Source organism: Dama dama, chromosome 16 (genome assembly GCF_033118175.1).
Source record: "Dama dama isolate Ldn47 chromosome 16, ASM3311817v1, whole genome shotgun sequence".
In the NCBI taxonomy this organism is placed as follows: Eukaryota; Metazoa; Chordata; class Mammalia; order Artiodactyla; family Cervidae; genus Dama; species Dama dama.
Genome location: NC_083696.1, coordinates 42,936,734 through 43,225,091, shown reverse-complemented (window position 1 = coordinate 43,225,091; position 288,358 = coordinate 42,936,734). Strand labels below are relative to the sequence as shown.

Sequence of the window (288,358 nt, the reverse complement as noted above, 5' to 3'; positions counted from 1 at the left end):
GAGGTAGGTGCGTTAGCATGCAGCGCAGCACCTGAAACTCCTATGGTTGTCCATAGGAGTTCTTTGTGCTCAGCTTTTTGTGACCCCATGGACTGTAGCTTGCCAGGCTTCCCTGTCCTCTACTATCTCTCAGAGTTTGCTTAAACTCATGTCCATTGAGTCAGTGATGCCATTCAACCATCTTATCCTCTGTTGTTCCCTTCTCCTCCTGCCCTCAATCTTTCCCAGCATCAGGGTCTTTTCCAATGAGTCAGTTCTTTGTATTAGGTGGTGAAAATTTTGGAGCTTAAGCTTCAGTAGTGGTCCTTCCAATGAATATTCAGGATTGATTTCCTTTAAGATTGACTGGTTTGACCTCCTTACAGTCCAAGGGACTCTCAATTCTTCAGTGCACAGCTTTCTTTATAGTCCAGCTCTCACATCCATACACGACTACTGGAAAAACCATAGCTTTGACTAAGTGGACCTTTGTTGGTGAAATGTAGACAAAGGATGACTGACACTCCCAGTCATCCTACTAATCTTAATCCATGAAAGGCTGTTCAATATCACTAATTATTAGAGAAATGCAAATGGAAACTCCAATGAAGTATCACCTCACAGCAATCAAAATGACTATCATGAAAAAGTTTGCAAGCAATAAATGCTGGAGAGGATGTGGAGAAAAGGAAATCCTTCTACACTGTTGGTGGGAATGTAAACTGGTACAGTCACTATGGAAAACAACACGGAGGTTTCTTAAAAAACTAAAAATAGAGATACCATATGATCCCACAATCCCACTCCTGGGCATATATTTGGAGAAAACCATAAGTTGAAAAGATGCATGCACCCCAATGTTCACTGCAGCACTGTTTACAATAGCCAGTATATGGAAGCAATCTAACTGTTCATCAACAGATGTGAATGGATAAAGAAGATGTGGTACGTACATGCAATAGAATATTGTTCAGCCATAAAAGAAAATGAAATAATGCCATTTGCAGCAATGTGGATAGATGTAGAGATTGTAATACTTAGTGAAGTTGTTATACAGAGAAAGGAGAAATATTATGCAAGATCTCTTATATGTGGAAGCTGAAAAAAGGCTACAAATGAACTTTTCTACAAAATGGAAATAGAATTACATTTGGTAATTACAAATGGTCTTTTCTAGTGAGTCAGCTCTTCACATCAAGGGGCCAAGGTATTGGAGCTTCAGCTTCATCATCAGTCTTTCAATGAATAGTCAGGGTTGATGTCCTTTAGGATTGACTGGTTGATCCGCCTCATTACATAGACATGGGAGCTTGGTGTCATCACAGAGTCCTGCATTCACTGAGGTCCAGGCTTCCTCAGGGTGAGCGATATAGGTGCCTTCAAGAAGTCTTACGGTCTTGAGTCCAGGAGCCATTAGAGCTCTTTCTTTTTTGAAGTTAATAAAATTTACTGTTTAGAAGAGTTTTAGGTTTACAGAAAAATTGAGCAGGAAGTAGAGAGTTCCTATATATCCCCTTGCCCCTAGCCCCAAAGTTCCCTTTTTGTTAATGTCTTGCATTAGTATGGTATATTTTCTACAACTGGTGAACAAATATCCATACATTATTATTAATTAAGATCCTAGTTTACAATAAGTTTCACTTTATAAGTCATAAATTGTATGGGTTTCGACAAATGTAAAATGATAGCATATTAAAAAGCAAAGATATCACTTTGCCGACAAAAGTCTGTATAGTCAAAGCTAGGGTTTTTCCAGTAGTCATGTATGGTTGTGAGAGTTGGACCATAAAGAAAGGTGAGCACCGAAGAACTGATGCTTTTGAACTGTGGTCCTGGAGAAGACTCTTAAGAGTCCCTTGGCCTGCAAGGAGATCCAACCAGTCCATCCTAAAGGAGATCAGTCCTGGGTGTTCATTGGCAGGACTGATGCTGAAGCTCCAATACTTTGGCCACCTGATGTGAAGAGCTGATTCATTGGAAAAGACCCTGATGCTGGGAAAGATTGAGGGCAGGAGGAGAAGAGGGCAGCAGAGGATGAGATGGTCAGACAGCATCACCGACTCAGTGGACATGAATTTGAGCAAACTCCAGGAAATAACGAAGGACAGGAAGCCTGGCAAGCTGCAGTCCATGGGGTCACAAAGAGTTAGACAAGACTCAGTGACTGAACAACAACAAAAATCCAATATTACATCATCATACAGAATAGTTTCACGGCCCTCAAAACACCTGTGCTTCACTTTCTGATCTCTCCTTCCCCCTTCCCCTAGAGGCCATTCATCCTTTCACTTACTGTCTACACAGTTTTGGAGCCTTTTCCAGATTGTCATATGGTTGGAATCACAAAGGACCCTTCTGTTTTAGTAGGACCCTTCTCTTCTCTCTGTCCTGTTTCAATTTAATTTGGCTGCTGCCTTCCTCCCAAAAGGATGGAATCCAGAGCCCTGCTTCCTTCCAGTGGCCATCTGGGCCCATCCTTAATTGGGAGACAACAGAGATGTACAAGATTAGAGTCTTCAGTACTTAGTAAATAGGAGAGATCCACTGTTAGCCCAGAGGGGAAAGATGAGATCTTTGCAGTTTCCTTGATTCAGTAAAACACATCTAATCACTTAAATGCTTTTTGATGATGAGCTGGGGGGTGATTTTTTACCATTTCAGCCAACTCTCTACAGTCGCTGCTGTGTCCTGAATAAGAGGACTGATGAAAAAGCAGGAAAATGTTTTTTTTTTTTTTTTTCTCTCGTTTTAGATTGGTTTTGCTTTATCTGTTTGAATCATCTCCTTTTGTCCTTATTGTTGCTCTTCAGTCACTAAATTATGTCTGACTCTTTGTGACCCCATGGACTGCAGCATGCCAGGCTTCCCTGTCCTTTGCTATCTCTCAGAGTTGCTCAGATTCATGTCCCTTGAGTCAGTGATGCTACCTAACTATCTCATCTTCTGCTGCCCTTTCTCCTGTTGACTGCAATCTTTCCAATGTCAGGGTCTTCTTGCACTTAAAACCACCCACATTTAACAGCCATGGCAAAGCTTCCACTTGGATGTATGCGCTATGTTGCAGGCAGAGTGGAGCTGCTGGCTGTGCATCTGCCCCACGCAGAGCCCCAGAGGTTCCCTTAAGGACAGATGTGGGCTCAGGCCTTGTTCTTCCCCAAAGCACACAGAGAGTTAGAGAATCCTGCAGAAGATGGGCAGGGGGAGGGTGAGTGTGGGTGAGATCTTGTGTGCTGTTATTTGTCAGATTTACGACTGCTAGTAGCACTTATCAAAAGTGACGTTTATTGGGTGTGAAATGTTCTCATTTGTTAGATAACACAGACTGTTTAGTATTAAAGCAACTTTCATACAACACAGTCCCCTCTGTCATTAGGGACCTCCCAGGATTAATTACTGAGATCTGTGCCCCGACATTCAGATGCCTCCCAGAACCATAAACTTATAAATCACGCATGAGCTGATTGCCAAGAAATTTTCCTCAAAGCCCCGGATCTCCCTGTGAGGGGGACAAAGGCAAGTTAAGTGAACAGCCCATGGATGAATGCTCTCTGGAGACCTGAGTTCCTGGTGGGAAAGGCTGAGACTGTCCCTGCTTCCCTCCAGCTTGAAGATGCTACAGTGGCATCTCATATCTATGCACAGTCGTTTAGCCTTTCAAAAATTCCATCCACAAAGGCACTTTTTAAAAATAGTTTATCATTGCACTGCTGGCATCCGGGAAGCACCTGGCACATAGTAGACACTCAGTCATGATGCTGGATGAGGACAAACCCCAGAAAGGATAGGGATCTGCTTGGCTTGAAGATGGGGGTGTACCTCTAGTCCCAGATCAGCCAGGATCTCAGAGACAGAGCTTGTCCCAATCTCTCTGAATTCAATCTGTCCTCCCTTCTGGTGAATTGTTCTTCAAAGCAGCATTGTTCCAGGCCTCTGAGGTCTCCCAGAGCAGCTCTACGGACGTCCACCTAAACATAACATGTGTAGAGATTCTGACAAAAACAGTAAGGCTTCAGATGTAGGGGAGCGTGTTGAGGAATTCCAACACTGCTTTGCCTAAAGCTGAAGTCACCACAAAAGGGAAAGGTACCCATTAGTCAGCAAAGCACTTTGGATGACTAATACTTTTCTCTCCTTGGCGTGAGAAAATGAATATAAAATGCTGCGAGGTGAATGACTGTGAATATCAGGAAGAATTGCTATGGGCATGTACTTCTCCAAGGTGCTTCAGTAAAGGTTGTTGAACCTTCTGTATTAGTCATGCACAGTATAAGACAGTTAGCTATCACATCCAATGTAATCCCAAAGCATGCCAATTTATTCTCCAAAAAGACACCCCATCTCCAAACCTATCATTCTAGTCCAAAGCATTGTGACATCTTAACCTCTCTAAAAGCCTCCTAACTGGTTTCCACACATTCATGAAAGAAAGTGAAAGTGAAAGTTGCTCAGTCATATCTGACTTTTTGTGACACCATAGACTATACAGTCCATGAAATTCTCCAGGCCAGTTTAGACACTCAGTCATGTCTGGCTCTTTGTGACCCCATGGACTGCATCACGCCAGGCTTCCCTGCCCATCACCAACTCCCAGAGCTTACTCAAACTCATGTCCATCGAGTCAGTGATGCCATCCAATCATCTCATCCTCTGTCATCCCCTTCTCCTCCCATCTTCAATCTTTCCCAGCATCAGGGTCTTTTCAAATGAGTCAGCTCTTCCCATCAGGTGGCCAAAGTATTGGAGCTTCAGCTTCAACATCAGTCCTTCCAATGAATATTCAGGACTGATTTCTTTTAGGATGGACTGGCTGGATCTCCTTGCTGTCCAAGGGATGCTCAAGAGTCTTCTCCAACACCACAATTCAAAAGCACCTATTCTTCAGCACTCAGCTTTCTTTATAGTCCAACTCACATCTATACATGACTACTGCAAAAACCACAGCTTTGACTAGATGGACCTTTCTTGGCAAAGTAATGTCTTTATTTTTTAATACGATGTCTAGGTTGGTCATAACTTTTCTTTCAAAGAACAAGTCTTTTATTTCATGGCTGCAGTCACCATCTGCAGTGATTTTGGAGCCCCCCCAAAATCAAGTTTCTCACTATTTCCATTGTTTCTCCCTCTATTTGCCATGAAGTGATGGGACCAGATGCCATGATTTTAGTTTTCTGAATGTTGAGTTCTAAGCCAACTTTTTCAATTTTCCTCTTTCACTTTCATCAAGAGGATCTTTAGTTCTTCTTCACTTTCTGCCATAAGTGTGGAGTCTTCTGCATATCTGAGGTTATTGATGTTTCTCCCAGCAATCTTGATTCCAGCATGTGCTTCATCCAGTCCAGCATTTCTCATGATGTACTCTGCATATAAGATCCCTCCTCCAGGGGATCTTCCCAACTCAGGGATCCCACATTGCAGGCAGATTCTTTATCAGCTGAGCCATCAGGGAAGCCCAGGAATACTGGAGTGGGTAGCCTATCCCTTCTCCAGAGGATCTTTCCGACCCAGGAATCTAACTGGGGTCTCCTGCATTGCAGGTAGAATCTTTTACCAACTGAGGGAAGCCCTGACCTAACATAGCTCATGTTGTTGTTGTTTCGTTGCTAAGTCAAGTCCGACTCTTTGTGACCCCATGGACTGTAGCCCACCAGGATCCTCTATCCATGGGATTTCCCAGGTAAGAATAATGGAGTGCGTTGCCACTTCCTACTCCAGGGGATCTTCCCAACCCAGGGATTGAAGCTGACTTTCCTACATTGGCAGGCAGATTCTTTACCCCTGAGCCACCTGGGAAGTCACCACTTAAAACATCCCCATGGCTTCCCAATTGAACTTAGGATAAAAACAAAGTATTTTTATCATGATCCAGAAGACTCTGTAGGGGCTGGCCCCTGGCTGTCTTCTCAACCTCATTTCTTACCATTTTCCCTCTCACTGACTGTCTTCAGCCATACTGGCCTTCTTTCAGTCCATAGAAAGTATAGTGAAAGTGCTAGTCAGTCAGTCATGTCTGACTCTTTGTGACCCTCTGGACTGTAGCTCGCCAGGCTCCTCTGTCCATGGGATTCTGCAGACAAGAATACTGGAGTGGGTAACCATTCCCTTCTCCAGGGGCTTCTCGACCCAGGGACTGAAGCCAGCTTTCCTGCATTGTAGGCAGATTCTTCACCACTGAGCCGCCAGGAAAGCCCTCAGTCCATAGATGTGCCTACTTTCTCCTTCCTCAGGACTTCGCCCATATGTTCTTCTCTTTGCCCACAATATTATTCCTCTCACATTCCCCATGGCTGGCTTCCTCTTACCCTCCTAATCTTCTAATCATCCTTCTGATTTCATCCTAAATGTTATTGCCTTGTAGAAGTCTTCCCTGGCCACAAGATCTCAACCAGACATTCACCTATTATTCTCTCTTAAAAGTACCCCATCCATTCCCTTCATAGCATTTGTTATCTGTTTGTATTTTCATTTTAGTCGTAACTGCTTCCCTTATATTGTATGATATATAAAGGTAGGAACTACACATATTTGTTATGCCAAACAGCATCTTATACCTTAGCAGAGTGCCTGACCCCAGGAAAGGCATACAAGAAATATCTATTTTATGAATGGAGAAAGAATAAATTAATTAGTACCAAGAAATGCATTTTCAATGTTCCCAAAGAGCTTACAATCCACTTGTATTTGTGTGCGTGTAACATTTCTGCCCTCACAGCTCAGACATTTTTGTCTGTTTTGTTCATGGACACATCCTTGATATCCAGAACAATGCTTGGCACATAGTAACTCAAATAAGTATAAATAAATATTTGTTGGATGAGTGATGAACAAAAACATGAGGAACTCCAAGAACATTTATTAGAGAGACCTAACCTGGTATGCAAATTAGAGATTTGAGAGCAAGAGGCATTGAAATGGAGACCTGGTGTTTTCCATATAAAAGGGAAGGGCAGCTCAAACACTGTGAATGACCTAGATCAATGCCCATGACAAGAGGCAAGCAGGAGCTTGGCATACCACAGGTTCTGAAAACAATTCAGCGTGCAATATGGGTGGTAGCCTGGAGAGACATTCATGCATCCCTGGTTCCAGGGAAAAGGTCTCTTGGTAGAACTTGTATTTCCCCAGTATAAATAAATAAACTGGCCTTATGGGTCTTCAGTAAGTTTGGTCAGGATAAGCCAACTCTGTTCACTGGCAATAAGTGAATTCCTTTCTCTGCAAAGCTGAGGATGAGATCCAGAGCTGTCAGAACCTTACAGGGATGACTGCCTGTGAGGCCCTGCACGATGGGTAGCCTGCAGTCAGGACAAGACCCCAGAACTCAACAGGCTTGTGTCCTCTGATTGGTGATCTCCTGTCTCATTTCTGGGGCACTGGCTCCCTTCCTGTTAATACTTGTGCTCTTTGCTTGCTTGGAAGGCAGGGGCAATGTCTAATTCTGCTGAGATTTCCCATTTTTATTGAATACAGAGTCTTGCACATTCTACCCTCAGGGATGAATTGAATTAAATCGACAATGTGGAGACAGAAAAGGCTTGAAAAAAGGATGACTGCCCTAATCATCTGTCTGCATTGTTTCTAACCTCCTCCTCTGTATGTCTTGTCTTGCTTTACCCAGAAGGTTCTTCCATGCCTCCTCCCAAATTCTCTCTTCCCTTCTACACCAGTCATGGAAGCCCTGGACCTGTATTTAGTAATAATCTAAGGTTCTTCTTCTTTTGTTCAAAGAATGTTGATTGAGGACTGACCATGAACTGGGCTGGGTGTTATGTTCTGGGGATGTCATGAATAACAAACAGGCATACTCTTTGCCCTCAGAGAGTTACAATTTAGTAGGAAAGTCAGATATTACCTTTAAATGCACAAATAATTATGTAACTGGAGTTGCAGTGTAGGGTGTACATTAATTGTAGGAAAAGCAAAATGTCACAACACAAGTAGTTACATTTGGGGGAAGTCTAGGCAACATTTGAATTGAAATTAACACACAGAGGCAAGTAACCATGCAAAGAGTAGGGAAAAGCCATTTAGGTCAAGAAGAGCAATTGCAAAAGGATCAGAGGCAGGATAGAGCTCAGTTTGGCAGAGAAACAGAAAGAAGGCCTGGGCAAAGTGGAATGAATTTGGAAACATAAGCCTGGCTAGGTTAGGCCTTCTAGACTAGGTTAAAGATTCTGAATTTTATCCTTAATTCAGTCGGAAGCCCTCGAAGAGTTTTAAGCAAGGAATGACATAATCTGACTCACATTTTTGAGATCATTCTAGCCACTGTGTGGAGAAAGAATTTGGAAGATACCAACAAGAAAGATGCTGCAACAGTCTACATGAGAAGCAACAGTGGTTTGCAGCTGGGAGCAAGAGATGGAGAAGAGGAGAGAATGAGAGAGATTTTTGAATGAGGTAGAAATGGCAAGATTAATGATAGCTTAGACTGGGGGAGGAAGGCCAGGATATGGCAAAAATGGCTCCCAGGGACTTCCCTGGTGGTCCACTGGTTAAGACTATGCATTCCAGTGCAGGGGTTCAGGTTCAATCCCTGATTGGGGAACTAAGATCCCACATGCTGTGTGGTTTGTCTAAAAGATAAAAAAAAAAATTAAATGAAGTGATAAAAAAAATGGCTTCCAAATCCCTGGTTTGAATCAAACAAACCTCCTTCACTGGCCTTGCTCAGTTCTATTTGGTTCTTGCCGTAACTTTGGGAAGAAGGTAGCCAGGGAGACTTTGAGAAGAAAATAAGAAACAGAAATTAAGTGATTCATCTTGAGTCTCACGGCTGATGGGGAAGCCAGGACTAGCTACCCCCTCTCTAGACCCTGGGAGCAGGCATCTCCAGCTGACCTCCGTGGAGAAACGCGCTTGTCCTGTGAACAGGACTGTCCCCGCCAGAGGACCACAGCGGTGGCCCGCTGTCCGGGGCTGGCGGCTTCTCTGGCCCCTTGTCTGCTGCTGCACACACCTCCCTCCTGTCTCTTCCCGCCTGCCTGGGCTCACTCTTACTTAACGACTCTCATCTCCCAGAAAGTTCCTCCCAGAACCCACAATGGACGACATTACGAACTCCTCATGTCTGGTGATAACTTTTTATGAGGTTTTTATTCTTTTACAATATATTAAAGCCATATTTTTGCCAGGTTTTTACTTCAGTTTATTTCTTGTCCTTGAATCACTCCTCTCCTCCCCCCCGCCAACCCTGCCCCCTTTGGGTCCTTCCCCCACTCCCTTACCTGAGCAGGCCCGGCGCGGGAGATGTTTAATTCTCCTTTAATCCCAATTCCCTCAGGTACATGAAAGCAGCTTTACGAGCCCATAAATCCAAGAAGATAAAGTGCATTTTTATTAGTTGTGTTGGCATCAAAGGGAAAAAAAATGGAATCTAATGTGAAATAGTCAATAATGAATTTGCTTAATAGCCCTCCTCATCACCTCCACGGGACTCACTGAAGGCAGTGGTCTCCTGGGGAGGGTGTGAACCTGGCAGCCTCTCTCTGGGCACAAGGCGAGGGGTACCACCCTGCCTGGTTGTATTTTTATTTCCTCCAGCAGGAAGATATTTCTTCCAAATGGAGCCAGGAGGCTTGCAGCAGGGGGTGAAGAAGGGAGAGCTTAGAGCAGCAGGCATGAGGGGGAGGGACGGGCTGGCTAAGGGCTTGAGGTCCCCACTGCCCGGAGGGCTGCCAGGGGTCCTGTCGACCCTGCACTCAGCCCAGGTGGATGTTTTGATCACTGAGAGCTGCTTTAGTGACAGAAGGCTGGAGGGTGGAGTCAGGGATGGACTGATGTCACTAACAGAGAAGGTGGACTAGCTGGGAAGGGGTCAGCTCCGCAGGTGGCCAGCACCCCCTGGGAAGCCAAGGAATGAGTGCTTTTTTTAAAATGAACCTGGAGCTCCAGCCAAGCACCAAGTGAAAGGAAAGGAGATGATACCTCATGACACTGTGCTGACCTCCAGGTCAGAGCTTGTCCTGTGAAGTTCAAGTTCAACTCGGATCCTGCATGTAATTCACCCGCTTTGCTGGATCGGATGTCTCTCTGGTACCCCCTCCTCTTATTAGTCTCTCTCTTTTGCGTCTCATCCTGTCTCTGTGGCTACAGGTCCAGACTTTGCAATCTCTCTCTGATTTCTCCCTATCCCTCCTCCTCCTTTTCTCCTCCACCTCTTTCTCCCCCTTTCTCTCCCCACTTCCCTCTTCCTTCCTTGCAACTCCTCAGTTGGCTTAGAGAAAGCCCTCGTGCCTAGGCTATTATCCACAGCAACATCCGTGATCCTAACACCTACTGTTTGGCAGGCGTTCAAGCGAATTTCCTGAGGATACTGAAGCTCCTGGTGATCTTTGACCATAGTTTTAGGACCTCTGGGGGTTGAAACAAGAGCGCTTTTCTCTGTTTCTTTCGTAAAAATTGGGAAAGGGGTGTTTTTGGGGATGGAGGGGAGTTTGGTTTCTGCCACATGGCCACTAGATGGCAGTAGTCAAACATGTAAAAAAAGTAAGCGCCCTGAACTCCATCTCTCCCGGCGTTTCTCCCCGTGGTAGGAAGGGTTGGGGGTAGGGTGTGGAGAGAAGGCCCAGGGAACCAACACAGAGGTACGCCCTGAAGCCGGCATCAGCCTTGGAAACCGAGTCCGCAGCAACTTTATGGCAGTGTAAGAGGACGGGCTGCCTGCCTGCGGAGGGCAGTCAGCCCCATCCGGTACTTGCAATCCTGCTCGGTGGGGGAAACCCAGAAACAAGGTTTGAAAATCCTCTGTCCCGGTCCTTGCCAGGTGAGGTGGGAATCACCACACCTGGATACTGCTGGATTCAGGCATGACCTTATGAGGTCTTGCTTGACCTTATGAGGGGACAACAAATAGTGTCCGATTTCTCAAGGTGACTCTGAGGATGGGCTGTGGCTTCATCTCTTTTCAAGGATGCCCCGCAGTCATTAAGGGAAGGGCACAGCGTGGAGACGAGCAGAAGGCTGTGGCTTGAACTCCCTATTGTGAGAGCTGCCCATCTGCTTGGAGGAGCCTGGAGCCTGGACCAGCCTGTCAGTCAATTCGTTGACAAATATAAGCAGGGGATCATGGTAGGTGTTTAATAAATATTTGTTGGGTAGTCTCTGCCCTTCAGGACCTTATAATTGAGAGGGAGAGAGAGAGAGAGAGACAGTGTGAAGCAATTAGAGAATAATGAAGTGCAGGACTGTGACTTATTCTCGGTGAACTGGAGCTCAGAACAGAGGGAGCACATGTAGGGCTAGTGAAATCTGAGCCAGGTCTTGAAGGGTTTAGATAAGAAGACGTTACAGCATGACTAGAGAAGACAGGATGGGCCATGGCATCGTTAGGACATCTTAGCTGCGGGAATGAGGGTTTACGCTACACATAGGGGCTTCCCTGGTGGCCCAGGCAGTGAAGAATCTGCCTGCAATTCAGGAGACCCAGGTTCAATCCCTAGGTTGGGAAGTGGCAGAAGGGAGTGGCAACCCACTCCAGTATTCTTGCCTGGAGAATTCCAAGGACAGAGGAGCCTGGCAGGCTACAGTCCATGGGGTCATAAAGAATCAGACATAACTGAACAGCTAAGGACACGACTGAGGACACAACTTAGCAAGACTAGGTGGACCTAGGTTGATGGTGAGTACTTGAAAGTCAGACCAAGGGGTTTTGTTTTTGAAACATAAGACATAGTGAGCTATTGCAAGTTCTTGAGCAAGAAAGTGACCTGCTGAAACTGTTGGTTGAGAGAACCGTCAGCTATGGCTCATGACTGGGAGGTCATTGAGTACAAGGATGCTGGGTCTTCCTTTTCCAGTGCAATGCTTGGCCTCGGTCAGCATTCAGCAAGTGTTGAATTGAACGGACGTGCAGCTGGAGCCTCAAGGACACTGAGGCCAGTGACAGACTCCCCAGGGGGAGGTCAATTCACTGGTGAGCAAGTGAGTGAAGCAGAGTGAAGGCTGCCGGCGGCTTGGCTGAGTGCCGCCCACAGCCAGCACCAGTTTTCTGAGGGCTGCTTTGTTCACGGGCTCAGCAGAGCATGTGAGATGTGATCACAAGCTTGAAATAACACAGACAGTCTCTGCTCTCTGCCACTTCCTATTTTGCTCATCCACTTATTTGACAATGCCGGAGTAACACCTACACCTTCCTTCTCTTCCTACTCAGCCCACTTGTGGGAATTTCTGCAGCCTGGAGGATGTCAGTGCAGGAAATGCTCTGCCAGTGCCCCCTTCCCTGGACCTGTGTGTCCTCCAGGAACAGAGGGAGCACTCAGAGACGGGTTTATCCAAACATCGATGGAAGCGAGGTGTCAGTGCTTTTTGGCTTTCTGCCTCGGTCAGGAGCAGAGCTGACTGAACATGCACTGTGTTTGTTTTTTTTTTTTTTTTTTCCAGGTGTTTTCACCTTCATGTTCATTTTTAATTTCCATTCTGAGGTTGGAAGAAATAAAAAATGAATGGGCTTCCCTGGGAGCTCAGATGATAAAGAATCTGCCAGCAATGCAGGAGACCCGGGTTCACACCCTTTGTCAGGAAGATCCCCTGGAGAGGGGAATGGCAACCCATTCTAGTATTCTTGCCTAGAGAAGTCCATGGACAGAGGAGCCTGGTGAGTTACAGTCCATGAGGTCACAAAGAGTCAGAGATGATTGAGCACCTAAAACACACACACACACACACACACACAGAAGCCAAGGTTGGTGTGATTTCATTCACTTGTAATTGAACAAACAGGAGTGGTGATGGTAGGTGATTTACAATAGATAGCATCCTGTCTAAGCTGGGGGACCTGGGGGTGAACCCCTGCTCTTGTTACGTCAGACCTGTGTCAGTCCCAGGAAACCCTGATTCCTGGGCCCAGGCTACGTGGATGGGGGTTGCAGGGAGGGTCTGAGCCTACACAGCATCACTCAAATGTAGAGGTGACTAGGCAAGGTGGGACTAGGGAAAGCATTCCCAGAGTATCAAGAGGACAGCGAAATCCAGACGTCATGACAGGGCTCCCAGCTTCCTCAACACCAAGGCTAAGCCCAGAAGAAGACCCGCCTTGACTATGCTTAGTAGTCAGGATAGTGGAGGGGTGAGACCCAATGTCGAGAGAGAGTCGGGGGTCAGGACCACTTAAGCATCTGACAAAAGAGATCAGTTGTCAGTCAACAAACATTTCTTGAACGCCTGCTTTCAGTTGAGGCAGAAGGCATGATTCCTGACCCAATAGGGAGAGAGACCAGGAGACCAGCAGACACACAGTGGGGCTTGTGATGCTGGTGGGGGAGACGGTGGGACAGAGGGAAGGCCTGGAAGAGGGAGGAGCAGTGGGCAGGGGACTCAGGCGTGCAGGCAGCTCTAGGATAAGACACAAGTGTGTGACTGTTAGAGAAATGCAAATCAAAACCACAGGGAGGTTTTACCTCACACAAGTCAGAATGGCCATCATCAAAACATCTACAAACAATCAATGCTGGAGAGGGTGCGGAGAAAAGGGAACCTCTCACACTGTTGATAGGAACGTAAACTGATACAGCCACTATGGAGGACAGTATGGAAGTCCCTTAAAAACCCCAAAATAAAGCTACCATATGACCCAGCAATCCCACTACTGGGCATATACCATGAGAAAACCATAGTTCAAAAAGATACACTGCATGTATTGTAATGTTCAAGGTTTCCCTGGTAAAGAATCTGCCTGCAATTTGGGACACCCAGGTTCGATCCCTGGGTCAGGAAGATGACCTGGAGATGGGAATGGCACCCCCTCCAGTATTCTTGCCTGAAGAATTCCAGGGAAAGAAGAGCATGGCAGGCTAGAGTCCATGGGGTCACAAAGAGTCAGATATGACTGTGTGACTAACACTTTCACACACTTCCTTTCTCACCCCAGTGTTTACTGAGCACTGTTTACAATAGCCAGGACATCGAAGCAATGCAAACGCAGTGCACTGAGGGATGAATGGATAAGGAAGATGTAGTGCACATATACAATGGAATATTACTCAGCCATAAAAAGGAATGAATGTGAGTCCTTTGTAGTGATGTGGAGAAACCTAGAGTCTGTCATACACATTTCATTCATAGAGTGAAATAAGTCAGAAAGGGAAAAACAAATATCATATATTAATGCATATTTTTGGAATCCAGAAAAATGGTACTGATGAACCTATTTGCAGGGCAGGAACAGAATGCAGATGGAGAGAATGGACTTGTGGACATAGTGGGAGAAGGAGAGGGACAAGCTGAAAGAGTGGTATTGATATATACACTACCATGTGTAAAACAGATAGCTGGTGGGAAGCTGCTGATGACCTAGAGATGGGAGCGAGGCTCAAGAGGAAGGGGGCATGTGTATACATATAGCTGATTCACATTTTTGTACTGCAGAAACTAACACAGCATTGCAAAGCAATTATAAAATTGTTTTATAATTGATAAAAAATAAATAAAAAAGAAACAAGTGTGTGAGAGCAGCTCATAGGCCCAGCTTCTGCTCTTGTCCCAGCAGCCAGTTCCTGGATCTCTCCAGGTGACTGGCTTCCTGCACACAGCACTTGAGACACTTAACAGATCGAGGCTCCAGCCTGTGCACCAAATTCATCTTACCTGGTCGGGGGGCACAGAACATTCTGTAACACGACATGAACTTGTTTCAGGTTCAAAACCAACCAGCATTGATTGAGAACCTACTATATTCCAGGCTTTGGGCCAGATCATTTTGTCTACATTATCACATAATCTTTGTGACAACCTAGTGTGGAGTATTATCTCATTGATTGAGTTGGGAGGTCCTGGAGTGTTGCCTAAGGTTCCACGATGATTTAATACACGTGGCAGCTTCTTTCCTCCATTTTAGCTATTTCTGAGGTCCTTTCCATTCTAATACTCTCTTACTTGGGACCTTTGGGAGAAACTCGGGAATTGATTACAGTTGAGAGTAAGGCATTAGATGTTTCCAGTAGGACAGCGGCCTCTTTGCTGGTAGTTACAGTCTCCTCTCAGGTGCTCTTTCCTCTGGATAACAGACAGCTACTGTTTCCTTCTTCCTATCCTCCCCTCCTCCCTCCTCTCTCCTCCTCTCCCCCATCCCCACCCCTCACCCTCCTCCTCCTCTTTCTGTCTTTTCATAGTCCAGAAAGCAAAAGTCAAGGAAAACATGAAACTCGGAACAGTGGAGAACTTGTATAACGAACGCCACCGTAGCGAGGAGCAGGAAAGAAAGGGGCGGAGAGCTAAGGAGAAGATGCTCAGGTCCAGATACAGAGCTTCGGGACCTTTTCTCAGCCTGCCTCTCGTAGACCAGTGGACAGGGCTCAAGAAAGTCACATGACCTGCTTAGTGTGACTGCCAGATGTCCTCTTCCCTTTGAGTCAACAGTGAGACTGCATTTCCTAGCCAATCTGAAGTTAAGATGATCAAGTGATTGAGTGTTGCCTGATGGGGTATGGGTGGAAGCGATGTGTGCAACTTCCGGGCCTGCTGGTAAGACCCTCTCACTCAGGACCTTCATTGCTCCTTCCTCTCCCGCAGCAATCCTAGAAGCCACTCTCTGCAGACAGTGGGACCAGGGGTGGAAGGAGCTTGGTCTTCCCCTTCATTACCACTGTGAGAGGTCAGCTTTCATTATGTGAAGCCACTGGGACGTGAGGGTCTATCTGTGCCACCAGCTAGCCTCACATTGGCTAATACATTGCTTCCTCATGTGGGAAAACAGAGGCTGGAGGCCAGAATGATTTCTGAGGTCCTTCAGAATTTCACAGCTTCTGGTTCAGTGGCTCCATGAAAGGGGAGAGCAATTTCCAGCAGCATAGCATTGAGCATGATACATAGTACCTTGTGAGTTTCTCTACAGCCAGTCTTGGGGAGCTCCCATCAGAGACCAGTGGTAAACAGCCTTTCTTTCTTGGTTCCAAATGACCTAGGGAAGGACTGTTTTCTCCTCTCTGTGAATTGTGTATGATAACAAGGGCCTCTTTTTATATTCCAGAACAGTGCTGAAGATGACCTAAACAATGGTTTGTAAAGATCACTTTTGTACATGCTAAATGTCATGCAAGGGATTATTATTGATTATAGATCAAGTTGTATTGGGATTGAAGAAGTCAGCAAAAGATTCAGGAACTCATGAGCAATTACTTCCAGTATGACATTTATTTTCAGTGACCGCAGCCAAGGTGCACAGTATTAGCCCAAATGGTGATATAATCCTTTTCGTGTAAATCCAATAGGTTAAGACTGAGGCTTCTGTACATAGACAATTAAGAGAGAGGTTATTTTCAAGTCAGGAATCTATCCAGGTTCCCTCATCTTAACTCGCTTAATACTGAGAGAAAGAAGGAGGAAACTTTCAATTGAAGAGTTATCAATTAACAGTCAATTCAAAATAATGATAAGATAGCACTAAGATTGGGGGAGGGTGTGTCAGACTAAATAAAATCCAACTTAGATGTGATTTTTAAAAACTAGTGCACAAAATGAAGTACAATTTCTTAAGATGGGTTTGCAAAGGCAGTCCTATCAATACAATTTTTGCACCTTCCATGTGCTTGGAATACAACAATGAACCAGAAATATAAATTCCCACTCTATGGAGAAAATAGCAATGCACACTTAGAGAATTTGATGTCAGGTAAAAATAGCCAACACCCGGTATATCCTGCCATGTTCTCTTTTACTGAGCATTTTACAGGTACTAACTCATTTAAGCCTTGTTAGAGATAAGTGCTGTTACACTGATCTCCGTATTTTACAGGTTGGGAAAATTAAATCACAGAGAGATTAATTGCCAAATCCAGGGAGCTTACTCCTAACTACTAATCTATAGTGTCCCTTATTAGTGCTAAGGGCCAGAAAGAACATAGATTAAGAAATAAAATACAATAGAGAGGAAGTGGCTAATTAGATGGGGTGGTTAAAAAGAGAAGATATTTGAGCAAAACCTGAGTGAGGAAGCCAGTCTGAGGTTATCAATGGAAATATGATGCTCCAGGCAGAGAGAACAGCCAGTGCAAAGGCCCTGAGGTGAAGAAAAGTTAGTGGGCTTGAGGATTGTCAAGAAGATTGGTTTGACCTCAATGGATAAGCAACAAAGAAAGTTGGAAACAAAAAGCAAAGCTGGAAAGATAGCTGGGGGCTGGTTAGATCTTCTAAGGCCCTGACATCCATGTCTGAGAATTATGTAAAACCACTGTGGAGTCTTGAGCAAGTGTAGTTATAGGGTCTGAGTTACACACACAGGATAGAAAACAACTATGAATCATCTGGCTGCTCAGCGTGCGGCAGCATTGCAAGGTGACGGGAGTGGACACCGCATGGGGGCAGAATGCAGTCTGCTGCGATGGTCCAGGTAAGAGAGAAACTGGGATGAAAGGACAGTGATACTGTACTAAGGTAAGTACTGAAGCCTTAGAGTTGGTTACTGCAGCCTTACTCAGCAAATTCTGACTTTCCAAACAGGCTTTTGTCCCCTTCATTTCATGAAAGCACTGGCTGTGGGGTGTGAGAAAAAGAGAGGAATAAAGATGATATCAGGTCTATCTTGGCCTGAGCAACCATGTGTGAGGTGGTTAGAGATGGTTGGAGGTAACTGTGAGTTTTGTTTTGGATATGCGTGTGGGGATGCTGAAAACTCAGGCTTCGTGCAATGGTGCCTAATTGTATTTCACAGACAGAGTTGGGTGAAATAGAGCAGAGTAGCTTTACTAGGCAAAGGGGGACAGAGTCGACTCATGCCTCTCAAAAACTGTGTGTACCAAACCAGGAGGACTTGGTAAGGAGTTTCATAGCAGTGGTTCAGGGATGGGGTTGCTGATAAGGATCAAGGTGTGTACAGGGCAGGCACTCTAATCTAGTCTCGGATAATCTCTTTTATTTATTTTATTTATTTTTTTGGCCGTGCTAGGCTTTAGTTGCAGCATGCCAGGATAGTTAGCTGTGGCATACCCACACTTAGTTGCGGCATGTGGGATCTAGTTTCCTGACCAAGAATTGAACCCAGGCCCCCTGACTTGGGAGTGCAGCATCTTAGACACTGGACAGGAAAGACTAGAGATCTCTTCAAGAAAATTAGAGATAACCAAGGGACTATTTCATGCAAAGATGGGCTCAATAAAGGACAGAAATGGTATGGACCTAACAGAAGCAGAAGCTATTAAGAGGAGATGTCAAGAATACACAAAAGAACTATACAAAAAAGATCCTTATGATCCAGATAACTATGATGGTGGGATCACTCACCTAGAGCCAGACATCCTGGAATGTGAAGTCAAGTGGGCCTTAGGAAGCTCACTACTAACAAAGCTAGTGGAGGTGATGGAATTCCAGTTGAGCTATTTCGACTCCTAAAAGATGATGATGTGAAAGTGCTGCACTCAATATGCCAGCAAATTTGGAAAACTCAGCAGTGGTCACAGGACTGGAAAAGGTCAGTTTTCATTCCAATCCCAAAGAAAGGCAATGCCAAAGAATGCTCAAACTACTGCACAGTTGCACTCATCTCACGCGCTAGTAAAGTAATGCTCAAAATTCTCCAAGCCAGTTTTCAACAGTACATGAACCATGAACTTCCAGATGTTCAAGCTGGATTTAGAAAAGGCAGAGGAACCAGAGATCAAATTGCCAACGTCAGTTGGATCATCGAAAAGGCAAAAGAGTTCCAGAAAAACATCTATTTTTGCTTTATTGACTACGCCAAAACCTTGGACTGCATGGATCACAACAAGCTGTGGAAAATTCTTAAAGAGATGGAAATACCAGACCACCTGACCTGCCTCCTGAGAAATCTTTATGTATGCAGGTCAAGAAGCAGCAGTTAAAACTGGACATGGAACAACAACAGACTGGTTCCAAATCGGGAAAGGATTACATCAAGGGTGTATATTGTCACCCTGTTTATTTAACTTCTATGTAGAGTATATCATGTAAAATGCTAAGGTGGATGAAGCACAAGCTGGTATCAAGATTGCTGGGAGAAATATCAATAATCTCAAATACATAGATGACATGACGCTTATGGCAGAAAGTGAAGAAGAACTCAAGAGCCTCTTGATGAAAATGAAAGATGAGGGTGAAAATGTTGCCTTAAAACTCAACATTCAGAAAACTAAGATCATGGCATCTGGTCCCATCACTTCATGGCAAATAGATGGGGAAAACATGGAAACAGTGAGAGACCTGATATTTTTGGGGGGGCTCCAAAATCACTGCAGATGGTGACTGCAGCCATGAAATTAAAAGACACTTGCTCCTTGGAGGAAAAGCTATGACCAACCTAGATAGCATATTAAAAAGCAGAGACATTACTTTGCCAACAAAGGTCTATCTAATCAAAGCTATGGTTTTTCCAGTAGTCATATATGGATGTGACAGTTGGACTATAAAGAAAGCTGAGTGCCGAGGAATTGATGCTTTTGAATTGTGGTGTTGGATAAGACTCTTCTTGAGAGTCCCTTGGACAGCAAGGAGATCAAACCAGTCCATTCTAAAGGAAATCAGTCCTGGATATTCATTGGAAGAACTGATACTGAAGTTGAAGCTCTAATACTTTGGCCACCTGATGCAAATAATTGACTGATTGGAAAAGACCCTGATGCTGAGCAAGATGGAAGGGGGGAGGAGAAGTGGATGACAGAGGATGAGATGGTTGGATGGCATCACCAGCTCAATGGACATGAATTTGACTAAGCTCTGGGAGTTGGTGTTGGACAGGGAAGCTTGGCGTTCTGCAGTCCATTGAGTCACAAAGAATTGGACACTACTGAGTGACTGAACTGAACTGATGAAGTAACAGGGCTTCCCAGGTGTCACAAGTAGTAAAGAATCCACCTGCCAGTGCAGGAGATGCAAGAGACTTGGGTTTGATCCCTGGGTCGGGAAGATCCCTGGAGAAGGAAATGGCAACCCACTCCAGTGTTCTTGCCTGGGAAATCCCATGGGTGGAGGAGTCTGTCAGGCACCAGTCCACGGGGTTACAAAGAGTCAGACATGACTGATCAGTTATGTAAGAAATTACATCTCAAGCCTGGAGTTCAGGGGAAAAGAAGGGCCTAGAGTTCGGTTTTGGAGTATCAGCCACAGATTGATAAGAGTACTTAGGGAGAAAATGGTAGAGAAGAGACATGCTCTAGGATTTCAATATTTAGATCTGAAGAAGAGAAGGCGCCAATAGAGGAGACTGACAGTGTAGCAAGGAAGAACAAATCTGACTCCATATTGAATCTGTTCTCTTACCTTAACCTTTGAAATCTATTGATTTTTCTATAAGTAAATCACTAAAAGGATGTCCCCTCTTGCTAAAAGTATGCATAAAGACTCACCTCTGGTAACTCTGCCTCCCACACCTGAGCATTAAGCTAAAATACCTTTGTTCAGATCGCAGAAAACATCATGACCAAGCCCGCCTGTGAACGGCTGCAGGAAGGAAGAAATTAGCACATCCCCTTTAGAATCTGGCTGGAACCGGGAAATATTTGCACTACCTTACCACCGCTTTTTACTTTACCTCTTCAACTCTCCCTATATAAGAAACTAACATCCAAACCTGAGCAAGATGTTTCCTTGTGACACTAGCCCACCATCTTCTCAGTCTGCTGGCTGTCCAAATAGAGCTGCCATTTCTTGCCCCTAGCACCTCATCTCTCAACTGATTCGTCTGTCCTGCAGTGAGCAGTACCAGCTTGGACTCAGTAACAACAGGGGCCCGTGAAGTAGGAGGAAAAACAGAAAGTGGGTTTCTCAACACAAAGGCATGAGCATGTTTTGAGTAGGATAGCATAATCAATGGCTCCATAAGGAGGGGATCAGTAACTGATCACTGGTTTTGGTAACATGGAAGTGGTTTTGACACGTGCAGGAGGAGGTAGAAAAGTCTCGAGGGTCTTACATAGGAACGTGTCCTTCCCTTTGCTTCCCTCTTGCCCCTTGGCGGCCGCAGTACAGAGGACTCTGATGGATGTTGGCCAGCTGTGAGAGCAGATGGGGGCCTTCCCACAGCAAGTCCACAGTAATAGAGGCCGACAAGAGCCCCAGGCTTGGGGAAGTTCAGTGCCAGGAGTGGTTGCACCAAGTCACAACAGCGGCAGGGAGAGGAGGTCCGTGCATGTGTGGTGGGGGGAAGGAGAACACGAGTCAAGGAAGGGCATTGTCTCTCACCCCAGGAAGTCATCAGTTAGCTGTTCCCATCCATTGCATGGGATTCCTCCTCTGAGGAAGGAATTCCTTCCCTTCCTACCTCCATGATCCCTAGCCTGAGTCCCAGCTTGGCAGCACCATTTTGATTTCATGGTGAAGACCTTTAAGATCTGAGCACTCACATCCTTAGCGTGGAGCATCCACTGGACATAAGGAACTGAATCAGGGACACTTTTTGATGGCATTGCTTTTAGTCCGTTTTATCACAGAGCTCTGAGATGGAGCTGATAATTGGACATTTGGCTCAGGAAAATGACAGCTGTTTAAAATAACAGGTTATCCAAAGTACAGTCTTTTTCTAAGGCTTATTGTAATGTTTAGGTTCCTAAGGTTTTTTTTTTGTTGTTTGTTTTGAAGATGTTCCTCTTTGAGTTTTTCTTTCTTTATCTTTTCTTTTTTCTTTGACCAAAAGGAAGTGGCAGCTGATCTGCCTCCTCAGCTGTGGTTCTTTTTGCCCTTTCATGAGGGTTCTGTTTGTCATAAGCTTTGTTTAGCTTTATGTGTGGATGATATCTGGGAATTGTTTGAGTTTGAGTGTTGGGACTTTATATAAAATCGTACAAATTTGAGTTTGGACCTAAGACATATTACTGCTTGCTGTTCCTTACACCTTGGTGCCTCAGTTTCTTCATCTGTTTAATGGGATAATAATAGGACTCAGAGGAGTATTAGAGTCATATGAAATAAGTTCTGAGCACAGTAGCTAACAAGTAATAAGTATTCCTCAGGTCAGTGATAATACAATTACTATAATCCACAATTATCATTATCAAAATAAAAAATCAAAGTTACTCTTGGGAATCACCTTTCAGTAGATCATCTTAACTTCTGTTCCACAAAAAGATATTTAAAAAGCTGTACTTCTACATAATAGCCACAGAAATTTAAAAAAATGAAATAAAGGGAGGTTCTGTTCTAATATGCTTCCGGGAAAATCTGGGTATAGGATTTCCTCTGAAACCTTTTAGGAAACTTGGCACATCGGTTCGAACTCATTCAGTTCCAAGTGACAGAAACCTAATTCACACTAGCTTAAGGAAAAAATATAACTTTCAAATAAGCAGGTAGAGAGATAAATAAAAGACAGACAGAAACTTTCTCTTCTCTCATTTTCCCCTCTGTCAAACTAAGTGACTCTCTGTTCATCACTTGAGTCAGTTTCCATCTCTGTTTTGGCTCCCTTCTCCCTTGCTCTCCATTTAATTAAGGACACGACCATGGGCAATTCTGGAGTAATATTCTTAATATTACTGAAAGAATATTTAGAGAAGTTTCCTTACCTCCAACTACTTCACATTCCAGGGAGGGAGTCTAATTGGTCTAGTGAGAGTCACAGTCTTAACCGCAGAGGTCTGATTGGCTCAGCCCGGGTCATAGTCCAAGCCCAAAGGTCTGGTTGGTCCAGCCTGAGCCACAGTCCAAGTCAGGGGTCAGGGAGACTTGATTGGCAGCTCTCCCAAAGTCTAGTGGTCCAGTCAGGGAGGAGCAGTTCTCTGGACAATGGAGATAACTGCTAACAGAAGAAAGTAAGAAGGTAAGGAATGAGTGCTTAGGTGGTCTCAGACAGCTAATGTCCACTGCAGTTGGAAATGCTGGACACTTCCGCTCTTTAATATCCTCAGAATCTTGTTTAGCTCTAGTCTGGCCTATAAACCCCAGTGGTTAAGAGTACAGGTATGAAGTCTGACTGCCTGGGTTTAGAATCCATCTCTGATGCATCTTTCATAAGTGACCTTGACAAGTATCTTAATCCCTTTTGTGCTTGAGTTTTCTTATATACAAAATGGAGATGACAGTAGTACCTACCTCACAGAGTGCTTTTGAGCATTAAATGATGTAATTAATGTATAGCATTTAGCATAATGCCTGGTGCATATTAAGTACACAAGATATGCTATTATTAATGCATCATCATTATAATTTCCAAAAGCTGGGACCAAGTCCAGGCACTGACCACTGCTTCTAAACAAAGCTTCCTAATGAGACCTACAGTACTTTTTGTTATTCAAATTGCTTGTCATAGACAAGGGTGTCCACTTTCACCACTATTATTCAACATAGTTCTGGAAGTCCTAGCTACAGCAATCAGAGAAGAAAAAGAAATAAAAGGAATCCAGATCAGAAAAGAAGAAGAAAAGCCCTCACTGTTTGCAGATGACATGATATTGTACATAGAAAATCCTAAAGATAGTATTAGAAAATTACTAGAGCTAATCAGTGAATTTAGCAAAATTGTAGGATATAAAATCAATACACAGAAATCACTTGCATTTCTATATACTAACAATGAAAAATCAGGAAGAGGAATTAAAGAATCAATCCCATTCACCATTGCAACAAAAAGAATTAAGTATCTAGGAATAAACTTACCTAAGGAGACAAAAGAACTATAAACAGAAAATTATGACACTGTTGAAAGAAATCAAAGACAACATAAAGAGATGGAGAGATATTCCTTGTTCCTGTGTAGGAAAAATCAGCTTTGTGAAAATGACTATGCTACCAAATGCAATCCACAGATTCAATGCAATCTCTATCAAATTACCAATGGCATTTTTCACAGAACTAGAACAAAAAGTTTCACAATTCGTATGGAAACACAAAAGACCCTGAATAGCTAAAGCAGTCTTGAGAAAGAAAAATGGAGCTGGAGGAATCAACCTTCCTGACTTCAGATTATACTACAAAGCTACAGTCAACGAGACAGTTGAGGTTCTCCAATTACTGGTAGAGGCAGGATTTAATCCCAGGGGGCCAGTGGTCTTTCCACCCTCCTGTCTGTCTCTGGCCCCAATCCCATGCCTTCTGGAGCTCAGTTCCATCCTACTCAGACATTCTCGTTTTCTGGCACTCTCCAAGTCTCCTTTGAAACCTTTTTGCCTTTTCTTGGTCTACTTTTCTTTCCTGAAATGCCTTTCTCACCTCTTCTCACCTGTCTACATCCTTCAAAACCCAAGTAAATTTTTTTTTTTTTTTGTATGAACCTCTCTCAGGGAACTCTTGTCCTCACTGACCTTTGGCCTCAGTCATGAGGACCAACTGACCAACACCTCCTTGTCCTTCAATGATGTCAGATATTTTAGGTCTGCCCACCTCTTTGTGTTCCTCCCTCCTACAGGGTTTCACACAATTTTTGGGAACCTGGTAGATTGAATTTCAAGATGATGGGACCCCAGGACATCGGAGCTGAGATTGGCTAAAATCTCAACACTTAAGGTCTTTGATTTGCAGGCCAGGAAGGGATTGGCTGAGAGAAGCCTAAGGCTTTCAGGGAAGACTGGAGAACTGCACAGTTTAAAATTCCTAGTTAAATTCAACCAGTAATTATAAAAAAAATTATTGTCACTGCTATTAAATTTGCTGCTGTGGTGCTGTGAAGACCACCCAGAGATTTGCTCCATCCTGGCTTATGCAGGGTCCTTTCCTAGGACTTTCATAGAACAAGGAAATCTTGGGACTAGAAGATCAGTCTAGTCACTGTGATCATCATTGGGGAATCAAGAAATTACAGGTCTCAAGGGATACTCTTAGCAGTCTCCTTTAGCATCCACTTAGCACCATGAAGTCAGAAGTACTGCCATAGTAATGTCATCACATCCATGGGAAGTTAAGGGGCCCTGAGATCACAGGGACCTATTGAGAAAACCAAGACTAGAATTTCGGTCTCCTGAGTTTGGGTTGATGCCATTGTCATAAAAGAAAGGAGCAGACTGTGGGGAAAAGTGTTTCTCAGTTTCTACCTAGTCTACCCAGGGCACCTCTCCAGCCTGAGATTAATTCTCTGCTTCTGAGCCCTGGGACAGCTTTCTGTCTGGCTGACAGCCCGGCTGAAGGAAAATCCTGGGAAGGCACGGTACCTGGGGCCACAACTATCTCTTCACCCTCCCTGTGCTCCCCATCTGGGGTCCCCAAGTACACGTTCTTTAAACCACAATAACACTCCCAAATGTGCATTTCTCTCACAACTGGTGAATTATCGGTATAATTATGTTGCTGAAGTTGAGTAGATGAAACGATTAGGCTTTCACTAGATTTTCCCAGAGAAAAAGAGAAAAGAAATGGGACAGATGGAAAAAAAGTTCTTTGCCATCAGTTAAGCCTTGTTGAACGTGAGTCTTTCTGATCATCTGGCAGCACGTACTCTCTCTCTGGACCTCTGTCCCCCAGGTCACCTGCCCCCTACTATGCACCACATCCTTCCTTCAAACAGCCCTGGCATGCTCCACGTCGGCTGCAGCTTTCAGGTCTTGTACTTTTCAACTCTTCTGAGGCCTAAACAGCTCCCCTAATCCTTGGAGCTCTGCCTTCTTCCCTTTCTTTGAAAGTTCCCCCTCCCTGCTCCCTGCCACCAACAGTCTTACCTGGTTTTCCCACACCCAGAGTCCCAGTCTGGCCTTTCTGTCATCCCACCCCCACTGTTGACCATTATGATCTTCCCCTGCAGCCTCCAGGGCTGCTGCTGACACTGCGTAAGCATTCCTTTCCTGGTTATCTCTTTGACTCTCTCACAATGGCTTTCCCCATTCTCCAGCAAGAGTTGAAGAAAAGAAAATATAGTTACATGAACTGTAAGACAGGGGAATGGGAGAGAAAGGGTTTTGAAACAGAATGAAGGAGATTTGGATTTTAGTCCCAATTCCTCTACAAAGAAGCCATTCATTTATTTATTCACACACTCATTCACATATTTACTTAATCATCAAACATTTAATTGTGTGTTCTATGCCAGGCATCCAGCTAGGGGCGAGAGGTTGCAGAGGTGAATAAGAAATAGTTCAGCATTGTTGTTGTTCAGTCACTAAGTCAAGTCTGACTCTGTGATGCTGTGAACTGCAGCATGTCAGGCTTCCCTGTCCGTCACTATCTCCTGGAGTTTGCTCCAACGCATGTCCATTGAGTCTGTGATGCCATCCAACCATCTCATCCTCTGTTGTCCCCTTCTCCTCCTGCCCTCAATCTTTCCCAGCATCAGGGTCTTTTCCAAGGAGTCAGTTCTGCACATCAGGTGGCCAAAGTATTGGAGTTTCAGCTTCAGCATCAGTCCTTCCAATGAATATTCAGGACTGATTTCCTTTAGGATTGACTGGTTTGATCTCCTTGCAGTCCAAGGGACTCTCAAGAGTCTTCTCCAGCTCCATAATTCAATAGAAAGTACAAATTGTCTCTGGGGAGGCAGACACATGAACAAGCAAATATAAGGCAAGAAGGTCATACAGTAAGTGAGACAGGTGGAAGGTGAAAGCGGCATGGAGGAGCGGTCCCTTTCCAACCTCTGAGGCTAAAGGAAACTTCCCAAGGAGGGAGCACTGGTCTGACTCAAACTGAGGGGAGAGAAGGAGGCAGGGCAGACCAGGTTGGGAGGCCACTCAGCAAAGGCAAGGGACTTGAAAGTGTGTGGCAGGAGGATGGTGGCTGGGTGAGTGGAGATCAGCACACATGTGGGTTATTGCTGCTTTGCCTGGGTGGGAAGTGCTCAGCAATATTTGGGACAAATAGAAACCCTTAAGAGGCCGTGGTAAGAAGGTTGGAATTTATCCTATACATGAAGTAGAGCCATTTACAGTGTTTAAAGAGAGGAGGTGCATGTTCTATTTTGTATTTTTTCTAGCAGGAATTTGGGAGATGGATTCGAGGGACACCAAGAGATGGATTCCCCGGTGGCTCAGTGGTAGAGAATCCGCCTGCAATGCAGGAGATGCAGGAGACGCAGGTTCGATCCCTGAGTCGGGAAGATCCCCTGAAAGAGGGCATGGCAATCCACTCCAGTATTCTTGCCTGGAGAATTCCATGGACAGAGGAACGTGACAGGCTACAGTCCACAGGGGCGCAAAGAGTCAGACCTGAAGCGACTGAGCGTGCCTGCATGGGTGCAAGTGATGGATTGGGAGACTGCAGTAGGGGTCCCTGGGGAGGGGAGGAAAGGGGGACACATTTCAGGGATGTTTAGGAAGTAAAAGCAGCAGCAAGACTTGTCAGCTGGTTCCGTGGAAGTGAAGAATAGGAAGGGGCCAAAAGCTGAGACTGAGACTCTGGGAGGACCCAGGGAGGGCCATGTTTGAGGGTGAAGGGAGGGAGGGATGGGGCAGAGTCGGTGGTCATTTAGTTTGGGAAGGATGAGTCAGGGATTTGGGGACGCCAGGTGACAATGTCCAGCAGGCAGTTGTGTGTAGATGAATCTGATGGAGGAGTCATAGAAGAAGTCTGGCTGGAGATAGAGATTTGAATCTCTTAGCTTAGAGCAGAGTGCCTAAGCTCACCCAGGGAGGATGTATTCTCAGGGCTGTGGACACCAGCAGGGGGGAAAGAAGCCCCACCAGGAAGCTGAAGAGTCACTTGGTACCAGGATGTGGAGCCAAGGCCTGGAAACTGTTAGCTGCTCAGTCATGTCCGACTCTTTGCAAGCCCAGGACTACCAGGAACCTTCCAGGCTCAGAGCTCTGTTCATGGAATTCTCCAGACAAGAATACTGGAGTGGATTGTCATGCCGTCCTTCCTCTAGGGGATCTTTGTGGCCCACGGATGGAACATGGGCTTCCCGAATTGCAGGCAGATTCTTCACCACCTGAGTCACCAGGGAAGCCCCGAAAGGAAAGTATCAAATGATAGAAGGTATATTGGTGGTGACCAGGAATTTATTATGGAGAGCTCTCTCCAGGGTAAAAGTTGGGGGCAAAAGTTTGGTTTTGGTGAATTAAGGCCCCACAGCTGGAGAGAGGCCCATGCTCTGCAACAACAGAAGCCTCTGCCATGGGAAGCCCACGCCCCACAGCTGGAGAGCAGCCCAGGCTCCCCACAACTAGAGAAAGCTGACGTGCAGCAGGGAAGACCCAGTGCAGCAAAAAAAAAAAAAAAAAAAAAAAAAAAACCTAAATAAATGACATTAAAAAACAAAACAAAACAAGAAATGGTGAGTTCAAAAAACATTCAAATACTGAGACCTGGTATGAAGAGCATTTCTGGAGCCTCTCATCTTCACTGCTGAAGAGCTGACCTAACATTGTATTCAATTTCACATCCGTGTGACTCCACTGATATATTCTATTTAGAACTCAGTGCTGGGAAACATTTGTCTCTTCTGAATAAGTAAACTCTCTTACTTTCATCTGTAGAAAGATCTTGGGATGTATTATGTTTTCTTCTTTACTTTGCCTGCCAGGAAGCCCAGAGGCAAATTAAAGTCTAGTTATCGTGAACAGTTTATTTCTGGCTCTTGGTATAAAAGCTCCTCCTTTGCCTACATGGCTTCTGATTTCTCTTATACTTTATTTTATATTCACATGCATATGAGTAGTTGAATGTTTTTTAAATGTTCAATATAAGTTTATTGAGCAAATAAAACCTGAAAATGATGATTTTCTTCATAAATTAAAGTACTTAAATTGTCATAACATGTTTTCAGCACATAGTTTTTGACCAAATGTGGAAATGTTTCTACAGTTAAACTTCAAATGCTAGTAATTATGTAAATATGGTTTTATTTTAAGCCACTAAAAGTCCTTTCTGAACAGAGGGAGGGTATAAATTACAAAAAAATGGGAAGAGGTTTAACCTTTTTGGAACTCAGGCTCCCCATCTGTGAAATGGTGATAATAGTTCCTATCAGCCTGCCTCAGGAAATAAAGGATATAAAACAATTTGAAAGAGGTAAGATAGTCTACAAAGTCATATAAATAATAATATGATTTTTTTCTTTTGAATTCCTCACAATGCATAGCCCAAGTCCTTCACTGATTTATTGAAAATGGAGGTATTGGGAGAAGGGGGCCTTAATGACCTCTGACCTTTCTGATGCTAAGGGTCTAAGGGTCCACAAGTCAGACTTACTATTAGAGGATGATAGGATGATGACAATTTGCTTTATAGTCAGGCAAACTGTTCAGCTATGTTATTTCCCAGGTGTTTGAGGTGGGATAAGAGTATGGTAGTGTATTAGAATTCTCCAGAGAAACAGAACCAATAGGATACATATATGTGTGTGTGTGTTGGTTGCTCAGTCGTGTCCGACGCTTTGCGACACCCCATGGACTGTAGCCCACCAGGCTCCTCTGCCCAGGGAATTCTCCAGGCAAGAATACTGGAGTAGGTTGCCATTCCCTCCTCCAGGTGATCTTTCCCACCCAGGGATTGAAACCAGGTCTCCTGCATTGCAGGCAGATTCTTTACCATCTGAGCCACCTGGAAAGCCCAAGAATACTGGAGTGGGCAGTCTATCCCTACTCCAGGGAACCTTCCTGACCCAGGAATTGAACTGGAATCTCCTGCATTGCAGACAAATTCTTATTTGCTGTTGTTCAGTCGCCAAGTCACATCCAACTCTTTGTGACCCCACGGACTGTAGCATGACAGGCCTCCCTGCCTCTCACTATCTCCTGGAGTTTGCCCAAGATCATGTCCACTGAATTGGTGATGCCATCCAACCATCTCATCCTCTGTTGCCCTCTTCTCCTTCTGCCTTCAATCTTTCCCAGCGTCAGGATTTTTTCCAATGAGTCAGCTGTTTGCATCAGGTGGCCAAAGTATTGGAGCTTCAGCTTTAGAATCAGTCCTTCCTATATATATATATATAGATCTATAGAAGGAGATTTATTTTAAGGATTGGCTTAAGTGGTGATGGAGGCTGAGAAGTCCCACTCTCTGCTATCTGCAAGCCTGAGGCCCAGGAAAGCTGGTAGTAAGTCCCAGTCTGAGTCTGAAGATGTGAGAACTGGGAGTGTTGATGTCTGAGGGCAGTAGAAGATAATGTCCCAGCTCAAGCAGAGAACAAGTTCGCCTTTCCTCCAGCTTTTTTGTTCTAATCAAACCCTCCAAGGATTGGCTGATGCCGTCTTGCACTGGTGATTTTTGTTTTATTTTTTCCTGGAATGTAGTTGCTTTCAATGTGGTGCTAGTTTTCATGGTACGAATCAGCCACATGAATACATATATTCCCTCCTTCTTGGATTTCCTTTTCATTTAGGTCAGAGGGTGACCTTCTGTCTATTGTTCCAAATGCTAATATCTTCTGAAAACAGCGCCACAGACACACCTAGAAATTATGTTTTACTAGAGATCCAGGCATCCTTTAGCTCAGTCAGGTTGGGCTTGAAAACTAAAATTAAGCTTTACAGGTGGGGAACAGGTGGTTGTTGCTCCTCATCCCTGTTACACCCTGGTGACTGACCTGTCTCAATGGGGATTTTTTTCAGCAGGTTTTGTGAGCATCTTTGGACCCTGCAAACTACAAGGGTGGGTGACGCATGGAGGAGATACAGTGCTGAGGTTGATGAAGAGCAGCTGCCTGTCTGCTGATCTAGAAGGAGCGGTTCCTGCCTTGCTGGGAGGTCTGCCGGGTTATGGAGGGAGAAGGGATGATGGATAGAAGCGGGGCTCCCTCCCTGCCATGGCCTGCTGGCCGGACCATCATTCACAACCCCTGATAGACTGCCTCCTCTCCACAGGCACAGCTTTGGGGTGGGTTATGAATGAGCTACCGTAAAGACTGTATTTTCTAATTACGTTTTTGAGCTTGGGACATGGCTGTCCATGGGAGGTAGGAGGTGCCTGATTCTGGAGGAGGAGGTAGAGAAATAAAGATAGGGGGGCAGGTGGGAAACTTTTGTTATTTAGATGATTCTATGTAATCAGCTAAGAAAGATGAGGTTTTAAGAAAGACTGTGGGTGAAACTGTCTGGCCTTTAATGAGCCTTCCCATATTCACTCACATACTCATTCATCAAACACTCTGAATGACTGCAATGTGTATGACGCTGCATACAAGGTGCTCTCCAGGCAGGACTTGTCAGCCTTGTGCCTACAAAGCGCCTGGGGATCTGGTTAAAACCAGAAGCTGGTTCTGCGGGTCTAGGATGAGGCCTGAGAGTCTGCATTCCTGCTGCCAGCTCTGCCTCTTTTGCTGATCCAGAAACACATAGATGATAGATATATGGCTCTTACCTTGGAGGAGCTTTCAGTCCAATGAGGAAAGGGGTATGTAAACAACTTGCTGCAATTAAAATAAAAGTCCAGTTTTATGATAGAAAGGCCAGAACAATGGAGGAGCAGGAGAAAAGAGCCATTAATTTTGACTTGGAGGATCAGGGAAAGCTTCAGACATAGATGCTGTTTAAATTGTGCCTTGAGGGCACATTGAATTTTAATAAGTAAGGAAAGTAGGAGAGAGAGAGGGTGGGAGGGTTGTAGTGAGGACGCTTTCCAAGGCTGATGGAAGAACACTGTCGTGAACCAAATATCTGTGTCCTCCCAACATGCAGTACTTCATTGGACCCTGATGCTGGGAAATATTGAAGGCAAAAGAAGGGGGCGCTGAGGATGAGATGGTTAGATAGTGTCACCAACTCAGTGGACATGAATTTGAGCAAACTCCAGGAGACAGCAAAAGACAGGAAGCCTGGAGTGCTGAAGTCCATGGGGCACAAAGAGTCACATGACTTAGTGACTAAACAAAAACCCAACATTCATATGCTGGAACCTAATCCCCAGTATGATGATATGTGAAAGTGGGGCCTTTGGGAGACGATTAGGTCTTAAAAGTGGGGCCCTAATGAATGGGATGAGTGCCCTCTCATGAAAGAGACCTCCATAGAGCTCCCTCACCCCTTCTGCCATGTGAGGTCACAGAGAAAAGACTGCTGTCTACGAACCAGGAAACAGGTCATCACCAGACCCTGAATCTGCCAGCACCTTGATCTTGGACTCCAGTCTCCAGAGCTGTGAGAGATCAAAGCCTGTTGTTTAAGTGTCCTGGCATGTAGTATTTTGTTATAGCAGCCCAAACAGACTGAGACATCAATGAATAGAGGCATGCTCAAGGTTAGATTAGTCCCCAGTGATGGTAGGATTGCTGGACAATTTAAGTTGGATCTTTTTCTCCAATAAAAAGCTTTGTTGGGATGGGAGTGATGAGATGGAACCTATATCAAATGCACTGCCTTGAGCTTTAAAGGGATGGGCTGGGCAGACTAGAGGTCGTCTGGGAGGCCCTCAGTCTCTGTGGGAAGAAGAGAGACAGGACTCCTGATGGGATGGAGAGAGGGGCTCTAAACCCACAATGATCTGTCTCTGCAGCTCTTATTGTTCACCCAGGAGTCCTACCTTGTATTGTAACATGAAAGTATTGTTCTGCCTTGAATATGGGCTTTAGGGGCTGGGGAGACTTTTGCACCTGGCAAAGTGCCTTGTACTCAGCAGGTGCTCATTAAATAGTGGCTAATGACAAGCATGTAAGGAAAGTGAAGAAGACGAACTAACTCACACTGTGCCGTTAGTGATTCTGTCCAATGGCCTACAGGTCCCAACCTGCAGTTTGGTGCATCTCTGTGTTTGACTTGAACATCTCTGAGGAACAAGATTGAAAGGAAGTTATCCCGCCAGACATTAAAACATCCTTTAAGGGATGACCAAGTCATGAGTGACTTCCCCAGGTGTGAATAATGAATATGTGCTCATTCGTGTCTGACTCTTTGCAACATGGACTGTAGCCTGCCAGGCTCCTCCGTCCATGGAATTTCCCAGGCAAGAATACTGGAGTAGGTTACCATTCCCTTCTCCAGTGGATCTTCCCAATCCAGGGATTGATCCCCAAACTCCTATATCTTCTGCATTGGCAGATGAATTCTTTGCCTCTAGCACCAACTGGGAAACCTCAGGAGCACTTGCTTTTTGAAAGCAGAGGCCTGAAGATCCCTTGAGACTTGCTTACCTCCTGCCCCTAGTCTTAGCCTGAAGATGGATGGAAGCGTTGGCAGATGCCACAGAGACACGCTGGACTCCCATGTGACGGAGGAGATCTGGGGCATCTTAAGGGCTTCCCAAGGCTGTGCAGCTGGTTAGGGGCACACACTTCAGACATGTTGCTTGTCCTGGAGCAGGCTGGCATCGCTGGCATTGCAGACCTCACAGACAGACTGCAGGGCATCCTTCATGTTCTGGGCTCATAGACACTGAATATTGCGTTTATGCTAGCCTTCTTCACAGCCTCTAAGCCACCTCCTAAGAGGGAAATAAATGAAGAGGACTTATGAATGAAGCCTTTTCACACATGCTCAGAAATTAAGTGCAATAAACTCCAACAAGCTTCAGTCCTAGGAAGTGAGCCTTATTCGCCCCGAGGAAGATCCCCGAGACTCAGAGAAGTAAAGTCATAGGCCCGGGATGCAGCAAGGATGGCATGAGCTGACCTGAGCTCCCAGCAGCTTCACTGGAAGCCCCTCCCTGTGCTTTGCCTGGTGATAAACGCAGACAGCTAGGGGGATACTCGTCTTGGGAAGAAGGTTAGAGTCAGCCTTTAACACGTGGCCTTCATGAGGGCTGCAAGATTCAATGTTTTACGAGCAGAGCAGCTCTTGCGGGAAACTGGTGAGGGTGGTGACCAGGGCTGCATCCTTCTCTCTCTCCTAAACCCACCAGCATCATCTTGCAAACCGTGCCAGCACCCTGTCTCCCTAATTTAGATTGACCGCGGATCAACACCCTCCAGCCACATCATATCAAGGGAAAAAGGAGAGAATACTCAGGTTCTTATCTGAGTGCTAGCATGAAGGAGGGATGAAGTGAGTAATTGTGGAACAAATGGTTGGATCCAGAGAGCTAGCACTCAGAATCCCAGCGGGTGATAGGACTGAAAGAACATGGGCCTGGAGTCAGAATTATTTGGGATTAAATTCTATCTCTTTGTATTTGCTCTGTGATGTTGGGTGAGCTCCTATCCTCTGTGAACTGGTTTATTCTTCTGCAAACAGAAGGAAGGTAATGACTCCCACTTTACGTGTTTGTGAAAAAGCAAAAAAAGAGAAACTATGAGGAAGTTTCCTTCCTTTCACAGCCCTGGATTCTACTCTTACTTTATTCTTGTAAATTATGTGCCTTTGGGGAAGTCACACTTTCCACACTTGTGAGATGAGGAGCGATGTCATCCTGCTTAACCCCTCGTCTTTTGTGACGATGTGTGTATTGCATGTGTTCTCAGTCGTGTCTGACTCTTTGGGACCCCATGGACTGTAGCCCGCCAGGCTCCCCTGTCCATGGAATTTTCCAGGCAAGAATATGGGAGTGGGTAGCCATGCCCTTCTCCAGGGGATCTTCCTGACCCAGTGATGGAACCCATGTTTCTTGCATCTTCTCCATTGGCAGGCAGATTCTTTATCACTAGGACTGCCTGGCCTCCCAGGTGTCAGGCTGGGTAGTGACGAACCAGTGATGTTGGTAATGACAATGTGAGCAGCAGCATGACTGCTCTGTACTGACTACAGTTAGCACTTTCTGAGTGTATCCTGGGGTGAAACAAGGCATCATAGGTCAGAACTATAGCTGGCAGAGAAGGAGTGCTCAGGACTGTTTATACTCTCACTGTTTTGGCCCCAGATGGGAATGGTGGGGGAGATAAGCTGGTGCCAAATCAGGGGTCAACACTTAAGATCAAGAAGGCCCAGGCAGGAGCCCCAACTGGGACCTGTTGTCTGAACGCTTCTTGCTTTCCTTCTGGACCAGTGAGGTTGTGTAACTTGCCCAGGGTCTCAGCCCAGAGTCAAGGTCCTGACTCCTATCCCAGTGCTGGCCCCCCAGAACTACTGGGGGTGGTCCTTCCAGTGAAGGGGCAAACTGGAATGGTTCTGGCATTCAGCCATCTCTCTTCCAGATTTCAGTTAACAGCTTCTTGGTTTCTCAGCCCCACTCTGCCCTCCAGCCTATCATCTCTTCTCCTCTGCAATCTTCCCAACTGGCAAACCCAATCATGGCACTCCACAGCTGAAAAATTGCCCGACTCTTAAATCTGAACTCCTTAGAACAGCCCAATCGTCACCCCAGCCATAATGCATGCTCTGAACATGCAATTCCTGATGCCCCTTGCTGCCTTGTGGCCCCATGCTTTTGCCAATGCAGGTCCCTCTGCCTCCCACACGCTCCCCTGTCCATCCGTTTATCCTTTAATTCAGCAAATTATATTGAGCTCCTATTACACACCAGATGTGGTACGGGATGCTGATGTCATAGCAGTTAGTGAGACACTGTGTCTTTGGTCCCTTGGAATTTACAGTGAAGTGGTGAGAGACACAGTGTAGAAAGAGAGCAAAAAACCAAAATATGTACATATTTTGAATTTATGTATTTGTTTGCGCATGTATGTGTATATGGGGCTTCCCAGGTGGTTCAGTAGGTAAATAACCTGCCTGCCAATGCAGGAGAGTTAAGAGACGCGGTTCGATCCCTGGGTCAGAAAGATCCCCTGGAGGAGGGCATGGCAACCCACTCCAGTATTCTTGCCTGGAGAATCCCATGGACAGAGGAGCCTGGCGGGCTATAGTCCACAGTGTTGCACAAAGTCGGATACGACTGAGGCGACTTAGCATGCAGCACACACACATGTGTTTATAGGTAGGAAATGCTACAAGGGGAAGTAAACAGCATAATATAATGATCCCTGGGGTGAAGGGCTGGTGGGTTTGGATTACTAACTCATCAAACTAATGTTTATTTATCTACACAGTAATGAGGGGCACCTCCTCCAGGAAGCCTTCCTGGATCAGAACCTCTTTTGCCTGTGTTCCCAGAGCAGCCTGCCCTGCCTTGCCCATGCCTTGTCTGGGCACATAACACGTCTGTCTCTGGAGGTTCTGAGTTCCCTGTGGGCAGTGGCTGTCCTCTCTCAGGGTAGTGCCTGGACCTGAGAGAGGGCAACTGATGGCTGTAAGTGAATACACAGGCCAGATAGTCAAGGAACTGGGGTCGGGGAGGGAGATATCAGAGGGGAGAGCTTGGTTGGCTCTTTTCAGATAGAGTGCAGTTGAAAATAAAATTGTGGAAGTCACTTGGGTATTTGTTTATAAATGACAAATGTGGTCAGGAGCTTTTGATGAGCTCCTCATTCATCCTGCCCCCATCACCTTCCTGTCATTTTCCAGTTATTTAGAACCAACCGGCCAGATAGCCCTTAACCAAGCAATATACATGTTAATGTGGAGAGCAGAGGCTGAGATTGAAGTAGCAGGCAAAGCACATTATTCAAAGGGAAGACGAGAAGGAAAAGAAATGAATGGACTGGAGGCTGGGGGCAGATGCTGCCTTCATTGAAAGTCACCACCAGCCTTGTCTCCATAGGGCCTGACACCCTGCTGTGCCCTCCAGCCCTCTCCTCGCTGCCCAGCCTCTCCCCTCCAACACTCTTTTCCCAACAGAACACCCTCAGTTTATTTTTAGTCCTTTCCAGAAGGCCCTTGGCAATCTCACTTTAATTAGAATTGTACCCGAGTACTCCAGAGCTATTGATGGAATGATTTCGTCTTATCTTGCTGGCATTGTGTAGGGGGTGGCCAAAACTGCTTTCAGAGAAGTGGAAAATTTATCATTTATTTATTTCTCTTGGCCAATTAGCATCAGTCCAAGGAGGCATGTGAGAAAGAACACTGGAGCTGGCAGGAGGAGGGGCGTGAGCTGACACCTCACCTCTGGGTTGAGCCATCTCCTTCACTCACGTGATGGGGTCCTCATGGCTGCCAGCCTTCCTCCTGGGCTACTGTGAGGAGCAAACGAGTCCAGGAGAAGCACTGATTTTATGAAATGAGGTGTGGTGGAAGCACTGCGTGTCAATTACTGAAGCATCTGCAGAAAGGGGAGGAAGGGAGGAGAGGGAAGAAAAGGAGTCAGATTCTTAGGTTCTTGAGCACTGCTGCTTACCCCCTTCTCTCCTGGGTGGTGAAGGTGACATCATAGGGGCCTTTGCAGCCACCTCCTCTGGATGGAGTTTTTAGGATGGATAGAAATGATTGGAAAATTTTGTATATGTTTTGTGTGTGTGCGCGCATGTTTTTTGTTTTGTTTTGTTTTCAGATGAGTGACTCAGGAGACCCTGCAGTGTGCTCTGGAGGATCAGGGACCCTTTCGGTTCCAGGCTGTAAGTCCGTAAGCCATGCACATAGCATTGGAGGTGCCTGACAGGTGGGCTCTGGTGGGCTTCCCAGAGTCTGCCCAGGCTCAGCCAAGGTGTCAAGGTGGGTGGCAAGGGCACCACGGCCCTCCTGGCAGCATACCCAGACAGACACTTGCTCCCAGAAGTGAACACACACAACTACTCTGATGTAACTCTGCACACACCTCCACGGGCACACACTCACCCATGCATGCTAAAAACGCACAGAGCTTTGACCTAGGATCCACATTAGTCATGGCAGGATGGGCTATTCTGCCTGTGTTCTGTATTAGTCATTACAGGTTAGGTTGCTCTGCCAAACCAAAGAACCCCAACTACCTCAGTGACTTAAAACAACCAGAGTCTGCTTCTCTCTTTTGCAAATTTATTGTGGATCTGGGTGATTCTCCAGGGCAGCTTCCCACCAGATGTTGACTCGGTTGTCCACATTTCCTTACCTTACGGCACCTCTGCGTCACCACGTGATTGCCATGGCAGGATTGGAGGTGAGAAGCAGCCATTAAATGCTTTGGCACCAAAGTGACACATTATCATTTCTGATGCAAGGAGAGCCAGGACGGATGATCATCAGTTACGTTTTCTGCTTTCACTCGCCCCAGTCCTCAGGTTCCTTCTCTCTCTTTGTTCCCTCCTTCCAGGGAGGAAGATAAGCCGGATGACTTCCTGCTCAGATGTTCTGTTGTAAAATGGGCCCAACAGTCTTGTACTTCCCTTTAGCTTGCTGCCTTAGTGCTCTGGATCAAGTCCCTTTTTGATATCCTCTAAGTCACACTACTTTATGAGGGGTGTCCCTGAGCATCTCTCTTGTAGAGCTGGTTTATGCATTTATAAAGAATGAAGTGTATCCACCTCCATTTAGTATCTGAGGTTTTCTAATTTTAGTCCCAAATTAGTTTTCCTGGATCGTCTGTTACTTCAACTCCAGTCCAAATGGACAATTTACTGTTCCTTAGATATAACCTTGGCCTTCATCTTACACTACTTTTCTCCTTCTCTATTCTTCTCTAGCCACATTGGTCTTAAATTTTTTTTCTTGAACATGCCGAGCTTGTTCTTGTCTCAGGGCCTTTGCACTTACTGTTCACCTTGTCTTGCTTTGCCTCAGCCCAGCTCTATTGCATCACTCTCTTCTCAGTCTTTTTTTACTCTTATCTGGAGTATGTCCCTTCCAGTTATCCTAACATATTATCTTCATGTACTTATTACTGTCAGAAATCATTTTGTGTTCTTAACATTTATGTTGATTGTCTGCTTATCCCAAATAAAATGTAAGGTCACTGATGTAGTCACCCTGTCTATCTTCTTCTCTCCCGTGATATGAGAATAGTGTTTGGCACATAATGTTGTTCAGTCGCTCAGTCGTGTCCGACTCTTTGCGACCTCATGGACTGCAGCACGCCAGGCTTCCCTGTCCTTCACCACCTCCCAGAGCTTGCTCAGGCTCATGTCCATTGAGTCGGTGATGCCATCCAACCATCTCATCCTCTGTCATCCCCTTCTCCTCCTACCCTCAATCTCTCTGAATGTCAGGATCTTTTCTAATAACATATGCCTATACAAATACAACATAAAGATAGCTTTATTTTACATCTTATTTGACAGTGCTTCCCTTAATTGAATATGTCAAATAAGCCTAATTATTTTAATATTGCTCTTTCACAAGGAGAGAGACCAAATATTTTGAGATATCTCAGGACACTCTGGAAAAAGCCCAAAGTTAGTTAGAGGTCAAAAAGACTTCATTAAAAATTTTATTTGAGGAAGTTTACCACAAAATATCAAAAGTTATGGACACTTGAATAAAAGGATCACAGATCATTATCAAATACTGCTCAATTATCCACTAAACCAAAGAAACAATTTAAAAACAAATACAGGTCACAAAATTGTGAGCAAAACTTAATATTGAAAAGAAGGCTGTTTTCTTAAGTTATTAAAGGATTGATTAAGACAACATAAGGAAATAATGTTGATAAAACACAAAATCTTTGCTTTCTAGGCAGATTATTTAAAAGGTAAAGAAAAAGATTTCACAATCTGTTATCAAAAGCAGATCAAAAGCCCAATAAAACTTGGTCCTTTCATAGAGATAGCCAATTCTAATTTTACACCAGTGTACTTTTGATATTAAAACTCATTTTTAACTTAAATTTATCCCAATCTTAGCCAGCTTGACCTTGCATAAATTTTCTTCCCAAGATTACTGGAGTGGGCTGTCATTTCCTTCTTCAGGGGATCTTCCCAACCTGAGGATCGAACCCAGGTCTCCCGCGTTGCAGGCAGACGCTTTATCCTCTGAGGCATCAGGGAAGCCCTCTTTTCCCACAAAACTGCTAAAATATTTTTCCTATTTTCCCCCTCTTCTTCATTCTAGAACAATTAATCATTCTATTTTCCTTACCTACTTTTCAAACAGAGTTGTTTCCTTTCATCTTTATTATTATTATGTAGCTTTAAAAATTAAATTTCCTAGCCCTTCAAATTCTTAATTAAAATTCTCAGCCCTTAGAACCTTTAATTCCTAGTAAGGAATTACCTAGGAGGTAAGCAATAGTAGACTGTCTTTTATACTAGAATTCTGTGTATTGCCAGGCTTATGAATATATTTCATAATTTCTGGAAGTACATTATTCCTCATCATAAATTTTTAAATATGGCATCAAACATGCTTACTAATAGACCCAAATATCTTAAATTTCTCAGTGGTAAGAAGCTGTGTATAAGACTATGTTCACCAGTTAAAGTTTCAGTATGTTATCTGTAAATGATCTAGATATTCAATAGCTATCAGTTATTGGTTTTTTTTTTTTTTTTTTTTGCCATCAGTTATTTGATTAAGCTTAGCAAAACTCTAAGATTTCAAGTTACCAAAAAGATTTGGGGAAACGAGTTAAATAGACATGCCCTAGAACATAATTATTGCTGCAAGTTCACCTAGAAACGTTTATTCCACTTACATATATTTAATTCACTTGTTCTCAACCATTATATTTACATTACTCATGAAAATTTTATCATACCAAGTTATTGTTCTAGTTGACAGATTTCGTCTAACAGAGATAACACAAACTTATTTGACTAGTAAACCAAGCAGAATAAAACTGCATTTCTGCATTATTATAAATGCTGATAACCCTGAAGATATAACTAATGTAATTAAACTAGAAAAGTTAAACTAACTTTAATGCTGAATATTTTCCCAGATCATGTGAACTTGAAAAGCATTTGGGTTCATTTTTACTATATTTCTTAGATCTTTAAGAATACTTAATTTAAACAAATGCTTGCTGTTTTTAAGCTAATTAAATAATGCTCTTTTACAAATTAATTTTAATAATACCATGTAGAGGTAGAAAAACATCTCACATTTACTATCTCTCTCTCTATCTAGACACATGTAACATATAGACAAATGCAGAGATCATATAGGATTTGTTTTAAAACTTTAGGCATGAGATGAGTGTGATCATGAAAGACTCACTGGTTTATAAAGGCACAGTTGAATCAAATCATGTTTCTGGAAGATGGAATAAATTTTAGGGTTACCTTCTCAGATGGCTAAAGCTTTTTATTAATATTTGTGGAGAAGACACATGATTGTTCATTCACTTAAATCCCCAATAATCACTTTTTTCTTTTCTTTTTTCTGTTAACAATTGCCTCCCTGAGGTTTGCATTTCAAAGCGATGGCCTAGATGAGAGTTCCTGGCACCTGGAAAGAGTGCAGGTACCACCAAGAAGGAATTTTGATTCCTAGGATCAGAATTTTTATAATATTTACAAACGCTTTGAAATAAATAGGTGATGTTTTAGGCTTGATATAAAGGATAGGTGAGCTTTGAATTGTTTCTGGTGCTGCATTTTCTATTATTGTAAAGATACAATTTGTAAGATAAATTTCTCAAAGAATTGCTTGCAATCTGAATGGTCAGGTCATGGGCTGAAACAATCATCCAACTACATTATCCTTAATTTGCTTCTTCAACCAAGGTGGAAATAAAAACATTTTTATGTTCTAGACTTAGAGTTGTATGCATTTGGGATGTTTAGTAAACTTTTCCACAAAGTCTTCAGTAGGTTTTTCTTTTCTGGTGGGTACATTTAGCTCAGGGGACAAGGTCTGATAATAGAGTTTCATATTGGCCTTTGAATATCAGCTTCCAAACTGGCCAAGTTCTGACCCTAGAGCTACTTAAAAAAAAAAATCCTTTGAAATATCATGACAAGTTTCAGCCAAAACAAGCCATAAATATTCCTGGCAGTATTAGACAACCTCATGGACCAAAGAAGCATCCCCAAAGAGGGTGCAAAAGATGTTACCTTCCTAAGATTCAGAGTCATCCCCAAAGATACCCCAAAGAAAGAAGGACTGAGACAATTCCCCTGAGCTCTGGAAGCAGTTTGATAGGATCCCAGATGCAAATAGAGTTCAACTCATGTTTATGTTCAGTCTTAGCTACCCACAAATGGGATGCAACTCACTTTTCTCTCTTGCTATATTTTTGAGTGTAGCTCTGGTTGTTTTTCTTCAGTTGCTAAGTCATGTCTGATTCTTTGTGACCCCATGGACTGTAGCATGCCACGCTCCTCTGTCCTTTACCATCTCCTGGAGTTTGCTCAAATTCATGTCCGTTGAGTTGGTGATGCTATCTAACCATCTCATTCTCTGTCACTCCCTTCTCCCTTTGCCTCCAATCTTTTCCAGGATCAGGGCATTTTCCAATGAGTCAGCTCTTCACATTAAGCTTTAACATCAGTCCTGCAAATTAATATTCAGGGTTGATGTCTTTTAGGATTGACTGGTTTGATCTTCTTGCTGTCCATGGGACTCTCAAGAGTCTTCTCCAGAACCACGATTCAAAAGCATCAATTCTTCAGTGTTCAGTCTTCTTTGTGGTCCAACTCTTGGAGCAGGAAATGGCAACGTGCTCCAGTATTCTTACCTGGGAAATTCTATGCACAGAGGAGCCTGCTGGGCTACAAACCATGGTGTCACAAAATTGTTGGACCCAACTTAGTGAAAGAAATAACAAAACAACACCATGATGAAGTGCATCTCATTCCAGAGATGCAAGAAGTGGTCAAATCTGCAAATCTGTCAACATGATACATCACATTAACAAAACAAAGAATAAAAATTGTATGATTATCTCAATAGATGCAGAAAATACTTTTGGCAAAATTCAACATTCTTTTATGATAAGAATAAGGTAAACATCCTTTTACCTCACTCTTAAAAAAGTGAGGTAGAGGGAACATAATTCAACATAATAAAGGCTGTTAATGACAAAACCACAGCTAGCATCATACTCAATGTTGAGAAGCTGAAAGCATTTTCTCTAAGATCAAGAACAAGACTAAGATATCCACTCTTGCCATTTGTATTTAACATTGTACTAGAAGTTCTAGCCAAAGCAATCAGATAAGAAAAATAAAGTCATCCAAATTTGAAAGGAAGAAGTAAAATGTCACTGCTTGTAGATGAGGTGTTACTATAAAAAGAAAGCTCTAAAGACTCAACCAAAAAACTATTAGAGCTAATACATGAATTCAGTAAGATTATAAGATACAGAATTAATATATAGGAATCTATAGAGTTTCTATACAGTAGTAACAATCTTTTACAAAGAGAAATTAAGAAAACAATTCTATTTACAATTGTATTAAAAAATTAAAAAACCTAGGATTCATTAAATTTAATGAAGCAGGTGAGAAACCTGTATTCCTCAAAATATAAGATATTGATGAAAGATATTGGAGATGGAATAAATGGAAACAATCAGGGGCTAGAAGAATTAATATTGTTAAAATAGCATACTACCCAAAGCAAATTACAGATTCAATGCAATCCCTATCAAAATAGCAATATCATTTTTCAAAGAATTAGGACAAATAATTCTAAATTTTGTATGGAACTACAAGAAACCCCAGTTAGCCAAAGCAATCTCTAGAAAGAAGAACAAAGTTGGAAATATTATGTTTCCTGATTTCAAGCTTTACTACAAAGGTTTACTAATCAAGACAGTACAGTACTGGCATATATATATATATATGTATATATATATGTATATATGTATATATATGCATATATATTTATAAATGAAACACAATATAGAGAAATAAACTGATGCTTATATGGTCAAAAATTCTTTGACAAATGAGGCAAAAATGTACAATGAGGAAAAAACATTCTCTTCAAAACTTGATGTTGGGAAAATTAAACAACTACATGCAAAAGAATGAAACTGAACCATATTCTAATATACAAAAACAAATTCAAAATAGATTAAACGGAAGACCTAAAACCATAAAACTCTTAGAAGGAAACATAGGCAGTGTGCTGTTTGAAACTGATCTCAGCTACATATTTTTTGGTCTGTCTCCTCAGGCAAAGGCAACAAAAACAGAAATAAGCAAGTATGACTATATCAAACTGAAAAGCTTTTGGACAAGAGAGAAAGCTATCACTAAATGAACAGGCAACCTAAGGAGTGAGAGAAGATATTTGCAAATGATCTGTCTAATAAGGAGTTAATGTCCAAATTATATAAATAAATTATGTTCTGTGTGCTGCGCTCAGTTGCTCTGTCGTGTCTGACTCTTTGTGACCCCATGGACTGCAGCCCACCAGGCTCCTCTGTCCATGGAAATTCTTTGGATAAGAATATTGACAGTGGGTTGCCATGCCCTCCCCCAGGGGATCTTCCCAAACCAGCGATTGAATCCAGGTCTTCCGCTTTGCAGGGGGATTCTCTACCCGCTGAGCCACCAGAGAAGCCCTTACAACTCAATATATTAAAAAATTCTGATTAAAGAATGGACAGAGGATCTGAATAGACATTTTTCCAAAGAAGACCATACAGATAGCCAACATATATATGAAAAGATGCTCAGTATCACTTATCATCAGGGAAATGAAAATCAAAACCACAATGAGATATCACTTGTTAAAATGGCTGTTAAAAAAAAACACAACAACAAATAACAAATGATGAGAATGTGGAGAAAATGAAAACCTCATGCACTATTGGTGGACATGTAAATTGGTGTAGCCACCATGGAAAACAGTATGAAGATTCCTCAAAAAATTAAAAAAATAGAACTGCCAGGTGATTCAGAAATTCTGCTCCTGGATATTTAGCTGAAGAATACAAAAACACTTATTAGAAAAGATATATGCATTCCTATATTCACTGCAGCATTATTTCCACTGACCAAGATACAGAAGCAATGTACATGCCCATCATTACCTAAATAAATAAAGATATGTGTATGTAGATATAGATATATGTATAATAGATATATGTAAAGATATGACTCAGCCAAAAAAATAATGAAATCTTGCCATTTGCAATTACATAGATAAACCTTGAAGGTTTTATGCTAAGTGAAATAAGTCAGAGAAAGACAGATATCATATGATTTCAATTATTATTATTATTATTTTTTTTGCTGCAAAAAGCTTTATTGTTGCCATTTGGTCCAAGGCTTGAGAGAGGGCTCCAGGATGTTAAAAAGCTGCCTAGTAGCTGCAGAGAGGGGCTTCAGGCAGCCCTGATGTTAGGTGGGTTCTTCAAAGGCCACTGGTCTCCAAAAGCTCCTAGTCGTGCTTGAGGGTGAGCCTCTCGAAGAGATACTCGCCCAACCCAGCCTGGGGACCAGCCAGCCTGCGGAGGTTGGTCAGGTGGTCACCCATCTTCTTGATGAGTTTCACTTCCTCATCTAGGAAGTGGTTCTCCAGGAAGTCACAGATGTGGGGGTCTCCGCGGGCAGAAGCCAGGCCGTGCAGATCCAACAGGGCTTGATTCAGGTTCTTCTCTAGGAGAGGGGCGGCTTCCATAGCGTCCTGGGTTTCACCCCACTCATCTTGAGATGGCTTCTGCACGTCCAGGAAGAGGGCGCGGCCGCCACGCTGGTTTTGGAGTTTCAAGAGACGCTCCGCGCCCTCGCGCTTCTCCTTGGCCAATTCGCGAAAAAAGTGACCCACAGCCTCCAGAGCCACATCGTCGCGGTCGAAATAGAAGCCCAGAGAGAGGGAGGTGTAGGAGGCCCGCAGTTGCATGTTAACCAGGCGGTTGACGGCGGCCTCCACCTCGGTAGAGTAATTCTGACGAATCTGGGAGCTCATGATTGGTCGGTAATAAGAAGTTAAAAAATGGTGGCCGGTCCCGGTGATCGCGGACAGCTGAGTGGCTGACTCCGGAGGTTGCGACTGGAAAAAAGGCTGGAGGGTAGTCGGAGGCTGGAGCAAGGGGCGTCCCTGGGTCTGTTCCGTCCAAGCACTGTTGAAGCAAGAGACAGATCCGCGGGGCCGCCGAGCGCACTTCCTGATTTCAATTATGTGTGTGATCTAAAAAGAAAAACAGAACAGAAACAGCCTCACAGACGTAGAGAACAAACCGAGGACGCTGTGGGTGGTACTGGGTGGAATGTGTGAAGGAGACGAAGGGGTCCAAACTGCCAGTTACGTACAGTATGTGCTAGGGTGGGATACACTGCATAAGGAATGTAGTTAGTACTGTGATAATTTTGCATGGTGACAATGGTTACTGACATCGTGGTGATTATTTTGTAATGTATTTAAACACTGGATCACTTTGTTGTACACCTGAAACTAACATAATATTATGCATCCAAAAAAGTCTAGTTTTGATAGCTACAAAGAAAGAGAAGTATCTGTAGGTATCATGCTCAGAAGACTACAACATTTTTCAGATTCATTTTGCTTCTTCCTCTCACAAAACCCTGTGATAAATTCTTCACAGGTGAAGGAGCTCAGAGAAGTTCTGCTTCTCTGAGAAATCCCGTCATGCCTGGAAGTCACATGTCCTGCTTTTGCGTCTTCTTGCACATCACAGTGATGTTCGTTCCCCTCCAACCTGTTGGTTGCACACAGATCAAATAGTCTGCGGTCCCTGTCCCAGTGGTAAGCACAACCCCTGGGCCTGCTTCTCTCTTTCCCAGTCTTGTGTCTAGTAGGAAACTGCTGAGCACCACTGGGCTCTTGTGGAGGCAGCACCTGAGGGTCACAGGCCAGTGGGAAGCGGGCCTGCAAGGATGTCCCAAGAGAGGTGCTCTGTGAGTCTGCTCTCCGAGGGGGAGGCTCAGACAGGCGAATAGGGGAAAAGATGGGGATTCTGGGCCAAGACAGTCAAGGAACCAAACAGCAGAAAGGAGATTCTCTGGGCCCAGCCCCCCTAATTTGCTTTCTGGAGGCCATTTAAAGTCAGGAGAACCTCTGACTTGACTCTGGAGCCTGGAGAAGAAGTATAGTCTGCTGTTACTGAAAGGAGGAGCGTCCCACTTCCCCCAAGGCTGACCAGGATGTCTGGGGTCTAGGGAGGAGTGAAGAGTAAAGCAGCTGGGAAAGAGAAATGGGGAAAAGGAGGGTAAGAAAAGGCCATCAAAGGAGGGGCATTCTCAGGTTGAAGCTGGCTTGCAACCATGGACAGCTAAAGACAGAAAGTAGGCAGTCCAAAGTCTGCACTGGGTTTAACCTGCTCTGTAATGTGTTGTTAGTCCTCTGACTTTAAAGAGCTTTAAGACAGGTCTTGAGTTTGAGTCCCTGATTTAACAGATAGGAAGCCATGGGTAAGTTATGTGGTGTCTTTGAACCTCAGTGTTGTCATTTGGAAAGTGCAGGTAATATTGACAGTCTCATAAAATTATGAAGATTGAATGAAAAAAGTTCCAGTTAATTTGATGCTGAGGACCATACATGTACTTAATAAATGTATTTCCTTTCGCCTCTGCTTGTCAGGGGACAGGGGACTGCTCTTCTTCCCTCAAAAGATGAAGGAACTCAGTCCCCTGATGGAGACTCAGGGTCTTTTGGCTGAGAGCAGGGTTATTATTGTATTGGGGGATTATCAAGCTGTCCTGTTTCTCCAAGTTTATACTAGCCCCCAACTCCCACCACAAAACCCATAGTCTACAATGAGATTCGATCGTGGCCATTCCTCCAGCAGGAGGACAATTACACTTACCCTCATTGTGCAGGGAGGTGAGACACAGGCAGGAAGAAAGTTGAAATGCTTTCCCCAGAAGCCCTGCAAGCAGGGAGAGTTGCAGCTGGAATTCCCAAGGCTTGACCCTCTCATTCCCTGTTTTCATTCTTTAAGACATGTTCCCGTTCCTCCAAAGCTCAGTTAAAGACAAAACAAAACAAAGAGTAATGTTGCTTGAAACAGAAAAGCACAAAGCTAGTTAGGGCAAGAGTCTAGCAATTAGTTGTTGCTGGAATGTCTTCCCCTCCCCTCCTCATATGGTTCAGAAGCCTTCACAAACAATTTTTAAAATAGATTGGGAAATAAGATAACAACAGTGTTTCTCAGTAACAATGATTAAAAAAAAAAAAAGATAAGACTATGGTTTTCCCCTCTGTGTGGCTGTAGCTTTCTTGGGAAGAAACGTGGGGGAAGGCAGCGTCCCTGGGTTGGAGCCTAGTGGGGTGGCTTTGCAGCAGGTGGAAGACTGTTCCCCTTGCCTCTCATGATCACCCTTTTTTGGAGGGTACAGCAAGGCCTGAGTCTTTAGAAGGAAGGTATTGGAGCTGACTGAGACCTGGCTGGAGGAAATGCCCCCAAAGAATTTCAACAAAGATGGATGACCATCTCACTCCCATGATTGTCTCCCAGAGACTGCCTTTGGGATTGTCCTGGTTGTGTACGAGAGAGCCTGTGTCTTTCCTGGGTGAGAAGCCTCAGTGACACATAGTTGAGTTCTCCCCAGTGAGTGGCTGGTGGGCTGGCTGGTACAGTGGCCCAGGAGGCCCTGGGCTCCATCCTTACTTGGCAGTGAGTGTAGTGTGACATCATGACCAGTGGTTTTAGTTATCAGACTAACTCCCCGTTTTGGGCTTTCACAAAATTGTTGGTTTGCTAAAAAAATTACAAAGTGTTAGGCAGACAATCTTTAAAGCACTTCTGGGCCTCAGAGCATGTGATTTTTGAGATGCTGGGTGGCTGGCCTGGGGCTGGATGAAGCAGGAGAGGCACTGTGCCACATAGTCAAGGGAGGCTTTGTTCTCAGGGATGTACAGGCACAAGATTGGCCTCAAAAAGGGGTGCCTCCTTAAGCTGGGCATCCTGGGTGCCTCTCTAGCCTCAGTCCAGTCCCAGCTCTGGTGGGTGAGCAAGTATTCTTCCCTCTTAGTTCTTGGAGGGCCACACGGTCATCTGAGGTCACCTGGTCTAGCCAGGAAAGACACCCTTTTCCAGCGAATGGGAAGGGTGATGAGTTCTTGTCTGAGCCAAAGAAAGCTCAACACTTTGCAGAAGGGAGAAGGCAGGTATAATAGGAACCAGGAATTCCTTTCCAGCACATCAGGGTAATGATGGGGGAAGAAGGAGATCTGTAAGGTCAGAGGGAGGTATCTGGATTTGCACCCTAGAATTGTGATCCTGGACAAGTCATTTCACCTCTCTGAGCCAGTTTTCTCATCCATTAACAACAGTATAACACCCTTCTCAAAAGGTTGTTGAGAAGGGGATAAGGGCTACAGGTATGATAGTCTTAGGGATATAAAAGGTATTCGTAAAATGTAAATTTCTTACTCCTTCCAAATAGTACTGGGGGAAGAAAACTCCAGAAAACCTTAAATCTATCCATTGAACGCATCAACTACCCCATCATTCTCAAGTGAAGATGGGGAGAGTTGTCCTCACAACTTGTTAGCATCCTTTTCTGCTTCCTGCCTGACTTGGTTATCTTTGGTCTTTGAGAGTGGGGGGCTAGAAAGAAGAAAAAGTGGGATAGCTATCATATCATAAATTATGGAGGCTCAGACACTCCTGGGAGAGGGAAGTGGGCATGAGAGGTTAGAGGTTAGAGGTGCAGCCCTCATTGCCCTAGGCTCTGTGCTGGGGTTGTTTGTGTGCTAAGGGGCTGGCATTCAAATCAGTTGAACTGACCCAATATCTGGGCTCTTTCTTCTGCACCTCTCGATTCACATAGGGAGTCAGGGGTCTCTGCTTCAGATAGGTCAACCCCTGGCCTTATTAAAATAGTTTCAGTGGAAGTTGTAGGACCATAACTTAAATCCATTCCTCTGGTTCAGAGCTTGTGATCTGGCACTGTTGCCACATCACACTTTGGGTTGATGTTCCTGACTTACTGACCCAATCACAGGGCTTTTCCATGAGTCCGTATGGGTTAAGGTAACACTTCTTCCAAAAACAAAGCTCAAAATTCCAACCTGTAGGTTTGCCCTTGCAACTCTTGGCTTCCAGGGTTGTCATCCTCATCTGCCATTGCAGAGAGAAAGAGCATGGAGTGTCATGCCCAGGAGGCTTCACAAACCACTTCACTTCCACTCTTATTCTCCTGGTTGGAGCTCAGCTACATGACCACATACCTGGGGTGGGGAGCTGCTGGTCCGCGTTGGAGACAAAGGACTTCCGCGTCAGCTGACAGTGGCTGCGGTCAGCTTGTTGAGGAGCAAGAGGCCCTTAGGGGTCCCTCTCCGGCTGTCTGCTGCCCATTGCCTGATTCTGACCCTGGCCTGTATCCAGCGCTGGAGTCCTATTTCATGTGACTCAATTGGAGACCCAGAGAGTTCTTGACCATCTCTAATAGCCCAGGTAGGGAATGGGTCCTGGATGACTGAACTGCTTTCTCAGAAGAAGAGTATATTGGCTGTGAGGGGAGTTGGCTTATTATGTCCTGCAGCAAGGTTTGTTGAGAGAGGGGAATCTGGCTTTAGAATTCCATGGAATGGGTATAACTGAATCACTCTGCTGTGCACCTGTAAGTAACATATCATTGTTAATCAGCTATACTCCAGTATAAAATAAAAATTAAAAAAAAAGAAAGATACAAAAAAAAATGCCTATGTGCTAAGTCATTTCAGTTGTGTCCAACTCTTTGTGACCCTATGGACTGTAGCCTGCTAGGCTCCTCTGTCCTTGGAATTCTCCAGGCGAGAATACTGGAGTGGGTTGCCATTTCCTCCCCCAGGGGATCTTCCCGACTCAGGGATTGAACCTGTATCTCTGGTGGCTCCTGAATTGCAGACAGATTCTTTACCACTGAGCCACTGGGGAAGCCTGTACAAAAAGTAGATCTGGACTAAAAAACCCCCAAACAAAAAACCCAACAAATAAACCAACAAGAAGAAGTCCATGGAAATATGTTTCCAAGAAAGACGGAATTTGAGGATAGCAGAAGGGGCTTGGAGGCCGAAGACCCAAGTTCTGATTCTGACTCCATCTTTCACTGGCAGTGGGTAAGCTACTCAGCCTCTGTGAGCCTCAGCTGTGTGTGTGATAAGGCAGACCTCCTCCCAGGGCTACCATGAGAACTGGACATGCTGAAGGTGTTTGAAAGTGTTTGGCATATACTCTGCCCTCACTACACATTAATATCAGTCCCACTGGGAAGGAAGGAAATTAAGTCCGCTTCCTTTTCTTAATCACCACCAGTGTCTAGTCCCTGCTGTGCCTTCTTTTCACCAGCAGAGCATTCTCAAAAGTTGTGTATCAATTGAATCTTTTTTTTTTTTTTTTCTAAATTGAATCTCATTTCCAATGCACCGAGGGAGCCGGAGATTTAAAAGAATTCTCCAGTTTGTCTTTTTGTAAAGCTAATAACCACCTCTTGATGTCCTTGGTAAAAATCAGTTTTTTTCATTTATTGGCTTTGTTGAAAGTGGGGTTGCATGTATTTATTAAGAAACCCCTATGTTCAGACTTGAGTGCTGGCTCCGAGACTGAACAAGTCAGTTTAACAGACCTGGTGCCTCCTGTCATGGGGGATGCAGCTGAAGAGAAGTTGAAAGATGTCAGGGAGAGAAGAACCATGGAAATTGCTTGGGGAGGCCAACTCCTCTCTCTCCACTGGTACTTGTGAATTGAAGCTGCTACCTGCTGGGCAGTGAGGAGCAGCAAAGGAGGAGGGACATTTTTGTTTTAGATCTGTGGCTGCTCTTCCAAGAGAGAGTCCCACTGTGCCCAAGTGAATTCTTGATGCTGCATTTCTGTCCCTTTATTGAAATCTATTCCTTTCCTCTCACTCCCCCTCCACCCCACCCCGTCAACTGTTTCCTGATTAATGAAGCAGTGTTCTCTTCCTCAGATCCCTAGACACGTCCTGAGATCCCAGGACTGACTTCAGCATAGACACAGATTCATCTGTCTAGTCTTTAAATCTCATTTGCTTTGTCTGTTTTCCCTAATAAGAAGAATAGAATTAGTTATCTTGCTACTCAGCAGGGCTCCAGTATGGAATTTACGTAAATTATCTCCTTAATAAAATTACTAAATATAGAATCAACATGGTTGCAAAGGGGGAAAAAAAAGTAATGCTCAGATTGTGTCTTTAAAAAACGAAGCAATGTTCCACCGCCAAGGGAAATGAAATTTAGCTTCTTAACCAGTAGGTACAATATAAGGGAAGGGGAAGTGGGAAGCTCAGGGAAGGTGGGGGACAAGATGGGGAGAGAGAAAGGGAGAAATCTCTAAGCCAGACACAGAGATAACCATTTAATTAATTGCACTCCAGGGATTTGCTGGGTGTTTGGGTCAAGAATACAAACAGTTCTTGCCTTCCCGAAAAGATATACTGGTTACCTTCTCTCATGTCAAAGAAATTGTTCCAGTAAAATAAAAATACTAGATATGTGACAACAGGTCAGGGTACGGTGTGTGTGTGGGTGTGTGCGCGCGCGCGAGCAGGCCAACACTGGGAGTTGGAGCGCCATAGAAAGCTTGATGTTAGAACCTGGGGGCAGAAACTGAAACTTTGTTTAAGAGGCACATTTTTGTGCTCTCCACAGGAGAAACACAGAAAAGACCCCATGATGTTCTGAGTCCTCCCTTAGTTTTTACATATAAGATGTCCTCTGTATTCTACCTCCCAAGTCTCTTGTTTTCAAGGGTCCCCATCACTCCCTTTATTCATTCCTTCTCCATTTCAATACTCTCCATAATACTCTCCTGTGACCCATCTCTAACCTCTCATATTCCATCTCCATAGGGCTGTCAGAGGCATCTTCTTAAAGTATGCTTAGGTCATGCATTGTTCTGAAAAAGCCTGTGGTCCCTGATACTCTCGGTCCATCATCCTTAGCCTGACGCTCAGGGGCTCCTACCTCACACCTGAGCCCCTCTCTTCCTGCCTAGCCTCCTCCACAATATCCTGCCCTTCCTCCCACTCCAGCGAGGCCAGAAGGATGTTCCTCAGATGCATCCTCTGTAGCCTGTCACACCTCACCAGCTCTCCGCACACAGTCCACACTCAGAAGCCCAGTTCCAGCTCACACCCAAACCCTCCATAAGATATTTCTCTCTTCTATGACTTTCTTCACTCAGTGTGACAATCTCCAGGTCCATCCGTATTGCTGCAAATGGCATTATTTCATTCTTTTTAATGGCTGAGCTATATTACATTGCATATATGTACCATATCTTCTTTATCCATTCCTCTGTTGATGGACACTTAGGTTGCCAAGGGGGAAGGATGGGGGAAGGGATAGTTAGGGAGTTTGGGATAGACATGTATACACTCCTATATTTAAAATGGATAACCATCAGGGACCTACCATATAGCACATGGAGCTCTGCTTAATGTTATGTGGCAACCTGGATAGGAGAGGAGTCTAAGGGAGAATGGATAAATGTATATGTATGGCTGGGTCACTTTGCTCTTCAACTGAAACTATTACAACATTGTTAATTGGCTATACTCCAATACAAAATTAAAACATTAAAAAAATAATAAGAGACAAAAAAATAAGTAGTTTACTATGGTGCCAGATTTAAGAGATGAATGAAGATACCTACAGTAAAATTTCCCTACCATCCCTGTTCCTAAGCTACCAATTGTTCTCCCCGGAGGCAACAGTTTATTGTGTACCTTTCCAGGGATATTTTATGCATCTGCAAGCAAACATATATAGCTATTCTTTTTCTTCTTGTTACATATGTAATAGCTTGCCATACGATTACTCTGTACTTGTGTGTGTGTGTCTCGGGGTGGGGGGTGAGGGGCGGGCGCTTAGAGACCTATCTTGGTGCAGGGATTTTAAAGTTATGCCCACAGATTCTTCAATACTAGCCTCCTCAAGGAGTGGAGGTAAACTCCCCTCCCCTTAGCTGTGGGCTGGACCCAGTGACTCACTTCTAGTGAATAGAATATAGCTGAAGAGATAGGGTGTCACCTCCAAGACTAGCTTATTAACAAACTGCCTCTTTTGTCTTGGGAGCTCTCTCGTCCTTTCTCTTTAGAATCACTTATCTGGAGGAACCAGTTTTCCTATCCTGAGGACACCCAAGTAGCCTAGAAGAGGCTCTCAAACTGAGGGACTGAGTCCTGCCCAGTGAGCGTGGAAGTGGATCTTCTGAGACCAGCCAACAATGACAGGACTAGATTAGGAAGCAGATATGGAATCCTTTCTAGTCAAGTTTTGAGATGAGTCCAGTCTGAGCCCATAGCTTGACTCCAGCCTCATAGAATCAAGAAGCCCCCAGCTAAGACTTCCAGATCCCTGCCTATGGAAACTGTGAGATAGTAAATGTTGCTTTATTTTATTATTTTATTTTTATAAATTTTTCAGCTGTGCCACTTGGCATGTGGGATCTTAGTTCCCTGACCAGGGGTCAAAGCCATGCTCCCCCATTGGAAGCACAGGGTCTTGACCCCTGGACCACCAGGGAAGTCCAATAAACATTGCTTTAAACCAGCAAATTTGTTAGCAGCAATAGGTAATATACTTGGAGGTCTTTCCACAAGAGAACTTAGAGGGTGTGTCTGTTCCTTTATATAGCTATTCTGTATTTCATTGTCTGGACACAGCATCATTTATTTTAGCCAGTCCTTGGTTTATGAGCATTTTGGCTACTTCCAAGCTGAATTCTTTAAACAATGCTGCATAAAAAGTTTGATAAACATAGCATTTTACGTGTGTGTTAATATATCTGTAGCATGAATTCCTAGAAATGGAAAAGTCATGTCTGAGTGTTTCTTTTATTTTGATGCTGCTGCTGCTGAGTTGCATCAGTTGTGTCCAACTCTTTGTGACCCTGTATCCTGCCAGGCTCCTCTGTCCATGGGATACTCCAGGTAAGAATACCGGAGTGGGTTGCCATTCCCTTCTCCAGAGGATCTTCCCTACCCAGGGATCGAACTCGTGTCTCTAATGTCTCCTGCATAGGCAAGCAGGTTCTTTCCTACTAGTGCCACCTGGGAAGCCCTCTTATTTTGATAAATTCTGCCAAATTACCTTGCGTAGAGGCTGCACCAATTCACACCCCTTATCAGCCATAGATGAGAGGACTGGTTTGCCTACATCTTCACCATCTTCTGTTACCCTTCTGGAACAAAACACGTAAGATAGACTTAATACGTATGGTGATAGACTATCTTCTGCATCTGAAGAGGAAATGAATCGAAATCTCTTTAATTTGTGTAGAATCCTGGAGGTTCTCTGGCCTTGCCCAGCAAATTCGGTCTCTGCAGTAAATAAGATCAGCAGTAAAAGCTACGATGGACAGCAGCCTGGTATGCTGGGAATAAAAAAAAACAAAAACAAAATAAAAACCAAGACCAAGCTTGGTCTGTTTCCATTCCTGCTCCTAGGAAGAAAGGAAACACCCAGGGGTCTGAAAATATGTGCTGTGGAGATGCAAAGGGAGACCTGTAGTTAGCAGGTGTCTAGTGACCTTCAAGGGAGCTGCTGGCCGCTTCTGAACCTGGCCAGGCGGCTGGGCCTTCAAACACTTCTGCCCTCGGAATGCGACTGCCTGGGGCCCACACAGCGGGAGGTGATGTAGCTTGACTGCGGGAGGGCGCCTGTGAAGCAGGCTCCGAGCTGATTGAAGCAGGCAGGGGCTGGCTGGCTTTCACCTGCAAGTCCCCGCATCTTCCGGCTCTTGGCCATTTGGTGTGGTAGTCTTCTCCCAGCAGTAGGCGGGCTTCCCTTTCCTTCATCTAGGAGGGTGAGAACAGCCCCCCAAAATTCTGAGGAAAAGGAAACTTCCTGGGTGCCTAGTTTTCTGGAGCGCAGGGATGCTCTTCCTGCTTCCCTGTATCCAACTGGAAGTGAGTGGCTTCCTGTAAGAGGCTCTTTTGTGCACTCACTCAATCAACCAATATTTCCTGAGCACCTGCTATGTGCAGTGAACTGGCTAGATGCGATCTCCAGTTCCTTCGGGAGTGAATCCCACCCAGAGCCTGGGATCTGTGTCCATTGCTAAATGTCGAGTGTAATCCTCTGTGTGCATGCCTGCCAAGTTGCTTCAGTCATGTCCAACTCTTTGGGACCCCATGGACTGCCTTCCAGTGCAGGAGATATGGGTTTGATCCCTGGCTGGGGAACTAAGATCCCACAAGCTACGGAGCAACTAAGCTCAGATGCCACAGTTACTGAGACTGTGAGCTCTGGAGCCCACCCACCTTGGCTAGAGAAGCCTGAACCAGCAACAAAGATCCTGCACGCTGCAACTAAGACTCGCTGCAGTCAGAAAAAGTCAATTCATTTAGAAAATTTTAAAAAAGGAGAGACTTGGAGACAAAGACACACAGTGGGAAGATAATGAGGTAAAGATGATAAGAGATTGGAGTGTGTCAACTACAAATTGTCGCTTGCCAAGGGCATTTGCCAGTGACTGAACAACAACAACAAGGGCATTTGCCATCTGCCTCTGAGCTGCTGCAGTTTTTGACCTTTGACGCTCCCTGAAAGGACTTCAGGGTGGGGAGTGAGGCACTCTGTGCTCCAGGGAAACTGTTGGAACAGGTCTTTAGATAGTTAGATATTTTCGGGAACTGGTTTCATGATCTCAGTCCTTGCATCTCCTCACATCTAGAAAAGCACTAAATCCCCTTACGGTAATATCAGCCCCTTGTGATTAGCAAAAAACCTTTTGTAAAATGAGTGCTTGATTGCACTGAACTCACCCTTCGCCAAAATCATATATAGTGACCTTCCCCCACTGTCTTTTTGGAGCAGTCTCTCACAGCTGTCTGAGATGCTATCTCCTAGGCTGCTATTAGTCACGAGGAGCAGAAGTGTGTCAGTTGTTCAGTTGTGTCCGACTCCTTTGCGACCCCATGGACTGCAGCCCATCAGGCTCCTCTGTCCATGGGATTCTCCAGGTAAGAATACTGGAGTGTGTTGCCATTTCCTTCTCCAGGGGATCTTTCCTACCCAGAGCTCAGACCTGGGTCTCCTGCATTGCAGGTGGATTCTGTACCATCAGAGCCACCAGGGAGACAGACATCACCATTAATAATTTTTAGTGCCTTTCTAGATTTGAGGAGATGCAGAAATTGAGCTCATAAAAATCATCTCATGAAAATACCTCACTATCTGCAGGCCTGCTCTGACAATTTTCCCCATAGCACTGAGTTCCTCATTCCTGATCTCCACCCTGAACTCCTCTCAGGGGGTTTTGAAGGTCAGTGGCTGCAGAACCTTATAATTTAATTTTCTAGAGGTAGACGGCAAGCACCAGTTTGTAGTCGGCAGCCCTAACCTACTGTCACCTCCCGGGGTTCAGTGTGACCTCTGAGTGCCCTGTGTTCAGCTAGGGGCCTTTGCAGAGCATAGGTTGCTCAGCAGGAAGAAGGCCTCACTCACACCTGCCTTGTGTTTTCGTGTGGGAATTACTTTTTGGCATATCTTGGGGAAGTTTGTGTTTTTGAATCCTGAATCCTGAGAAAAATGAGTTGAGAAATCAGAAAAAAGAGTGAAAAGTATTACAGCTAAGTCCCCTACATGCAAACAAATTCCGTTTGTTCCATTCTGAGTGTGATTGTAAGTCCAACAAAATTAGCTAGGAACCCAGCTAACATAGTCAGCTATGTAGTACTGAGATGGTAACAGGCAGGAAGGCCAGGGGTCTCCAAATGGAGGAAATAGGCTGCAAGTGTCAGACATTTTTTATCTCTCTCTTAAGCAGCAGGAGGAAACAAAATATAAGTGTCAGATTTTTTTTCCTTCTCCATACAAAATTAAAAGGAGGTTTCTCTATGAAAATGTTTTTCTTGAGCTGTGCTAATGAAGCTATGTATTTGCTTTGGAATTTGCTTTTCTTCAAAATGGTTCCACCTAAGACTAACTTTTTTCCTTTTCTCAAAACTTGGGCTGATAATACCTCAACAAACTGGTATTCATATCAATTGTTTTATGGCTGGGGATGACACACCTTGCCATCCCATCTCGAAAATGCATATTGTGGGAGATGGGCCTGGTGAAACTGTCAGCCTTGAGGTGTCTTTCTTATCTGATTAATAGCTTTCTAACAGACATAAAACAGCTTGCTAAAGACTAACGGGGGACACTCTCCGTCCCCCTTCTGATGTCTGTGTCAGAAGGGTTCTCTGTCCCTTTTCCTACTTTAATAAAACTCTGCTACGCAAGAGCTCTTGAGTGATCAAGCCTGGTCCCTGGCTCCGAAGCTAAATCTTCTTCAGAGATCACGAATCTGACATCATTCACCATAAGCTATCAGTACTGTACTATAATAGTTTTATAATACTTTTCACACAAATAATACATAAAAAACAAACACACAAAAAAGAACATTTTTAATCTTACAGGGCTGTGCTATGCTTAGTCGCTCAGTCGTGTCTGACTCTTTGCGACCCCATGGACTGTAGCCCACCAGGCTCCTCTGTCCATGGGGATTCTCCAGGCAAGAATATTGGAGTGGGTTGCCATGCCCTCCTCCAGGAGATCTTCCCAACCCAGTGCAGTACCTTGAAAAGTACAGTACAAGAGTTGGCATACTAGGACTGGCCTTGAGTGAACAGACAAGAAGAGTTACTGACTGGAGGAGGGAAATGGTAGAGCCGGATGATCATCAGCAATAGGAGGCAGAGGGCAAGCTGTAATTTCACTCACACCTGACTCTGATGGACTGCATGTTCACATCTTTGAATGTTTGCAACTTGAAGTTTCATTATGTACTGCTTAAGTCTCTTGTGAGAATTAAGGCTTGCAATCAATATAAGGACCTCAAAGCTAGGAAGGAAACCACTGAGATCAAGTCTATAGCAAGATTGGGAAACATTAAAGTGCAAAATTGAAGGTTAGGGTGGACATTCCCGGGACCTAGGGCCAGAGCAGGTGGAAGAGGTGGTGTCACGAGTTGCGATCTGATCAGTATTCATTGCCAAGTTGAAGCATGTGTTTATTGCTCTGCCTGCTGCTAACAGTTACCTGTGTAAATAAAATACATGTCACTAATTTTATGTACGTAATATCTTGTTACAGGTACTTTAAATGATGTTCTTAAAAATGACAACTTTTGGAAGCAAAATAAATCCTTAAAGTGGCAAGTTGACACACCATTCTGTGTGATGCTCCCTACTGGCTCAGATGGTAAAGAATCTGCCTGCAATATGGGAGACTGGGATTCTATCCTTGGATTGGGAAGATCGCCTTGGGAAGGGAATGGCTACCCACTCCAGTGTTCTTGCCTGAAGAATCCCATGGACAGAGGCGTCTGGTGGGCTACAGTCCATGGGGTAACAGAGCCAGATGACTAATACTTTCGCACTTGGTGTGTGATGCAGTTAACCTGGCTGGGAGACATAGATATTGCATTATTCAAATTCCACCTCAAAGCTTCCCTTGGTGTTTTAAACGTTCACTGTAGGCTATAGTATTTTTTGTAAATACTACTAAACTAATTTTTTCTTATTTATTAAATAACTATCTTAAGAGATATATTCATAATAATAAATAAAAAGTATACAATATGTTGGAAGTATTTTAAAAATAATATGATTTGGGGGAAATTCTGATTAGTCGCTTCTAAATACAGAAAATTAACAGCTATTGGGAATTTAGAAGCCTGATAGTTCTGCCTTAGATTAGAAATAACTTCTATACCTCAAATAAAGTTTGGCTCAATCTCAAACCCATCACAATGCCTTTCTTTGGGTTCAGAGTGGGACTATGGGTGTCCAGTCCTGCCCTGGGCAGCTATGTGACCTTGAGAGGACAAGGTCATCTCTGTGGGCAGATTCCTTTTAATATTTTATCTCTGTCTTTAATTTTTGTCAGTTTGGTTACTATGTGCTCAGCGTGTTCCTCCTTGGGTTTATCCTGTATGGGACTCTGTGCTTCCTGGACTTGGCTGACTATATCCTTTCCCATGTTAGGGAAGTTTTCAGCTATTATTTCTTCAAGTATTTTCTCAGGACCTTTCTCTCTTTTTTCTCCTTCTGGGACCCCTATGATGAAAATGTTGGTGCATTTAATGTTGCCACTGTGGGCGGTTTCCCAATCCCTGCTCCTGTGCATTGACCATCTGTGTGGATGACGTCATAGTTTTTTCCAGTCCTTGCACTTTTCCACCTCATCTCTCTTTTCAGGCTGCATTTCCAAGTGAAAATGCTCCGTAACCCACTTCCCAGTCAGCTGCCTGGTGGGCAGGCTTTTCCTTGTGTCCAGTGAGTATAATTTAGGGAGCATTTATTTGCTGCTTGACTATTGCAAGGAGATCCAACCAGTCCATCCTAAAGGAAATCAGTCCTGAGTGTTCATTGGAAGGACTGATGTTAAAGCTGGAACTCCAATACTTTGGCCACCTGATGCAAAAAGCTGACTCATTTGAAAAGACCCTGATGCTGGGAAAGATTGAGGGCGGGAGGAGAAGGGGACAACAGAGGATGAGATGGTTGGATGGCATCACCGACTCAATGGACATGAGTTTGGGTAACCTCCAGGAGTTGGTGATGGACAGGGAGGCCTGGCAAGCTGCAATTCATAGGGTTGCAAAGACTTGGATATGACTGAGCGACTGAACTGAAACTGAACTGACTCTGGGTACATCCCTCCTGTATGTTACTTTGCTTCATCCCCATCAAGGCCCTATGAGGGAAGCTTAACCCTGTTTTACTAATGATCAAGCTAAGGTTCAGAGAGGTCATGAATTGTGCCCAAGGTCACACAGCTGGTAAGTGGTGGGCCAAGGAAAAGGGAGTATGGGTGGTCCTGTGAAATGACCTCTGGGCACACGTGGAAACAGGCTGCATTGAGAGCCCTTCTCTTCCTCTTTGCTTTTTTTGCATTTTGTCTCCCTCCCCACAGAGGGAGTCTCCTGTGGAGGGCTTAATAGACCAGAGGGACATTTACATCCTGTGGGAATTGCTAACTGTTCCAACACTACCCAAACCTTGGTTTCAGTGCAGAGGAGAGAAGAAAAAGCTGGTGCAGATTAAAGTACAGGGCAGGATATAGACTAGTGTGTTCTTTTCCTCCTCCATATATGTTAAATTAAAGGCCCCTGTGTGCCTGGCATGTTCAGGCCTGGGGTATAGAGGTGGATCAAGTTCATCCCCCCAGAGAGGGTCTGTGGTGTGATGGGGGTACAGGTGAGGATACAGTCCCCTGGCAGTGCTGGGTGTGGCAGGAGGGCTGATGGGGCAACGGAATCACTTCTCCCACTCTTGTGCCTTAGTGTCTCCTTCTGTAAAATGGTACATGGAAAATGGACATATATCCTCTTCTTGATTTATATTTCCTAGATGTATGATCAAAATAAAGCTGTCTTTATGCTCCCACTTTCTTTTAAAAAAATTTTTTTTTATGCTCCCACTTTTAAAAAGTTCTTAATGCCATACATTTTAAGATCTCGAACAAATGGCCATGATATTTACATTACAAATGGATTCTTCGCCTGGCTGGAGGACCCATGTAGGTGTCTTCGAGGGAGAGTGCTTCCTTCTATTATGAACTGAATCCTGTAATCCCCACGCCCTGGCCACAATTCATATATTGAAGGCCTGGACCCCCAGTGTGACTGCATTTAGAGACAGGACTTTGGGAGATAACTGAGGCTGTGTTGTGCTTAGTCACTCAGTCATGTCCAGCTCTTGCAACCCCACGGGCTATAGCCAGCCAGGCTTCTCTCTCCATGGGGATTCTCCAGGAAAGAACGCTGGAGTGGGTTGACACGCCATCCTCCAGGGGATCTTCCCAACTCAGGGACTGAACCCTGGTCTCCCACATTGCAGGTGGATTCTTTATGTCTGAGCCCCCAGAGAAGCCCTAATTACGGTTAAATGAGGTCAAAAAGGCAGACTTGTGGACACAGTGTGGGAGGAAGAGGGTGGGATGAAGTAAGAGAGTAGCATGAAAACGTATACATTCAGTTCATTTCAATTGCAAAGTCATGTCCGACACAGTGGTGCCATGGACTGCTTCCAGGCTTCCCTGTTCATCACCAACTCCTGGAGCTTATTCAACTCATGTCCATCATGTTGGTGATGCCATCCAACCATTTCATCCTCTGTCGTCCCCTTTTCCTCCCACCTTCGATCTTTCCCAGCATCAGGGTCTTTTCCAATGAGTCTGTTCTTCACATCAGGTGGACAAAGTATTGGAGTTTCAGCTTCAGCACCAGTCCTTCCAATGAATATTCAAGACTGATTTCCTTTAGGATGGACTGGTTGGATCTTCTTGTAGTCCAAGGGACTCTCAAGAGTCTTCTCCAATACCATAGTTCAAAAGCATCAATTCTTCAGTGCTCAACTTTCTTTATAGTCCAACTCTCACATCCATACATGACCACTGGAAAAACTATAGCTTTGGCTAGATGGACCTTTGTTGGCAAAGTAATGTCTCTGCTTTTTAATATGCTGTCTAGGTTGGTCATAACTCTTCCTTCCAAGGAGCAAATATCTTAATTTCATGGCTGCAGTCACCATCTGCAGTGATTTTGGAGCCCAAAACAATAAAGTGTCTCACTGTTTCCATTATTTCCCCAGCTATTTGCCATTAAGTGATGGGATCAGATGCCATGATCTTAGTTTTCTGAATGTTGAGTTTTAAGCCAACTTCTTCACTCTCCTCTTTCACTTTCATCAAGAGGCTCTTTAGTTCTTCTTTACTTTCTGCCATAAGGATGGTGTCATCTGCATATCTGAGGTTATTGATATTTCTCCCAGCAATGTTGATTCCAGCTTGTGCTTCTTCCAGCCCAGCATTTCACATGATGTACTCTGCATATAAGTTAAATAAGCAGGGTGACAATATACGGCCTTGATGTATTCCTTTCCTGATTTGGATCCAGTCTGTTGCTCCATGTCCAGTTCGAACTGTTGCTTCTTGACCTGCATACAGATTTCTCAGGAGGCAGGTCAGGTGGTCTGGTATTCCCATCTCTTGAAGAATTTTCCACAGTCTGTTGTAATCCACACAGTCAAAGGCTTTGGCATAGTCAATAAAGCAGAAGTAGATGTTTTTCAGGAACTCTTGCTTTTTCAATGATCCAACAGATGTGGGCAATTTGATCTCTGGTTCCTCTGCCTTCTCTAAATCCAGCTTGAACATCTGGAATTTCATGGTTCATATACTGCTGAAGCTTGGCTTGGAGAATTTTGAGCATTACTTTACTAGTATGTGAGATGAATGTAATTGTGCAGTAGTTTGAACATCTTTGGCACTGCCTTTCTTTGAGAAAACTGACTTTTTCAGTCCTGTGGCCACTGCTAAGTTCTCCAAATTTGCTGGCACATTCGGTCCAGCACATGTCCATTACCATATGTAAAGTAGATAGCCAATGGAAATGTGCTGTGTGACACAGGTGCTCTGCGATAACCTAGAGGCGTGGAATGGGGTGGGGGGTGGGATGGAGGCTCAAGAGGAACCTGTAGCTGATTCATGTTGATGTATGATAGCAAACAATACAATATTGTAGAGCAATTATCTTCCAATAAAAAGTTTAAAAAAGAGGTGGGGCAGTAATCTTATAGGATTGGTGGTCTTATAAGAAGAGAGAGAACGAACTCTTTCTACATACACATGCCAAGAAAAGGCTCTGCAAGGGACAGTGAGAAGGCAGCCATCTGCAACCCAAGGGGAGCGCTCTCACCAGACACCACCGCTGCTGTACCCCTGAATCGTGGACTTCTAGCTTCCCCACCGTTAGAAAATGAATTTCAGATCTAAGCCCCGTAGCTGGGCAGTCTGAGCTGACTGTCTTAGTCCACTTGGATGGCTGTAACAAAATATCGTAGCCTGGGTGTGCTTATTAACAACAGACACTTATTTCTCACAGCTATGGAGTCCAAGATCAGGACAACAGCATGGTCAGGAGAGGGTCCACTTCTGATTTCGTAGCTCATGTCCTCTGCTGGTGAAGGGGGCTAGGGAGCTCTCTGAATCCTCTTTGGGGAGTGCAGGCTAGGTTGCTTGAGTCGTGTCTGACTCTTTGTGACTCCATGGACTGTAGCCTGCTAGATGCCTCTGTCCATCGGATTTCCCAGGCAAGAATACTGGAGTGGGTTGCCATTCCCTCCTCCAGGGTATCTTCCCAACACACGGATCAATTCCGGGTCTTCGGCATTGCAGGCAGATTCTTTATCATCTGAGCCACCGGGGGAAGCCCGAGTCCTCTTTTACCAGAGCACTAATCTCATTAGTGATTAGATGACCTAATCACTTCCAATTTCAACATATGAATTTTGGGGGACATAGATATTCAGGTAATTGTGTCCACCCTCCTTGCCCCAGTGGCATGTAAATATGCTCTGACTTCGCAATTATTAGCATGAAAAAAAAGTGTGTGTTGGGGGGTATGTGTGGGGTATGGATATGTGTGTGTGTCAGGGTGTGTCTGTATGTACATTCTGTTATTTTGAACAAGCATTCTGAGAAACACAGTCATTAAATGAATGAGAAGATCCCTCCATGGGAGTGAGAGGCCCCCTTCTGTGCCCAGCAAGCACCTCAATACAGAGGAGCCCCCTTCTGAGACCCTGAATGGGCAATGAATGGGTCCGGCTTTATCTCCGTCTCCTAGCAACCGTGCTTGGAAGGTGGAAAGCGCATGGCATGGTGATGTCTGCAGACCAGGCTGGGTCAGGAGGGCAGGCAGGAGAACTGGGCGCTGCTCCAGGAAGCCCCCGAATCTTCAGGGCTATAGACAGGTGCTTTCTCATCAGTGTCACTAGCGGTGGGGTGGGCGGCAGTCATTATTTAACTGTATAATTTGTGTTGACAGGATGGATAAGAATGTTTCATCAAGCAATTACACCAAGGAGTCTGACTTGTTCCAACACACAAAAGGCGACAGCCAGCAAAAATTAATGTGCACGTGTGCTGGTGCATTAAGTGTCTACCACTAGCCGGGAGGAGGGGGACACTCTCTTCTCCTGGCAAAGTGAGTGCAATTCAAGCAAGAAGCATCTCTGCACTCAGCCACTCATTCCAGTCAGTGTTCTCTGGGGCCCTGGCCTGTCCCTCATGCCCTGGGAGCCTCTTCACTATCTCTAGTAGAGTTGGGCTCAGACAGTCGTACTCTGCCTTCCTCTGCCTTTGATGTTCATCTTAACTTGAGGTCACGTGGATGAAGATCAAAGGTCCTTGGAGGAAAAATAATGTCACAAAAAGCTGCTTGCCTCTGAGGATGGGAGTGTGGGGCTTGGAGAGAGGCTATGTTCTAGCCTGCTTTGCCCAAGTCCTAAAAGGGAGGTTCTCACTTTCTTTTCTGTTTTTCTCTGCTTTCCTTTGTTGTCCTTCCCCCTCCTTCCCCTGCCCTCCCCTCTCCCTCTCTTCTCTTTATTGAAGGAAGGTTTGGGGAGGGAGGTTTTCTGAGCACACGCAGGTTCATGAATATTCACAGCTACAAATGGGAGAGGCAGTCTTACAGGGTGAAAAGGAATTGGATTAGAAATCCAGAGGCCAGAGTTTCTATTTCTGGCTTTGCCACCGGATTGCTGTGTGACTCTGGGCAATTGAGCCTCAGCTGGTCACTTCGAAAGCATACGGCTTAGAGTAGATGGTGTTCAGAGCCCCTTGCTGTTCTAACTTCCCAGGACTCCTCCCTAGCCATTTGGCACCTTGGGCATCCATAAGTGACTGCCTGCCATCATCACAGCAACATGAATGGGCAGGGGGAGGGCAGGGCTGACGTGCTGCTGACTTTTCCCGTCTGATTATCAGAAAATGCTGAGCAGGGCCACACTGGATACAGGACTTACTCTTCTGTACATTTTCCCCCAATGAAAATATACTTATTACTAGTATTATTTTTGGACATTTATTGGGCTTCCTTGGTGGCTCAGATGGTAAAGAATCCACCTGCAATGCAGGAGACCTGGGTTCAATCCCTGGGTTGGGAAGACCCCCTGGAGAAGGAAACGGCTACCCACTCCAGTATTCTCGCCTGGAGAATTCCATGGGCAGAAGAGCCTGGAGTGCTACAATCCATGGGGTCACAAAGAGTCGGACACAACTGAGTGACTTTCAGTTTCACTTTCACTTACCCTAGTGGCTCAGAAGGTAAAGAATCTGCATGCAATGTAGGAGACGCAGGTTCCATCCCTGGGTCGGGAAGATCCCCTGGAGAAGGAAATGGCAAACCACTCCAGTATTCTTGTCTGAAGAATTTCATGGACAGAGGCACCTGGCAGGCTACAGTCCATGGGTTGGACACGACTGAGCAACTTTCGCTTTGCCTGGATGATTAAAGTCTATACACATGGTATAAAAAGAAACTCAGTTAAAGGCATATTCCAAATGAAGTCCTCCTCACCCCACCTCCACCTCCAGTCAGATTCACCCCTGCTGTATACGTTACCAGGGTGTATAAAGCATAGCCATGCATGTGATATGGGTCTTCCCTGATGGCTGCAATCCCCCTACAATGCAGAGATCCAAGAGGCACATGTTCAGTCTCTGGGTCAGGAAGATACCCTGGAGAAGGAAATGGCAACTCATTCCAGTATTCTTGCCTGAAAAATTCCACAGAGAGTAGACTGGCAGGCTATCATGCATGGGGTGACAGAGTCAGACACGACTGAGGAACTGAGCACAAAGTATACATATATGTTTTGATTAGTGGATTTTGATTCTTGCTTTGATTTTGTGGTTCGTGGACTGGTGTCATGGTGGCCACCAGGCCGGTCACAGCAGGAGGAGGGAAGCGGGCAGCAGCTTCTGAGGTGGGACAGAGAGACAGTGAGGTCCCGTCTTCTGGGCGCCAGGAGTCTTCACACTCTCTCCGAGTGCAGAAGTTTCAGCCTAAGCGAACTTTATAGCTCATGGTGGTTGACTGTACATGTCAGCTTGGCTGGGATGAAGTATGCCCAGATAACTCGGTTAAGCATCATTTTGGGGTGTATCTGTTAAGAGTGTCTCTGGATAAAATTAGCTTTTGAATCAACAGACTAAGTTTGCTCTCACCAATGAGGTGGACCTCGATTAATATGTCAAGGGCCTGAATAGGACCAAACACTGGAGGAAGGAGGAGCAGACTCTCTGCTTCAGCTGAGATGTCTGTCTTCTCCTGCCCTTGGGATCAATGTCCCCATCTCCCAGTCCGTCGGACTTGAGCTGAACTACACCACTGCCTTTCCTGGTTTTCCAGCTTGTAGACAGTAGACCGTGGGGTTTCTTAGACTCCATAATCATGTGAAACAATTTTAATAATAAATCTTTTCTTATGTATATCTTACTGGTCCTGTTCTCTGGAGAACCCTAGCACAGACCTATTGATACAATCCCACAAAAGCACAAGTGAGAAGCTTCTTAACCTTCTCAAAGCAAACGTGAAACAATTTTGTTGCTAATACAGTGGCAGAATCTCCAGGGATTGCTATTTATTTCTCTCTCTTTAAAAAATTTAAACATTTTAAAACAAGTGCCTTTTATTGTGAAGAAAACAGAGAAGTGTATAGAAAAAAAAATCACAGCATGCCTTTAAAAATTATGAAGTGTTTTTATCAAGGAATAAATAAACTTTTTGCACATATATATTTGAGTAGCCTTTCCAGAGGCTTGTCATTTGCCATTTGGAGACAGTTTGAGGTCATATGTCACCTTTTATGCCTCCTGGGACCTAGAAATGAAAGCCACATTTATTCAGCCAGGCCCTTCAAACATGAGATGAATATAGACTGGGTTCTTGTTCTGAACTTTCTCACAGTATGTTAGGAGAATGGTCCCCCCTTCCTATCCCTGATCTCTAAGTTACAGTATGGTACATGCTAACATTTAAAAATATACTGAGCATCATAAGAACGGAGAGGAAGAAGTTATTAATTGAATAGATGTGAATCTGGTAAAAGGCCATTGGGGTAATTTAGAACATCTTCCCGTTCAGACATTCATCCTAGATACAAGTTATTTACTCTCATTATGAGGGAGCTTTAAGGATGCCTGTGGGTGGATTTGTAGACAGGGGGTTCTAGCTTTTATTTTCAGCTGTTTGAGGCAGAGAGGTGGGTGGTAACATTTTCTTTTCTCTCTGCAGAAACCCTGCTTTGCCTGCCCTCCACCACCTAAGTCTGCAGTCTCCCATATGGGTGGGTGGGTGAATGTGTGTCTTTGAGTCTAAGGGAACAATACCAGCTTCATTTTTAGTGTGTGCCAGACTCCAGGCCTTGTGAGTCTACCAAGCTAGAATAGACTGGTTATACATGGACTTCTTATCTTCAAGTCCTTAGAAATCTGTCTGAGACCCTAAATCGACTCTCACTCATTCTGGAGGAAAAGTATGGGATGGATGAGATCATTCTCAGGTGATTCCAGGAAAGTGCAATGATATAAATCCAAGTCTGGGAAGAGATATGTACTGACTTAGGTTGAATTAGTTGGGCACAGATCTTGAGACAGAGAATTGCATATGTAAGATTTCTTGTAGACTGCTCTTAGGAGATGTACTATAGGAGACTGAGGAGGACTAGATTGGGCATTGGGAGAAATGAATGGACCAGCAACTCTGTTGCAACTGAGGCTTCAGTTGATCTCATAGAGTTCTGGAGTCAAGATAGAGTTCAGAGTTACCTAAACTGAGTCAAGATTGTGATAGCTATGTGCTCACATCAGCCAGTCACTGGCCATGCCCTATCTCTTGGGAGGAGGAGTCACTTCGGATTCCTGCAGCCAAGGGCATTTCCACAGCTATGAGTTGTCAGCAGTGATAGTCCCAGAAGTGGAGGGATAGGTGTCAGGAAAAATGGGAGCCTAGGTGACAACAATGGTATCCAATACAGTCCACATCCTGTGCCACCCAGATCTACTTCTTCATAATATTATGCTCACATAGTCCTTTTACCAGGGCCTCACAGAAGACCGAGGATTTGGTGTTACAGGTGGAATGTCTGTTACAGGTGGCATGGTCTTGCTCTAAAATCCCAAGGGTCACATTGTGATACTTACTGGTATGTGCCATCAACTTTACTCGATATCTTTTCCAAATGCAGAAACCTCTAATACAAAAAGGTTTGCCCACTTGGATGGTCAAATGACAGGACTGTCTGTGCCACAGCTTGGACCTGCTACGGAGCCCTCTCTAGGCCTCACTTAAAGCTGGCAGCTTTTGGTACCACCTGGTAAATGGGTCAGAACAGATTTCCAAGTGTAGCATATACTGCCTCCAGAACACAAAGAATCCTACCAAGCACTGTGCTTCTTTCTTAGTGGTGTGTGTGTGTGTACTCAGTCTCTCAGCTGTGTCAGACTCTTTGAGACCCCATGGATTGCAGCCAGCCAGGCTCCTCTGTCCATAGAATTTTCAGGCCAGAATACTGGAGTGGGTTACCATTCCCATCTGCAGGGGATCTTCCTGATTCAAGGATCCAACCTGCATCTCTTATGACTCCTTCATTGGCAGGCAGATTCTTTATCACTCTGCAACCTGGAAAGCCCCCATACTACACTCGATCTTAGCCAAGTGACAAGCTGGGAGTTGTGACATGCAATAATGAGTCATTTATTTGGAGGACTATATTCTATGCCCCACATCATTGGATGCTGAAACTTCACTTCTAGGGCAAGACTCTGAAACTTCATAGAGTCCACCAATGCCCTCTAGAACACATGTCCTTCACCAAGGCCGCTGACGTATCTGCCCCTTCTGGTGGAGTTAGCATGATGCCACCAAACAGAGGGCTAGTTTGGTGAAATGAATGGATGGCGCAGGTTTCCTTGGTAGAAAGAAGGTGAATTAACAGAGCTCTGTGATTTGTGAATCCATGCTGCTTTCGATCTTTCTTAGGAAATGAAACGGAGGCATTTGCCAGAGTAACGTTGGTGTATCACATGCTGGCCTCTGTTAATCTTCTCTAATCAAGGTACCACATCTGGCACAGTAGCTACAGTTGAGGCTGTTCTTTGGTTGAGGGGGCCGCAGTCTACCATCACCTACCATGATCTGTCTGATTTTGGGGTTCCTAGCATTCCCACTGTGATCGGCATGTCCAGTTCTGTAACAGCCTCTCCCTTTGCCAGCTCCAGCTTTTAACACGAGGGGACAGACACTTCCGGGCGTCTCAGTGATGCTGCTGTCCTGCTAGCGGCACATTCCTTATCACTTCAGGAGATGGAATGTCCTCTTGACCTCCCGAGGAACATAGTAAGCCGGTAAGTTTTCTGCTTATATCCACTCTCTCAAACCCACTTTTCTGAACCCTTGGAGTCCTCTTCCATCATCTGGCAAGGAAGTTCTGGTAAATCTATTTAGTGTGCACCATTGTTTTTTTCAAGCTTCCGAGATTCAACCTGGCAGTTTGTTAACACCTTCTCCTAGGATTCTTGCCAGGATGTTGAATTCTGTATCATGAGGGAATTTTAGTACACTTGCATGCTGAGGCACTCTTGTTTATCCAACTTTGTTCCACCCCCTTGAACCATCACCATCAGTCTCCAGTCCGATACATACCCCCCTACCTTCTCCTTTACATATTAGCCAGATTCTGCATTCATTGGCTATACAGCCCCTCTCTTTTCTTTTAACTGACTTGTTGGCTGTGTCATAATTTGACCATGATTTGATCATGATCCCTATTGGTGTGATTAAAAGGAGGGTGGGGTAGGGATCCCCAGGGGAACTGGCAAGGTCTAAAAGGTGCCTGCTTTATTTGAGGCCTTGTGTAGCGTGCAGGCAAGGGAGGGTGTGCTCGCAGCTTTCTGTCACAGAGGATAGGCCTTCTCTGCAGGTTCTGCAGGTTTAGGGGAAGCTAGGAGTTCAAAACTCCCATCAACCCCAATAATCACATCCCAAGTCTCAGAGTCCCACTCATCTTGTGTATGGCCTTGACTTTGGTTTAGGAGACCTGCAAGCTGAGAATTCAACCTCTTCTGAGGCTCTGCTGCTCCCCTATAATGAAGCCCTGAACCTGATCCTTTGTGCTGACAGCCTTCTGCTGCAAGAGTTTCAAGTTTTCCTAAATGCTACAAAGGAAATCCTGCTTTTTTTTTTTTTTTATTTTTTTTTTTTATTATTATTATTTTTTTTCCAGTGGGTTTTGTCATACATTGATATGAATCAGCCATGGATTTACACGTATTCCCCATCCCGAGCCCCCCTCCCACCTCCCTCTCCACCCGATTCCTCCGGGTCTTCCCAGTGCACCAGGCCGGAGCACTTGTCTCGTGCATCCCACCTGGGCTGGTGATCTGTTTCACCATAGATAGTATACATGCTGTTCTTTTGAAATATCCCACCCTCACATTCTCCCACAAAGTTCAAAAGTCTGTTCTGTATTTCTGTGTCTCTTTTTCTGTTCTGCATATAGGGTTATCGTTATCACCTTTCTAAATTCCATATACATGTGTCAGTATGCTGTAATGTTCTTTATCTTTCTGGCTTACTTCACTCTGTATAAGGGGCTCCAGCTTCATCCATCTCATTAGGACTGGTTCAAATGAATTCTTTTTAATGGCTGAGTAATATTCCATGGTGTATATGTACCACAGCTTCCTTATCCATTCATCTGCTGATGGGCATCTAGGTTGCTTCTATGTCCTGGCTATTATAAACAGTGCTGCGATGAACATTGGGGTGCACGTGTCTTTTTCAGATCTGGTTTCCTCAGTGTGTATGCCCAGAAGTGGGAGGAAATCCTGCTTTTATATTTTGCCTTGAATTATCAACTAATTACCGTAGGTCCGATTCATCTGTCTTTGGTGAGTGAATAGGTGACACTCTGACGAGCCACCCACCCCGTGGCTGTTCTGGTTACTGTTTCTCTTCATGCCTCTCCCGGGCCAGAGATATTCCTCCAGTGTGTCACCTTCCATTGGTGTTCTAACACGTTTAACTTTGGTTGACATTTTGCAATTGCATTGCTGCAGCCCACCAGAGACGCTACAACAACCGCCAATGTGGAATCCACATACCACTGGCCAGGGAGCGTGCTCAGTCGCTCAGTTGTGCCTGACTCTTTGTGACCCCATGGGCTGTAGCCCACCAGGCTCCTCTGTCCATAGGATTCTCCAGGTAAGAATACTGGAGTGGGTTACCGTCCAGGGGATCTTCCCAACCCAGGGATAATCGTCTCCAAATTCCCACTTTATAGTCCATTTTCTAGGATCACTCCTGCCTTAGAAAGGAATCCCTGGAAACAGACTACCATATGGAAAATTCCATCCAGTGTTTATTAGGGAGTTGTCTTGGGGAGAAACAGCTGTCCAATAAAAAAAAAAAAGGTGGGGGGAAGAAGGCAAAATTGGTGAAGTAGAAGGAGGAAGAAGAAGAGGGGGAGAAAGATAGGGAGGCAGAGAGGGAGGTGAGGAGGAGGAGGAGGAGAGGTGAGGAAAAAGTGGAGAGGAAGGAGAGGGAGGAGGGGAAGGACAGGGGAAGGAGGGGGAGGAACTGACCTCAAATGCAGTTTCTGCTGAGGATTCAGCTGGCTCCACGGAGAGCTTTGAGCTCGGATAGCTTCTCAGTAATACCCCAGTCAAGGCAAAGGTCCTGTGACTTTCGGATTCCTAGATCAGCTCGTCCTTGGCCACGGCTTATTTCCTAAGAGAGGTGTAACCTTAGGAAGGCAAGGCCTTGTGCCCAAAGGCAACTCCCCGTAAGGGATGCACCCATGAAGTGACTGTAACCAATGCTCTCGGCAGCTGGGGACTGGATGAATCAGCCCTTATGAGGGGATCTGAGGAGAACCCCAAGAGTCAGCTCCAGGTATCCTGTGATCATGCTTCCTGCTGAGCAACCAGGAAGGAACTGGATTTAGGCAGAGGGGGGAGCACAGATAATATACTGGTAGTGGTAACATCGATTTCACACCTGCCTAGGAATATAAAAACATTATTCTGTTTGATCTTGAACAAGTTTTTCAGCCTTTTTGTGCCTAAGATTTTTTTCAACTATAGAATGAAATGACTAATTAGTAAAGACCTGAAAGAGTGCCTAACATATTGCAAAAAAACAAAAACAAAAACAAAACAAAACAAAAAAACAGTCCTTACTGTTCTCGGTTTTGCTTTTATCTCTGCTACTTTTGAGCAACCCAAACTCATTTTCCTGCTACATTTTTCTTCCCATAACCCTCAAATCTGGCTCCTCACTGTTTAAGGACAAAAGTCCTTAAACAAAACCTTCCCTTCTTATTTGTAGATTTCTTCTTTCTTGTTCCTGAGAGATGCCATGCAGTGTTCTTATGCCATGTCTCTTCCTAGCCTCTGCCTTCACTGGCCTCTTGTGAAGCTTCCTAAATCCATCCCATCTTTTGAAGGAGTGGAAGGAGCATGCACACTTATTCAAGATCCTCCACTTGTTTAAGTTGTGTGACCTTGGGTAAGCCACTGATTATGCCTGAGGATCGATATGCTCACATTTAAATTGAGGATTATAGCTACTGCTCCATTAGCTTGTCATAGGATTAGATGTGATGATGCAGTTAAGCTCCCAGTATGATGTCTGGCACACTTTAGTTGCTCAATAAACAATAGTTAGTGAACCCAATGCTGCTGTGCTTGGTCGTTCTGTCCTATCTGACCCTTTGTGACCTCATAGACTGTAGCTGGCCAGGCTCCTCTCTCCATGGGGATTCTCCAGGCAAGAATACTGGAGGGGGTTGTCATGCCCTCCTCCAGGGGATCTTCCCAACTCAGGGATCGAACCCAGGTCTCCCACACTGCAGGCGGATTCTTTACCATCTGAGCCACCAGGGAAGTCATTGAACCCAGTAGCGATCCTAATATTATCTAAGTGTAGAGTCATTGCATGTAGAGTTTTTCACAGCTCATGATGTGCAGGTACTGTAGGGGATGCATAGATGTAGGAACGAGATGCAAGGAAGAGAGCATCCTGAAACTTTCCCCAGCCTTGCTTGTGTACATCTCCCCTATCTCCACTTCTCCTTCCTTAAAATACCCACAGCCTGGATCCATTCTGCATCTGAATATCAATTTTCTTGAAGTTGCACTTTATATTTTCCTATATGCTGGTTATGGCTCTCCAAATAGAGATGCTTGTTAGCAACTTGAGGGGAAGAAACTGCTGTATTCTCCTTTATCCTCCACACAACCCCTAACACAGAAGTGGGCAGTGCCTTATGCTAAGAGTTTGTTCAATAAATTATGATAATGATGACAATGAAGGAGTATGATTCTTAATAATGGCTTCCCAGGAGGCTCAGTGGTAAAGAATTGTCTGTCAGTGCAGAAGAAGTTGGTTTGATCCTTGTGTTGGGAAGATCCCCTGGAGAAGGAAATGGCAACCTCTCTAGTATTCTTATCTGGAGAATCCCATGGAGAGAGGAACCTAGAGGGCTATAGTCCATGGGGTTGTAAAAGAGTTAAACATGATGTAGCAACTAAACAACAATGCTTCTTAGCCACATAAAGAAGTTTCCATTGTGCAGGTGGAGACCTTTGAGTCATGACATCAGTTTTGTATACAGTGATGTAAAAATGTGCCTGGCATGTGTAAATAAGTTCAGTTCAGTTCAGTCGCTCAGTCGTGTCTGACTCTTTGCAACCCCATGAACCACAGCATGCCAGGCCTCCATGTCCATCACCAACTCCAGAGTCCACCCAAATCCATGTCCACTGAGTTGGTGATGCCATCCAACATGTGTAAGTAGTATTTGGTAAAACTTCTGTTCAGATTTGAATATGTGTTATGGTCTGAACTGTGGTATAAAAATAGATTTCTTACTGAGAATTATGGCTCTAAAAAAAAGTTAGAAAAACACCGGCAGAATGTGTATCACAGGACTTCCCTGGTGGTCCAGTGGTTAAGAATCCGCCTGCCAATGCAAAGGACACGGGTTCGATCCTTGGTCCAGGAAGATCTTACATGATTTGGGGCAACTAAGTCCATGTGCTACAACTACTGAGCCCTCAAGTTACAACTATTGAAGCCTGCAAACCCAGAGCCCGTGCTCGGTGACAAGAGAAGCCACTGCAATGAGAAGCCCGAGCACCACAGTTAGAGAGAGCAGACCCCACTCAGCACAGCTAGAGAAAGCCCAAGCGCAGAAACAAAGACCCAGCAGAGCCAAAAATAAATGAATAAATAGAATTTTATTCCTGCATGTTACAGGGTTCCAGGTGTTGGTGCTGACAACCTCATGGACAGAACCAAAGAGAGAAGTGGGCACCAGAACCTCTGAGCAGATGAGACAGAGACTGGGTTCAAAAAGGTTCTGCAAAGGTCGGTGGGGATTAGAGAAGACAGTAGTCAAGGGAGGGGAAAGTTCCAGGGCCCTAACACAGTCACTCAAACTCCTTATTGTCTGCGCAACAAACTGGAACCACAGGTGCACCTGAAAACCTCAAGTGCCTTTCCCTCTGAGAGACAGAAAACATTTGTTTATGCATGCGTGCATGCTAAGTCACTTCAGTCGTGTCTGACTCTTTGCGACCCTATGGTCTGTAGCCCACCAGGCTCCTCTGTCCATGGGATTTTCCAGGAAAGAATACTGGAGTAGGTTGTCATTTCCATCTCCAGGGGATCTTCCGGACCCAGGGATCAAACCCACATCTCTTTTGTTTCCTAAATTGGCAGGCCAGTTCTTTACCACTAGCACCACCAAGTATTTGATACCCTGCAATTGCTCCAGATTTTCCTCTGTGCTCCCTTCTTTTCTCTAGAGCTTAAAGATTATAATAGAAACACGATTGCCTCCATTCTCTCCCCACTTATTACCCTGAAAAAGTAGTCCATGATTGTTAACCTCTGGAGATTCGGTGATAATATCTTGATGTAAAATTTGTACACACAGCTTGACAATTATTGAGGGGACCACAGGATAACCTCCTAATTGAAATTATTCTGGGAATTCTAGGACAGATGTTCTCCCCATCTACAGGAGATTAGAGATTCAACTCAAAGTGTCCTTGGCCCAGGCGTCCTCAAGAGTAGCAAGAAGCGTGCTCATGGGAACATGCAACCTTGCGCCTTCCTGAGTCTGCAGTGATGGAGCTCGAGTTGTCTGCTTTATTCTGCACAAATTCTTCCCACCTTGCTTCCAGGAGTCCTTGCCTAATGCCTGGCTGTCTGCTATTTGTACTCTGAAAAGTGCTTTAATTGAGAAGGTAAAATACAATATCAAATGCCTTTTTTTGTGCCTTGTGAAAGGCCTCTAAAGCTTAGCTTAACTCAAAGAGCTTAAATCAATAGAACTGGCCCATTTTCTAATCACAGAGAATTTAATAATGATCAGGAAAAGCCATTGTCAGTCTGATGTGTCGGACTGTTAGGCCTTTAACTCTTGGAAAACAGCTTCCTGTCAAACTTACATACCGTTATCATATTAAATGCCACTCAGAAGGGTATTAAAATTCATCTTTAGAGAGAAAGCTTTACAGGGGTTCTATCAAAATTACTCTATATGCTGATGAGCTGGCTGCTGGAGGAGTGAGCTAAGACAAGCCTGTAAAGGGAAGAATGGAATTGATCTCTCACCATAATACACCAAAGTCCACAGGAAGGGGCTTGGTGTTTTTTGTCTTTAATTCTGGAAGACCTTTGAGATGCTTTAGCCCAGAGGCTGAAGTTTATTCTTGTCCGGTGAGGCCTGGGAACCCCCTTGGGGAGGCATGATGGGAGGAGCAGCTCCTAGCATGTCAACCAGGACACTCCTGAAGCCCTAGAGAAGCCTAGGACCCAGTGGCTCCAGCAACTTAACCCCGTTCATTATCAAAGAGATTCATGATGACCTTAGGTCCCAGCCACACACATTTTGGAAGTGCTGCTGAGGTTTCCAGCCCTGACGCCCAGGCAGCAGTGGAGCCTTTCATATTTTGAACCCGACACTGTTGTTTTAAGGGATTAAATTTTCAGACAGAACCATTTAACTGGGGGCAGATGGTTGGCCTTTAATGAAACCCTAAAGGAAATGGGAAGGCGTGTGGATAACAGGGGATAAACGTAAATGAGAAGAGGAAGTAGCTGAAAAGCTGGAAGAGGATGAGGGCCGCAGAGCACACGTGGCCACCTCCCTCCTGCGCATGTGCTTTTTTTTCTGCAGCTAGGGCTTCCCTGGTGGCTCAGATGGTGAAGAAGCTACCTACAATGCAGGAGACCTGGGTTCGATCCTTGGATTGGGAAGATCCCCTGGGGAAGGAAATGGCAACCCAGTCCAGTATTCTTGCCTGAAGAATCCCATAGACAGAGGTTCCTGGCGGGCTGCAGACTATGGGGTCACAAAGAGTCGGACATGACTGAGCCACTATCATTTTCGCTTCACTTTCAAACTTCTGTAGAGAGAAGGAGAAATGAGTGTGTCTGGGCTCAGCAGAGCTTGTACCTCCTGTTGTGTCCTCACATCAGAGCCCATCTCCCCATCCCTAGCCAGCTCTTGAGGCTGCTGCCTCCAGGAGTCCAGGGTCTTTTCCAAGCCATTGCCACCGAGCCCAGTGAAAGCCCCCAAGTGAAGGAGCCACACAGCCAGCATCTTGAGTCACCAACTCTGGGGATTGCTTGCCCACTTGATGCAAATGGAGATTCCGTGGCGTCTTTGCTTGGTTTCAGAGTTAAGTTTTTTGTTTGTTTGTTGTGGTTTGTTTTGCTTTTGGCCACATCCTGAGGCATGCAGGATCTTAGTTCCCTAACCAGGGATGAAACCCACGCCCCCTGCAGCAGAAGCAGAGTCTTAACCACTGGATTGCCAGGGAAGTCCTCAGTTAAGACTTTTACAGTCACACGTTATAGGTTTTTAACCATTTTGAACTCTTTCAGAAGGCATTAGCCTTCTAGTAAACTTATAACACATAAGTTATAAGTGTAAGATGCCACACCACTCACTGATTCCAGATATTTGGAAGCTCAGAGATGATAGTTGGACCCTGCTGGTAAGTAGCAGCCTGTGGCCAAGATGCTGGTCTGGAACCTCCTTGCAGCCTGTGTGACTATTTGTACAACCTACCTGGACTTGTCACTGTAGGGGAGCAAATTTTACTACCCCAACTGTCTCCTGGGTGTATGATTATGTTTTAGGGAAAAAATGGGGCTTGAGAGGATGGTCATATCCCAGATCTCTTGTGAGTCCCTGGGATGGGCTGTGAAGTGAAGGTCAGTGGCTTTGAGTAGGAAAGAATTCAAGAGTGAGCTATAGCAAAGTGAAATTTGGTTTATTTAGAGAGATATACACTCTGTAGGGGGCTTCCCTGATGGCTCAGTGACAAAGAATCTGTCTGCCAATTCAGGAGACATGGGTTCAATCCCTGGGTTGGGAAGATCCCCTGAAGAAGGAAATGGCAACTCCCTCCAGTATTCTCCAACCTGGAGAATCCCGTGCACACAGGGGCCTGGCGGGCTATGGTCTATACAGCCATAAAGAGTAGGACATGACTGAAAGGACTTAATGTGAGGGCCAGGTCCCCTGGAAGTCAGATGCTTCGCTATCTTGAGCCGGCTAAATTCTAACTGGTTTTTGTGGTATCCTGTTCTTAATGGTTGTGTCATTCTTTTAATCATTGTGCCCTCTCTCTTCCTTTTTGTCTCAATTATTTCGAGCTAAAAAGTATCAAAAGGGGCGGACGGGAACGGGGGCGGGACGTTCCCGGAAGGAGCGAGACAGGGAGGGACAGGGCTGAGGAGGGGAAGGCGATGCCACGGACGGGCGCGCCCACTCAGGCTGACTCTCGGGTCGCCGTCGGGCCAGGGGCGGCTGCCCTGGGGGCGAGGCGGCGGCATCTCTTCCTCCACCTCCCGGCGGAACCCGAGGACAGGAGCCTCAGATGAAAGAAACTCTCACGAACCAGGAGAAACTCGCCAAACTGCAGGCACAAGTGCGCATTGGTGGCAAAGGAACTGCTCGCAGAAAGAAGAAGGTGGTTCATAGAACAGCCACAGCAGATGACAAAAAACTTCAGTTCTCTTTAAAGAAGTTAGGGGTAAACAATATCTCTGGTGTTGAAGAGGTGAATATGTTCACAAATCAAGGAACAGTGATCCACTTTAACAACCCTAAAGTTCAGGCATCTCTGGCAGCAAACACTTTCACCATTACAGGCCACGTGAGACAAAGCAACTGACAGAAATGCTCCCCAGCATCTTAAACCAGCTTGGTGCCGACAGTCTGACCAGTTTAAGGAGACTGGCTGAAGCTCTGCCCAAACAATCCGTGGATGGGAAAGCACCACTTGCCACTGGAGAGGAGGATGATGATGAAGTTCCAGATCTTGTGGAGAATTTTGATGAGGCTTCCAAGAATGAAGCAAACTGAATTGAATTAACTTCTGAAGAAGATAAATCTTGAAGAAGTTACTGGGAGCTGCTATTTTATATTATGACTGCTTTTTAAAATTTTGTTTATGGATCTGATAAAATCTAGATCTCTAATATTTTTAAGCCTAAGCCCCTGGACACTGCAGCTCTTTTCAGTTTTTGCTTATATACAATTCATTCTTTGCAGCTAATGAAGCTGAAGAAGCCTAAGAATAAAGTTTGAGATAAAGAAAATTCTTTGCCTAGTATATGGTTTTATTTTTTATTTCATTGATACCAATTTGTACACAGAAGGCAAAATTGTTTATAGAAAGCTAATCATGGCATGTAATATGACTGATAATGATGAATGGAATCTGATTAAAGATTTAAAATGACAGTATGAGTAAAAAAAAAAAAATAAAAAGTATCAAAAGACCCATAAAGAAAGCTCTGACCTTCCCCTTTAGCTGGCTAGAGAATTTAGACGGAAGGAGGCCTGTTCCCAAAATAGAGCTATCACCAGGGTTATCTGCAAAAAATATAGGCTAGACAAGGATGTATTGTACAGCACAGGGACATATAGCTGGTATTTCGTAAAGACTTTAAATGCAGCACAATCTATACAAGTATTGAATCAGTATGTTGTACACCTGGAACTACTGTAATATTTTAAATCAACTATACAACTATAGGAAAATAAAAGAATATGGGCTAGATGTGATGGGGGAAACTTGGGCAAGCCTAGATATCAGAGTCTACTCTGTGTTCCATTGTCTCTGCATGGCCCAGCAAACATTTGTTTATCAAACATTTGCTTTTCCATGAGGTGGATGAAACTATGACATGTTATACAGAGTGAAGTAAGTCAGAGAAGGAAAAACAAATATCATATATTGTTTCCTGATGAAACAATTTGCAGAGCAGCGATGGAGATGCAGACAGAGAACAGATGTGTGGACTCAGTTGAGGGAAGGAGAGGATGGGGCAAATTGTGAGAGTAACAATGACACATAAACATTGCCATACGTAAAATACGTAGCCAGTGGGAATTTGCCCACTGGGCAAACTCAGGGAACTCACATCTGGTGCTGTGTGACAACTTAGGGGGGTGGGACGGGGTGGGAGGTGGGAGAGAGTTTCAAGAGGAAGGGGACATATGTATACCTATGGCTGATTCATGTCAATATATGGCAGAAACCAACACAATATCATAAAGCAATTACCCTCCAGTTAAAAATAAATGAAAAAAAAAAAAAAGATTTTCCATTTAATGTAAATTGCCTTGCTTCCCTTCAAATTCTGAGGCTGAAATCATATAACTCAGATTGGACTTGAACAGTCCTCTGAGGTCACACACTTAGTCTCAGGACTTCATGAAGCTCAGGTTCTTGGTGTCTCATCCCAGAAAGAATTCAGTGAGAGACAAAGTGATAGGCAAGAAGTGAATTTATCTAAAGACAAACACGTTCCACAGGTAAGAGTGTGGACCGTCTCGGAAAGTGAGAGTGGCGCCAGGGTACAGGGTTGTCAGTTATTACAGGTAACGAGTAATTTAGCCTATGAGTAATTTCATAAGCCAATGCGTGGAAGCTTTCTTGGTTGCTCAAGTGGTAAAGGGTCCACCTGCAATGGAGAATAACTTGGTTGGGAAAATGCCCTGAAAAAGGGAATGGCAACCCATTCCAGTATTCTTGCCTGGAGAATCTCATGGACAGAGGAGCTTGGCTTGCTACAGTTCATAGGGTTGACTGAAGTGACTGAGCATGCATGCAATGAAGGGAAGACGTATTTCAGTTATTTGGGGGAAGGGGTGGGGATTTTCAGGAATTGAACCACCACCTACTTTGTGACATTTATGGTTAACCTGGGAACTGTCATGGTGACTATGGGTATGTCACATAATTTGCTCAAAATGTGTTATAATTAACATATACTGAGTCTCAAGGTGTAGTGGAAGTCTCATCCACCATCTTGTACCTATATGGTTCTAATTAGTTTATATCATGTCTTTGGGCTATGTCATTCTTTTAAAGATTGTGCCGTGTCCCCTTCCTTCCTGTTTCAAGAACACTACCCCAACACCTGATGCAAAGAATTGACTCATCTGAAAAGACCCTGATGCTGGGAAAGATTGAAGGCAGGAGGAGAAGGGGATGACAGAGGATGAGAGGGTTGAATGGCATCACCGACTCAGTGGACATGAGTTTGAGTTAACTCAGGGAATTGGTGATGGACAGGGAGGTCTGGTGTGCTGCAGTCCATGAGGTTGCAAAGAATCAGACACAACTGAGAGACTGAAATGAACTGAACCCCCAACACACCCCTTTGTCTTCTGCTGAAGGTGGTATTTAAGGTGATTTTGGCCATTCTGGTGAGTTGCTGGATTTCCTGGCTCTCTTCTATGTATACAAGTTTTGAAATTTTGTTAGATTTTTCTTCTGTTATCAGTTTCATGTCAATTTAATTCTTAGGCCAACCAGAAGAACTTAGAAGAGCAGAAGAAAATTTATTTCTCACTGATGTCTCCATGTGCCAAGTGAAGACTCTGGTTCAGGATTTGTCACCTACAAACTGAGTGACCAAAAGAATTGTCATAACCCCTCTGATCCTCTCTCTCTTCTTCTGTAAAATGAGGATAATAATGTATAATTTAAGGCCCAAATGTATATAATATTAAACACTCAGTTGAACTATTGCTAGTATGCTTCCAGAAACACTACAAGAAAAAATAGATCTGGAAAGACAATTGGGAACACAAAGGAACAAGGAAATATGATCCAAGTTTGAATGTTGGACTCTGTTGAAGACTTGGGGTTATCAGGTCTATTTTCCTAAGGGCTGGTCATGAGCACAACAATGATATCTGGGTAGAAAGGCCAGTGATTGAATTACAACACTTATTACATAGACAGAAAGGGCCAACCTTAACAAAACCTGAGTTAGACCTTCCCAAGATGGAGGAGGAAGATCGTGGAGTAGAAGGGATATGTGCTTATCTTGTCCTGTGAGAAATCCAAAATTACAACTTGCTGCTGAACAACTGTCCACAGGAGAATTTTGGATCCCACCAAGAAAAGATACCACATGTCCAAGAGCAAAGGAGAAGCCCCAGCAAGACAGTAGGAGGGGCGAAATCAAGTTTAGAATCAAATCCCATAAGAACCAGAGACACTTGAAGGATTCAAACAAATCTTGTATGCACCAGGGCACAGAGACCCCATAGAGACTGATCCAGAACTGTGTTTGAGTGTCTCCTGCAGAGGTACGGGTCAGGAGTGGCTTGCCACAGGGTCAGGGGCTCTGGGTGCTGCATACCTGGGTATGGCATAAGCCCTCTTGGAGGAGGTTGCCATCAACCCCACCATAGAGCTGCCTGAATTTACACAGGACTGGGGAAACAGACGCTTGGAGGGCACAAACAAAACCTCGTGCACACCAGGACCCAGGAGAAAGGAGTGACCCCAAAAGAGACTGGCCCAGACTTGCCCATGAGTGTCCAGGAGCCTCTGGCCAAGGCATGCGTCAGCAGTGGCCTGCTGCAGGGTCAGGGGCACTAAGTGTGGCAGTGCATGCATGGGAACTTTTGAAGGAGGTCATCATTATCTTCATTACCTCCACCATAGTTTGGCCTCAGATCAAACAATAGGGAGGGAACACAGCCCTACCCATCAACAGAAAATTGGATTAAAGTTTTATTAAACATGGCTCTGCCCATTAGAACAAGATCCAGTTTCCCCCTCAGTCAGTCTCTCCCATCAGGAAGCTTCCATAGGCCTCTTATCCTTATCTATCAGAGGGCCAACAGAATGGAAACCACAATCAGAAAACTAATCAAACTGACATGGACCACAGCCTTGTCTAACTCAATAAAAGTATGAGCAATGCTGTGTAGGGCCACCCAAAATGGACAGGTCATGGTGGAGAATGCTGACAAAATGTGGTCCACTGGAGAAGGGAATGGCAAACTACTATAGTATTCTTGCCTTGAGAACCCCGTGAACAGTATAAAAAGGCAAAATGATAAGACACTGAAAGATAAACTCCCCAGGTTGGTAGGTGCCCAATATGCTACTGGAGATCAGTGGAGAAATAACTCCAGAAAGAATGAAGAGATGAGCCAAAGCAAAAATAACACCCAGTTGTGGATGTGACTGGTGATAGAAGTAAAGTAGATACTGTAAAGAAAAATATTGCAGAGGAACCTGAAATGTTAGGTTCGTGAATCAAGGCAATTTGGAAGTGGTCAAACAGGAGATGGCAAGAGTGAACATTGACATTTTAGGAATCAGTGAACTAAAATGGACTGGAATGGGTGAATTTAACTCAGATGACCATTATATCTACTACTGTGGGTAAGAATCCCTTTGAAGAAATGGAGCAGCCATCATAGTCAACATGAGTCTGAAACGCAATACTTGGATGCAATCTCAAAAATGACAGAATGATCTTTGTTTCTAAGGCAAACCACTTAATATCACAGTAATCCAAGTCTATGCCCTTACCAGTTATGCTGAAGAAGCTGAAGTTGAATGGTTCTATGAAGACCTACAAGACCTTCTAGAACTAACACCCAAAGAAGATATCCTTTTCATTATAGGGGACTGGAATGCAAAAGTAGGAACTTAAGAGATACCTGGAGTAACAGACAAATTTGGCCTTGGAGTATAAAACAAAGCAGGGAAAAGGCTAACAGAGTTTTGCCACCAGAACACACTGGTCAAAGCAAACACCGTCTTCCAACAGCACAAGAGAAGACTCTACACATGGACATCACCAGATGATCAACACCGAAATCAGATTGATTATATTCTTTGCAGCCAAAGATGGAGAAGCTCTATACAGGCAGCAAAAACAAGACCAGGAGCTGACTGTGGCTCTGATCATGAATTCCTTATTGCCAAATTCAGACTTAAATTGAAGAAAGTAGGGAAAACCACTAGACCGTTCAGGTGTGACCTAAATAAAATCCCTTACGGTTATACAGTGGAAGTGACAAATAGATTCAAGGGATTAGATCTGATAGCCAGAGTGCTTGATGAACTATGGATGGAGATTCATGACATTGTACAGGAGTCAGTGAGCAAGACCATCCCCAAGAAAAAGAAATGCAAAGAGGCAAAATGGTTATCTGAGGAGGTCTTACAAGTAGCTGAGAAAAGAAGAGAAGCTAAAGGCAAATGAGAAAAGGAAAGATATACCTATTTGAATGCAGAGTTTCAAAGAATAACAAGCAGAGATAAGAAAGCCTTCCTCATTGATCAGTGCAAAGAAATAGAATGGGAAAGACTAGAGATCTCTTCAAGAAAATTAAAGATACCAAGAGAACATTTCAGGCAAAGATGAACTCAATGAAGGACAGAAATGGTATGAATCTAACAGAAGCAAAGATATTAAGAAGAGGTGGCAAGAATACACAGAAGAGCTATACAAACAAGATCTTCACGACCCAGATAACCATGATGATGTGATCACTCACCTAGAGCCAGACATCTTGGAATGCGAAATCAAGTGGGCCTTAGGAAGCATCACTACAAATAAAGCTAGTGGAGGTGATGGAATTCCAGTTGAGCTATTTCAAATCCTAAAAGATGATGGTGTGAAAGTGCTGCACTCAATATGCCAGCAAATCTGGAAAACTCAGAGGTGGCCACAGGACTGGAAAAGGTCAGTTTTCATTCCAATCCCAAAGAAAGGCAATGCCAAAGAATGCTCTAACTACTGCACAATTGCACTCATCTCACACACTAGCAAAGTAATGCTCCAAATTCTCCAAGTCAGGCTTCAACAGTATGTGTACTGTGAACTTCCAGATGTTCAAACTGGATTTAGAAAAGGCAGAGAAACCAGAAATCAAATTGCCAACATCTGCTGGATCATCTGAAAAGCATGCAAGTCCCAGAAAAATATCTATTTCTGCTTTATTGAATATGCCAAAACCTTTGACTGTGTGGATTACAACAGACTATGGAAAATACTTTAAGGAGGTGGGAACACCAGACCGTCTGACCTGCCTCCTGACTATGCAGGTCAAGAAGCAACAGTTAGAACTGGACATGGAACAACAGACTGGTTCTAAATCAGGAAAGGAGTACATTAAGGCTGTATACTGTCACCCTGCTTATTTAACTTATATGCAGAGTGTATCATGCAAAATGCCCAAGCTGGATGAAGCACAAGCTGGAGTTAAGATTGCCAGGAGAAATATCAATAACCTCAGATATGCAGATGGCACCACTCTTATGGCAGAAAGCAAAGAAGAACTAAACAGCCTCTTGCTGAAAGTGAAAGAGGACAGTGAAAAAGTTGGTTTAAAACTCAACATCCAGAAAACTAAGATCATGGCATCTGGTTCCATCACTTCATGGCAAATAAATGGGGAAACAGTGAAAGACTTTATTGTTTTGGGCCCCAAAGTCACTGCAGATGGTTATAGCAGGTATGATTAAAAGACACTTGCTTCTTGGAAGAAAAGTTATGACCAACCTAGACAGCATATTAGAAAGCAGAGACATTACTTTGCCAACAAAGGTCCATCTAGTCAAAGCTATGGTTTTTCCAGTAGTCATGTATGGATGTGAGAGTTGGACTATAAAGAAAGCTGAGTGTTGAAGAATAGATGCTTATAAACTGTGGTGTTGGAAAAGGCTCTTGAGAGTCCCTTGGACTGAAAGGAGATCCAACCAGTTTATCGTAAGGGAAATCAGTCCTGAATATTCATTGGAAGGACTGATGCTGAAGTTGAAACTCCAATACTTTGTCCACCTGATGCAAAGAACGGACTCATTTGAAAAGACCTTGATGCTGGGAGAGATTGAAGGTGGGAGGAGAAGGGTATGACAGAGGATGAGATGGCTGGATGGCATCACTGACTCGATGGACATGAGTCTGAATAAGCTCCGGGAGTTGGTGATGGACAGGGAGGCCTGCAGTACTTCAGTCCATGGTGTCACAGAGTCGGACACGACTGAGCGACTCAACTGAGCTAAATTGAATGAATAAGTGGCTTCCCTGGTGACTCAGTTGGTAAAGAACCTGCCTGAACTGCAGCAGACCTGGGTTTGATACCTGGGTATGAAAGATTCCCTGGAGGAGGGAATGGCAACCCACCCCAGTATTCTTGCCTGGAAAATCCCCATGGACAGAGGAGCCTGGTGGGCTATAGCCCACGGGATCGCAAAGAGTCAGACACGACTGAGCGGCTTAGCACAGCACAGCACAATGAGTAAGAGAATCATTATTTCAACTATTCTAGGGAAGGAGCAGAGATCTCCAGGAATTGGGCCACCACCTACTTTTTGGCCTTTGATTGTTGGCCTTGGAACTGTTATGGTGCTGGTGAGTGGTCACTTAGCTTATATTAATGTATTACAATGAACACATAATGAAGCTCAGCATCCACTGGAAGCTGAACATTCCACCATCTAGGACCTGGTTGGTTTTAACCAATTTTTGTCATATCTTATTGCTCTATTATTCTTTTTTTTTTTTTTTTAATTAGTTGGAGGCCAATCACTTCACAACATTTCAGTGGGTTTTGTCATACATTGATATGAATCAGCCATGGATTTACACGTCTTCCCCATCCCAATCCCCGCTCCCACCTCCCTCTCCACCCGATTCCTCTGGGTCTTCCCAGTGTCTATTATTCTTTTAAAGCCTGGGCCTTGACCCCTTCCCTCCTGTTTCAAAAGCAAAAATTTGTATGCCACCATACAAACTTTCTCAATTAACAATAGTAATGAGAGGGAGCAGAGGTACTTTGATTCAAAAGTAACAAAATGTATGCTGGCTGCCTCTTCCACCAAATAAAAGCTTGAGAAGGACATTATCAGTCCCCTTCCTTGCTGTGTCACATGGTAGGCACAGAGTGAACATTCCTGAGTGGGCAAATGCTGAATTAATTCATGAAATAGATTAGGTAGGGTTAATCAGAATTCAATTATCTGATATTGAATATGCTGAATAACATTGCAGTGTTAAGATCTTAAAGGCATGTGCATATTTAGTCAGTTCTTTACTATCCCTTCTGTAGCCTCTACGTGCTTCCAGATCATCACCTAGAATCTCTCTTTACTGCTCATTTGTTGCTAGTTTTTTGCCCAGTTGGTTTGCAATTTATAACCATGTCTAAGCAGAAACCAGTTCAAGCCAGGCAATAATGTGAGTCTTCGCTCTAGAATGAGCTTATATCTTGAGAAAGTTAGACTGATTGAGTAAATGAGGTTTTGGGTTGTCTACATGAGGCCATCTATCTTTTTGCCCTGGTCCTCACAGTCCTGTAAAATTGAAGAGTGAGAGCCAACCCCGACTTCCTCAGAATCTCCCATGAATTGAGAGCACTGGCAATCTGTCTGGGGCCACAGTAATTGAAATTAATTGGATTTTAGAGATAATAACATTTATGCTAATGTGGTATTGAGAAGAGACAATAGCCCTGGAGATAAGTACCTTAGAGAGGTGGGGTGGGAGAATTTGCTGTCCCAGCTGGAGAGATTAGGAATCCTGGCGGGTGGGTTGCTGCTCGGGTGGGGGTGTGAGATGAGGTACATGAAGTTATAAAGAAGTTGGGAGACTTCAGAGAAGCAAGAGAGGAGTAAAGTGGGGGTGGGGGTGGGGACACAGAGAAAAGAAGAACCTCTTTGGTTAAGGATAACAGTCATAGAAATGAGCCAAATGTCCCTATTTCATGGTTTCTATGTATCAAGTGCTATGTGTTTATGCCATTTTATCCTCACAATAAACTCCTTAGGTGGTACTATGTTGTTTTCTTTATTTTAAAGAAGAGGCTTGGAGAGGTTAAATAATTTATCCCAGATTGCTTGGACAATGCATGTGCAAAGTAAGTACTTGTAATCTTTTCTCCACACCACCTTTTGTTTGTCCAAAGCAGGGAACAAAGAGCAAAGAGGACCAGGAGATGTGAAGTTCTGCTACATCCCTGAAGAGAGTGATTTTGACAAGGGACCTGAAGGAAAAACCTAGGACCTGAGAGAATAATTTCAAATAGTAAGCCCTTTATAGGACTTCTTTGGTGGCTTAGTGGTAAAGAATCCACCTGCAATGCAAGAGATCCAGGAGATGCCAGTTTGATCCCTGGATTGGAAGATCCCCTGAAGGAGGGCATGGTAACCCACTTCAGTATTCTTGCCTGGAGAATACCATGGACAAAGGAGCCTGGTGGGCTACAGTCCATAGGATTGCAAAGAGTTGGACACTAATGAAGTGACTGAGCATGCACACGCAAGCCCTTTACAAGGAAAGAATTTGGCTTATAGGCTCTCCCCTACCTTTGCATCATCAGCGATCTTCCCATGGGACTCTGCATGCGTCCTGTCAAGTGAGGGGTTCATGAACAGAAGGTGAACTGCAAAGCCGTGCAATCAGCTGAACATGTTAATGAACCAAACATCACTGTGAGTGAGCATGAGAACCATCACCCCATCCTGGCCTGTGTCCCAATAACTGAGGAAATTGACCTTCGCAAACTTTATCTCCAATACCTTGGCCACCTGATGTGAAGAGCTGACTCATTGGAAAAGACCTGATACTGGGAAAGATTGAAGGCAAAAGGAGAAGGGGGTGGCAGAGGATGAAATGGTTGGATAGCATCACTGACTCAATGGACATGAGTTTGAGCAAACTCTGGGAGAGAGTGAAGGATGAGAAAGCTGGACATGCTGTAGTCCATGGGGTCACAAAGAGTTGGACACAACTTAGTGACTGACCAACAACAAACCTTATCTACACTGGGGTTTTCACACTGAGAAAACGCCTGCAAACTTTTATTAACTGTGTTAAGCTGGAAGTGGCATAGCGAGAAGATGGAGAGAGACTGGCTGGAGAGAATCAGATTTTGGAAGAGAAACCCCAGATCACATGAATGGTGGCCATGAGAGGGAGGGCAACCTCACTGTGAGTGTTTTGCCTAGAGTATGAGTAAGCTATTCTGTCAAGGCTTCTTGAAGGTTAAGTAGTGGAATGATCTTGGAGAGAATCTGGGCCTTCTGACACTGCTTTGTGTGTGGCAGTGTGATGTGCTATGGAGAAATTTTGGAGATAGAGCTGGATTCAGTTATAAGCTGAACCATCCGTTTGCTGGGTGACCTTAAGTACTTCACCTTGCACGCGTGATAAGTTGCTTTAGTCATGTCCGACTCTTGTGTGACCCTATGGACTGTAGCCCGCAAGACTCCTCTGTTCATGGGATTCTCCAGGCAAGAATACAGGAGTGGGTTGTCATGCCCTTCTCCAGGGGACCTTCCCAACCCAGGGATCAAACCCACATCTCTTACAGGCAGGTTTTTTTTTTTTTTTTTTACCACTAGCACCACCTGGGTGCTAGCACCACCACCTAGGATGCTTAAGAGCCAAGTAGGGTACTTACACCCAGCTCCCAAAGTTTTCCTGGGGTTTCCAATGAGTGAGTCAAACCTTTGGCCCATCACAGACACTCTATGAACAGTGTGGATTTTGTGGATGTGTTTATACTTCGACCAGGTTGTGGGAGTGGAGAACAGAAAATTGAGGATCCCTCCTCTTTATCTTTGATTTTTAGTATTCTTTTCTATATTATCAAAGAAGTCTGCTGAGATATGAACATTGGCCTTCCAACTCTACTTCACCCAGATTTAAGTCAACATTGAACTTTGTGTTTCCCAAATGGAAGGCCGTATCACTACTAATCCATTTGGTTATTTCTTTCTTCTTATTTTGAGCTTTTTTCCAGTTACTTATGCTTGAAAAAGTCTAAAACGTACCTTCAACCTCCTTGTCATACAGTCACCTGCCACTTCCAGCTACTTCTTATAATAAAAGGATTCTTTATTCAGTATAATGTGCTAAGGCTGTATGCAAATATTGTTTTTTTTTTTTTTTTTTTTTTTGCTGTCTAGGTCAAATCATGGGACTCTTCATGCGTGTTTGAGAAAAGGGCCAAAATTAAAATGGTAGTGAGATTAACAAACACATTCAACCAACTAGATCTGGTCTCAAACAGAACAATATTTAAACCAATTCCAAAGTCATGGTATGTTTAAATTTCATGAATTCTTTTTGGCTTGCCTTCCAAGTCATTAGGAAAGCCATTCACCTCCCTACTAATCAATCAGTCTAACTGATTACTAATCAATTTCCAGAAGCCCTGAAATCCTAGCAAAACTGCCTGCCATCCCCTGTCCATCGCAGTGCCATGCCACTGCCCTGCTCTCCTATTTCTCTTGGTCTTTGTCTCTGGGAAAACTTACACAGGCCTTATAGATCTCACTTGACCTTTTTGAAGCATAAACACAGCACCATAATGGCAGTCAATTAAATAAAAAGGCTGTCTGTCCCGACACTGCAGTGCCCTGAAAACAGTGAAAACTACTAGCCACTTAGAAGCAATGAAAAGCATCAAACCGGGTAGAAATTGCGGTGCTGCTCTTAAGTTCAATTTTCCTTGTAGCTCAATTTCCTAGCTTTGCACTTTCCTAGGTAAATCACATTAAGAGAAGAGAAGGAGGGGGGCATGGGGAGATAGGTGGTAGAGAGCCAGACAGTCCACTGGAGAGAGAGCATCTCATCCTGAGCCACGAGGCAATAGGAAACAGGTACTCTTGACAAGCAGGTATTCAGAGGTATGAGAAGTCACTTAATAGGAAGTGGGAGCAGAGGTCTTCTGCTGGCAAGGAGTATCTTCATTATTGCTGTCATGGTGCCTATTAACTATCCCCATCTATCATTCGTTCAATACCTCAGTGAAATTAGCCAACTGCATATTAGAGCAGAGCTCGAACGTGCCAATCTCCCTGGAAAGCATTAAGCTGTCTTCTGTTGTGCATTCTCCCCACTCTTCGCTCTTTTTTTTTCCTTTAACTGCCCGTTAATGAACTTTCATTTGCATCATGAGACAGTGAAGTCCTTTGGCCAGTTACGTGAAGTAACAGGTGCTCTGTAGGTGCCCCTGTCACCTGCTTGCCATCTTTGTGGAAGCAGTGGGCCAGAGTGGATTTGTGTTTCAAACATTACTTGCCTTTTACCCATTTCTGGATGGAAGCAGTACACTTTCAGCTGGCACAATGAGTCTCTGCCTTTGGCTTAATAAACTGGCTTGTGGCCAACTTCATGAAAAACTATGAAGTCAGTTGTGACAGATCCGTTTACAGGATCCCAGCTCATAAACCATGAGGAGAACGGGACATCTAGGAGCCATAACAAAGTTGCTCTTTCTATCCCAGGAGATGCATGCTGTAGCACATCTTGAGATTCCTTTTGGCAGGCCTCCTCTGGGGTACTTTCCTTGCCATAGAACTGTTATTCCAATTGTTTTGATTCAGAAATTTAAAAAAAAAAAAATGTTAGCTTGTAGTTTTGAGCTGTCTTCTAGGGACTGGCACACAAAAATAGCAGAAACCAACACTTACAGAACATTATCAGCCAGGCGCAGTGCTACTTGCATTTATGTTAATTCTCCATTCAGTCCCGCAAAATAGGTTTGAAAACTGGTCTTACAATTGTGAAAGCTGACGCTTTGCTAGATCAAGAAAATAATCCAAAATCGAAACTGCAAAACTATTACTTTTCTATTGCACAAGGAGGCAGTGGTGAGCAAGGCGAGAAAAATACATCAGGTCTTAGCTCTGCCACTTGTTAGCTGAGTTACCATTGGGAAACCACTTATCCTCTCTGTTCCCCCAATTTATCATCTGGATAATAAGGAGTGGGTACTGTTCAGCTCTAGGAATGTTGTGAGATTAAATTAGACATCATAACAGCCTTGGGCACAAGGAAGGCACTCAATAATTTTTGTGACATTTTTTTCCTTTTATGTATGCTACTCAGGAGAAAGCTTAAAAAAAAAAAAAAAAAAAAAAAAACTCAGAAGAGAAGACAAGATATACTCATGTAAAAAAAAAACATGGAAACATAAAAGCACTAAATTTCATAACACCATTTATTGATATTATATACATTTAAGTAGCATAGTATAGCACTTAGTAGAAAAGCTTATTATTAAAGCAATAGATGGGTAGTGCAAATGCTAAAAGCAGGAAGATTTGAATGAGGGAAGAGAGAATACTGAAGTCATAGGGAATGACAATCACCTTGCTATAGCTTTGATTTTTAAAAATTATCTTCCTTTTAAAAACAGGCAATACATTTACATGTATGTCTCAAATATCAAAAAGCTTAAAAGTTCACAAGGGGAAGTCTTCCCCCCACATTTCTGACTTTTAGTCCCCTAGTATTCCTCCCCAGAAGCAACCAGTGTTGTCAACTTCGTATCCCTGCAGAAATACTGTGTGTGTTTGGCTCAGTGGTTAAAAAATCCACCTGCAATGCAGGATTTGCAGGAGACATGGGTTTCATCCCTGAGTTGGGAAATTCCCTAGAGGAGGGCACTACCCACTCCAGTATTCTTGCCAGGAAAATTCCATGGACAGAGGAGCCTGGCAGGCTCTTGTCTGTGGGATCGCAAAGACTAGAACACGCTGAGGAAACCAAGCCTGCATTATAAGCGAATACAAATAAATAATCTCTCTTACCTTATGCTGCATTCTTTCTCAACTATTATTTACACATTATTTCACTTAAAAGATGTTTTAGAGATTATTGGTAGAGATATTGTATATCAGTATAGAGAACTTTCTTTATTTTTATGCCAGCATAACATTCTATGGTATGAATGCATTATACTTTATTAAATCCCCATTGATGGATGTTAATTTTATTTCCAATCGTTTTCCACCAGTAAAAATGCTTCCATGAATAATCATATACATATATCATTTCACATGTGTGTGAGACTATCTATAAGATAAATTCCTAGAACTGGGTTTCTGGGTCAAGGACCTTTTGCATTTGTGAAGTTAATAGATAATGCCAAATTACCCTCTGCAGAGCTTGTAATTTACCCTCCTTCAACATCATATGAGATATAGCTTTGCCATCCTAATATTGTAAAAAATTCTGGATTTTTATCAATCTGATAGGTAAAAATAGTAACTCAGTGTAATTTAAACATTTATCTTTCATTTATGAGGAAGGTTGAGCATGCTTCAGAGTTGCTGTGTTTCCTTTTCTAGAAGATGTCTTTTGTAAAGACTTTTTTTTTTTTCATTTATTTTTATTAGTTGGAGGCTAATTACTTTACAATATTGTAGTGGTTTTTGCCATACATTGACATGAATCAGCCATGGATTTACATGTGTTCCCCATCCCGATCCCCCCTCCCGCCTCCCTCCCCATCCCATCCCTCTGGGTCTTCCCAGTGCACCAGCCCTGAGCACCCGTCTCATGCATCCAGCCTGGGCTGGTGATCTGTTTCACCCTTGATAGTATATTTGTTTCAATGCTGTTCTCTCAGAACATCCCACCCTCGCCTTCTCCCACAAAGTCCAAAAGTCTGTTCTGTCCATCTGTGTCTCTTTTTCTGTTTTGCATATAGGGTTATCTTTACCATCTTTTTAAATTCCATATATATGTGTTAGTATACTGTATTGGTCTTTATCTTTCTGACTTACTTCACTCTGTATAATGGGCTCCAGCTTCATCCATCTCATTAGAACTGATTCAAATGCTTTTTAATGGCTGAGTAATATTCCATGGTGTATATGTACCACAGCTTCCTTATCCATTCGTCTGCTGATGGGCATCTAGGTTGCTTCCATGTCCTGCCTCTTATAAACAGTGCTGCGATGAACATTGGGGTGCACGTGTCTCTTTCAGATCTAGTTTCCTCTATCCTCATTTCTGTTGTGGTGTTTATGTATCCTTTTAATGTGCTTCTTCAGTTACATTTCCTGGTTTGTTATTTGTCTTTTAACTTCCCATATTGTGTTTCTCCCACTGCCCACCTCAGCCCAGGCAGATGTTTTGTTTTTAACATAGTTAAACTTTAAATCTTTAAACATGGCTTTTATTTATTTATTTATTTGTGATATTTCTGACAGATTAATTATTTTTTTTTGATTTTTTTTCCATTTATTTTTATTAGTTGGAGGCTAGTTACTTTACAATATTGTAGTGGTTTTTGTCATACATTGACATGAATCAGCCATGGATTTACATGTCTTTTAAAATTCACTGAATTGATTTAGAATTATTCCAGTGTGATTTGGGCCCTTGGTTCTTTCCATATCCCTCCCAACTCTGTGTGGAAGAAAGTCCTGAGATGATGTTTCTACTGTTCCGTGACTCTGTTATAGAGCCAGAGGCAAGGCCCATCCACTCCTTTGCATGCATTTTACTTAATACTGGAGGCTTAATAAATATTAAATGGATGAATGGAAGAGTGGCTAAAAGGATGAAGGAAATGCTGAATTGCTGAATTCAGGCCCTGACAGTGACATGTGAGTCTAGAAAGCATGCAGACTAGATGTTTTTGGATTCAGTGCTTTTATTCATTGGTGAGTGAGTTAACAATGCAGTATACAGCATCATTCATTTTGTGAGTGGCCATTAAATGTTAATAGTTATGTGCAACAGGTAGAATAAAAGGAGAGGGAGAGGAAAAAAAGAGGAGTCAGGATGAAAACAACAAAACAGACTTCAGAACCTTGAACAGCAGTGGGGCAGGCAGCCCTAGGACAAATCATGAATAAAGGGATCAGCTTTGGGGCACCAAAACTTCCTCTTTTGCCCCATGCATAGTGCTTCTTCTCCTGTAGAGAGCTGGGTGCTGGGTTTTCAGCACCCTGTCCCCTTAAAAGTGGTTGATCTTGGCCTGTTCTTTGCTGAACTTCTGCTCCAGACCAATTTTTCAGGGCTGCCCATTTCATATAGAACCCATTTAATATAGAATATGCTCTGTGTTATCCTGAACACACAGGGCCCATTCTTGACTAGTTGACACTGGGAAGTGATCTGCTAAACAAATCATGCTAGGATGGTGATGACTACTAGTATACATGTTACTCTTTAAATCCAAAGAATGCATCTTTTATAGGAAGGTTTTATATGATAAGAAAGTTGGCAATTGATGTATTTTGAACCTGAGGAATTTGGTTTACAAGTTGCCAGGATATTTGGATCTAGTAAGCAGAACTTTTTATTTGTAGTAGCTGTTTTAGAAAAGTGAATTGTGTGTGGGTCTTTAAACTGAGGACAAAATGAAAAGAGAAGCACCATTATAACGACGTTCCTATGTAACTGTAGTGTCCTGGGCAGTTTGGGAATGGGGAGAGGGTACCAGGAGTCAGGGCCAACAGACCCCTGCAAATGTCTTTGATACCCCTAAGAGCATCCTTAGACCTTCTGCCATCACAGTTCTTCTGCATAGCTGGTAGTAAATAGCTCATAGCATGCTAATTCTCTTTTATTTAATCTCATCCCTTTCAGCACCCTTGACCGCCTGCATGTTTTTCTTTTCTATTCTGGTTCCTCAGGCTAGGAAGAACAATTTGACTATGCCTTGCTAACATACCTCAGAGCATTCATGATCATCCTCAGTAGCCAGCTTAGACGTGTGTATTTAAGTTGCTAAATGCTCATCCTTGTAGAAGCCTTTGCCTTGATTCTGTGTGAAAGCGTGCTGCTTACTCCCGCTCAGCACACAACCGCAGTGGGAGGGGATGTCTGAGGGCTTCACCAGAAAGTGAAAAGAACTTCCCCAGAGGAGCAAATGATCTTGATGCTGGCAAATAAGTACATATGCACTTTTATTTTTTCTTAGTTAATTCCAAGAGAGGGGGTGTAAAGTGAGAGAATGTAAGGGTGCTACATCTAGGCTGTCAGAATGCTAAGGCAACATTTTTCATGATGCTTTAATACTTCAAGTGACTTAACTGTTGAAAGAAAGACTGATGATTATAGAATCTTAAAAGATATCAGGGGAGAAGAGAAATGCCCCCCACCAATACTTATAAAGGATGCAGAGGGTGAAAAGGAGAAACTAACATCTATGTCATATGCCGCATACTGTACTTTTGCTTTATATATATTAACATAAATAATTCTCATGTATCATGATTAAAGCAGTTTTTAAAACATATTATAGTTGAGGAAACAGGTTCTGAGTGATGAGATAATTTTCATGAGTTCTCAGTATTAACACACAGTAGAATACATCAGCCTTATTCCAAACCTCATTTTGTACCTCCATTCTGTTTTAAAGGTGGGCAAATTTAGACCCAGGAAAATAAAGTCTCTTCCTCCCATTTCTCAGTCCAGAGCAGCAGGAAGCCAAAGAGGAAAAAAGGTGAACGCTTTCATCTTCTTCCTTTTGTCCTTCATGTCTTTAATGATGTGTTTTGATCACTACAGAGATTCTGCTGTTAATGCAGTCTGAATCTCTTTGATGACATGCTCCTTTAAGTGATATACACTTAATGAGTTGATAAAGTGGTTGCAGTTTGGATCTCAGACAGTTGTACAAGGTACAGAGGGCAAGTTTCTTTCAGTAACTCATTACTCAGCAAGCAAGCCAATACATAAGGATCTTGACAGGGACACATGCATGCGTGTGTGTGTATGTGTGCGAATGTCCAGAGACCAAGCATAAGTGACTTTTTTTTTCTTTTTTGTCTGTCAGTTGATTTCTTCCAGCTGGACCACTCTGTGCATCCTAGAAAGCTTAAGGAAGTTAGTGGTCCATAAATCATCCACTAAGTCCTCAAATGAGGCTCTCTCTATTGGAAATGGTAACAGTAACTCTATCAAGAGTATATTGGGGTTGTGAACTCATCACTGTTGTCAAAACATCTTTCAAGTCAAGTCATGCTCTTTGCACTTGCTGTCTAAAGCTGGTGTTTGGAGATAAGCTTTTGCTATGTATCACCAAGCCAGAAACTCTTAATGCAGAAAGGGGATTGTGCTTTCCAGCAAGAACAGCACGAAAGCAAAAAGAAAATCTGGAGCTTAACCACTTTGGTTAAAGCCCTAGTGCCTCTTGTGAACTCCCAAGGGTAAGATCTCTGTCATCCAATCATACTTGGACTGGTCCAACCCTGCTTAGACTAAGGTTGCCCAAAATAAAAGGAAGCCTTCATGAGTAGAAGTAACATTCAATAGAATCAGCAACAGTGAATAAAGATGGGTATAGGAAAAATTATTTCTCACTCTTGGGAAGGGAACTGGCATTGCAATCTTGGCTGTAGCTGAGGCAGTGATGCACCATGTGAACTTAGGAGAATGACTTCACTTGCCTGGACCTCAGTTTTCCTATCTGTGAAGTGGAAATATTGATATTTTTTCAAGCTGTTTCATTAGATTACGTTGAGGAACAAAAGATCTTATATTCATGAAATGGCTTTAGAATATTAACGACCCTGTGTATCTACAAGCTATTCTAATTATTAAGACCCCTGTTGCACTCCCCTCATTCAACCAGAAAATGTCTGTTGATTCTTTATTCCTTATAACCCTCCCATTGGAGTCTGCAGAGTTATGAGATGACCCCCTAAGGCCTGGTACATGAGCCGTGTGTGACCTTTCTTTGACTGTGGGTAGGAATTCCCTGATAGCTCAGCTGGTAAACAATCCACCTGCAATGCAGGAAACCTGGATTTTATCCCTGGGTCAGTAAGATCCCCTGGAGAAGGGCATGGCAACTTACTCCAATATTCTGGCCTGGAGAATCCCACGGACAGAGGAGCCTGGTGGGTTACAGTCCGTAGTAGCAAAGTGTTGGACACGACTGAACAACTAACACTTTTACCCACAGGAATTGTGATTATGATGCGATAGTCATTACCGGGATTACGTTAGCTTATCTAATACTCCATCGTAAGAGTCTGGAATGGGAAGACCTTGAAGACACTGTCTCCCCGAGTTCTATAGCTGCAAGGAAATGAATTCTGTAAACAACTAAGTCAGCCTGGCAGAAGATCTTAAGTCTCAGGCGAGACCCCAGCCCTAGCTGACACTTTCATTTCACCCTTGTGATAATCTGAGCAGAAAACCCAGCTAAGTTCTGTCCAGACTTCTGACTTGCAGAACTGTGAGATAATAAATACGTGCTGTGTTAAGCTGTTAAGTTTGTGGTCATTTGTTACACAGGGATAGAAAATGAATACACTGATTTATTCCTTTTTCCCCCCACTGCTACCAAATAGATCCCCACAGGTGTCTTCTTTGGTTCTGTTATCTGCACTGTTTGCCAGTCTTCTTGGAATTAGTCTTGCTCTCACCCCACTTCGTCTCCGGGTTAGCTATTCCATACAAAGACATGTGACTCCTTTTGTTTTTCAGTCTCCGTTTAAACCTTTTATTTTGTGTTGGGGTACAGCTGATTAACAAACAATGCTGTGATGGTTTCAGGTGAATAGTGAAGGGACTCTGCCATACACAAACAAAAAGGCATGTGACCCGTCTCTATTCTGTATATCAGGGATCCCCAACCCCTGGGCCACAGACTGGTAGTGGTGAAGCTTCATCTGTATTTACAGCTGCTCTGCATCCCTCACATTACCACCTGAGCTCGGCCTCTTGTCAGATAGTGGCAGCATTAGATTCTCATAGGAGCAGGAACCCTATTGAGGACTACTCATGCCAGGGATCTGGGTTGCCTGCTCCTTATGAGAATCTAATGCCTGATGATCTGAGGTGGAGCTGAGGCAGTGATGCTAAGCGCTGGGGAGTGGCTGCAAATACAGATGATCATTAGCACAGTAAATGTAATGTGCTTGAATCATCCCGAAACCATCTCCCACCTCGCCCATCTGCCTGTCTGTGGAGAAATTATCTTCTCTAAAAGCAGTCCCTGGTGCCAAAAAGGTTGGGGATTACTGCTTTCATTGTTGGCTCTATTGGTTAAATCTCATTTTCACATTTCTGAAATAAGGCTGTGTCTCATGATAGACGTGATCATTTATTGTAGTGCTTGTTTTCCTCCCCAAAACTCTTATTAAATTGATGAAACATCTTACCAATTAATAGTGTCTAAAGTGAAAAAGTTAGTCATTCAGTCATGCCTGACTTTTCACAACCCCAGGCTCCTCTGTCCATTGAATTCTTCAGGCAAGAATACTGGAGTGGATTGTCATTCCCTTCTCCAGGGCATCTTCCTGACCCAGGGAGTGAACCCAGGTCTCCTGCATTGCAGGTAGATTCTTTACCGTCTGAGTCACCAGGGAAACCTAAGCCTAATAGTGTCTAAGAATCAAGGAAATCTGATACAGTAGTTCACTTCCAAGCATGACTGTGTAGCACTAAATAATGTCTAGAGAGAGCCTTCAGATACCCTCCAGGAGGACAGAGTAGGTCTCCTTCTTATGAACCTCTTCAACAGTATCAGTAGTAAAATATGCTGATGTCCAGTCCTTTCTCCATGTAGAAGCTGCTGGGGACAATTGTGGGATTTGGTTTATTTGCATTTATTTTTCACTTTCTCATTGTTCAAGGTTGGGGGCATCCTGGATTCCTTTGACATTCCTCTTCTTCTTCAACCCCAATGACCTGCATCTCTGATACAGGCTATTCCCTGATTCCCAAACAACATCACAGATGGTGACATACTCATTTTGGTTTGTGCATCTATCCTGGATCTGACCTATGAGAGTGACCAGGATCTGGCCTCTTCCCAGGGCTCCTAGGCTATCCTATTCACTCTCTTATGTAAGCTCTGATTGAATTTGTTTTAGGCAGAGAAAGAGCGCCTTCAGGCACACAGCCAGACGGCTCAGTTATCATTTATTAGTTGTACAATCTTGGGGAAGTCACTCCTCCCTCCTCTGGGGTCAGTTTCTCATCTATGTTTCTTGTTAAGTCCCCAAGTTGCACCTGCCTCTTTGCAACTCCGTGGATTATAGCTTACCAGGCTCCTCTACCCCTGGGATTCTCCAGATAAGAATACCAGAGTGGGTTGCCATTTCCTACTCCAGGGTATCTTCCAGACCCAGGGATTAAACCCATGTCTCCTGCATTGGCAGGCAGATTCTTTAACACTGAGCCACCTGGGAAGCCCTTTCTCATCTGTACAATAGTGCTTTTTAAAGGTTCTTTCTTCTCGTCTCTATGCCTAGCCTGACCTTTTTGCCCCTTTATTACAAATCTCTCTAAAGCCATAGCAGAGAGTGGGTACTGACTACAGTGGAGTCAGTCCATGGCACTGAGGGCATACAGTATTCCTTGGCATCCCAGGAGTGGGTGGGGAAAAGCCTGGGCCCCCTTATTCATCCAGTTGTTCTCAGCAGGAGACAGAACCATAATTTACATTTAGCACAGCAGATTTCCCTCACAAACAGACTAACTGACATCCTTCTGTCTCCAAGTTCATTCCTACAGATGTTTTCAAGCCTCATCACTTTGTCATAATTGTTATGATAAGCATCTCTACCAAAATGATAGTAAAAACTCAATTTTCCTGAGCAAAATTAACAACAAAAAGTGTTCATGGCTCGTGCAACCTGGTTATTAAGCTGTAGCAGGAATTGACTGCAGCTGTGAAATAAGATATAATTAAAATCTGGGGCCCTTTACACGTGTCTGGTTTGTGCATTTGCAGTGTTGTAGATACATGAATTACTGGGGCTGACCAGCTTAAACTGTCAATTGGGAACCTGTCCAGTGGAATTATATTCATCTGAATGTCGGGAGGAGGGGGAGTGGGATGGGAGGGAGAAGGAGAGAGAGAGAAAGATGGGAGAGAGAGAGAGAAGTACAACACATTCAGGAAAGAACAGCAATAATTTGGGTAAATAAGGTAGAGGGGAAAGATCCTCATCATGGACTCCAGTTTAGATCTGCCATCAGCTGTGCAAACTTGAATGAGTCATTTATCTCTGGGATTCTTAGCATCCTCTGATAGTATCAGGAGAAGGCAGTATATATTATTCATAAGATTCTTTGCTCTAACATTATGGGCTACTATTCTACCTGTTCAAGGTAGAAAGGATAGGCCTAACATGAATAACTTGGAATCGTAAGAGTGAAAAACACCACAGTTCATCACCAAAAGACAAGACTGATGAAGATGAAGTCAGAAATCATGAGCAGTGGATTCAGTTACTCTGGTTGGACTCCTGTTTTTCAATTAATGTGGGCATTATTATCTTGTTAGCTCTTTTTTTCTAAATGATCATGCTTTTATTAAACTCATGTGCAAAACTCTTTTCTTCTGAAGCCCTTGGCTGGGCTGTTCATTAATGTTTTGCTTGTTATAAAAGTCAAAGGAATTTTTTGTGACTGCCCTCCATTTGGCCCCTCCACCCTATGACTATCCCTAGATGCAGCAGTAGCTCCCAGTCTTCCGTATCATTTCAAATATTAATAAAATGTATATGCATGTTACATGAATTATGGGTCGTCAGGGTCTCAATAGACCTTTGTGGTTTTGACTTCACTTATACCTTTCAGATCTATTGGAACAAACTGATGCTAAGTGGGAGTATCTTTTATGCCTGATTATTCAAGTGGGCTTTAAAGAGTCTGCTGCTGTTACCTTGGATAGCTTTGAAGCCATGGACTGTAGATCACAGATGGGGCTCTGCTTTGGAGCTGTGATATAGGACAAGAAAGTGAGTGGTCAGCAGGGCACCTGGAACCCAACAATCTGCTGGATGAAGCTGTCCTTCACACTGAGGGTTGGGTTGATGAATTATAGGCTCAGTCTGTCTCTCACAGAGGCTACTTCCAAGTACTCACAGGAGTTTGGCCACATGTCTGTTAGTTTATCTTCTAATATCCCAGAGAGGGTCCATCTTCCAACTCCCCATTTGTCTCCTATGTCTTTTCCACAGCCCCAAACCCTCTGATGACGAATGTCCATCGACGGGGGGATGGATAAAGAAAATGCAGTATATAAATAGCCAGGACATGGAAGCAACCTAGATGTCCATTGGCAGATGACTGGATAAGAAAGCTGTGGTACATATACACAATGGAATATTACTCAGCTATTAAAAAGAATGCATTTGAATCAGTTCTAATGAGGTGGATAAAACTGGAGCCTATTATACAGAGTGAAGTAAGTCAGAAAGAAAAACACCAATACAGTATATTAATGCATATATATGGAATTTAGAAAGATGGTAACGATGACCCTATATGTGAGACAGCAAAAGAGACATAGATGTAAAGAACAGACTTTTGGATTCTGTGGGAGAAGGGGAGGGTGGGATGATTTGAGAGAATAGCATTGAAACATGTATGTTATCGTATATGAAACAGATCGCCAGTCCAGGTTGGATGCATGAGACAAGTGCTCGGGGCTGGTGCACTGGGATGACCCAGAGGGATGGGGTGGGGAGGGAGGTGGGAGGGGGTTCAGGATGGGGAACACATCTACACCCATGGCTGATTCATGTCAATATATGGCAAAAACCACTACAATATTGTAATTAGCCTCCAATTAAAATAAATAAATTAATTTTTTTTAAAAAAGAATTCTCATATGGAAGAAAGGAATTATAAAAGAAAAATGGTTACATAAAAGCTTGAGTTGTAATTGGAATTATCAATATCAATATGTGATAGTATCAGTAACAAATATGTCATATATATTTGGAGTTCTGTCCAATGAACAGTCCCAAAACAATAATCAACCCAGAAATAGCGGGGAGGAGTGGTCAAATTGGGGACATGGTTAAGAAATGAACAAGACAAGCCTACAGCATCCTGTATTACCAGAGAGAAAGAATACTGTCAAATACTGCTAGGGTCACATCAAAAGGATTCAGAGGCCAGCTTTAAAGGGCTCCTAGTGGTCAAAGATGGGACAATTTGAGCTCAAACATGATGATAATTACAATGGATTGAAGCTCATAAAAATGTTTACATTGAAAAGCTTATAATGATCGTGTGTGTGCATGTGTGTATATACCCTTTGGAGAATGATAAGGAAGCAAATCATTATCTTGAAAACTAGTGAATAAAGAGAAAGAGTCCAACATTAAAAAAAAAGTAAGAAGAAAATGCAGTATATAAATACAATGGACTATTATTCAACCATTAAAAAGAATGAAATGAAGCCATTTGTAGCAACATGGATGGACCTAGCCAGTGTCATACCAAGTGAAGTCAGTCAGACAGAGAAAAACAAATACTGTATGATATTTCTTATATGTGAAATCTAAAAAAAAGTGATACAAATGAACTTATTTACAAAACAGACAGAGACTGGCTTAGAGAACAAACTCATGGCTACAAGGAGGGAAGGGTTGATGGGGGAGGGATAGTTAAGGAGTCTGGAATAGACATGTACACACTGCTGTACTTAAAACGGATAACCAACAAGGACCTGCTGTGTAGCACAGGGAACTCTATACTATATTATATAACACCTTAAATGGGAAAATAATTTGAAAAAGAGTAGGTACTTGTTTATGTATAACTGAACCACATTGCTGTGCATCTGAAATGATCACAGCATTGCTGAAGTGAGGTGGAAGTTGGTCAGTCGTGTGCAACTCTTTGTGACCCCATTGACTGTACAGTCCATGGAATTCTCCAGGCCAGAATAGTGGAGTCGGTAGCCTTTCCCTTCTCCAGGAGATCTTCCCAACACCAGGGATAGAACCAGGTCTCCTGCATTGCAGGCGGATTCTTTACCACAAGGGAAGCCCAAGAATACTGGAGCAGTTAGCCTATCGCTTCTCCAGTAGATCTTCCCGACTCAGGAATAAAACATTGCAGGAGGATTACTTACCAACTGAGCTATCAGGGAAGCCCACAGTATTGTTAATCAACTATAATATAAAATAATCTTTAAAAAAGACCCCTTAAGACCTTCTGCTGCTATGTCTTTCTTCAGTTTTCAATGTCAAACACACTGTGTGGAGCGGGGTAAGCTCTTGGTTCTCTCCAAGCCTTTGCTTCTTTCACAGATGAATGTGCGAATGGACTAGATAATTTCCAAGTTTTCTTTCTGTCGTGGATTGTTATGCTTCCTAGACAGGTGTGAACAGCTGTGGCTGGATTCTAACAGAATTGTGATAAAGAATCTTGGACCAGTTTTCTTCTTACAACCATTTAATATAGGTTTTCATGGATTGAAGGTAACCCTGCCCCTGCCCTTCAAGATAGAGGCGAATGCACCTGACAAGGGACAGTGAAGGGAGAGGGGCAGGGGCACTGAAACACATCCACCCCCAGGGCCTGAGCCTGTGCTGGGTGACACCCCCAACATGACATCATCTGTGGGGGCACTGAAACGCATCTACCCCCAGGGCCTGAGCCTGTGCTGGGTGATGCCCCCCAACATGACATCATCAGCAGGGGACACTGAAACACACCCACCCCCAGGGCCTGAGCCTGTGCTGGGTGACGCCCCCAACATGACATCATCAGCAGGGGACACTGAAACACATCCACCCCCAGGGCCTGAGCCTGTGCTGGGTGACGCCCCCAACGTGACATCATCAGCAGGGGCACTGAAACACATCTACCGCCAGGGCCTGAGCCTATGCTGGGCGACGCCCCCAACGTGACATCATCAGCAGGGGCACTGAAACACATCCACCCCCATGGCCTGACCCTGTGCTGGGTGACGCCCCCAACGTGACATCATCAGCAGGGGCACTGAAACACATCCACCCCCAGGGCCTGAGCCTGTGCTGGGTGACGCCCCCAACGTGACATCATCAGCAGGGGCACTGAAACACATCTACCGCCAGGGCCTGAGCCTATGCTGGGCGACGCCCCCAACGTGACATCATCAGCAGGGGCACTGAAACACATCCAGCCCCATGGCCGGACCCTGTGCTGGGTGACGCCCCTGACATGACATCATCTGCAGGTACACCAAGTACACAGGGACCCGGGCTCTGGGCTCTGGCTGCCTGTCATGGAACCCTGGCCGTAATACTAAGTATCCATTTGGCCCTGGGTAAGTTATCCCACCCCTCTGCGTCTCAGTCACCCGATCTGTAAAATGGTACTAGAACACCCTTGTTGCAAATTTACTGTCAGAAGAATGTGTTTGTACACGCAAAGGACACAGAAAAGATACTGACACATATTAAATGTTGGCTATTATCAGTCCTATTCAATCTTTTTATTATCTATCTGTGGCTGCACTGGGTCTTCGTTGCTGCGTGCAGGCGCCGAGTGGGGGCTTCTCATTGCGGTGGCTTCTCCTGTTGCAGAGCACGGGTTCTAGGGTATGTGGGCCCCAGTAGTTGGTGTGCGTAGGGTTAGCTGCTCTGTGGCATGTGGGATCTACCTGGACCAAGAATTGAACTCGTGTCCCTTGCATTGGCAGGTAGATTCTTAACCACTGGACCACCAGGGAAGTCCACTACTATTCAATCTTAATCACACATACCTTTTACAAATATGAAAACTGAGACTCAGGGAGGTTAAGTAGCTTGGTTGAACCACTTAGCCACTGAGTGGCAGAGTTGGGATGCAAACCTAAGTTTATCTGGCTTCAAAGCCCATAATCTCTTTTCTGCCCTAAAAGTCTTAAGAGACAAGGGTCTGGAAGAATTATCTTCCCTCTCAATTTTGGCTTCTAAAGCATCACCATAAGAATGTTTTAAAGAAAACTGGGACTCACTGTTCATTTCCCACATAGACTCTTGTTTAGGAAAGCAACCATAGTGTCAAGACTTTGATGCGTTGAGCATCTAATAAGTCTGGGCCCAGTCAAAAACTGAGGCTGCAGCAGAAACTGTGCCATTGGCTTCAGAAGGTCCCTTTCCGTTGGCTGGTGGGACACAGGTCTCCTTTGGAATCAGACATTTGTAATAGAAATAGGTAACTTAGTCTCTGAAAGTCTTGATTTTCACATCTGTTACAGGAACGGGGGCATCCCTGGTGGTTCAGAGGTAAAGAATCTGCCTGCAATGCAGGAACTGTGGGTTCAATCCCTAGGTCAGGAAGATACCCTGGAGGAGGGCATGGCAACCCACTCCATTATTTTTTGCCTTCAGAATCCCATGGACAGAGGAGCCTGGCAGGCCAGTTTATAGGGTAGCAAAGAGTAGGATGTGACTGAAGTAACTCAGTATGCACAAAGAGAAATAGGCGTCTGGGCCACCTGCCTTGCAGGACTGTGGCCAGGGTGGCAAGACACCACTCCTGCCAGGTCCCTGGAATATTATGCAGGAAATCTTAGCTCATCTTCATTTTCTTTCTATTTTCCCCTTTCTCCTACTGCTCCTTGAGCAGATAATTCTTCCTAACAATCAGAAACTAAGTATCTAAGACCTTGCAACCATTGCTGTGTTCTTATATATAAAAACAAAAGCTTATCAAGGACTGTAATTGCTCAGGGATTTCCCTCCTTGAAGCCTCTTTGGGTAACCAGTCTCTCTGGCTCCTGTCATACTGTTTCTGATGTTAACATTTTAATAACACATTCAGACTGTTTTTGTTTTATGATTTCTAATATAGATAGAAGTTCTCCCAAAGAGAAGTTTTTAAAACAGGTGTTTTAAAGTGAATATCCACATGCCTATTTCTGTGACTAAAAGCCACTTTTCCCCCCCTCCAGACGTCAAATTGTTCTAGTTTTCAGGCAGCTCCAAAGTGCTCACCTGTTTTGTTTAACATTTGTTTAACATTTATGTTAACATATGTTTAACATTTATGTTAACATATATGTTTAACATTTATTTTGTTTAACATTTTGTTTAACATTTATGTTTCTCTGAACTGCAAGCTGAAAGATCCATTGTACAAGTATGTGTATGTATGCACGTGTGTGTGTTGAACATTCAGAAAAGTTTGCCCACAGTTTAATGCTAACCTCCTTTCTCACACGGTTCAAGAAAATAGCTATAACACCTCTGAAAATATCTTTAAGAGAGTGTCTTACTAGGTAACAATCCATGTGCCTGTTCTTTTGAACTCATCTGTTTCTCTGAAAGTTAAGTGAAAGAATTGTAGGAACTGCCTGACCCAGGGGAAGTTTCAGGTCTTAACTTCATACAATGTGTTTGTGCCTTGGTCTCAGGGTTTACAGAGCTGGTGCAATTGCTGGAACCAATGTTTACTGGGGAGATGAACAGCAGGAAGAGAGACAGCCATTGGGGTGAAGTGAGATCCTAATGGAATTTTCCAAATGTTATATCTAAGGGAATTTCCCTGTGGAAGATGTCCTCCAAAGTTAGAGTTGCAAAACCTTGGGCCATACCACTCTTCCAGCTCCTTCTTGGGTGTCAGGATGCCTGATTATAGATGAAAGGCTCTCAGTTCAGTTCAGTTCAGTCACTCAGTCATGTCTGACTGTGACCCCATGGACTGCAGCACGCCAGGCGTCCCTGTCCATCACCAACTCCCGGAGCTTGCTCAAACTCATGTCCATTGAGTCGGTGATGCCATCCAACCATCTCATCCTCTGTGGTCCCCTTCTCCTCCCACCTTCAATCTTTCCCAGCATCAATGTCTTTTCAAATGAGTCAGCTCTTCGTGTTATAGTTTAATTGCTAAGTCGTGTCCAACTCTTTGTGACCCCATGGACTGTAGCCTGCCAGGCTCCTCTGGCCATGGGATTTCCCAGGCAAGAACACTGGAATGGGTTGCCATTTCCTTCTCCAGAGGATCTTCCCAACGCAGGGATCAAACCCAGGTCTCCTGCATTGGCAGGTGGATTCTTATCTACTGGGTCACCAGGGAAGTCTAGTTGTAAAGTATTAATAAGGAATGGAAGAATCCTCTGTAAAGGATCCTGGAAACTAGGCTCATTCCTTTTGAGGAAGACTGGAAAGCAATGTACTCCTGATTTTGAGACCATAGTGCCAGAAGGAATGAACATTAGGGCTAGGAAGGATCCGAGAAACTCAGCTCATTCAATCCCATCTTCCTCTTTGGGGAAAGGAGCCTTGCTCGAAACCCCTGAAGTAGCAGTAGCAGAATGGTGATGATGAATCCCCCATCGCCCACTTCCGGAATGTGGTGACGCAAGATGCCAGGCTCACCGCTATAGTCCAGAAATGTGGAACAGGGAAGAGAGAGGCACTGAAAATGCAGAAGGAGAGATGCAGAATAGACAAAGGAAGAATTTTTAGATACTGATCCTTAGACTGGATGGCTGGGGGTGGCAGGGGAACGACAGAGCAGGGGTGCACCTTGAGTTGAGCAGATTTAACAAGCTTCTGGTGAGAGTTATAAAAAGTATCAGAGTAGGAGAAACTGTGTTTGCCTTGGAAAAGGGCGTGGAGAGAGGGGGGAGAAGTGGGGTGCAGCACCTGTGGAGAGATCTCAATGTTCCCCAGAGAAGGAAATTTTGGAGCCATTTGGCAGAGATTAGGGAAAAGAAAAAGTGGTCATGCTCCAGTTACAAAGAAAAGACATATGGGGATTTAGATTATAAACAGGCAGAAGAGGAGGAACGAGGTATCCTTTTTTGAGATAAAGCCTCTCTGGGATAGCAGCAGTGCTGAAATCGAAGCCAAATCTGGCCTCTGTACCCCAACACCAAATTAAATCTCAGAGAGAGTTTTGGGTGAAGCAGGAAAGAATAGCTTTAGTGCTTTGCCAGGCAAATGGAGACACAGTGGGCTAATGTCCTCAAAACTGTGTCCCAGCCCAGGTGGGGGTGGGGTAGGGGTTTGTGAGGGGCTTCCCTGGCGGCTCATCCAGTAAAGAATATGCCTGCAACGCAAAAGACCCTAGTTCTATCCCTGGATTGGGAAGATCCCCTGGAGAAGGGAATGGCAACACACTCCAGTATTCTTGCCTGAAGAATTCCATGGACAGAGAAGCCTGGTGGGCTATAGTCCATGGGGTCACAGAGTCGGACACAACTGAGTGACTAACACATACACACAAAATTTTGCAGTTGTTAGTATAAATGTTTGTGCATAGTCCAGCAAAGGGAATAATTAAACCAGGCCACTGAAGACTGAAAAATGTCTTCATGATATCTCAAGATGCAGGAAATACACTGATTTTTCAGTTTCTGGGGAAAATGTGGGCCCTGTTGTTGGTACCTACTGCTGAACATCACCTGCCCGCTTGTGCCCTGTGATGTCAACAGTATCGGAATATAAGCAGTGCCCACCTGGGCCCCTTGAGGGCTCTCTCACTGTGCCCCTGTGCCCCTGCCTGGCCTCAGGGCAGAACCTTAGCCTTGTGGTGGAAGTCCACAACCATTCTGCAGCCCCTTCTGCTCCTCCCCACTTCCCCCATAGTCCATGCTTCATGGCTTACAACTTCCCAAGTTCAAAGACAAAGCCAGCTCATCCCCCAGCAGACGTCACCCCCCTTACTCACTTTTTAAATTCCTACACAAGGCACCCTGTGGTCTTAGCTTAGCTCAGAGTCTGGCATATGGAGCAGACTCAGGAAGTGGGCCTTCTCTCCCAAAGGGCAGGGTAACGGCTGCTGAATTAGACACTGGGAACCAAGGAGGGTGATGAGCATGCCCGGGGAAAACCTCGGAGCCCACCCGGAGGTCTGGGGCACCCAGAATATCTGGACGGCATAGCTCTCCTTCATTTTGGCAGTGCGGCTGCAGGAGAGGCAAGCGAGGATGACGTCTGAGTGACAGTAAGCCCTCAGAGCTTCTTGAGAAGGGCTAAGTACAGTAATTTGTTGTAATGACTCAAATTTAAAACAATAACCCAGAGGCATAGTAGCATGAGCCAAGAATACCTACTGCATGTGACGGCTGTTAATGGGAAAAGAACAGTTTGATTTGGTGGCAGAAAAATCTTCAAATGACTTTCACTCTGGATGTGTACTCGGCAGTGTGGAGTGCTAGGTGTCATATTAGGGTTAATTTGGACCACTTCCACTCTGCTTGCCGAGAGCCATCCTGCTGATGGAGACCCCTTTACTGTTCCACTTTCCCCACAACTTGAAGCAAATTTCCTAGGCTTCACTTGCATGCTCATCCCCCTCCCTTTCCTCTTTCTTTCTCCCATCTCCCTTTCAGAGGAGCTGCTACTTCAGTGGCGCTTTCCTAAGTGAGTGCGGGAGAGCCAGTACACCTGCACCTGGCCACGTGGCCAGGAGTGAGACAGTCTGGAAACCGGCCCGGATCTGCGAGACTCGCCAACCACACCTAAGGCTCTGGTTTCACAGGTAGGGGGCAGTCCAGAGAGGCAAGAGACTCCTGCAAAGTGCCCTGGCTGCTAAGCAGAAGGGCTGGGACTAGAAGCTCTGCTTTGCCCCCTCCATCCTCTCCCTGGAGACAGATGCCAAGGCTAGGCATTTACAACTGGCCACCTGTTTACATTTCTTGGAGCAAGAAAAAATGGCTTCAGGCTGAACACTTACAACTAGCCTCCTGTTTGCATTTCCTAAAACAGGGGTAGGTGGGCTCCAGGTTAGATACCTACAACCAGTCTCCTGTTTGCTCTTTGAAATGGAAGTAACAACTGAAACGGGATAAGTAGCCAGGCTTTGTCTCCTGTGGGCACCTTAAGATAACAGTCATATACCTTAAGATAACAGTCATATACCTTAAGATAACAGTCATGGCAGGAGCAGAGGGGTGGTAAGCCCTGTTTGAATAAAGGATCAGGAGGTCATATATTCCCCCTCCTCGGGGCAAAGGAACCATCTCACATGCACAGACAGGCTCTTTGGGGGGTTACGAGGAGGGGGCACCACCCCATAATATGTGATGCTAATACATGATTCCCATAGGCCTCTGGGCTGGAATCCATCTTGAAAGTTGCTCATGCATGTTGGGGAGGTCCTAGGGCAGGTCACGTATGGAAAAAGTAACCAGAGAATTAGCTAAAGATAAAAAAAGAAAAGACCTGGAAGAACTGCCCTATATAAATGACTTAACCACCTCGTTCTGTGCTCCTCCTCAGCAGGGGGGACCCCCACATCCTTTCTCTCAGGGTGTGAATCTCTGTCTTGCTTCTGTCTTAACTAAACTCTTTCTCTGTGTGCTTTCCCACTTATTGTTGTGCGATGTCTCTAATAAAAAACTTTATACATTTACAGCTTTTGCCTCCATGATAAATGCTTTTTTCACTGAGGGTAAGATCCAGGGAAAAATAGCTTCTAACCTTTAGCCCTTGCTGGTCTGGTGACTAGGACTCCTGGTTTTCATTCATGCTGAAAAGTAAAGATAGTGTTAGTCACTCAGTCATCTCTGACTCTTTGCAAACCCATGGACTGTAGTCCTCAAGGCTCTGTCCATGGGCATCTCCAGGCAAGAATACTGGAATGGGCTGCCATTCCCTTCTCCAGGGGCTCTTCCTTCACCCAGGTCTCCTGCATTGCAGGCAGATTCTTTTCTGTCTGAGCCACCAGGGAAGCCCTTCATTCAGGCTACAGAGGTTCAATTCCTGGGCAGAGAATTCAGATCTTGCTTCAAGCCACCACTCACTGCTGCCTCTCTGAGATCATTCCCACTTCTCTTTTCTGCCCCCACCATCCCCCCCTCTGACCACATCAATGTAGGAGCGTGGCATAGCTCACTCCCAGCACCGTCTCTTGGGAAGACTAGGGTGAGAGCGCATAGTGTCTGAAAGGGGTTTAGACTATATCAGTAAACAGCCACTGAGCCCGGCTCAGCGCCTCCTTCCCTTCTTTGACCTCACGCCTCCTTCCTGGCGCTGCCTCCTAAGAACCTAGCCCAGACCTTCTCAGACTCGCACCGCTAGGGCAGTACTCCACACACCAGCAAGCTCCCTGTGCCTTTCCTCTCACATTTTGTACTCTCTCAGTGCCCTTCGGTCTGATGAATTGACAGTCAATGTGAGTGACAGTTAACTTAATGGGTAGCCTCTTAGGAGACTGCCCAAGAAATTCATCTCTAAGGGTGGAATTCCACGTTATGGCAGGCCACAAGGAACACACACACAGAGAGCAAACATAGAGACATACACAGATATACGGACATACCAGAGGACAAGTTTTCTGTGGGAGACTTTTGCATCCCACCACTGAGAAGGCTGGCCCCCCTCTTTGCAGGAAAACAATGTCTTTGCAGAGAATAAACCTATTCAATTCAGTTTAGCAAATCATCCCCTAGTAACTTGAAGTGTGTCTTTCAAAAAGACATGTTGAAGTGCTAATCCCAGTACCTATGAAAGTCACTTTATTTAATGAGGTCTTTGAGATGTAATCAAGTTAAGGGGTGGTCATACTGGGTTGGAGAGGATGCTACCCAAGGATTGGTGTCCTTGCAGGAAGAGAACAGGACACACAGAGAAACACACAGGAGAACGCCATGTGACGATGGAGGCAGAGACGGCAGGGATAGATCTACAAGACAAGGACACCAAGTGTTGTTGGAATCTGGGAATAGGCAAAGAAAGATGCTTCTCTAGTCTTTGGAAGGAACCTGGCCTACTGACACCTTGATTTCAAAGTTCTAGCCTCTGTAACCGAGAGAGTACATTTCTGGTGTTAATGAGAATACGTTTCAGGTTTGTGATAATTCATGACAGCAGCCACAGGAAACGGATACAATCCCTACATGCTCATTAAGGGCCAGGCTTTCTTCTTGATTCAGCAATGGTTGGGGGGGGGGGGAGGCTATGTGGCTCTGTGCTCAGGGATCTTACTGAGATCTCTTTGTGGGGGCTCAGGGTGGGGTACCAAGCAGTGGTGAGGAGAATTCCCCTCTTGGGCTTCCTCAGCATCCTGCGTTGGCTTTGCTTGGCTTCCCTTCAGTTCCACAGTGGACGGTGTGTGCTCCCTTGTTCAGCACAGGGCTTAGAGCTGGTTGGATGGGGCAAAGTCCCATCTTCAGTCACTGACCTCCCCAACTTTCCCCCCGACCCAAGGAGTTGGGGGAGGTATTTGCCTTTCGTGTTAAGTAGATCTAGTTTTGAATCCTCACTCCATCATTTCATAGGTAAAACTTCCATTTCCTCATGAGTGCGGGGTAACACTTGGATGCTGTGAGGGATCTGAGAGGAAGGTCCCAGGGTAAATCACAGAATCAGACAGATGAACGGACCCAGGGCCTACAAGCCCTGCTTCTACCTGTTACTTGCTAAGGTTGTGATCTTGAGCAAGTTACTTAACTTCCTGTGCCGGCCTCAATCTCCTCATCTTTAAAGTGAGATCAGTAATAGCATTCGTCCCATGCTGGGGTTGTGAGCATTGACTGAGTCAACACTTATAAGAAGCTTAAAAGAGTTCCTGGCAGATAGAATGTGCTCATTGAAGAGAACTTGATGTTATCGTTTTACTGGTGAGCAGTTGAGTCACACAGAGGTGACATGATCTGTCCAAAGACAGTTAAAGGCTGAGCTGGATCCCAGTACCATTCTCAGACTGACAGCTTCTCTGAACAAGCCACTGTTTCATTCATTTGAGGGGCTGTGCTTCTTAGGAATTCAAACCCTGGAATCAGATAAACATCAGTGTAATTTTAAACCTAATTAATTACTAGCTGGGTGATCTTGGACTTGCTACTTAACATCTGAGGATCTGATTTTTTTTTTTTTTTCACCTATAAAATACAGATGTAGACTTCACAAGTTGTCATGTGGATGAGATAGGAATAAATATAAACACTTAACCACATACTGTAAGCATTCATAAATATTTCTGGCTATCATTTGTGCAAATTAGAAGTCAGTTCAACTATATCTAACTAAATAGTGATAATAGTGGCTTTAAAACTCTCTGGTTCATTTTTTTCCCATAAAAGGCAGTAGAGACAGTGGTCCAAGAATAACATGGTGGTGCCAAAAAGGTCACAAGGGACCCAGGCTCTACCTCTATTTCTGCCTTAACATTCTCAGTTTGTGGTTTCTATCCTCAAGGTTACATCGTAATCCAATATCACGTCCACAATCTGAACAGCAACAAGTGTGTGTATGTGAGATGAGGTTGGGGGATGGGGTGAAGACAAAAAAGACCACCTCTCAGCTGAATCAGCTCCCTTAAGGAGCCATTGGCAAGTTAATTCTTTGCTTGTATTTTATTGGCTAGAACTTAATCACATGGTCACACCTAGCTGCAAGGAAAGCTGGGAAATGTAGTCCATTACATTACAGTCAGTAGGACCTAGGATCCATTACATCCGTTATAGTCAGTAGGACCTAGGCTTTGGTACAAATGTAAAGGAGATGGATATTGGGAAGACAAATAGCAGCCTCTGCCAGATCATTGTTATTATTCTCATAGTCGTTTTTACTATGTGCCAGAAGCCTGCCCTCTAGGAATCTACAGATTTTACTGCAGTGCTATAAATGTTGTGAAAGACATATACAGTGATGTAGGAGTACATAGGAAAAAGAGATGAACTGAAGGCATTGGTGAAAAAGTGATGTTTGAGTGGTCTGCCAGGGCGACAGGCATCGAGGGAAGGGAATGCCTAACACAAAGAACACCACACACAAGGCCTTGTTGTTTTGTCAGCCTATCCTCTGACTGCTTGGAATTGTGATTTTGGAAACTGTGTTGTGAGTGACGGAGGTGGGGATTGGGCAGACTTTTAGGGACTGTCCTGGGACTTCTCTTATCCATACAGTCTCCGGGGCAGATGGTGAGGGGTGCTGAGCCCTGCTATTTGCAAGTTTTTTCTGATTCTTTATTTTGATTTCGCCAGACAGCAATCTATTTGTTAAATAAAACAGCTGGTTATTGAAAAAGACATATTTATCGGGAATTAACTGCCGTGTGCAAAATGGGTATTTACTACCTACTTGTCAAACATCAGGGAATTTGTGTTTAATAATCATTTTTTTCAATTAACTCACAAAAATGCATCCCATTAATTCTAAATTAAATGCATATTTGCAAAACTCTAATTCACAACGTAATCAAATTATCTCTTTCCAGCCTGTTTCTGATGGTTACGTGTTGGTGAAAGAATCTCAGTTGATGTTCTTAGAGACACAATTTTCTTTTACCCATGTGCAGTTGCAACTTGGACTAGAGGACAATTTTTTCAACCCCTTCCTCCCTGTGTTTGTCTCCTCACTCCTGTCTTCTTGTACTACCAGCACCTAGAAGGTGGCAATGGTTAGAATATTTGGATGATCTAAACTGATGGTTGAACCTTGACCTCTGTCTTTAATCCCAGTGGTAGAAGGTCTTGGAATATGTGCCAAACAGATCTCCTTTCTCTGTGCTACAGGGAAAGATTGCTTGACTGGACATTAAGGGACCTGGGTTTTAATTCTGAATTTTGTTGTGTGACCTTGGGCAAGTCATTTTCTTCCTTAGAGCATGAATATCAGAATAAAGTTAAGGAGGTTCTTTCACTGCAGGATTTCTTAGAGATATTATTACTATGTTAATGTGTACAGAGAGTCTCCAGCTGGAGAACAGATATGATTTTCCTTTTCTAAATCTCCTTTGACCACCCAACTCTCTCTCTTTTTCCCTTTTCATGAAGCATCTGGGTGGATTGATGGTTTGAGGAAAACATTCTGGCAAAGGCTGGGCAGGATGGTTGCCAGGGTTATTTGGCTTTAACATTTCAGGCCTTTTTTTTTTTTTCCTTCTTTTTGGTCCAGAAACCTGGACTGAGCTTCTGAAGGATGACTTGGCAATAGGGACCTCCATCCACCAGACACCCCGACTTCTGCCCCCAACTCTGGCCAGATCAGAAACCACCAGCAGGCATTGCGCAAGTCCTCGGAAGCCCTACCTCTTGTGAATCTGCCAGACAAGCAAAACAACGAAGTAATCTCTGGAGCCTTGCTATACTCCCTGCTGCAGCCAGCTGCACTTAGCATTCGGCCCCTGCTTTCCCCAGCATAGCAATGACATGCTCAGCATGCACCTCGAAAACGTTTTAAGTGGTAACAAATGCACTGAGGGTTTATTATCATCCAGCAGTGCACACGGCCCTTGCACAGGGCATGGAGCACCTTACAGAAGACAGTGATTCCTTTTCTCGTTTGTTGAGCCATGTGGCTACACATATGCTGGTTTTGCAGGGATAGGGGCCAGCGCAGCCCACTCGCCTTGGCACGCCGCCTCCGCCTCTGCACAAAGCCGTCTGCTGCCCTCCCCTCCATGCGCAGTGCGGAGGCTCCTCCGCCATGACTGCGGGTTGAGCAGCCCCCACCTGGTCAAACACGCGACTTCGCAGTGCAATTCAGATCGGTGTGGAAGAGTTCAGACGGGAGGGATGTCAGGTGACCCTGATCACCTCTTTCCTGGACACCCGGTTCCTGTCCACGTCACTAAGATAGTGGTTCTCATGTCTCAGGACCCTGTACATTCTTAGAAATAACTGAGGACTCCAAAGAGGTTGGTTTATGCTGATTGTATCTGTCAGTATTAATTATCTTAGAAATTAAAGCAGAAAAATATTTATTAATTCATTGAAAAATAACAATACACTGCTTGCATGTTTACATAAATAGCACATTTTCCCCCCATGAGAAATAACTATCTTTTCCAAAGCAAAGAACAAATGTCATGAGAAGAGAAGTCTTTCATATTTTTGCAAACCCCTGTTATGCCTGGCTTAATAGAAGTCAGTGGAGTCTCATATCTACTTCCATAAGCATCTGTTGTGATTTATTGTTCTAGTTGAAGCTTTTGAGGAAGATCTAGCCTCTTACAGTTCCGTATTTGAGAAAAGAATGACCTTAGTCACACATAGACTAAGATACCAGATCCTGGGCCTGTGTGCCCTGGTCCTTGCCCAAGTCTCTTACCTCATTTCTTAGTTCACTTTCCCTTGCTGGTTTTACCCCAGGCTCACCGGTCCTTCTGTCCCTGTGAATATATAAGAGTTCTGACTTAGGGTTTTTGTACTATCTGTTCCCTTTTCCCTCAGATTTTGGCTTGAGTGGCTTACCTTGCCATTTAGATTTCAAAGCAAATGTTACTCACATTGAAAAAAAACTGTATTCTTCATGATCTTTATGACTATCTGCTATTGTTTTATTTTGTTTACTTCTTCATGATATATCTTCCCATATTGGGAAGTAAGTTCCATTGGAACAAGGATTTTATCGTATTCAATGCTGTATTCTCAATGCTTAGGATGGTTTCTAGTATGTAGTATTGATGGTGTTAGTCGCTCAGTTGTGTCCGACTCTTTGTGACCGCATGTACTGTGGCCTGCCAGGCTCCTCTGTCCATGGGATTTTCCGGGCAAGAATGCTGGAGTGGGTAGCCAGCCCCTTCTCCAGGGAATCTTCCCAACCCAGGAATTGAATCTGGTCTCCCATATTACAGGCAGATTCTTTGCTGCCTGAGTCACCAGAGAAGCTAGTATTGATCGATATGCTGTAAATATTTTTGAATGCATTAATGAAAAAATAGCTGCATAAAAGGATATTTGAACTGGAAATCAGACCTAGTTTTGTATTTCAATTGTATTGCTTAGTAGCTCTGTGGCCTTGGACAATTTTCCTGACAAGTTTAGTTTTCTTACAAGTAAAATATTCATACTGGGTTTCTCCTTTGCTCTAATGCTCCTGCCACACTGACACTTTTAACACCAGACATATGAGGGCTTTTTACCCAAACCAAACAATTCTATAATACCAGCTAGGTGTCTGACAATTTAACTCGATTCTGACATAGCTATACCTGGAGAAGTCATCAGATACTGCAAGTTAAGGGTTCACTCCCTTGAGAGTGTCCCTTACTTCTGATGTCAGTCACAAATAGTAAGTCCCCAAGTCATCTGAAACTTCTGTCTGACTTGGCTACCAATCAGAGGCTACAAATTCTCATGTCTTCCTCCTTGGATTTAATTACTGCTAGACCAGCTCATGACCAGGGTTTGATCCCTGGGTTGGGAAGATCCCCTGGAGAAGGGAATGGCAACTCACTCCAGTATTCTTGCCTGGAGAATTCCATGGACGGAGGAGCCTATCAGGCTTCAGTCCCGGGGGTCGACAGAGAGTTGGGACATGAATGAGTCACTAACACTTTCACACTTTCAGACCAGCTCACAGAACTCAGAGAAACGTTTCACTTACATTTATCAATTATTAAAGGACACGATAAAGAATTCGAATGAAACCCCAGATACAGTGATGTGCAGGGCAACCTGGGAGTGAAGGGGTTTCTGTTCCTGAGAAGTTGGGGTGTGTCACCATCCCCAGTATATGAATGTGCTCACCAGCTTGGAGTGCCCCTTGCTGGTGTTAAGGCTGAATGGAGACTCACACTCCTTATGGCAGGCAAACACTCTCCACCGTCTGCTTCTGAACACAGCGAAACTCAGACCTCATGATCCAAGCGCTCAGGGGTGAGTCTTCAAACTGGCGCTCCTCGGACATGTGATCAGAATTATCTGGGACAGTTATGAAAGTGCTGGTTTCTGGCTTCCTGGGAGACCTATTGAATTAAATCACTGGGGGCACAGGACCCAGAAAATGTTTTCCAGGAGATCCTGATGCAAGTTAACTTTTGCAGAAAACTGAAATGGAAAGTAAGGAGAAGGTGCAAAGAGATTTTCTTTTATTCCTCCCTACACAGCCACCAGTTTTTCACCTCTCAAATATTTAACAGTGGCCCAAATTGTTGAGAGGACAGTGATTCTCAGATGGCTCTGCCCAGGGAGGGACTTGCTCCAGGGATGCTGGGCAGGGGGAAGCCTCCTTGGGTGTTGCTCACAGCCCTGTCCTAGGCTCTGTTTCCCCAGATAGATGAGGTACAACATTGCACTCAAACAATCTGTAGCAGTGAACATAGCATAGAATCTCAGAGCAGTGCAGGAGATATCTATTTGAATAACAGCCCCAGCAGCTCTTGCCAAATTCTCAGGATCCACTAGAAAAACAGAACAGTCCTTTTCCATCATCCTATAAATCATCCCACTAAGAGCCGTCAAAATGCAGCCCGAAAAGACATTTTCACTAGCAGCAAAGCTAGAAGACATACACTCTGGTCCACTCAGCTTGTCTCCCCTGAGAACCAGAAATGAGATTCTGGGAATAGGGGGGAGTAAACTTACTGGGAGCAAGTTGTCACTTTCCATCAAGCACAGGGCCTTGGATTCTAAATACAGTTGTACTTGGCTTTCCTCAGGGGTGAACGGTTTCACCTGAGAGGCAAACATTGTTCTGGAACATCCCCTTTATGGACTGCAGTTAGTGCTAGCTCTGGTCCCATGATCTTGGAGGAAACTGTAGAGACAGATAGAATTCGGGTTGAATCTCAGGCCTTTGCTCGTTCATTTTGAGATCTTGGACAAGTCACTCAACAGCCTTGGGCTTCAGAGTTTCAAAAGTGATAATAAAATATAGCTCACAGTACAGAGAACTGTGGTGTTGGAGAAGACTCTTGAGAGTCCCTTGGACTGCAAGGAGATCCAACCAGTCCACCCTAAAGGAGATCAGTCCCGGGTGTTCATTGGAAGGACTGATGTTGAAGCTGAAACTCCAATATTTTGGCCATCTGATGCAGAGCTGACTCATTTGAAAAGACCCTGATGTTGGGAAAGATTGAAGGCAGGAGGAGAAGGGGACGACAGAGGATGAGATGGTTGGATGGCATCACCGACTCAATGGACATGAGTTTGGATAAACTCCGGGACTTGGTGATGGACAGGGAGGCCTGGTGTCCTGCAGTTCATGGGGTCGCAAAGAGTCGGTCACGACTGAGCGGCTGAACTGAACTGAGCGGATAGAGAAGAGCAGACGGGACAGAACAGGTGGCATCCCTCTGTGCCCAGGGCACACTCACAGCTGCTGAGTGAACACCAGCTCTTTCACATTCTTGGTCAGCAGTGGAGGCCCTAACCTTGCTTACCAATTAGTAGGAGATGGAAAAAGTGATGTGTGTTCCTCTCCCTGGTATAAGAGGCAGTAGACTGGCTGCAGGCTCAGTATTGCTGTGTGACTTTGGAAAAACCACTCTCCCTTTCTGAGCCTCAGCATTCTCTCCTGGAAAGTGAGGGGGATGCAGTAATTGATCTTGAGTATCTGCTCCATTCTGACCTCTGACTTTGGGATTTCAACATCAGACAGACCAGACCCAGCACCATGATCAGCTTTCCTCCTGTGTGATCCAGCCTGCTGGCTCTGTGAATATGTCCTAAGGAGGTCTGTGGGCTGCTTTGCAAAATGGAAACAACAACATCCTTAGTACTCCAGGGGTTGTGGTGAAGCTTTAGAGATATAGAGATTTTAGGGTAGACTCTCTTTTTCTAATCAGACACTTATTTTGTAGGTTTATTTGAATTAATAGAGAATTGACTCCTTGGTTTTCATGTGAATTGTTGGGTTGGCCCCAAAGTTCATTTGAGTTTTTTCTGTAAGATGAACAGAAAAACCCAAACCAACTTTTAGGCCAACCCAATATATCCAGAAGCTATATCCCATATGTGATGAATTGCTTCTTTTAAAAAATTATTTTTTACTGGAGTATAATTGACTTACAATGCTGTATTAGTTTCAGGCGTACAGCAAAGTGATTCCGTTATATACATATAGCCACTCTTTTTAGGTTCTTTTCCCACCTAGGTTGTTCAGTTGCTAAGTCATGTCTGACTCTTCGGGACCCCTGTGGATTGCATCACCCCAGGCTTCCCTGCCCTTCACTATCTCCTGGAGTTTTCTCACACTCATGGACGTTGAGTTGCTGATGCTGTCTAACCATCTTATCTTCTACTGCCCCCTTCTCCTTTTGCCTTCAATCTTTCCTACCATCAGGGTCTTTCCCAATGAGTCGGCTGTTCCCATCAAGTGGCCAAAGTATTAGAGCTTCAGCTTTAGTGTCAGTCCTTCCAATGAATATTCAGGGTTGATTTCTGTAAGAAATACCATATAAAGGAGACAGTCTGAGTCCTTTGTCTCTTTGGCCCAGACTCTCCCTGCTGGAGCTGGGTGCTGGACAGGGTGATGGGGGCTGGCAGGTAAGCCAGGGCTGAGCACAGACACTTGTCTCTTTTGTCTTCCAGCCACAGGTAGCTCTGCTCTGCTCCTCTCTTAGGACCATCCTAGGTAACTTGTGAGGGGCAGGAGGAGGTAAGATTAGAGGAGCAAGGAAGAGAGGTAGAGGAAGCCAAGTTACAGGAAGGGATTCGAATGGAGAAGAGAGGAGGGGAGGAGAGGAGAGGAAATGGTTCTCATTGTTCTCTCTTTAATTTTGCTTAGGCCTCGGCACAACCGTCATGAGCAGATCAGAACACCTCACTCCGAACTCTTAGCTCAAGTTAAAAAATAATTCCAAGCCAAACCGCGGTGCCTAAATCTATCGCAAATGTCAGCAGCCGGGCCTGAAGCCAGGGCTGTGATCTTCCTCATGTCAATAAATCCTTGAAGTTCCCTCTCCCTTGGAAGCCTGGGTTTCTTCTGATGCTACTGCTTTCTACCCCAGGCTGCCCTTTCATGAGTAATTTCTTTTAACCCGAGGATCACAGCTGTGAGCCATAATGAAAAGATTTCTTCTGGCCTGAGACTGCAAAGAAGCCGCTGTACCAGCAGAAAAAAAAGTTGGGAAAAACCACAATTAAAGTCCATGTCCTACTAGGAGTGAGAGCGAGATGCCTGGCTGTGCATGCACCATCATCCCCACACCAAAACCCAAGAAATCTTTGGGTGGGTCTTGTCCTGTGGGTCCTGTGAAGACGGCAGGGAGAAGAGGGGCTGCAGTGGACACAAGCGGTGACAACAGAATGAGAAGGTGAGTTGCACACTCAGGGTCTGCCTCAGGCCTCATCCATGACCTTGGGCTTCAGGAGAGGGGAGGGCTCTCTGCTGACCCTGCCATCTCCTGTCCATGCTCAGTTCAGGGGCAGGAAATGGGTAGGCTGGGCACAAGAGCTTCTGATACTATCTGTCTCATCTTTGGGCTTCCCAGGTGGCTCAGTGGTAAAATGATCCGCCTGCCAATGCAGGAGACTCAGGTTCGATCCCTGGATGGGGAAGATCCCCTGGAGAAGGAAATGGCAACCTACTCCAGCATCCTTGCCTGGGAAATCCCATGGACAGAGGAGCCTGGCAGGCTGTAGTCCAAAGGTCGCCAAGAGTCGGACACAACAGAGTGACTGAGCACGCATGCATGCATGTCTCATCCTCTCCTGGAGACATAGCTTCCTGGCTGCCATGGATCTCATTCCTTGTTTAGACAAAGTGTGTCCCCCATGGGGTGGGAGGGAGGGACGGGGACACAATTCAGTTGGGAATGAACACTCCACTTTGGGTGCTAGGACCACACTCCTGCCTCCACAAGTGGGACTCAAGCTTGTCTCATACCTGCTTCTTGGAGTACATGCCTTCTGGCTACAAAGGGAGGGAATAACACTGGAGTTTATCTGACTTATTACAAGTGTAATTTCTGTTCTTTAAAAATGAGAATATATCAGTTCAGATAGGGTTCTGTGTGTGTGTGTCAGGGGTGGGGGGTTAACTGCTCAGTCATGTCCAATTCTTTGAGACCCCATGGACTGTAGCCTGTCAGGCTCCTCTGTCCATGGAATTCTCCAGAGAAGAATACTGAGGTGGGTAGCCATTCCCTTCTCCAGGGTATCTTCCTGACCCAGGGGTTGAACCCAAATCTCCTGCATCGCAGGCAGATTCTTTATCATCTGAGCCACCAGGGAAGCCCCTCACATTGGGTTAATATTCTTTGAATATGTTGTGGGGCACTTTTTTACCAACATGGATGAAAATCCACTTTGGTTCTACAATTTAACTTACCCCAGGGATGACATTTAAGCATTATTTAGGCAGCTCTGTACTTCCCCCCGTAATAACATGTTCTTGAAAAGTTGTAGAAAATTTGAAATTTTAGTAAATACAATCATATTTTAATGTAATATAAGTGTTTGTTGTCTAAGGGAATTCCGCGGTATATCATTTTACAGACAGTCCTTTTGTAACACAAATAGCCCTGCCCAAGTTATCTTTTTTCTTCTTCCATGTGGTTTTTCATAAGTCAGATTAGCTTGAATAGACCTGTTCCTATACAGGTCAATAGCCAGCCTCCCCCAGTTCCTAAACAGCTAAGGTGGAAAGATGGGGAGTTAGTCACTAGCTTGGGAGTGACCTGTCCCAGGCATTTGCTTTCTTAAAGCTCTGGACAGGGATTCTGGGCACCTTGGCATTAGGATCTGAGTCTCTTTTGGGGTAATTGTCAGGAATTAGCAGCGTGGCCCTGAAGAAGTTGCCAACTAGAGCCCAGATTTCTGAATGAAAAGCTCAGGGTTGGAATGTGTATCAGATGAAACATATCTTGGCTATCATTTTAAAAACTCTGAAAGTCATGTGTTTCTTTCCTTCTGCGGATTGTGTGATCCAAAGCTTCAGGACAGGAGAAGGGCTCCCTCATCAGAACTCTGAGGGGAGCGCCTCTTTGCAGCCTCTTTGTCCTGTCTCAGAGTGAGCAGACATTAATGGACTGCAGTGTCAGGCATGAAGGATGGTCCTCTCTCACTTGGGAGCTCAGTCCAGCTTGGGGAGGCACGAGCCTCCGCCAGCACTAGGCTTTGCGGGGTGTGGATATGTGTGCTTGCGCATGGGTACTCAGGAACACATCTTTCCCACTAGAGTGGCATTTAATTATACCATAGCTTCCTTAGCAGAAGCTGGAATCCTGGCCAAAGGTTTTTCTTTTTTACAGTTATTCTCTCAATTTGTACATTTACCCTTAAGCTGGATAATCCCTAAGATACCAAAATCGAATAGAATCTGTAATGATGAAACAGAGGTGGCAGGTGTGAGAAAGGGTGAGGGGGAGTGGCAAACACATTTTTCTATTCAGAGGTTCAGCCTTATAAAGGGATGCTGGCTATAAAGGGGATTTAGTACCTGGCATTTATTTGAAGCATTTTGGATTTATTGAGTGTCTCTAGTAAATAAGAAGAAAAGGCCCAACCATACTTGTGAAACCAGTGAGATGAAGAGAAATGAAGGCATTCCTGCCAGACAGAGTGGAAAAGATCCATGAAGGTGATAGAAGAAAGTGGAAAAGCCTGGAAGGGAGCACCTTTGACAGGATATGGGAAGCAAACTGGATCTTCACAGCCAGGGAAGGAGGGAGGGCTGCGAGTAAGATGGAGGTGGGGAGGGACTGGAGTAGCATATTGGATTATAGACACTTGAGGAGCTGAGATGGAGAGTTTGAGTGTTGAAATGAAGGAAGAGGCCTGGCCCATCTCCTGAGTCACAAGTGGCGGGGGTAATCACAACAAGAGAAAAAGGCATCCCGTCCAAGAGGCTAGGATGCTCCCTTTATCTTCTCAACAACACCCACAAGACAAGACTTTTGTTGTTAGAGGTATAGTAACTAGTCACTCTTGTTTTCTTTCTCCAGGCAGTCACCCCTGGGGAGGCCAGGCTCCTGAGGTTGGGACTGTTGTAGTTCTTTCTGGGTGTCACCACCTGTGATCATGGGTTTCACAAGTGACTGTCCCATTGCACCTTGGGAAGGCCACTTTTGGGAGCGAAGTGACTTTCTGTCCCTCCCTGGTCCAAGTCACCCAGAGAAATTTGTTTTGTCTGAAGGAGAAGAGTTTTGATCTTTTTGTGAGAGGGGAGAGGGAAAGGAATAGATAACTTCATGCCGTTTCTGTTCCACTTGTTGGAAATATTAATAACAGAAGGCTCCTAAGAAGAGAAGGGCTAAGGCAAGAAGCAGAATGCTATTTCTGGAAGATTTTTGAGGGCAGTGTGGGAGAAAGCAGGGACAAAGTGAAGCGTAAAGTCAACAGGCGAGTTCTCCGCTGCAGTGGCGATGAGTCCCTTCAGTGGTTTTCTGAGAGGCTTTGTCCCTTGAAGAGAAGGAACATGGTGGACACTTTTGGTTGACTGCACCTACCCCTCCACCCCACCCCATACACACACAGGTCTTGAGTAAAGGAAAATCTCCATTTAGGGCCTAGAAATTCTTCAGGATAGGTGTGATGAGGGAGAGATCTTTGAACTTCCTGTAGGACTAGAAGAGTGAAAACTCCAAGCTATTGATTTTTTGTGACTTTATTTCTAGCTGCAAGTCGAGAAACCTTGGTGACATTTGAACAACGCATTCACCAGCAAGACTTTTAAAAATTTACAAGGTTGTGACTTTTTATTTGCAAAGCTACTTTTCTTTCCAAGGTTAGTTTTTGACTAAGGAAGAGTTTTGCCTTTGTTATGGGCCTTTAATCCATGATGGCTGCTTGTGTTCCCTGTAGGTGTTGAGGTGACCACGTCACTCAAGGAAGTCCGGATATCTCTGATCAGGGCCAAATATCTTAATTAACAGTTTATCTTAACAAACAAATCATTAGAAGAAAATATATACCCAAGCATTACCCATGAATGGGTGGATTTGCTCAAGCTATGAACATTACACAGCTAAAGCTGGAAGTTTAACAACATGAGTAGTCATAAATATGAATGCATACTTACTAAGTTTTCATGGCAAATAGATGGGGAAACAGTGGATGCAGTGGCTGACTTTATTTTTCTGGGCTCCAAAATCACTGCAGATGGTGATTGCAGCCATGAAATTAAAAGACGCTTACTCCTTGGAAGGAAAGTTATGACCAATCTAGACAGCATATTAAAAAGCAGAGACACTACTTTGTCAACAAAGGTCCATCTAGTCAAAGCTATGATTTTTCCAGTGGTCATGTATGGATGTGAGAGTTGGACTATAAAGAAAGCTGAGCGCTGAAGAATTGATGCTTTTGAACTGTAGTGTTGGAGAAGACTCTTCAGAGTCCCTTGGACTGCAAGAAGATCCAACCAGTCCATCCTAAAGGAGATCAGTCCTGGGTGTTCATTGGAGGGACTGATGTTGAAGCTAAAACTCCAATACTTTGGCCACCTCGTGCAAAGAGCTGATTCATTGGAAAAGACCCTGATGCTGGGAAAGATTGAGGGCAGGAAGAGAAGGGGATGACAGATGATGAGATGGCTGGATGGCATCACCGACTCGATGGACATGGGTTTGGGTGGACTCCGGGAGTTGGTGACGGACAGGGAGGCCTGGCGTGCTGCGATTCATGGGGTTGCAAAGAGTCAGACACGACTGAGCGACTGAACTGAACTGAACTAAGCATTTACAGTGTCCAGTGCTCTGTGAGGTTCTACAGGAAATGTCCTGACCTCAAACTGTACTAATGCTGCTTCATTTTGTTAAGGGAGAGCTTAAAAAAAAAAAAAAAAGCCCAAACACCTCTGTTTGTGGGCATGAAGAGCACTGACACTATGTAACATGTGTGTGTGTGTGTGTGTGTGTGCGTATTATGGACTATATTATTGTGTATATGTGTATACATGGACTGTAGCCTGCCAGGCTCCGCTGTCCATGGGATTCTCCAGACAAGAATACCAGAGTGGGTTTGTTTGTTTGTTTGGCTGAGCCAGGTCTTAGTTGCAGCATGTGGGGATCTTTGATCTTTGTTGTGGCAGGCAGAATCTTTAATTGGAGCATTTGAACTCTTAGTTGTGCCAGGTCGTTCACTGACCAGGGATTGAACCCGAGCACCTTGCATTGGAAGCATGGAGTCTTAACCACTGGATCACTAGGGAAGTCCCCGTAATTAGAGTGTGTGTGTGTGTGTGTGTGTGTGTGTGTGTGTGTGTGTGTGTGTGTGTGTATGTATTTTTTTTTTTTTAACTGAAAAACTGAAATGGAAAGTTGAGAGTTAGTCTTATTTCATGGGAATCATGAGGACTTTAAGCCCAGGAGACAGCATTTCAGGTGACCCCAAGAGAATTGTTTCCGAGGAGATGGAGGGGGGAAGGAGCCAGGCTATATAGAAGCTTACAGCAAGGGGCAGGTAATCTGTGTATTAAAAGATTACTGTTAATTAAGGAAAACCAGATCTCTCACATTAAGGGATTTAGCGCTCTTCTTATGTATGGGAAGATGCAAGTATCCAGACTTACTGAAATAATTGCCTTCATATGCATTTCAGTTGTGCTTCTTTTCCAGGCAAGAATACTGGAGTGGATTGCCATTTCCTCCTTTAGGGGATCTTCCCAACCCAGGGATCGAACCTGTGTCTCTTACGTCTCCTGCATTGGCAGGCAGGTTCTTTATCACTAGTGCCACCCAGGAAGCCCATGCATCTCAGCTATATTTGGGGCCAAATCCTACTTTTTGATTATTCTCGTCCTTATCTCCTTGCTCACTGTAAAGGGTGGTGGATGGCAGACTCTTGTGCTTCTCAGCTTACCCTGGGGCGGAAGTGGCTGATGGCTGCTGCGTGGCTGGTGTCGTTCCACCTGGGCTCCAAAATTTGCATTTGGAATCCCTGATGTGTGTAACATGACTTGTTTACTTGTATAGTAGAAAATATTTCATTTCACAGAAATATTTCATTTCACATACACACACATATTTTTTTCCTCATAGGAATAATAGAAATCATTGTTTCTTTACTGTCTCTTTTTCTCAAATTGTTCTCATTAAGGTCCATGGAGCCAATCCCCAAATATGTATACAAATATATTTTCCCTAGCACTGATGCAGAGATTTTATTTAAATTGTATTGTGTTTTCGTAGGACATTGTATGCTTTTCACAAGGGCCAAAGGTAACTGCACATTTTTAATTTTTGGCTGTATCATGCCACTCATACTTCTGTCAGCTCTGAAGAGGACTTGATGAATTCATCTGAGCTCAGAGCCCAGAGCCTCTCTCCAAAGCCATGTAGTATGTATACTGATGGGACAGTCCCTCACCACAGATACAGTTTCCTCAAATGTTTCCAACCTTACTCTATCTGAAAAGGGCCAAGTGAAGCACAAAACAGTCAAGTTAATTAAAAGGCAACTCACAACTGACAGTAAATTTTAATGATTGAGAAAATGCTTGGAAGAATTTTCCATATCTGAGACAGGCATAGTTTGTTACTTTTTTAATGATCTCAGGAATTTCCCAGACACAAAGTCTCCATCATTCAAGCAAATATATGTATAAACGAAGGAGAAGAAAGAATGTGCAAGGTTTGCACAAATTCCTGAGAGAAGTTCTTCTCTGCCCAGATTATTCTTACTTCCTTTTTAGTGTTTTTTTTACTGGAGAATAGAGACCATTTTGTGCTATAAACAGGGTAAGAGAGTTGGTGGTTGTCATTACCTTTTGCCCATGACTTTTGTCCAGAGGAGATAAGAGTGGGACTCCGAATATCCCTCCCCTTTGAAACTGTTTACCTTTCATGCCAAGGGAACTTGGTTTTGAAGTATGAGTAAGTTTTGATTTTTTAAAAATACTTTGACTCCAGATGACATTATTTGAAAAGTACAGCAGTCCCCCCTCCCCTTATCTAAGGGGGATGCATTCCAAGACCTCCAGCAAATGTCTAAAAACATGGGTAGTATCAAACCTTATATGTACTATATTTTCTTATACAAACCTACCTATGATAAAGTTTAATTTATAAATTAGGCACAATAAGAGATTAACAACAATAACTAATAACATAATAGAACAATTATAATAATATGCTGCTTAATGGGGTCTCTTTTCTCTCTTTCTCAAAATATCTTTTGTTAAATTAATTTTTTTTTTTTTATTGAAGTATGGTTGATTTGGGCTTTCCTGGTAGCTCAGCTGGTAAAGAATCCGCCTGCAATGCAGGAGACCCTAGTTCAATTCCTGGGTCAGGAAGATCCCCTGGAGAAGGATAGGCTACACACTCCAGTATTCTTGGGCTTCCCTAGTGGCTGATGTGGGAGACCTGCAGTGTGGGAGACCTGGGTTCGATCCCTGGGTTGGGAAGATCCCTGGAGGCAGACTTGGCAACCCACTCCAGTATTCTTGCCTGGAGAATCCCTACGGACAGAGGAGCCTGGCGGGCTTCAGTCCTTGGGGTCACAAAGAGTTGGACATGACTGAGCAACCAAGGACAGCACTGCACAGCACTGTTGATTTGTAATCTGTGTTAATTTCTGCTGTATAGCGAAGTGATCCAGTTTCAGAATATCTTATCATACAAATACAATGCCTTTTCTATGTAACTAAGCACTTATCATGCACTGTGGCAGTAACTTTTGCAGTTTTTGGCAAACTAGCATGAATTTCTTTTTCCGTCTTCACTATTTTATGGATAGAAGATTCATTCTTACCTTAGATCTTAGCAAGCTCAGTATATGATTTTTTTCTTTCCTTATTAAGTTTAGAAATTTCAACTTTTCACTTTAAAGAAAGCAATTTACAGCTTCTCTTTGGCATATTCATGTTGCCAACCTCTCTATTCTTGCACTTTGAGGCCGTTATTAAGTAAAATTAGGCTACTATATGTCTAAGAGGCAGGATATGCTGGACAAAGGGATGGTTTAGGTCCTGGGCAAGACAAAATGGCAGAGCAAGAGATTTCATCATGCTACCCAAAACAGTGCACAATTTAAAACTTATGAACTGTTTATTTCTGGAATTTTTCATTTAGCATTTCTGGACCATGGTTGATCATGGTAAATGAAACCATGGAAAGCAAAATCATAGAAAAGGGGGGACTACTCTAATGTCAAAATTCTCCAAGCCAGGCTTCAGCAATACGTGAACCGTGAATTTCCAGATGTTCAAGCTGGTTTTTGAAGAGGCAGAGGAACCAGAGATCAAATTGCCAACATCCACTGGATCATCGAAAAAGCAAGAGAGTTCCAAAAAAACATCTACTTCTACTTTATTGACTATGCCAAATCCTTTGACTGTGTGGAACACAACAAACTGTGGAAAATTCTGAAAGAGATGAGGATACCAGACCACCTCACCTGCCCCCTGAGAGATCTGTATGCAGGTCAGGAAGCAACAGTTAGAACTGGACATGGAAAAACAGACTGGTTCCAAATAGGAAAAGGAGTATGTCAAGGCTGGTTATTGTCACTCAGCTTATTTAACTTATATGCAGAGTACATCATGAGAAATGCTGGGCTGGAAGAAGCACAAGCTGGAATCAAGACTGCTGGGAGAAATATCAATAACCTCAGATATGCAGATGACACCACCCTTATGGCAGAAAGTGAAGAGGAACTAAAAAGCCTGTTGATGAAAGTGAAAGAGGAGAGTGAAAATGTTGGCTTAAAGCTTAACATTCAGAAAACTAAGATCATGGCATCTGGCCCCATCACCTCATGGGAAATAGATGGGGAGACAGTGGAAACAGTGTCAGACTTTGTTTTTTTGGGCTCCAAAATCACTGCAGATGGTGATTGCAGCAGTGAAATTAAAAGATGCTTACTCCTTGGAAGGAAAGTTATGACCAACCTAGATAGCATATTAAAAAGCAGAGACGTTACTTTGCCAACAAAGGTCCGACTGGTCAAGGCTATGGTTTTTCCAGTGGCCATGTATGGATGTGAGAGTTGGACTGTGAAGAAAGCTGAGTGCCAAAAAATTGATGCTTTTGAACTGTGGTGTTGGAGAAGACTCTTCAGAGTCCCTTGGACTGCAAGAAGATCCAACCAGTCCATCCTAAAGGAGATCCATCCTGAGTGTTCATTGGAAGGACTGATGCTGAGGCTGAAACTCCAATACTTTGGCCACCTGATGCAAAGAGCTGACTCATTGGAAAAGACCCTGATGCTGGGAGAGATTAGGGGTGGAGAGAAGGGGATGACTGAGGATGAGATGGCTGGATGGCATCACCGACATGATGGACATGAGTTTGTTTGAGTAAACTCCGGGAGTTGGTGATGGACAGGGAGGCCTGGCGTGCTGTGATTCATGGGGTCACAAAGAGTTGGACATGACTGAGTGACTGAACTGACTGACTGACTCTAATGTCAATGCCGTCAAGGGCTAGGAGCAGTGTGTGTGTGCGTGCTAAGTCACTTCAGTAGTGTCTGACTCTTTGCAACCCCATGGACTGTAGCCCGGCAGGATCCTCTGTCCATGGGATTCTCCAGGCAAGAATGCTTGCTACAGTGGGTTGCCATTCCCTTCTCTGCGGAATCTTCCCAACCCAGGGATTGGACTGACGTCTTCTACATATCCTGCTTTGGCAGGCAGGTTCTTTACCACTAACGCCACCTGGGAAGCCCCAGGAGCAGTGTAGATATTATCACTTTTGTTTGTTTTTAATGGGAATGAAAGAACAATAAAACCACTTTGACTAGTCTTTGTATCCCAAAGTCCTAAAACATTGCCTGAGGACCCTAACAGAATCAAAGTAAGTTCTGTGCTATAGTGTGCTGGGGTGGAGGCAGGAACCTTCCAAATTTGACAGATCCTAGTTCTTGCCTGGAGAATCCCAGGGATGGTGGAGCCTGGTGGGCTGCCGTCTATGGGGTCGCACAGAGTCGGACATGACTGAAGCGACTTAGCAGCAGCAGCAGCGGTACATTACATCTATAAGGTGTGTGTTTGACTGAGAGGCGACTGAACCCACATGACTTTCCTGACATGTACCACTAGTGGTTAGAATACTGGGGATACTGTTTATTCTTCCAATATCATCTGATACTGATTTTTTTCACCAATATAACATTGTCCTGATTATTGTCACTTTATAGCAAGTCTTCAAATACAGTAGTTTAAACCTTTCAACTTTATTTATTCTTTCTAAAGTTGTTTTACTATTCCAGGTTCTTTGGAACTTGTTAATTTCTATCAAAAAGGTTTCTCAGCTTTTAACTGAAGTTGCAGTGATTATGTAGCTCAGTTTAGGAGAGAATTAACAATATCGAGTTTCCCAAACCATGAATATAGTATACCTCTTCATTTATTTAAATCACCTTTAGCACCATGGTGGCTCAGACGGTAAAGAGTCTGCCTGCAATGCGGGAGGCCTGGGTTCAATCCCTGGGTTGGGAAGATCCCCTGGAGAAGGAAATGGCAATCCACTCCAGTAGTCTTGCCTGGAAAATCCCATGGATGGAGGAGCCTGGTAGGCTACAGTCCACAGGGTCGCAAAGAGTCGGACACGACTAAGCGAGTTCACTATCACTTTTATTTCTTCTCACAAATGCTGTTTTCAGTGTATATATTTTATTAAACTTACTCCTATGCATCCCATAGTTTTTGATGCTATTGTAAATAGCATTAAAATTATGTTCTAATTGTTCATTGCTGACATATAGAAAAACAATTGACTTTCAAACTACTTTGATCTTGATATGGCACCCTTGTTCAATTTACTTGTTAGTTCAAACAGCTTTTCTTGTGGAACTATGTGTATCATAGTGAAATATTTTGACTCTGAGTTAGATGAAAATCAACTAAATGAAGTTAGAGCTAGCAAAGTCTGCTGATAGATCCTATGTGGGGTAGGATAGAACAAATTTTAGAAATTTAATTTTTGAACATGTTAGAGGTAGATATTTAAGGCTATTAGATGAATCTGGAGGTCAGAGAGAGGTCATTGATGAACATATGGATTCGGAAGCGCTAGTTTATTAGTGATGCTTAAGCCATTGAATTGATTCAGATCATCAACATTTAGCATCTGAAGTGACGATGAAAAATCAGCAAACAGTTTGAAGAGGAGCAGTCAGAGAAATATGAGGAAAACCAGGTACATGAGGTTCCCTGAAACCAGGAAGAAGGAAGTGTTCCAATTAGAGTGGTCCGTTGTTTCAACTATTGCTTATAGATCCAGTAAGATTCAGACGGAGATTGACCTTGCAGTTAATAGATCCGTGGTGGCCCTGATGAGCAGTTGTGGTGGAACATTGGGAGTGAAAACTGGTTGGAGTGCATTGAGAAGGGAAACTGGGGGCAGTGAATACAGGGAACTCTTTCAGAGAATTTTGTTCAGAGGAGGGAAAGGAAGCAAAAATTGGAGGTGAGTGGAGTAGAGAGATTCGCTTGTGCTTCTGTGTTTGTCTGTTTGTTTCTAGTTATTTATTTGTTTGTTGATTTATGGCTGCTCTGGGTTTTCATTGCTGCCCATGGGCTTTCTCTAGTTGAGTCATATGGAGGCTATGCTTCATGGCAGTGGGCGGGCTCCTCTTTGCAGTGGCTTCTCTTGTTGGGCATTTAGGCTTCAGTAGTTGTGGCTCTCAGTCTCTAGAGTCCAGGCTCAGTGGTTGTGGCATGGGCTTAGTTGCTCTGCATGACATATGGAATCTTCCTGGACCGGGGATGGAACCTGTGTCCCCTGCTTTGGCAGGAAGATTCTTATCCACTGTACCACCAGGGAAACCCCATTTGTACATCTTGTTTGTTTTGTTTTTGAATAGGAGGGAAAATGGCATAAATTTATGCTGCTTTGAATGATCTAGTATGATCCAATGAAATAAAGGAGAGAGGGGAGGCTTGAATGGCTGTGGAAACTTAAGAGGAGATGCGGTCCAGTGCACAAGGGAAGGGACAGCCTTAGTCGGAAGCACAGATGGCCTATGTATAGTGACAGGAAAGAAGGCGGAGTGGGTGTGTGCTGGTGAATGTGTGGATATCACGGACATTCTCTCCTTGTTGTTTTACTTTTTCTCATTGAATTCAGTTGGTTAATTCAGTTAATTTTTGTAAAACATTTAGAGTAGTGCCTCAGTTCAGTTGAGTCGCTCAGTTGTGTCTGACTCTTTGTGACCCCATGAACTGCAGCACACCAGGCCTCCCTGTCCATCACCCAGTTCCGGAGTTTACCCAAACTCATGTCCATTGAGTCGGTGATGCCATCCAACCATCACATTCTCTGTCATCCCTTTCTCTTCCTGTCTTCAATCTTTCCCAGCATCAGTGTCTTTTCCAATTAGTCAGCTCTTCCCATCAGATGGCCAAAGTATTGGAGTTTCAGTTTCATATCAGTCCTTCCAATGAACATTCAGGACTGATTTCCTTTAGGATTGACTGGTTTGACCTCCTTGCTGTCCAAGGGACTCTCAAGACTCTTCTCCAACACCACAGTTCAAAAACATCAATTCTTTGGCACTCAGCTTTCTTTATAGTCCAACTCTCACATCCATACATGACTACTGGAAAAACCATAGCTTTGAGTAGATGGACATTTGTTGACAAAGTAGTGTCTCTTCTTTTTAATATGCTATTTACATTGGTCATAACTTTCCTTCCAAGGAGTAAGCGTCTTTTAATTTCATGGCTGCAGTCGCCATCTGCAGTGATTCTGGTGCCCAAAAAAATAAAGTCTGACACTGTTTCCACTGTTGCCACATCTATTTGCCATGAAGTGATGGGACCAGATGCCATGATCTTAGTTTTCTTAATGTTGAGTTTTAAGCCAACTTTTTCACTCTTCTCTTTCACTTTCATCAAGAGACTCTTCAGTTCTTCTTCACTTTCTGCCATAAGGGTGGTGTCATCTGCATATCTGAGGTTATTGATATTTCTCCCCCCAGTCTTGATTCCAGCTTGTGCTTCATCCAGTCCAGTGTTTCTTATGATGTACTCTGCATAGAAGTTAAATAAGCAGAGTGACAATAACCAGCCTTGACGTACTCCTTTTCATATTTGGAACCAGTCTGTTTTTCCATGTCCAGTTTTAACTGTTGCTGCCTGACCTGCATACAGATCTCTCAGGGGGCAGGTGAGGTGGTCTGGTATCCTCATCTCTTTCAGAATTTTCCACAGTTTGTTGTGTTCCACACAGTCAAAGGATTTGGCATAGTCAATAGAGTAGAAGTAGATGTTTTTTTGGAACTCTCTTGCTTTTTCGATGATCTAGCGGATGTTGGCGATTTGATCTCTGGTTCCTCTGCCTTTTCTAAAGCCAGTCTTCAGCAGAGGCATGAGTGGGTGGTGGCCTGCTGTAGGGCTGGGGGCACTGAGTGTGGCTGTATATGCATGGGATCTTTTGAAGGAGGTCGCCATTATCTTCATTACCTCTGCCATAGTTTGGCCCCAGGTAAATAGCAGGGAGGGAACACAGATCCACCCATCAACAGATTTACTGAGTATGGCCCCACCCATCAGAACAAGACCCAGATTCCCCCTCAGTTAGTCTCTCCAATCAGGAAGCTCCCATAAGCCTCTTATCCTTCTCCATCAGAAGGCAGACAGACTGAAAACCACAACCACAGAAAACTAACCAATCTAATCCCATGGACCACAGCCTTGTCTAATTCAATGAAACTGTGAACCATGCTGTGTAGGGCCACCCAAGGCGGACAGGTCATGGTGGAGGGTTCTGACAAAATGTGGTCCACTGGAGAAAGGAATGGCAAACCACTTCAGTGTTCTTGCCTTGAGAACCGCATGAACAGTATGAAAAGGCAAGAAGAGAGGACACTGAAAGATGAACTCCCCGGTTGTAGGTGCCCAATATGCTAGTGGAGATCAGTGGAGAAATAACTGCAGAAAGAATGAAGAGACGGAGCCAAAGCAAAAGCAACACCCAGTTGTGGATGTGACTGGTGATGGAAGTAAAATTGATACTGTAAAGAACAATATTGCATAGGAACCTGAAATGTTAGGTCCATGAATCAAGGCAAATTGGAAGTAGCTGGCAAGAGTGAATGTCGACATTTTAGGAATCAGCAAATTGATGCTGTGAAAGTGCTGCACTCAATATGCCAGCAAATTCGGAAAACTCAGCAGTGGCCACAGGACTGGAAAAGGTCAGTTTTCATTCTAGTCCCAAAGAAAGGCATAGCAGTGCCTGGCATGTAATAAATGCTATGCAATCTTTTGTTAACTAGGTGTGTTTTCTTGCTTTCTCAGAATCTGCTCAGGAAATTAATGATGATTGGATACAGACTTTCAGCTTTGTTGTTGAATCCACAAGTGTTGAGCCAGAACTGAGTTTGCATGATAGCTTTGTGTTACCTGGGAGGAGATGTGATCTTTTTTGGTAATTGCAACATGTGGATGCTTGTAGCTTCTACCCTATATTCATATAATTATGGAAGCCCATCCTTTTTTTCTAAATGATCATTATTTTTGAGACACTGGCCTGTTGTTGTTGTCTAAATAGCTGGGCAGAATTTTTAATAGTATAAATAAATAATGAAGGCTAACATAGATAGTCATAGATAGTCAGCATTTACTATGTAAAAGGTGTTGTGCTAAGTCCTACATATTTGTTATTTTATTTAGGACACCCAACAAGCTTATATGCAAGATCATATCATACACATTTTACATTTGTGGAAAAGAAGCTTAGTGAGCATCAAATCACTTGATAAAATTAAGATTCCCGTTTTTTTTTTTTTTTCCCCCACCAATTGTCATGCTCTTCTGCTATGCCTTTTTTAAATAAGTGAGTTATCATTGAGTGATGGGCAAGACACCTGGGCTTCTATCAGGCAATCCCGGCTCTTACTCCAGCTTAACCAATAACTGGCTGATCGAACTTGAAAAGTTACCTCTTAGGGGATTTTTCACCTGTGTTCTGTGAACTCAGATGATCTCTACCAGTCCTTCTATCTCTAACATGATGAGGTTTTAATATTTCTATGATTGTTATTTTGTACTACCCATATCTTTTAAGTATCTAGGTCAGAGCCTCCCTAGGTAAGAAGGTGGTTACAGATTTAATCAGGGCAGAGCTAGAGGCAGCTGTGGGCTGGATGAAGCTACCCTCTGTTGCTTCCCTTTCAGTGGTTTCCAGCAGAAGTAAATAGTGGAAGCTGCCCAAGCCTCAGTTCCAGGATGAGACCAGAGTCTCCTCCTGCTAGGTCTAAGCTGCACCTCTCAGAACAGGGCCTGATGGGCTAGTTTCAGTGTCTGGTATTTATTATCTTTGCAGAACCTTGGCTTGGAGCCTAGAGCCTGGGCATGCAGGGTGAGTGATTAGACATGGGACTCTCATGCATCCAACTTTAAAAAAAAATCTCAATTACATCAGAAAGAGGGCTCTAGGTAATAGATGGGGTCCTGGGGACAATAGTGTAAATAACAAGCAAATGCACTTAACCATGATGCATCACTGGTCCCAGGGAGCTGGTGGAGCTGGACAGGCTCTCCAGCTGGAGTGCCCAGAGAAGGAAGTCCAGGAGGTGGCAGCACTTGCAAATGGTACAGCCCTGAGAACCTGGGTGCACCTCAGAGCCTGCTCTCAGGGGGCTGGCTGGCTTGTGAGCTGGGGGTTTGATGGCACCTCATAGGGCCTGGCCAGAGAAGTGTTTTGTGAAACAGGTTGGTGGAGTCGGGAAATGAGTGCCTGTCTCAATTCTTGGAGATGCAGGGACAGGGTGAAGTATATTCTGGGCAGAATAGTGAGTTTGGTTAGGCAGTGTCCCCTGGTTAGGAGGGCGGGGCATGAAGCCAATGGAAGCATAAGTCAAAAACAGAAGGTATCTTTTAATTGAAAGATGGACTAGGGGTTTTTAACTCAACCACTCTATTTGCAGACTAAGAAATGGACACCCTGGGGGAAGACACAACTTTCTAAGGTTGTCCAGTTGGTTGGCAGCAGGCCCAGGATTAGATTTCTCAGTGTCCTGGTTCCCAGACCCCTTCTCTACTTCTGCTGCACTTAACTCAAGACAGCTTCCCATAGTGACCTTCCAGGTTTGTAAAGAAAAATATGACCCCTCATCTTTGCAGTTGCCATTGTAATTTTATAATCCAATAAGCAATGTAGGTCAGGTCCTATATATTCAACAGCATTATTCACTGTGGGTGATGATGAGAAAGCAGGAAGGGAGAAAGAGGAAAGCCAGCTATGTGTGTGCTCATAGGAACATGGGAAACAAGGAGAGAATAGTTCTCTGGTGTGGGCTGCAAGACAGGACCGGAAGATTGTGGAGCAATGTGCCCAGGACACCCACTGGCATGAGGAGCCGTACAGTCCTGTAGAAAGACATGGGTCCTGGGATCGAATGACCAAGGCTGGAGTCAGCTCTGTTACTTCTGGATGCCTGATGTAGAGTGAGACAAACAACTTCTCCAAGGATCTCTTGTAGAATGGAGCTAGAATTTGGAAACAACCTAATGGAATATTAAATGGAAAGAGGCTTTTTGCAACCTCTAAGAGCAATGTAAATGAGAAACATTCTGATTTCAATGAAATGAAGAAAAGTTGTATGACTGAGCGACTAAACACACATGGATGGAAAAGTGTGCAAAAGTGTCTTGTGCTTGGCCTCAGACTGGAGGGGATTTGTGGACAAGGAAAATAAAGAGTCAGGAATAAATTCTAGGCTCTGCACTCAACATGGTATGGGAGGGGAACAGACTGCTGGAAGTGGTAGGTATTAGAGATGGATGGGGACAAGGAAGTTTGTCAGCAGGCACCCCAAGAGTGAGTAGCAGGAGTTTAGGTTCTATTTGCAAAATAGAGAGTCAGTTAGCTCCTCTCCAGTGGACTAATAGTAATAAACACAGAATTTTGGAGGATTCATTTGCTGCTAGCTAAAAGAATAGATTCATTTATTCATTCTAAGTTATTTATTGGGTACCCAGCACTGTGTTAGATGCTGGGGACATCTAATATCTAATGATAAACCTGGATGAGGTCCCTGATCATGGTATCTTGATGAACACCTAGATGTCCATCTAGTGACGAACAAAGGAGACAGGAGGTGATGACTGGGGAATTTTCCAGGGTCCTGACAATACTGAAGTGTGAAGCGTGTGAGGCTTTATTTACACCCAAGCTTGATCACCGAGAAAAGAGCGGGCATTTTATAATAGGTATTTTCCAAGATGTTGAAAATCCCAGCCAAGATTGTTAAAGATATCATTCCTGATATCGAGTAGACTCCCATCTACTTATGAAACCCAATATTTCCATGGAAAGCCCATGATGACAGAATCCAAAGCAATGCAGACCTCAAATGGATGGTTTGCAGCTAGTTCCATCTTTGAATGGATTACTTCTTCATGCCTCAAGATACTGGCCTTGGATTTCACGCATATAAGTCATCTTTTTGGGGAACCATTCACCATATCCATTTATTTCTCTTAACAATTCGTTTCAGTTCATACCAATGTACAATTTTTAAGCATCTTTTCTGTACCAGGTTAGAGTATTTCTCTCAGTTCCTGGTCACTGGGTATGGCTGAGTCTGCTGTTTTATTTACCAAATATTTAATCTTCACTCACAAATAACAGAAAACAAAGAGGAACTAGAGAGCCTCTTGATGAAGATGAAAGAGGAGAGTTTAAAAGCTGGCTTAAAAATCAACATTCAAAAAATTAAGTTCATGGCATCCAGTCCCATCATTTCATGGCAAATAGATTTGGAAACAATGGAAACAATAACAGACTTTATTTTCTTGGGCTCTAAAATCACTGCGGATGGTGACTGCAACCATGAAATTAAAAGATGCTCCTTGGAAGAAAATTATGACAAACCTAGATGGCATAATAAAAAACAGAGGCATCACTTTGCTGACAAAGGTCTGTCTAGTCAAAACTATGGTTTTTCCAGTAGTCATGTACGGGTGTGAGAGTTGGATCGTAAAGAAGGCTGAGTACCAAGGAATTGATACTTTTGAACTGTGGTCCTGGAGAAGACTCCTGAGAGTCCATTAGATAGCAAGGAGATCAAACTAGTCAATTCTAAAGGAAATCAACCCTGAATATTCATTGGAAGGACTGGTGCTGAAGCTGAAGCTCTGATACTTTGGCCACCTGATGTGAAGAGCCAATTTATTGGGAAAAATTTTGATGCTGGGAAAGATTGAGGGCAAGAGGAGAAGGGGCAACAGAGGATAAGATGGTTGGATGGCATCACCAACTCAGTGGACATGAGTTTGAGCAAACTCCGGGAGATAGTGAAGGACAGGGAAGCCTGGCATGCTGTATAGTCCATAGGGTTGCAAAGAGTTGGACCCAACTGAGCGACTGAACAACAACACAAATGACAGGACTCTGGTTTTTAGCTACACACATTTCTAGGAAGAAATAGCTAGAAAACACAAAGCCTGCAGTCTTCAGCCTCCTGGCAGCCAGGTGCAGTGATGCGACTAACTTCTGGCCAAATGGTTGGAAATTCATGTGTTGTGTGGACATGAAAGCTTCCTTCCTTCTCTCTTCCTCCTGATGCTGGTGACATGACATCAGGCAGCACCCCTGAGCCATAAGATGGGGCCATATCTAGGGACGGTGAGTAAAGAGCCCGGAGAAACCTGGGTGTCTGATGACCACAGAGCATCTGCAGGATGTCTCAGCAATTCTTCTCCCGGAAGAAGAAAGACACATTTCTATCCCAGTTATAGTGCTATTTTCCAAGTCTCCCACTGCTGCTGAACTAAACCTTAATTAACTAAACTAACCCCTTTGGGGTTAAAAATTCATTCCTGAACCTAAATTCATCTCTGAACCTAATCTTGGCAGATTTCTGGGTCTGTAACTTTTATTTCCCTTCTCTGTGCCTCTGGGCACAAAGCCTGTGAGATACCTGAAGTATTTGTGCTCTGAAAGTCTTTTTGTTGAGTTTAGAGATGAAGAAACGTAGCACAATACACCCATGACAGTGATTAGCACAGAGCTTGTCGCGTAACACCTGCTGAATAAATGTTACTTGAGACTAATGTGAAGAAGTCTTCTCACTTTTGGCTGACACATCTCATCTCTCCCCATTGTAAATGTCCTCCCTTCTTTTGAATCAACGACATCTCAAAAAGTGACATATTGCTTTACAATTTCATCTATATAGCTTTACTTCAGGGAAGAAAAAAAAAAAAAAATATATATATATATATATATATATATATATATATGCATGACCGCTAAGTCTCTTCAGTCATATCTGACTCTCTGTGACCCTATGGACTGTAGCCTGCCATGCTCCTCTGTTCATGGGATTCTCAGACAAGAATACTAGAGTGGGTTGCCATGCCCTCCTGCAGGGAATCTTCTTGACCCAGGGATCGAACCCTGGTCTCTTATGTCTCCTCATTGGCAGGTGGGTTCTTGACCACTAGTGCCATATAGGTGTCCAGAGTCTCAATGTTATAGGCCAGCTCTCTTCTAAAGCACAGTCTATATTTTTTCTCAGTACAAACATGGATCATATATAACCACAGTTTGAAAATTACTATGATTGCTCTGTTCTGACAGATTGATTCTTAAGCCACGCATGATTTTGTGCAAGGGTTCTGCAGCCAAAATTCTGCTGTTTTCTTTTCCAGCAATATGGCATGGAAATCCATTCTGGTTCCCAGGAGTTTGCCTCTTCATAGCTTCCAGGTGCCATGTGCATTTTCATGGAGACCCAGTGGGACTGATGATTTCACATGATGGAGGGCACTCTGAATACACCTGCGGGCTGGTGGAGGAGATGTTTGCAGGCTACGAGCTCCTTGGCACTTCCTACATCACACAGTCCAGGACAAGGGCTCCCCACAAGGCCAGTTAGTAACATTGGGGTGCTCTCTGGGCTGGTATTGACTTTCCATGGGCTTCCCTGTGGCTCAGTGGTAAAGATTCTGACTACCAGTGCAGGAGATGTGGGTTTGATACCTGGGTCACTAAGATCTGGAGAAGGAAATGGTAACCTGTTCCAGTATTCTTGCCTGGGAAATCCCATGGACAGAGGAGCCTCATGGGCTACAGTCTGTGGGGTCACAAAGAATCAGACATGACTGAGTGACTAAACAATGACATAGACTTTCCACAGCAATATCTGATTTCCCAAGCGATGCTAAAAAGGAAAATGAGTTCGAGAATGCACTTCAGCTACTTAAATCACATAATTGCAAAGGTCTCAATCCTCAATTTTTTAAAAAATGATACAACATGCGAACACTTTTTTTTTTTTTTTGCAAAAAGAAAACCTCAGATACTAGAGTCAAAATGAAAGCCTGACTTTACTAACACTCCCTACAACCCCCCTAGAGAAAATTATGGTTGACGTTTTAGTGTATGTTCGCTGGAGCTTTTCTGTAAGTGCGCATGTGCACATGTGCAGTCTATACATCCTACACAGGGCCACACTGCTGCGGGCACTCTTCTATGCCTTGCTTTTCTCACCTGGTAATGTTCCCTTCTGTGTTGCTGGCATTCATAGCTATCTTTCTCTTTTACCTGTACAGATACAACGAGCTCCACTGAACAATTTCTGTGGTTGTAGTAATACAGTTTCTTTCCAAACCAGTGTTTTTCTGCTTTTTAGAAATTATTTTATTTATTTATTCTTGGCTGCATCAGGTCTCGGCTGAGGCATGCACGGTCTTTCACTGCAGTGCGTAGGCTCTGGCTGCGGCATCTGAGCCCCGCTGTGGGGTCTCAGTTCTCCCACCAGGGGTGAACCTGCGTCTGCTGGATTGTGAGGATGATTCTTTTTTTTAAATGAATTTATTTATTTTAAATGGAACAAAGATGAGTATTTTTAATGATGAAAGGTACAATTCACAAAGAAGACAGATATCATAAACCATCATTCACCTTCACAACAAAGAAACAAAGATACATGAAGCAAAAATCAGAAGCAAGGTGAGTTCTTAACCACTGGGTCACCAGGGAAGTCCCTCAGTGAAAATTTGAACCCACAGGCCAATCCCCTTTTTTCCCGGGAAAGAGCTCCCTCCTTTGGCTTGGGCAAAATAGCACATACTAGGTACTTGAATACCAGTACTCAAGTACTAGTACTACTAGGTACCAGTACTCAAGTACTAGTACTACTAGGTACTAGTACCAGGCTGCCTTCGCTCCACAGGCCAGTGCACTGGAGGATGAACATCCATGGCATCTGCATTAAGAAGGATTCTGTGATCAGGTGTTGGTGCCAACACCTTGCCTTCTCACCTTTATCACTGGCCTCCAGGCCATACCAGCAGCTGCAACAGGGCTGTGAAGAGCCGCTTTTCTTTACTCTGGCTTCCCTCTTATGTTTTTTCAGAGCCCGCTGGCCAGGACTAATATGCAGTAAAACTGATTTGTGCACTTTCCAGGCCTAGCTGAGAACAACAGCCGTGTGCATTAGTTGGGAGGTATTTAATGGATGATTTATAAGATATTGAAGATAAAACTTGAAAGATACATAGGCAGCGCCGACGTGCAACATTCTAGAGGAACAGAGAACATTAAGTGCTTGATTGGCTGAGATGATTTAGAGGGCAGCCCCGGGCGACCATCCAGCCATCCGGACTCTGTTCCGGGAGCTCCTCTCCCCACAGCCACAGCCCCTGATGCGGGTCTGGGGCAGAGGTGGGTTGGGGAGTGGATCTCAAAGGGAACTTCTGCTTCATCTGTGACCAGGGCCTCAGGGCTTCCCTTGCCACAACCCTCTTAGGATGCAGCTTGTGTTTCTAGAACTGAGTGCAGTCTGCTGAAGGTGCACTGCTTCCTGGGAAATGACCTCTGCTAGGTGAGGTGATTTTGTTCTTTCCTAGAGAAGTTCATTTCAACAGTTCAGTGCAGTTAAAAAAACACATATATGGGGAATCTAGAAAAATGGTACAGATGCACCTATTTGCAGAGCAGAAATAGAGATACAGACGTAGAAAAGAAATCTATGGACGCTGAGTGGGGAAAGGGGTGTGGGATGAATTGGGAGATTGGGACTGAAACATATGCACTGCTTTATATAAAGCAGGTTACTAATGGGAATCTACCCAATACCACAGGGACTCCCCATAATGCTGTCTGATGACCTAGCTGGGGAGGAGATCCAGAAACGAGGGGCCGTGTGTGCATCTGGTTGACTTCATTGTCCGACAGACACTAAAAAAGCCAACTGGGTGCCTACTGTGTTCAAGGCAGAGGTAGATGTGGATGAGTAGACGTGAGCAAGGTTGAGAAGGTCCCTAATGCACAAAACTAGTAGCCTTCCTTCACTGAGGTTTTCCAAACAAACCAAAAAAGCCAGTGTGGTCCAATAGAAAATATAATTCAGAATTATCTAGAAGAATTTGGTTGATTACTGACTGTTAGCATGATAAAGAGATTGAGAAATTGTTGGTTTGAAATGTTTTGTTCTTCCCCAATTGGCTTTGAATACACACGATCCCTCTTTTTATTTCCCCCCCGTTTTGGCTGCATCATGCAGCATGTGGGAATCTTGCTTTCCTAACCAGGGACTGAACTTGTGTCCCCCGCAGTGGAAGTGTGGAGTCTCAACCCCAGGATTGCGAGGGAAGTCCCTACATGATCCCTGCTGAGTCACTTACCAGACCCCACCTTACACTCTAGGCTCACTCTTGGCGGAAATTTGAGGTGGGTCTGTGGCCCCTCCTCCCTCTCAGAAATCCTTTCTTTCTCTTCTCCTCATGCATCACCCTCCTCCTCCAAACAAACAAAATTCATCAACCCTACTCTGTCCGGGGTCCATATCAAAGCTCCCGGAGCCCAACTGTTTCCAGGGCTGATTGGTTTCTGTTCAGATTCCCAAGAACGAAGTAGCTCTGCCACTCATCAGTATGGTTTCCCCTGGGGTAGAATTTCAATCGGTGGCAGCGACAGATGCTTGGAGACAAAAGAGGAGGGACCCTCCCTGGCTCCTGGAATTTTACGGTGCATCTGGACACCAGTTCAGGCTCTGATAAGCAGGCAGGACCTTCCTATTTCCTGTCCCTCCCAGACCACCGGAGCAGGTCCAGCTCAGGAACCGTGAGTGTCTGCGTTCAGGATGCAACTCACAGCCTTTTGGGGCTATAATCCTGTTTGCTTCCCAACCCTTGGTTCTGGGAATCCAGTCAGAAAAGAGAAGTTACTAATCTTTTTTTAAGAAACCTGGCTATTGCAAATGGAAATCTGAACTTACCCAAAGGATGAAATGGGGAAAAATGTTGGTTATTGTAGAAAAACAAAGACATCTGACACCTGAGCATGAGTTTGGGAGAGACAGGGATTAGTGACTCTAGGGGTGGTGACAGCCAAGCCACACATGAGCTCATCTGTATGCTCATAACCACTGAGCAGATGAAAATTTCGAGGACTAAAGTAGTTAAGTGACTGGATAAATTCACCCTGTTAGTGTCGGGGTCCAGAAGGTACTTGAGTTGCTTGTCACTCAAGATGAGCAAAGTCAGCCAAGCTTTTCTGAATGTCTGGAGTGAGGCATCATTTGTGGGGAGGAAGGCACAAGGGCTGCCTGGCCCACCTCCTGCGACCACACTGTGGCTTCCTGGCTACCTGTCTTCTCTCCCCACCATCATAGCCATTTGTTCATTCTGCACTGCTCTGGCCAAGGAAAGAAAGATGCACACTAATTAGCCACATTCCTTTTTTTTTTTTTTTTAATGAAAGACGAGAGAGATCCAATAATAACCTCATCTTTTTTAAAAATGACCACACTCTGGCCTCTCTGCACCCAGCAGTTCCAGGGTCAGAATACATTACAGAAAACATCAATATCTCCAACAAACAGTGAATGACCACAGCCAAGGCACTGTGATAGGTTGCAGAGAGAGGAGACGATCAGAAACTCTTGAGTGGTTAATTTAATACAATTTAATTATAGTATGCTGAGGTCGACATGTGCTAGATATTGTAAAGGATGGTAAAAAGATTAAGATACAAGCTAGATCAAAAAGTCTCATTGTCTAGTTTGAGATGTAGGATATATTAATGAAAAGTATGTTAAAATATAAGATAGCAAATAAGTAGGGATTGAAACATTAAAAAGTCAAACACTGGACTTGTCCTCAGAAGGCCTGGAATCAACTCTTGGTATTGCTACTCGCTGTGCAGTCTTAAGCCAGTCACTGAACCTCTCTGAGCCTCATGTTTCTGTATTGTAGAGATGATAATTCTAACTTCACATGGTTATTTTGGGAAATAAAGGAAAGATATGATGAATGTAAAATTGAACTTTGTATTTGATATGTTTCTGGTGTTGTTCAGTCACTCAGTTGTGCTGACTATTTGCAGACCCCATGGAATGCAACACTTCAGGCTTCCCTTTCCTTCATTATCTCCTAGAGTTTGCTCAGACTAACCATTGAATCAAGGATGCCATCCAACCATCTCATCCTCTGCTGTCTCCTTCTACTCCTGCCTTCAATCTTTCCTAGCATCAGAGTCTTTTTCAATGTTATGTAGATACAGATAAAAATGAGATATATAGCTCTAGGGCTGAACATGTTGGTTAATTTTCAAAAATGCCCAAAAGCAACCACCTCTTTGGCTCACACTTTTGTGAGTTGGTAAATCGGGTCACAATCCGATGTATGGTTCTTCTCTATAAATATCTGGGGTCAGTTGGTGGGTTGGCTAGCAGGTGAATGATCTAGGATTGCCTGACTCACAAATCTGGTAGCTAGCAGGTGGTTGACAGGGGTGACCTGGATCAATGGGTCATGTTTCCTTTCATCATCTAGCAGGTTAGCTCAGGCTTCTTCACACACTTAGCTGAGTTTGAATCTAACAGATTGCAAAAGCAAGAAGTGTTAGTTGCTCAGTTGTAAGTCCCAGCTAAATTGGCACCAGGGTCTCTCAGGAAGGGACAGAAAAGAACTCATCTTGTATATTTTTTCACTACAGGGGTGGGAGACATCTATGTGAACCCAGGAAGGTGAATAACATTATATTATGTTGGTCCAGTACTTTTAATATTAGCTAAGCAATTCACTGTATTCAGATTTCACCGGTGTTTCCACTAAGGTCCTATTGCTATTTCAGGGTCCAATTTGGGATAGCATCTTGTGTTTAGCCATCATGTCTTCTTGTTTTCTCCTGATCTGTGACAGTTTCTCATCTTATCTTTGTTTCAGAAATGTCAAGGTCATGAAAGAGTATTGGGATTTTGCAGAATATCCTTCAATTTGAGTGTGTCTGATATTTTCTTATGATTAACCTGGGCTTATGGATTTGGGTGAGGAATACACCCTTTTCATCACTCATAGCAAGGGGTATGTGATCAATAGGACTTTGTTAATAACAGTGATGATGACCATGTGTTAAAGGTGGTGTCTTCACTGTGATGTTACTAATTTTTTTCCATATTCTATTCTTTGGAAGAAAGCCCAGCCCACCTTAAAGGAGAAACAGATTAAGCGTGATACAGCTTTTTTTTTTTAATAAGACTTTTAAGTTTATTATTATTATCCATGCCACATGACATGTGGGATCTTGGTTCCCTGAACAAGGATTGAACCCTTACCCCCTGCATTGGAAGTGTGTAGTCTTAACCACTGGACTGCCATGGAAGTCCTAGATAGAGCATTTGTTGTTGTTTTTTTTTTTTAACTTTTTATTTTTAGATAATTGTGGGTGTGCATGCCATGGGCTTCTCTGGTGGCCTGGTGGTAAAGAATCAGCCTGCCAATTCAGGAGATGTAGGTTCGAGCCCTGGGTGGGGAAAATCCCCTGGAGAAGGAAATGGCCAACCCACTCTAGTATTCTTGCCTGGGAAATTCCATGGACAGAAGAGTCTGGTGGGCTATAGTCCATGTGGTTACAAAGGAGTGAGACATGACTTAACAACCAAGCAGCAACAATGGCAACAACAATGTGGTTTTAAGAAATAACACAGACCATTCCTGGACACCCTTCACCCAGTATCCCCAGTGATACCCTCTTATATTGCTATAGTACAATTTCATCACCAGGAGATTGACACTGATATAATTAAACCACCTAATTCATATTACACCATTTTATGTGGACGTGTGTGTGTGTGTGTATTTAGGTCAGTGCAGTTTTATAGTTTCACTGGTGGGTAGATGTGTGCGATCAACACTATAATTTAGACACAGAAAATTTCCATCATGTCAAGGATCCCTCATGTTGTCTTCTTATAGCAGCCCTTGGTTATTACTAATCTATCTCCATTTCTATGATTTTGTCCTCTAAAGAATGTTATATAAATGGAATCATACAGTGTATAGTTTTGGGGGGAATGGATTTCTTTTTATGCAGCATATTTCCCTTGGGATCCATCCAAGATGTTGCCTGTATCCATATGTATCCCTGTTGATGGCTGCATAGTATTCCGTGCTGCTAGATGGACCACAGAGTATTTAATCACTCACACACTGAAGGACATTTGGGTTGTTTCCAGGTTTTGACTATTGTGAACAAAGCTGCTACAAATATTCATCACCAGGGGATTGACACTGACATAATGTTCACACAACTTTTGTGTGAACAAAAGTCATTTCTCTGGGATAAATGCCTATGGCAGATTGATTCTGAATAGAGTCCAGAGCATTAGTGGTTTTGCTCTTTTCCTCTTGATGCCTCATATGATCTCAATGCCTAGTTTGGGCTGGTGTCTGTCTATCTATAGCATCTCCATTCCCCTTACCAAGGATGCTGAGCAAGCAGATAAGGTGGTTGCTGCTGTCTTTCACATTGGAGGGAAGGGACTCTGTTTTTCCTCTCTTGAGAGTCTTCAGTGATGACTGAGCTTGGCTGATTCTGTCACCCTGATTCTGCAGGGGAACAAAATCAAAGCTTCTATCAAGCACAATGTCCTGGCATCCCCTGCCTCTTGGATTGCCTGTGGCAACACTAGGGGAAACTCACCCTCTGGAAAGTCTCAGGGAAGCTCTGGGAACCATGGATTTTTGCATCTATGTTCATCAGTAATATTTGTCTGTATTTTTTTTTTTTCTTTTGGTGATGTCTTTTTTCTGGTTTTGGTGTCAGGATGATGCTGAGATCATAGAATGAGTTTGGAAGCATTCCTTCCTCTTCAGTTTTTTAGACTCGTTTGAGAAGGATAGATGTTAACTCTTCTCTAAATGTTTGGTAGAATTTACCAATGAAGATACCTGGAACTGGCCTTCTGTTTCTTGGGAGTTGTTTAAATTACTGTTCAGGTTCATTACTGTGATTAAAGTCTGTCCATATTTTTATATTTCTGTAATAGAGGGATCTTTGGCTCAGACATGGAGAAGGAAAAGGCAACCCACTCCCATATTCTTGCTGGGAAAATCCAATGGACAGGAGAGCCTGGTGGGCTACAGTCCATAGGATTGCAAAGAGTAGGCCATGACTGAGCAACTGAACACATGGTCAGCCTGGAGGACCTGGGAGGAATTCAGGGGATTGCTGAAAGAGGAGGAGAGGCAGGGGGCCAAATAATTGGAAGAACAAGGCCAGTCTTCGCTTAATCCACATCCACAGTTCTTGGCATCAGCCTGGTCACTGTAACTGATTTCAGTGTGTTTGTGGTGTGGGGAAAACTGAAATGTGGGGAAAGGCTTCTTGACGGTCTTATGGGATGTCTGGGAGAGACTGTGCAAAGGGGCCCTGCCCTTCTCTTCCCAGGCAGAGTCCATTTGAAGAGTGAGTCTTATGCTCGCCCGACCCCTGCAGCTTAGCTGGGGACACTTTGTGAGACAGAGGTTCTGCCAAGTTTCACTTAAAATGAGAGATATCAGTACTGTCCCTGATCCTACTTGGTCACCAAGGTATTGACAGCTTTTGAATGACGTCAAATTCTGGTTGCTACCTTAAAGGCACTGAATGAAAATTTTCAGAAGGGAGACAGGAATCTATATTTTACCAACTTCCCAAATGATCTGATGAGCAGCCAGATGTGAGAATGGTACCCCAGATAATGTCTACACTTATCCCTCAGGATGGAGGATGAGGAGAAACGAAGGTAGAAAGGTGCCTTTATTTTTATACCCAGTGTCTTCATCCCATAAAATTCTGAAGCTTTCTGTATGATCTTGTTCTCATAATCTCCCCATCTAGGCAAGGTAGCAAGAAAAAATGCCACACAATTTGCAATACTTTTGAGAGAAGATGAAACACAATTGGAATATTTTCTCCAAATTTCTTCCTTTACAGAAATATTTAGAAACTATTCATCTGACAAAAAAAGAAAAAAAGTTGGAAAAATGAAAAAATTTGGATTCCCAAGGAGAGGCCAATGGTGACCATGCTATTTCTTCACAGCCACATTTTTGAAAGAGACTTCTCTGCTCACCACCTCTGCTTACCTCCTGTGTGTGTGTGTGTGTGTGTGTGTGTGTGTGTGTGTGTGTGTGTGTGTGTGTGTTCAGTCGCTCAGTCGTGTCCGGCTCTTTGCAACCCCCTGGACTGTAACCTGCCAGGTGCCTCTGTCCATGGGATTCTCAGACAAGAGTCCTGGAGTGGGGTGCTATTTCCTTCTCCACTGCTTATCTCCTATTCTCTACTTAATGTGCCTGAGTCTGATGTTCCTTCCTATCATTGCCCTCAAATAGTTCACACCAGCTAGCTTTCATTGAGGTCTGCCATGTTCCAGTAATTTGAAACACTTATCTGGTCATCACATCGGCCCTGCAGAATAGGAACTCTGGGCATGATTGTCCCTATTTGAGAGAGGAGAACCCTGAAGAACAGAAAGGTTGATTCCCCCAAGTGTTACTGCTTACAAATGTAGAGGTCAGGTCTGAGACTCCAATAGTCTGATTCTACCCTCCCCTTTCCTATCCTAGGGCTAAAAGTAGTCCCTTTCCTGAGCAAAGTTAGATGGGTGGGGAGGATCTGGGGGCCATAGGTAAGGTGCGGAAGTCAAAATGGGAGATTGAGACTCAGAGCAAAGACCTCCTCCTTGATACTGGGTGGGGAGGAACACAGCAACTCCTCCGCAGTCCCCTTAGCTCAGCCTGGAGAATGTACGAGAGTAATAGAGAGAGAGATTGTCCTGACATGGCACGATGGCTTGACAGCCTCAGTCTCCACCACCACCTCCTTTAAATCACTGAGTTGGAGAGAGGGAAAGAAGAAGGGGAAAATAACTCTAGGTTTGAGGAATATTTTCTTTAAAGCAGGTAGTCAAACGGCCCCACCACCAGACAAGCGGATCACATACAGATGATTTAACTGCAATATTGTCGAGTTCATGGAGTGAAGAATTCCCATTCCCATCTCTGAGAAGACTGGAGCCAAATAAAACTGAGCTGACTTTTGACAGTGCAGCACTCGAGGATCTATTTGAGCTCCTATTTAAAGGCACATAACCTTATTTCAAATTAGTTTCTCTGGGTTTGGCTAAGACACTCCAAGGTATCAAAATGTACATTTCCTTCTATTGTAAAAATCTTCTTTGCTTAGATGTTTTCCAAATATCTCTGTAGCAGGCATTTAAAAGATCTATGGGGAACTTGCAGACTACACACAAGCTAAGATTGGGAATAATAATAATAATAATACCAATAGTAATGATAGTAACTATTTTTTATGTTAAATACTTTCTTGTGTTATTTCATGGAAATCTTCATAAAAACCTTATAGGGCAAACAATGTTATTATTCTTAGCTTGCTAGTGAGGTGACTGAAGATCAGAGAGGTTAGGCCACTTGCTTAAAGTCACACAGCCAGTGAGGGAGATAAATGAATGTGCTTGCATTCTGGCCAGTCTATAAATAATGTAGCTGTAAGCTTTTCTACTTCAAGCATGGGTAACCCAGGATACCCAAATTCCAAATTTGGGGACTTAGGGACTTAACTATAGTGTTATGTCATGTGTTCTCTGAGGCTGGGCTCCAGTTTGGACTGGAAGGTTTTGTTTCTGGGTGAAGTAATTGGGTGGGGAATAGCTCTGCTTGGTGACCTTGGAGTATGACACAGTCCTTGCTTCAGTTTTTTTTTGCCTGTGATAAGGATGAGAAGCCTCATACCCTGGGTTTGATATGTCTAGGGAACTCATACCCTGCCTGTGTTTAAGAAATCTCATTGTAATTACAAACACGTGGGCAGGCCCAGTGGGACCATTAAGTAGCAGAGCCCTTGGAGGGGGCTGATTGACTGAACCAGGGTCCTGACCCCACTGCCTGGCCCTGGGCACTCTGAGTCTCCAGACCTCCTCAGCTCCTACACTCCAGCCTCAGTTTCCAACGTCAAGGCAGCAGAGTACTCTGGTCCTGTGGTTGGTTATTCCTTTTACACGCCAGGCTTGGCCAGACTTTCTTCCCAACCTGGAGTCTTAATCACAGGGAGCGATTACACCAGAATAGAACGACAAATCGGGATCAATACGGAGAGGCGACTGTCTACTGGAAGAAACACAATTTATGGCTTGGCTGGATTATGCTTACCAGCCAAGAACAGCGGTAATTCCAAGCAACCCCACTGACCGGGATCAATCATGGCATTTTATTACTTTGCTAAACCCTGCTTGCTCCCTACCCCCAACCTCCGTCTTATTAGAACCCAATCTCCAAGGAAAATATTGCACTTGTTATCAAATTTTAGAAAGAGAATTCATGGCAAAGGGAGATTGATTTAAAGCCTTCTTCTAAAAGGGGAGCGGAGGGTGGTGGGAAGGTAAATTTTGCTGCGTCTTTTAGATTGGTTCTTTTGCTTATCTCTCCATTTTATGACATAATCTGTTGTAGCATTACCCAGGGTCCTCTGGGCTGACGCTTCTTGCCCAGCATTAGATAACGGGGAGATATTGTCTGGGTGTAAAGTTTAAAGCCCGTGGCAAGGGCTCATTTTTCTCATTTCAGGCAAGGGAGAAAGGATATAAAATGGAAAGCAAGCAATCAATAAAGAAGAAAGATAGAGATCTTCCCCAAAAAGGAGCGGGGGTGGCGGGGGGCGGGGGAGAAAAGAAATCCTCACCTCACTGACTGCTCTTCTAACTAAGACTTTAACAGGGAGATAATGAGCCCACACATCCTCTGGTCGGGGCAGGGACTGAAGAGCCATCTCCCATTGCCAGCATAACCCACTCGAAGCCTGCATAATGGGGGCGCAGCTTCCATTAGGAGCTCTTGGGTTTTTTGTTATAATCGCAGCCTTCATCATGCCTATTGCGCGCATGCGTGCTTGGTCACTTCAGTCACGTCCGACTCTGTGACCCCATGGACTGTAGTCCTCTAGGCTCCCCTGTCCATGGGATCCTCCAGGCAAGAATCCTGGTGTGGGTTGCCATGCCCTCCTCCAGGGATCTTCCCGACCCGGGGATCAAACCCGAGTTTCCCATGTCTCCAGCATTGCAGGCAGATTCTTTATCACTGAGCCACTTGGGAAGCCCCCCTCATGTCTGTTAGTCAATCTTTAACATAAAAGCAGCATGGTTAATCACTTATCCAGTGAGGGCGGTGGGGAACCATGGCAATTTGTTCAAATCAGGTAACAGATGCAGTGCTCCTGCTTGTCTTCAGTGGACAGAGCCACCCGCAATTGCCCACGCGACAGTAAAAGAAAAGGTAGAACTACTCTTTGGTTAATTCTAGAGTTTATGATAGTCTAGTCTGATTTAACGACCCTACAATCATTCTGTTGTTAGAAAATCAATATTTTCCTAAGAAACAGTAGCGACTACCATAAATACACTCCTGGTTATATGAACCTTTGGCCACAGAACTTAACACGCTGCAGAGGCCATAATGACTGGCCAGGAAACAGCCTTCAGAAGCAGCAAGGGAGCCAGGCACCCCATAGAGAAGACCACACACCTGTTTACGTACTCTGCCCATCAGAGACTACAAGCAGCTCTCCTGTGACTGTCAGGGGTCTGGGGGTGCTCTGTCACTGATTTTTATCTGTGGGGTTCCCGGTTGTATGTATCACCCATGCTGGAGCAATAGGGGCATAGTAGACAGGAATGTACCATTTGGGCCAGGTAGGATCCCTAAAGCAAAGGCAGCAGGGTACCATTCCATGAACCCAGGGCTGGCAATCAGAAGACTGAGTTTCATCCTTCTACCACTTTCCTGCAAAAGCTGGAGCCGGTCACGAAGCCCCATTTTAGAGGAGGAAACTGAGACTCTGGTGGATTTATCACAGATAACACACTGAGTGGTCATGAGTTTTAAAAAAGATATGTGTTGATAGATAGCCAGTGGGAATTTTCTGTATGACTCAGAGAGCTCAAACTGGGGCTCTCTGACAATCTAGAGGGGTGGGATGTGTGGGAGGTGGGAAGAAGGTTCAAGAGAGAGGGGACGTATGTATACCTTCGGCTGATTCTTGTTGATACGTGGAAGAAACCAACACAATTGTAAAGCATTATCCTCCAATTAAAAAAATCAAAGAAGTTAAAATGTTAAAAGAAGACTATGTGTGGGATATTTGTCATTTATTTCAGTTGTCTAGCATCTAATATTCCTTCCAGTGTTCAAAGAATTCTGCATGCTATTGAATCATGGTGGGAATTAGAGCCCCATTTCTGCCATAGTATTAGAAAACACCACACAATTGTTTTTTCAACCTCCTTCAGAGTTAGGGCTCTTCAGCCCAAAGCATAAATGGTCAGACAAATGCACCTGCTGCCGATTTGATTCAGGATTGGTGAGGTCAAGAAGCAGGGACAGTAGGTCATCTTTTGGTGATGGTAGAGATGATGGGAGCATCTTGATTCTTAAGTAGTGGCTGTAGCCCCCATTCAATGCCAGCGGTGCTAGCAGCATGGCCGCACCAGCTCAGCAGTCTGGCGTTTCATGGAGGCAGTAAGTCATCCTTATCGGACCATCCTGTGGAGGGATTCTGAATGCCATTTCTGGCCATGTAGGCTCAGACCCCATCTCCTCAGGTGTCCTATGCACAGTGTCATCTCTGTTTTATTATGAAATGTATCCTTTGGTCTGAGGGAATGATACGGGGATTTGTTACAAAGCATCAGATGTTCTACAAGGCCTCAAGTGATGGAGCTGGCAGATGGACTGGGGATAAAACAGCAATGCAATATGCTGAATATGTATGAAGCAGCTCTGTCTGGAATCACTGCTTCTTCCAGCCGAAAGGAATCCAGTGTCATCAGTTCATCACCAAGTGGCTGTTGGGTTTGAGGGATGGTACCGCATGTGGGACTTAGCATCAATCTTTGTTGCTGACAAGTCAGCCATCTGGAAGCATAGTGACTCTCAGGCTTGGTGAGAAGGAGTCCATGCTGTTGGATCCATGCATAGCTTCCACCTCCGCTGCACGACTGCTCCATTCATAAGTCCATTATGTAAGCAGTGTGGTGGTGGGCACTCCTGGTCTGCTGCTGGTTGAGTCTTCCCATCCACCTGCTTGTTGAGTACTTCCCCTGATGTGGATGCACTCTTTCCTACAAACTCCATGCCCACTCTCATGGGGCCACACACAGGCTTCTCTCCCAGGCTTCTGTCCCTGACCTTTCACAATGACTCCTTCCATGTCCTCAAGCAACCGTTCAATCCATCCTCAGCTGCCTAAGAATGTATGTACTATGTGCTAAGTTACTTCCGTTGTGTCCAACTCTTTTGTGACCCCACGTACTGTAGCCCACCAGGTTCCTCCATCCATGGGATTCTCCAGGCAAGAATACTGAAGTGGGTTGCCATTTTCTCCTTCAGAGGATCTTTCCCACCCAGGGATCGAACCCAAGTCTCTGACATCCCTTGCATTGACAGGCAGGTTCTTTACCACTAGCGCCACCTGGGAACCTAAAGTCAGGCTGCTTCACCCTCCATACACAAATTTACTGCTCAGAATTCTGCCCACTGAAGGGTTTTCCACTCCTTGCTACTTTTCATGAATGTTCCTGAGCGGGGCTATTTTATGGCAGCAGTCCCTTTCATGCCAGTAGCAAAATAACAAGCTGACCCTTTCATGAACCAAGCCTGGGGGTTATTTTGTCCATTTGGCAGGAGAAGCCAGAGGTATGAGCTGCCTGAGATGTTTGATGCAGTAGCAGAAGTTGGCATAAGGAGGTTTAGGCCACCCTGCCTTGTGTAATGATTACTGCTGTATCCAGTCAACCTTATAGACTGTCCAGCTCACCTTTGACACCTAGAATAACATAGTCATTGATACTCCACAGTCAAGTGACTTAGCAGCCCTCCTGGCACTGTTTTTTTTTTTTTTTTTTTTTAATGCTGAGTGATAGTCATTGTAAAGCTTTGCTGTAGATGCCTCATTCTTGCTCCAGAGTCCTACAGATCTGTACCTCAACTCAGAAATGTTGGCTTTTAGAAACACCATAGAGCATCCTTATCTACCATGTAAAGTGAAAGTTGCTCAGTCATGTCTGACTCTTTGTGACCCAGGGACAACACAGTCCATGGAATTCTCCAGTCCAGAATACTGAAGTGGGTAGCCTTTCCCTTCTCCAGGGGATCTTCCCAACCGAGGGATTAAACCCAGGTCTCCCACATTACAGATGGATTCTTTACCAGCTGAGCCACAAGGGAAGCCCAAGAATACTGGAATGGGTAGACTATCTCTTCTCCAGTGGATCTTCCCAACACAGGAATTGAACTGGGGTCTACTGCATTGCAGGTGGATTCTTTACCAACGGAGCTATCAGGGAAGCACCATGGATATCTCTAAAAGCCATCAGAGCTGATGAATCACATGGGCCAAGCATTGGGCCACTTTTCCAAGTTTTGTACAGCCCTCTTTTGTTTTGTGTATTCATGCTTGTCTGACTCTCTGCAGCCCCGTGGACTGTAACCCACCAGCCTCCTCTGTCCATGGAAGTTTCCAGGCAAGAATACTGGAGTGGGTTGCATGCCCTCCTCCAGGGGATCTTCCCAACCCAGGGATCGAACCAGCATCTCTTGCATCTCCTGCATTGGCAATAGATTCTTTACCACTAGCACCACCTGTCACTACTTAAAACTGACAGCCTTCCAAGCCACTGGGTAAATATGTCACTCTTAAGAGTTGCATTTGCCCTCCTCAAAAATCCAAAGAAGACTACCAATTGCTAGGCCTTTTTCTAAATGGTGGAGGTGCACATACAATAACTTGAGCTTCACCTTGGAGAGGATAAATTGACGTGCTGCAGACCACCAGCCCCCTAACATTTTCACTGATGCAATAGGCTTCCCAGGTGGTGCTAGTGGTAAAGAATCCACCTGCCAATGCAGGAGATGTAAGAGGCTTAGGTTCAATCCCTGGGGCGGAAATGGAGTAGGAAACGGCAACCACCTGGAGTAGGAAACGGCAACCACCTGGAGTAGGAAACGGCAACCAGCTCCAGTATTCTTGCCTGGAAAGTTCCATGGACAGAGGAGTCTGGTGGGCTACAGTTCATGGGGCTACAAAGAGTTGGACATGACTGAGCACACACACACACACACACACACACACACACACACACACACACACACACACACACACACACACACACGAGTAGGAAACGGCAACCACCTGGAGTAGGAAACGGCAACCACCTGGAGTAGGAAACGGCAACCAGCTCCAGTATTCTTGCCTGGAAAGTTCCATGGACAGAGGAGTCTGGTGGGCTACAGTTCATGGGGCTACAAAGAGTTGGACATGACTGAGCGCACACACACACACACACACACACACACACACACACACACACACACACACACACACACACCAAGCTCCTTATTCTTTCCAGGTTGACTTCCAGTAACCAGTGCACATGTGTCTTTCCAGAGTATCTGGAGCTCTTTCCACATTTTGCTCCTCAGGTATGATTAATATGATTCTGAAGAGCATCTGCCTAGATATACTGATTCTAGGTCTCAGAATCCCGTGCCTTTTCTAATGTTAGCATAGGGAACTTGCCACACCTGTGAATTTAGCCACATTTAGAGTTCTGTGACATTTGAAAAGCAGATTAAGGACCCGATTTTCAGCAGTCCTCTTTCCATCTGCAGATCAGGACATTCATATGGTTTTGTGTTTTATATGATTGTGATGTATCATATTTCACCCCATTTATTACCAGTAACGGGACCCTTGTCATCTGGCCAGAAAGGGATCTAACTTCAGAATCCCATTCTGAGAATATCCATTTTGATACCATTTCTGGTGCCAAATGACTTAATATGGATTTCCCAAGGAGACTCTGAGACAAAGGCACAAGTGCAAGGATTTTACTTGGAGAAGATGCTGAACATTGGTCTCAGTGACTCAGCCGTGTCTGACTCTTTGCAGTTCTATGGACTGTAGCCCACCAGGCTCCTCTGTCCATGGGATTCTCCAGGCAAGAATACTGGAGCAGGTAGCCATTCCCTTTTCCAGGGGATCTTCAGTAGACAGTAAAGGAAGACTGCCAATGAAGACTGTGTTTTCAGGCAAGCTTCCACTGTAGGCAAATGAAGGATGATTTTGCTGGTAAATCTAGAAGCCAGTATGGAATATGCAGGTCAAAGTTATCCTGCCTGAGATGTGAGGGAGGAGGCCTGTTTATCTATCAACCTCTGTTAGCCTCTGTTAGTCACTGGTTGAGGGCTGCACTATTGGCAGTTGAGGGCTAGCTGAACCAGTTGAACTAGCTGAAGTTCAAGCTAGAGTGAACTTCAGCAGCCAAAGAATTTAGGTACCAATTGTTGGAACTGACCCCAAACTCACTCCAGTATTCTTGCCTGAAGAATCCCATGGACAGAGGGGCCTGGTGGGCTACAGTCCATGGGGTTGCAAAAGAGTCAGACACAACTTAGCAACTGAACAGCAACAAATATGGAAATGGTGGACCACTGGGAGGGTTTGCTCCACCACTGGTCAGTTATCTCTGAGCAGGACCAGGCCAATAGAGGTGAGAAGATGTGGAGATTGCAATGCCTGGTGTCTGATAGCACTGTGTCCAACTCAGAGGGGAATATCCATCACATAGAATTCTTAGGGCAGCCTTGCTTATAGTAGGTGTTCAGTAAATGAATGCTGATCATTTGATGTCTGAGGGACCTAAGGGAAGCAGGGTGCTAGGAGGGATCTAATAGATAGACATCACTGGAGAGCTGGCCTCTGCTGCCCCAGGTGTTGGAGTAAAGGATGGTCCATGTGCTCTAGGTCATGATAGACATCTTTGTAGCCAGAGCACTGCTGCTCAAAGAGTTCTTTAGGAAGGAGTGAGTTCATTTCTGTCTTTTCTGTCCTATGGTTTGAGGCAAGTCTTCGGTGCACAGGGGCTTCCTGGTCAGCAAATCTGGTTGAAATGTGTGGCCCATGGGACCTCATCATCTCCTGCAGTCACTTGCCCAGAGGCTCTTGGTTCTGCCTCCTGGGAATCGAACCTAGGAAATAGGAAGAAAGGAAGTGGCTGGGGAAAGAATGAGCAATTACAAATGGCAAGCACCAGCCCCAAACATGCAATTGATTTTCAAACAGGCTATTTACAACCTGTCAGACAGAGCCTGTTGGGAGTGGGGAGTGTGCAGTGTGGGAGTGGTCAGGGCTCCAGGGGGCAGGGTCAGGAGTGGCAGAGCAAGCTAGGCTCTGGGCTGTGTGAGGCTGAGACACAGAGGCATGGCTGTTGTCATTGCTCAGTCACTCAGTCATGCCTGACTCTCTGAAACCCCGTGAACTGCAGCACACCGGGCTTCCCTGGCCTTCACCGTCTCCCGGAGCTTGCTCAAACTCGTGTCCACTGAGTCTGTGAGGCCATCCAACCATCTCATCCTTTGTTGCCCCCGTTCTCCTACCTTCAGGCTTTGCCAGCATCAGGGTCTTCTCCAGGCATGGTGGAGCTGGTGATCGGGAGAGAATGGCAAAGGGCAGCCAAGATCCCCTCCCCGCCCCCGACCTTCCTTCTTGCCTCTGATGCCTCTCCTCCAGGAGCCAGCGCCTCACCATCATGGTCATGTACACCATGTCCAGCACCTTCCCACGTGCCCGCCTTCATCACCCTGCCCCTCCCCTAGTTTTGCCTGGTCCTCAGCTCAATATCCACCACACCATGCAAAACTGCCCTAACCGCCTTGTCCACCCTGACCACTTGCGTTCTGAAAATTGGGAAACCTTACCGTGTTTTCCAGTCAATCCACTCAAGGATTTTTTGTCAGTGTCTTCCCTCTAGTTCAAGTTCATTGACTTCTTTTTCATCTGTGCATTCTCTCCTGATCTTAGCCCAGTGAGTAGCACATAGATGTCTCTGATTTAATCACCATAAACCTCAGCTTCCTGTTTACTAAATAAAACTCAAAATAGCACTTTCTGCTTTTCTTTAAAGTTTTTATAAATATTGATAAAGCCCACTGTATCTGTTTTTATTTATTTATTTATGATGGTGCTGGGTCTCCATTGCTACCTGCAGGCTTTCTCTCGTTGGGGCAGCTGGGGGCCACTTTCTCGTTGCAGTGTGCAGGTTTCTCTCGGCCGTGACTTCTCCTGTTGCAAAGCATGAGCTCCGTAGTCATGGTTCATGGGCTTTGCTGCTCCGCGGCATGTGTAATCTTCCTGGACCAGGGATCAAACCTGTGTCCGCTGCACTGGCAGGGGGATTCTTAACCAAATACCAGGGGAGTCCCGGTACTTTCTTCTTAGAGTTGCAGTGGGGGCCGTGGAGAGCAATGTTAGCCAAGTGCTCGGCACTGGGCCTAGCAACCAGTGAGAACTCAATAATGTGATCAGCCATTGCTTGCTGAGCTCTTCACAGCTGCCAGGGCTCAGAGAAAACCACAGTGGTTAGGCCACCCTTTTATTTCTTCCACGTCTTGACTCATTTAAGTTAGGACAGGACAAACTTATTTGATTGCAAGATGTATTTTAGAATAATTTTTTTGCAAGCCTTTGGGCCTGGAACTATGTAAATGAGTTCTATATGGTCAAGATTTAGAAATCTTCTCTGTGCTTATTAGCGTGGAATTTGAGAATGCTATCTGTGTTTGATTCAGGTATTTTGGTCAGCCTCATTTTCTAAAGATATTGTTCAAGCCATTTGTGATCATTAGACTGAGTGAAATCCTCAAAGGCATGTCTGTGTTAGGAGACGCATCAGGGGCATCATTGCCAAGCTGGACTGAGTGTGCTGGAGATGAGAACACTTGACAATGCCCATTAGTGATGGCCTTGACAGATACTACACCTGCTCCTATTTTAGGGTTGACTTTGCTTAGTTGGATACAAGATTGGGGCAGCTGTCCCCTCTGAGCCCCTCTTAGGGGAAAAAAAAAAACAACAACAACAACACAGTGCTAGAATCAGACTGGTATTTGGATCTTAGCTAAGACTTAATGCTGTAGTTTTTTTTTTTTTTTTTTTTTTTTTTTAACCACTTGTCCTCCAGAATTTTCCTCCATCCTTCTCCCTGCCCTGGGTCCAGGACACTGATCTCTACGACTGTATCGGTGTGTCCTTTTTCCCTCTGGCTTTCACTAGAGTTTAGTCAGTGGGAAGCACTGGCAGGAAACCAGAGTGAGGTCAGGATACTTTTTTCTGATTCTCTCCTTCCTGGCATGCAGATTGGCAGACTGATTTCTTTATCCAAGCCCACAGCTCCCACTGGGTTCCCTTTCCTACAGCTTACCCCAGATTTCAGTTACCATTCACTCCTTTTCCCTTAGGGCTGTGTGATGGGGACATCTGTTGTTGTCCCCAGGATATTTCTTAATCCTTTGCTGTAGTCTCTTAACCTTGCTCATAACCTTGTAAATGATGCCTGTGGTAAACTCTCCTAAATCACTTAGTTGTATCTCTGATGTCTGTGAGGCAGAACAGCATAGTGTTTAAGAGTGTAGGGTCTGTAGTCAGATCATCTGGGTTCATATGTTGTTTGGGGCTTCCCTGGTAGCTAGCTCACTGTTACAGAATCTGCCTGCAATGCAGCAGACCTGGGTTTGATCCCGGTGTCAGGAAGATCCTCTGGAGGAGGGCATGGCAACTCACTCCAGTATTCTTGCCTGGAGAATCCTCATGGACAGAGAAGCCTTGTGGGCTACAATCCATGGGGTCACAAAGCGTTGGACATGACAAGTAACTAAACACATGTTGACTTGTAAAGAAGCTGTGTGATCTTTCACAGTTACTTCACATCTGGGTGCCATGATTTCCTGGAACATGAGACTAATCAGGTACTTCTATAATTGGCTTACAACGAGAATTAAACAAGACACACAAAGCCCTTCTAAGTTCATCCGTGTCTAGTGAGAGAGAAGGAGAATTAGAGGAGGATAGGCTAGAAAGAAGCAATAGCATAAACGGAGACCCCGGGGCAGGCAGGAGGAAGATTTGTGCAGAAGTGAAACTCATCTAAGAAAAATTTCCTGAGAATAAGATCACCAAACTATAGCTAAGGGTATGGGAGGATGCTGGAGCGTGGGAAGAGCACAGTGAGTACTCATCTTTGAGTATGGTTATTTGAAGAGTGTAGACAGGACTTTTAGCCAATGTCATATTCACCCCAAGTGCTGGAAGGCTAGAATTCCATTAAAACTCTGCAATCATCCTGATATAGGTGAATTCTATTCTGAAGGTACTTATCCCCCATTACCAACTCAGCTTTGATGAAATTTGTTTCTTTTTAGAACTGTCAATGGAGCATCTGTTATTATAATGCATTCATGCTCAGTCACTAATTTGTGTCAGCTCTGGTGACCCCAAGGACTCCTCTGACCTTGGGATTTCCCAAGGAAGAATACAGGAGTGGGTTGCCATTTCTTTCTCCAGGGGATCTTCCTGACTCAGGCATCAAACTCAAATCTCCTGCATTGGCAGGGGGGTTCTCTAGCACTGAGCCACCAGTAAGCCTCTATTATTATAATATATAATATCTCATATTGGCATCCCCACCCTCTTGACTCATCTTTTTCTCTTTTTAAAAAATTAATAAGCTTCGTTTTTTAAGAGCAGTTTTCAGTCTGCACAAAATCGAGTGGAGAGCACAGAGAGAATTTCTATCTACCCCCTTCTTCCCCAGCCCTACCTCAGCCTCCCCAACTATGGACACCTGCATCACAGTGCAACGTTTGTTGCAATCAATGGACCTAGAGATCATTATCACCTGAAATTCATACTTTACATTGGGGTTCATTCTTACTGTTGTACATTCTGTTGTTAGAAAGATGTATAATATGTATTCTTTATGATAGATAACATAGAATAGTTTCACTGCCCTAAAAATCCTCTCTGGTCTACATATTCATCCCTTTCTTTCTCCACCCCATGGCATCTAATGATTGTTTTTTTTTTTTTTTTTTTTCATTTCTTCATAGTTTTGCCTTTTCCAGAATGTCACATGGTTGGAATCATACACTGGGTTACCTTTTTAGATTGGCTTCTTTCACTTTATAATATGTTTTTAAGATATCCCATGTCTTTTCATGTCTTGATAAATCATTCCCTTTTAGCAATGAATACTATCCCATTATTTGAACGTACCAGTTTATTTATCCATTCAGCTACTGAAGGACATCTTGGTTACTTCCAAGTTTTATTATGGACAAATTTGCTGTAAGCATTCATGTGTAGACTTTTGTGTGGCCTGTTTTCACCTCATTTGTGCAGGTAGCAAGGAGCATGATTGCTAGATTGTATGGTAAGAGTATGTTTGCAAGAAACCATCAAATTGTCTTCCAAAGTTGCTATACTATTTTACAATTCTGCCAGCAATAAGTGAGAGTCCTTGTTGCTCCACATCATTGCCAGAATTTGGTGTCAGTGTTCTAGATTTTGGCCATTCTAATAAGTGGGTAGTGATATCTTATTTTTGTTTAAATTTGAAATTCCCTAATGATATATGAAACTAAAAGGCTCTTGCTTCTTGGAAGGAAAGCTATGACAAACCTAGACAGCATATTAAAGGGACATTACTTTGCAGACAAAGTTCTGTATAGTCAAAGTTATAGTAGTCATGTATGGATGTGAGAGCTGGACCATAAAGAAGACTGAGAACTGAAGAACTGATGCTTTTGAACTGTTGTTCTGGAGAAGACTCTTGAGAGTCCCTTGGCATGAAAGGAGATTAAACCAGTCAATCTTAAAAGAAATCAGTCCTGAATACTCATTGGAAGGACTGATGCTGAAGCTGAAGCTCTAATACTTTGGCCACCTGATGCGAAGAGATGACTCATTGGAAAAGACCCCGATGCTGGGAAAGACTGAAGGCAGGAGAAGAAGGTGCTGACAGAGGATGAGATAGCTGGATGGCATCATCGACACAATGGACAAGAGTTTGAGAAAATTCTGAGAGATAGTGAAGGACAGGGAAGCCTGGTGTGCTGCAGTTCATGGGGTCACAAAGCGTTGGACATGGCTTAGCAACTGAACAGTGACAATGACATGATGTTGAGTACCTTTTCAATATGCTTGTCATCTGTATATGTTCTTTGATGAGATATCTATTCAACCTTTTGCCCATTTTTAATCAAAATCTTCATTTTTCTTATTGTTGAATTTTAAGAATTCTGTGTTTTGGATAGCTATCACATTTATGTGGATAAACATCAGAGCAGAAATTGTCAATTTTAATCAAATCCATTGACTCACCTTTTGGTTTTGGCAATTGCTGTGGCAGTAGGTTATGTTCACAGTAGGTTGTGGCCAGAGTCAACTAGGCTGCCCAGCTTCTCTCTTACTCTCTGTTCCTGGACTTCTTTGTCTCTACCTTGGAGGACACTGCAGGATCCTATTCATCTGTGCTGGCTCTTATGCCAATTTCCAAGAGAAAGGGAGTTAAACATCCCTTGAGGCAAAGTGGGGTCAGGAGCCAATCCATGAATATCTTCTCTCCAGATCTTGTGTAGACAGTTCCAAAGCCTGGTGTATACTGCTCTTCAGGGATCCCTAGTGGGCTGAGTCCCAGTTGTTCACAGTTACTGAGTCTACTCAGCAATGTACCCATGGATTGACTTGCTCTTTTCCCATTTTACTCTCCCTGTTTCCATTCATCCTATTCCTTAGGATCACTTCTCAAATTAAACAGCCTTCTGGCAGACCTTTGTCAAAAGCTCTATTTTTCGGGGGGGGGGGGGGGGGAGCCCAAGCAAAGATCTTTTATTTGACTTTCTGTTATGAAGTGCATTTTCCTGTTGCATTTTATGCTACTTTAATGAACATAGTTTATGTCCTTTTAATAGTACACAAATAGCTAGAAGTGAGCCCTTCATAAATAAGACCACGGTTTTAATGATGAGTCTAAATAGACATCATCTTCAGTGAATTGTGCCTTCTAGCAAGCTGGGCATATGCTGAAGCAGGGTGATTCAGCGGAAGGACCAACAAAGTGGAAGTCAGCAGGGGTAGCTCTTTGATCCAGCCCCCACTTTAAATATCCATTTAAAGTGTATAATTCAATATTTTTAAGCATACGTATAAAGTTGTACAACCACTGTGTATGCTAAGTTGCTTCAGTCATGTCCAACTCTGTGCGACCCTATAGACTGTAGCTTGCCAGGCTCCTCTCTCTATGGGATTCTCCAGGCAAGACTACTGGAGTGGGTTGCCATGCCCCGCTCCAGGGGATCTTCCTGACCCAGGGGTTGAACCAGCGATTGAGACATCCCTTATGTCTCCTGCATTGGCAGGCTGGTTCTTCACCACTGGCACCACCTGGGAAGCTTGTACCATAATGTAATTTCATAACATCTTTGTTATGAAATAACCTTACACTCCATAAACCTTATACTTATTAGCAGTCACTCCTCACTCTCTTCCCCTGTCCCCACTCCCCCACCTTTTTCCCTCAGCTTCAGGGAACCACTAATCTACTTTCTGTTCCTATAGATTTGCCAGTTGTGGACATTTTGCATAAACAGGATCAGGCAATCTGTGGTCGTTTGTGTCTGGTTTCTTTCACCTAGCAGAATGTTTCTGGTGTTCAGCGATGTTCCGATATTCACTATGTGATTCTGAGTAACCACTAATCTCTTGGGTCCTGCTCCTTCCTCTGGATGTCAGAAGGGAAGGTCCCCAAGGGACTCTTCCAGCTCTAGGAGTCCCAAGGGAAGCAGGTGCAAGTAGCAGAAAACTCTTAGGAAAGGTGGCACCAATTTGAGGTTGCAGCCTCTAACTGGAAGAAACTGAAAGAAGCACAGCATTTTTTTTTTTACTGCTGAGCTCCTATTCGACAGTTGGTTCCCATCTGCGTGCAGAAACCAATTACCTGTGAGGAGTAATTGAAGTCATTAATAGCCACAAACAAATGTGTCTATTCTGCAAGTAATTTGCAGTAACATTTAGTAATTGATAGTAATTTTTAGTAATTAAACACTGAGTAATTCATTCACCAAGCCACGCAACCATTTTATGGGGTTCCTCGGTGTTCCCACAGCAAATCTTAATTACTTAACCCAAGCACCAGGAATATTTCTGTCATTTCTAAGAAAATATAGTGAGCATGCTAGTCTTAGTAAGCTCTAGTAGAGAGAAAGCCAAAGAGAAGAGTTATTTTCCTGGGTAGCAGTAATTAAGACTGGAGGAAGCTTTTGGGCCAATAACAAGGCTGATTATGAAGCCCCTTAAACATGATTTTTGTCTATTCTGTGTGGAACATCAAAGTGAAGTCTAGATTATAACAATTTTTTTTTGCCCCCATCCTCAACATTTTAACTCAGTCCTTTCCAGGTTTGTTGAGGTTATTATAAATTTACTCATGAGCTGCTTGTGTTAGGGAACAGTCAGAGGGACCACTTCTATCTTCATGATGCCGTCTAAAGATCTGAGTCTGCTGTTCACTGTACCCTGCAGCTTGGCTCCATTACACCTTTTCTAGTGATTTATGAGCTGCAGGGGACAGTGTTAATAGCTAACTCAGCATTTGGTTCTCCTTGCTTCTTTCTAGTATCTCAGATCCCCCCCACCCCCCACGCAGGGGATCATCCCTATTCTGTACAGCCTATGTGATTTGGGGAAACTGGGTCCTGGGGTGGATTTTGGTTAGTCTAAGCCAGTCATAGTAATCCCACCATAATCCCATTCCTGTTAGAGACTAGTTCAGAAAGTCAGCTTACTATTGGTCCAGGAGTGATCATGTGATATCAGGTGGCTCAGTCAGAGTGGTGGGAAAGACTTTCATTTCAGGAGTAGGGGAGATAGTTTTTTCCCTTTATTTTGCTGGATGTGAGGAAGTTCAGATGTTGCTAGCAGCCATCCCAATACCATATGGGAAGCTAGTCTGAGAACAAAATCTAGACAGAGATGGGCAGAGGCAAGAGAAACTATAGAGAAACTGAACTAGAGTCCTACTGTTCCCGAACTCAGGCTCTGCTTCTGGACTTCTAATTATGTGAGAAAATATGTTTTCCTAGGTTTAATCCAGTTAGACTTTGGTTTTCTATTTTTTGAAGCCCCAAACATCCTAATTTAATTGATGGCTCAGATGGTAAAGAATCTGCCTGCAATGCAGGAGACACAGATTCAATTCCTGGGTTAGGAAGATCCCCTGGAGAAGGGAATGGCAACCCATTCCAATATTCTTGCCTGGAGAATTCCATGGAGGGAGGAGTCTAGCAGGCTAGAGTCCATGGGGTTGCAGAGTTGGCCACAACTGAGAGAACTTCACTTTCCCATCTTCCACGGCAATCTAGTCACCCCATTCCTGAAACAGTCTGCACACCTTGGCTCACACAGTACTGTCAGAGCTTAGAATGCCCCACTTCTCTCTATCTGGGGGAAATTCTGTACAATCAAAATTGAGAATGTCCATGCCCAGGCCCTACCTCCCTTGTGAAGCCTTCACTGAGCACCCTAGTGCTGCATGAACTTGTCTAGCATATGGTCTGAACACCGAACTTGGTGCTTCTCACTTAGAGGTGCATGTGCACACATCTTTTCAACTAGTTCCTGGGCAGCAGAGAATGTGTCAGCCTGGCACTAACCTGAGATCTGAAAGGGAGAGTGAGCTAGATGCCCATGGAAGCCAACACCGAGAGGTTGTGTAGAGAGAAATTTGTCAGATACTGCAGACATTAAGGGGAGAGGAGGTCATCTGGGGCAAGACTGGCTAGGAAGATATGGATCTTCTTTGAAGAAATGGAACCAAAAAAATAGGACCTTTGAAGATATGCAGTCTTTTGAAAACGGCTTTTTGTGACTTTTTAAAATTCATTCTGTTGTTTTTTCCCAACTTTAGTGGGATATAATTAACATATAATTTTACATAACTTTAAGGTGTACAATGTGTTAATTTGATACACTTGTGTATTGCAATATAATTGCTAACATAGTGTTAGCTAAAGCCTCCATGATGTCAAAATTACCACTTCTTTTTTCTATTGAGAACATTTAAGTTCTATTCCCTTAATAACATTCAAGCATATAGTATGTAATTGTTACCCATATTCACCATGCTGTACATCAGATCCCCTGAATGTATTCATCTTATAACTGGAAATTTGGACTTTTGAGATATATCTCCCAATTTCTGCCAAACCTCAGCCCCTGGTAATAATCATTCTACTCTGTTTCTATGAGTTTGGCTCTGGCAGATTCCACATGTAAGTGATATCATACAGTATATACTTTTCTGTCTGACTTATCTCACTAAATATAATGTCTTCAAGGATGATTCATGTTGTCAGTAATACAGGACTTCCTTCTTTCTCAGGCCTGTGTGACACGCCATTGCACATAAACACCATGTCTTCTTTACACCTTATTCGTAAGGGGCGCTCAGGTTGTTTCCATATTTTGAGTGCTGTGAATGATGTTGCCTGTCATTGTTTACTGAGTATCTACTCTATGTCAAGCATCATGCCAACGTTTTTTCCTCTCATATATCTCATATTATTTAAATTTCAAAATAACATTCATGGACTGTATATTGTTTATTTCCATTTTACAGATGCTCAGAGATGGATATGATTTTTCTTCTCAGAGTTAGAGACAGGTTTCCAAAACAGATCTTCTCACCCCAGTCCACAACAGTTTCCACAACTCCCACCTACTGTGCAACATTCAGTGGACCTGTTCTCATTCAGTTTAGTGCAAGGGGCATCACATGGTTTCTGTAAAGGCCCAGAGACTAAATATTTTAGTCATTATGAGCCACACTAGGTCCATCTAGTCAAGGCTATGGTTTTTCCAGTAGTCATGTATGGATGTGAGAGTTGGACTGTAAAGAAAGCTGAGTGCTGAAGAATTGATGCTTTTGAACTGTGGTGTTGGAAAAGACTCTTGAGAGTCCCTTGGACTGCAAGGAGATCCAACCAGTCCATCCTGAAGGAAATCAGTCCTGAATATTCATTGGAAGAACTGATGCTGAAGCTGAAACTCCAATATGTTGGCCACCAGATACGAAGAACTGACTCATTTGAAAAGACCTTGATGCTGGGAGGGATTGGGGGCAGGAGGAGAAGGGGACGACAGAGGATGAGATGGCTGGATGGCATCACCGACTCGATGGGCATGAGTTTGAGTAAACTCGGGGAGTTGGTGCTGGACAGAAAGGCCTGGCGTGCTGCAGTCCATGGGGTCACAAAGAGACACGACTGAGCGACTGAACTGAACTGAACCGATGAGCCATACTGTCTCTGTCAAAATTATTCCACTCTGCTGTTTTAGCACAGAAGAAGCCATAGATAATGTGCCAGTAATGTGTGTTCTGATAAAACTGTGTGGCACTGAAGTTTGAATTTCACATAGATCTCACGTTATATAATTTTATCTCATCTTTTCATTCTATCCCCCCCAAACTATTAATATATTCAAGAACAGGCTGCAGGGTGAATTTGGCCTACAGTTGACTGGCCCCTCTTTCTTCAGCCATGCAGGGGACGGAGGGACAGGTTACTCATCCCAGGTCTTGTCCGTCCCTCTGCTCATCAGTTTCTAAAGCTCACCGTGACAGGAGAAACCTCCCCAGAAACCCTGGCCTTGACCTCCCAGTAGCTGTGCTCCATCGCTTGGCTCCAAGCTGTTTATCAGCTCAAGACATTCTTTTAATTTAGCAATCTGCAAAGGTCTCAGATGAAAAGCCTTCACCTGCCCTTTTTCTCAAACCTGACATAATTAGCTACATCTCAGCCCCACCTTCTATTCTCTCCTTTAATGAGCAGCTCCAGTCCTGAATCACTTTAAAGGAGCAAGCAGCCTCTTGGTATCAATTAAAAGAGAAACACTTTCCAACGCATAAGCTGTAACAAGCCACAAATAGGTACAAAGAGAAATCTGGAGTTCTGGCACTACTAACAGAACAACCACTCTGCCATGATTGCCTCTCACACTTTTGGAGGGAAAAAGAAACCAGGGCTAGCATCCTAGGTAATACATCACTCCAGGTGGATGTGGCTGAACACTGGAATCCTCAAGCCAGAGACGGGAGCTGCCCAGCAGCGTGTGATGAAATCTTTCAGCTTGCTGTTGTGCTCTCAGACGCAGAAGCCCTGTGCAGCCCCAGAGAGCTACGTCCAGAGGAGATGATTTAAGACGAGTGTTTTAACTCTGTATGAAGTTACATCTCTCTCATTTTCCTCCGCTGAAGTGAACAAACAAGTTTTTTTTTTTCCCAGGCAGGGGGTGATAGAGAGGTAGTGAGTATCTTCATTAATCTCCAAGTTCTCCAGGAAAGCCAATTTGATTATTGTAGAGTACCAAGCACTCTGAGAGTATTGTTGCTTGTTAGCTTGGTTGTATGCCCTCCAGAAGCTCCATGCTGGGGAGACTGGTCCAGGTGCCAGAGTTGGATGGGAGAGGAGGGGCTGGGAGTGAGAGGGATGTGCTCTTGATCTATTCAAAGGACGCATACACAGAGCCTTGGGTGTATTAGGTGGACACCTGTTAACGAAATCACCTGGGCAAAGTGGGAAAGCTGGCAAAGTTATTTTCTGAGTCCTCCAGCTGTCCCTTTGAAGTCATCTTTTTGCATCGTCTCCTTAATTTTCTAAGACATTGAGAATATTTATATGTTAATGTCAATGTCTTTCTCAATACCAAAAGGTCTGTGTTTCTCTCTTACTCCTACAAATAAATTTCTTATAAGAAAACACTTAGTTAGGCATATACTGTGAAAGTTGGAAGTGACTTTTCCAGTCACCTGTAGTATTTTCCATAGGCCTTATCCAGGGATTAGGCTGTTTCTAATGGTTAAAGGTTGAAGATTCACTTTGTCCACCCAGAAGGGACTGCACAGGGATGCTGGATGAGTCATTCTTTCCCACCTGAAGTTCTAGATAAAGAGATGCTGCCCTAATCCCAGGACCTCAAGAGTTAACCCCTTCCCTCTACCTCAGGAAGAAACATTCATCTTCAGTTGCTAGAGAGCTTTTCAGCTTGCAAAAGGCTTTTTTTATAGGTTATTTTTTGATTGATCGCTTGCCCACCCAACAACCTTGAGAGGTCAGAAGAACCAGGATAATAATAAGCTCCATTATTGTTTGTGTGTGCTCAATCATGTCCAGGACTCTCCATGAACCCATGGACTGTAGCCCACCAGGTTCCTCTGTTCATGAAATTTTCCAGGCAAGAATATCGGAGTCAGCTGCCATTTCCTCCTCCAGGGGATCTCCTGATCCAGGGATTGAATCCATATCTCTTGCATCTCCTGCGTTGACAGGTGGATTCTTTATCGCTGAGCCGCCTGGGAAGCCCATGCTTGTTCGGTTTCTTCTTAGGAACAAAACTTCACCTTTGCAGACAAACAGGCTGATAAAACTTGGTATATAATAATAATGATTGCTGTGTGCCTTGCCCTGTTCTAGAGGTTCTGTTTGTGATAATCTCATCAATCCTCCTACTATGTTGTTGTTCAGCCACCAAGTTGTGTCTGACTCTTTGCGACCCCATGAGCTGCAGAACTCCAGGCCTCTCCATCCCTCCCCAACTCCCGGAGTTTGCTCAAGTTCATATCCATTAAATCGGTGATGCTATCCAACGTTCTCATCCTCTGTTGCCCTCTTCTTCTGCCTTCAATCTTTCCCAGCATCCTTATATACAGAAATAGAGGAATTAAATAACACACCCAGTTTCCCACAGGTAGGAGGTGGTAGAATGGGATATTGGAATCTGTACCTAAGGGACTTTAGCACATCAGAAATGGTGGGATAGAGTAAATGACATTAAAATTATCGCCAGGCATCACACCGAGAAGCAGGGAATTACTAAGAGCAGTTTGTGCAAGGACATACACTTCCGTGGTAAAGAAGTCAGAGTTTTCTGAACCATAGATCAGAACTCTTCCTACTGGACCAAATTTGTGAAGGAGCTCATAACTGGTTTCTCCAGGCAACCCAGAATCACCAGAACTCTAGGATGGACCCATTCCTCGGACAACACGCAGCGACAGTCAAGTGGTAGCTGCATACTGATCTTGTCATTGGTAATTAATGACAGCCGCAAATTAATCACTGCATGCACAAATTGATTTTCAGAGGTGCAATAATTGGATTTAATGCTTGCCACCCCATGTATTTATGTGTTTAATTGTCAGCTTCATTATGAATTTTAATGAACTTTCAATGGCTCAAGATATTCACATCCCATTAGGTATATGACTTTTTTCCCCATTTATGGATGGATTTTATTTTCTAAGGTCCTAGAGTTGACTTTCCTAGGTAAAAAACAATACATTTTCTATATTCCATTGCTCCTTTTAGTCTCACATGGATAGGGAAGGTGCTTTGGCAAAGAGATGACGTTCTTCCAGGTCAGTCAGAGAGAAGGGAGCAGAGAAAGAAGTGATACCTGCAGCCCCAAGTATCCCCTTTACTGCTAAAGTAACTCGCTATGTGACCTCAGAGAAGTCACTTTACCTCTCTGGGTCTCAGTTTTCCCATCTGTAAAGGGATGGGGAGAGAGGGGATGAAGAGAGGGAGTTTATAATGTCCGAAATGTATGTCTCTAACAGATTCCTGCAGACCTAGATGAGGACTCTTCCCAGAAGCAAGAGAAGTTAGATGAGGGCTTCGGGTAACGCTTCCTCAGCCTTGCTCTGCTATAAACATGGACTCTGCCTTGGCAGAGGCTGGGCAGACTTGGCAGGTGTGTGGCTGCATGTTTTGTTGAGGGGCTGGCTGTTATGATGGCGACAGCACTTGGGCTCTAGTGGGATTACTACCCCAACATTCACTTGTAATTTGGAGCCTGGGCCACTGAGAAATTGCAGACAATTTGAACGAAAATGGTTGGAAAATTGCAGTGTTTAGGCCTCTCATACCAGCTCCTTTATTTTTTTCTTACTTTCTTTTTCATTTCTTCCCCCTTCCCCCTGCCTACCACAAAATTATTTTAGAAGCAGAGGAACAACAGGCTAGACCAGTGAGATTTTTTTCCCCCCAGTCTATGGTGTATTTTGTAAACAAACATGTAAATTGATACAGAATTTAGCCACTCTCAGACAAAGTGGCTAGAAGACTAGGTGGGGAGAAAGGCTTTATGTGAAAACCTGGATTAACTGAAATGCTAGGGGGAATGTTCGTTCTGGTTAATTGAATTTCTGATTGGATGTGGATCAACCTGGAAACCTTTCTCTCTTTTTTTGCCAGTTGCTCCAAAATGAGTTCATTCACCTGTCTCAGTATTCAATTAATTATTCAAAAAATGTCAGCCTCTGCCTCATTCAAAAAGAATTGGAGGAAGCCACCTTATTAAATAGTAAATTAATGCAATCTTTTTATTGATAATGGAGATTTGTGGTCATGGCACTAAAGTATTTATTATCATTCAGTACAATACATGGAAATGTGTAAAGTGTGGGAGATAAATTGTACAGACTGTCAGGTTACAATAGACAACAAAGGGTTTAATCAACTTTCCTACGTATTTGTCTTCTATATATCTAGTTGATTTCTTGCCTTTACTTAAATACCTCCACCTGAGGCAGTCTAATCTGTTTTTGGGTAGATCTAGCTATTCCAAGTTTTCCCCCATTCAGTTCAGTTCAGCTCAGTCACTTAGTCATGTCCGACTCTTTGTGACCCCATGAACTTTAGCACACCAGGCCTCCCTGTCCATCACCAACTCCTGGAGTTTACTTGAACTCATATCCATTGAGTCAGTGATGCCATCCAACCATCTCATCCTCTGTCGTCCCCTTCTCCTCCTGCCTTCAATCTTTCCCAGCATCAGGGTCTTTTCAAATGAGTCAGCTCTTCGCATCAGGTGGCCAAAGCATCAGAGTTTCAGCTTCAACATCAGTCCTTCCAATGAACACCCAGGACTGATCTCCTTTAGGATGGACTGGTTGGATCTCCTTGCAGTCCAAGAGATTCTCAAGAGTCTTCTCCAACACCACAGTTCAAAAGTATCAATTATTTGGTGCTCAGCTTTCTTTATAGTCCAACTCTCACATCCATACATGACTACTGGAAAAACCATAGCCTTGACTAGATGGACCTTTGTTGGCAAAGTAATGTCTCTTCTTTTTAATATGCTGTCTAGGTTGGTCATAACTTTTCTTCCAAGGAGTAAGCATCTTTTTATTTCATGGCTGCAGTCACCATCTGCAATGATTTTGGAGCCCCCCCAAAATAAAGTCTGCTACTGTTTCCACCGTTTCTCCATGTATTTGCCATGAAGTTATGGGACCGGATGCCATGATTTTAGTTTTCTGAGTGTTGAGCTTTAAGCCAACTTTTCCACTCTCCTCTTTCACTTTCATCAAGAGGCTCTTTAGTTCTTCTTCACTTTCTGCCACAAGGGTGGTGTCTTCTGCATATCTGAGATTATTGATATTTCCCTGACTACATTGAGGCAAAATTTTGCCCCTGTATTCAATTCATCATTGATTCTAATTCTGTCCCTTGAGTCAATATAGAAGAAGCTTTCTTTTTTCACTTACACTGCATGTCCAAAATCACTGTGGATGGTGACTGCAGACAAGAAATTAAAATATGATTGTTCCTTGGAAGAAAAGCTATGGCAAATTTAGACAGCATATTAAAAAGCAGAGACATCACTTTGCCAACATAGTTCTGAATAGTCAAAGCTATGGTTTTTCCAGTAGTCACGAACGGATGTAAAAGTTGGACCATAAAGAAGGCTGAACATCAAAGAATTGATGCTTTTGAACTGTGGTCCTGGGAGAAGACTCTTGAGAATCCCTTGAACAGCAAAGAGATCCAACCAGTCAATCCTTAAGGAAATCAACCCTGAATATTCATTGGAAGGACTGATACTAAAGCTGAAGCTCCAATACTTTGACTACTTGATGTGAATAGCCAACTCAGTGGAAAAGAACTTGATGCTGGGAAGGACTGAAGGCAGGAGGAGAAGGGGTCAACAGAAGATGAGATGGTCAGATAGCATCACCGACTCAATGGACATGAATTTGAGCAAACTCTGGGAGATAGTGATGGACAGGGAAGCCTGGCATGCTGCAGTCCATAAGGTTGCAAAGAGTTGGACATGACTTAGTGACTGGCCAACAAAAATATCAGTGGTTAATGGGTTTGAAGTTTCCTTCTCTCCATCAGAAGATTATCCCTTAGTTCTTCTAGAAATGGTGTAGTAGAGCTGGTAAGAGTTCAGACTCTAGGGCTGGCCTCCCTGTGCCGCCCCCCACCCCTACTTATAAATTGTGTGTGACTCTGAGGGAATTTAGTCCCTCTTTGCCTCAACTCCCTTACGTAAGAGAAGGTGATTATAACAGTAAAACTGAAAGAATTGCTCTGATGATAAATCAAGGCAATGTATATAAAGTCCTTAGAAGTACCTGGTTGACAACAAAGACCTATTGTATAGCACATGGAACTCTGCTCAATGTTATGTGGCAGCCTGGTTGGGAGAGGGTTTGGGAGAGAATGGATACCTGAAACTACCACAACATTGTCAATCAGCTATACCACAATACAAAATAAAAAGTTTGAAATTTGGGAAAAAAGAGAAGTCTCTGGCTGACAGTAATTGTATTGTCAATTGTATGACAGATCCCCATGTGTTGTTGCAGTGTTCTTTAGTGTCATGGCCTTTTCTCTGTGATCTCTGTCTTCTGAACAGCCTCCAGTTTATTTCCATTATTTTAAAAGTGTAACATTCATTCATTCATCAACTTTTTATTGAGCATTTACTATAAAATAGACATGGGGATATACAGGTAAAATAAGTGATGCAGTCATGAGGTTTATAGTCTCTTGAGAAAGATCCACAAAAACAAATAATTCTTTAGCATGGTTATTACATGTGCAATAAACTGGAATTACAAGATGCCATAAGAGCGAAATGCAAAGGCACTTAATTGAGGGTGGTGAAGTGAGGCATTTAAGCTGAGACTGGAAAGCTAGGTAGAAATGAACCAGCTGCAGTGAGAATGGGATAAGCGGAGCCAGAGGGAAGTCTTCCTGAGGCTAGATGTTGGGATGTTTGAGGAAATGAGAAAGCTGTGTTTCTGGAAAATAACAACTTGGGGAGAGGGGATGGTATGAGATTGGAGCTGTAGGAAAAGTGCCTTAGATTATGTAGGAGTTTTTAGATTACAGTAAAGACACTGGTTTTTGAAAAAAATTAAGCCAAAAATGGAATGAACATATATATAATTTATTATTTAGTACATATAATTTATATTATATATAAAAATATTTATATTATATATTAATTTTATATAATTTATTATATATTTATTTAATTTATCATATATATTGTATAATTTATTATATGTATATACACAATTTACTATTTATTATATATTATATATATGTAGTTTATTTTACATATATACTCATTCCTTTTTTGCTTAAAACTTTTCAAAGAGCAGTATTTTTACTATGATCTACAAAGTCTTTAATGATCTATGATGCCTTTCCTACGACTCCAATCTCATTCCACCCCCTATTATACCAGTTTCCCTAGCGGCTCAGTTGGTGAAGAATCTGTCTGCCAATGCAGGAGACGCAGGAGAGTCGGGTTCAACCCCCAGGATCAGGAAGATCCCCTGGAGAAGGAAATGGCAACCCACTCCAGCATCTTGCCTGGGAAATCCCATGGACAGAGGAGTCTGGCAGACTACAGTACATGGGGTCACAAGAGTCAGACATGACTTAACAACTAAACCAGCACCACCATATACAAATGTGTGTGTGTGTGTGTGTGTGTGTGTGTGTGTGTGTGTGTGTGTGTGTGTGTATGTGTGTGTGTGTGTATGAGATTTTGATTGCTCTGAGGAGGGGGTAGATTCAGAAGACAAGTAAGGGGAGTCCATATGAAGAAATATGATCAAGATGCACTAGAACTGTGACAGGGAGAAAGACATTTTTGAGAGAAACTTAGGAGGAACAAATGAACTTGGGTATGGATTAGATACGAAGCACGAGGGTGACATCTGAAGAATGCTTCCTGAGTTTCTATCATGATTAGCTGGGAGAATTTAAAAGTGATGCTTTCTTGAAGAGGGGACCACCAGAGCAGAACCTTGAGTTTGAGATGCTTGAGCTGTATAGTGTTCTGGCAGCACTTTCCAAGCCAGACTTGGACATCTCAGGCTCTGGAGCTTGGAGATCGAAAGCGGTCTAGAGATGGTAATTGGGATCATAATGGGAATGGGATCACCTAGGGAGAGAGCAGAAAGAAGAGGAAATGGGGCATGAGAGAACCTGTGAGAGGAGAACCAATAGCTAAAGACTGAGTAGACTTGGAAGGCTGGAATGGAGCTGAGGAGAAAAAGAGCAGAGAGGTGGTAAATAGACCAGGAAAGTTTTCTGTGGAGCCGAGAAGCCACGAGAAGACTGTTTCAAAGAGAAAGAGATTGGTCAACTGGGTTATTGAAAGATGTCAAGAGGTCAAGTGACAGGAAAGTAGAATACATCCAGTGGATTTAGCCGTATGAAGGTCTTCGGTGACTTTACTGAGAGCTCTTTCATTGTCGAGATGGGGGCAAATGTCAGACTGGGGCATGAATGCGAAGTAGGTGGAAACGTAAAGTATAAAAAAATTTTTGTTGAGATGTTTGGCTGTGAAAAAAAGGACTATAGAGCTAACAAGAGGATGATGTAAGATCTGGACTTTTTAAAATAATTATATTTATTTATTGTTAATTGATGACTTCTTTGTAATATCGGTCTGATTTTTGTCATACACCAACATGAATTAGCCACAGGTGTACACGTGTCCCTCCTCTCCTCTTGAATCTGCCTCCCACCTCCCGTCTTCTCCCACCCATCTAGGTTATTGCAGAGCCACAGTTTGAGTTCCCCGAGACATACAGCAAATTTCCATTGGCTGCTATTTCACATATGTTAGTGTAAGTGCTTCCATGCTACTCTCTCTATTCACCTCACTCTCAGATCTGGATTTTTTTTTTTTTTTAATCATTATTACTATTATTAATGGGAGAGACTACAGAAAGTGAAAGTGGCTCAGTCATGTCCAACTGTTGGTAACCCCATAGACTGTAGCCATCCAGGCTTCTCTGTCTATGGAATTCTCCAGGCCAGAGTACTGGATCGGGTTGCCATGCCTTCCTCCATGGGACCTTCCCAACCCAGGGATCAAACCCAGGTCTCCCTCATTGCAGGCAGATTTTTTACCAGCTGAGCCACCAGGGAAGCCCATCTCAGGGTAGATCTCAGGGTAGTCCCAGTGACGTAGGAATCTAGGTTCATTGCCAAGGGTGGGGGAAGTGGTGCAGAGGGTGGAGGGTAGCCCAGTGTAGGTGGGGTGGTCCCGTCCTATTGAGGCTGTGAGAAGCTCTGCCTCCTAGTATTTTACTGGTCATGGTGGGCAATCTTTCACTGTCATACCTTGTTGAGCTCAATTTACCCTTGAATTCTGCCAAGCCAAACTTCATCATCCCGAACATTTATAATTGGAATTTCTTATTCAAAAATATTCATGTTTGTGTATGTGCATGTGTGCGTGTGTCTTTTCCTTGATCCAGATCTTCTCCTGAAGGCAGTGGCTTGCTTTAGAAGGAAAAAAAAAAGCAGAACAACATGATGCTGGCTAGCCTGGGGCAGATTCTAGTACAAATACTATTAAAACTGCCCTCTTTCACTTCTAAAAGCATCTTGGTTAGTGTTGTAAGTAATATGGTCACTCAGCATTTTAGATCTATTGTCGGAGTATAGCAGATATCATTTCTGTTCAGTGAATCCCACTTAGAGGGTATACCCCAAACTTTGGCCTTCTTCACTATCTACCCCCCCAGATGTTGAGCCCGTGGTCAGACGAGAAGGGCAGATACATCTCTACCATTCCTCTGTCCTAACTGCGACTACCTGCCCTACCAATGCACACAGTTGTGACATTCCCTTAAGGGGCTGAGAACTGAAAACATCTGAAATTGCCACAAAGTGATGAGTGGGGGTGGGGTAAGGAAAGCAGGTCGTTCTCACTCCCCAGAGTTAGCCCCTGACCCTACAGCAGCCCCAGTGACTGATGGGGCAGTGTTTCCTGGTAATAAATGTGCTCTTGGTACACTTGCCTTATTGATTTCTCTCTCTCGCTCTCTTTTTTCGGACACCACACATTCACGAGCACTTTGGTACAATAAAACAACCACAAGCATGGTCTATCGATCTATATAAAAGACTGTTGAAACAGAGAGGGTTTGGCTGGGTTCAAGAAACCTCAGCAGACAGAATTACTTTCTCCTGCCTAAGACACATGCAGGGGATGTTTCCTGAGGGGAGGAGCAGATGCTCCTGGGGATCCTTCATTCCAGCCCCTTTTCAGAAGATGCTCTACATGATGGGGGCTGTGGGAGTGGATGGGGTGGGAGCAAGGAAGGGGTTTTGGGAGCAGGAGTTGAGTGAAATTGGAAGGTATTTGTTTTATAAAGGTGGACATCCTGTATATATATATTTTAAGGCAAAATGAATAAAAAGCAAGCAGCAAGGCATGAATGAGTTAAGTCTGGAAGGAGGCAGTGAGCCCTGACCTCCCGCAGCCAGCCATCGTGCACCTATGGCAGATTGAGTGGGAGGCATCGAGCAGGTAACTCAGGAGAACAGCACAGTACTTCAGCTGTGGTGTTACATCAAAATGAAGCTGGGGTGGATTTCAGTTGAGCAAACATCTCGTATGTGAATAACAAAGCCTTGGAAATAGCTTGAGGCCCTGCTTTAGCTCTGGCAAAGCAGTAGGAGGGGGAGGGTAGGGACCTCTTTCAAGTACAGCACTTCATCTCCTAGAGGGAAGGGTGGTACCAAGGGAGGCAAAGGAGGGCCTTCTAAAATGGCCTTTCATATTCTGGGAGGTGCCCCTCCAATTCATGCCCTTTGGGCTTCGGAAGAACAAAGCGTCAGGGTGTGCAGTGGATATGGTGCTCTATGCAAAATAGCAATCTAAGGCACTCTGAAGCCACAAGTAGTAGAATGTGGGAAAGAACAGGATGCTCACCTGTGGCAGGTGGGAGGGGCAGGTAGCCAAGGAGGCCAGCTCTCACCTGAAAGGTTGGTTAAAGCCTCCAAAAGCAGCATTCTGAGAGGAGCAGAATCAAGGTGGAAAAAATGTCAAGGTGACTGAACAAAAGTCACCCAAATCTGCTATAAGCTACATTTTGGGACGAGTTCAGAGGAACCTCTGGGAGGAGGAGCCAGGGACACCAGTGAGGCACTCCCCTCTTGAAGGTGTTCCCCAGCTCAGCCTCGGGGTGGCTGGCACTGGTAGTGTCTAGCCCAGCTTTGGCACTTTCTTGTTGAGCAAAGTTAGATGAATCACTCAGCCTCTCTGATCCTACAGTTCTCCTCTGCAAACTGGGTACTATAACCCCTACCCTCCCTTGTCTGACAAAAATGCTGAAACAGAGTTAGAGGGCTGAGCAGGCGCTCAGCTGCACGTTGTCAGGTGGCCTTCCTAGACGGTGATTGCCGTTGCTATTGTTTAGTCCCCCAGTCACGTCCAACTCTCTGCAGCCCCAGGGACTGTGGCCCGCCGGGCCCCTCTGCCCATGGGGTTTCCCAGGCAAGAGTACTGGGGTGGGCTGCCACTCCAGGTGAGGCTGCTATTATACGATGGGGGTGATTCCCTCACTAGAAGGCAAGTGCAGGAGGGGTCTGGAGGCGGAATTGGGATTCCAAACCAGGTTTTATCCACACGGCTTAAGCTTATCCTCTAAATGTGGTCATGAACTTCTCCACAGCAGGGCTGTGATCACGGGTTTTATGGGTTTTGTTGTTTTAATTTCAGTTCAAAGCTTTTGGAGCCCACCAACCCCATGCTCTGCGTGCCATCGGGGCATAATGAGACCGTTTGGCTCTGCTCAGCATCAGGGCTCAGAGGGGCCTCTTAGGAGGATGTGTGTGTCCTTCTCTTACTAGAGCTCTAAGGTTAATCCCAGGCAGATCCTTTGGTTTTGCTGGTGGAGACCCTCATCCCTAACTGCTTGGCGACCAGCTATTTGTTTTCCTTCCCTTGAAACAAAGGCTCCGTTTGAGTTTTAGGGAGGATTAAAGGATGCAGAGAAGCCGGAATCTACCGCTGGTTTGCTAATGAGCAGCTCTGTTCTAAGGCCTCTCCCACCCAGGGAAGGGACACTGGGCTGGGATGCCCAGGTTGGCTTCGGGCAGTAAGAGGACGCTCAGGATTTGAGTCCTTCTGCAAACAAAATGAAGATAATATGCATGTGGAGAAGAGCAAGCACTTGAATGGACTCACAGGGGTGCTTCCCAGAGACTTGAGTGGGGAAATTCGATTTCATTTCACATCACTGTCAGTTTTCATCCCATCACTGCCAACTCTTTACCTATGAGAACTGGGGCTGCAACCTGCCAAGTGTGAGCCCAGGCCAGGAGAGAGGTTTAGAGGAGGGGGTGGCTCCCAGCTGGAGGTTGAGGGGAGGGGCTTTCCATCCCCAGGAGCTCCAGGCTGCCCTGGGCGTGACGCCTGCAGTCCCAGCAGGGACAAATTGTTCCTGTGCTCTCCTCACCTCTTACACTCAATGTGGCTAAAAACAACAGCCATGGCATCAGTGAGATGCACACTGGATGGATGCATTAATAAAGCTCGGGTTGGCGTGCAGCCAGAGGTGCGGTCCGCTGTGGGGCGGCCAGGCTTCTGTGCTCAGAGCAGCAGATGGGGAGGAAGGTCAATGCAAGGGTGCCGCCTTCATGTGCGTATTTTTCTGTCTGTGAGTGTGTGTGGCCATGGGCATGTGCGTGTACCTCTGTGTGCTGGTCTGACCCAGGAAGGACCAACGGGCCTCACAAATAGCGGGGGTGGGGGAGAATTCCCTGGTGATCCAGTGGTTAAGAATCTGCGTTCCAAAGCAAGCGACATAGGTTCGATCCCTGGTCGAGGAACTAAGATGCCATACATCGGGTGTGGGCATAAGTGAGATGCAGCTAGAGAAGCCCCTGGTTCCTGCAAAAGAAGACCCAGCGCAGCCCCCAAAAAAGTAAAAAGAAAAGAAAAAACAGCAGAGGGGTGAAGTGAAGGGGATCAGGCACAGCAGAGCAGCCATGTCTGGAGCAAATCGGTTTCCAGGTGGGACAGAGGAGCCTGGCTTGTTGCAGTTCATGGGATCTCAAAGAGTCGGATATGACTGAGCAACTGAACAACGAGGTGGGAACAGCTGGGCCCAGACACCACTGTCCAGGGATCATGTCTGCTCACAGACTTGCAGCTTCTGCTCCCAAGTGTCACAGAATGAAAACCCCCCAAACCAACCGCTCCATGCTACACTGAGAACGGCGCCCTGTGCCTCCTTGCCTCGCTTCCAGTCCAGGCCTTGCATCCTTTTCCGGCTGCTATTTCCCAGCAGAGGAGACAGGCTCTGAACAGTTTAAAATGTGATATCGGCCTCCTCCAAGGTCGCTGTCCTGTGGACCACCCGGATCCCCCTCAGACGTTTCATCCTCCGTCAGTTTGCTTCTCCAAGCTCTGCTGCTGGTGTTCACAGCCTCTTAGCAAAGCTGGCAACGGGGTGAAGGCCACAGAGTCCAGTCAGCTTTGAATCCCAGCTTAGGCAGTTTTACCCAGACTTCCTTGAGCCATGGTTCCTTCATCTGTCCAATGGGCTGGTGTGAATAAGATAGTATGAGGATGAAATCAGATGATGTTCCATGAACGTGTTTTATTAAGCCTTTGTGAGGATTAAATGAGCCGATTGCACAGAGAACCTTCTAAACTACCCAAAAGGAAGTGAGGTTGGAAATCCACAACTGTTTGTGTGCTGTCTCTAAGTCAGGTCTATTTCGGACCCCATGGGTTGTAGCCCACCAGGCTCCTCTGCCCACGGAATTTTCCAGACAAAAATACTGGAGTGGGTTACCCTTTCTTCCTCCAGGGGACCTTCCTGACCCAGGGACTGAACCTGCTGCATCCTAATTCCAGGTCAGCCTTACTGACCTCTAGGGCATCTTCCAGCTTCCACATTCTAAGATCCCTCAGTTTCCTGTACTCTCGGCCCCTTTGACCCCGTTGCATGTTCCGGCGGCCTTCCTGTCTCACGGGCCAGGCCCTGCCACTCAGGTTTAATCCTGACTGAAATGGCACGTTAAAGACATTTGAGGGAAAATCAACTGTTTATCAAATTAGCCCAAATTCTGGAAGCCTAGCTGACACAGGAGGAATCAGATGCTAATTAATGAACAGCCAGAGCAGCCCCACTGCCGATTTGCATAAATATGCATTGTCAAACTGTTAGGTAAACAAAAGCAGGATAAAGTGCTGGGAAGCCAGATTCATTATGCCTGCACTCCTGGTGAGCCTTGCAATAGGGATTACAGCCTCTGTGATTTTTCCTTTTTAAAGACTTGAAAAAGATTTCGGCACCCCCTCCCCCACCCCCTACTCTCTAGTTAGAATTTTGCTCTTTCCATTATCAGTTGCCAAGCCCAACACCAGGCAAACCAAGGCAGGGCGAGTCCTCAGCAAGAAGTGTCTTCTCTTAAAGTCCTGGGTATCCTCTTTGTTGTTTTTGTTTTTCAGTTACTAAGTCTTGTCCGACTCTTTGAGACCCCATGGACTGTAGCATGCCAGGCTCCTCTATCCTCCACTATCTCCCGGAGATTACTCAAATTCATGTCCATTGAGTCGGTGATGCTATCTATCTCATTCTCCAGCTACCCTCTTCTCCTTTAGCCTTCAGTCTTTCCCAGAAGCAGGGTCTCCTCTCAGGTCTCTTTTAAAGAGATGGAGAGAGATCCCGAGGGAGAAAATAATGCGATCCTGCCATTGTCACGCCCTCTCCCCACCAACCTGTCCCACCCATCTTAAATAAAGATACAGGAAGCATGGGGTCTATCTATAAAACTTGCCTGATGGATGGTTTTAATCCTGTCTAATTACAGGTAATTGGAGCTGTCAATCGTTTAAAACCCTGAAACTGATGCAAGGAGGTCAGGTGATTCAAACTTACCCAACTGTACAGAGGATAATTAGATGCACTGAAGTTAATAGGCATCAGGGGGGAAGCTGTTACTTTTCCTGCACATAAGGGAACCTCGCAAGATGCAGCAGAGCCACTGCCAGTCTCTTTCTCCCACATTGCAGGCAGACGCTTTACCCTCTGAGCCACCAGGGATGGCCTCTTTCTGGGTAGGAAGTGAGAACGGGCAGCCTGGATGCTTGGCGCTGGAAGCTCGCTCCTCGGTCCCAGAGACTCAGCGGAGGCAGCACCTCTGGTACCCGGCAGTTCATTTCAGCAAATATTTGTTGAATGTCTCTGCTGTGCTGGGCATTGCAGGGGGCTCTTGGGGAGGTGAAGAGGCAGGTGCTAGCCCTGGAGGAGTTCACTGTTTAGCTGGGGAGTCCGACAAGACCCAAGATCTGACTGAGGCTCTGGGGGCGGGGGGGAGCAGGAGTGAGGGCATTGAGGGCGGGTCAGTGATGTTCAGAGCTCACCTTGCTGTTGTTCAGTTGCTCAGTCCTGTCCGACTCTTTGCGACTCCATGGACTGCTGCACACCAGGCTTCCCTATTCTTCACCATCTCCCAGAGTTTGCTCAGACTCCTGTCCATGGAGTCGGTGATGCCATCCAGTCATCTCATCCTTTGTTGTCCCCTTCTCCTCCTGCCCTCAATCTTTCCCAGCATCAGGGTCTTTTCCAGTGAGTTGGCTCTTTGCATCAAGTGGCCAAAGTATCAGAGCTTTAGCTTCAGCATCAAGCCTTCCAATGAATATTCAGAGTTGATTTCCTTTAGGATTGACTGGTTTGATTTCCTTGCTGTCCAATGGATTCTCAAGAGTCTTCTCCAGCACCACAGTTTGAGCTCATTATCCTCAGCTAATACACTGGTGAGAGGCTCTGGTTTCTAGTGGGATTCTTCCCTTCAGGGGGCTGACTATTCCCTGGTTTGCAGGTCTGTGCTGGAGAATTCCATGGGCAGAGGAACCTGGTGGGTTATGGTCCATAGGGTTCCAAAGAATCCCACACAACTGCAGTGACTAAGCATGCATGCGTGCATGCCCATAGACTTATCTGAGCTGACTGGTTTGGCTCCTGTATCACCCAGTCCCAGGGGTAAATGGCCAGGAGAGCTTTCTCTGGAGAAGGTTTGGGTCCTTGGAAAGGTGGGCAATTTCCCCTGGGCCAGTTGGCAGGATTACCCCTGTACTGTGTCTTAAGCTCTCCTTTGGGAGTCCTTGTGCCTTCAAGTATCTCCTAGCCCATCTACCTGCATGCTACCAAAATCTCCAGTCCACTAGGGGAAAAGAGGGTTTTTCACCTCTGTGAAGGTCTACTCTCCTAGGCAGTTTACATCTGTTCTGACCTTTGTAAAAATCATGTGAGGTTGGTACCAATGTACCCATTTTACAGATGAGGGGGATTCAGAGAGGCCACCTGACTCACCCAAGACACTCCTGCAAATGCCAGAGTCAGGGTTTACATTCAGTTAGGCCTGAGTCTGGAGGCTGCCATCTTACTTTGTTTAAGGTAAGACCCTTCCCTGGCAATAATAACAGTAATAGCAACACTGACCTCAGTATTCACTGGCTGGCCCCTTCTTGTCCTTCACTTAAGCTTCACTAGGGCTATAGGGAGCTCTCTGCTCAGTGATGTCCCTGGTGGGAAGACCTGGGAGGCCATGGTACTCGGTGGAAACAGATTCTAAGCCCTGCTTTCACAAGGCCTGGAGGCAATGATCATGGAGTTCAACCAGATGAAATAGGAGGGGAGAAGGCAGTGTACAACCCTGAAAAGGATGATAGAGCCATAGGACATGACAAAGACTGATTAGAACCAATTGGATCCAAGACTGTGGAAGTCATGTTTCAGTAGACCTTGAGCCCCATCATATGCTCACTGTAATACACTAGCGTTCTAAATGACACAGCCACCAGCGCTGTGACAGCTTTGAGGCTAACCATAAAAGTCCACAAAGTAGGTAGTGGCCCAATTCCTGGAAAAGCCCAGTCTCTGGGATTCTCCAAAATAATTGGAATAATCCTCCCACTCATCAGCCTGTGAAATTACCCAGCCCATAAAAAACTAACCACACCCTATTTCAGGGCTCTCTCATTTTATGCGATGGCTCACACTTTGTGGAGTATGTTTCTTTCTAAATAAATCCACTTCTTACCTATCACTGTGTCTCTGAATTCTTCAGCAATGAAGTAAGAACTTTTTAAATTCACCGGGAATGCAGCCAGTTAGGAAACCTGCAGGCGTGAGGCCAAACAGCACAGAAACTTCACCCTGCACGTGGACATACTTCATCAGGGGTAAGAAGCTCACTATAAGGCATCATGGTGAGGTTCAGACTGGCAGAAGGTTTGGCTTGGAAGAGTTAAAGGCAGATGGTACCCTAAGAAAATAGGGATAGACCATGGGTGTCTCTGACTCTCTGTGTCCAGCTCACGTGCAGTATCTGAAGAAAATCCAGGCCTGTCCTCTTTCCCAGAAAGCCCTCTGCACTGGAAGAGAAACAGTTCTATAGAAGAACTCTTTGAGTCGGCTCCCAGCTGGCAAGACCAGTTATACCAAAATATGCACAAGAAGGGAAAACTTGTGTAATAAAAGAGGAAGGGGAAATCATCAGAAATTTGCCAGTCTTCACATGACCCATGTCAATGCCAGCTCATTAGCCAGTTGTCTGCCCAAAAGGACCCAGGAAGCCACAGAAAAGGGCGTGGAAGAGAAGCAGCAAAAAGGTATTGAGAAGTTTGAATAAAACACAGAGCGCAGTTTTCTAACCTGTGCAGAAAAACATGCTGCTTGTGTCTGTGGTAACGCTGAAGAAACTTGACTCCTAGGGAAGAGGACAACTATGGCACCAGGATGCTGAGACTGACAGCAGGAAGGGGTCAGGCCAATCTACAATCTGGAGACTCGGGGCTTCCCTGTGTGGTCCAGCGGCTAAGCATCTGCCTTGCGATGCAGGGAATGTGGGTTTCATCCTTGGTGGGGCAGCTAAGATTACACGTGTGGTACAGAAACTAAGTCGAGATCCCAGGAGCCTGTGGGACCCAACTAGAGAGTCTGAGTCACAGTGGAAGATCTCGCATGATCCAATGGAGATCCTGCGTGCCACAGCTAGGACCTGAATAAATAAACAAGGAACGATGTTCTTGAAAAAATGAAGTAAAATATTGGAGACTAGAAAAAGTGCAGAGAAGGCATACTAAGCCTACAGAGGCCTCAGAAAATGTGAGACTAACAAGGGAAATGGAACTTAGAGGATTTGAGTGAAAAATTCAATCATTGTCTTAGAGGCAACAAAACAGAGAAAGAACAAAACTGATCAGGTGTCTGCTGGAAGCTGCTGGGCAGAGTGACTGCCTGGACTCTAGGAGGCTGATTTCTTCCCTGTCTCACCTCTGGGACTTCAGGGTCACGTACCTCTCGGAGCCTCAGTTGTCTCCCATGCGATGGTGGGTGTAGACTGTTGGTCTGATTCATTTTCATTAGTCCCCTTTTGGAAACTGGCTGTTAGAACCTCCAACCAGCATGGGTTCGCATACTCCTGGGTGAGAGGAACCTCTCAGTGAGAGGCCCTGGGCCGGGTGCAGAGCTGAGCGCAGGTGCCGAGGGGCATGCCTGGAGGAGCCCAGCCTCTGAGGGCCATGGGCAGAGTCTGCTGAGACCTAACAAAGTTTCGGGGAACCAGGGCAACTTCGGGCTGGCCCCTGGCTTCCCCTGCTATCCTATACCAGAGCCAAAGGGGTCTCCAGGCAGGCCCAGAGCCATCCTGGGAGCTTGGCTAACTGCCCATGGCAACAGACCTCTCCCCAAAACTGACCCCCAAGAGCTGAACTCCTCCCGTCTAGACAAAAGTAATGCAACCACCAGAAGCTGTCACTCAGAAGCATACATCAGAGATCAAAGAGAAGACCAGAAGAGAGGCTCCAAGGCCTGTTAGACTCAGTGTCCTGCAAAGACAGTGCTGCTGAGGGCCGGCGGGCTGTGTGGAGGTCTGAAGACTTCAGAAGCTGCCATCCTGTAGAGAGTATGGGTCACAGGGCATCTGTGTGTGGTTGCCATGTACTGTGATGCCGCGGCGGAGGCCTGCAGGGTTAAAGCAACAGAGCTAGGTCTCCTCTAACCCAACTTGGTAGTTGCAAATGAAGAGCCATCCTGAAACAAAACAGCAGTGTGTGCAAACTTGTTGAGAATGCTAACCCCAGAGTTCCCCCAGAAGCTTCAAGGGTGTCTTGGTATGGTCTTCTCAGTGGAAAAGAAGTCTGATGTAGGACAGTCCTTCCCCAGCTTAGACCAGTGCCTCGCTCTGCTGGCCTTATGACCCAATTCTTGATCACATTCTCTCTTGTATTCCTTACACTTCTTTCTATGTTGGCAAAGTCTCAGTTTCCCAACCAGGGTAGATTTCATGACTGGTACAAATGCCGTCCTTGGCTGTCCAGCAGTTCACGTGGTTTCAAAGCTGTTTTCTACCCACTTAATTCACTCTTCATGAATTCAAGCCCTGGCAGGGCAAGGATGACCACACCATGCAACAGATGTGGACCCTAATGCAGGAGAAGGGGAGGGGCTTGCATGGCTCACCCTGCTGTTTGGAACCAGCCATGAGACCCCATATTACTGGCTGAACTGCTACAAACTGCCTCCTAACAGCTTTATGTATATCTCCTAGTATCACTCGCTATAAACAGGAAAGACTCAAGAAATGTTTGATGATTTAACTTTTTAAGTAGCTCTCTATGTTTTAAACCTTCCAGGCCCCAGTGTGGCCAATTAAAGAAGGCTACAAATTTTCTCCCATTAAGAGATGGAGTCTAATTTACTGTTTCCTTGAATCCATGCTTCAGAGACCAATTCCAATGTGTGTGTGGGGGATTCTCCCATACCAATGCTAAGCAATTCTCAAATATACTTCAGAGGTCAACTCAATTCAGACACTATCTACCCAGAGATTGCATCAGACTGAGGCAGGAGATAGATGGGACCCAGGCTGAACAGCTGAAGCTTCGCCCCTGTAGACTGATACTCCAAGTTGAAAACAGTGAGACAATCGATAAAGAGGAGGATGGGCCCTGCCCAGATAAGAGCTAGAAGACTACATATTTCTTATTCTTGAGGTCAAAGGGAACTTCCAGAATACCCATGTGCAGCAAGGCTCCTTGGAGGTCAAAAAGGGAGGGGAGTGCCTGAACCCAAAGCGTTCAGTGTATTCTGTCTCTCTGTCACGTCTGACTCTTTGTGGCCCCACGGACAGTAGCCTGCCAGGCTCCTCTGTCCATGAGATTCTCCAGGCAAGAATACTTCAGTGGGTTTCCATTTCCTCCTCCAGCAGATCATCCTGACCCAGGGATGCATCTCCTGTATTGGCAGGCATATTCTTTATCACTAGCCACTTCATTGTAGGTGATGTCAACCTACCCATGGGCCTCTTTGTGGACTGCTGCATCTATGCTTAGAGATGTGCCCGCACACACAGGAGGACCCTGAGATAAACAAATACAGACTCAGAACCAGGCTAATTAAGATGATTGGTCAGAGAAAACCAAGAGAAATACCCCATAAAAGTGATTCAAACCACCGTAGGGTGTGACTCTCTCTCTGAGCTCTCCTGTGTATCTATCCACATATACTTTTTTTCTTCCTAATGAACATATTACTTATTTCACTACTTTCTGCTTCTATGAGGAAATTCATTTCTATAGTGCTGACAGACCAAGGGCCTTGTCACTGGTCCCTGATACCTGGTGGTCTAGTGGTTAGGACTCAGAGCTCTCCCTGTCATGGCCTAACTTCAATCTCTGGCCAGGAATAAAAACCTTGCTTCAAGCCACTGCCGGCCAAGGTCATCCAAAATCAAGATTCTATAGGTTAAGGGTTCAGTCCTATAAGATTGTCCCCCCCACCTCCCCCCACCAACACCACACTTCCCACCCTCCACTTCAGACACCAATTGGAAGTCCAGGTTGTCACCTGTCCTTATGGCTGATGGACTAAATCAGAGGCTCCCAGAAACCCCCTTCTTGGGTTTAATTAACTTGCTGGAACTGCTCATAGAACTCAAAGAAACACTGCTTACCATATCATCAGTTTATTATAACTCAGGCATGGCCAGATAGAAGAGATGCACAGGGCAAGCTATGGGGTACAGACCTTCATGCCCTCTCTGGGTTCTCCATTCTCTCCAGCCTCCGCGTTCACCAGCCTGGATGCTCCCTGAACCTCATCTTTTTATTTATTTTACGCAGGCTTTATTATACATTGTTGTTCTGTAGTCACTGAGTCACGTCTTTACCACTCCATGGATTGTAGCTCACCAGGCGTCTATGTCCTTGGGATTCTCCAGGCAAAACACTGGAGTGGTTGCCATTTCCTTCTCTAGGGATCTTCCTGATCCAGGGACTGAACCTGCATCTCCTGTGTCACAGGCGGATTCTTTACTGCTGAGCCACCAAGGACGTCATAGGCATGGCCAATTAAACTGCTGACCATGGGCAACTGGATTCCATCTGTAGCCCCTCTCTTCTCTCAGGAGGTGGGGTGGAGTTCGGGGAGGTGGGACTGAAAGTTCCAACCCTCTAATCACAATATTGGCTCCTCTAGCAACCAAGCCCATCCTTTAGGTGCTTTCCAAGTCACCTCACACACATAACAAAAGACAACTTTACCATTCCCTGCATTTAGGAAATTCCAAGATTTGGGGGAGCTGTGAGCTGTGAACTGTGGAGAAGGACTATATATATATATATATATATACATATATATATATATATAAAATATATTTTGGTCATCTGAATGACCAAATATGTATTTTTTACAAATCACAAATATCACAGGACTAGACTCCATGGTTTGCTGTAGGCAATAGAATATGGTAGATCCGATACTGCAAAGTTTATGTGGCTTCCACCCTGTTTTATAGGAGACTTGAACCACCATATAAGAAGTCTGATTACTTCAAGGCTACTGTACAGGAGAGGCCAAGGCCTTTAATTCAGGAAGGCAGTCCTAGCTGAGTCCAGCCTCCCTGCCTCCTTGCCAAAGTGCCAGACGTGAAGAAAACCCTACAGAACTTTTCAGACCAGCCCATTCAACAATTTAATACTCATAAATTACCCATAAATAGATTTCATCTATGGAACAGGGGACAGAAAAATCACCCAAATGAAGCTTATCTGAACTCCCAACTGCTAAGTTGTGGGTAGTTTGTTACACAGAAACAGATAATGGGAACATGGAGAAAATTTCTCAGTCTTCCCCTGAGTCCGTGGAGGACACACTTCAACACTTGAACAGCAACTAGTTTCATGAAGGCTCACACCCTACACAACTCATATGTTATAGGTCCTTTGGTCCCGTTTTAGCTTGTCTTGTTGCCTCTGGCTATGGGATGAAATGGGCTTCCCAGGTGGCACAGGTGGTAAAGAATCTGCCTGCCAATGCAGGAGATGTAAGAGATGTGGGATTGGTCCTGGGTCAGGAAGATCCCTGGAGAAGGAAATAGCAATCCACTCCAGTGTTCTTGTCTGGAAAATTCCACAGACAGAGGGGCCTGATGGGCTATGGTTCCTGGGGTTACAGAGAGTCAGACATGGTTGAGCGACTAAGCAGCAACAACAGAATGGGATGAGATAGTGTGGACATTCTGAATTCTCTCAGAAAATTAGGTTCCATTTAGACATACGCTAAAAAAATGTGAATTGCGGGAGTATTCACAAAACACCATGCTTTTCTGAACATCTTCCTATTCTTGACTGTGTTCAGTTCTAAATATCATTCAAGGTTCAACTTAGATGCTTCTTCTGCCGTGAAATCCTTCTTTTGCTCCCACTCTGAAGACAGTCCTCTTCTTCCATGTTTTCAAAGCAGTATATCCGCTTTTTTATTTTTCTGGCTATATTTTGCCTTTCCTGGTTGTTGTAGTCGCTCAGTCATGTCCGACTCTTTGTGACCTGGGGACTGCAGCATGCCAGGCTTCCCTGTACTTCCTTATCTCGCAGAGTTTGCTCAGACTCGTGTCCACTGAGTTGATGATGTCATCCAGTCATCTCATCCTTTGTCACCCCCATCTCCTCCTGCACCCGATCTTTCGTAGAATCATGATCTTTTCCAATAAGTTGGCTCTTCGTATCAGGTGGCCAAAGTATTGGAGCTTCAGCTTCAGCATCAGTCCTTCCAATGAATATTCAGGGTTGATTTCCTTTAGGATTGACTGGTTTGACCTCCTTGCTGTCCAAAGCTCCTTTTAAACACAAGTCTCTCCTATGCTACTCAAGATCTTTAACTCAGCCAACCTTTTCTTATTGATCTTATTTGCTTACAGACGCTCGTTTATTGCTTACCGTGGAAGAGATACTGGTATGTGTCCACTCACCTTTTACTCCCTAGCACTCAGGAAGACTCTATGCCATGCCTTTAGGTCAGGCCTGCAAGAGCGAGTGCTGGCCCATAGTCTGTGAGCACAGAAGTGATGTATTTGAGTCTCAGGTCAGCTCTTAGAACCTCTCCACCATCTGTGTCCCTGCTGCAGCAACTTTGGAGGCTAAAAGAGCATAACTGCAGGTAGAGGGGGATTGCCCGAATCACATCACGTTTGGTGTGAGTGAGAAATAAGCCTCTGTTAAGAGAGTTTGGGGCTTCTTTGTCACCATAGCATAGCCGATTCTTTCCTTATGGAATGATACAATAACGACGGTAACAATAGCTCCTATCTCTTGATGTCTATTATGAATCAGATGCTCTATTAAGTGTTTTTTATATTTAATATCTTAAAATATTCCTAACAACCCTGAACAGCAGGTAGTATTAATGAAATTCCAATTTTAGAGTTGAAGCAATTTAAACTCAGAAACATTAAAATAACTATAGAATAAAATTAGTAAATGACAGAGTTGGGCTTTGAACCTGTGTCTGTCTGATTCCACAGCAATTACCCAGGCTACAGCGTGGACTCTATTCCTGTATCTGTACATTCCACGGGGGCTTTTGCTGGGTATCATTCCAAGCAGTGGCTCTAGATGACTGTTTCTGTTTTTGGTTTGATTCAAATTGTAGTAAATTATAAGAAGCATAAGTTTTGTGTTTAAGAAACTTAAAGTTGTTTCATTTAAAGTCTCTATTACTGTCATTTCTGAATTCTGAAATCATTCTCTTTAGATATTGAAATGAAGAGGTGAAAGTCAGTTGTGTTTTTCCGACTCTTTGAGACCTCATGGACTGTAGTCCACCAGGCTCCTCTGTCCATGGAATTTTCCAGGCAAGAATACTATAGTGGGTAGCCAGTCCCTTCCCCAGGGTATATGCCCAATCCAGGGCTTGAACCCAGGTCTCCTGCATTAGCAGACAGATTCTTCATGTTAAGAGGTTTCAAAACAAAAATTTCACCTCTCCCCACTTTCAACTTTATTCAGATGCAATCCTAAGGTGGTAGAAGCAGGAGATGGCTTTTCTCCTGAATTCTAGGCCCTAGAATAGCTGATCAAATGCAACACATTTTGGGTATAATTGTGATGCTTGGAGATTTTTATCTGAATCTAAATCTAGTCTTTTCTCTACTTGTGCCTTAGATTCACTGGAAACCTCCCTCTTCATGAAGGTTTTGGGTTGAGGCAACAGCATGGCAGTTGTTCTCAAGATGAAATAAAAAACTGGATTCAAGTTTTGAAGAGGCCTTAGCAAGGGTCACTCACTTGGGGGCTGCCCCATTGATGGGACCTCATGAGGTTTTATGTAAGCTGTGCTGGTGGCCTGAGCCAAGTATGTCTAGTGAGGGCAACAGTGCATAGTTTATGGAAGCAATTACTGAGCCAAGTTCTTAAGTAGCCATGATGCCTTCAGTTATGGGCAAAATTGGGAGGGGTTTCAATAGAATGAGTGTTTGTATTTTCAGGGCCCTGGGAATCCATAAAGATCACTGGAGTATATTATTTCACTCCTACTCTGCCTTCTTAGTCCTCTCATCTGATTTAAAACATTCTCAGCACCGAGTATAAAATTAAACACTCATGACCAAGCTGGTACTCGCACACAGAATAAAAGGGGAAAAAGAAAACCTTTAAGATACAATGTAATTGTGGGAAGCAGGGCCTACCACTCTTTCCCATGGATAGAATTTACAATACTAGCTGTAGGACTTTTTTTCAGTATATAATTTTTTTTTTAATGTTGAAATGATCTCATATGTGTAGAAAATCTGCAAGTACAGTAAGTTCCCTACATGCAAACTTTCAATTTCGAACTTTCAGAGATGCAAACATGCATTCCAGCCCCTGTATGCCCGGTGTTGACTGTACTACTGTACTTTTCAAGGTACTGTACAGTGAGATTAAAAATGTTTCCTTTATTTTTTGTGTTTGATTTTTATGTACATATTATTCGTGTGAAAAGTATTATGAATCTATTATAGTACCAGTACTATATAGCTGATTGTGTTAGTTGCATACCTAGTTAGCTGTTGGACTTATGAACAAATTGGACTTACTGACATGCTCTCAGAAGGGAACTTGTTTGTAGGTAGGGAAATTACTGTACAATTAAAATAACTTGCTTTAGTTGAACCATTTAAGAGAGTCCTGCTGCTTCTGCTAAGTCGCTTCAGTCGTGTCTGACTCTGTGTGACCCCATAGACGGCAGCCCACCAGGCTCCCCCATCCCTGGGATTCTCCAGGCAAGAACACTGGAGTGGGTTTCCATTTCCTTCTCCAATGCATGAAAGTGAAAAGTGAAAGTGAAGTCGCTCAGTCGAGTCCGACTCTTCGTGACCCCATGGACTGTAGCCCACCAGGCTCCTCCGTCCATGGGATTTTCCAGGCAAGAGTACTGGAGTGGGGTGCCATTGTCTTCTCCTAAGAGAGCCCTATCAGCCCTAAATTCAGTACTTTGGCCACCTGATGTGAAGAGATGACTCCCTGGGAAAAACCCTGATGCTGGGAAAGTTTGAGGGCAGGAGGGGAAGGGGGCAACAGAGGATGAGATGGTTGGATGGCATCATTGAATCAATGGACATGAGTTTGAGCAAACTCCAGGAAATAGTGAAGGACAGGGAAGCCTAACATGCTGCAGTCCATGGGGTCACAAAGAATCGGACATGACGTATCGACTGAACAACAACAATCTTAAGCTGTCACGGACAGCCATGAAAATCGGGAAACTGACACTGGTACATGAGGACAATTTCCCCAGACTTATTGAGATATAACTGACCTATAACATTGTGCAAGTACATTTGTGCTAAGTGGCTTCGGTCATACTGACTCTTTGTGACTCTATGGACTGTAGCCTGCCAGGCTCCTCTGTCCATAGGATTCTCCAGGCAAGAAAACTGGAGTGGGTTGCCATGCCCTACTTCAGGGTATCTTCCCAACCCAGGGACTGAACCCATAACTCTTATATCTCCTGCATGGGCAGGTGGGTTCTTTACTGCTAGTGTCACCTGGGAGGCCCAAGTAAGTTTAAGATGTACAATGTAATGATTTGAGATATACATATATATATGTATATATATATATAGTGAAATATTTACACAATGTTAGGTAACACCCCTGTCAGTTCATATAATTAGCTTTTTTCTATGTGCAGTGAGAACATTTAAGATCTACTCTCTTTGCAACTTTCAAACATACAATCCAGTATTGTTAACTGCAGTTACAGTGCTGTGTATTAGATCCTTGAAACTTATTTACCTTAATAACATGATTATCATTTAGTCCTCAGACATTGTTCAGGTTTCTGAGCTCTCCCATTATGTCCTCCCTGGGAAGAAGATCCAGTCCAGAATCCTTTCTCATCTATATGTTCTTGGGCTCTAATACCCACACACTGGGTCGCCTTATGTGTGGACATTCTCCTCAATTGCTTGAGCTCAGAAACCCCACACTGGGCAGCCTTCATCTCTTAGCTTGGTTCTGCTGTAGGACTGATGTGTTCAAGAAGAAATGTAACTGGAACCACAATCTGAGGACCCAGGTGATAGAAGTTTACTGAATTCCTTCACTTCCATTGCTCTCCCTTTTTTGAGGTGACAAGGAAGAAGAGACACCTCAATGCTCACAGCAGGAACGCTCTGGATCTCAAGTGCAGACAGAGCGAGGCGGCCCCTCTGTGTGGCCAGCCCCCTTCTGTCAATTGGTCCTCTCCATTAAAAGGGAGAGGATCCAAGTGACATTTATGAATGGCCACTATGTAGCACCTGTTGTTGAAATCACTCTTAACCACAGCCCTTGAGTAGGTGTTATTTTTAAAACTTTTCAGGTAAGGGAAATGTGGCTTAGAAAATTTGCCAGGTTCATGCCTACCAGGGGAGCAGAGCCAAGACTTGGACTCTTAACAGAGTGCCTCCAAATATGTCTTCCTCCTTGTTTCTTGTGATGGATTGTCATACGTATCAAGGCGTCAGTCAGTCAGAACATGCTTAAGAATATCTGTTAAAGGAATGCCCAAGCAGTATGAAGGTCTGCGTGAAGACAAACTTGAAGTGTGAAGTTGGGGGGAGCTTCTATGAGTTTAGGAGACTTTAGACTCACGCCTTCTCAGGGAATTTTCTCTATTTATCTTCCTGAGATAAGAAGGAGAAGAAGATTTATTTTAGGAGAAGAAACCATTAGTGTTGTAAAACTGAGTATTTTCTTGGACACCTTCATGAGATTAGCATTTTATCAAGAATAAGGAAGTCATATTTATAAGGCTTTTGCCCAGTAATATATATTACCTATATATCTGATCCCACTCTAGTGCTCCCCACCTATTATTTTATTCAAAGGTCACTATGAGGTGGGGGCTATTGTTCTCCTCTGTCTATAAGTAAAATCCTAAGGCATAGAGCGTTAAGGTAGTGTGTGAGGTTATGGGATGGAAAAGAAACAGGACTAGCATCTGAATCCAGGTTTATTGGTTCCTGGACCTCATCCTTGTCCATAGGTTCCACTAACACACAGATTTTACAGCAGCATCATTTAGCTGAATGTATTTTTCATAAAGCTATTATGATAACTCAATGGACATAAAACACTTTGCAAAATGCAAAAGTCATACAAATCTATGTTTATATTAATACATATTGAGTTTGTATTAAATCAGGTGTTTTTCCCTCCTCAGCTATTTTTGAGAAAGGCATTACAACATTAATTCAAAAATCATAAGTCAGAGGCAAGTGGATCTAGGTATTCATTGAATGCTATATACCAGGCACAATAACTAAAAAAAAATGTCTTTAAAGAGCTAACAATCCAGATGAGGAGATGGACAGGCAAGTTAGCCTTTACAGCACCCTGTAATAATTACTGTGATGGATGTAAGGAGAGGATGTTACAGAAGAAAAAAGGAAGGGTACATAAAAGAGGGAAAAATAAGGTCACGGTCCTGGTAGGATATCAGCTTCACTCTATATGGTTCAACAGACTGAACTTTCTAGAATGGACTTTTTAGAGAGGCATGGGCAGGGGGCCAAAAAGAGGTGTTGAGGTACCTGGAGTCCAACAATCATGGGAAGTGGCTAACACTCTAGGCTGAAAGATCAAAGAAAGAATCATTTACCAAAGCCCATGAGAGCTAGAACTATGGGAGAAGGGCTGCTACTTAGTGATGCACCCTCAGGGGATGCAGTTACTGACAGATATCAGCCACTAAAACAGGAGGCTTCCCTGGTGGCTCAGATGGTAAAGAATCTGCCTGCAATGCAGGAGACCCAGGTTCAATCCCTGGGTCAGGAAGGTCCCATGAAGAAGGGAATGGCAACTCACTCCAGTATTCTTGCCTGGAGAATTCAATGGGAAGAAGAAATTGGAGGTGGGCTACAGTCCATAGGATCACAAAGAGTTGGATATGACTCAGTGACTAACACACACACACGTACACACACAAAACAGGAGTTGGGGAACAAAAATGCTCCAACTTCTTCCTTCTTCCACCTTGCAATTTCCTGCTAGAATCTCTCATCAGCAAGACCCAGATGAAAGTCAACTGTCAAAGGAGCCTACAAAATGCACTCTTTAGGGGTCAGCCATCCAGGAAAAATGGGCACAGAGGAGGGCAAGTCAGAAAATGGATCTGGAGTGAGGACAAGTGGAAAATAATCTGGGAGGCTTCCTAGACGTGATTCCTTATTCAGACTTGACGTATAAGGAAGTGTTTCCTAGGTGAAGGTGGAGGGGGAAGGAAGGGAAGCTATACCAGGCAGAGTTTATCCTGCTTAAAGGCATGTTTCAGTCAGGAAACTGCAATATCTTCACTATGAATACAATGGAGGGGGGGTGTGTAAGAAAGATGGAGTGCTAGAAGCTCTTGGAGGATTCTTACATGAGCCACATCTATAGTTTTGCGTCCAATCATACCTTCTCCTCACCACTCTTCTTTCTCTATTTTTAAACCATGTTAAAGGATATTTGTTAGAGAAAATAAAAGCACCTTACTCCTTGAAGGGATCTCAAAAGTATCATCTCCTGGATCAGGCTGGCAAGTTTTCTAAGCCATCCAGAACAGGCATCTAGAATTAAACATCTCAGTTAATGTTCTCTTTTACTCCAAAACTTATAATCCCCTTCAATAGCCCATCATCTCCTACCCAGGCTCTTAACTTTACAATTATTTTAATTCAGTGTTGTGGAAAGCTGAGTTCCCCTAAGAGAAAGGTCAGACAAGACCCGGTCTAAGGGAGACTTTAAGCTTAATGAATCGTTGGATTTGGCACGAACTCTTCCCTAATGCATTATAATTTCTTTCTTTGCAAGTACCAAAACTAGCCCTACCATTCTGGTTCTATGGCAAGGCCTTATCTGGGCCATAACTATTCCAATCTACTCATGGCCTGGACCAGTGTAACCTCCTGGTCATTCTTTCTTTCCACTCTACCTGCTCTCCATCCATTCTAAACCCAGAACACTGATTATCATCCCCAAGTATTTTCTTTCTGCCAGTTGCCTTCTTAGAATCCTTAGTGACTCTCAATGACCTCTAACAATTCCAAATACATTGAATATAGGAATCATTTAATCACCACAACAATACTTTCAGGACCCCCCTGGTGGTCCAGTAGTTAAACATCTGCCTTCAATGCAGGGGACATAGGTTCAATCCCTGGTCCAGGAAGACTCCACATGCGAAGGGGTAACTAGGCCACAACTCCTGAAGCAAATGCTCTAGAGCCTCTGCTCTTCAGCCAGAGAAGCCACCGCAATGAGAAGCCTGTGTATCCCAGCTAGAGAGTAGCCCCTACTCTCTGCAACAAGAGAAACTCATGAGCAGCAACAAAGAGCCAGTGCAGCCAAAATATAGAAAAAAAATTAAAAAAGATGCTTTCATTATCCCTATTGTGTAAATAAGGAAATCAAGGCATAGACTCTTTTAAAAATTTGTTACTGTTTGTTGGAGGATAAGTGCTTTACAATGTTGTGTTAATTTCCACTGTACAGCAAAGTGAGTCAGCTGTGTGTACACGCATACCCCCGCCCTCCTAGGCCTCCCTCCCACTCCCCTCCCACCCCCTAGGTCGTTACAGAGCCCTGAGTTCCCCACGCTACATAGCAGCTTCCCATTAGCTATCTAGTTTACAAACGGCTTGTCAGCGCTGCTCTCCCAGCTCATCCCACCCTCCCCATCCCCACTATGTCTACACGTCCATTCTCTACCTCTGTGTCTCTGTTCTTTCCCTGAAAATAAGTTCATATCTACCAGTTTTCTAGATTCAATATGCATGCATTAATATATGATATGTTTCTCTTTTTGACTTCATTCTGTATGACAGACTCTAATTCCATCTGCCTCAGTACGAATGACTCAGTTTCAATCCTTTTCATGACTGAGTGATACTCCATCACACCACATCTTCCTTATCCACTCATTTGTCAGTGGGCATTTAGGTTGTTCCCATGTCCTGGTTGTTGTAAATAGTGCAGCAATGAATGTTCGGGTACATGTGGTTTTTTTTTTGAATGATGATTTTCTCAGGATACAAGGGCAGAGACTCTTTATATTACACACACAGAAAGTGTAGTGCTAGGGTCCAATGTCAGGCTGTCTAGAATGCATGCCCTTCACTCTTAACAACCATGCAGTACTTCCTCTCCACTTGGAGGCCTTTTACAAGCTGATCTGCTTTTCTGACTTCCTGCATTCCTCATCCACCCCCCGCCCAACCCCTGCATGTAGGACAGTACTTTTGTTTTAGCATTCTTTCTGAATCCTTAAGAACTCCTTGTTTGGGATGCCTTACCTTTTTTCACTTTAATGTTACATCCTGTTGTCTCTACTTCCTTAAACTCGTATTAAGCCCTAAATCTCCCCTCACTGCTTCCAACTCTCACTCCATTATAAATCTCACATCTCTAATTCTTACCATTAGTGCATGCTTTTCTTCCTGGTTTGTCATGTGCCATCATTTGTGACAGTTGTTTAGGACTCTTAAGCCAGAAGTTCTGTTTCTAATTTAAGGAGATGCAATACCGGAGATAAGGTGGTCTGGGACTGTACCAAGTCCAGGTCACCATGCTCCTTCCACACTTTCTACTTGAAATGACTGTGTGACCCAGTGAATTAGTTAGCCAACATGCTGGTTTGCCGGGAATAATTCTGGTTTATCTTATGATTCTGCTATTATAATGAGAGGTATCTTTGTTTTTTCCTCAAAAGTGTCCTAGTTTGGAAGATAAATTATATGGTGTTGGGGATGGGGAAATTTCCCCCTCTACCCATCTTGAGTTCCTCTTTTTTTTTTTTTTCTATTTTGAGCCCTTGTCACTGGACTAATAATGAAATTGACACAAGACAGATTAACCAGAGAAAAAGAAACAAATTTTAATTAATCCATGTCCAAAACAAGCAGCTTTTATACTTTTTAGTCAAGGAAGTAAGGAAGTAACAGGATAAAGAAACTAGGTTTAGGGTGCCCAATTAGTGAAGAACTACATAGAGTTTGGGTTTTAGGTAGTAAAGAAGTAACAAGGTTGGTTTATATAGGCTTGTAGGTTGGTTCTGAATTCCCTATCTTTGCCATAAGGGTCTCCTTCTACCTCTAGATTCAGGGAATGCTCCTCTCATATGAGAGATATTTTTTTCTACTTTCTAGGAAATAGGAGAGTCAGTCTCTTAAGTTGGATGTTTCTTCAAAGACCTTTTATTCAAAGTAATCTATACATCACCGAGGCTCATTTGGGAGTGGCCTACCCTGGGCCCCAGCAGCAGTCATTCTGCCTAATGATTCCTCTGCATGAAATAAACAAGGCCTCTGTGATGGACGTGGGAGGGCCTGAGGTCTTACTGTGGACTTACAGATGGAATGTCAGGCAGTATATATGGGCAACAACTTCTTGGCTGTTGGTAAAACACAGACTGGAGGTTTCATCTCTATAGTTCTCTCTTTAAAACCTGTTATGCCTGATGTCCGAATCCCCTAGCGAGAAGAGAGAAGACTTCCAAGACAATGCAACTCGCAAAAAGGGAAGTTTATTGCTGACTCGAGTCAGGGCTCCTGACGCATCCAACGCAGTGGTGCAGGTCAGAGAGCCCCGAGCCCAAGCTGTTTCACAAATTTATAGGGTGAGCACACGCCATTGGTAGTTGGTTTAAGAGGATTGGTTACAAGTTTGCAAAGCAATTTCATTGGTCAAAACTTTCGCGCTCGGGACTTTCCCGGGGGGGGGGGGGGGGGGGTGTGCGGTGTTTCCGCCCCGTTCCTAATTTCCTAATTGGCAAACAGCGGTCAGTGTTAAGTAAAAGCTGATTGATTGTATCCAGGTGGCCTGATAATCTTACCACCCAGAAGTAGGAAGGCCTACTCCTAATCTAAGCTGCCTGCCATGGCGTTGCTCACCTCACAAACCAGACCCAGGAAGCATGGCTAGCAACTCAGCCAATGATGACACAGCATGGAATCTAGTTGTGCATAGATCCATTTGAGCTTCCCTGGTGACTCAGCAGTAAAGAATCCACCTGCCAATACAGGAGATGTAGGTTTGATCCCTGGTTTGGGAAGATCCCCTGGAGAAGGGAATGGCAACCTACTCCAGTAATTTTGTCTGGGAAATCCCATGGACAGAGGAGCCTGGTGGGCTACAGTGCATGGGGTTGCAAAGTGTTGGACATGACTGAGCGACTTAACAACAATATCAGTATCTATTTAAAGTAGTAGATTAACTGGACTCGCCTGGTGATGAAAAAACATTGCCTTGGTCACCCAGCAGAGGATGAATAATGGACACAGCTGTGGCATCTGTGCAGTCACTGACCCTTTTTGCTCTCTGCGTGGGGAAGACCAGTGCAAGGCTGACCTGCAGCATCTCTGGAATAGTTGTATTGGGCCCGGACGATGAAGGACTCTAGGAAGCAGCTCAGAAGAAATGCTGCCATTGTTTCACCAGAGCCATTCACATGTACCATTTTGCCTGACTGCTGCAAGCTGATTGCTCAGCTCTTCTCTTCCACTTAGGGGCTCATCTTTTGGTTTGCCCATTTGTCTGGGACAAAGCCCTTAGAGCAGGGCCAGAAAACAGAACCAGGGAGGTCTTGCTGGGTGAAATGCATTTCAGAGGACAGCTCTTCCAGGTCCTTTTTCTCTTTTTGACCTTTCCTCCAATGGCTACTACAAAATTAATTCTTGAGATTGAATTGACTGAAAGGACAGTGAATAAAAACTGGTAGCTGTACATCACCAAGTCTCTGGGAAGAAAATAAAAATAGAGACAGTCTCAAAGGTGGTATTAAAGGTCAGATAGACTGAACATGTTGACCTTGTCCCTGATGGTGAGAATTACAACAATTTTTTCTAAGGGACAATATTTTTTTTTCCTAAGTGGCAAAATCAATATGCCAAACCCTCTCCCCTTTTTTTAAAAGACAAAAGGAATGTTGTCTAAGGGCTAGAGAGGGGATGGAGGACCGGGAGGGAAAAAAATGGAAAAGTTGGTATAAAGTCACCTGAAGGAAAGAGAACTAGACACAGATCAAGCAGGCGTGCAGGCAGAAAAGGTGGAGAAAGATGAGTAAACATGGGCTGAGCCTGTTTCTGGAGGCAGAGTCCAGAACAATTTGCTTGGGGGCTGGTGCAGTGGCTGGCCAAGGTGGGATGCAAGGGGCTAGTAGTGACCCATATCATTGCCTGTAAATCCCTAACCTGGCCAATGTGTCCAGATTACTTGATTACTGTCACTATGGTATCAAGAGTCTCTGTTAAAATAGAAATTTCATAGCCATCTATGAAAAATATAATATGAAGTAATGTGTCAAATGGGTTTAGCCCCTTTTTTTGTAGCCTGAGGAACATTTTGGAAAGGGGAGAGCAGGGTATCAAAGAGATGCAAGGATGGGACCTTATCCAAGTGGTTGAAAAACTTCAAATCTGGAGTAGAAGGGGGCCTTGGACCTTTAGGGACAAGAATTCTGAGAATAAATTTTACCTACTTCATCGTCTTACCTAGAGTAGGATTAGAATAGGCTTCCGTTCATTCGTATATTTCATTTATCATTATGTGTCCAACTGGAACTGTATGGCAGACTTACATGTGCTTTGGTGGTTGAGACAGTGTATGATTCCAGCAATGGGCTACAGAGAAAGGTCAGAAACATTTCTGAGAAAGGCAGAGAATAAATTAGAGCAAGTGCCTTTGTTCCTTGTTTGTTGGTGAGTCAAAGAAACTTATCAGTGTCCTGGATCTATGGGGAAAGGTCTGTTGTACTGTCAGTGATGACCAGAAGCAGTGGGGCTAAGGGAGGTTTAAGTCAAGATGGGATGTAGTGGGTTGAACAGCGTCCCCAACTCCTCCCCAAATTCATGTCCACCCGGAACCATGGAATGCAACCTTATTTGGAAAGGGGATCTTTTCAGATGCAATTAGTTAAAATAAGATTATATTAGATTAGAGAGTATGAGTGGGCTCAATCATGTCTGACTCTGCAACCCCATAGCCTGTAGCCTGACAGGCTCCTCTGTCCATGGAATTTTCCAGGCAAAGAATACTGGAGTGGGCTGCCATTCCCTACTCCAGGGGACCTTCCCGATCCAAGGATTGAGCCTCGTCTCTTGAGTCTCCTGCATTGGCAGGCTGATTCTTTACCACCAGCACCAGCTGTTGTTGTTGTCCAGTCACTAAGTCATGTCCAGCTCTGCAATCCTGTGGACTGCAGCACGCCAGGCTTCCCTGTTCTTCACTATCTCATGGAAATTTCTCAAACGCATGTCCATGGAGTCAGTGATGCTGTCCATCCATCTCATGCTCTGTCACCTCCTTCTCCTCCTGCCCTCAATCTTTCCTAGCATCAGGGTCTTTTCCAATGAGTTGGCTCTTCACATCAGGTGGCCAAACTATTGGAGTTTCAGCATCAGCGCTTCCAATGAATATGCAGGTTTGGTTTCCTTTAGGATGGACTGTTTGAGCTCCTGGCTGTCAAAAGGACTCTGAAGAGTCTTTTCCAACACCATAGCTTAAAAGCATCAATTCTTCGGCATTCAGCCTTCTTTATGGTTCAACTCTTACATCTCACATGACCACTGGAAAAACCATAGTTTTGACTATAGCTTTTTCAGCAAAGTAAATTCTCTGCTTTTTAATATGCTGTCTAGGTTTGTAATAGCTTTCTTTCCAAGGAACAATGACAGGTATAAATCCAATGACAGGTATCTTTATGAGAAAGAGGAGAGGAGGATTCAGACAGAAGGATGCAGAGAAGACAGGGAATAAAGCTACATGACAACAGAGGCAGAGATTGGAGTGATGCATCTCCAAACCAAGGAATGTGATGAGTTGCTGGCAGCCACCAAGCTTAAGCCCGAGAGAACATCTGAGATGAGGGAGGGCCCGCAGAAAGTTTGGGTGGGTAGGTGCACTGTCTCACATAGCGTTCTTCAGCAATGAAGCAGTTGCCTATGAAGATGCTGTCTCTCTGTGGGTGCTTCAGCCAAGTTTAAAGGCCCCTGGCTCTTGGAACAATTGTACACATGATTCAACTGATTTTTGCCATCTTTCTTCTTTAAAGAGTCTCTCTCTTCTTGGAAAAAAGTCTCTCTTTCCAGAAACCTCCGCAGTCAGATACCTTCAGGTGCTTTTTTTCTCAGTGAGAAACATGATAATAAGCTTGCTAATGGCTCAGAACTTGCCCCAGTATGGGGTCAGATTCAGTGGGGTCTGCCTTCCCAGGAAGGCAGATTTGGGAGAGCTACCAGTTGGGTTTCACTTCTTTGGATGCAAAGGGAAATCATGAGAATATACAGCTACTGTTTGCCTAAGGCGAAGTAAGCTATGGAATAAATCCCTCCTATTCTTAGAAACTCCTCAGGAGTTCTAGGGCTTAGGATGGTTCAGAGGTAGAGATGGCTATTGAGGGAAAAGTCTGGTCACCAGGTTGCTGATGGGTGATTTAAAGCCCCATGGAGACTGCTGTAGATTTTTTTGAGAAGATTCTCTCTAAGGAGAACATGAGCCTCTTTGCATTTGAGTCTAAGCCAACCTATACTAGAGAAGCCAGCACTTATAAAGGCACAACATAGCAGGTATGAGACATTTAAGTAATCAAAGGGCACTATTCAAACTTAAGTGACTCTGAATGCAATACCCTGATTACCTACTGCAGGGAATTATATGAAGTAAATGGTGAGGCATACAGGGGAGTTGGGAATGGGGAATCATCAGAAAGCCCCATTAAGCCTGAGAGGGTTTATTAGAAACGTTACTCAACGCATGGATACAAAGATATGTTTAGCGAGGCTTCTTTGGCTGCCTTTCTGAGTCTTTACTTGAGCCCTGGAGGTAGGGAGGATTTCATAGCAGGATAGAGTTGTATTTGCTAATTCTTGAGGATTAGTTGACAGAGTATTAATGAGATCTCGATCAGGGCCTGTTGTGGTTATGAGGACCCAATTTGGGTTTGATTACCTTTTACAATATTTCTTAAGATTCAGGATTCTATCCGATTTGAAAAATATATATTCAGTGTCTACTCTAGGGCCAGCAATAGGCTTAATATGTTACACTCAAGACAGTTTTGGGGAGACAAAAGTTAAACATAGAAAGTGTTGCTGAGACAGCACCACCCTCAGACCTGGGTAAATGGGGGCTGTTGCCTGAAACCTGTACCTCAGGGGACCCCCTGCTTTGGAGTGTTTGGGAGAAGACGGATCTGGCAGTGGGCAGAGCAGTCAAGCAGAGAACCCAGAGTCCACACAGGTCCTTGCATGACCCTGGTGCCCATTTCTATCCTTTGTAGCACCCTTTGGTCCCCTTCATCCCTCCTCCAAAATGAATGCATGTAGGTACACACACACACACAGACACACACACACACACACACAGAGGCTCCACTGACCCAGTCTGAAGGCAGTGATGTTTGAACAGGGATTTTTGCACTTACATTTTACCTCTCCAAACTGTGTCCTAAACGTATGCATGTATACACACACACACACACACACACACATACAGATAGACACACACACACACACACATATTCAAACTATGTTCTTGGGTTGATCAGGTATATACCAAGGAGCTTTTGTCATTGTTCCAGAGCTCTGTGTCTGGCTCCAAGTTTCAGGCAAGAAGTCCAAAGTCTCTAAAAAAAAAGTCCAAAGTCTAGATTGGTCCTGCTGGCTGGTGGAGTCTTTCTTTCATAGAATCCAAAAAGATGGGGCTGCCAGAACAATGCTGATTTTGGGTGACCTTCATTCATGTCAGACACAGGATGCGTTCAGTGCCCTGTCCACAGTCCACAGCCAGGACTGTGACCCATGTGTACGGGCCTGTGTGTTGACTGTCACTCATTTATGTTCTGTTCATAGTGACACTTCCAGTCTACAGGGCCTGAGGGCAGTGGGTTGTGATGGCAGTGGAGAATGAGTCAGACAGTTTCCCTTCAGTCTGAGTTAGAAGACTAGAGACATTCTTGTTAAATTTTCTTATCCTAACAGAATGTGTCCAGACATAAAGGTAAGTGAGAAAATGGGAGCTTGGCTGCAGCCATGAGTAGAGATGATTCCTGTAGGGGATGTTTGTTCTGGCAGGTAATGTATAGAAGATGAAGTTATAAGACACAGCTTTGAACGAATCAAGCAAGTTAGCTTTTGAGACCCTGGAGCGCAAGGACTAGGGCCACCAGATACAGTACTAAGTTCTAAGGGAGAAAGTGTGGTCTTTGGGAAATTAGGGGAAAGCAAAGTAGTGGCCTTAACTTGGGAGAGTGTGAATTTTTTGGTAGGCCATCACAAGCAGAAATTTTAAAACATGTACTAAAAGTAGGGGTAAGAAAATTTAGGATTGGGGTGCCTAGTCCTAATGCATTTCTTGAATTAATCTTGTTGACAAAGCCATGGCCAAATTAGACATGAAGATGTCTTTTGCTTGCTGAACTTCAATCCTGGGACTCTCCAGGACTGGAACTTTGAAAGCATTTGGAGGCTATTCCAGTTACTGGAATAGAGAATGGTGGTTGGGAAGAGCAATGTCTATGGTTCTCTCTCAGTACAAGTTGTGTCCAAAAGGGGCAGGTTTTAGACACATAGATGCTCCTGCCACTAGTGAAACAACCTTCAGGTAAGTCTGTTTCATCATGACTTGCACCATGCTTCAGCATATCCAGGGAAAGAGCATGAGCTTTGGAACCAGCCGGATCTGGGGGCATCCAAGTCCTTAGACAATCTCTCTGAGCCTTAGTTTGCTCATACAGCAAAATGAGGAGAATACATGGTTGCGATTCTAGAAGGAACTGATGTATAAGGAAGTGCTTCATAATATGTACATGTTCCTTCCACATGCAAGTCCTTGTTCTTAGTTCTTCTCAAAGCCCCTCTTCTTCCTTCTAAGGGTGTGTTTCAGCTGAGGGACCAATGGAGCCCTTCTGCAGAGACCCCTCCCTGCAGCATGGGAATGTTCCTGACTCTCCTCAGTTAGAACAGTGGAGTTGGCCCTGAGTCCTAGCTCAGATGTGAGCTCTTTGATTTTCTCTTTCCTTTAACGCTTTTGAAGACCAGGAAGATTTCCTCCTCCTTGTGAATGAAGCTCAGCTGCTAACAAAGAAGACAGGAGCAAGTAGAAACCAAGGACAATTAGAACTCAGGCTGACCTAAAGACTAGGTTCCATATGGCAACTCCTGAGGAATCTCCAACAAGTTAGAGATTTAGGACTGCTGAGAGGGATGTGCAGGAAATTCCTTGGAATGTAGGTGGAAGTGAAAGGCTTCTTGGAAGCAGTCACAAGTTGGCCATCAGCATCTGATGCCCCAGATAACCATTCCCAGGTCCTCCTGTTCTTGTGTCAGCCTCTGGACACTATTTATCACCGAAGCCCCCTGCCTCCTCTGAGTGACCAGCAGAGAAGAGGGCTTGCAGAGCACTTTGAGCTGGGCGAAAGGTCAGCCTTGTCACCCTGGAGTGAGAAAGATATTGGTTGGTAGTTTGGCAGAGGGGCCTTTTGCCCCTTTGGGATCTTGTATATTATCCCTTCCCACATATGAGAGATTTGTGATTCTATGTGACCAAAGGGTCAGTATTGAGGTTAGATTTTGCACTCCTTGCAGTGCACACTTTCTAAAAAGCTTGATCTCTGAGGGCTTCCCTTGGCTTCTGGCATCTAGAAAAACTCATCTGTGTTGAACCTGACCTTGGACTTGTGATGAGAGTTCTTTTGATTTATGCATTCATAGATAAAATATATTATCACTCTGTGAAATAATCATAAACTGTTAGAATTATACAGTATAATAAAAAGATGCATTTTTCTGCAGTTTCTACATGTTTTATCCTTTGAAAGTACCAGCATCTTCTAACTCTGAATTGGAAATGTCATATAATAAAGAAATAAACATACATGCTATGTGTAAGCCACTTTCGTGTATTAGCTGTCCACTAAATACATAGTGGGCTTCCCAGGCGGCACCAGTGGTGAAGGACCTGCCTGCCAAGGCTGGAGACATAAGAGACTCAGTTTCAATCTTTGTGTCAGGAAGATCCCCTGGAGGAGGGCACAACAACCGACCCCAGTATTTTTGCATGGAGAATCCCATGGACAGAGGAGCCTGGTGGTCTGCAGTCCCTGGGGTCACAGAGAGTCGGACGTGACTGAGGCAGCTGAGCGCAGCACAGCACGCATACATGGTGGAGACAGGGATCCAATCAGAAGTATGTGCATCTATGATTTAGGTCCATATCTATACAGCTCTATTTTCAAACTGTGTGCAAAGTAGAAGCACTCTGTTCTCTTCCTTCTTCCTAGCCAGCATATAAAATGAAGCAGAGCCCCAACTAGAGGACCTAGTGTAGATTCTGCCATCGTGATGCTTTTTCCTGTCCCCTTGCGTGAACTCTGGTGTAGGTTCATAGCGTCGTCCATGCCGCATGTGTGGGTGGGTTGGGTTAGTCCTCCAGAGTCTCATTTCCCAATGCTCAGTGCTGCTAATCAGCCTGCAGAGCTATGGAGGTCAAGGAGAGGGCAGCGCCCTGGGGAAGGTGAATGAGAAGCACAGATGTTGGTGGAGAGGGGAGCCTATGGCAGGCTTACTGCTGTTTCCAACTATTTCCTACAGAGCTTTCCTAAAACAAAGTGGCGCGGGGAGGAGGAGCAGGGGTCATAGAAGTTGCCTCTTATTGGTCAATCCATATGATTGGAAATACAGGGTGTCCCCATCCCCTCAAATTATACTCATTCTTCCTGACAAATTACTACTGTTTTTTCCACTGATATTTTATCTAAGTGCTTCTTCATTTGTTTTGAGACTGTAAAGGGGAAAAAAAAAAAAAAAAAACCTTTAGAAAATTTCAACAACTTCATAGATTTCTATCTATAGAGAAAGCAATATATGAAAAGATTTTCAAATTGTGCCTGTAAAATATTTCTTTGTTACTTATCCTTTTCACTTTGTGATCCCAAAAAAGTGTCATCAGCAATCGTTTCCTGGGTTTGGACATTTTCTACTCTCTACTAGGGAAGATTCTGTACATGTTTTCATTATATATGTAAGGCTCTTTGTTCTTTATTGGATATATGTACTTTTTTTGAAAATAGAATCACTCTAATGCACTGTATGTGGCAGTGGAAATTGGCACAAACCATCTTGTAAAGCAGTTTATCTGAGTGTATCAAGAACCTTAAAATGTTGATCAGTACCTTTTAAACTAACAATTCCACTTCCTAGCATTTACAGTAAAGAGATACTCTGAAACAGCGGTCCCCAACATTTTTGGTACCAGGGACCAGATTCGTGGGAGACAGTGTCTCCAGACGGGGGCGGGGGTGGTTCTGGGTGACTCAAGCACACTGCATTTACTGAGCTGATGCTAAGTTGCTTCAGTCGTGAGCACTTTATTTCAGATCGAATGCTGTCACTGGTCTGACTGGGGGTTCTGGTGCATGGCCTGGCTGTTGGGAACCTCTGATTTAAGCAACAGTGCTTCATATATATTTTAAAACTGACAACCTAAATGCTAATCCATTGAACAGAATGTTATATAGCCATTCAAATGATATTTATGAAGACTAGAACAGAAAAACATGAAAAACATGTGACATAATTTAAATGACAAGAAAAAGATGTACAATTACAAGTCTTGTATGTATATGACTATGTACAAATATGCATATTAAAAAGAAATGGGAAGAGACCATATGAGTTGGTAATTAGGTTTAAATGTTGGTGTAATAGATGGTTTCTATATTTTTTATTCTTTCTATTTTTTTATTTTCTTTCCCCAAAAACTTTAATGAGCATGGCTATTTTCAGTTAAAACAAACAAACAGATACACATAGTATTCAAATGTTTCTTAGTTTGGGGCTACATCTTCATAGGCTCATAACAAGCACAGACTTTGGAGTGTAGATACAACTGTGCTTATGTGAGAGGATGGTATGGCATGCCGGAAAGAGCATTGGTTTGAAATTAAAGAGACGACCCAAGTCCTGGCTTTATAACTGGTGTTGTGACATTAGACAAGTCATTTCTTACCTCTGATCTGCCCTATACTATTTTTAAAATGACCATGTTGCTGTAGAAGTCTCTAGGCTTCTAGGAGCACTCTTTTGTGATGTGAAAACTAAATGTATAGAGATTTGAGATAAAAGCTACAGCAGAACATAAAGGAGTAATGGATCTTTTTCAAATCGAGTGATTTGGGTACTACTTGGTGTAAAGAATGCAGTGTTTTTCCTTCTGAGCTTACTTTGTCATCTGATGACATATTTTCCATGGCAATTAAAAACATCACTCTTGCATGCAAACTTTAAAAAAGAAGCCTGGAAAGTTGCAAAAATTTCAGTCTTAGCTATGCCAACAAGTTGACTTTAGCTTCCAGACTGAATATTAGATACCAAACAGACATTAGATGACAGTATTTTACAGATTAGGAAATAGCTTCAGAGAAGGGAAGTGGTTTAACTCAGCCACGTGGGCAGGGAGGAAACAGGATGGGTTTCACACTTGGTCTCTTGTCTCTCAGGTCAGCGTGTCTCTCCTGTGGTTACGGTTGTTTACAACAAAATCAGATTAAATTCAATTCATGACTGTTAAAAATACCAGTAATTAGAATAACCACGACGCTGGGGAAGATTGAAGGCAAAAGAAGAAAGGGGTGGCAGAGGATGAGATGGTTAGATAGCATCACCAACTCAATGGACATGAGCTTGAGCAAACTCCAGGAGATGGTGAAGGACAGAGCAGCCTGGTATGCTGCAGTCCATGGGGTCATGTACAGTCCAACACGACTGAGCAACTAACATACACAGGTACATATTAATATATTTTTTTTTCAAATTTTTTTCTCATAGGTTTTTACAAAATATTGAGTATAAGCCCCTATGCTATACAGTAGGTCCTGGTTTGTTATCTATTTTGTCTATAGTAGTGTGTATTTGTTAATCCCAAACTCCTAATTTATCCCTCCTGCTGCTGGGAGAGACGGAAGGCAGGAGGAGAAGGGGACGACAGAGGATGAGATGGTTGGGTGGCAGCACCGACTCAGTGGACATGAATTTGAGCAAACTCTGGGAGACCGTGAAGGACAGGGAAGCCTGGCATGTTGCACTCCGTGGGGCCTCAAAGAGTCGGACACGACTGAGCAACTGAACAACAATAACCTATTTCCCCATTGGTAACCATATATTTGTTTTCTGTGTCAATGGGTCTATTTCTTTTTTTGTAAATAAGTTCATTAGTATTAATATCATTTTTTGATATCACTTATATGTGGAATCTAAACAAATATTTTTTGTGTATCCCCTAGGGCTGCAAATACGGGTTGAGCTTGGTCCATACACTCATGGAGCTGATGTTCTCTACTGGACCATGTCTGCTAACTGAAGGTGCTCCTGGACCTTAACCCAGGGAAGTCCACGTTATGCATGAAGCAACAAGAGGGCAGTAAACAAGGACACATCATCACCTGCTGCCTGGTGTTTGTAACTCCATATGCTACATGATTCCAAAGAAAGCAAAGCCAAAATAGGGCAAAATGGTTCAAATCTAGGCTGAGCTCAGGAAGAAGGAGACAGACGATTCCACAGAAACACGTGCAAACCAGAGCTGAACTTCCAAAGAGAACAGGAGAAAGGCAAAGGGACATTCATGCTTATTAAACAGTGATGATGCACATGAATCTTACTGGGTACTTGTTTTCTAGTGCAGACAGTGCAACGTTTTCTAGAATTAGGTATTATTATCTTAATTTTGTAGACAGGGAAGCGAAAACTCAGCAGGAATATATAGATGCTAAAACAAACAAACCAAACCTTGGCATATCCTCTCCTTCTTTAACACAGCAGTTCAGGTTTAGCCATGAAACCACTAGGTAGATGCCCTATCTCTATGAGCGACGGGCAGCAGGAATCATGGCACAGAGAGAGGGCGTGGGTGAGGTACCAGAAAGAAGACTTGCCCTCAGCATCCTCCTGCTCCAGACTCCATCAGGCTCTCAATCCTACAAACAGCAGACTTCTCTCTACCACCCCACCTCAAAGATATATGTTTTATGTTGTCTTTAATAGAGGACTCATATCTGATTGATCCCAGCTCTGCAGCATGCAGACTCAGATGAGAGAGAGAAAAAAATCAATTTGGATCCCACGGTGCATTGCTGTTTTCCAAGTTTACTGGATTATCTCTTTCTCTCTCTCTGTCTTTTCAATGGTGAAAGGACTGCCCTGTGTTCTAACTTTTAACAACAACCATGTGGCCATAGCAGCCCTTCCTGCGGTAGGGAGCTGTGTTATTCAACAAAGAAATCAGGTGTGATTCCTCTCCTAGATCAGATGGCTTAGGAAATATACAGTCAACTATACCCACTGCAGTTATCAGAGGCCAGGAGGTAGTAACTGATGCTGATGATCTACCTTCTATTCTTCTGCTTTGACTGCTTCTTCCAAATACCACAGCCAAGTATTTCCTGCCATAATCAATTCAGAAAGGATTCCTTGAGCCCTCAGTTTTTTATCACTGCACACAATTCAATACGTTGAGTTATAAGATAAGGTCCTAGCTTTCAATAAGTCACACATGAAATAATTAAAAATTACTCTGAGATTGCCATAAATTATCCTCTGTGAAATAGGGTGGTATCGTGAAATTTTCTAAGATATAGGAAAAGAAATAGATCAGGAAGAGATAGAATAGAGAATAGACTGGTTGAGCTTGCATTAATGGATGGGTAGCATTTGGAAAGAGCATGGGAAGAAGTGATGTGTCAGTATCTAGATTTCTTCTCTACCCAGTTCAGGGTTTCCATTGACAAATGCCTCCTATTCAGCTTCAACACCCGTTATGAGTTCCATACACTGAGTTATATTCAGCCATTTACTCAGCACTTGGTGAGCGTCAGGGCTCTGATTTGCACCATGGATACAGAAATGAATAAGACACAATCTCTGATCTAAGGAGATGTGGTACCATTATCTAAAGGGGATAATAATTCACTGTGCTGTAGTTATTTGTGTCTGAGCATTAAGTCCTATAATTGGTGAATAGATGAAGTTCAATAGGGGCACAAATGAGTGCCTATTTTTGTAGAAGCAGAGGTGAATCAGCGAAAGCTACAGAAAGGAGTTGACATTTGAACTTGGACTGGAAAGATTCACAAGCATTACCATGGGGAAACAAGTGTTCCTAGCAGAGGAACCAGACCAAGCAAAAGGACAGAGGTGTGAAAATGATTTGTAGGACATTGGAGGTGGAGAGAAGTAGATTAAAATCACATTTAGGAGATAAATCAATGAATTTGAAAGATTTACTGGTTATGAGAGTCATATTTACTGTTGGTATCTTGCCAGATCCCCTTAACCTGGCAGGTGAATCCTTCCCCCAGTTGCTGTAAGTTTTGGTTGTTAATCCATCACAATGATCCTTTTCTGTGGAGCAGTGACTGTTGGAACAAGAGGTATCTCATCTAGGGGATTACATAACCCTCGCCCCATTGGCAGCTTGTGGCCAATGACTCACTGACATGAGGATACAGAAGGTGGCCTTCTGGCCTCAAGGTGGATCAACATTTTGGTGCTCACTGTCCTCCTGAGCTCCCTGTGGGACCAGGGTGAATGAAGCTGGTCTCCAGTTGAAACCATGCCTTTGCTTATCTTCTTCCCCTGTTCTGTCTTGCTTTTTTTCACTCCCCTTCTCCTGGGAGCAGAGACTCTCCAAGTCATTACAAGCGACCCCCCCACCCCCCATCTCCCCTCCCCAGGCTTTGTTTCTAGGAAACCCAGAAAGGATAGGGTATGAGAAAGATAGGGTATGAAAAGGCAGGAGGTTAGTATGAGTCCCAGGTTTCATTCTGGGTAAGTGGTGGCTGCAGTAACAAAGCTGAGTGAAGGAGCATTAGAGGAGGATCAAGCAGTGAGAGGAGATACATTCAATTTTGTTCATGTGAGAAACAAATGAAATATGCAGGAGGCAGTTGGATAGTTGTGGGTCTGCACCCCAAGAGAGAGAGTTCTAGGCACTGTCACCAGTTGACTACATGCCAAATGAAGCTATGAGGTTGCTAGCAAGATGGGGAGTGAGGAGGAAAGGGCATAGAATGAACTCTGAAGACTGTGGATATTATACATTGAACAAAAAAAAAAAAAAAGAGAGAGAGAGAGAGAGGTTGCAAAGGATGCTTGCTCTTTTCTTCTTCTTTATTAGTTCAACCTCCAGTGAAGTTCTGTTTACATATCCTGTCATTAGCCTACTAGTATAGACATTTTCAAATTGTGACTGTGTATGTGTTTGTGTATGTGTAGGTATATAATGAAAAATGTTCAATGAAATAAAGTTTATCCTCACTACTAACTGCATATGATGTGTGATATTTTAAAACATTTTATTGAGGTATGATTGATACACAAGGAACTGAACATATTTAATGTGTACACATTGATGAGTTTGGACATGTGAAAACATCTGTGATACCATCACCACAATCAAGGTAATGGACATAACACCTCCAAGAGAAGGTGAGGGTGGGATGTTTCGAGAGAACAGCACTGAAACATGTATATTATCTAGGGTGAAACAGATCACCAGCCCAGGTTGGATGCATGAGACAAGCCTGGTGCACTGGGAAGACCCAGAGGGATCGGGTAGAGAGGGAGGTGGGAGGGGGGATCAGGATGGGGAATACTTGTAAATCCATGGCTGATTCATGTCAATGCATGACAAAACCCACTACAATATTGTAAAGTAATTAGCCTCCAACTACTTAAAAAAATAAAAAAAAACACCTCCAAGAGTTTCTCTCTGTCCCGTTGTTTTCTTGCTACTTTGTGAAGTGTGTTGAAAGTGAAAGTGCTAGTTGTTCAGTCATGTCCAACTGTTTTGTGGCCCCATGGACTGTAGCCCACCAGGCTCCTCTGTCCATGGGATTTTCCAGTAAAGATTACTGGAGTGAGTAGCCATTCCCTTCTCCAGGGTGTCTTCCCAATCTGGGATCAAACCTGGGTCTTCTGCACTGCAGGCAGACTCTTTACAGTCTGAGCCTGGTAGGAAACATGTAATATGAGATCTACCCTCTTAACAAATTTGGAAGTGTACAGTACAATATTGTTAACTATAGGTACTGTGCTGTACAGCAGATCTCTAGGACTTTCTCATCTAGCATAACTAAAACTTTATGTCCATTAAATAACAACTCTCCATTTCTCCTCCCCCCTAGACCTTGGGAACTACTATCATATTCTCTGCTCTGTGAGCCCATACAAGAATCATGTAGTATTTGTACTTCTGTGTGATTGCCTTATTTCACTTAGCATAATATCTTCCAGGTTAACCCATGTTCTTGCAAATGGCAGGATTTTCTTAATATTTAAGGTTGAATAACATCCTATTATATGTGTACTGCCCTTCTATTCTATTCTGAATAATGCGGATGAACAATCTACTATACTGGTTTTCAAAAAAAGATCTTCGCAACCCAGATAATCACGATGGTGTGATCACCAACCTAGAGCCAGACATCCTGGAATGCAAAGTCAAGGGGGACCTTAGGAAGCATCACTATGAAAAAAGCTAGTGGAGGTGACAGAATTCAAGTTGAACCATTTCAAATCCTAAAAGATGATGCCGTGAAAGTGCTGCACTCAATATGTCAGAAATTTTGGAAAACTCAGCAGTGGCCACAGGATTTAAAAAGGTCAATTTTCATTCTAATCCCAAAGAAAGGCAATGCCAAAGAATGTTCAAACTACCGCACAATTGCACTCATCTCACACACTAGTAAAGTAATGCTCAAAATTCTCCAAGCCAGGCTTCAGCAATACGTGAACCGTGAACTTCCAGATGTTCAATTAGGAAAAGCAGAAGAACCAGAGATCAAATTGCCAACATCCGTTGGATCATTGAAAAACAAGAGAGTTCCAGAAAAACATTTACTTCTGCTTTATTGACTATGCCAACACATTTGACTGTGTGGACCACAACAAACTGTGGAAAATTCTTCAAAGAGATGGGACTACCAGGCCACCTGACTTGCCTCTTGAGAAATCTGTGTGCAGGTCAGGAAGCAACAATTAGAACTGGACATGGAACAACAGACTGGTTCCAAATCAGCAAAGGAGTACGTCAAGGCTGTATATTGTCACCCTGCTTATATAACTTATATGCAGAGTACATCATGAGAAACGCTGGGCTGGAAGAAGCACAAGCTGGAATCAAGATTGCCAGGAGAAATATCAACAACCTCAGATATGCAGATGACACCACCCTTATGGCAGAAAGCGAAGAACTAAAGAGCCTCTTGATGAAAGTGAAAGAGGAAAGTGAAAAAGTTGGCTTAAAACTCAGCTTTCTGAAAACTAAGATCATGGCATCTGGTGCCATCACTTCATGGCAAATAGATGGGAAATAGTGACAGACTTTATTTTTTTGGGTTCCAAAATCACTGCAGATGACTGCAGCCATGAAATAAAAAGACATTTGTTCCTTGGAAGAAAAGTTTTGACCAACCTGGACAGCATATTAAAAAGCATAGTCAAAGCTATGGCTTTTCCAGTGGTCATGTATGGTTGTGAGAGTTGGACTATAAAGAAAGTTGAGTGCCTAAGAATTGATACTTTTGAACTGTGGTATTGGAGAAGACTCTTGAGAGTCACTTGGACTGCAAGAAGATCCAACCAGTCTATCCTAAAGGAAATTAGTCCTGAATATTCATTGGAATGACTGATGCTGAAGCTGAAACTCCAATACTTTGGCCACCTGATGTGAAGAGCTGACTCATTTGAAAAGACCCTGATGCTGGGAAAGATTGAGGGCAGGAGGAGAAGGGGACGACAGAGGATGAGATGGTTGGATGGCATCACCGACACAATGGACATGGGTTTGGGTGAACTCTGGGAGTTGGTTGGTGATGGACAGGGAGGCCTGGTGTGCTGTGGTTCATGGGGTTGCAAAGAGTCGGACACGACTGAGTGACTGAACTGAACTGAACTTGTATTTCAGGGGTTTTTTTGTTTTTCTTTGTGCTCTTCTACAATTTTTACTTGTTGAATAAAGAATCAGTGATATTTCTAACAAGTAATAAAGTAATAACAAAAAATTAAGAGTTTGTTTATAATCTTATTGATTTATAAGACAAATATCATATATTGATGCATATATAATGAATCTAGAAAGAGGGTACCAATGATTTTACAAAGGAGACAAAGACATAAAGAACAGACTTTTGGACTCAGTGGGAGAAGGAGAGGGTGGGATGATTTGAGAGAATAGCATTAGAACCTGTATATTGCCATATGCAAAATAGATAGCCATTGGGAGTTTGATGAATGATGCAGGGAACTCAAAGCCAGTGCTCTGTGACTACCTGGAGGTGTGAGATGGGGAGGTGGTCCGGGAGGGGACACATATATAACTATAGCCGATTCATGTTGATGTATGGCAAGAGCCATCACAATATTGTAATTAACTTCCAATTAAAATAAATTTTAAAAATTTATAGTTACAACTACCCTTTATCTGATTATATGCTTCATATTTTTAAATTTGAAAAATATTTTTCATTTTTAGGAATTAGCATCCCCATTTCTGTGGATTTTAGTTAAAATTTAAGTTTCCATGTTTTATTTTTTTTTTTTATTATTATGGACTTTATTTTTGCCTGTTTTAGGCACATCCAGGCTTTGACAGCAGACTCAAGGACATCCTAAGAGAGTCCGTGACAACATCTGTAGCAGTGTTTTCCATAGGGTGACTCTTCAGGCACCTTCAAGTTCATGGGCCTGATTCCAGAACTATGGGTTCAAAATTTCTGGGTGTGATGCCCAGAAATCTGCATGCTTTACTAGCCCTTCCCCTTTCCCTTGTAGCTCGGGTGGTAAAGAATCCACCCTCAATGTGGGAGACCTGGCTTCTATCCCTGGGTTGGGAAGAGCCCCTGGAGGAGAGCATGCCAATGAGCTTCAGTATTCTTGCCTAGAGAATCCCATGGACAGAGAGGAGCCTGGTGGAATGCAGTCCATGGGGTCCCAAAGAGTCCGACATGACTCAAGCGACTGAGCATGCAAACATGCACATCTGCTTTCAATTATTGATGGTTACCATTGGTGTAGGCTTTCTCAGCTCACATGCCATCTCCTTAGAAAGGTCTCCCTGGCCTCTCTATTCAAAGTATCCTACACCCCATGATGCTGTTGCTGCTGTTTTGTTGTTTAGTCATGTCCGGCTCTTTGTGACATCATGAACTGTAGCTCCCCCAGGCTCCTCTGTCCATGGGATTTCCCAGGCAAGAGTACTAGAGTGAGTTGCCATTTCCTTCTCCAGGGGATCTTCCCAACACAGGGATTGAACCCATGTCTCCTGCTTGGCAGGTGGATTCTTTACCACAGAGTCACCTCCAGGTAATTTTATCTCATCATTTCAGGTATTTTTTAATGGAATGCATGAGTGTCTTGTTGTTCAGTCACTGAGTCATGTCAGACTCTTTGCAGTCCCATGGACTGCAGCATGCCAAGCTTCCCAGTCCTTCACTATCTCCCGGAGTTTGCTCTAGAAATACAAGTTTCTAGAATATATTATATTTTGTGCTGACTTGCTTGTTATCTGTTTTTTCCATAAGAATGAAAACTCCAAGGTGGCAAGCTTCTTCTCTGTCTTGGTCACAGATATATTCTCAGAGCCTAGGACATGTGCTGACTCCAAGGCAGCTTTCAGTTATTTTAATAAGTCTTTCCAGCATTAGCTCCATACATTTCTTTCATACTGAGTTCCACAGATGACCTCTTTGGTCATCTCACATCAATAATGTTGCCTTGAAGCTGTTATCAATGTCCATGTGCCAACAGCTTATATCATAATTTTTTCTGTACAATTGAGAGATCCTTTGAGTTAGGAAACTAAACTGGGAACAAAGTGGGAGGGGAGAGAGAAGGAAAAGAAGGACAAAGAGGACCCCTGAGAGAGACCTAAGACAAAGGACTGAAGTGAATGTGTAACTTCATGAAAAAGTAAGAACACAAGTCTATATAGGCATATGCACACACATATCTCTCTGTGTAAGCAAGAGATAAACGTAATGTATTATTTTCTCAATTATTATACAAAACATTGCCAATTATGTTTAGCTCATAAACAAATATTTTTTATCATATTTTATACTCTCCATACTATAACAGAAAGCTATAATCTAACTGAGGTTCTGCCTGAGTTTGGCTGCTAAATCCTCATTTCATTTCCCTCTTGGACAATTTCTGGAAAATCCTTCATATATGGTCAAGCTGGACCTTTAGGAATCCTCCTACCATTTTCCTGTTAGTGCCTTTTTTTTTTTTTTTGCATCTGGAGCAGAGCAAAACTTACCACCCCAAAATGTCTCATTGGCATGTGGATGATTTCAAGCTGAGAAAAATCAAGCCCCAAAAGACTCAGAAAGAAACACTGACCTTGGGATTTCCCTGGTGGTCCAGTGCTTAAGATCCTGCTTCCACTGCAGGGGACATAGGTTCAATCCCTGGTTGGGGATCTGAGATCCTACATGCTGCATGGCATGTCCAAAAAATTAAAAACAAACAAACAAACAAACAAGAACCACTGACCTTTCCTCTAAATGACTAAAAAATATTAGAGGAACTGTTCCCTGAGTAGAGCTATCACCAGAGATATCTGCAAAGAATATGGGCTAAGGCTTAGAGATCCAAGTCTGCCCAGTGGCCCATCAACTCTGCATGGCCCAGCAAACTTTTGTTCACAACATCTTTGCTTTCCTGCCTCCATGTGAGCTGCTTTCTTTTTGAAGTCCCAAACAATTACTGTTGACTTTTGTCTTTGTTGAAGATGGTATTCAATGCTAGGAGTTTAGCTATTTTGGTGTTATTTAGGTGGTTCAGTCGGAGAAGGCAATGGCACCCCACTCCAGTACTCTTGTCTGGAAAATCCCATGGATGGAGGAGGCTTGTAGGCTGCAGTCCATGGGTCGTGAAGGGTCGGACACGACAGAAGTGACTTAGCAGCAGCAGGTGGTTCAGTGGGTAAAGAATCTGCCTGCAATGCAAGAGATGCAAGCAGACACAAGTTCGATCCCCAGGTGGGAAGATCCCCTGGAAGAGGGCATGGCAGCCCACTCCAGTATCCTTGCCTGGAGAATCCCACGGACAGAGGAGCCTGGTGTGCTATGGTCCATGGGGTCACATAGAGTAAGACATGACTGAAGGGACTGAGCACGCACCCACAGTTTTCATGAATCTCTCCCACATATACATGCTATTAAACTTTTCTTTGATTTTCCCCTGTTACTCTGTCTCATATCAACTTATTCATTTTTAAAAATTTTAATTAATTTATTTATGGTTTCACTGGATCTTTGTTGCTTTGGGTGGGCTTTCTCCAGTTGCAGCAAGTTGGGGCTACTCTTCATTTCGGTACATGGGCTTCTCACTGTGGTGGCTTCTTTTGTTGTGGATCACAGGCTCTAGGCTCACAGGCTTCAGATGTTGTGGCATGCAGGTTCAGTAGTTGTAGGTTGCAGGCTCTAGAATGGAGGCTCAGTAGTTGTGGAATATGGGTTTAGTTTCTCGGAGGTATGTGGAATCTTCCCGGACCAGGTATGGAAACCATATCCCCTGCATTGTCAGGAGGATTTCTATCTGCTGTGCAACTAGGAAAGTCCTGTCCACTTAATTCTTAGACCAGCCAGAAAAACCTAGAAGGATAGAGGAAAATTTCTTCTTCCCTGACACAGCATGTTCACATGGGTAGATTTGGTATGTTGGGACCCTTGGTTGTGAATCTTACCTGATTGTACTAAGTAATGAAGCAAATTCCATACCTCTTTGAATTCACTTTCTATGTACTCTGAAGATAGTGGTTTCTACCTCTCCTCATTGTTTCTTTAGACGTTTCATACTGGAAAGGTGCTGTACAGACTTAGAGCTCAGATTCTCTACCGCGCATTGATGAACTGTCCACAGTGCTGAAAGGTTGACAGGCTAGTTCTCAGTCTTTGGATATTCTCTATACCAATGTGCATTTTGGAAAGTGGCCTTCTGGGACAGGTTTTTCTACTGCTAGATGTACAATTGTGGCTTTATACTCCTACCTGTGATATAGAAAACCCATTGCTTTTCCTATTTTCCAGCCAATATAAACTGATTTGGATGGTGAAAGTTAAGGCCCAAAATTGTTGGGAGAATTAAAAAAATCTGTGGTTCTGTTCTCAGGTACCTCAGTACCCAAGCCACTAAAACTAGGCTTTTAAATTCCAATACAAACACATAAAATTGACACATTTTCAAAAAAAAAATGTAAATTGCTTCCAAACATGTTTGTTGCATAGCTATTTATCTCCAGTGCTATCTAGATGAGCTACTAAGAAAGAATTTTAACACCAAGACCAAGCTCAATTTATTGACTAGGATTAAGCTCTGCCCTTTTATTAGTGAGAGTGTCAGAAATGTTCCAAACTTTTGCATGTAAGTGTGAGGCCAGCAGAAGTAACGCAACTTAGATTAGGAGTAGGCCTTCCTACTACCAGGTAGCTTTCACTTAACAATGACCACTGTTTGCCAATTAGGACCAATTAGCTTTCACCAATGTTTGCCAATTAGGAAATTAGGAACGGGGCAGAAACCCCCAGGAAAGTCCCACGCGCGCGAAAGTATTGACCAAGGAAATTGCTTTGCAAACGTGTAACCAATCCGCTTCTCACCCTATAAATTTGTGTAACAGCTTGGGCTTGGGGCTCGTTGACTCGCACCACTGCGTTGGTTGTGGGCGGAGAGTCCTGGCTCAAGTCAGTAATAAACTTCCCTTCCTGCGAGTTGCATTGTCTTGGAGGCCTTCTCTCTTCCCACTCGGGGATTCGGACATCGGGCATAACAGTAAGAGAGCCTGGGATTTGATCAGAGGTCCTTTTATTGGTCCAACACTAATCTATGGAGAAAATAAGTAGGAAAATAACACAGTGAAAGAGAGTGAGGAAGACTAGGGGCCAGCACAAGGTTTGGAATTTCTTTAGAGCCTTCCTTTAATCAAAAACTCCATAAATAATAAGCTATATATGGAAATTCCTTATTGTTCATGTGGCCATTTTTTTTTTTTTGGGGCAAAGACCTTGCTCTGTGTGTGTGTGTGTGTGTGTGTATGCACATTCCCAAGATTTATGTGCTTGAAAGTGTGAAAGAAAAAGCCTAGTTGATGGTATTAACTAGGAAATGCTGTTTTTAGCATCTGTGATGAACTTAACCCAAACCTAATCATGATTGAAATGTGAATTTTAGATTCGTTAATGTTTATGCTGAGAGGAAGTAATTTAACTGGCCTTCTGTAAATGTAATAATGAAAAAGTTGGCTTACAACTCACCATTCAAAAAACTAAGATCATGGCATGCAGTTCCATCACTTCAAATAGATGGGGAAAAGTGGAAACAGTGACAGATTTTATTTTCTTGGGCTCTAAAATCACTGTGGACAGTGACTGCAGCCACAAAATTAAAAAAAAAAATGCTTGCTCTTTGGAAGAAAATTCATGACAAACTCAGTGTATTAAAAAACAGAGGCATCACTTTACTGACAAAGTTCTATTTAGTCAAAGCAATGATTTTTCCAGTAGTCATGTATCAATGTGAGAGTAGGATCATGACAAAGTCTGAGGGCTGAAGAATTGATTCTTTTGAATTATGGATTGGAGAAGACTCCTGAGAGTCCCTTGGGCTGCAAGGAGATCAAACCAGTCAACCCTAAAGAAAATCAACCCCAAATATTCATTGGAAGGACTGATGCTGAAGCTGAAGCTCCAACACTTTGACCAACTGATGTGAACAACCCACTCAGTAGAAAAGACCCTGATGCTGGGAAAGATGGCGGGCAGGAGGAGAAAGGGGCGACAGAGGATGATGTGGTTAGATAACATCACTAACTCAATGGACATGAGTTTGAGTAAACTCTGGGAAACAGTGAAAGACAGGGAAGCATGGCTTGCTGCAGTCCATGGGGTCTCAAAGAGTTGAAGACAATTTAGTGACTGAACAACGACAACAAAATGTAATATGTTTGGGACAAGGGTGATGGTGATCTAGAAGCATTAGCTAAGTGAAGTAAGGATGAAGAGAATAACTGAAAATGACATTAGGATGATTTTCTGAAGTCTAGAGTGCTCCTCAATGTGTTAAGAATACACGAACTGGCCAGCAGTAACAAGTAGATGAGAACTGAAAGTAGGAAGCATCAGCTCTGGGTGGGGAAGATGATCTATTCTTTATTCCTTACTTTTTCAAAAGACACGAGGAAGGCTAGGAAGTACTTCCTTAGCTAGAGTAAGCTAAAATAAAACGTGTCATTATCAAACACAGTCTCATCTACTTTCATATATTTTACAGTTTACTTATAGCTGAACCATGTAGCAACACTGAGACGTCTTTATTTTAATAGATTAAAAAGCTGGGATTTAGAAAGACTAAGTGACTTGCCTAAAGCCACGTGGTTAGTAAATATGAATTTGGAACTGGGACAAAGATCTTTTGACTTGAAAATCATTGCACCTTTCATTACATTATACTCACCACTATTAACTAAAGTGAAAGTTTATTTAAATTTCCCTTCGGGCTTCCTTTAATGGCAAGGACTAACACCTACAAAATGTGTGAATTACCAACTCTACTGACTAAAGAAAGTGACTTCAGAAGTTGTAGAATTCTCCTATCCATCTCATCTCATCCCCAACCCTGAAATCAATAATATTAGCTTCTTTAATTGAGCATCTACTATATGCTAAGCACTGTGGCAAGTGCTTCATAAGCATTATTCTACTAAATCCTTCACAATATTTTATGTAATAGGTAATAGTATTATCCCCATTTTACAAGGAAATTGGCTTGGATAGGTTTAGGGACCTGGACTTGGGAAGATAAAATCACCAGCAAAAATAACAGCAAGATTTGTTGAGTGCTTGCAACATGACAGGCATGAAGCAAAACCCATTACAAGTTCTAGGTCACCTCACACATTCAACCCCATAAGTAACGTATTTAGGTTTGTCCAAGAGGGTCTTGGTTTACTCATGTTGTTCCAGCAAAATAAGCAATACTGCTTTTTCTTTTTTTTTAACTCTAAAAAGTGTCCTTTTTTGAAAGATAAAAGACTTTGGTTACCCTATCTATGAGGAAGGTACTCTCATTATTTCTCTGTTGTGGATAAGTAAAAACAGGTAGAGAGAAATTATGTAACTTGTTCTAGGCCTTCCAACTTAAAAAGCAGCCAAGCCAAGGCTCAAACCCACATCCTTTGACTGATTTTCCTTGTAACCTCCGATTTCTTAAGTTCTCTCTACTTGTCTTTCACTGACCTCTTTTGCGCAGCAGCCAGTTCCTGTTCCAAAGTGTTCTTAGATTTTTCCCACTGAGAGTTGCCCCTATCTTGGTGTCTGACTCCCGTTAACTTTCAAACAAATATATATCCCAAATCTCATTCCTTCAGAGCCTTCCCAGGGAACAGGAGATAATCTAAAAATATGAAGCACTATAGAAAATATAATTTTCCTAATGCCATATGTATATAATATATATGTTACACATATTTTAATTAATCTAATTCTTGAAAGTTCTCTTCTCTCTTATAATTTATATTACTCAAATGAGAATATAGAGACTTAGAGATGTTAAGTAATTAGCCCAAGTTCTCATAGCTTTAGAAGTAAAGAAGCCAGAACTTGATTTATTTCTGCCTCATTCTAAAGCCCATGTAGTTTCATTGTGGACACTGCCTTCAACAGCAGAAAATTCTCCAACACCATATCACAGTTCCTAGACTGTAACTCTTTCATTTTATTAACAAAATTCTATTCAGTTTGAAGCCCATGTCATCTTTCTTCAGTTTGGTGGGTAGCTTATATGTTCTTTAGCTGGGGAACTCCAGTGCCTTTATCCTGTGATAATTTCAGGCATCATGACACCCTCAGTGGGGCTGAAGGTCCTTCTCATTTCAAGTCCAGTCCCTGAGATAACTGCAAAGAGGCTGAAGATCAATTTACATACAGGTACTACGCCAGGGCAGTGGTAAAGAATCCACCAGCCAATGCAGGAGATGCAAGTTCAATCCCTGGGTCGGGAAGATCCCTTGGAGGAGGAAATGGTAACCCAGTCCAGTATTCTTGCCTAGGAAATCCCATGGACAGAGGAGCTTGGAGGGCTACAGTCCGTGGGGTCACAAGTGTCTGACATGACTTAATGCCTAAACAATATCAACTTAGCCAGGGAGGGGCTCCCCCCTGCTTCATTATCTCCCCAAATTTCCTATTGAGATAATTGTTGCTGACCTGAGTTTCAGACCTTGGGTACCAAATGTGATGCCACCAGGCCGACTAATTAACAGGGAATAATGTGTGTCCCATTTCATACTCCACTGAGGAAGGATGAAGCAGGCTGAGCTTGCAAATGATGCCAGTAACGAGGTCCTGGTTACCTACTCTTCTCTCCCTTGCTCCCCACGTGCTGGCTCTTCCAGGTGAGGGCCATGTCAGTGGATCGAGCAGGTTCCGACGTGTCGGATCTGCTTCAGCCGTTGCTAGAGGGAAGCTCTCAGAGGTCTGTGTGCTTGCGCTTAGCCACCCAGTCTTGTCTGACTCTGTGACCCTGTGGACTGTAGCCCATGTTTCCTCCGTCCATGAGGTTCTCCAGGCAAGAATACTGGAGTGAGTTGCCACTTCCTACTTCAGAAGACCTTCCTGACCCAGGGATTGAACTTGCGCCTCTTACGTCTCCTGCATTGGCAGGTGGATTCTGTACCACTGTGCCACCAGGGAAGCCCCTCATAGGACTGGGGTAAATCCAGTTCCCTTGCAAACCCCAGGGAACAGGCTATGTGATTGCTCTAACTCTTCCTCTGGGAGGTGAGGTTCTGAACGTCTCTCTCTGTAGTCCTTAATGAGGCAGCCGTGGTGAGGGAGTAATCTGTGTGTGAATTGCTCAAGCATAAAAGATGTGGGTGGCTTGAGAGGAAAATGAAAGGGTTTTTCTTGTGCTCAGGCAGCTAATGAAATCAGAAAAAGCAATGGAATTCACCCAAAGTTGAGACAATGGGAAAGATACAGATATTAATTTTTTTTAAAAGTAAGAGAAGCTTACTGAAATGTCAAAATATCTTTTTATACAGGTTAAACAAAGGGAAGAGCTAATGTGGTATCAGTCGTATTTGTTGGCCAAAAATCTCTAAGCTGTGTTCATCCTATTTATAATTTTGATGGCACTTTTGCCATTCAAATTGACTATAAAAGCTCACATCTGTGTAAGATATTAACATGAGTTATGACTGAATGTAGGAATAAGTTTATGAAGCAGAGCACAAGCTTGGCATGTAGAGAGTTATGTCCATGAAATACATGAGATTCTTATGCCGTAAGAATATGGCATGCCAATGATAAAATACAGGTTGCTTCTCACGGCAAGAAGAAACACTTAGCAAATGTGTGAATTATCACTGTCTCAACTCAACACAGACTGTGAAAGAATCATTTCAGAAATTAGGCATCAAGTTCCACACTTGGAAAGTTCTTGAGCTTCCAGTCATCAAACTATTTATGACACATTTCCATCTGAAAGTGTGAACTGAAGCTGTTTCCATTGATTCTTGTCCTCCCGGCCTTTTTTTGGAGTTTGGTCAAGATGAAAGTTTCTTCATTCACTCATTTGCCCTTCTCCTCTTTGGCTTACTTCTTGAACTTCTGGCCTCTGTCTAAACTCTTTCTGCTCTTTCTTCTGAAAACTAGCTACTTTATAAATAAATTTCAACTTATTTTAATCACTCTTAAAATAAAGATTGCTACTGTCCTTGCTGATACTGCTGTGCTTGCACCCTCTCAGGTAGAACTTTTTCATCTTTGTGTGATGTTGTTAACCTTCCAACCATTTATCACTATTGCTGCAAAGGTGTATTCCCAGACCTACCTTTTAAACCCCTCTTCAGAGATGCAGGCTTTCAGCTACACTCTGCCCTATTTTTTCACTACTCCCCATCAGTCTTCATGTTTAATCCTTTTCATTCTTCAAGGTCTTAGACAGCTGTCCAAGAGTATTTCTCTCCATCCCCTCTGCTTTCATTTTGAATGACTGCCGTGCCCATGTTGGTAATTTCCTCATCTTCCCAATTCAGTGATTGACACTCCAACTCCCCTTTCACAACTGCCTCCCAAGATCACATGCTGAGAGATTCTACCTCTGTAATATAACTCTAATACCCCACTTTCCACTCACAGCTTCCTCCTCCACTTCACCCAAGCTTCAATCTGGTTTTGTCACATCATCCTATGAGCCCTTAACTTTTTCTAAATGTGAGACTCCTGAAGGCATTTTGACAAATGCCTTCTCCCTAATTGCCTTTTGACCTCCTCCCTCATTGCCAAATCCTGCTCATCTCCTCTTTCCTTATCCGTTCTTTCTGTTTTTAAGAAATAGTTATCTATTTATTTGGCTGCACCAGGGCTCTGGAGCTCCTGCTTAGCTGTCCCACAGCTTGTGGGATCTTAGCTCTCCAAACAGGGATTGAACCCACGTCCCCTGCATTACAGAGCAGATTCTTAACCACTGAGCCACCAGGGAAGTCTCTCTTATTTTTCCTTCTTTCTTTTCTTGAACATGAAGTTTTCACCTCCTATAATGAAAATGCCTTCTCTTTTGGCTTTTGTGTTGTACTTCACATACTCCTTTTAGTCTCCCTCTTCCAGTCAGGTGGCTTGAATATCTCCTCATTCTGAATGCTTTCTGAATCATTTTCTGGCTTTTCTTGCTTCTTAATTTACATATTCACTGAACAAATTTACTTTTTTTTTTTTTACTGTAACTTTGTCTTGAAAGACTTTTCTCTTGAACTCTGGCCCAACATATCCAGTAGCCTGTTACATGGCCCCAAACCGCCCTAGTATAAAATATTCAGTACTAAACATCAAAACTACTTATCTTCCAGTTTATGTTTTTCTGACCAACACTCACAGCACCATCTCAATCATTCAAGGCTGGATCCTGAGTGTCATTCTTGTTTTCTCATCTTATCCCTTCTGATCAAAGAATGAGTCATTAAGTTATGCCAATTCTAGCTCTTAAAGGATTCTCAAAATTTTTATCTCCCTTCATCTACACTGATACTATCACTTCAGACCTCACCATCTTTTCCTAGACATTGTAGCAGACCTTTAACTGGGTTTGAATCTATTTAATACCACCAAAGTCAATTTCCTGAAGCATAAATTATTTGTGAATTTTCTCTAATTGAAGCAGTTCAATACCTCTTTCCCCATTTGCCACTTCATTTTTTGATTGAGGGATATTTGCTTTACAGAATTTTGTGGTCTTCTGTCATACATCAACAAGAATTGACCATTGGTACGCCCATGTCCCCTCCCTCCCAAACCCCCCTTTCATCTCCCTCCCCATCCCATCCTTCTAGGTTGTCACAAAGCCCTTGTTTGAGTTCCCTGACCCATACAGCAAATCCCCATTGGCGATCTATTTTACAAATGATATTATAGATTTCCATGTTACTCTCTCCACACACCTCACCCTCTCTCTCCTCCCCTGCCACCTTGTCCTTAGCTCTGTTCTCTACATGTCAAAGTCAAACTTTAGAATTCATCTATCGAGATGCTTTATGATCTGATATCTGCCTACTTATTTAACTTTATTCTTTGCCACTGCACTAAACATCCAGTGATACCAAAACACCTGTTATTACCAGAACATGACCACCAAAACACATCTTTGCACCTGCAACCCTCTTTCATCCTGTAATGCTTTTCTTACTTTGTCATTACAACACTCTGTTTTTCATCAAAGATTTAGTTTCAGCATTACCTTGATCCTTAGCTTATCTCTGTAACATCATCTAACAGTACTTTCCTTCTCTTGATCCCCATCTCCATTCATGGCGGAATTCCTGTATTTCCCCCAAACATACCATGATTTTGCAGTTCCTTCCCTTTTACTATCCTTTTCCCCCAGGTTAATTTCCTACTCAAGCTTAGATAACATTTCTTTTGAGAGGACTTTCTGGTCCAAATCCCCAGTATAAGTTAAATCCTCTTGTTTTATGTTTCCACTGTAGGCTATGTCTTCTCTTTGATAATAAAACTCTGTTAGTGGTTCTTTTAGTATTTGACTTCTAAAAAGACTGTTACATCCAGACAGGAACCTGGTCTGTATTTGTATTATTTTTACACCATCAGAGCTTAGCACATTGTCTCGCACCTATTAGATGCTCAATAAATATGTACTGGATTCTGAAGGAATGAAGGGTATTGATGATGTCTGCACAGTTGATCACAATCTCTTTTGATGCTACCCCCATCCCTGTCCCACAGCAGCATTTTTTCTTCCATCAGTGTACTAATCACACATGCCATGTCTGAATTTCTCTCCACAGCTGAGGCTCACAACATGCCTCCCAATTCAACTGGGGATCTTGGAACTCAGGTTGGGACCAAGAAAACTCACATGCTGCATATCATGGAACTTGGGTTGGCCAAAAAGTTCCTTTGGTTTTTGAGTAAAAACAAAACACACAGTTTTCATTTTCACCAGGAACTTTATTGAACAATATAGTCACCATTTTGTTCTACTACCTTCTGCTGTTTTACAGGCAGCTTCCTAATTCCATCTTCCCAAAGAACTATTCTATAAAAAGTTTTCCAGGGAATTGAATTTTTTTTTTCCCATTAATAGAAATTTGTAAAGATTGAAATAAGTGGAAACCCAAAGGTGCAATGTTTGGTGAATATGGCAGATGAAGCAGGACTTACCAGCCAAACTGTAACAGTTTTTGCCTGTCATCAAAGAAATATGCAGTCTTGTGTATTTATCCTGATGAAACATAATGTGTTTTCTGTTGACTAATTCTGGATGCTTTTGTCAAATGCTGCTTTCAGTTGATTTAATTGGTAGTAGTATTGTTGGAATTGTTTGGTTTTCCACAAGGAGGTCATAATAGAAGACTCCCTTCCAATCCCACTACAGGCACAACATCACCTTCTTTGAATGAAGACCAGCCTTTGTGCGGTTGGTGGTGGTTCATTTCACTTGCCCCAGGAGCTCTTCCATTCCACGTATTGTACAGTATCCAGTTTTCATTGCTTGTCACAATTTGCTTTAAAAATAGATTTTTTTTTTTTTTTTTACATTTAAGTAAAGAATTGCATGGGAAATGTGGTCAAGAAAGTTTTTATCGCTTAACTTATGTGGAATGCAAACATCCCAGAATGCACACAGTGTAAAGTGATTAACAGAACCAAGCAGTGCAAATGATTTTCAATGCTTGATTTGGATATTTGGAGTATATGGAGTATATCCCATGAGGTATGGCATTGATTATTTTAAATTAATGTCTCAATTTGATTGCTATCAACTTCAACTGGCCTATCAGACTGTGGAGCGTTATCCAGCAAGAAATTTCCAGCACAAAACTTCACCAATCACTTTTGACACACCCAAGCAGTCACAACACCTTCATACACTGCACAGATTTTCTTTTTTTCTTTTTTAGCATTTCAGTTGTGTTTTTACCTTTCTTGAATTAATAAAGTATAATATGCTGAAAATGTTGCTTTTATTTCTTTCTTCAAATATTAAAATGGTTATGTAATAATTTACCAATTTTGATTTTTTCTTTTTTTTTCATTTATTTTTATTAGTTGGAGGCTAATTACTTTACAATATTGTAGTGGTTTTTGCCATACATTGACATGAATCAGCCATGGATTTACATGTGTTCCCCCTCCTGATTCCCCCCCATCCCTCCCTCCCCATCCCATCCCTCTGGGTCCTCCCAGTGCACCAGCCCTGAGCACTTGTCTCATGCATCCAACCTGGGTTGGCGATCTGTTTCACACTTGATAATATACATGTTTCAATGCTGTTCTCACAGATCATCCCACCCTCGCCTTCTCCCACAGAGTCCAAAAGTCTGTTCTATACTTCTGTGTCTCTTTTTCTGTCCTGCATATAGGGTTATCATTACCATATTTTAAAATCCATATATATGCATTAGTATACTGTATTGGTGTTCATCTTTCTGGCTTACTTCACTCTGTATAATGGGCTTCAGTTTCATCCATCTCATTAGAACTGATTCAAATAAATTCTTTTTAATGACTGAGTAATAGTCCATTGTGTATATGTACCATAGCTTCCTTATCCATTCGTCTGCTGATGGGCATCTAGGTTGCTTCCATGTCCTGGCTATTATAAACAGTGCTGCAATGAACATTGGGATACACATGTCTCTTTCAGTTCCAGTTTCCTCGGTGTGTATGCCCAGGAGTGGTATTGCTGGGTCATATGGCAGTTCTACTTCCAGTTTTTTAAGAAATCTCCACACTGTTCTCCATAGTGGCTGTACTAGTTTGCATCCCCACCAACAGTGTAAGAGGGTTCCCTTTTCTCCACACCCTCTCCAGCATTTATTGCTTGTAGACTTTTGGATGGCAGCCATCCTGACTGGCATGTAATGGTACCTCATTGTGGTTTTGATTTGTATTTCTCTAATAATGAGTGATGTTGAGCATCTTTTCATGTGTTTGTTAGTCATCTGTATGTCTTCTTTGGAGAAATGTCTGTTTAGTTCTTTGGCCCACTTTTTTAATTGGGTCATTTTTTCTTTTTAATGCACACTGATATGACAGCTGTCACAATACAATCTAACAAAATTGCTTCAAATGTAGTTAACGACAACTAAGTGCTAATAGAGCCATTGCTTGGCGGGGGGTGGGGGGAAGGAATGAACATTTTGGCTAATCTAATAAAAAAGTTCTGCAAACCTGAGCTGGACATCACATTGGAGTTAAAAAATAATTCTGTCTGAAAGGGTGGCAGCAGTCAGAGGAATGGGAACCAGAGGCATAAGAATTGGCCTAGAAACTTGGCCAGGTGGGCTGGTGTGATCCGTGAGACCTGGGACAGCTACAGGAACCCAGGGCATGTACAAGATTCCAAAAGGTGCTGAACAGACTTGAACACATTATGGTTTTGTTGAAGTGGTGGTGGTAGTGTAGTTGATGTATCTTTTTTTTTTTCTATTTATTTTCATTAGTTGGAGGGTAATTACTTTACAATATTGTAGTGGTTTTTGCCATACATTGACATGAATCAGCCATGGATTTACATGTGTTCCCCATCTTGATTCCCCTCCCACCTCCCTCCCCATCCCATCCTTCTGGGTCTTCCCAGTGTACCAACCCTGAGCACTTGTCTCATGCATCCATCCTGGGCTGGCAATCCGTTTCACCCTTGATAATATTCATGTTTCGATGCTGTTCTCACAGGTCATCCCACCCTCACCTTCTCCCACAGAGTCCAAAAGTCTGTTTTATACATCTGTGTCTCTTTTTCTGTTTGGCATATTGGGTTATCATTACCATCTTTTAAAATTCCATATATATGCGTTAGTATACTGTATTGGTCTTTATCTTTCCGGCTTACTTCACTCTGTATAATGGGCTCCAGTTTCATCCATCTCATTAGAACTGATTCAAATGAATTCTTTTTAATGGCTAAGTAATATTCCATTGTGTATATGTACCATAGCTTCCTTATCCATTCGTCTGATGATGGGCATCTAGGTTGCTTCCATGTTCTGGCAATTATAAACAGTGCTGCGATGAACACTGGGGTGCACGTGTCTCTTTCAGATCTAGTTTCCTCGGTGTGTATGCCCAGGAGTGGGATTGCTGGGTCATATGGCAGTTCTACTTCCAGTTTTTAAAGGAATCTCCACACTGTTCTCCATAGTGGCTGTACTAGTTTGCATTCCCGCCAACAGTGTAAGAGGGTTCCCTTTTCTCCACACCCTCTCCAGCATTTATTGCTTGTAGACTTTTGGATGGCAGCCATCCTGACTGGCATGTAATAGTACCTCATTGTGGTTTTGATTTGCATTTCTCTGATAATGAGTGATGTTGAGCATCTTCTCATGTGTTTGTTAGCCATCTGTATGTCTTCTTTGGAGAAATGTCTGTTTAGTTCTTTGGCCCATTTTTTTAATTGGGTCATTTATTTTTCTGGATTTGAGCTGCAGTGTCAGGGAATGTTTGACGGGAGGATTCCTACGTGCTGTCTCTCATGAGTCCTTGGTCCCTCTTCAAGCGGAACAGCACGCTGCTCCCAGGGACTGAGGTCATTGTGTGAGGCAGGCTTGGGTCTCCTTTAGTAAACATTCTCTTTAGGACAAAACTGCTTAGTCTCGCTCCCCTTTTTTGAGATATGGATTGTGTCCTGACCTTGTGACTAACATTACCCCTTGTTCCCTTGTTAACAATTGCTGTACATTTGGTTTTCTGATCTCTATCATTCCCAAAGGAAGTTTCTTGTACCACAGCCTATATATACTCATAGAAAAATCATTAAAGCACCTTTGCTTCATCAGCTTAGGTCCCCGGGTCTTTTTTTGTCTCTCTCTCTCTCTCTCTCTCTTTTTCTGGCTGACTCTCTGGAGCGTGGAGACCCGTCGTGCTCACTTTTCTGCCCGGGCTTCTAAGAGCCCCTCGAGAGGGCGCCTGGTGCCTTCGTGAGCGATGCAAGTCCTGTGTCAAGGACTTTATTGGTCCTCTGCATAAACCAAGGGATATCAGCCTCTTTCTCTCTTTCATTTTCTTATCGTCGACTCCATACCACAAGGTTCCGGTCCATTAAAGGACCCCAACACTGCAGGAGCTGCTTTTATATTTTTGAGATTAATCCTTTGTCTGTTGCTTCATTTGCTATTATTTTCTCCCATTCTGAGGGCTGTCTTTTCACCTTACTTATAGTTTCCTTTGTTGTGCAAAAGCTTTTAAGTTTCATTAGGTCCCATTTGTTTAGTTTTGCTTTTATTTCCAATATTCTGGGAGGTGGGTCATAGAGGATCCTGCTGTGATTTATGTCGGAGAGTGTTTTGCCTATGTTCTCCTCTAGGAGTTTTATAGTTTCTGGTCTTACATTTAGATCTTTAATTCATCTTGAGTTTATTTTTGTGCATGGTGTTAGAAGGTGTTCTAGTTTCATTCTTTTACAAGTGGTTGACCAGTTTTCCCAGTACCACTTGGTAAAGAGGTTATCTTTTTTCCATTGTATATCCTTGCCTCTTTTGTCGAAGATAAGGTGCCCATAGGCTCGTGGATTTATCTCTGGGCTTTCAATACTGTTCCATTGATCTATATTTCTGTCTTTGTGCCAGTACCATACTGTCTGGATGACTGTGGCTTTGTAGTAGAGCCTGAAGTCAGGCAGGTTGATTCCTCCAGTTCCATTCTTCTTCCTCAAGATTACTTTGGCTATTCGAGGTTTTTTGTATTTCCATACAAATTGTGAAATTATTTGTTCTAGTTCTGTGAAAAATACCATTGGTAGCTTGAAAGGGATTGCACTGAATCTATAGATTGCTTTGGGTAATATAGCCATTTTGACAATATTGATTCTTCCAATCCATGAACATGGTATATTTCTCCATTTATTTGTGTCCTCTTTGATTTCTTTCATCAGTGTTTTATAGTTTTCTATATATAGGTCTTTCATTTCTTTAGGTAGATATACTCCTAAGTATTTTATTATTTTTGTTGAAATGGTGAATGGTATTGTTTCCTTAATTTCTCTTTCTGTTTTCTCATTGTTAGTGTATAGGAATGCAAGGGATTTCTGTGTGTTAATTTTATATCCTGCAACTTTACTGTATTCATTGGTTAGCTCTAGTAATTTTCTGGTAGAGTCTTTAGGGTTTTCTATGTAGAGGATCATGTCATCTGCAAACAGCAAGAGTTTTACTTCTTCTTTTCCTATCTGGATTCCTTTTATTTCTTTTTCTACTCTGATTGCTGTGGCCAAAACTTCCAAAACTATGTTGAATAGTAGTGGTCAGAGTGGGCACCCTTGTCTTGTTCCTGACTTTAAGGGAAATGCTTTCAATTTTACACCATTGAGGATAATGTTTGCTGTGGGTTTCTCATATATAGCTTTTATTATGTTGAGGTATGTTCCTTCTATGCCTGCTTTCTGGAGAGTTTTTTATCATAAATGGATGTTGAATTTTGTCAAAGGCCTTTTCTGCCTCTATTGAGATAATCATATGGTTTTTATCTTTCAATTTGTTAACGTGGTGTATTACATTGATTGACTTGCAGATATTAAAGAATGCTTGCATTCCTGGGATAAAGCCCACTTGGTCATGATGTATGATCTTTTTAATATGTTGTTGGATTATGTTTGCTAAAATTTTGTTAAGCATTTTTGCATCTATGTTCATCAGTGATATTGGCCTGTAGTTTTCTTTTTTTGTGGCATCTTTGTCTGGTTTTGGAATTAGGGTGATGGTGGCCTTATAGAATGAGTTTGGAAGTTTACCTTCTTCGCACTTTTCTGGAAGAGTTTGAATAAGATAGGTGTTAGCTCTTCTCTAAACTTTTGGTAGAATTTAGCTGTGAAGCTATCTGGTCCTGGGCTTTTGTTTGCTGGACGATTTCTGATTACATTTTCGATTTCCGTGCTCGTGATGGGTTTGTTAAGATCTTCTATTTCTTCCTGGTTCAATTTTGGAAAGTTATATTTTCTAAGAATTTGTCCATTTCTTCCAAGTTGTCCATTTTACTGGCATAGAGCTGCTAGTAGTAGTCTCTTATGATCCTTTGTATTTCAGTGTTGTCTGTTGTGATCTCTCCATTTTCATTTCTAATTTTGTTGATTTGGTTCTTCTCCCTTTGTTTCTTAATGAGTCTTGCTAACAGTTTGTCAATTTTGTTTATCTTTTCAAAAAACCAGCTTTTAGCTTTGTTGATTTTTGTTATGGTCCTTTTTTTTTTTTTTTTTTTGCATTTATTTCTGCCCTAATTTTTAAGATTTATTTCCTTCTACTAACCCTGGGGTTCTTCATCTCTTCCTTCTCTAGTTGCCTTACATGTAGAGTTAGGTTATTTATTTGACTTTTTTCTTGTTTCTTGAGGTAAGCCTGTATTGCTATGAACCTTCCCCTTAGCACAGCTTTTACAGTGTCCCATAGGTTTTGGGTTGTTGTGTTTTCATTTTCATTCATTTCTATGCATATTTTGATTTCTCTTTTGATTTCTTCTATGATTTGTTGGTTATTCAGAAGCGTGTTATTTAGCCTCCATATGTTTGAATTTTTAACATTTTTTTTCCTGTAATTGAGATCTAATCTTACTGCACTGTGGTCATAAAAGATGACTGGAATGATTTCAATTTTTTGAATTTACCAAGGCTAGATTTATGGCCCAGGATGTGGTCTATTCTGGAGAAGGTTCCGTGTGCAGTTGAGAAAAAGGTGAAGTTGATTGTTTTGGGGTGAAAAGTCCTATAGATATCAATTAGGTCTAGCTGGTCCATTGTGTCATTTAAAGTTTGTGTTTCCTGGTTAATTTTCTGTTTAGTTGATCTATCCATAGCTGTGAGTGGGGTATTAAAGTTTCCTGCTATTATTGGGTTATTGTTAATTTCCCCCTTCATTCTTGTTAGCATTTGCCTTACATATTGCGGTGCTCCTATGTTGGGTGCATATATATTTATAATTGTTATATCTTCTTCTTGGATTGATCCTTTGATCATTATGTAGTGTCCTTCTTTGTCTCTTTTCACAGCCTTTATTTGAAAGTCTGTTTTATCTGATATGATTATTGTGACTCCTGCTTTGTTTTGGTCTCCATTTATGTGAAATATTTTTTTCCAGCCGTTCACTTTTAGTCTGTAGGTGTCCCTTGTTTTGAGGTGGGCCTCTTGTAGACAGCATATATAGGGGTCTTGTTTTTGTATCCATTCAGCCAGTCTTTATCTTTTGGTTGGGGCATTCAACCCATTTACATTTAAGGTAATTATTGATAGGTATGGTCCCGTTACCATTCACTTTGTTGTTTTGGGTTCACGTTTATACAGCCTGTCTGTGTTTCCTGTCTAGAGAAGATCCTTTAGCATTTGTTGAAGAGCTGGTTTGGTGGTGCTGAATTCTCTCAGCTTTTGCTTGTCTGTAAAGCTTTTGAATTCTCCTTCATATCTGAATGAGATCCTTGCTGGGTACAGTAATCTGGGTTGTAGGTTATTCTCTTTCATTACTTTAAGTATGTCCTGCCATTCCCTTCTGGTCTGAAGAGTTTCTATTGATAGATCAGCTGTTATCCTTATGGGAATCCCTTTGTGTGTTATTTGTTGTTTCTCCCTTGATGCTTTTAATATTTATTCTTTGTGTTTGATCTTTGTTAATTTGATTAATATGTGTCTTGGGGTGTTTCGCCTTGGGTTTATCCTGTTTGGGACTCTTTGGGTTTCTTGGAGCTGTATAACTATTTCTTTCCCCATTTAAGGGAAGTTTTCAGCTATTATCTCCTCTAGTATTTTCTCATGGCCTTTCTTTTTGTCTTCTTCTTCTGGGACTCCTATGATTCAAATGTTGGGGCATTTCACATTGTTCCAGAGGTCCCTGAGGTTGTCCTCATTTCTTTTAATTCTTTTTTCTTTTTTCCTCTCTGCTTCATTTATTTCCACCATTTTATCTTCTACCTCACTTATTCTATCCTTTGCCTCGTTATTCTGCTGTTGATTGCCTCCAGAGTGGTTTTTGTCTCATTTATTGCATTATTCATTTTTAATCGACTCTTTTTTTATTTCTTCTAGGTCGTTGTTAAACATTTCTTGCATCTTCTCAATCCTTGTCTCCAGGCTATTTATCTGCAGCTCCATTTTGTTTTCAAGATTTTGGATCATTTTTATTATCATTATTTTAAATTCTTTTTCAGGTAGATTCCCTATCTTCTCCTCTTTTGTTTGGCTTGGTGGGCATTTTTCATGTTCCTTTACCTGCTGGGTAGTTCTCTGCTTTTTCATCTTGTTTAGATTGCTGTGTTTGGAGTGGGCTTTCTGCATTCTGGTGGTCTGTGGTTCTTTTTTATTGTGGAGGTTTCTCCCAGTGGGTGGGGTTGGACGATTGGCTTGTCAAGGTTTCCTGGTTAGGGAAGCTTGTGTCAGTGTTCTGGTGGGTGGAACTGGATTTTTTCTCTCTGGAGTGCAATGGAGTGTCCAGTAGTGAGTTTTGAGATGGGTCTATGTGTTTGGTGTGACTTTGGGTAGCCTGTATGTTGATGCTCAGGGCTATGTTCCTGCGTTGCTGGAGAATTTGCATGGTATATCTTGCTCTGGAATTTATTGGCTCTTGGGTGCTGGTTGGTTTCAGTGTAGGTCTGGAGGCTTTTGGATGATCTCTTATTACTTAATGTTCCCTGTAGTCAGGAGTTTTCTGGTGTTCTCAGGTTTTGGGCTTAAGTCTCCTGCCTGTGGAATTTAGTCTTATTCTTCCAGTAGCCTCAAGACTTCTCCAACTATACAGCACTGATAATAAAACTTCTAGGTTAATGGTGAAAAGATTCTCCACCGTAAGGGACACCCAGAGAGGTTCACAGAGTTACATGAGGAAGAGGAGAGGGAGGAGGGAGATAGAGATGAGCAGGAGGAGAAAAGGGGGGACTCAAGAGGAGAGAGACAGATCTACGCAGTACTCTATTCCCTAAGTATTCTCCATAGCCCAGACACCCACGGAGATCCACAGAATTGGATTGAGAAGAGAAGGGGGAGGGAGGAAACAGAGGTGATCTGGGGGAGAAAAAGGAGAGTCAAAAGGGGGAGAGAGTAATCATCACACTCCTGAGTAAAAATGGGTACTGAAGGTTGGATTCTTAAATGTCCAAAATTGATATCAAATACTGAAAAACAAAGATTAAAAATCTAGAGTAGAGGTTAGACTCTTAAAAATACAATATTAAAAACAAAATCACAAAAAATTTAAGAAATATATATGAAGTTTGCTTTAAAAATAGGGTCTTTTTTTTTTTGCAAGGTTATAGTGAAATGAAAATGAAAATTAAGGAGTAATAGGGGAGTAATACAGGACTTTAAAAGAAAATAAAAGAAAAAATAAAAAAGGAAAAAAATTTTGTTTAAAAAAATAGTAAAAATATATGAAAATGAAAATTAAGTAGTAATAGAGAAGTAATAGAGGGCTTTAAAAGGAAATAAAAGAAAATGAAAATTAAGGAGTAATAAGGAATTTTAAAAGAAAGAATAAAAATTAAAAAAAAAAAGAAAAAAAAGAATTTTAATTAGAAAGAAAAAAAAATAGTAAAAATATATCTAGGAATTTCCCTGGAGCTGTTGCGGTCAGTGTGGGTTCGGTTCAGTTTCAGATAGCTCCTTGTTCCAGCTTACACTTCTCGATATCTATAGGCCCCTTCTGGTGTAGTCGGTGTTAACTACAGGGATTTTAATCTGTTGCACCTGTCACTTCTGAAGCGGTTCCCTTTGTTTATTTGGCTTCTGTTTGCTGGTCTCTTCAGTGTCTAATTTCCGTCCTGACACAGGCGGGCGGAGGTGGTCTCTTGTTTAGGTTCGCTTGTTCAGTCGTGCTGCGGGGAGGGAGGGGCACTGCAGACAAATGTCACTGGCCTGTGTGGGGAGCACTCGCAGTGTTCCGACCACACTGGGTTTGCCCCTGCTCACGGGTGTGTGCTTTCCCTGTCTACACTGCTCAGGCTCCCTTCTGCTCTATATAGAGCGGGCCCTGCATTGCGTGCGGTTCCAGTTTTTGGGTACTCCACAGAAGCGCAGACTCAGTTGGGCCTGCATTTTGTGCCTTTCCCGCCCGAGCAGCTCAGGCAGCCAGGAGCTTGACGGGCGCACTCTCCCCGGGTGCAGTGCGCCTCATCCCCTCTGCGGTCCTAGCCTCAGTTTCTGTGCGCGCCGGTCCGGTGCGCCTTGTGTCTGTTCTGGGGAGCTGGCCTCTAGCCGCGACCCTCCTGGCAGATGTCATCCATCCACTGTCTCAGGAAGTCTTTGGTTAGAGACTGGGAGCCTGTTTGCAGTTTGGTAGGGGATGCAGTCTCTGGGGCTGAGTTTGCCCCTTTCCCCTCCCCTCTGCCTCCTGCCTCCAGCGGGGGATGGGCCGGTCCGCAGCCGGCTAGCTCTTCTCTGGAATTGCTCAGTCCTTCCTTTGTTCTGCGAACAGCTGGCAGTGTGTTCATTTAGCGTGCTTTTTCCCAGTTAATTTTCTCTCTCTCTCTCTTGCTATCCCACAGTTTAAGTTGCTATCTCACGTTAGCTCCCTCCAATGGCCCTCAGGGCATTTCGGCCTGGTCCTTCTCTAAGCAATGCCGCCGCTCCTCTCCGTTCAGCCCCCACTTGCTGGTGGCCGATGCAAGCATCTGGGGTACTTTTCTGCTGGGAGTTGGTTTTAGGCAAGCAATCTGTGGGTTTTATTTATTTTCCTTCCAGGTTAGGTTGCCCTCTGAGATTCAAAAACTTCCTCCAGACCCGCCAGTGAGAGGGTTTCCTGGTGTTTCGGAACTTCCTCTATTATGACTCCCTTCCTGGGACGGGTCTCCATTCCTAACTCTTTTGTCTCTCTTTTTATCTTTTATATTTTGTCCTACCTCCTTTCAAAGACAATGGGCTGCTTTTCTGGGCACCTGATGTCCTTGCTAGCAATTAGAACTTGTTTTGTGGCATTTGCTCAGTGTTCAAGTGTTATTTCGATGAATTTGTAGGGGAGAAATCCTCCGTCATCTTAGCTCCTCCCCTAGTTGATGTATCTTTACATACCAGCTTCCTCTTCTAGACTCTGAACCCTGTGGAACAAGGGAGTTTATTTTAATCAGTTTAAATCTCAAATCCTCAGTACATGTGCCCTTAATAAACATCTGTAGAATAAATGTGTGTCAAGTTATTCTTCTCATCTAAGAGCTGATTGTTTGCAGCCTTATTTATAAATAAAAGCTTATTCCCTTTGCTTTTACTAGAAAGGTTTGCATAAGAATGCGCTGAACTTGAATTGAAATTCAATTTATGAAATCCAAACACAATTTTAGCCTATTAGTGGCTTCTAATTAAGAAATAACCTGCTAGTTAAATAAACCATTAGCTTTGGAAATCAAAGCATACCAATGAACTTGCTATGTGTGCTTTCCTGCTGTGGCAGGAAATTAGCCAGGAAATGATGCACTCCGCTGAATGAGTTGACAGAATTTCAAGTGGAAGGAACTCCTGAGGCCAGTCGAGTGCTCTGTTGTTGAAATGGTACAAGGCATAACAGAAGTGCTTTGCATGGCAGAAATGGCTATGGCTACTCACTCACTCCTCTTCTGCATCATCTAATTGATTTTCCCTTGAGTGTTAGGTCAAAGGCTAAGGAATTCGGTGGCCACTGCCTGCCTTGGGTATAGGTGATAATGATATATTTTGTCTGTACAGAATTAAAAAAAAAATAACAACACTATAACAATACTGACTAAAAGTTGTTCACCATTTTCTAATCACAATTCATTGACAATTCTAATTAATGCATGTGTGCTAAGTTGCTCCGTGTCTAACTCTTTGTGCCCGTATGGACTGTAGCTAGCCAAGCTCCTCTGCCCATGAGATTCTCCAGGCAAGAATACTTGAGTGGGTTGCCATGCCCTCCTTCAAGGAATCTTCCCGACCCATGGATCGAAACTGTGTCTCCTGTCTCCTTCATTGGCAGGTGGATTCTTTTCAATTAGTGACACCTGGGAATCCCATTCTACTCAATCAATGACAAAATAATCTTCCTTCCAATAATTCTACATTCGAAATAATTGCTATAGTTACTACTGAGTTTTAATAATATACACGCGAACTTCAAATTGTTACATTACTACTTTTAACAAACATTGCATTTCATATGGAAGTTAATTTGTACAACTCCTAGTTGTACAAACTCCTGATACATGTGGCCTAAATACACCTGTTTATTTCCAGAATGAATACATAAGCTATTAATCATTCAAACTTATTCCCAGTACATAGTTTTATCTTTAAATGATAAATTTAAAAAAATGATAGTACCATGATTGTAAAGCTGAGGAAACATAATGTGTGAGCCACTTCAATTCTGTCATTCCATGTGACCCTCTCAGAATTTTTGTGGTTATGATTTAAAACTCTCAGAATGGGAAAAAAATATTTGCAAATGAAGCAACTGAGAAAGAATTAATCTCCAAAATAAAACAAGCATCTCCTGCATATCAATATTAAAAAAAAAACTCAATCAAAAAACAGGAGAAAATCCTAATTAGACATTACTCTAAAGAACTGGCTCAGATGTTAAAGAACCTGCTGGTAATGCAGAAGACCCAGGTTCGATCCCTAGGGATCCCCTGGAGAAGGGCATGGCGACCCACTCCAGTATTCTTGAGAATTCTAGAGAATTTCATGGATAGAGGAGCCTGGAAGGGTACAGTCTATGGGGTTGCAAAAGAGTAAGAGAAGACTTAGCAACTGAAGAACAACAAGAGCAATAATATAATGATAGTAATATAATAACAATAAAATAACTGATGAGAATCATGCCTTGGCCACGTGATGTGAAGAGCATTGCGGGGAAGACCCTGATGCTGGGACAGACTGAAGGCCACAGGCGAAAGGGGCAGTGGAGGATGAGATGCTTAGATGGCATCGCCGACTCAGTGGACATGAGTGTAAGCAAACGCAGGGAAACAGCGGAGGACAGAGGCGCCTGGTGTGTGACAGTCCAGGGGGTTGTAAAGAGTCAGACATGACTTGGGAACTGAACAACAACAGCCACGAGGAGAACGTCCTGTAGCTCTGGGAGCTCTACTTAATGCGCTGCGGCGACCTGAACAGGAAGAAGGTCCAAAGAGCAGGGGTGTATGAAGAGAGTGGGGTGTATGAAGAGTGGGGTGTATGAAGATGCTTGACTGGTTAATTCTGCAAAACAGTAGAAACTAACACAACAACATTAACTGTACTCCAATAAAAATTAATCTAAAAAACAAAATAGTAAAATCAAAATGACAATTGAGTAATATTCCATGGTGTATATGTACCACAGCTTCCTTATCCATTCATCTGCTGATGGGCATCTAGGTTGCTTCCATGTCCTGGCTATTATAAACAGTGCTGCGATGAACATTGGGGTGCACGTGTCTCTTTCAGATCTGGTTTCCTCAGTGTGTATGCCCAGAAGTGGGATTGCTGGGTCATATGGCAGTTCTATTTCCAGTTTTTTAAGAAATCTCCACACTGTTTTCCATAGCGGCTGTACTAGTTTGCATTCCCACCAACAGTGTAAGAGGGTTCCCTTTTCTCCACACCCTCTCCAGCATTTATTGCTTGTAGACTTTTGGATAGCAGCCATCCTGACTGGCGTGTAATGGTACCTCATTGTGGTTTTGATTTGCATTTCTCTAATAATGAGTGATGTTGAGCATCTTTTCATGTGTTTGTTAGCCATCTGTATGTCTTCTTTGGAGAAATGTCTGTTTAGTTCTTTGGCCCATTTTTTGATTGGGTCATTTATTTTTCTGGAATTGAGCTGAAGGAGTTGCTTGTATATTTTTGAGATTAATCCTTTGTCTGTTTCTTCATATTACTCAGCCATTAAAAAGAATTCATTTGAACCAGTCCTAATGAGATGGATGAAGCTGGAGCCCCTTATACAGAGTGAAGTAAGCCAGAAAGATAAAGAACATTACAGCATACTAACGCATATATATGGAATTTAGAAAGGTGGTAACGATAACCCTATATGCAGAACAGAAAAAGAGACACAGAAATACAGAACAGACTTTTGAACTCTGTGGGAGAATGTGAGGGTGGGATATTTCAAAAGAACAGCATGTATACTATCTATGGTGAAACAGATCACCAGCCCAGGTGGGATGCATGAGACAAGTGCTCCAGCCTGGTGCACTGGGAAGACCCAGAGGAATCGGGTGGAGAGGGAGGTGGGAGCGGGGATCGGGATTGGGAATACATGTAAATCCATGGCTGATTCAAATCAATGTATGACAAAACCCACTGAAATGTTGTGAAGTGATTGGCCTCCAACTAATAAAAAAAGAAAAAAAAAAAAACAAAAAAAAACAAAATGACAATTGAGACTTTCAATAGTATTTATTTGGTAAGTCCAAATTTTAATTTATTCATGAAATATATTTATTTTATTGCATTATTATCACTGAAAATAACTTTGTTTTACAGAGAAGGATGTTAAAACACAATCTGTTTCATGTGTCCAATATGCTAGATTTGTCTCTCTCTTTCTTTTCTCTTCCTAACATGATGAGATACCCTGCAAACATGTGATCTCACCTTTCCTTGCGTCCTTCACTACTCAGAGAGAGGCAGGGCCAGGCCAGAGACCCACGTGCCACAACTCTGCCTTCAGGTGTTACTCAAGACCATCTATATTCAGATTCTAAAACCCTATCCTAAGGTTGTTATCTTATTACTTCCCAAAATTACACCTCTGATTCATGCATTGGGGCTGGCCCCTTTTGTTCATCTCCCAAGCGCCACATTCTTTCTCTTATATTCTCATACTCTGTCTGCAATGTCCCCTCACTTCTTCATCCTTTTACCCAAATCATTCACAAATCCTTCATGAAGCTTTTTATGACTGCTTCATCCCACAAGTGAAAGTGGCTCAGTCATGTCCAACTCTTTGCGACCCCTTGGACTATACAGTCCATGGAATTCTCTAGGCCAGAATACTGGAGTGGGTAACTGTTCCCTTCTCCAAGGGATCTTCCCAACCCAGGAATCGAACCCGGGTCTCCTGCATTGCAGGCGGATTCTTTACCAGCTGAGCCACAAGGGAAGTCATCCCACAAATATGCCTCAATTCTCTAACTTCTCATAGTGTAACATATTTAAATTGCTCTTGTTTCTGTTAATTGATAGATGTTTTTAAAAATTGTGGTGAAATACACACAGCATAAAATTTACTGTCTTGGGTTTCCCAGGTGGTGCAACTGGTAAGGAATCTGCCTGCCATTGCAGGAGACACAGGAGACTTGGGTTCTATCACCAGGTAGAGAAGCTCCCCTGGAATAGGAAATGGCACCCCACTCCAATATTCTTGCCTGGAAAATTCCCTGGGCAGAGGAGCCTGGTGGGCTACAATCTGTGAGGCTGCAGAGTCAGACACGACTGAGTGACTGAGCACATACAATTTACTCTCCTAGTCGTTTTTAAGCATACAGTTCAGTGGTAATAAGGACATTGGCATTGTTGCATAGACATCACCATTATCCTTTTTCATCTTGCAAAACTGTGATTCTGAACCCATTAAACAATAACTCTCCATCCCTCTCTCCAGTCCCTGGTGTTCATTGTTTTATTTTCTGTCTCTGTGAGTTTGATTACTCTAGATTCTTCCTATAAGTGGATTTGTACAATATTTGTATTTTTTTACTAGTTATTTTCACTTAGCATAATGTCCTTAAGTTACACTCATGTTGTATGTAGCATGTAACAGAATTTCCTTTTTTTAAAGATGAATAATATTCCATTGTATGTGTATATAGTATAAATTTTTGATGGACACTTGGGTTGCTTCCACCTCTTGGCAACTGTGAATAATGCTGCTATGAAAATAGGTGTGCAAATAACTCTGTAAGATCATTCTTTTGGGACTTCCCTGGTAGTCCAATGGCAAAACTCTGCACTTCCATTGAAGAGGTTCTGGGTTTGATCCCTAGTCAGGGAACTAGATCTCACATGTTGCAGTTAATTGTTTGCTTGCTACAACTAAAGATCCCATATGCCCCAACAAAGATCAAAGATCTCACATGCCACAATTAAGACAAGGATAAGTCAAATAAATAAGCAAATAAAGATAAATATTAAAAGAGACCCTGCTTGTAATTATTTGGGTTTATACTCAGAAGGAGAATTGGTATAACACATCGTAATTCTATTTTAATTTTTTGGAGGAATGGCCATGCAGTTTTCCATAGTGGCCACACTATTTTACATTTCCACCAGTAGTGTACATGGGCTCTAATTTCTCCACATCATTGCTAAAACCTATTATTTTCTGTTTTGTTTGTTTGTTTTGTTTCATTTTTTAAAATAGTAGCCATCTTAATAGTTATGAGGCAGTACCATATTGTGGTTTTGCCTTACATTTCTGCAATGATTGGTGACATGGGGAATCTTTTCATTTGCTTACTGGCCATTTGTATATATGTTTTTGGAAGAAGTGTCTATTCAAATCCTTTATCCATGTTTTAATCAGGTTATTTGACTTTGTGGTTGAGTTGTAGAAATTCTGTATATATTCTGGATATTAACTCTCTATCATGTAGATGATATGCAGAAATATTTTCTCACTCTGTGCATTGTCTTTTAACTCTATTTATAGCATTCTTTGATGCACAGACTTTTAAAATATTGAGGTAGTCTAACTCATTTTTTCTTCATTTGTTGCTTGTGCTTTTGGTATTATATAAAAAAAAAATTCTTGCCAGAGCCAATGTCAAAAGCTTTCTCTATATTTTTTCTAAGTATTTCATAATTTTACCTTTTAGTCTTTGATCCATTTTGAGTTAATTTTTGTATATGGTATGAAGTAAGGACTTAACTTCATTATTTTGTGGGTAGATATCCAGTTTTTCCAGCATCATTTATTGATAAGGCAGTCTTTTCCCATTGAATGGTCTTGGCAGTCCTGTTGAATGTCATTTGACCAAATATCTGAGAGGTTTAATTCTGGGCTTTCAATTCTATTCCATTGCTCTGTATATCTATCTTTATGTCAGTACCACAGTGTTGTGACTATAGTGGCTTTACAGTAAGTTTTAAAATAGAAAAATGTAAGAGCTTCAAGTTTGCTTTCTTCCAAGATTATTTTGACAGTTTGTGGTCCTATGAGAGGTTATATGAATTTAGCATGAATTTTTCTATTTCTGCTAAAAAAAAAGGCATCAGAATTTTTATAGGGATAGCCTTGAATCTGTACATTTGCTTTGTGTAGTAGTATTAACATCTGAACAATATTAAGTGTTCCAGTCCATGAATGTGGTGTATCCTTTCACTTATCGGTGTCTTCTTAATTTCTTTCAGCAATATTTTATATTTTTTAATGTATAGGACTTATGCTTCCTTTGCAAAATTGATTTCTAAGTATTTAATTCTCTTTAATGCTATAGTAAATGAAATTATTTTCTTAATTTCCTTTTTGGCCTGCTCGTTGTCAGTGTAAATGAATGCAACTGATTTTACATGTTATTTGTTTTTAATTCTGCAAATTTGTTGAGTGTGTTTATTAATTCTAAAAGCATGTGAGTGTGTGTGCATAATGTTTAAGGCTCTCTACATGTAGGGTCATGCTGTCCGTGGACAGAGAAAATGTTCTTTCTTCCTTTCCAATTTGAAAACTTTTTTGTTTCATTTTCATGCATAATTGCCCTGGCTAGAATGTCAGGGCCGTGTTGAATATCGAAATACCTCATTTTATTGTGCTTTGATACGTTGTGCTTCTCACACATTGTATTTTTTTGACAATTGAAGGTTTGCGGCAACCATGAGTCAAGCAAGTCTATTGATGCCATTTTTCCAACAGTATTTGCTTACTTTGTGTCTCTCATTATTATTATTATGTTTGTTAATGGTGCTGTGTGATCAGCGATCTTCGATGTTACTACTACAACTTGCTGAAGGCTCAAATGATTACCATGTTTTAAAGCAATACAGTACTTTAAAAAATGGAGGTATGTGCATTATTTGTTTAGATATCATGCCATGGCACACTTGAGAGCCTATAGCATAGCGCAGACACAGTTTATGTGCTGGGCAACCAAAACAAATGGTATGACTGACTTTATTATGATATTTGCTTCATTGCTGTGGTCTGTAACTAAACCTGCAATATTTTCAAGATGTGCTGTGCTGTGCTTAGTCACTCAGTCATGTCCAACTCTGCAACCCTATGTACTGTAGCTTTCCAGGCTCCTCTGTCCATGGGGATTCTCCAGGCAAGAATACTGGAGTGGGTTGCCATGCCTTCCTCCAGGAGAATCTTCCCAACCCAGGGATTGAACCCAGGTCTCCTGCATTGCAGGTGGATTCTTTACCATCTGAACTATGAGAGAAGCCCAAGAATACTGGAGTGGGTAGCCCAATCCTTCTCCAGGGGATCTTTCTGACCCAGGAATCGAACTGGAATCTCCTGCATTGCAGGAGGATTCTTTACCAGCCAAGCTACCAGGGAAGCCCATCTTCAAGATATGCCTGGACACATAATGGAAATGAGCATCATTGTTTTGTTTCTGATTCTAGAGGAAAAGTTTGCAGTGTTTGCTATTGAGCATGCTGTTAGCTGTGGGAGGAGTTGTTTTTCAATCAGGAGATCTTCAAAGGCTCACATTTATTGAGCATTTTAAAAATGAACTGATGTAGATTGGCCTTTTCCTATGTTGCTCATTTAGACGTCACAAAAACTCTATGAGGGAGTTTTCCCCACTTAGCAAATGTGGAAATCAAGATTCACAGAAATCAAGTAACTTGCCAAAGTTTATGTAATGTAAATGACATTTATGGGTTTTGAATTCTGTTCTTTCTCGCTTAAAAGCCTAGATTCTTTCCACCTTACCAAATAGCCTCGTGAATAAGGAACCAGGTCTCTGCAGACTTACATTTCATTTTCTCTTCTACAGTGTCAAGCAAAGCCAAGCACATACAGATGCTCAATATCTTGTGGATGAACCCACTGCCACCATGAAAACCCATTTCTAAATGCCCTGAGAGCTTTCTTGTGCCAGTTGAAAAGGGAAGCTGGATAGCTCAGGCAGTTGAATTCCTCTTGCCAAACTCAAAGCTCAATTTTGGTGACAGGTTCTCTCAATGGGCCTCTAAGCCTGGCTTGCAAAACCATTCATTCTCCAGCCTACATCTGCAACTTTCTCTGTCCCCAAGATTTGCAGCCACTTACTCTTAGGATCCTAGGGGCTTCTCCGGCGGCTCAGCTGTAAAGAATCCACGTGTAATTCAGGAGGCCCAGGAGACATGAGTTTGATCCCTGGATTGGGAAGATCTGCTGGAGAAGGGCATGGCAACCCACTCCAGTATTCTTGCCTGCAAAATTTCAAGGACAGAGGAGCCTGGCAGTCCATGGTCCATAGGGTCGCGAAGAGTCAAACACGACCAAAGTAACTTAGCACACATGCACTCTTAGGATCCTACTGCCTGATTCAGAGAAGCAGAGTGCCTCTGCTGGTTTTTTCTCTCTGTGCATGGGATCATCCCAGCCACCACCCCCTCTCCCCCTACCACCAGTGGCACATAACTCTAGAGATACAAGGGACCTCCTGAAAAACCATTCCTGGCCTTAAGCCTACCCTCCTTCTGGACATAGTGGAGGAAATCAACCTGCGGCAGGCAAATTAGGTACAATATCAACAGGAAGGGCAAAAAATAATTTCTCAGACTATGTCCCAGTTTCCAGAACAAACATCTTTATAGTGTTTACAGCCTTGGCCCATTGGTGGCCTAGAAAAGAGATGACAATGCCCTTGAATATTCTTCTTGGGTTCTGAAAAATGTGGAGGGGCAGAGCAAAGCTGCAAATAAAAATAAAAACCTCTCCCCTTATTAGGAGAACCCCATAAATCCCCACTTTCTGGGACATCTTGATTACACATGATTCTGTTCATATGCCATAAACTAGAATGACTACCATATGACAGACTGCTGTGTTTTGATTTTTTGGTTCAGGAAAAAAGATCACCATAATAGGAAAAATAAACAGAACAGTCAAAAGTACTTTAAGAGTGCAACTCATATTGCAACATTCTGTGGGAAAGCACGTGTGGACATATGTATATGTGTGTACTTTAGAACAACATGTGCAGATGCTGATTAAAATTTAAGCCCATAGGGAACAAAAATCTTCAGCCTCCACCAGCTTCCCTTAACCCACACATACTTTGGGTAGAATTGTTATGCAGCTCTTAAAGAATCAGACTGAACCCATGGGCTAGAGACAGAACTTCCTTTGATACTCTCTGCTTACATGTGGGATGGGAGACAGGACAGGAGAAGGACATGGTCCTGCCTCCATCTGGGAAATGCCAAACTCCCTCTGAGAGCCCAGAGGACTGGTTTCAGCCATGGCGAGTCTGATTCTACCTCTTGATACCTGAACTTCCTACTCCAGGTTCTCTGTGGAAAGAACTCTGGGGTTGGACAGTGGCAACCATGGAAATGGAAGCATCAACAAGGATCCTGGATGGCGGGGTGTAGAGAAAAGAGCCTGGACTTTGTAGTCGTGCCTTAGCCACTTGCTTCTTGTGTGAAAAAAAAAGGTGCTTAACTTCCTGATACTGACAATCCCCACTTGCACAGTGGAGGTAGTGCTTTTCAGGGTCCTTGTGATAATTAGAAAGAACATATGCAAAGTGGCTGGCACAGTAGATGAGCACATTCAATGGCAGTTATCAGTATTATTAGAGTTGACCTACTCAACAGTCTCACGTACCTGAGAACACTGACGCTCAGAGAAGGGAAATAGCTCATCAGTGTCATGCAGCAGTTGATGAGAGCCTGGATTGGGACAATGTGGTTCTTCCTCTAAGTCACTTTGCCGCCTAAGATCTGCAGCAGTGGGAGGTATGAGAACTAAAACACACCCTTGCTACTCTTGAGGACCCTATGATTTAATGAAAGACAGATATATGAAAAAAAAAAAAAACTATAAGGGTACTTAAGTAAGCAATGGAGAAATAAATGCATGTGTGGTATATTTGCTCAAATACATAGAGTGGGAGAAAGTCTGTGCAGTTAGCTAGACAGTTGAAGAGAAGCCCATCACTGCATTTGGCTCTTGCTTTTAGGTAAGTGAAGTGCCTTATTTTTGTTTCAATTTTCCTGCAGTTTATAAAGCCTGTAATTGTAGAAGTCATTTTGTCTCACCCTCTATGTGACTTTACTTAATTTTCTATTAAAAAATGAAGTATTTTCCCAGTGGATTCTCAAGACAGGTTGTATGGAATGCAACTGGACTACCCAGACACACCCCATCTGTGCCCAGCGTGCAGAGGACCTGACTCTCCTTTTCCCCTAGGTGACTAGGACTCTCCCATCAAGGGTAAGTTAGCAGACAGATGGGACAAGCATGTTCTGTGCACCATCCTGTCTCCTATAACACGATGCCTGGCACATTGTAGGTGCTTAATAAGTGTTGTTTCAACAAATTACATGTGGATTGGGCTCCTTTGCACCCTTAGCTCACCTTTTTGCTGCAGCAAGAAAGACCAGCGCAGGAAATGTTTCTCCATCATTTGTTCAAGTAAGACAAGAAAAGCTCTTACCAGGGGATGTGTGTGCATGCGCAGTCACTTCAGTCATGTCCGATTCTTTCTGACTCTGTGGACTATAGCCCACCAGATTCCTCTGTCCATGGGATTCTCCAGACAAGAATACTGGAGTGGGTTTCCATTTCCTTCTCCTGGGAATCTTCCCAACTCAGGGATCGATCTCATGTCTCTTACATTTCCTGCATTGGCAGGTGGGTTCTTTCCCACTAGCGCCACCTTGGAAGCCCCTCCCAGGAGACAGCCATACTGAAAAATCCCTCTCTTCAGCCTGGCTAGTCTTGTCAGGATACTAGAACCTCCTTTAAATTTTTCCAACCTCAAAGACGTCCTGCCAGCCTCAGCAGCCAACATGGTTTTACTGGATCCAGATAAAGTCCAGCCTTCTTCACAAATCTCCTCTGACTACCCAGGCACTCACTCGTGTCCCTTCGCTGAGCAAGTTGTACCTTTAGCATACAACTACCAGGTTTCTTTTGTAGTATGCTTACACTCGCCCATGTCTCTAAGTGTGTTTTCTCCACAACAAGCTACATTAGTGCCTTGAAAGCAAGGACTGTTGTCCTCTATTTTCTGGATCTCTGCGCGTCCTCACACAGGGACATGTGGTTTGTAATAGGTGTTCCACAAGCTTGATTCAAAAGCCCTCTAGTTCTTGGAGGGTGTGGCTACTAACATCTCCACTAAGCATGTTTTAAGTGACCTTATTTTCATGTATGCTTTTCCTTCAAGGACACTTAGAGCCTAGTGTCTAATCTATGGCTAGCAGTTGCCCAGGACTGCAGAGTATTTATATAGCAACAATTATATGAGTCTTGCTTTATAAAAAAAATCTGTTACATTTATTTTCTTTTCACGTATTCTTCTCTCTCTCTCATGCATTAGCTTATATAAAAAGGTCATAAATGAGGAAATATGAAATATAAAGTTCTCCATTTGAAACTGTCAATGGTTAAAAATGAACTATCCACCTTAGATTGGCCATTTGGCACTGAAATAAAAAACACAAGGCGCTGTTGAAGGGATTATGTCTCCAACAGCGGAAGTTCAGGTAACATGGTTGAGTCAAGTCCCATGGCAGCCTTCCAGTTTCCCACAAATTTTATATCTGAAACTGGAATTGCTGATGCTTAGAGAAGAAAAGGAGCTGTGAATGAAGTTTGGGCCTTCTCTATCTGCTTGCTGTTTTTGTTCAGTCGCTAAGTCATGTCTGACTCTTTGTGACCTCATGGACTGCAGCATGCCAGGCTCCTCTGTCCTCCACCATCTCTGAGAGTTTGCTCAAACTCACATACATTGAGTCAGTGATGTCATCCAACCAGTTCATCCTCTGTCACCCCTCTCTCCATCTGCCTTCACTATTTCCCAGCGCCAGGGTCTTTTCCAATGAGTTGTCTCTTCACATCAAGTGGCCAAACTATTGGGGCTTCAGCTTCAGCAACAGTCTTTCCATTGAATATTCAGGGTTGATTTTCTTTAGGATTGACTGGTTTGACTTCCTTGCAGTCCAAGGGACTCTCAAGAGTCTTCTCTAGCGCCACACAATTTGAAGGCATCAATCCTTTAGCACTTGGCCTTCTTTTTGGACTAACTCTCACATCTGTAGATGACCACTGGAAAAACCATGATTTGCTTATATCCTGTTTATACACTTTTATCAGCCTTTTATCCCCTTGAGAACAGTCCCCAAGCTGAGGGTTTAAGACCACCCACAAAGTTGTTCACATCTGTTTTCCCTAAGACCACACAGTGGAAGAAGAACTCTTTGGTGGGAAGAAATGAGTCATAATTCTCTCCCAGTCTCAGGAGCCCAACCAGGGGAAACAAAGAAGTAGTTGAACAAGGAGCAAAGAAAATGCAAAAGGGGAAACTATTTCATGTCAATAGAATTTGGAAGTATCAGAACTGACATTCTCATTTTACAGATGAGTAAAACTGAGAGAGGGGAGATGGCTGACCCAGTACCACATAACAGACTGGTAATCATCTCGGAAGACTGAGCAGCCTCCTCTAGCACCACAGCCTCTCCTGACTTAGGATTCTGGTTCTGAACAGAAACTCCATTCTGCTGCTGCATGTGTAGCCCCCAGTCTGCACCCTCACTGTCCATTTAAGGCCCAGGTCCAAGTCTCTCCTACTTCACTGAGTATGCTGTAACTGAATTCTTTCTCTGGTAGAAGGCAGACTTTCTCCAAGACTGACCCATGTACCACCAGCATTTGAATTCCTTGGAAGACCATTGATGCTGATACCTTCTAAGGCTTACTGAGTCAGTTGCTGGAGGTGGTCTGGGGATTTGCATTCTCATCGCTTGGAGCCCCAAGGGATGGCTGGACATGTTGAACCTCAGAACTGCAGGTCAAGGGAAGTGCCAGGGGCAGCCTTGCCCTTCCTCCATCCCCCTTCTCCCAGCTGCAACCCAGCAGACATTTTAGCAGTAGCTGGAGAAAGTCTGTCAAGACAGGGACTCCCCCCAACACCAGAAAGACTTTGTGAGCAAAATCTTCTATACAACTGCATGTGTTGAGAACCAGCAGTTGCTTTTCTTTCTTTTGAAGATTCTTTGATGTGGACCATCTTTAAATCCTTTTATTGAATTTGTTACAATATTGCTTCTGGGTTTGTTTTTATGTTTTGGTTTTCTGGCTGTGGGGCATGTGGGATTTTAGCTCCCCGACCAGGGATAGAGCCTTCAACCCCTGCATTGGAAGGCAAAGTCTTAACGACTGGGCGGCCAGGGAAGTCCCTCATTTCTTAATGGCTAGTTAAAAAGCTGAGTTTGTGAGCTAAGAAGACATCTGTTCTTCTTTCCCCCATCTCTGACCTGCTCTCCTCCTTCCCCAGCCTCAAGACTTTTACACGTTTCTAACCTTTTATAACTTTGAGTACTTGTTCACCTTCTTCTTCATGACCACTCAGAAGGCTGGGTGCCTTCACATTTCCTCCCACAGATAATGCAAAAACAGTCACAGCAATAACAGTAGAGCGGCCATGACCCAATCCTGGCTCCACCGAAGCCTTGAAGTATTGACCAGGGCACAGCTATTTTCACTTGCCCAACGTGCTTCAGATTATGAAGTCAGGGTTTTTTCCTCCTTTCTTCAAATCAGTTGTCCTTCTCACTGAAAGGGTGTCCATGACAAGATCTGGCCTTGTTGATGTTATGTGCGTGGCGAGTTCAGTGCAGCAGCAGATCCCCTCCCCACTGCCCCTGACTCCCACCCACGTAGGCATGACCTGTGACAGCTTCTCTGGGAGAGAACAAGGATGACATGAGCACAGCAGAGAGAGAAGGGAGGGGCAGGAGAGAGGAGAAGCCTCAGTTTCCCTTGTGAGTCTAATTAGATGATAGGGAGAGGAAAAAACTCCGGTGAGAGGGGAGACAGCTGCGCAGGGAGTTTGAGAGCCAGCCAGCCCCAGTTTCCCTCGGACGTTGCCTCGTAAAGGATGGAGAGGTTCATTTGGCTGTGATTTAAAGGAGGAGGAGTTGAGCTAAGTGCTGGCAGCAGGGCAGAGATTACATCAAGCACAGATATAATGATCCCTCTAACAGCAACCTTGATAAGCCTCTGTAGGTAAATATATATCATGCCAGGTCTGCATATCAGGTGGGTTGAAGGATTCAGCCTACACAGGTAGACATATGCATGCCTGTGTGCACACGTGGACTTCTCTGGTGGCTCAGACATTAAAGAATCCCCCTGCAATGCAGGAGACCCAGGTTCAATCCCTGGATCTGGAAGATCCCCTGGAGAAGGGAATGGCAACCCACTCCAGTAGTCTTGCACACATAAGTAAATATACATATATACTCCCCCCACACATTGACACAAGGACACACACACTTACATTCAGTCACACGAGCATAAAGATACTCATATATGGATTTAGAAACACACACATAAAACAACCACCCACATACATGCATGTACCTCCATGCAGTTATGCCAGCCCTCGACCATCTAGATCAGTCTTATCCACAGATGTTGACTCACACATACAAATCAAGTAAAATAGAAAACGTGCGTATGGTATGGTGGCCATTACTTGGAGGCCACACTGAGCCAAGGACATGGCTCTAGGTAATAGGAGGGCAGTGGTCAAGCCCCCTGGAACCCAGAGCCTTCAAGGGCTGGGTACAGAATGGGTACACACCAAGGTCTTACAAACTGCTGGATTCTGTGGCTTAACTTGCTGACTTTTGCCTTGATTATGACGACCATGGAAAAACTGTCTCCCCTTCTGTCCATTCGTGTGAGTGCTTGGTGTGTCTCAGAGTCTTCTCATCGACTAAGATTGTGCTCATGAAACCTCTCTTTATCCCCTGGCTCTCCACTCCCAGAACCCCACCTCACCATCAAGTGAAAAATCTTATTTTCATTTTTATTTTTGACACTTTGGAAATTTTCTGTCATTGGCTTTTTCATTTTTGACATCTTATAATATTTTTTAAAAATTTACATATTCCTGGTTTTTGAAAATGTGAACCAGTTTGCTTTAGTGACTGCATTATTTAAAGTATTTATTTGCTTTTAGTTGTGCTTGGCTTTCACTGCTGTGCATGGGCTCTCTCCAGTGGCAGTGAACAGGGGCAGCTAGTTGTGGCGCATAGGCTTCTCAGTGTGGTGGCTTCTCTTGTTGTGGAGCACGGGCTTTAGGTGCCTGTGCTTCCATAGTTACAGCCTTGGACTCAGTAGCTGCAGCCCAGAGGCTTGGTTGCTCCACAACATGAGGAATCTTCCCGGACCAGGGATTGAACCCATGTCCCCTGCATGAGCAGGTGGATTCCCACCCACTGTACCACAGGGAAGACCCATATTCCTTGATTAAAACATTGAATATAGAAACTTACAAAGAAGAGAGTAACAATCACTTAAACGTCCACCATTAAAAGTTAAATGCTTTTTAAAATCATTTTGGTGAGTATTTTTCTAGTTTTCTTTGATAAATTATTAGAGTTTTGCCAAGCATAGACTTTTAATGGGTAATATTCAAGCTCTCTGTCTTTAAATTTCTGGCATTTGCTTTACTCTTCAGAATATTTCTTATCCCAGGATTTTAGAGCCAAGCCTTCTATTGAAAACTGTGGTTTATTGATTCTACTTAAGTTTTTTATTAGAGCATTTTTTGTTTATTATTTCCATTTCTTTTAAAAAGAAAAAGACAAATCCACAACAGTCCCTTTGATATGGGCTTCTTTGGAAAACAGAACATGGCCCTGGCACAAGGGAGGCCAAATATGTCATCCAAGGGCTTCCCAGGTGGCTCAGTGGGCAAAGAATCCTTTAGCCAACGCAAGAGACACAAGAGACGTGGATTCAGTCTCTGGGTTGGCAAGATCCCCTGGAGAAAGAAGTGGCAACCCACTCCAGTATCCTTGCATAGGAGATCCCATGGAGCTTGGCAGGCTACTGTCCATGGGGCTGCAAAGAGTCAGACACGACTGAGGCCGGGGATGATGGTGGGTCCTGGGACTTGGGGGTGATGCCCAGGGCTCTCTATGGCACACCTGGTGTCTCAGACAGACCTCCCTGAAGAGGGCCCTTGTCTGTCTCACAGCCTGAGGTGTCATGATAAGTGGCAGGCAATGACTGCTGACATACCTATGGTTTATTAACACCGTCATCACCATTAAAAAGACTGTACATTCCGTGTTTGTTTGCTTGGTCAAGTTGAAGTGAAAACAGCACATGTGTGCTCTGGGTCACTGGAGGAAGATGGCACCTGCACCCCACGCCCTAGGAGTTGGCATCGCCTCTTAAGCGACAAGAGACCTGGAGTCACAGATGCAGAAGCCTAGAAACCGTTCCCGCTCCCTGTGGAGTTCCTGATTGTAATGAACCTTGTTTTCAGTCTTCATTTCCTTTGCACGTGTTACCAACTCCGGTATATACTACTTAGTGGTTAAATAGGAGGGGGAAGGAATTGGGATACTAATCTTGAACTTTTAATGCCATCCATTTGCTTTTTTCCCTCCAAGAACTTTCTCTGCTTTTTTCTTCTCTTATTTGTTCTCCCTTCTCTTCCATTACATCCCGAAGACTGATGGACTGCCTCTTCAGTTGCACCCTAGAAAGTTATGTATGATCAGTCATGTCCAACTCTTTGTGACCCCAGATGCTGTAGCCCACCAGGCTCCTCTGTCCATGGAATTTTGTAGGCAAATGGGTTGCCATTTCTTCCTCCAGGAGATCTTCCTGACCCAGGGATCAAGCCCAGGTCTCCTCTGTGTCCTGAATTGCGGGTGGATTCTTTACCTGCTGAGCCATCAGGGAAGCTCAAAGTCACACCCTAAAGACTGAAAATTCCTGGGACCATGTACTCTTTTCTTTATCTCTCTCTTCAGCATAAGCCACTTTTCAGTCATCCTCTGAAGAGTCAGAGTGAACTTGTGATATCAGGAGCTCTAAGCTTTTAGTTCCAGGGGTGACTCTACTGACTGTTTTAGGGAATTAATTCCCAGATCTTCAACCTCCACAGTTTCCTGGATCAGGTAGGTCCTCTCTGGTCTCTCTACCCACTGCTCCTTTCAAAAATGGCCCTTTTCCATTTTACAAAACCAAGGCATGCATCCTTCCCCAATTTTACTCTGATTGATTGTTCTAGGATACAAACACCTCCCGGAAGCCAAACCTCCTTTATTAATGAAAGCACTAGAAACTCATGGGACAGTTTCCTCTTTTTACTGATTCTATACATTTTTCCTGTTAAGGATGAAGCATGGTGATAGAAATGGAGTATGTTAGCCCCTTTGGGGAGGGTCGAGACAATGAGAGTGATGGCAGTTCTGTTTAATGACCTCACTTCTCCCAAGTCTGGCTTTTGTCAAATAATGCTTTGCTCTTGTAGGAGAAAATGGCGAGAGCAGAGCAGAGGAGAAAATTGGTATGAAATATTGAATGCTAAAAATGTCTCTTTTTTTCACAAATTTAATCACAAGCAATTATGTTCAGCTGTTCTCCGTACTCATCTTTGGGAAGTGTCATTATCTGGGAAGAAAAGCACCTTGGAACAGCTGAAACAGTAGAGGTTAGTGACACAGATTCTATTAAATGTAATGGGAATGTTTTCCAAGGCTACCAAATGATAAAACCTGGGGAAAAAGCTTTCCCTGGTTTCTTTTAAATTCAATGTGTGTGTATCCTTCAACAAGTTAGTTAAAATCTAGCTTATCAAACTGTATCATGAAATATTTATTCCATTTAGTCAGTTCTCTGCGTATTTTTTTCTTACTATTTTCTAACTCTGATTAATAAAATAAAATGATATTCTAGCTGCTGTGCCGTTTTGTCATTACCAGTGTGTAGATTGCTCTTTCATGAAATATGTGGGGAAAATCTTGATCACACTTCACAATATTAATGGCATTATTTCTAAAGTTATATACATAATTCTTACTTAATGATTTTTAAGAGCTGAAAGATTCAATGCTTTCATGCATGTACATTTACCAAAGGACTACCAGGAGTTTTATTCTTCTTGCTTCATAAATAACACATTTCTTTGGCTACAAATTACACAGCATTGTTTCACACTAAGTAGTGAGCAACAGCATGTAGATGTATTATTGTTTTCATAAATTATAAAAACAGACTATATTAGTTTTATATCAGTTTAATCTTGATTTGACTGCTTTTAGTAATCTTTCATAAAAAGCCAAGTCCCTTAATATATTACTCAGTGATTTTCAATAATATTCCTGAAATGTATATTAATCTATTCATTTGAATTGATAAATGAAGTCAGATATTTTATGACAGAAAGTGAGTCTGATTGGGTTGATGGTTTGACAGTGATGACTGACATTTCCAATTAGATTATGAGGCAGACAGTTCTCCCTATGCTGAGTAAGTGAAATTTAAACTTAAAGAATGGGATGAGATAGAAGCAGTTTATAGAAAAACATTGTATGGTCAGAGCTGTATTGACATTAGCAACAATTTTAATTTTTCCAATTTCATCTGTGTATATCATGCTAAGTAACAAAATGGAAAAAAAAAGCAATGGGTACAATTACTGGTCTTTTAATAAATTTTAACAGTCTTTTTGGTATTCTTCCCAGAAATTGAAAAAGGGAATGCATCTAATAAATTCAGAAATGAAAAGTAAATATGTAAAAATTCATACACATACACACACCATTATTCATCTTTATAGAAGGTGGTTTCCAATTCTTTGCTTTCAGCAAAAGTGCAGAAGAACCTAATCAAACTGCCAGTAAACAGTGTCAGTCAACTGAACACTAAAAAATAATTATTAATAATATATTATCAAGTGACTTTTAGCCTATAAAAATTCAAAACTCCTAGCAGTATTTCTTTGTACTCACTATCTTCAATTCTTGAGCTTCTGTTGTCTTTAATCTCATGCCCAACAAGATTTTTGCCCTCAACTACTCCAATAAAATGACTCTTGTTTGCTTAAGGTCACAATGACTTCAGTGTTACTAAATCCATAATCAATTCTTAAAGCTAATAGTATTTGACCTTTTAGTAACCACTTCATGGCTATTCATTTCCTCTTCCTGAAAATGCTTTTGTCCCTTGGCTTCCTAAACTCTGCACACTCTTAGTTTTAATCTGAATTTACTGGTCATATTTCAATTTATTTTTCTATTTGCTCCTCTTCTCCTTTATCTCTTATTGTTGGAGTGCCTCGGGGTTCAATTCTTAGACCTAGTTTCCTCTCTATTACAATGCCTTCCTAGGTGATCTCATCCCATCCGTGGTTTCACAGTCCAGCTCTGCCTTGATGACGTGTATCTCCATCACAGACTTTTCCCCTTAACTCCTGATTCCATCCAAATGGCTAATCATCAGTGATGCCTAATAGCAATAACAGAATTATCATGTCCGAATGTTCTGAACTCCTCAAACCCTTCTTCACATGGTTCTCCATCAAAGCTCAGAACAACGCCATCCTTCCATTTGAACAAAAGAAGAACCTGGATGTCATCCTTGACTCCGGCTCTCACAATCCAAATCCCTCTTGTCCTGAAATCACCTTAGCCCTTCCTTTACAATACATGCAGCATCTGGCCCCTTCTCACCATTTCTGTCGTTATCCTAATCTTGCCTGGACTCCTAATGGCCCTTACTCACTGTTTTGTCTACCCACCTTCCACCTGTTCTTAATAGAGCAACCAGAGTGAGCTATTCCCGTGCTCAAAGGCTCAAAACCCTCCAGTGGTTCCCAGCTCACTCCAGGGAAGAGCCAGTATGCTTACACTGGCCTGCAGGGACCAACACTCTGACCTCATTCTCTCTCTGAATTTACCTCGTATGACTTTCCTCTCATTCTGCTCTAGCCCCACTGGCCTCTTCATTGTTGTACCTCAAATAGTCCCCAGCTCTGGATGTTTGAGGGCTTCCCAGGTGGCACTAATGGTAAAGAACATGTCTGCCAATGCAGGGGATGTAAGGGATGAGGGTTTGATTCCTGGGTTGGGAAGATCCCCTGGAGGAGGGCATGGCAACCCACTGCAGTAATCTTGCCTGGAGAATCTCATGGACAGAGGAGCCTGGCGGGCTACAGTCCAGAGGTTGCAAAGAGTCGGATATGACTGAAGTGACTTAGCATGCAGTCACTGGACATTTGCAGTAGCTGTTTCTTTTACTTGTAACACTCCTCCTCCAGGTATCTTCAAGGCCCATTCCCTCTTTTCTTTCAAATGTTTGTCCAGGCATTAGTCACTAAGATCTACTCTGACTACCAATTTAAAATTGTACTCCCCCCCTTACCCTGCTGATTTTTTCTACTTAATTATTGTTTTTATTCTATTCATAGTCTCTTCCTTCCTAGAATATACGCTCAATAAAAGAAGGGTTTTTTTTTTTTTTTTTTTTTTGGTTTGTTTTTGTTCATTCCTATAACTTCAGGGCCTTGAGTATTACCTGGAAGTAAGAAGTATTCGGACTTCTCAGGTAGCTCAGTGGTAAACAATCTGCCTGCCAATGCAGGAGACGTGAGTTTGACCTCTGGGTCAGGACAATCTCCTGGAGGAGGAAACAGCAGCCCACTGCAGTATTCCTGTCTGGGAAATCCCATGGTCAGAGGAGCCTAGAGGGTTAGAGTCTACGGGGTTGCAAAGAGTCAGACACAACTGAGCAAAGGAGCACAGAAGTACTCAATGAATACAGTTGACCTATGTAATTCACACGTTCTGAATCTGCAAATCCACCTACTTGCTAAAATACATTTTTAACCCCCAAATCCATGTTCATGGCATACTTGCAGTAATTTGAAGACAATGCACTGAGCACTGAAAAATTTGAGTCACCTGGTGTTCAAATTCGCAACTGAAGCTGAGAAAGGCAACTGGCTTCCTTCTTGTTTCAACTCTCATACTGTAAATAAGTGTCCTTTTTGTGGTCTATTTTGTGCTACATTTTCTGCCTTTTAGTGGTTTGGTTGGTGATTTTACTGCTAAAAATGGAACTACCCCTTTATTTTCTGGCACTGGTTAGTGCTCTGGAGACGTGCAAAGGAAGCCTGGATTTTCTTCCTTCATTTAGGGACATTTAGGTTTAAAAATATCTTGGAATAATTTTTGCTGCAAGTTTTGGGTTCTCTATTTCAGGAATACCTTTCATCCATATGTTGTATCATTTCTGCCTGCCCTTAATATCTGTAGCTTTATCTGTACTCATTTCATCTTTTCCTTTCCTTCCCTTTACATTCTTTCTGGAAGGACTTTCATTTCAAGACTTTAATTAAATTTTCAGCCATGTCTATTCTGCTTTGGTTGCTCTCATTACTAGTTCTGTAATGATATTGTTTGGGTGCTCTGTCCCCTTAGTTCTGCAATCCCTCTTTTAATGTCCTTCTGTTCTTTTGACATCTTGTCTTTAACTCCTTTGTAAGAAATAGAATTCATGTTATTATCAAATTATTCCATAGACTACAGCCTTTGCAGGGAATCTTCTTCTGTTCCTCAGGTTATATTTTCTGTCGCCTGAGTTATTTTTCTGTCCCCCGTAGCCTTGCTTTCTTTCTTGGCTTTTGTGTGATAGGTTTTCACAGTCACCGTGGCATGCTCACTTTGCACCTGTGCTCACGCCAAGTTTGGGCAGCTCTGACAGTCTTGGGGAGGTGGGACTAAATTCTTCTTAACATTTCCCACATTTTTTTTAATGCAACTCTACTTCCCTTCACTTTTATTTTTAAACTATATTATTTATTTTGCTGCCTCAAGTCCTAGTTGTGGCAGGCAGGGTCTTTCATTGTGGTGCATGGGCTTCTTTCTAGATGAGACTCAACTGCCTCATGGCAGGTGGGATCTTAGTTCCCTGCCTAGGGCTTGAATCCTCGTCCCCTGCATTGTAAGGTAGATTCTTAACCACTGGACCATCAGGGAAGTCCCTCCTTCATCTTAATGATACATTTTTTTACTTCCCTTCTGAGCCTCATTTGAGAAATATCATTTTCTTACTGTTTTTCACTACCTTGGTGGCTCAGTCAAATCAAAAAAGTTCAGCTGGAGTGGGTGAGGTTCTTTGGAAAACTAGAGGCCTAGTCTTTCTTCTGAGATAAAAAAAAAAAAATACTCTATGCTATAGATTACCCCGTATGGGTCAAGGATATATTCTACTCTTGTGGGGGAACACCCTTGTGTTTTAGATCATTCTGCTGACTTAGACTGGAATTCTGATAAATGGTGAATACAAGGGCTAGCTTTTCTGCCTCTGTTGAGACAGTATAATGCTTAGGATCAGTTGGTACTAATTTTTTTCTGTAAACATTGCAGCTAGTAATATCACAAGATTCTTATGAGTCTCAAATAGAATGTTGCATATACTGGTGTATCATCATGTCACAGGCTTCCCCAGTGTCTCAGCAGTAAAGAATCAGCCTGCAATGCAAGAAATACAGGATATGCGTGTTTGATCCCTGGGTAGGGAAGATACCCTGCAAGAGGGCATGGCAACCCATTCCAGTATTCTTGCCTGGAGAATCCCATGGACAGAGGAGCCTGGTGGGCTACAGTCCATGGAGTCACAAAGAATTGGATGTGACTGAAGTGACTGAGCATGTACATCATGCCACACTTGCTCAAAACATGTTAGATATGATTATTTTATTGCAGTGAAAGATGAAAATTTTCTTCCAGAGAGCATCTCTTTGCTTTTGCCCTGAGCTGGGTACTCAGTCACTCACTCTTTATTTCTGCCTCTTTCTAAATGGGGTTGCTTTCTTAGGATTTTATTAACTTACTACATTTGTCTCATATCATTTGTTGGAGGTGTGCATGGGAGGGGAAGGACTTATGATGAGCCATGGCCAAGTATTTCCTTTATTGATTTTCTTGGGGACTACTTTTAAAAATTGTATGGCATGAGGTCATATCTATTTATTTCTGGTTGCTGACAGTGATCCTTTTAGGGTGGGATATTGTTTACTTTCCTCCATTCATCATGTCTACTTAGAAGTTCAAAAAGGATTAGAGACAGAAGGGAGAGAGGCAGACACTCAGGATGGGGTCTGAGTGAGGGAGGGATCAGACATAGAAATGGGTAAGAGGGGATGATGAAGGGCAGAGCTTAGTTAGTAAGGAAGGGAACAGTGGGTGATGAATGCCACTAGGTAGGCAGACTGAAGCCTGGTCAGAGAGTTTGGAGCCCAGGAGGAAGAACTGAGACTAGTGGTGGGTCTAGGCTGCTGACCTTCTATACGACCTGGCTCTCCTGCAGGTCACCTGTTGACATGATGTCTCTCCCAAGAAACCTACAAGCTGCCACAGCCACATGGCCCAGAGGTTCTGACTGAGGTGGACATGCATGTCTTGCTCTTTAGTGGAAAAGAGACTACCAGGCAGGAGCACAGTTGCAGAAGATACCAAAATTCTATCTGCTAGGAACAGATATGGCTGAGACTACATCTGGTCCCATTAGTCTAAGGTTTTTAAATTTTTTAAAAATATTTAAAAAAATTTTGGTTGTGCCTCATGGCATGTGAGGTCTTAGTTTCCCAGCCAGGGATACAACCCGTGTCCCCGGCATCGGACACATGGACTGTTAACCACTGGATCACAAGAGGAATCTCCTACTGTTGTTCAGTCCCTAGGTCATGTCTGACCCTTTGTGACCCTATGGACTGCAACATGCAAGACACCCCTGCCCTTCACTTCCTCCCAGAGTTTGCTCAAATTCATGCCCCCTGTTAGTCTATGTTTTATCCACCTCTGAAGTGTGGGGGCCAAACAGTCCCAGGAGCCACTTCTAATGATATACTCATAAGTTCTCATAACTTAGGGTTCTAACATTGGTTTGGACATCAGAGAGAGAGAGAGACAATTAATTCACGACTCCGTAAATACCATGACCTTTTTCATTAAGTCTAGTTAATGTTGCTCCTGAATCGAGAGCTTCCAAAGTCATTGCCCATCCACGTGTATCCAGAGCCAGCGCTGAAGCCTTGCACAAAAGATGTTCCTTAATTAAATGAAGAAAAGATAGATCAGTTTGACAGCACTCCAGAAGTTAGAGAATATCCCTTGAGTCTTTCTACCCCTCCTTCCCACCCTATTGCCATCTCTAATTTAGCACCAACTTCTTCCCAAGGAGCTTGAATCTGCAAGCAGAGTGAGGAATCATCCAGCAGGCGGGTTATTTTAAATCTTTAATAGACATATTACCTCACATTATGGCTTCATCATCCGCCCCTCAGTGTGAGCACAAAGAGAACATCCATCACAATTAGTGTAACATCCTGAACACATAAAAAAGATGAAAATGTGCAGCTTAGTTGGGTGTAAGGGAGCCCAGCCTCTCAGAGTGGCTTTCTGTTACACTGTGGGCACACAGCCAGGCCTGGATGTGGCTTTCCCAGGGGCCGAGAAGGGGAGTTGGGCATGCTCTAAGCCCAGAGCACTGTTCCATGATGTTTGTCCTTCTCCAGAAAGTCAGAGCCTTCCTTCCAGAGCTAAGCTGAAGCCATAGCTGTCATTTAGAAAGTTCTAGTCTCACTTCTGGGCTTCCCTGGTGCGTCAGATGGTAAAGTATCTGCCTGCAAGGTGGGAGATCTGGGTTCAATCCCTGGGTTGGGAAGATCCCCTGGAGGAGGGCATGGCAACCCACTTCAGAATTCTTGCCTGGAGAATCCCCATGGACAGAGGAGCCTGGCAGGCTACAGCCCATGGGGTCACAAAGAGTTAGACATGACTAAACAACCAACCACAGAACTCTCATTTCTATTACTGGCCAAACTGAGGTTGCTGGCCAAAATTTGGAGTTCCATGTCCAGAGCAATCAGAAAGGAAGAATGTATTTACTGAGCCAAATGCTGTATTAGGCTCTTTTCACTGTTGTTAGCTCATGGAACCTCTATGATCACCGTATGAAATAGATATGATTATTCATACTTTTGCAAAGGAGAAAACTGAGGTTCAAAAATGTCCTGAGACTCATACCCTGGTGAACCTATTTCCAAAGGTAATTAGAATGTGGTCACTGGACAAGACAAGTGTGCCAAGAGCTAAAACGAGGAGGAGGTAAGGAGATGCTGTTCCAAGCTTGGAGGCAAGAGACATGTGCTACTTAGGTGTGAAAATCTGCTCTCCTTTCACCTCTCCTTCTCCTTTGACCTTCATCTGCATGTAATTCTTCATAAGGCCCAACAAACCTGTATTCTATTACACAGATCCAAACTGTCTGCAATGGCAAGGGCATACCTAGGTCTGGGGACAAGTCTCATACTTAACAAATCTTGGGGATGCCAAATCTATGATGTCTAAACAACTGTGGCTGGTGAGAGACTTTGAAGCTGTCAGAGTATTTCAGGAAAATGCAGCCAGACTTAGTATTATTTAAGCAATGCTTAGAAAATTCTTGTGTTATGATTTTGGTATCTGATTTATATACATTTATGTGCACATATTTGAAACAATGTAAACCATCAGCATAAATATGCAAAAATATATTTTCTTGGTGTCTATGTTTTCTCTAATATTCTGGGGTCTCAAAAAGATAAAAGTGTTATCTGAGACTCCTTCTTGAGGGGTATCTAGTTGAGCAATGCTTTTAAGTAAAATAAAGGAATTAGACATAATCTGTAACATCTCTTTCAAATATGAACTTTGATGATTTTATGACTTGAAGTCTGAATGGCAAAACTAGGATAGAGGTCTCTCTTAGTCCCTTATTAAATAAGTTTGCATAAGTTCTTAACTCCTAACCTTAGTATCTTCCTTTTAAACATAAACAAAGAATCTTTGCCAGGGCAATTTCTCAAAGAGACTGTAAGGACCAAGTAGAATAGCTGATGTGAATGTGCTATGGACAGCATAGATGTACACGAATATACCTCATGATTTGTATTCATTTTAGGTTTTATTTCATTTTAATTTCTTCTTCATCTCTTTTCACTTTTATTAAAGGGACACGAATTCGGTTTTCTCTTACATGAATGTTTCACTCTTCAGGCCCGTATCCTGTGACTTCTTCAACTGCACCTACTCACGCTTCCTTTTCTGCCCTCTACAGAAGAGGTTTCACTAGTCAAAGAGGAAACAGAACAGGCTCTATTGTTATAGACACGCTTTCCAGGAAACAAACTCACTCAGAAGGACAATGCAGATAGTGGAGTGCGGCTTATTACACCGGCGGGCCCAAGGCAGAGTCTCCTCTTAGCCAAGGACCCCGACCAGCATTTGTGAAAATCTTTCATACCCCATGTGTATGTGTCCAAACCCACCACCCCAAATCACTTGAGGCTTACAAAGGAAGGGTGAATACAATCACAATAACCTCGTCATTCACGTGTTATGTGTTTAAACAGTTAATAATCAATAAGCCCGCGGTTACATTCCAACCAGTTAATAACCGATAAGCCTGTGGTTACATTCCAATAGATACTGTCTGGAGGCAGGGATGATTAGTGTCTGTTTTCTCTTAGGTGATGAGTAACCTGGATACGATCTTTTCTCCTGTCCAGAGGGGATCTTATCCTTCCATTGTCATTCTCACAGGCCCTAAGCAGAGAGTTCAGAGTCCATTGGAGAGGTGGCCGAGCACATTCAGCATGGACAGGCCTCAGATGGAGCCCAGGCCCTATGAATTCCCTCTTCACTATCTCGAAAACAGGACTCCATCTTGGGCTGGACTGTGGACTTTGAGCTCTATTCCCAGTATCTATGGAAACGACATACCAAGTGAAAAACCAGGCCCCCAGAAGGAAGAGCCCCAGGGCTCTCCGTTGCCTAAAAGAATACCCTAGTTATCTGTGTAACCAAATAGAATCATACATTCTATTATGCTTATTGGGGTATGACCACAAGCCTATTGACAATTGTCCACTGTTACTACCTAGGCTTAAGGCATATGAATCATGGGTTAACTTGGATTATATCTTTCTTTTTCCTTTGTTCAGACTGGTTTCAGGGAATTTGGGGAGGTGGGTTTGGCTCCTCACCCTCCTGGAAGGATTCTGCTTCTCAATGCCCGGACCCTTCACGTTAGCAGGTAACGGACGGCAGCAGGGGAACTGAGCACTCAGGTGAGGAGGAACCCACCCGGCAGGGTGGAAGAGGGGGCCTTGATAACCCCCCCCCCGGGAGGGACTAGAAGGAGTGGGGACCCACAGGAGCCTGGAATAGGCAGGCGGCGATTGCTTGGTACACAGGTCGACGAGCGTGTTAGGGCTTAGGAAGGAAATTTATGAAGGTCATTTAGGAGGTGTGCCCACGCCGTCTTGGGGAAAATTATTACCAAGCAATCACTAGGGGATTTTTAGGAGAAGAAACTTGGTCCTTGTCTGCTCATATTCTACCCTCCCCTAGGAGGTGTCCCGTCTGCTGTGAAATTCTTGAATCCTTTGGAATTGTCAGGCTAGAAGGAGGGGGATACATAAGTGAGTATAAATTGGCTTTTCCGGAGGCGGCCTGGGACATGGGATAGTTAACCCATCTGTGTTTTCATCCGCACCTGATCAAGCCCACCAAGGCAGAATGGACTTTAAGGGAGAAACAGTCTTGGACCACGTGGTGTTCTGGTTCGGCCTTGCTGACGAGCAGGTGAAGACTTGCCGATCCGCCTTTTCCCTCTTGGATATGGCAGGATTTGGACGAGGATGACCTGCCCCTCCCCCATACTTGATGATGATGCCCCCTCCGGCCCAGTGCTCCACCAGGACCGGAGGCTGCCTTAATGCCCAATCCAGGGCCGGGTGAAGTTCCTGAAGCAGCTGTTGCTCCTCTGCCAGCTCTCCTGGAGGTCGTAGAGCCGCCACCTCGGCAGGCTCCTATCCCGGTGGCAGAAACCTCTGGCCAACACTTCCAGGATCCGGCTCCAGCCGAACCGCCCAAGCTATACCCACCTCTCCCGGTGAGTACTGACAGGAAGGGGAAAGGAGACAGCAGAATCAAACAGAGGCTGTGGTCCGCTAAGGAGCCAGAGGAAAGGGCTCTGCTACAAATGCCCCTCAGAGAGCTAGAGCAGCCTCCGGTTCAGGGGACAGATAGCCACTACCGTCAGCGCCCCCATAGCCTATTTTTACCAGATTAGGCCAATGGAGACTATTGCTCGAACCCCCCACCCTACATGGGGTGACATAATCCAACTACTGGTCTCCCTTCTCAGCACTGAGGACAGACACAGGATCCTAACTGAGGCCAGAACGTGGTTCAGAGAAACGGCACCTGAGGGCTCTGCAAACCCGCAGCGGTGGGACAGCCAGCCACGACTGATGAGAGGCCCGATTGGGGCTGTGACCCAGGGGAAGGGAGGGGCCGCCTGCAGAGACATCGGGCGACTCTTTTACAAGGCCTCAAGGCAGGGCCCAGAAACCTCTGAGTATGGCAAAACCCTCCGAAGTGGTTCTAAGGGAAAGTGAATCACCCTGAGTTCTATGAAAGACTGCGAGGCCTGTAGACTTGATACGCCAATAGATCCAGAGGCTGCTGGATCTCAGATGGTGATAAGTGCAGCCTTTGTGTCTCAAGCCTACCCCAAAAATGTCAGATGGGGGGGCACCAAGTGACTCATAAATTTTTATACATCCCTGAAGGCCCAGTACCTTTGTTGGGAAGAGACTTGCTGTCTAAACTGGGGGCACAAGTGACCTTTCCCCCCATGAAAGATCCACCCACCTATTTACTCTTCCTCTCAGTAAACCCTCAGGATGAATGCAGGTTGCACTATCTCCTGGAAGGGAAACCGGACGGGCTAAACAGTTGAGAGAGAGAGAGAGTTAACTCAACAATTCCCTGAGGTCTGGACAGAGGACAATACCCCCAGGCTTGCAAAACAAGTCCCACTGGTAATAGAACTCAAACCCAGTACAATTATGTCAGCACACGCCTTGGGCCTGCCAGACCTTGCTAAGCCATTTACTCTTTATGTGACTGAAAAGGACAAGGTAGCTATGGGAGTGTTGTCCCAGACTATGGGTACATGGGACAGATTTGTGGCTTATCCCCTGAAACGGCTGGACAAAGTCGCTGCTGGGTGGCCGGATTGCTTACAGGCTGTTTCTGTGGTTGCCTTACTGGTCCGGGAAGCAACCAAGCTGAATTTGGGCCAAGATTTGATCATAAAAGTCCTGCATGAAGTCAACAATCTCCTGCGAGTGGACCCCCATAAATGGCTGTCAACATCCCGGATTATTGAATATTAAAGGCTGCTATGTGAGAACCCTAACCTCCATATTGAGCCTTGCCAGACTTTAAACCCAGCCACACTCCTGCCGGTGGGAGAGGGTGAAACTTCTCAGGACTGCGGAGAAATCTTGGAAGAGGTCTATGCTAGCAGACCGGACCTTCGAGACCAACCGATTCCGGACCCTCATTGGGTCCTATATACTGATGGCACTAGCCTGGTAAAACAAGGACAATGGCTGTCAGGTTATGCCATAGTCACAGAAAAGACTTTCATCGAGGCTGGCTCCTTGCCACAACACTGGTCTGCTCAATGAGCTGAGTTGTGGACCTTGATTCGAGCACTCCAGCTGTCAAAAGGCAAGAGAGTAAACATCTACACCAAGCCAGGTGTGCTTCTGCCACACTACACGTACACGGGGCTCTATAAGGAAAGAAGCCTTTTGACAGCTAGTGGGAAAGATTAAAAATGAAGAAGTTCTGACCCTATTAGATGCTGTCTGTGAACCAGAATGGGTTGCAGTCCTACACTGCCAAGGACATCAAAAAGAGGATACCCCCCGGACTTGGGGAAATAAGCAGATAAGACCATTAAACAAGCAGCCGAGGGCTTGGGGGATGACAAATGAGGCCCCTGTTAGAGCTCTCGTTTTGGTAGAGCTGCCTGAGCTAACGCTGGAGTCTCCAAAAATGCACTGAAGCCTAAAACCAACTAGCCAAAGCGGAAGGGGTTATCAAGACTGAAAGGGGATGATGGGAATTGCCAAGTGGTAAATTATTGGTATCAGAGGAGTTGGCACCCACTCTGGTAAGACAAACACACCAAGCGACCCACCTAGGCCATGATAAACTGGAAGAGCTAATTTGAAAATATTCCTTGGTTCTCTGCCTCTCTTCCCTATGCAGGACAGAATCTCAGAACTGCACTGCCTGCTCACAGGTCAATGCTGCCTCTTGGCACAGACAAAAATCTCTGGGGATTCAGTTGAAAGGCACGCTGCCCTTTGAACACCTGGAAGTGGACTTCACTGAAATGAAACCTCACCTCACTGAGGTTGCTCAACGTAACCTCCTGTTACATTCTCAGGAGGGATAGAAACTTTTCCTACCGGGTCTGAAAGAGCATCAGAAGTAGCCCGGTGCCTGCTTAGGAAAATAGTTCCCAGATTTGGATTTCCTACCAACATTGGATCAGACAATGGCCTGGCTTTCATAGCTGATTTAGTACAACAAGTAAGCAAAACTTTAAACATCAAATGGAAACTGCACACTGCATATAGGCCCCAGAGTTCTGGGATGGCAGAAAGAACCAACCGGACACCTAAAGAGACACTCTCCAAGTGGACCATAGAGAATGATTGCTCCTGGGTGGACTTGCTTCCAACGGCTCTGCTCAGACTCAGGATGACCCCACAGTCCCAAGGCTATTCTCCGTACGAAATTGTGTATGGGAGGCCTCCTCCCATAATAAAACAGGTGTCAACAAATTTGCCTCAGGTGAGGGGGAGTAGGATTTCACAGCAGATGGAACTGGGTAAGGTAATAAATCGGGTAACTAAGTTTGTACAAGAAAGGGTGCCTTTCCCCCTTGTGGAACAGATTCATGAGTTTATGCATGGTGACAAAGTATAGGTCAAAGACTGGAAACATGATTTACTAGCCCCTCGGTGGAAGGGCCCTTATACTGTTATTTTAACTACCCCTACTGCAGTTAAAGTTGCAGGCATTGCCGCTTGGATCCATTATACGAGGGTGAAGAGACCATACCATGCAGACTCAAAACGCTGAGTGGACTGCACAGAGGGGCCTTGCTGACCCTTGAGAGACCAAGATCATCCTTAAGAAGAAGAAGAAAAAGAAGATCCTGGATGAGCCCCTTCAGGATGAAGCCACATAATCAACTCCTGCTGCTTGGTCTCATCAACGTGTACATTCCTACGTGGACTTCCACAATACCTCCAGCTGTTGGGTATGTGGAGCTATTCCTGTCTGTGATAGATGGACTTCCCTGGTGGGTGTCACCACTCCGCCAAGGAGATTTTAAGTCACTCTGCTCTTTTCTGGGACCAAAAAAAGGAGTCTTTCCTTTCTCTTGTCAATCATAATCTCTCCCTGCTCTCTAGGTATAACCCAGACTTACAGTCAATAGACTCAGGTCATGGGGTTATATATTATGTAAACACTAGTTTCATAAAAATAACAAAAGTGGTAATTCAAATTAGAATGGTTTTAGACATGCTCACAGCTGCTCAAGGAGGGACCTGTGCTATAATTAAGGTTGAATGTTGTATATATATTCCTGATTTACCTGGCAATGTATCAGCTGCTTTAGATGTCATGAAAAACCAGGTAAAAGCAATGTCAAATGAAAACATTCCTTTCTGGACTTCGGTATTATCTTGGTTGAAGGGTGACTGGTGGAAAACTATATTTACCATTGTTATAGTTGCCTTGATAGTTCTGCTCTGTGGACCCTGCATTTTACAATGTCTTATAAACTTTGTAACCCAAAGGTTGGTGTCGTTCTCCCAAATTGGCGGTCGGAGAGCCCGGGTGCAATCTATCCTTATGAATGATGCTCATACTATGAGTTAAGAGTATCAAGAGGGAGGAATGAAGGAGGAAACAGGACAGGCTCCATCCTGGGCTGGACTGTGGACTTTGAGCTCTATTCCCAGTATCTATGGAAACGACACACCAACTGGAAAACCAGGCCCCGAAGGAAGAGCCCCAGGGCTCTCCATGGCCCTAAAAGAATAGCCTAGTTATCTGTGTAACCAAATAGAATCATACATTCTATTATGCTTATTGGGGTGTGACCACAAGCCTATTGATAATTGTCCACTGTTAACTACCTAGGCTTAAGGCATATGAATCATGGGTTAACTTAGATTGTATTTTTCTTTTTCCTTTGTTCAGACTAGCTCCAGGGAATTTGAGGAGGTAGGTTTGGGCACATACGCTTAGAGTATATAAGGTTTTCACAAAAACTGGTCAGGGTCCTTGGCTAAGAGGAGACTCTGCCTTGGGCCCGCCGGAGTAATAAACTGCACTCCACTATCTGCATTGTCCTTCTGAGTGAGTGTTTCCTGGACCGCATGGCTACAACAGTAGCATATTTCTAAATCTATTGGGATACTGTGATGCTGAATAAAGAGAATAGTAGAGAAAGACTTGACTGGCCTGAAAGGAGAGAGAAAAAGGATTGGGTTTAGCAGAGAGGCTAAACTGACCAATATATTATGTTGCCCTGGAAGGGAGGAGAAGCTCAATGGGGGGATCTGGAGAGAATGCAGGAGATTGCATGTAAACGCCTTGGAACAGCCATGGATGTAAGAGAATTGGAAAGTAGACAAAGGGGCTTTGAACAGTTACATTAGCTTATGCATTAGATCCCCTTTCATATTCTTTAAGAGGCATAAATAATGCTTGTGATTCCTTTTAATTACCACTTAGTGGCAGGAATTGTCTCTTTGAAGATGAGTCCCTCCAGAGATTGTGTAATATAGCAGGTCATTTATCACATCATGATAGATTGGAAACTGTTTAGTTTTTTTGTGGACCACCTGCAAAAGGAAGATGTGTGGTATTTGTGGGTAGGCAGTGAGGAGGGCAGGTCCCTTTGTACTTCTTGTTTGGGTCCTCCCTATGCTGGTGAAGAAGGAATTCATAGGGCCTGGACTCCATCTCAGGCCTGTCCGTGCTGGTCGTGCGCGGCCACCTCTCCAGTGGACTCTGAACTCTGTGCTTAGCAACTATGGGAAAGACAATGGAAGGATAAGACCCCCTGTGGGCAGGGGAATCTTGAAGATCACATCCAGGTTACTCATCGCCTAAGAGGAAACATACCCTAATCACCCCAGCCTCTGGACAGGTCATACATTTTTTCCGTATCTATCGGAATGTAATCACAGGCTTATCGATTATTAACTATTTGGAATGTGACCACGGGCTTATTGATTATTAACTGCTTGGACTGTAACTGCAGGCTTATTGATTATTAACTGTTTGAACACTTAACACATGAATGATGGGGTTATTGTAGTTGTATTTACCCTTCCTTTGTTTATGTAAGTCTCAAGGGATTTGGGGTGGTGGGTTTGGACACATAGGCATGGGGTATAAAAGATTTTCACAAATGCTGGTTGGGGTCCTTGGCTAAAAGGAGACTCTGCCTTGGGCCCGCTGGTGTAATAAACTGCACTCCACTGTCTGCATTGTCCTTCTGAGTGAGTTTGTTTCCCAGAATGCGTGACTATAACATTGGCTGGATGCTATATCCAAGAACCAGCCACCTGTGCTCTGGGTCTGGGAGAGTGAGTGGGGTTCTGTGGAGGGTCTGCTACCAGTCATTAGCATTCCCAAGGCCACATGCTGAGCAGCAAGACTGAGGCCTTGCAAATGAAATGGTACCTGGATACTGTAACCATGAGAATCAGAGGGACTCAGCAAACAAGGGATATGAGAGGTAGTAGGTTTGTGGTGTCCACTGAAAAACTATTCATGGCCTAACATTTGAGAGTTAGATTTATTTGGTGGAAATTATGAGGACCTCAAGCATCCCAGGTGACCCTGGGAGAGCTGTTTTCCAAGGAGACTGGGGGAGAAGTCACACTACATACAAGTTTTACAGCAAGGGACAAGTAATCTGAATATTAAAAGATTATTGTTAATTAAGGAAAACCAGATACCTCCCATTAAGAGATTTAGCACTCTTCTATGCATGGAAAGATGCAAGGATCTGGGCTTACTGAAATCATTTCTTTCATATGCACCTCATCTATCTGAGGCCAGATCCTGCTCTTTGATTGTTGCTGTCTTTAATTCCTTGTTCACCCTAAGGGGTGGCAAATATGGTGATGGCTGCCTCTTGCACTTTTTTGCATCCCCCTGTGCTCCTCAGTGCTTACAGGAGAAGCAGTTGATGGCTGCTGGATAGCTGGTATTGTTTCCTGGGTTCATAAATTTACATTTGAAAGGCTGGAATCCCTGATGACTGTGGTATTCTTGTTTACTGTTGTGGCAGAAAAAGTTTCACAGTGGAATGGTGACCCAAAGTCCTAATTCTTATTCTACTGCTGTTGTGTGGTGAGATGCTTGCTGATGATGTCCAGGAACATCAGTGAAGCTGACAAGTGAATGGTGATGACGTTCCAATGAAGTCAAATGATATTGGATCTCTATCAGTTGTCGGAGCAGGAAGCCAGTTCTTGAGTTGATGCTCTCTTTGGTCTATGTACTATGAGTGGCCATCTCTGAACATTGCAGGCACTATTGGGGTGTCTTGTACCCTGGGGAAACCTGGCTTCTTTAGGATGAGTGCCTTCCCGATCATATTACAGACCCTACAGTCATCCTCCAATCCCAATTTTTGGTGGTGATCTTGACCACAAGCCAGGTGAAGCAAATATCAGAAATGATGTATGTGGCGAATGTAACATTTTTCAAGGATAAGCAGGAGGTCGATCTAACATGGCTTGGGACTGAAAACACCGGGGCTTCCCTGGTGGCTCAGACTGCAATGCAGGAGACCAGGTTTTGACCCCTGGGTCAGGAAGATCCCCTAGAGAAAGGAATGACAACCCACTTCAGTATTCTTGCCTGGAGAATTCCATGGACAGAGGAGCCTGGAAGGCTACATACAGTCCATGGGCTCCCAAAGACTTGGACATGACTGAGCAACTAACACGTGCGTCCTTTCACCTGGCCTGCTGCCTTTATACCTTTTCATGCCATATATCAGTAACAGTTGTGTTCAGGGCTCTGTTATGTTCAGGGCATGTAGCAAATGTATGCTTTAATTGATGATACAACATAATAGTTAGGAAAAGAAATTTGGGACCAACCTGCTTGAGTTCAGATACCAGCTCTTCCACTTACTAACAGTGATACTGAGCCAACTACTTAAGTTATTGGGCCTGTAAAACTGGGCTACTGAGAGTATTAAACTCATAATGTTTGTTGTGACGATTGAGTTAATACTTGTAGAAATAGAAGAAACCTGGTGCATAGACAGTTTTGAGAAATTATCATTGGTATGACTAAATGTAGAACAGTGCTCCTCAAAGGATGGCCCCAGGATCACTCAAGTCAGAGTCACAGAAGAGCCAGGAGGTGGGAAGGGAGCCTGTTAAGTGAGAAGATGTTTAAACAGGGAAACCAGAATCTATAGAGAAAGGGCCAAGAATTGTCTCTGCATGGGATTCTTAATTAAAGACAAAGAGCTCCTGTGGTATGCAGCATTCTCCTGATGCCCTGCCCCTAAACACACACACACACACACACACACACACACACACACACACACACACACCTGCTAAGTGAGCCATGGCTATTCAAATGCTAAATCTAGGTGCTGCCAGGAAGAGATTTGCAAATAGAATTAAAATCTCTATTCAGTTGACTTTAAAATATAGAGATTAACTGGGAGGACCAGATATATTACAGGAGCCCTGTAAAAGGCAGAAGGCTTTAGAAAGATTTGGCAGAAGGGGTTATCATAACCATTGCTGATTTATAATAGAGGGGGTGTCAGGTTGGATGCATGAGGCAAGTGCTCAGGGCTGGTGCACTGGGAAGACCCAGAGGGATGGGATGGAGAGGGAGGTGGGAGGGGGGATCGGGATGGGGAACACATGCAAATCCATGGCTGATTCATGTCAATGTATGGCAAAAACCACTACAATATTGTAAAGAAATTAGCCTCCAACTAACAAAAATAAATGGAAAAAAAATAAAGCTCAAAAAAGCTTAGAAAACTAAAAAAAAATAAATAAATAATAGAGGAGGTATATATGAGAAGAAATGAAGGCACACTTAAGACACTGAGAGGGAAGCCCTCGGCTTCTCTCAGGGACCTCAGTCTTACAACCTCAAGGAACTAAGTTCTGCCAACCAACTACATGAGCTGGATTCCATCAGAGAGTCTAGAAAACAGTATACCTTGATGACATTTTGTTGTTGGCCTTGTGAGATCCTGAACTGAGGACTCAGTTGAGCCTGGCAAGACTTCTGACCTATTGAACTGTGAGATGGTAAATGGGTGCTTCCTTAAGCTATGAAATTGGGGTTGATTTATACTGCAGCATTAAATTGTAACTAGTGCAACCACAGACAGAATGGGAAGGGCACTGGGCTTGGAATATCTCACTAGAGGTGTATCTTCTGGCAAGCTATGAACTTTCCTTTTTTTCTTCATCTGTAAGATAGTAACAATAAATAATATTTAAAAATACAGAATTATAGTAAGATTTAAGTGAAATAATTTATACAAAATGTCTTTTACAGTATAAAACATTCTCTTAACAAAATAGGAGTTTCTGAGTTTTTTTTTTCACCTCAATAGCTTATTCAAAACACCAATTAACAAGTGTCTTTGTAAACCAGGGGCATCCCCAACAATACTCTGATTCTGAGGCTGAATAGATTACTGTCCTCAATTTTTATGTGCCTGCATACATGCTCAGTAGCTTCAGTCCTGTCTGACTCTTTGAGACCCTGTGGACTGTAGCCTGGCAGGCTCCTCTGTCCATGCGATTCTTCAGGCAAGAATACTGGAGTGAGTTGTCGTGCCCTCCTCCTTATATGTGCCTACACATTATCTAAGGCTGCAACCCTAGCTCTGTTTCTGCCCAGAGGCTGTTGGTCCTTGAAAAGTTACTGGTGCACCTTCTGGAAGGGCTTATCCTCATTGAGGGGCACCCTCCTTACACCAGGTCTTCAGCAAACACTCTTGAAGCAGACGCTCCTTGTGTCTCTGGTGAGTATGAGTAAGCCTTACGGAAGCTTTTTTCTTAGTTGTTGTGTACTACTACGAGCAGCAGCTCCACACCTTCCTTCAAGGAAAGTGTGACTACTTTTAATAATATACTAGGGCTGAAGGACACCTTAAGGAACATGTGAGAACCACAGTAGGGTCTCCCTGAGCAAACTAGTGAGCTTTCTACTAGTCGAGTTTGAAGGTAAAGTCCAAAGTAGATGGACTTGTATAATAAAAATGATTTTAGACATTACCATGAAGGGGAGAGGACATGAGACCACTGTCAGTAGGAAAGGAATTTTAGGAGAAGAACCCACAGGAGGCAAACCTGGAAACCCATGTACTACACCTCTCCGCAGTGTGGCATTAACATAGATTGTGCTATGCAACCTCCCCAGAAATGTCTGATGGAAAATTTCATTACAGTTCTTCTATTTTGTGTGCCATGTAAAACCTCTTCCTCTCTCTGCATGAAATCTAAGTGAAATCTGCATGACTTTCTAATGCAATATTTTGGAGGATATGGTCAAGTACTTTACACAGACTCATGTTGGGTGTGACAAAAGAGGCAAAGCCCAGCAGGATGAAGTGAGAAATCCAGGGTGATTCATGGGTACCCACTATGGGTCTGGCACTATGCTAGGATAAATACATAAATAAATATATTCATACTACATGAAAAATTCTAAGTCATCACAATAATCTTGCAGGATAATTTTATTCCTAGTTAGCAAGAGAGAAAAGCTCAGAGATGTTAAGCCATGTGTTAACACCTCAGAGGGCTGGGATCTACTGGAGCCCAGGCCATGTGCTACCCATTGTAGCACACTGTCTGCTTTAAAGATGAAAAGAAATATGGGCAAAGGGGCTTACCAGTTTCTTGTTTCATCAATAACTTCCAGAAATCCTGATGCTAGGGGACTTGGGTGGGGGGTGGATGTCAAGCCTTAGGGAGCTTTGGCCAACTCTCTTACCAGTGTCATTAATCTTAGAGAAAGGCTCAGACTAAGAGAGTGAGGCTCACCTGCTCAGTGACACTGTCAGGGTGGTCTGGGGAAAACTTTCTACTTCTCTTCTGGATGCTGTCTACCAGAGGGAAACAAATATCTTCACCATTCCGCCCTTCATAGAGATATTCGATGCCCAGAATTTTCAAAAAGCAGCTCAAGAAACAAATAACCTTTGTCCCATTAATTTATCATTTTCATAACTTGATAATAGGGCTCTTCCAGCTGGGCCACTGTATTATAATGAAGCATGTCAAAGAGATCTTGAAGCTTAATGAATACAAAGAAATTAAACTTCCAAACCTGCTGATTTGAACAATCACCACTGCCCACCCCACCCCCCTTTTTTGGTGTGTTTCTGAGCCATTAAAGAAACTAATTACTTTCTCTTCCATTTGCCCAATAACAGAGGTCAGACTTGAATGTGTAAGCAATGAATGGCTCACCCCTTTGACTTTGCATCAGCACAGGCAGAGATTACCTCCTGTGGTGATGAGGTTTGTCTCTCCTCTCTTCCTTGCAAAAGATGTATTATTTTACAGAAACATCAGGCAGGGACCTGCTTTAGAATAATCATAACTTAGAGCAAATGTAAATATTAAACATCTGGGAATAAAAGGAAAGAAGCAGTATTGGGGGGCTCTATTGATTAAGGGACTAGATCTGATAGACAGAGAGCCTGATGAACTATGGACAGAGGTTTGTGACATTGTACAGGAGACAGGGATCAAGACCATCCCCATGGAAAAGAAATGCAAAAAGGCAAAATGATTGTTTGAGGAGGCCTTACAAATAGCTGTGAAATGAAGAGAAGTGAAAAGCAAAGGAGAAAAGGAAAGATATTCCCATTTGAATGCAGAGTTCCAAAGAATAGTCAGGAAAGATAAGAAAGCCTTCCTCAGCGATCAATGCAAAGAAATAGAGGAAAACAACAGAATGGTAAAGACTAGAGATCTCTTCAAGAAAATTAGAGATACCAAGGGAACATTTCATGCAAAGATGGGCTCAATAAAGGACAGAAATGGTATGGACCTAACAGAAGTAGAAGATATTAAGAAGAGGTGGCAAGAATACACAGAGGAACTGGACAAAAAAGATCTTCATGACCCAGATAATCACAATAGTGTGATCACTCACCTAGAGCCAGACATCCTGGAATGCTAAGTCAAGTAGGCCTTAGGAAGCATCACTATGAACAAAGCCTGTGGATGTGATGGAATTCCAGTTGAGCTATTTCAGATCCTGAAAGATGATGCTGTGAAAGTGCTGCACTCAATATGCCAGCAAATTTGGAAAACTCAGCAGTGGCCACAGGACTGGAAAAGGTCCGTTTTCATTCCAATCCCTAAGAAAGGCAATAAAAAAAAATGCTCAAACTACCACACAATTGCACTCATCTCACACGCTAGTAAAGTGATGCTCAAAATTCTCCAAGCCAGGCTTCAGCAATACGTGAACTGAGAACTTCCAAATGTTCAAGCTGGTTTTAGAAAAGGCAGAGGAACCAGAGATCAAATTGCCAATATCCTCTGGATCATTGAAAAAGCAAGAGAGTTCCAGAAAAAACATCTATTTCTGCTTTACTGACTACGCCAAAGCCTTCGACTGTGTGGATCATAATAAACTGTGGAAAATTCTCAAAGAGATGGGAATACCAAACCACCTGACCTGCCTCTTGAGGAACCTGTATGCAGGTCAGGAAGCAACAGTTAGAACTGGGCATGGAACAACAGATGAGTTCCAAATAGGAAAAGGAGTATGTCAAGGCTGGATATTGTCACCCTGCTTATTTAACTTCTATGCAGAGAACATCATGAGAAACTCTGGGCTGGAGGAAGCACAAGCTGGAATCAAGATTGCCGGGAGAAATATCAATAACCTCAGATATGCAGATGACACCACCCTTATGGCAGAAAGTGAAGAGGAACTAAAAAGCCTCTTGATGAAAATGAAAAAGGAGAGTGAAAAAGTTGGCTTAAAGCTTAACATTCAGAAAACTAAGGTCCTGGCATCCTGTCCCATCATCTCATGAGAAACAGATGGGGAGACAGTGGAAACTGTGTCAGACTTTATTTTTTTGGGCTCCAAAATCACTGCAGATTCTGACTGCAGCCATGAAATTAAAAGACACTTACTCCTTGGAAGGAAAGTTATGACCAACCTACATAGCATATTAAAAAGCAGGGACATTACTTTGCCAACAAAGGTCTGACTGGTCAAGGCTATGGTTTTTCCAGTGGTCATGTATGGATGTGAGAGTTGGACTGTGACGAAAGCTGAGTGCTGAAAAATTGATGCTTTTGAACTATGGTGTTGGAGAAGACTCTTGAGAGTCCCTTGGACTGCAAGGAGATCCAACCAGTCCATCCTAAAGAAGATTGGAGGGACTGATGCTGAATCTGAAACTCCAATACTTTCACCACCTCATGCAAAGAGTTGACTCGTTGGAAAAGACCCTGACGTTCGGAGGGATTGGGGGCAGAGGAGAAGCGGACGACAGAGGATGAGATGGCTGGATGGCATCACCGACTCAATGGGCATGAGTTTGAATAAACTCCGGGAGTTTGTGATGGACAGGGAGGCCTGGCGTGCTGCGATTCATGGGGTCGCAAGGAGTCAGACACGACTGAGCAACTGAACTGAACTGAACTGAACTGAATTGAACTGTCAGGAACTGCTGACAGAGCTGTTTGGTGACTAAAGGGGAATGTTGAGAGGAGGGAGAAATCAATATAGTGCTGACTGATCAGGGATGTGTTGGTAGGAGAGAGGAGGAAGCAAACTTTTTAGATAACTTGAGATAACAGAAAGCATCCCCCATGTAGTTAATGGAAGCCATTTTTATGATTAATAGTAATGGTATACTATTGGTAGAGGGCCATGGGTAGACCAGTTGTTTAGGAGGACAGTGACTGAGGGTCTATAGGAGAGCTCATGGAGATGTCCAGAGTAAGGGCTCCATCTTCAGGCAGACCTGGAGACCTTCTTGTTTACTTATGATGATACTTTGTGTAAGTTACTACTCACCTTTGTCCATCTATAAAGTGGGCATGGTCACTTGGTGGGGTTTTTTATAAAGATTAAATGAAACACATTAGTGGTTAGCTGAATGCCTGGTCTATAGTAGGTTGTAAACAAATAATAGTAGATTTATTATTAAAGTAAATTCCAGTAATCAAGGCTTGAATTTCAGAGTAAGGAGATTAGGGGCTGTCACCATTGTGAGCCTTGCCAAGACCCTCATGAAACAGAAAGTGGGTCAGAGGGTCCTTGGGGCCAGGGCTCATAAGTCCACTTCTCCTTTGCCCAAGTTTTCATGGCTTAGAAATCTTGAGGCCAGGCAAGGGAATAAGGCAGAGAATGCTGCCTAGGGTTATAAAGGTCTTGGAGTCAGGAGTTTTAACACCACCCATTCTTCCAACCTGAGAATTTGAGAAAGTGACTTGTTCTCTGCAGAAGTTAATTTCCTTATTGATAAAAACTAGAGAAGACCCAGAGGAATCGGGTGGAGAGGGAGGTGGGAGGGGGGATCGGGATGGCGAATAAGTGTAAATCTATTGCTGATTCATGTCAATGTATGACAAAACCCACTGAAAAAATAAATAAATTAAAAAAAAAAAAAAAACTAGAGTAAAAGAGGTTGAATTATCTACCCTATTAATCTCTTCCAGTTGGGATATTTGAGAATTCCAGGTATGGAATTTGAGGTCCTTAGAAGTCACATGTCACTGCTTCTGCTAAGATCCACAATTCCATCTTTACAAGTCTGATCCCAGCACACTGGGTTTAAGAGCTCCTTCCTGGTCTCCATGTCTCTGACTTTGTCATTTCCAAATACTCATTCAGGGACCCTGGCTTTCCCTGATGTCCATAGTTGAGTGCTCTGGGGAAAAAGGGAGGTCAGATGCCTCCAGTCAATTTTTAATTACCGATGGCAGATGCTGAAGCCTGGATTTATGAACGCTTGTCAGCTTAACCAACCTGCTGCTGGCTCCCAGTGACTCTTGCCTGACCTGTTTGATTTATACATCTATTGCCTGCCACATTAAGCTAGAGGCTGAACTGCAGAATTTCCAGTTGCCTCACCTTTGCTCAAATGCATTCCAGCTCTCTTGTGCTGTCACAATAGACTCATCTGCTGAAAGGGGTTTTATCCCATGGAGGGCGACTACCATCCTACCTGCCCTTCAGTCCACCATCTCTCCCCCTCTTTCTACCCAGAGCTCCCCTGCAGCTCTTAATGCCTTGGATGGAATCAGGCTCTACTCCTCTTGCCTTACCCTCTGGAGGATTGTGGCTTCCTTTAATGAAGCTAGCACTGATGGATTTGGACAAGAGTCAAGGACAAGTGAATTTTAACAGGTTTCTGTGAGAGAATTGACTCTGATATCACACTCCTCCTGAACTTCAGAGCACAGGGCCTCCATTTTTTTCCCTCACTAATGAGATGCATCAAATTCAGATGGGATCTCTGAGAGAGACCCTGGGTTCCTGGGAAAGTTTTTTTAAATTTATTTAAATGCATTGTGATGGTCTTCTGAAGAAAATAAGCCCCATATACAGAAAAACTGGAAGATCTGGTAACCTTACACCTAAATTTTTCCCAAAGATTGTCCAGTTAAACCTAAGTACAGTAATAGCTGACACGCACTTGTTTTTTTTTTTTTAAACAAGTGAATTCTTTTATATATAAATGATTAGCAAATAATTAAAAACTAGAAAATGTTATCCTGCATTCTGCAGGTTAAGCAAAGTATATTTGCTTACCAGATTTGACCTAAAGATTTCTAGATTTCAAAGTTTGTTTTATATGCTTGATCTAATTTATTATTTCCAACAATCCTAGAAGGTGAATTTTATTAGATCATTTCATGGTGGGAGAGACTAAAGGTCAAAAAAGTCAAGGACTTTGCCTGGAGTCCCACAGTTAGTAAGTAGTAGAAAAGGGGTACATTCAGAGAGCAGACCCCCTGGAAGTCTGTCCCTGACCCCTGTTCCTACTGCTCTGCCAGGTTGCATAGATTCAGGGGAGCATCACTTTTTCTTCTCTCCCTTCCTCCCTCACGTGCTTCACAACTTTCTAAGACTTTATGAATCTTCTTATGAATCTGCCAGATTTGACGCCTAAGTGCTTGAGAACTCCAAGAGCATCTGCAGAAAAATGTACTTGTTTCTGAGTTATTGTGCTCACTGTGGCTCATTCAAGTGTGGCTTTTAAAGCCCCCAGTAATGCTAATTTTTCTTTCTCTTTTACCTTCTTTTTTTAAGCCAAGATATCATTCCCTGGGTTTTTTATAAAGTCATATTTTCAGAGGTTGCAAGTCAACAGATACATAGAGAATTGAAATAGGTCTTCTTGGTTGCCAAGTAGATTTAGAGCTTGAAGAAGGTTGAGGAATCAGCATTTATTGAGCTTCTGTGATCCTGTGAAATGAGAATTATTGGCCTCATTTTACAGATGAGAAAATTGAGTTCAGAAAGTTTAAGTTACATGGTCAAGGTCATACAGCCCCCAAGCAATAGGGTTGGAATTTAGGCTCTTGGCTGCCTAAATTCAATACTTTCTCCACTGTACCATGCTACCTCTGAATATTACAGTGTATTGGTCCGTGCTAGTAAAATTAACAGAATGGCTGAGAAATTATGCTTTTGAATTGAGATATTTCTTAGGGCCAGAAAAAAGGAAAGTAAAATATGTTCTGGATCAACATGTAAATATGGGTTTTGTATACATTGAACTGAAAGCAGGAGAAAGTCAACTCAAGTTTAACCCTGTCTAAAATTCATACATTTGCCGTTCTCTCAAAAATTCTCAGTAATAGAGTTAGCAAAAAATGATGTGCTGAACTATGTCACAGAGGTACATGCTGTGCCGTGCTCAGGCCCTCAGTGGGGTCTGACTCTTTGAGACCCCATGGACTGTAGCCCACCAGGCTCACAGAAGTATATGAGTCTCCAACTGTATAATTCTATATACCACTTTGTGTTCTTATTGCTTATATTTTATAACTGTGTATCAGTCATTGTTGTTTCTTTAGAAAGAGAGTAGTCCTTTATATACGTTGTCTGTGATATATTCACATATCAGCTGAGAATTTTACCCAGTGACTATATCTTCATTTTTATATATACACAGAATATATTGCAAATATAATATACAAATACATATTTATATCAAAAGTCTGTATAAATTTGTATAATTGAATTAAATATGTAATATATAATTATGCATATATTTATACATAAAATATATAATTGGGTTTATACATTGCATATATAAGTTAAGGCATATAAATATATAATTATATTATATGTAGATAGATAGATACACAAAAACTGAAGAATAGATTCATTACTTAGAATTCCAGGTTGACTATTTCTTTTCAGCACTTTTATTTATTTATTTATTTTTTAAAATTATTTTTATTTTTTTTTTCCAGTGGGTTTTGTCATACATTGATATGAATCAGCCATGGATTTACATGTATTCCCAATCCCGATCCCCCCTCCCACCTCCCTCTCCACCCGATTCCTCTGGGTCTTCCCAGTGCACCAGGCCCGAGCACTTGTCTCGTGCATCCCACCTGGGCTGGTGATCTGTTTCACCATAGATAGCATACATGCTGTTCTTTTGAAATATCCCACCCTCACATTCTCCCACAAAGTTCAAAAGTCTGTTCTGTATTTCTGTGTCTCTTTTTCTGTTCTGCATATAGGGTTATCGTTATCACCTTTCTAAATTCCATATACATGTGTCAGTATGCTGTAATGTTCTTTATCTTTCTGGCTTACTTCACTATGTATAATGGGCTCCAGCTTCATCCATCTCGTTAGGACTGGTTCAAATGAATTCTTTTTAATGGCTGAGTAATATTCCATGGTGTATATGTACCACTAATTTTATTGGAGTAGAGTTGATTTTCACTTTTGTATTAGTTTCTGCTGCACAGAAAAGTGAATCCGCTAATCCCTCTATTAATGGGATTTCCCAGGCAAGAATATTGGCATGGGTTGCCTTTTCCTTCTCCAGGAAGCATATACATACATCCACTCTCTTTTTTATTCTGTTTCTGTATAGGTCATTACAGAATATTGAGTTCCCTGTGCTATACAGTGGGTCTTTATTAGTTACGTATTCTAGATGCAGTGGTGTTTATAATCCCAAACTCCCACTGTATCCCAGTCCTTGCTTCCTTTCCTTTGTACCCACAGGCTTGTTCTCCACCTCTGTGACTCTATTTCTGTCTTGTAAACAGGTTCACTTGCAGCAACGTGGATGGACTTAAAGCTTGACACGCTGAGGGAAGGAAGTCAGAGCAAGGCAAACACATGATATCGCTCACACGTGGAAGCTAAAAAAAAGGTGCACATAAATTCATTGCCTCTTACTGTCATTATTTCCGGAGAAAAGTCAGTCATCGTTTTCACCATTGTTCCCAGGATATATTGTGTCTTTTTTTCTTTGACTGCTTTTAGATCTGCTTTTTGTCTTTTATTTCAGGCTGCTTGATTAAAGGGTGCCTAGCGTACTGCCGTCTATGGGGTCACACAGAGTCGGTCACGACTGAAGCGACTTAGCAGTAGCAGCAGCAGCGTACTGCAGTCTATGGGGTCGCAAAGAGTCAGACATGACTGAGCGACTGAACTGAACTGAACTGAACACAAAAGAGGAAAGGATACATGAACCTAAACACAAATAATCAGAAAGTGTCCAAACTAGAACACAAAGACAAAGATGGGTAAATACAGGTAGAGCAGTGTGTGGCTTTTTAAAGGGTGTGGCTTTTGTAGCAATTATTCTGTTTGGGGCTTAGTGACCTTCTGGGATCTGTCAGTCAATTTCTCTCCAGCTTACTGGCCATTGTTTCTCAAATACTTCTGCAGCTCCCCTCTCTTTCCTCTCCCCCTGGGACTCTAATTACCTGTATGTTAATGCATTTGCTATTACACAGCATATCTAGGATGCTCTGCTCTATGTGTATTTCATTTACCCATCTTTGTCTTTGTGTTCTAGTTTAGACACTTGCTAATGACCTGTGTTTAGGTTCATGGATCCTTTCCTCTTTTGTGTTCAGTTCAGTTGCTCAGTCGTGTCTGACTCTTTGCGACCCCATGGACTGCAGCACGCCAGGCCTCCGTGCCCATCACCAACTCCCAGAGTTTACTCAAACTCATGTCCATTGAGTCGGTGATGCCATCCAATCATCTCACTTTCTGTCATCCCCTTCTCCTCCTGCTTTCAATCTTTCCCAGAATCAGGGTCTTTTCAAATGAGTCAGCTCTTCACATCAGGTGGCCAAAGTATTAGAGCTTCAGCTTCAACATCAGTCCTTCCAATGAACACTCAGGACTGATTTCCTTTAGGATGGACTGGTTGGATATCCTTGCAGTCCAAGGGACTCTCAAGAGTCTTCTACAACACCACAGTTCAAAAGCATCAATTCTTAGGTGCTCAGCTTTCTCTTTATAGTCCAACTCTCACATCCATACATGACTACTGGAAAAACCATAGACTTGACTAGTCTATTTGTTGGCAAAGTAACATCTCTGCTTTTTATTATGCTGTCTAGGTTGGTCATAACTATCCTTCCAAGGAGTAAGCATCTTTTTTATTTCATGGCTGCAGTCAGAATCTGCAGTGATTTTGGAGCCCCCCCCCCAAATAAAGTCTGCAACTGTTTCCACTGTTTCTCCATCTATTTGCCATGAAGTGATGGGACCAGATGCCATGATCTTAGTTTTCTGAGTGTTAAGCTTTAAGCCAACTTTTCCACTCTCCTCCTTCACTTTCATCAAGAGGCTTTTTAGTTCTTCTTCACTTTCTGCCATAAGGGTGGTGTCATCTGCATAATCTGAGGTTATTGGTATTTCTCCCAACAATTTTGATTCCAGTTTGTGCTTCCTCCAGCCCACAGTTTCTCATGATGTACTCTGCATAGAAGTTATATAAACAGAGTGACAATATACAGCCTTGACATACTCCTTTTCCTATTTGAAACCAGTCTGTTGTTCCATGTCCAGTTCTAACTATTGCTTCCTGACCTGCATACAGGTTTCTCAAGAGGCAGGTCAGGTGGTCTGGTATTCCCTTCTCTTTAAGAATTTTCCGCAGTTTATTGTGATCCACACAGTCAAAGGCTTTAGCATAGTCAATAAAGCAGAAGTAGATGTTGGCAATTGATCTCTGGTTCCTCTGCCTTTTCTAAATCCAGTTTGAACATCTGGAAGTTCATGGTTCACATATTGCTGAAGCCTGGCTTGGAGAATTTTGAGCATTACTTTGCTAGTGTGTGAGATGAGTGCATTGTGTGGTAGTTTGAGCATTCTTTGGCATTGCCTTTCTTTGGGAATGGAATGAAAACGGACCTTTTCCAGTCCTGTGGCCACTGCTGAGTTTTCCAAATTTGCTGGCGTATTGAGTGTAACACTTTCAGAGCATCATCTTTCAGGATTTGAAATAGCTGAACTGGAATTCCATCGCATCCACTAGCTTTGTTCACAGTGATGTTTCCTAAAGCCCACTTGACTTAACGTTCCAGGATGTCTGGCTCTAGGTGAGTGATCACACCATTGTGATTATCTGGGTCATGAAGAATTTTTTTTTTTTCTTCTTTTTTTAATTTTTTTATTTTTTTTTATTAGTTGGAGGCCAATCACTTCACAACATTTCAGTGGGTTTTGTCATACATTGATATGAATCAGCCATGGATTTACATGTATTCCCAATCCCGATCCCCGCTCCCACCTCCCTCTCCACTCGATTCCTCTGGGTCTTCCCAGTGCACCAGGCCCGAGCACTTGTCTCATGCATCCCACCTGGGCTGGTGATCTGTTTCACCATAGATAGTATACATGCTGTTCTTTTGAAATATCCCACCCTCACCTTCTCCCACAGAGTTCAAAAGTCTGTTCTGTATTTCTGTGTCTCTTTTTCTGTTTTGCATATAGGGTTATCATTACCATCTTTCTAAATTCCATATACATGTGTCAGTATGCTGTAATGTTCTTTATCTTTCTGGCTTACTTCACTCTGTATAATGGGCTCCAGTTTCATCCATCTCATTAGGACTGGTTCAAATGAATTCTTTTTAATGGCTGAGTAATATTCCATGGTGTATATGTACCACAGCTTCCTTATCCATTCATCTGCTGATGGGCATCTAGGTTGCTTCCATGTCCTGGCTATTATAAACAGTGCTGCGATGAACATTGGGGTGCACGTGTCTCTTTCAGATCTGGTTTCCTCAGTGTGTATGCCCAGAAGTGGGATTGCTGGGTCATATGGCAGTTCTATTTCCAGTTTTTTAAGAAATCTCCACACTGTTTTCCATAGCGGCTGTACTAGTTTGCATTCTCACCAACAGTGTAAGAGGGTTCCCTTTTCTCCACACCCTCTCCAGCATTTATTGCTTGTAGACTTTTGGATAGCAGCCATCCTGACTGGTGTGTAATGGTACCTCCTTGTGGTTTTGATTTGCATTTCTCTAATAATGAGTGATGTTGAGCATCTTTTCATGTGTTTG

At 43.5% G+C, this 288,358-nt stretch overlaps 1 protein-coding gene and 1 pseudogene across 1 annotated transcript; one reads left to right on the top strand and one right to left on the bottom strand.

The window, feature by feature from the left end:
* Window positions 1-44,556: 44,556 nt before the first annotated feature.
* Window positions 44,557-45,206, bottom strand: LOC133071470 (ferritin light chain-like). The gene has a single exon (XM_061164068.1). It carries the CDS (start codon window positions 45,189-45,191, stop codon window positions 44,664-44,666), a length of 528 nt encoding a protein of 175 aa, XP_061020051.1. The 5' UTR covers window positions 45,192-45,206; the 3' UTR covers window positions 44,557-44,663.
* A 32,584-nt stretch (window positions 45,207-77,790) lies between these two features.
* On the top strand, window positions 77,791-78,808 carry LOC133071469 (transcription factor BTF3-like; annotated as a pseudogene).
* The last annotated feature ends 209,550 nt before the right edge of the window (window positions 78,809-288,358 follow it).

Coding starts and splice junctions, on each gene's coding strand:
- LOC133071470 (XM_061164068.1), bottom strand. CDS start 45,191: ATGAGCTCCCAGATTCGTCAGAATTACTCTACCGAGGTGGAGGCCGCC.